Raw genomic sequence first — 288,358 nt, 5'->3', positions numbered from 1 at the left:
TCTATTTATTATTTGTACTCATATCTGCGTCTGCATGTTTTCCTGTCTGTTCTATTTATTATTTGTACTCATATCTGCGTCTGCATGTTTTCCTGTCTGTTCTATTTATTATTTGTACTCATATCTGCGTCTGCATGTTTTCCTGTCTGTTCTATTTATTATTTGTACTCATATCTGCGTCTGCATGTTTTCCTGTCTGTTCTATTTATTATTTGTACTCATATCTGCGTCTGCATGTTTTCCTGTCTGTTCTATTTATTATTTGTACTCATATCTGCGTCTGCATGTTTTCCTGTCTGTTCTATTTATTATTTGTACTCATATCTGCGTCTGCATGTTTTCCTGTCTGTTCTATTTATTATTTGTACTCATATCTGCGTCTGCATGTTTCCCCTCTTTTTCTGTATTTTTAATTCTACTGCTTTTTTTTTTGGTTTTATTTTTTTATTTTTATTTTTTTTTTGTTTGTTTGCCCGGATTTGTCCATAAACTAAACGCAATTTATTTGACATATTTTAGGGGGACAGCCAAGACTCCGCCGTCAACGTCGGCGTTCCCGCCCACTCTCCCCAACCCCCAGCCAACACTCCACCCCAAATCTTTCCCCTATTCCCAACTCCTCCCCATCCTTCCCAGACCCTCTCCCGGAAATGTCGGGCCTCCTTCCCCTCCGTCCCACTTCCCCCTCTCCTCCACCCACCCCTCTTCCAATTACCCCCTCCCCGGAGTCCAGCATAACTCCGCCCCATTCTTTGGGGAATGACGGATCCTCCGAGGAGGATCATGGAGGTTTGGCCGGAGCTCCCGATTTGTTTCCCGGTATGTTTTTTATTTATTTTTTATAAAGCACAAACTGTTTGTATGTAATCATGTGTCGTGCCTTTCTTTGTGTTTTTGTGGCTTGACTTTTGTTGATTGTGAAGGTTTGCCTTTACCTCTTCCTGGTGATTTAAGCATACACATATCATACCTGTGGGAATTTGTACCTAGGCCTTGTATTTTTGCCAGCCCACCCTTTTTATTTCTGTTTTTGGGTTTAGGAGTGATTTGGGTTTTTTTTAATGTTTTTCTGTGGAGTCCCTATTGTTGTATTAACCCACACACTTTTCTCACCCACAGAGGAACAGAGGCGTCGGCAAGAGGTGGCGGATGTTGTGGGGCAGATGCGCCACCATGTAATCGGCCTTCTGGTGGCCCTCGACCGGCTGTCTGGCCTCCTTCGGCATTAGATTTTTTTTTTTTTTTCTATTTTCCAAATAAATTTATTAAGACAAATATACGTTGTGGCTCATTTTTAAAAACCAAAACCAAGATAGTTTAGCCTGACATAAGTTCCTGCAAGGATTTCCCTTTTTTAAAAGTTAGATTGTGTTTTGTCTTTGTATGTCAAACAGACACCAGAAACACATAACAGTAACAATGTCATTTCCCTTTTTGGGTGTAGTGTCAATTTCAGATTTCTACATTTTCCAGGTTCCTACTTGGTGCGCAAGCTGCTTAGGCCAATCTTACAAATCCCAAGGTTGGGCCAGGCTTCCTTTTGGTGTGGATTGGGAAGCTGAAAACATATTTCAGTTTTGCTCAACTGGTGTCAGTACTGGTTTACCCCTTAGTCAAATGTAACTTGTGTTAACCTGGTTACACTTGCTGTTAACGTCCCAAAAAAGGAAGACCATTTCACTCTTCAAACATTTATTGACAACATAACAGAGAAAACAAAGTGGTCACTCCCAAAAAAAATACACAGTGATAAATTCAAATACAACACATACCAAGAAATAATTAAATAAAAACACAAAATCAAGAACTGGTTGACGAAGGACCATGCCAACATGATTCCACAAACATGGCGTTGCGATATGGGTTCAAGAATATATGCCCAAAAGGAACAGATCCAGGTTTGGTAAGGGTAGCAGGAAGTAGTGAGCGTTGGAGTGCCAAAGATTATGTGAACAAACAGAAGATGGTGAGAAAATTAAAAATAAATTAGATGTTCGCCAAAAAACACAAACACATTAGGTATAAACACTGGAGTTTTGTTCAAACTTACCTAAAAAATCTGGCCACCACATCATCGCGTATGGCCCCCCCACATACTGACCTTCGACCAACCTCGGGGGGGCCATCCTCAGGTAAGGCATCCTCTGGCTGCATTGGGACACCACTCCTTATGGCAATGTTGTGAAATATCCCACACAGGACCACAATTTTCGACACCATATCCGGCACATACATGAGCTCGCCACCAGAGCGGTGGAGGCATCTGAATCGGCCTTTTAAAAGGCCGATACAGCGCTCCACCACTTGCCTGGTGGCTGTAAGTGCGGAATTATACGCACTTTGTGGCCCTGGTGTGGGAGCCAAATAAGGAGTGAGCAGCCAGGACATGCAAGGGTATCCACTGTCTCCTGTGAACAAAAATAGACCACATCAGGAACACTGTGTATCAAGCTTAACATTGTTATGTACTAAAGGTCTCCACTTACCCAGAAGCCACGCATCACCAGCTTGTAGGTTGGTTAATTTCTGCCATATCCCTGATTGCCGGATGACGAAGGAGTCATGAGCACTTCCGGGTAATTTAGCATTCAGGGACAGGATCTGGAGGGAGGCATCACATACCACCATTACATTCAGGGAGTGATAGTGTTTCCTGTTTCTAAATATTGCCTCCAGCCATGCTGGAGGCTGAAGTGGTATGTGAGTACCATCCACAACCCCTATGATGTGTGGGAAGCCAGCTATTTGGTAAAAATTGGCCTTGGCCACACTAAGGGCACCCATATCCAAAGGCATTTTAATAAAATGATGGAGGTGCTTGAAAAGTGCCTCCATCACTGCCCTCAGGATCCGGGAAAAGGAGGATTGGGAGATGCCCGCCACTATTCCAACCGTTGTTTGAAACGATCCTGAGGCACAGAAATGTAACACCGCCATAAATTGCGTCAGTGGTGGTATTGCTGTTGGACTGTCAATTTGCCGCTCAAGATCACTTTCTATTATTGAGAGAGTGTCTATGATGATTTTGGGAGGTAGACGGTAGCGTCTTAAAACCTCATCATCGGGCATTCCAAAAAGGGTGACACGTGTTCGAAATATCTGGGGCCTTGCATGCCTACGATGCCTACGCCTGGGACGAGTTTGAGGTTGGTCGTCTTCCGGGAGCAGGGCCAGAACAATTCGCCCCAGATCTACCTGAAATTCAAAGTTTACAATGTAAGGCTTTTGACCCACCCCAAAAGTAAGAAAAAACAACTTAGCTTTCTGATACCATCCATAGCTGCTTACATGCCGGGGTATTGTCATGATACGTATAAACTGTAAAAAAGCCAACAATGAGACTTCAAAAATTTAGAGGGTGTTTTTTTTGTTTAAAAATTGTTGCAAGCCAACACAGAAAATAGCGGAAAAACACATTTGGCCATCGATGAAAACTACATTGCACACCGTACGTCAAATAGGGTTCAAATGGACCCAAAAAATGGAAAAGGGAAAAGCAAAACTGGATTATATGATGAATAAGCCGTCAAAAATGCGGAAATTAATTCGCAAATGCAAGTCACTACACCAACAGTCAAAAATGCGGTAATTAATTCGAAATGCAAGTCACTACACCAACAGTCAAAAATGCGGTAATTAATTCGCAAATGCAAGTCACTACACCAACAGTCAAAAATGCGGTAATTAATTCGCAAATGCAAGTCACTACACCAACAGTCAAAAATGCGGTAATTAATTCGCAAATGCAAGTCACTACACCAACAGTCAAAAATGTGGTAATTAATTCGCAAATGCAAGTCACTACACCAACAGTCAAAAATGCGGTAATTAATTCGCAAATGCAAGTCACTACACCAACAGTCAAAAATGCGGTAATTAATTCGCAAATGCAAGTCACTACACCAACAGTCAAAAATGCGGTAATTAATTCGCAAATGCAAGTCACTACACCAACAGTCAAAAATGCGGTAATTAATTCGCAAATGCAAGACAAAAAATGGACTTACCCAACTCGAATATATAAGATTTCCACAAAAAACTTCTTTGGGTCCGAAAACCAAAAAAAACTAAAAAAGATGAAATGAGTGTTAAACAAATTAACGAACCACAAAACAGAAGAATACACCAATTGGCCACAAATTTGAATGCACAAAACTTACCAAATCAGGAAAGGATGTTGAAAAAATGCAAAAAATGCGAACGGAAAAACCAAAGAAATGTAGCAAAAACAAACAAAAAAACAACTCTGCAAAATCCTCCAAACGCAACCAACCAAATCCAAACCACTTAACCGACAACACTCCAACAACCCCACCTCGAATCCACACACACCAAGCCATAAATAGTGTTTATTTTCCCGCACAAATTAAGGATGAATCATAGGGACGCACAATCAATGATGCGGCCGCAAACTAAGGACGCATGTATAAATACGTCACGAAATCACATAGAATTTCTGGATGATTTCATGCAGGAAGCAGAGACATGGCTTCAAACCAGGGAAACAATGGTCAAAATTGCGGCGGTAAGGCCTTCATGCATTTTGTGTCAATGATTCTTTTAAAACATAATATTGTGCAAGTTGTGAAGTGGCTAAATCTGCATATTTACCCAAATAGGTGAGGAGGATGACATGGAAGAGACTGCTGGCCCCAGTCAACCCGCCAAAGCTGGCAAAAAAAAAAGGCAGCCACATTTCACAAGCAAGGAGATGGAGGTTTTGATCCAGAAGTGCGTTGACATCCTGCCCCAGGCAGCCAGGAATATGAGCCAAAGCCAGAAGTGGAGAATGTGGGAGGAGGTCGCCGTTGCTGTCAATAGGGTGGGTGATTATGTCCGTCTAGCCCGGGATGTCAAACGGCGGTAAGTAAACACTTTCCCATCCTATAAACAAACCCCATTGTAAAAAAAAGGATAATGGTTCCAAATTCATTCCACAGATGGGCAGACTTCAAATATCGTCTCAAACAAAAACTTGCCGACAGGGCTAGGCATGCAAGGGGGACAGGTGGGGGTCCCACCCCTGTGTCATTGGAGTTGACAGACTTAGAAGAGATGGCACAGGGGTGTGTGCAGGCTGTGGAGGTGTTTGGCGTGTCCAACATGGATACGGACATGCCAGACTTTGCAGCTCCTCATGTTGGCCAAGGTAAGTCTTGTGATGTCACCAACTCTGAAATGCTATTGTGCCAATATGTAGATTCTAATGTGAGTCTTTTCTCCAATTTCCTAACAGAGACAGAGGCGGATGAGTCTGCTCCAGAGGGGAGCCTTGGCCGCAGAATTTCTGCTGACTCTGCAGGGGAGGAACCAGTACATCCGGCTGAGGACCCTGCAGAAGCCAGTCCAGGGCGTGCCCCCTCGCAGGCAGTGGGCCTCCTCACAGAACTCAATTTTAAATCGGATTGCCATACGGAGATTCTGCAGAGGATGGACGCCAGTCTGATACGGGTGGCTGAGGCCCTGGAGCAAAATGCTGCAGCCAACGTGACCATTGGTCAGGCCCTGGCGGAAAATACCAGGGCCAACATCCGCATCGCCGATGCCCTGGAGCAGCTCGTTCGCCAGCACATGGTGGAGCCGACCTCCCTTCCTGCCGGAACATCCGGATCCTCCACCTCTGGCACAACATCAGGCAATCCTCCAAATGTGCCTAGCCCTGTGCCTAGTCCAGAGGCCACAACATCTGCCTCTGGACAGGCCAGCCCGATGGCATCCCGGACCCGGTCTGGCGCCCACCCTCACCCAGCCAAACGGGCGAGAAAACGGTGACAGCAATGGCGACTTTTCCCACACTCCTTCTGTGCTTGGCTCATATTCCTTTCTGGTCAAAACTTCCCTCTCCTTTCTTGTGAAATGTTTTTAAATTTTGTATTTACGCTTATGTTAGTAGTTATGTTTTTTTATTTTTTGGATCAAATATCTTGGCCACAAAAAAAGGCAATACAATATTAGGCCAATTTGTTTGTGTGTAAACAATAAATTAAAAACAAAACACTGACATTGTATTGTGACATTATTGGACAAATGGGTTACATTTAATCCTGGCCTTAAACGCAAAAACTGACCCTCTTAAAAAAAAAAAAAGGCCTCTTTAAGGAACGTTTAAAAAATCACATAGCGATGCAAATTCCACAGTAAACCAAAAAAAAGGGGAGCTAATTAAAAGATGATGACATTATTGTTACAATAGGCCATAACCACCAAATTGTGGCCAAAATAAAACCCCAAAAATGTACGCTAATTGATTGTGTAATCATGACATTAGCAGCTCTGATTTCCACCTGCGTACGCTTTTGTGCTATCCCAATAAACTGCTTTCCAAACACATACCAAGCCGGATTTCAATCCAACACTAATTACTTTACTGACCAGCCGCGATTAATCGCAGCACCATCGTGGAGTCCCGGGACGGAGGAGAAGGCCATCGCCAATGTGGTCGAGTAATCCTGTCCCTAAGCTGTGCGAGCATTTTGAAGGGAAAGCGGATGTTCCAGTGACGTATGAGACGGTCCGAACACATTTGACATTCGCATCTGCTAATGTATGTACGCCCCAAAAACGCCTCGCCACGCCTGCGTTTTTTCATCTCCACCCCCGTCAACACCCAAAAACACCCTGTTCTGTCAATCACATTTGACATGTCACTTCCTGTACGCTATTTTAGGAACGAGAGAAAAAAAGCTCGCAATCTGCCGTACGCACATGCGCAGTGTAACACCGACGCATGCGCGGTTAGTCAACATCGGAACGCAACGAGCGTACTGTTGTTAACGTGCGGCTCTGAATGAGGGCCATGGTTTTAGCCCTGAAAAGGACCTATCTGTCCATTTATATAGAGTATTTAGACATTGTTACCTCAACACTGAGGTATAAACAATGTTGTTTGCTTTTCCATAAGAAGCCAGAATGAAAAGGCTGTGGAAAAGCCCCCACTCTGACTGTTTGGATTGGGGTATATCAGGAGCAGAGTGACTTACAGGACAGAAATCAGTATAGCCTCCAAAATCACTGCTGCCTCAGAAATCAGCGCAGAACAGAAATCATTGCCGAGCAGAAATCTCTGCAGACCATTATTGGAGACCAGGGCATATGAAGATGTGCTGGGAGGAAATTAGTAACTGTCAGTGCAGTGTGACAGTTGATCCCCCGACTCACTTCTCTTCCGTTGAAGCTCTGCCTGCCCCTCACTGGTACATATCAGCCTGTGCCTTCAGATCAGTGCAGCTTTAGGCACTGGAAGACATCACAAAGCAAACATGCTTAAACGAAATTTTAAAACCAAAGACTCCACTGCCTACTTGGTTGGCACCGTGTAGACCACTATGGCCCTGATGAACTTCAAACATAACCAAAAACCTAATCCTGGTCAAACTACAGCACCATGCCAGATTTGGTGGAGTTAGGTACAAAACTCGCCGTGCGTTAAGGAGACACACACACACACACATTTTATCACTTATTATGTAGATTAGGAATTATTACTATTCGGGCTTAAATCATGGTTTTGGTTGGTCTCTCTGTGTGCAGTTTTGTTACTTAGGTGCTCTGGTGGAAGAGGTTAGGGTGTTTGGCCTTGCAGAGGAAATACTTGGGTTCTGTCAAGGCTGGAGGTCTGTCTAATTGTTGTGGTAAATTGTACCGCTTGCTATAGGGCCTGATTCAGAGTTGTACGATAGTCTGATCTTCACTTAGTTGAATGATTATCGGTGGTCTGTGTATGTGTCCCAGCCGTAATGCATACAAACCCGTGTTTGAATTACGCTTTTCAAACAAGTGATTGAAAAGAAGCAAACACATTGTGGGAGGTAACTGGCTATGCAGTCTTTTCAAAGGTGTTCATCCCCAAAATGCAGTAGTAAATGGAAATAGTGTAATACAGTTAAAGAGCATACCTCCTAATAATTTTTCAGGCATTGTCCTGCTGTTCCACCTGCAGGCCGCAGTGTCCAGCGGGTGGCCAGGAGGTTGGGGGGCACTGGCATCATTGCAGCTCTGCTATGCAGAGCAGCAGTACCAGTGTAGCTGAATGGATGCGCAGCGTCCATTCAAAGCAGGCAGGATGCTGGGGACAGTGGAAACGGGGGCATGACATGTGGTCACGCCCCCAAAGCGTCAAACTCCAGGGAACTTGACCTAGAGGTAACAATGCCACGCCCCTTTTTAAGGAACATGCACCTTAGGTGCGCGCAGGGTTCCCGCCTCCAGGATCCAATATGGTGGGAGGTATGCAAAGCGTCCATAGTGTTCTTGAATTAAGATTAGGTGAATCCACAATAAACCACCACCTTTAGGAATAGAGGGCCTGATTCTGCAGCGTACGCAATTGCAACTATGTACACAGATCAGCCGATTGTTCAGTACTGCGCATGCGTATGCACTGCAATCGCACTGCGATCATGCACGACACATAGGAATCCATCGCAGAGTGAGTGACAGGCAGTGAGCATTTGGGGGTGGTGATGGGGAGTGGTTGTTTGTCTATCCATTTGTACGCCGTTGCATGGGCATGCATAAATTAGACACTACGATTGCATACGCAAAATCAGTACTCACTGCGTGTGACGAGGCTTGCAATTTCTGCGACAGGTCCGACCTGCTGTAATTGTGCGTGACGGGCCGATGTTCTCCGATGTTACTGATGTATACGCAGGACTGCGAGGTATTATGCATGTGAGAAAGCAGCAGTGGGTGTCTCTATGCTGGCTGAGCTTTGGCAGGCATTAGCATATTTTTGCAGCTTCATTGCGTGCGATTACGCCTCTGCAATCACAATTGCGATCCATACTGAATTAGGCCCAAAGTTAGACGGAGTCACCCCCTAAACATGGCACTTGCAGACTCCCACTGCAATAAAGGTATGGAGAATATGTGTAAAGGATGGATCTAGAACCATTTCTTCCTTCTCCTGACAGAGAGGTTCATAGTGTAAATGCCTTTGTATTAAAAGTAAAACAGAAATACAAATACATTGCTGAATCTTTAACAATAGGATTGGACTCCTACTAGAAAGTAGATGGTAATTTGCAGTGAAATATGTACAAGGCCCCAGCCACTGCAAATTGTCAGATACGTTGCCTTCCAGTTGTGAATGACCAGACCGACACATTTTGATCTAGAAGATCTTCCCCAAGGTATAGGGGATGCCTATCAAGTCAGATTTACATACTCTCTCTAATGACAATACAGATTTACGAGATGTATTAACATGCCAGCTTGATAAATATAACTTTGTCAAGATAGCCAACAAGCACTTATTGTAAAAAGATTGACAGATTGTAAAGTTGGCCATACACCAGACCAACTTTCCTCCAACCATCCAACCAGTTGGTTGGTTGGAATGAAAATCCGGTAATGCATGGGAGCAAATGGCAATCGGCCATTTGCTCCCAAGCACCAGAAAACACAAACAAAGGTCATTCAGGCAAGTTGGTTAAATCTGTTTGATTTAAACAACTTGTCTGAACAAAAGCTTTTGTCCGTTTTCCGGTGTTACCGGATTTTCATTCCAACCAAACTAGTTGGATGGTTGGAGGAAGGTTGGTCTGGTGTATGGCCAGCTTTAGAGTATACCTGAGATATGTAATGATTTCACCCAGCTTTCAGGTAAGCCTCTAGTACTCACACCCCTCTCCCATAAAGCAGACTATGCTCATGTACTCAGATTGTATAGTAGTATAGGTTTATATAGAAGCTTGTGCAACTACAGATATATTGGAAACTGAACCCCAAGCGGAGGTTACAAAGGCAGCTGAGATGACAAACAATATAATTATTATTATCCTTCATTTATATGGCACCACCAAGTGTCCATAGTGCAACACATGGAGAATTACAATAGTATAAACAAATGATACAATATAAAAAGGATCAAGCAGACAGTATGGGAAAATAAAATATTGAGATAATGATACAACGAAATGAGAGACCATTATTAATAGTAGCATTCAATGACGCCCTGGGTAGGATGAAGAGAAGGGATGGGAGCCACTGACTGTGAGTGGGAGTGCAATGGAGACAAGGATAGTGCAGAATGAGGGTGGAGGGCCCTGCTCTTGAGACCTTACAGTCTAAGGGGTTGGAGGGGGTACAACTGGGAAGAGATGAGAATTGATGGCAGCAGACGTGAATTAAGAGTGTAAAGAGAGCTGGTAGGCTGGTATCTTTTACAGTGTGGCAATACTGTAGAGAATAGTCAGGTACAGATCCACGTTTGTGGGAGGTGGCTAACAAAATATAATGCCACCAGCTGTGGTCAGGCTGGGCGGCATACCATCATAAATGCTAATGAACAAAATTCAAGGCAGGGGGCAGAGAAGAATAAGTTTAGCAGAAGTAGAGGTGGACGGAAAGCAGAATAGTTAAAATAAGCAGAGCATGTAACAAGGAAGTTTCGGACAAATGGCAGAACAAACCAGGCCCATAAACAGTACATAAATGAGTGAGTGCCAGTGACAGTCTTGTAAACCCACCTGAGACAAACGAGTGAATCAGCCCACTCCTCACTTCACATAATGCTGAATGAATCCATACTAGTGAAAGCCCAACACCTGTTCTCGTCTGGAAGTCAGTGAAGGTGTCAAGTCAACCAATAAACAATCTAAGTGACCAGAGATACAGTGGTATAACTGAGACTGTCATTGTATCTATCCTGGAGTCTGACAAAAGAAGACGTTAGTATTCCTGTATAGTAGAACTATAGGGAGCATAAAGGGCTTAGATGAAATACAATGCAGGAAGTCGTAGCTATATTGAACTAACCAGTAACTGCAATATGCTACCTAAACAAGGGCTCTCATGTAAGAGATCCCTTTTTCCAATATAGTCAACATATATTTTTTTAACTAATGAGAGTAACAGTAGGTGGACTATAGTATGTCTGGCATAAAAATAAAAAAAAAGATTTGTTTGGAACTCATGGCAACTTATAAAATTGTAAGTGCAAGATATATAAGTCATAACAACATGTCATTTAGGTAAAAGAACAGGTCCATTAAAAAAGACTATGGACCTCATTCAGAGTCTCTCATTAGGGTACGCTCGCTCGCTGGGAGCGATAATCACACATCTGCGCATGCATATAATTTGCAGTGCGCGTGAGCAAGTCATTCGTTGCGATCTGATTTTGCTAGCTCGCAAGCCACTTTCAGGTCGCTGCTTTGAGTGACAGATAGCGCCGTTTGTGGGTGGTAACAGGGGAAGGTGCTTGTGAACGGGGGGGTGTTTGCCAGCGACCGATCGCATCTTGCGAGAGACTCTGAATAAGGGCCTATGTGTATGTTGTGGTCTTCTCTGGCATATCTGGCCCACGTCTACTCGGTCAAACTATTCAGGGTTGTACATCACTACTTTCTCAGTGGATGTTGCAGCATTGCGTTTGTCATCTGTGGAGGGAGGCGTAATGACATATTAATCCTACATATTATAGGTGTTTCGTTCAAAATTGTCAACATTCATTCAGTATTTCTTGGTAGTGGTTGGAAAAAAAAATAATACACGCATTTGTTTTTTGTTCACTTTCTTGAAATTTTAATTTTTGGCTATTTTGTACAGTTTGGTTTGGCAGTGAGAGGATAGACAAGCAAACTAATCGCTAGTTTGAGGAAATTCAAACTGTTCTGGAAAAGAAAAAAACACAGAGAAAGAAACAAGGTATAAGTTGTGTGGGTGCTGTATAATAAAACTACACTAATTGATATTGTAAGGTGACCAACTCAAAAGTGCTTCAACAGCCTCAGCAGTGAAGGGGTTATAGTGCTTTGCTTAGCAGATCTTGGATCAAAGGAAAGAAGGTTTGATGAATTGCTTCATAACAACATGACTCTCATTTTGAATTGGTCATAATCAAGGTGAATGTGAGGTTCTTTCAGCGCTGTCTGCTGTAGAGGATTGTTTGTTGACGGGATAGTTTGAGTAGAGATGGAACATGCACTCCTAAATTTTTGGATCTCCTTGATACAGATATTGCTCTGTAGATTGGGTTCTTGATAGAGTACTGCAGACATAAACAGGGACCCTGGTATGACAATGGCATACATTGTAGTTGGTGTAGGGTGCAGCAAATTAAACAAATGCAAAACACTTCATTAATTCAAATAAGGTGATATTTAAGCTTTTAATGATGATCCAAGGACGGAAGATGCTGTTATTTTAAAACCAGGATGTAGCATTGCGAAAATATCACTTTTGGCATTATAAACAGTTCCTGCCCACCGTAAAGGGATTGCAAGATTCCCTCCCCGGCAGCGCTGACCCATTGAGGATAACGCATGCAAGATCCAGAAAGCTACACTTTGCAGAACATGTTACATACATCCCCAAACAAAATGATGGGGACGGCTAGATGTGAGGGCTGACGGCCGAAAGTAGAAGATGTTACTGATATCTCCCTCTTTCTCCATTGTTAAATTGTAGTGACCCTTTATTTTGCACTTTACCATGCAGAAACAGCAGTTTCCGTACATTTACAGGTCAGAATTGCTTGATAAATAGGCCCCTTAGTGAGATAAAGTCATAGTATGCTTCCACTGCTGTTAATGTTAAACTCTTTTATAGAACATTCTCAAAGTCATTTGTTTTATTTTGGTTGTATATGTTAGGTTGCTGTTTATTGTCCTTTCAGGGTGGATTTATCACCTATACATAGTGGACTCCATACTACTAATAAATCAGGTTACCAGAAAGTAATTGTTCAGGAGAAAACAATGGCAATGCAGATTATCAATTCATTAGGAATCAAAGGTTTCATTTATCAAGAAAACTTTTTTTATAGATCCATTTTCCACAAACCTATTATCAAGACTGTTCCAAAGGTTGGAATTAAAAAGCTCGGCTGCAGCTCAGCGATAGTGTAATAGAAAGGGACGTGCTACAGGTAGTGTGGGGAAAGAAAAGAGAAACCCTTCTCCAAAAACTGTAAGTTCTAAGTATTTAGTATCCGTGTAATAACAACAGTTTTACTGTGTGCACCAGCAAATTATTTTGTTACTATATCAATAACTTTGAATAATACTAACATGCTAAAGCAAATGTAGGTCCTTAATCACCTCTAATTTTACATTCCCTTAAAGCATTGCATAATTGGATATTTGTTGCCCTCTTAAGTTGGGTACACACAGTACGATGTGTACCCAGTGATGCAATCAAGGATCTGAAGGTCATCATATCAGGCGGTCCCCACACACGGAGCGATCTGGTGCCCGACCGTCCAATATGCCGCCCCCATAGACCAGCATGGGATTGTTCTTCAATTCTCCAGATCTCTTGTGCATGTAGAAAGTTCTTGAAGAACGACCTCACAAGAGTGAGCAGCGGACGATATCATGTCCACACACGGAACGATATAGCTGCGATATCGTTCCAATCCGTCGGTGTATATATCGCTCCGTGTGTGGGGGCCTTTATTCTACTTGTAACATCAGTTGAACACTCTACACATACTACCCGATATTACTCATTTACACTGAAACATATTGCTCTGTTGATTTTTTTAATTTTTTTGCCATGTGACGCTGCAAATGAATAATATATTGAATTGCAGCATCATTCGGCACAGTATCACCACAAACGGAGGAAAAATGGGATTAGATCATTATGCCTTGGGTGAAATGCATCAGAATGTAGAATTGAGGCATTTGTGGCTCTAATCAAGGTGAGTACTGTACACTGCCACAGACATCAAACTGTAGGGGTTGGAAGGTGTAATTCACACAAAAAAATAAGTATAACCTTTTTTTTTTCACTTCTGGATCTGGTGTGACACAACCTTTTAATTGAAAGTAATATAGTCCTGTGGGAGGGAGGAGAGAAATGGCAAAGGGACAGGATGCAGCTTGAGAGCCAGGTTGCGGTCCGGTACATTATGTTGTAATCTTGTCGACTAGAGAGTGTCCACGTGGTGATCGTATCGACAATCCATTTGTGAGGTATCTCTGAATGTAACCCTAACCCCAATGTTGACATTTTACCTATGTTGACATTTCATATGTTGACATCCAGCCCATGTCGGCATTTCCCAGATGTCGACAACTTGTTTTCCTTACTAACATTGGTTATCCAATGACTTATCTCACTGGCTGGGGACTGCCATGATATTCCCTTACCATACCTGCTGAGAACATATATTTTCTGTTATCTCACTTTGAATTGTGAAAGTCCAGTCAGATTTTTTCAGTGTTTTGAAGCACTTGGCTTCATGTGACATTTTTAGCAAACAATTGATCATTAGGATATGGGACTACTGTAGCTTCAGGGTGGTGGCAGATTGTCAGACATTATCATATGTATTCTGTATGTTATTCTGTGCAGTACAGTGTTAATTATTCTTATTACAGCCACTTTAATGGTTTCATTTATTAATAACAACTGTGTTCTTGGTTGATATATTTGAGGGTTAGGGTTACATTTGTTAGTGGGACTGGGTAAAGAGGGAAAGGCTATAGAATAAGCCTGTGTTGTTGGGTGGGTCCAGACACCTGCATTATTTATCCTTTGTCCCATAACAACATATTACTTCATCATAGTTACAATGACTTATGCTGGATACACACTGGTCGACATATATCTGCCGTTCAATTGAACAGACGATATATCGTGGGTGCATCAGCCAGTGTGATATATCGCATCAGCTGTGCTGCACAGCCGATGGCAGATATAACTACAGCTATATCTACACATTGTGCTGTGTGTACGGATGGTCAGCTGACCGCCTGTACACTTGCTGCAGAGGCCGCAGGGAGGGGGCGCGACTGATTCTCGGTCAGCAGTACCCGCGCCAGATGATGGTTGTGTGTGAATAACCATCATCTCAGTCGATCTGCAGATATATCTATTAGGTGTGTACAGTGGCGGGCTGGGCCGGGGGGCAGGGTGCCATGTGCCCCCCGGGCCGCAGCGTCATGCGGGCCGCGGGCCGCGGTGCAGACTGTGTCACTGTGACACAGACTGCACCGCGTGTGTAGCGCTGACCGGACGGAGGTCGGTCAGCGCTACACAACACAAACACGCAGCCGCCGGAGCCGGCAGCTGTGTGTTTGCTTTAGCAGCTGATGAGAGTCAGACAGACTCTCATCGGCTGCCGCTCCCACTGCCAGAGCCGGACATCTTCCGGCTCCCGCAGTGGGTAATGGGAGTGACGCGTCACTCCCATAATGCAAAGCGGCGGACGGAGGAGCTGATCTCTGCGGCGGGACCAGGAGCGGGTATCAGGTAAGTGGTTTTTTTTTTTTTTAAATTGTATTATGTCTCTGCTGCGCGGGGGGGGGACTGGGACCACTGGGAGCACTACAGGGGGGGACTACTGGGGGCACTACAAGGGGGGGACTCCTGGGAGCACTACAAGGGGGGGACTACTGGGAGCACTACGGGGGAGAATACTACTGGGGGCACTACAAGGGGGGAACTCCTGGGAGCACTACAAGGGGGGGACTCCTGGGAGCACTACAAGGGGGGACTACTGGGAGCACTACAAGGGGGGGAATACTACTGGGGGCACTACAAGGGGGGGACTCCTGGGAGCACTGCAAGGGGGGACTACTGGGAGCACTACAGGGGGGGAATACTACTGGGGGCACTACAAGGGGGGGACTCCTGGGAGCACTACAAGGGGGGGGGACTACTGGGAGCACTACAGGGGAGGAATACTACTGGGGCACTACAAGGGGGGGACTCCTGGGAGCAGTACAAGGGGTGACTATTGGGAGCACTACAAGGGGGGAATACTACTGGGGGCAGTACAAGGGGGAACTACTGGGAGCACTACAGGGGGGGAATACTACTGGGGGCACTACAAGGGGGGGACTCCTGGGAGCACTACAAGGGGGTGACTACTGGGAGCACTACAAGGGGGGAGGACTACTGGGAGCACTACAGGGGGGGAATACTACTGGGGGCACTACAAGGGGGGGACTACTACTAGGGGCACTACAAGGGTAGGGGACTACTACTAGGGGCATTGCATAGGGGGAGGGGACTACTACTAGGGGCACTACATAGGGGGGAGGGGACTACCACTGGGGGCACTGCATCGAGGGACCACTGCTGGGGGCTCTATATAAAGGGCAATAGTGGGGGTACTGCATAGGGGGAAGACTACAACTGGGGCCACTATTTAAGGGGCACTGCATAAGGGTTACCACTACTGGGGGCACAATATAAGGGGCTTACTAATGGGGGCACAAGGGGCACTGCATAGGGGGGATCACTACTGGGGGCACTACTCAAGGCCTGTGGCACAGGGTGGCACTGCATATGGGCCCTACGACAGGGGGCTGCCCCTAATCTTTATTTTTACCTTACATTAATCCCATATGGACCCGCCTCCCCCCTAGAACACTTGAGGGGGGGGCGCCATAGCACGCACGTTCTTTCGGGCACCCTGGCTACACGCTACTCCTCTGCCAGGGCCGCCTGCATGCATTTGCCCCCCAGGCTAAAAGTTGCCAGCCAGCCCCTGGGTGTGTACCCAGCTTAAAAGTGTCTAATTACATCCAATTATGCCATTTTAGTCCTGATTGGCTGCAAATCATTCCATGTTATGGACCGAAAATACAGACAGACTTTGGGGGAGATGTTTCGAGCATTCTAAAGAGTGAAGAATTGGATTAGTGGAGAAGTAGTCACGTCACTAGGGTTTTGTTGATTCGGGTCAGAACCCCTAAGGCTAGTTGTATGTGTTGGAGTGTTAATGAAGCTGGATGGCCAGACTATACAATTCCTCATGCAGTCCACAGAAAGTAGCAAAGACTGATGTTGTAGGATGATATGGGACAGGCACAAAGACTAGGTGCCTGTCCCATATCACTGCGATAATGAAGCACTGTCAGATTATCCTGGTTATCCTAAGCACAAAACATCTGGATGTTTCTGATTTGGCTATAGATGACTATATGTGTGCATGACTAGATCTGCCAAGCCAATCAGTCAGTATTTGGTCAGATTTATACACTTCCAACCAATAAAATCAATAATACTAACTTCGATTACTATCATACTTCACAATTCACTTGAATTAGATCATTTAAAATTAGATTTATTTTTTTCTCTCCTCTGTTCATATTAAAAAGAACAGCAGAATATTTGCACATACATACAAATTACAAACCCTCCAAAAAATCTGAAGTTTGGAAGAAAAAAAAGGTGCTACAATATGTAAAATATGTTGTCCCTACTCTGACCTTGCTCCAACCCACTTCATTCAAGTTTAGAAAATGTAAACTTGTGTACAATGTGATCACGGGCAAAGCCTGACACAGGAGTAGAGAACATTGTGTTCACCTTTGTTCCTGCACCCTGTGACTATGTCAGACACTGTGTAAAGTACTGATATTTAGCACGTCTGTACTTGGGAGAACTAGTTACAATTTACAATTACATTTAGAGTAACTATTTGAGGTTGCTCTAATTCGGTGAAGGTCATTAAGGGAAAAATACTAAAAAGAGCATTTTTAATATATGTTTGTTTTATTTGCCAATATAAGGCCCGTAAAATAAACAGCTATATATTATAGTACGCTGCCAAAGACAAGCCATATGCGTCCTGCAGACAAATATACAGTTAGTTGACTAGAACTTCTCCACTTTTTCTCTCTCGCAGGTTTGATACGTCTCACCCTGACTCACAACCAACCTACAGATTCCATGTTACTTAGGTGTAGTATATAGTAACTGTAGATGTAGGCTATGTGTGGTTGGCGGAAGTGATGTCACACCATCCACTTCATGCTCAGGAAGTGCCCTTTCAGCCATGTTTGTTATGAAGTTCTTCAAGGGAAGACATGTTTTTTTTGCAGCTCTCTGGCATCCTGTCGTGTATCGCACCCAAAGAACTTTACATGGGGCCTGATTCAGAGATGGATGGTATTGCACAGCCACGAGGAAATGGCAGTGCAATACCGCACAACAAAATGTAAATGCAGCAGGAGGTGTCTATAAGAAATAGACACCTTCTGCATTGCATTTGCCATCCGAGTGCAGTGTCCGTAGAGCTGGCTTGGATCCCCATCGCAACCATCAGTGTAATAAGTTGTTCTCGGGCATCAACCATGTTCTGCAAAAGGTAGATAATGCTGGCCACGGATTGGGCTGATCCTGCCACTTAGCACAAAGAACATTACTGTATCACATTCATTGGGCTGATCCTGCTAGTTAGCACAAGCAACATTACTGTATCACATTCTGGTTTACTCTCAAACATCGGTGGCTAAAAAGGACAAGATCCAGGCCCATTCAAGTCCTTTTATTATCTGTTTTTTTTTTTTTATAATGATAAATAAAATATAACGGCTTTCAAAGAGATTGATTTTTTTTTACATTGTAGGCCTATAGCTAGAAGAATATTTTTTAGAACTATTTCAAGTTTTATTCATTGTAAACTGGGTGTAAGGGGGGAAGGAGGTACAGGAAGAAAATTTAAAAAATATAATTTTGTTTGGGCCGACAGGTGGTGATTCAGTCGTTTGCGTCGGTGACTGTTACTAATGGGCGTCCGACGGAGCAATTCAATTGTTGCTTCGTTCGGGTGGGACTAGCTGCAGGAGCACACATTTCTACAAGCACCCTCCTGAGGTAGTGAGCAGAAATGTGCGATACGTTCGTGGTTTTGGCGTACTAATCAGGACTTTAGATGGGTTTAGCCATTTACGTGGCTAAACCTGGTCTAATTGGGCGCGACAAGCGAGAAAATTAATGGGCACCCAAAACCAATTGAATTGTTACATCAGGCAGCCATTAATTAGCGTGGCAAAAAAAACAACAATTGAATTGTCCCCCTAATATCTCCACTATAGCCGCTACACTAATTTACTCAGATTTCAGAATGAATTTCAAAAAAACAAAAATAATGCTGTGGGTTTTTTTAAATGTTATCTGGTGTCTCCTTATTTATAATTATACATTTTTACATGCCATACTGTATAGATTATTTATTTATTAACAGTTTCTTACATAGCGCAGCAAATTCTGTTGCGCTTTACAATTTGAATCATCATTAACATTTTACTGGGTTGTAAAAGTCATTCATATATACATACATACAGACATACATACATAAAATACATACTTAAAAGACATACATAAAGGTAAGAGGGCCCTGCTCGCAAGCTTACAATCTATATATTATTTATAATATTTTGTCATTTTATTCAGAGTGTATCAATCCGATCAAAGCACAAGAGAGGGAAAGAATTTCAATAGTTCATAAACATTCAGTTAATTTTATATCATGTGTAAACTTCACAAGTATCTTTCTGGTTAGCCACATAAGTTCATTAAAGGATACAAAATATTCCCTACAATGTTGCAACTTTGAGTCTCTTAATGTGGCTATTATCTTGTAACTGTTAATTTCAGTGTAGTGTTGATATTCTAATAGCATATACTATCTGAATCTCATATAGGATTCCTCACCTGATATATATGGCATGTAAAAATGTATAATTATAAATAAGGAGACACCAGCTAACATTTTTTTAAAACACATCTTTATTTTTCTTTGTACACTATTTTTTATGTTGATTTTGCTTGCTTCTCATGTGTATCGTATCAGATTAGAAACAATTTTTTATAGTAAATTATTAAAGGTTAAGTTTTAGAATATATTTGTTTCATTACCAGAGTGCACCAATAAGAGACTTCATTTTCCTCTTCCCCGTTCCCAATCATTAAATATATGCTTACAAACTGTCTCTGGTAGCGGCCCTTTCCTAGGATTATGAATAAGAATTAAGGATCAATAAAAATTTCCTTGGAAGGGAAGGGTAATTTTAAAACTATAGGGATATATACTCATACACCTGTGCAGTGGATACATTGTGGATTAATGTCTTCCAAAGCCTACCAGAGCATAGGGAGGCATCTGCGTAAACATCGGGAACATCGACGCAGATCGGGCAGCCACGGAGCTTGCAGCTCGCTGAAACGCTGAGAGCTCTCATGCTGCGAAGGAGGTCGCAATGGCTAATTTATGCACGCCCATGGAATAACATTTAAACAGGCCTGACAAGCCTGCGTTTACCTAGACACCCGCCGTAACCTACCCCAAACGCTGACTACCTGTCCCTCACTATGCGTGTGAATCCTCTGTGCGAGCGTAATCGCAAACCAACTGCTGTGCGTGCACAGAGCTGCTTTCACGCATGTGCAATGGCTAAAATTCGCTCAATCTGCATAAATATTGGCGTCGTGCAAATTTCTGTATCAGGCCCTATGTCTATGCATTGAAACAGATTGTTGAAGTGAGGGCCTGATTCAGAGTTGTACGCTAATGCAATCGCAACTGCATTCTCTCACAAATCTAATTTGCTAAAATAAGCCAATGCCTTATACAGTGTCCCCAGTAGTGCCCCTTATACAGTGCCTCCAGTAGTGCCCCTTATGCAATGCCCCCAGTAGTGCCCCTTGTACAGTGCCCCCAGTAGTGCCCCTTATACAGTGCCCCTAGTAGTGCCCCTTATGTAGTGCCCCCAGTAGTGCCACTTTTGCAGTGCAGCCAGTAGTGCCCCTGATACAGAGACCCCAGTATTACACCTTATACAGTGCCCCCTGTAGTGCCCCTTATACAGTGCCCCCAGTAGTGCCCCTTATAATGTGCCCCCAGCAGCGCCCCATATACAGTGCCCCCAGGAGTGCTCCTTATATAATGCCCCCAGTAGTACCCCTTATACAATGCCCCCAGTAGTGCCCCTTATGTAGTGCCCCTTATACAGTGCCCCCAGTAGTGCCCTTTACATATAAAACACACAGACACACACAACACAAAACACTTACCTGATTCCCCGCTCCTGCGCCCGTCGCTGTCCACTCCTCCCGTTCTGTACTATGGGAGAGATGCCATGACGTCTCTCCCTTCACCCACTGCGGGAGCCAGAAGGCGGAGCTCACTCTTGAGCTCCAGCCTGGCTCCGGGCCCTGGGTGCAGTAGCCAATGAGAGTCTGTCTGGCTTTTATTGGCTGCTAAAACAAACACACCGCTGCTGGGTAGTACACTTACTGTCAGTGAGTGTACTACCCAGCACTGGCAGTGGGGTGTAAGTTTTACTGTGTGGTGCGGAACGACCCTCCCTAGTTACGCCACTGGGCAGGTAAACCAGCTCTTTACTAAACTGACTCTAATGTAGATGTGTGTGTCTGTGGTGGGGAAATTAGCAGAATAGATATATTCTCTGATTCAGTATTGTATAATATGTTGATGCTATATAATGACTGAATAATGTGTTTTGTTTGGAATACATAGAGCTTTCTTTTAAAAGTATATTGTAATAATTAGCTTTTTTTTATTTTATGAGCATTTGATAGGGGAAAATAGACATCAATCATCAAAAATATGCTGTTGCATAATTATTTCCTAGTCATTTTTATTTTGTTAAAGCAACAAAGAAAAACCTGAAATGTTTTTTTTGCACAGTATGTGTACCCTATAATTACTCGTCTTTATTATCAAATTATGCGGATTCACAGGACATTTTGGGCCTGATTCAGATGTGGACGATGCTGCATCTTTTGGTGCAGCTGCATCTTTATGCTAATGCCGCGGGTGATTTTATTCTTAGTGAGGCGCACACAGAGGCGCACACATGCAGCTGTGTAAATCCGTCTCGGGGCATCGGTATGCCACCGGACGTACCATCAAAACTTCTGTCTGAACATGCAGCCTGATTCAGACCCGGACGCTAAGCTGTGCTCTCTCGCAGCCAAAAGGGGCCGGGTATGCAATTGCTGTGATCGCACTGTCTGGTTGAAGGACGCCCTTTATGCCTTGGAGAGCGATGGCAGAGCGAACATATGCCAGTATAAAGACGCCCAAATTTCTCTCTTAGCACACGTCATCTCCAGGAAGTATGTGATTAATCGGTGACATCGAGAGCCATCGGAGCTGCTCGCAGCGCTTGAGGTAGATTCTACCCCACCGCAAGCATTGCTATTAGTGCTGTCTAAAATTCAACCAAGTGACGTGTACAGTGACGCTTCTTTGCTAATTATGCACACCCCTAAAACACCCTTTAGATGCCCAGACACGCCTGCGTTCGCACATCCACTCCCCCATTCACAAGCACCTTCCCCTGTTACCACCCACAAATGGCGCTATCTGTCACTCAAACTCAAATTAGCGTTCAGTCTGTGTACTACGAGTGCACAATTCCTGAGCGCAGTGAGTGACTCGCGTATTCGTATTTTGATGCATACACGTGCGCAAACGTGCGATTATCAGCCATTGCGTTCCTTCGCGGCTTAGCGTCCGGGTCTGAATCAGGCCAATGGTGTCCTGTGTCAGCACCACTGCTCCTGCAGATGCAGCCGCTGTCAGCATCACACCGCGTCTGGCTAGCCACCCCCGTTACTTCCCAAGGAACTCCACTGAAATCAACAGGATGCAGATTTGTTCTACGCCTCCCTGCGTTAACCACTGGGATGCATGCGCAGATCTACAACATCGGCCAACTGCGTGTGGCATCAAAACTGCATCCACCTCTTCATTAGGCCCTTTATTCTGCAAAATTGATTACCAGCAACAAAAACATTTATTGCTTTGCATAACTACTTGTGAGAATACATACGTAGGCTGATTCGGGGTTGCAGATGGCTCTTGGTATTTTTTGCATGGCGCATGCGCCGTAGCTGAACCTACGTCTTATGCATCTCAGTTGCATCTTCACTTGCGGCCTAGTAGAGTAAGCATGTAAGATAAGTGTGCCATGGGCTTTTCGATGAAATTGCCGTCTATTCAGGGGTGGACATAGACAGAAATCCATCTGGTTTCATACAGATCACTTGCACCAAGGATAGAAGTTTTAAGATGCACCAATGACCACAGCTTAGAAGGTAGTGCATATCGTGATTATGTTATTGGAGGCACAAACTGTGATACGGAAGGTATTGAAGGGATGAAGATGGGAGAACGAGAGGAAAGGAGATCAGAGGACCGATTTTAAATTAGGGCCTATAAGATCCTAAGTGAAAGTAGGCTACAACATGTGATCCAAGTTTAGGGGCTAGATTTCAATGGCAGGCTATAGGGAATGGGGTAAGGGTAACCCACCTAAAATATGCACCTCGTGGGGAGAGATTTAAGATCAAGGGGAAGGTTTGAGATTGCACGCAATTTGTTTGTAGCAGAAGTACCAGGTGTGACAGGATCAACAGAGATGGCAATAGTGAGCCATGGATTCTGTGTGGGGCTGGAGAGATCCGCCCACACAGGGTAGTTAAACTAAGTTTTGCCACACCTAGGGGCTGGCTTGTGGAGAGAGTCCATGTGTGGGCTGATGAGAAGGCAGACCCGTCAGGCTGCCGTTGGAGACAGTCTAAGTGGGACTGTGGCAACCAGAGAGCCCAGTGAAGCTAAGCCAAGCCATTGGGGGCCAGGGGGCCTATGTCTAGACCTGTAGGAGACAGGAAGGACTACAAACCTCTCAGACTGTGTGCCGTAAAAGCAGCAAAGCTGCAGGCAAAGGAAACCAGTGTCCATACCTGCAGGAGGCAGGGAGGACTATAAGAGACATTTTTCGTGAAAGCCAGGCCGGAGCCTGTGTAGACTCTGCAGGAAGCAGAGAAAGACTTTGGACTTTATTTGCAGACTAGCTGCCCAAGGTTAGTCAGGGGCGAAAAAGTGAGTCATTGCCCGAATGAGGCTAGGCGTTTGTTGTTTCCAGATTTATGCTGACAGTAAAGCACTTTTCTTTTATTTATAACCAGAAATGGTATGTGTGGACCCTGATTCAAGCACCTAACACTGCATCTCTGACACCCATTTACCAGCTAATTACTCCAAGACATCACACAGGGTATACTTGAGAGAACACGCCAATGTCCGAGGTATCCCAAAAATTGCATGTGGTAGGAGGGTTACTGTAATTTATGAATAGCAGTAATGTGACATCTTGAGGAAGCGAGGCTTGTAGTTTCCTCCAATGTTGAGTGAGGAAAAGGACAATTCTTTGGGAATCATGAGTTGTGGAAAAGGGTGAGTATGGAAAAAAGGGAAAATCAAAGACTACATGTATGTAAAGGATATGAGGATCACTGGACCTTTGATTTTTACTCCATAGAGTATGCCTGTGCTTGTAATTGGAAACCAGGATTCAGGGATGGAATTGGTGGGATTGCAGGCAATATGTAGCTGCAGTCAAGAGAGTGGTAGTTTGGATGACAAAGAAGGATCACACTGAGATAGACTCTGGGCCTGATTCAGACCCGCTCGCGAGCACTGAGCGCTTGCAAGCGTGTCGATGTTGGCCCAGTGTGCATGCGCACGATGGAGGCGGCTCCGTCGTTCGCATGCGTGAGACCCGGATAGTGACGGGCAAACCATCGCTCCGGGTCTCGCTACAAAGGGGGCGTGCTGTCAATGTTGAGTGACACACAAGTGATGTCAGTGGGAGTGCTTTCGGCTCTGATAGAGCCAAAAGCACTCCAGGGCTTGCGGCAATGAGACTCTACCACAAGGGTCTCGTCGCAAGCCCGATGGTCGCGATGGTCTTGATCATCGCGACCATCTTCCTGGCCGCTCGCTATAGCTGTGGGTGGTCACCCACAGCTATACGAGCGGCCAGGAGGAGACTCTAAAATTACAATAGGTGGGCACTGATTCAGAGCGAGCTAAACTTCAGGCAGGCGTTAAACTTTGACTCTGAGGATTGCTAGGAGCAGGAAATAAGGGTGACCAACCACAAGTGGGAAGTTTTAAGTGAGCGCTCACGGCAGTCTCAATGTTAGATGCTGGTGATGAAGACCACCTTGCAGACTAAAATAAAACAGAGTGGGAGCATTAGAGAAGGATCTGGACTACAACAATGCCCAGATCCCCTAAATAACATGCAGGGGACTAAATAAATACTATAGTTATGGTCTGTGCAAAAACAAATGGGGTTTAAAGTCTGATGGATAGGGATGAACATGGTGTAATGGTTAGCATTACTGCCTCTCAGCACTGAGGTCTTGGGTTTGATTCCCACCACTGTGAAGTTTGTACAATCTCCCCGTGCTTGCGCAAATTTCCCCTGGGAACTCTGGTTTCTTCACACAATCTAAAAATATAGATTAATATAGGTAGGTTAATTGGCTGTTGACTAAATTTAACCCTAATATGTATGTGTGTGCATGTAGTAGGAAATATGTAAGCTCCACTGGGGCAAGGACTGATGTGAAGGGCCAAATGTTCTCTGCAAAGTGCAGCAGAATATAAATAACTGTTAATCATTAATGAAAAATAAACAAATAAAAAAATACAGCTGTGGGGCTTCAGTTGTGCAACCTTGGAAAAGGCCACTGTAGACACTATGGTAGGGGTGGCCATCGACGTTCACAAAACATCGATAGTTAATAGCTGATGTCAGATAGTTTTGCCATCGATGGTGGAGAACCAATAGTTCTCCACCAACAATAGCAGAGAGCCCACCGATGTTCCTTTTTTTTTTACTTAGTGCCAGGACACCGAGTCTAGCTCCGCCCCTGATGCACCCGTGAAGCCCCACCCCTCGGTTCTGATTAGCCAGCAACCCAGTATGTAATAGAGCAGGGATGACCATCGGTGGTTCAAACCATCAATGGTTTCCCTTTGAATAGTTTTATACCATTGATGATAACCACCGATGGTACAATCAATGGTTTCCCATCCTTACACTGTGGTATATGCTCCTTTGCTTTTCATACAATATCAAAATGCGCACATTGGGCCTGATTCAGCAGTATTCGCAAATACAACTACATACATGCATATAAGCCGCACTGCGCATGAGCTGCAATCACACTGCGATTACGCACATACAGAGAAATCCATCGCAGAGTGAGTGACAGGCTGTGAGTGTCTGGGAGTGGTGACGGGGGGGTGATCGGAAAAAGCAGACGTGCCTGTCTGTTTGAACGCTGTCGTTTGGGCGTGCATAAATTAGCCACTGCGATTGCATACACAGCTTGAGAGCCCACTGCGTGCGTAGAGACTTGGGGGTAAATTTACTACAGTGAGAGTTTTCCGAAGTGAGTTTTAAAAGTGATGTTGCCCATAGCAACCAATAAGATTCTACTTAACATTTAACTAGCACCTTCTAGAAGATAATAGCTAGAATCTGATTGGTTGCTATGGGCAACATCACTTTTAAACTCTCACTTTAGTAAATTTACCCTGATACATTGTGCCATCCATACACACTGCACAATACGGTGTACAGCGGCGTGATCTGTCATTCCATGTTGCATTTAGTAGCATGGCATTGTTCATCGCATCGTACCATCTACCGTGCAGCACAGCAGATGGGACAATGCGATGAACGACCTGTGGGCATGCATGATTGGGTGTACACACTATGCGATCCACACGATATATAGTTCAGATCCGTGTTGGAACGATATTTTTGAGATGGATCGTATAGTGTGTACCCAGCTTTAGCTTCATGCCCTATAAAGGCATCTATCATGCCCTATGATGGCATCAGAAATAACATCATGCCCTGTGCTGGTATTAGACATAACATCATGCTCTATGAAGGCATCCAACTTAGCATCATGCCCTACGTAGGCATCCTATGAAGGCATCCGTCATGCCCTATGATAGTATCAGACATAGTAGCATACCCTATTAAAACATCTATAATGCCCTATGATGGCATCAGACATAACATCAAACTCTATGAAGTCATCCAACTTAGAATCATGCCCTACGTAAGCATCCAATGAAGGCATCCATCATGCCCTATGATAGTATCAGACATGGCATCATGCCCTATGATAGTATCAGACATGGCATCATACCCTATGAAGGCATCCAACTCAGCATCATGCCCTACTTAGGCATCAATCATGTCCTATGATAGTATCAGAAATGGCATCATGCCCTATGATAGTATCAGACATGGCATCATGTCCTTCTAAGGCATCCATCATGCCCTATGATGGCATGAGACTTAGCATCATGCCCTTATAGCAAGAGGTAAACGCTTTTAGATATAGTGCACATTAATGAAATCCAATACAACTCAACATCGCACACAATAAAGTGAAAACTTTTATTGTCCATCCAGTGATTTCCTATTACATTTGACAACTATGTAGTAATTTATTTTAGCAATTAACAATATTGTATTTTGCATGTCTAATTAAATAATTTAAACTTTTCAGTTTCTTTTAAAGTGACTTACAATGTTATTTAACACTTATTATTTCAGAAAGACAAGTAATGCCTTAATTAAAATAGTCATTAGTCTCATTTTCTTCCTGTGCCATACAAATACATATATAATCTTATTTCCTTTTGCTCACTGGCCCCAGAGAGACCATTGTTGCTAAGAAACAAAAGATGAAATGTGAAAGGTGAATCCAATTGACAGGAGAATGGTATCGTCAGTCAGTTTCTCCTTTGGCTTATGTTTATTTTACTTCATTTTTCACACTAAAGATCATCATTCTTTTATTTAGTCACCAGAACATTTACATATGAAGGTATTATGGCAAAGTACAGGTTTAATGACAACAAGACAGACACAGTGTAAACAACGTCTCTATCTTAGAAACAAAGTCCTCCAAACAAATTAGAAAGTTGTCAAACAATTAGCTATCACATTTCAGAATGGTTCAACTATTGCAAACTATGGCCCTGATTCAGACCCGCTCGCTGGTCTGAAGGGCGTTTTTTTATTTTGTGACCACCCACAGCTTTAGCGAGCGGCCAGGTGATGGTCGCGATGGTCGCGACCATCGGGGCTTGCAACGAGACCCTTGTGGTAGGGTTTCGTCTGCCGCAAGCCCCAGTGAACTTCCGGCTCTAATAGAGCTGGAAGCTCACCACTGACATCACTCGTGATGTCAGTGGGGCCGCCCCCAAACGGCAGGCGCACCTTCGGAAACGCCTCCGTTCGGCCAGCCACCCCCCTGGACGCCTTCCAAACGGGGTGAATTGTCAATCAACATCGACAGCCGCCCCTTTTGGATACGAGCGCCGGAGCGAGCGATTTTTCGCTCGCTCCGGGGCTCGGGCACGCGCAGTGCACACGCCCTGCGTGCGCACTGCCTGGCCATTGACCCACTTGCGAGCGGGTCTGAATCAGGCCCCATGTTCCAACTTCCAACCACTGTATCTCAACTATAAACTAATAAAAAAATAAAAAAAATCACTATTTCACACACACGTCACTATTGTAGATATAGAAATGCTCTTATTGTATTGGGTAAAGTGTGCTTGAAAATTAATGAAAAAATGGAGGATGAAAGATCGACAGTAAAAAGGTTGACAAGCAATATGTCGACATCAGGTGGTTGATAGGGATAAAAAGACGATAGGTGGAAAAGGTTGGCACGAAAAGGTCAACAGGTACAAAAGGTCAACATGGGAATGGTCAACACAAGATGGTTGACACATGGTTTTTGTGGGTTAGGCACTTACCCCAACGATAAGGCACTAGGACGGTTAGGGTTAGGCACTAAGGGGAGGGTTAGGGTGAAGATTAGGGTTAGAAAAATTTAAACGTACCGACCATTTTTTGTGTCGACTTTAATATGTCGGCATTGTGTAACTGTTGACTTTCATCCATGTAGATTTCATGTGTCGACCTGTTGTACATGTCGACCTATTGACTGTTGATCATCTGGTGTTGCCCTATTGCATGTCTACTGTTATTACTGTTGATCTAATGATCAACACCCTGAAAATGTACTTGTTATATAAAATACACCTTGGAGATACAAAGTGCATCCCGTTGGACCTGTGGGACAGGCATGTTACAAAAGCAAGAAGCGGCAGAAGAATACTCTCTTGCGGGAGCACGCTTTGAAAAAATGATATATAAAATGTAACTTATATTAAAGATACCTGTAAAAGGTCAGACTATGAAGAGCCACAAATGTGAAACAAATATTGACATCTTATGCAACAAAATTGAAAGAGATGTTTATACTAAAGGCCGAATTCAATTAACTGCGATAACCTATTAACGGTTGTAAATGTGAGCTTTTACAGGATACGCGAATTTGAAGCTATTCAATTATAACGTGCGTTAAGTCTCCATAGGAGTTAACACATCTTTTTTTGCGGACCTTCAAGAGCAGGAGAAAATTGGCGAATATCCCTATTTTAAGGTACAAATTGTCATGTCCTGACACTGGGTATCCTTAGTTAGAGGTCTCTAAGAGCCGGGGGGTTAGGATGACCAGGAAGCAGCAAATGGGGTGACTGTATATATGTCTTACTCATAGGCCAAAGGTCTTCACCAGTGACCCCTCAAATTGGGATATGGATTTTGCTTCACCAAGTGAGCAGGTCGCGGCCCTCAGGCCCGGTTCCTGGGAATAGCGAGGAGACAGAGAAATAAGACACAGAAACGGGTGATTTAGAAGAAGGGATGAGTACACCGGTTGGCACTGTGGATAGCACTGGAGATTGGTACGCAATTTTGCACTGTGAGTAATACGGAGGATCCGTACGCAGGTAAGCACCATGGGTACTACAGAGGATCTGGGGGCAGGCATGCGCTGTGGGCAGTACAGAGGATCCAGATGCAGGTATGCGCTATGGGCAGTACAGAGGATCTGGCCCTAATAAAGTCCTCGTAGTTCGAGACAAAATGATCAGTTCACTCCCATAGAGGTGAGACCCAATCCAGAGCAGTACTGGTGAGCAGGTATGCGCTATGGGCAGTACAGAGGATCCAGACGCAGGTATGTGCTATGGGCAGTACAGAGGATCCAGACGCAGGTATGTGCTATGGGCAGTACAGAGGATCTGTATGCAGGTGTGCACTTTGGGCTGTACAGAGGATCCAGATGCAGGTATGCACTATGGGCTGTACAGAGGATCCAGACGCAGGTATGCACTATGGGCAATACAGAGGATCCAGACGCAGGTATCCGCTATGGGCAGTACAGAGGCTCTAGATGCATGTGTGCAATGTGGGCTGTACAGTATGCAGTCGGGAAGCCGGCAGACCGACTGCTTAATCCCGGCAAGGGTTAAATGACAGGCATCTAAATCTAGACTCCTGTCATTTTACCGACGCCAGGAGACCGGCACCCAGCATCCAGATCAAAAGGACGCCGGTGCCGAGCATGGATAGCCGCGGGGGGGAGGGTTAGGTTTAGGGTTCCCGTGGGGGAATTAGGGTTAGGCGCCCCCGGCAGGTTAGGGTTAGGCACCCCCCCGGGGGACTTAGGTTTAGGAGGCGGGGAAGGGGGGGGGTTAGGTTTAGGCACTTAGAGGGGGGATTAGTGTTAGGCACTGGGGGGGAAGGTTAGGGTTAGGTACCCCTAAGGGAGGGTTAGGGGTAGAATTAGGTTAGAGAATACTTACCTTGGACGATCGGGATTTCCACCTCTGCCGGGAAGCTGCTGTCGGGACTCCAACAGCCGGGTATGGGTCTGGTACCGATTCCGGCTGTACAGAGGATCCAGACGCAGGTATGCACTGTGGGTAGTACAGAGGATCAGTACGCAGTTTTGTAGATCAGAAGATCAGCTCACTGATATAGAAGATCACTAGAGAATGTCACAGGGAATCAGTACACAGACTGTAGGAATCACTAGAGAAAATCACTGGAGATAGAGATGCAGGTTTGCTCTGGGAGAGACTACTGGAGTCGATCACTAGGAACGACCACAGCGAGGAGCCTGGGACGCTGTCACAGCAAACAGTCTCCGTAGTATCGAAGTTGTACAGGCAACTTCCTGTTCCTGGAGTCCAGCTATATACCCTTAGGTAGTTGGTCATTGGAGAAAGAAATCAGCTGGGTGACCGCTGGACTACCATTGGAGGAAGGTCCGGTCAGGTGATACAGACAACATGGCTGCCCCCAAGACTGCAGCCACGGGAAACTCCGCAATGGAGCATCGCACAGAAGTCTAGGCTGAACCCGGGGAGAATACTCAGAGCGCCATCCGCCGCTGTACCTGGCGTCTGACCGTCTCGAAGATCAGGGGAAGCCGGTGCAGCGGTGAGTAGCAGCCGATCCCAGGACACATCTTGACACAAATGTGGGGACTTGGGGCCTGATTCAGCACGGATCACAAGCCTGCACTTGCATGCACCCGTCCATTGTGAAATTATGCAAATTAATTTGATCACACTGCCGCCGCAGCACAAAATGCAGATGCCCAGCACTACATAAAGCCACCCCCTTACCTTTACTTACATCCGCAATAGTTAGCAAGACAGCAAAAACATTGGTAATATCGAGAACCATCGGAACCATACGCACAGTTGTGGTTGACCTGACCTTCACTAACAAACTGCTAAATTGCCTGCACGCAGTGAGTGCTCAGGCTGCGTATGCCGATGCAGGGGCTTAATTATGCACGCCCCTGTAACGGCATTCAAATGCACAGGCACGCCTGCGTTTCTCTGACCACCCGTCACCACCCCCAAAAGAATACTTCCTGTCAATCACTGGGTGCTCGCGGTGTTCATTTCTCGATCGCAGCGGCCTATTGGCGCCCTGCGATGCATACACATGCGCAGAATGCAATCATCGGCCGGGTGCGTGTGGGAAAGCAGGCTTGTGATCCGTGCTGAATCAGGCCCTTAGTTCAGAACTGGGACACCCTCAATGATTAGACACTTAGGGCCTTATTCAGAGCTGAATGCTCTGACCAGAGCGCTCGCTCTGAATCAGGGCCGTCCCAGCTAAATTTGGTGCGGCCTCCTGGCCGCTCGCATAGCTGTGGGTGACCACCCACAACTTATGCGAGCGGCCAAAAAGATGGTCGCGATGGTCAAAGACCATCACGACCATCGGGCTTGCGATGAGACCCTGCGGTAGGGTCTCGCTTCCGCAAGCCCAGGAGTGATTTTGGCTCTATCAGAGCCAAAAGCACTCCCACTGACATCATTACTGATGTCAGTGGGGCCGGACTCAGACGGTAGGCGTTCCCATGGGAACGCCTCCGTCTGGCAGTCACGCCCACCAAAGGGGGCGTGCTGTCAATCAACATTGACAGCACGCCCCCTTTGGTGCGAGACCCGGAGCGACGGAGAGTCCGTCGCTATCCGGGTCTCGCGCATGCGCACGACGGAGCTCCCTCCGTCGTGCGCATGCGCAGTGGGGCAACATCGACCCGTTTGCGAGCGTCCTTTGCTCGCGAACGGGTCTGATTGACCCCCTTAGACAATTTTAATTAGCTTAATTTGGCCAATAATGACATGTCATTTTTGGGATGAAATTCTGCAAACTGCAAAATAGTGGGTTATAAGATGTTGCACAAATATAAGGGGGTGCTTTATGAATGGGACAGAAGTTTTTAAGCTTCCAGGTGGGAGTTACAGGTGTTTTAAACACATTTTTAAAAGTGGCTTAAAATTACACAAATATGTACTTACAGGCATTTTTATGCACCACAAATTTGTCTATAGCATTTACTGTGCAGAAAAACACTTGCTTTGTATCAATTTTTTTTCACTATTTTTGAAAAATGAATATAACAGCCATTTGACACATTTTAAGAACCCTAAATACTTTGCTTTTGGCCACTCATTACCCAGCCCTGGGTTTGTTGGTGGGTCCCAGCAGCTAACAGTGAAATTGTCCTACTTTGCAGCACTGCTGAGGGGGACAAATGTACCCCTGTGCGGCTGTCAGACGCCCCCTCCCCTGTAGCCGTCGATGCCCCCTGATGTTTCCTTTTCTTTTGAGGGGGTGTGGCCATGCCTTACCCGGATTTGGTCATGCCCCTCTTCAGTACCACGGCCTGTGGCAGCTCTCAGCGGTCCCAATAATCTCTCACCTCAGACTACTAAGACTAGGCACGTGATGTCACAAAATAGCATTTGCGCTTGCATAAATGATCCATAATCCAAAATGATCTGTGACTTACTTTGTGGTAGCTGTGCTGGATGCAGGCACATGAAAAGCAAGACTGTATAGAGAGGGAACAATGCTTGGATGTCTCCTTTAAATTTAGTCAATGATAATAGTTGAGACCTAATGTGAAATGTTGGCACTAATCCTAGGGAACATCCAGAGATATATTTTCTTAGCAGCTTTGACGCTTCAGAGAAGATCCTAATGAGTGTGTCTATTCACTTGAAGGGAATTAACAAAAAAAATATACACATAATATGCCCTTGAGCATTTTTGTTTTTGCATGACAGGGCTGCCTAATTTTCCACAGTCCTAGACTCACTCATAGAGAAAACTATACACAGTTTTTAAAAAGAAAAACAATATTTCTAGTTGGATGTAGCAGCTGCAAGGGGTCAATTTACCAATATAAAAAGCTTCATGCTTCTGTTACACACGATAATGAACAATGGGCCTGATTCAGTAATGCTAATGATGGCAATCGCAATGCCTTAGCAGCCTAACGATGCCCCATTTACCTTACACACATCCATAATACTTAGCAAGACTGCGAAACCATCTTTGTGTAATGGTTTGAGTGCGTGAGGCTGCGATGGTAACTTTGAGTACCATCGCAGCCTCACGCACACTTGCACAAGGTCTGACCTTACTAAGGAATTGCTAACTTCAGCGCACACAGGACCTCATATCAGAGTTTCTCGCTAGCGCTGTGCGCTCGCAAGCGGCCCGATGGTTTGCGTACGCACATGCACACACTTCGTTCTGCGCGTGCGCAAACTATTCTGTGCGATCGCAGGCCGTTCGCTCGTCCAGCAAAGACAGCCCAGTGAAATGAGTGACAGGAGAGGTGGATTGTGGGTGGTAAGGACACTAATAACGGGGGAGTGGAGGTGCGAGTGTTTTAATGCCGTTTTAGAGGCATGCATAATTAACACGCAGCGTTATAGTACACGTCACATGCCTGTTTTTTACACTGAAGTCCTCGCAGTGCTTGCGGTAGGGTAAGGCAACCACAAGCGCTGCGATCGCTTTCGACTGTCCTCGATGTACCAATGTTTTAATACACTTCCTGGAGATGACGTGTGCTGGTGGACGGCTCTGCCTGTGCGATTGGGCGTACACTGGCTGCTCGCTAAGACAAGGTGGGTGTGCTTATGCCTTGGCGTGCGATCGCTTCCCGTGTCATCACTTTGACAAATTTGCATACGTTGGGGGCGAGCGATCGCATCTAGCGAGAGACTCTGAATGAGGCTGCATATGGTATCAAAGTGGCCAATTTATACACGTCCCGGTAACGGCGTTCAGACGCACTGGCATGCCTGCGTTTCGCCGGCCAACCCCCCTTCAACACCCTCAACAGTACTTCCTGTCAATCACTCTGCGATGGGTGTGTGTAGTCACTGCGATCGCAGTCCCTATCGCAGTGGAGTCTTCACGATGCATACGCATGCGCAGAACACAACAATCGCCCGATTGCGTGCATAATCGTAGTTGTGTTCCTTGCTGAATCAGGCCCAATGATAAGAGAGTATTTCAGTAAAAACAGGTCACTTTCTAATCCATACACTCACTCCTGAAACCTTGGAAGGTGTATTTCTATGTGTACAAGTTAGATTTTATGCTTTGGTGACATTACAGTGATCATCTGCAAATTGCTGGAATTGAAACTGTGGTTTTAAAGCTCAATAAATACCTGTCATCACTGTGATGGAGGATATGTGAATGTTATAAGGCCAATATAAGCAAATAGAATGGAGTACAAGTAAACATAGGTGTGACAGGTTGTAGTGCACTTTGATGACAAGAAGATAGATAGTGCTACAAAGTAATTAAAAGTAAGTGCATATGGACAATTGTACACTAGCAGTAAGGATTACATTTAATTAAACAGCATTATCTGCAAAATTGCACATTGTGGACCTGGGCCCTCATTCAGAGATGCTCACAAAAAGCAAGCGCTCGCTCTGAATGAGGGCGGCAACTTTTGTTTTGAAAGCCGGCCTCCTGGCTGCTCGCTAAGCTGTGTGTTACTACCCACAGCTTTAGAGAGTGACCAGGTGATGGTCGCGATGGTCGAGACCATCGTGACTTGCCTCGAGACCTTTGCAGTAGGGTCTCGTCTACCGCAAGCTGGCCCAGGTAGCTTCCTGCTCTAACAGAGCAGGAAGCTCCCTACTGACATCACTGGTGATGCCAGTAGGCCCGCCTACAAACGGCAGGCGTTCCTTCAGGAACACCTCCATTTGTCCGGCCACCCCCCCTACAAAACGGGGCAAGCTGTCGATCAACATCGACAGCCGCCCCGTTTGTAGCGAGCCCCGAAGCGAGTGAATTTGTCACTCGCTCCGGGGCTTGCGCACTGCGAGCGCTGCGCGTGCACAGGCCCTCACCATCGACCCACTTGCGAGCGGGTCTGAATGAGGGCCCTGATTCAGAGTTAAGCCATACATACATTATGCAGTCGACCTGATAAATGTATAGTGTATGGCTTTCTGGAGCTTCTACTTGATAGGCAACGCCATTTTTTAGGCATTGCCAAATGAAAGCCTATGGACTTCTTTCCGCAGCATTCCCCGGGAGGGATCCAATAGAATCCCTCCCAGGGGGATCCGGTCAATATCCCAGCACAAGGGATGACGGCTCTTAGAATACCGGCGCCGGAATCCTGACACCTGTCAGAATACCGTGCCGGCATCCCGGCGGTAAGTAGCGGGGTTAGGGTTAGAGTTTAGGCACTAGGGGGAGGGCTAGGGTTGGGCAATAAGGGGGAGGGTTAGGTTTAGGGTGCGGGGAGGGGGAGGTTAGAATTAGGAACTAGGGGGGGAATTTAGGTTTAGGCACTGCGGAGGGAGGGTTAGGAGTAGGGAGAGGGGGATGGTTAGGATACCTACCAACAAGTGTCGGTATCCTAAACCTGTTGGGATGCCAGCGTTGGTATTTTGACTGCCAAGATCCGAGCGCCGGCATCCTGTACCCAATCCTTCCAAGTGTCCCCCGCGGCTCACGCATTCGTTGGTCGATGGTCACGCAGGCACAGTAGGACTCCAGTGGTCATAAAGACGGAAGTCCTCACACCGCAAAGGACAGCTCTTATTGAAAGAGCTTAGGAGTAAGCAAAAAAGGAGCAAATTGCTCCTGGTAAAAAAAACATGCTGCAATGCAAGATGAAGCAAATTATTATTATTATTATTTTTTTAAAACGTTTTATTGGTGTCACAAATAAATACATAAATACATCATGTAAAATACATTAATGACACAATTTTTTTTTTGTTAACAATAAAATAATAATATATTGAAAGAGTAAAATAGACAGGGGAGGAGACGGGGAGGGGGGGAGTGTGGGGTGGGGGAGCATAGAATCTCCGATGAGCCATAATCTATCAATCAAAGTCACATCTACAAAGAAGAAAGATGTTATTTTCCATAACCACTCACTGTAGTTGCTTAAGGAGATACTAATTGGTCAATTCAAAGATATTTTATTAATCACACCTTCCAATTAAAACTACAAAATTTCACCACCTGCATTTTTATTTGCTCACTTTACAGTATGGTCAACGCAAGACAATATATCACATTTAATTCCACTATTAACCTTGATAGTCACCTTGGCAAAGAGGGTCATTCTTAACAAATGGATCACAAAATCTATCCCATCCGTAAGAGAAATACAGTCAGCATTATTAAACTATATGTATATAGACAGGAGAAATGCTCTGTTTAACATTGAAAATGGAGTTAAGCATTTTTATAATAAGTAGGAACCCTACTTTCCAGCCATCTCGATGGACTCAGGACCTCATTCAGAGCCGCTCGCAAAATGCGAGCGCTCGCTCTGAATGAGGGCGGCCGCTTCTATGTTCAGAGCCGGCCTCCTGGCTGTTCGCTAGGCTGTGGGTGACCACCCACAGCTTTAGCGAGCGGCCAGGTTGATGGTCGCGATGGTCAAGACCATCGGGGCTTGCGACGAGACCCTTGTGGTAGGGTCTCGTCTACTGCAAGCCCCAGTGAGCCTTCAGCTCTATTAGAGCCGGAAGCTCACCACTGACATCACAAGTGATGTCAGTGGGACTGCCCCCAAATGGCAGGCGTTCCGTCACGAATGCCTCCGTTTGTGTAGCCACCCCCCCTGCCCCGCCTACAAAACGGGGCGAACTGTCGATCACCATCAACAGCCGCCCCTTTTGTAGTGAGTCTCGGAGCGAGAGAATTTGTCACACGCTCCGGGCTTGCGCACGCGCACTGTGAGCGCTGCGTGTGCACAGGCCCTCACCATCGACCCGCTTGCGAGCGCATAGCGCTTGTGAGCGGGTCTGAATGAGGGCCCTGATTCAGAGTTAAGCCGTACATACATTATGCAGTCGACCTGATAATTGTATAGTGTATGGATTTCTGGAGCTTCTACTTGATAGGCAACGCCATTTATTGGCATTGCCTAATGAAAGCCTATGGGCTTCTTTTCGCAGCATTCCCCGGGAGGGATCCAATAGAATCCCTCCCAGGGGGTCCGGTCAATATCCCAGCACAAGGGATGCCGGCTCTTAGAATACCGGCGCCGGAATCCTGACACCTGTCAGAATACCGTGCCAGCATCCCGGCGGTAAGTAGCGGGGTTAAGGTTAGAGTTTAGGCACTAGGGGGAGGGCTTGGGTTGGGCAATAAGGGGGGAGGGTTAGGTTTAGGGTGCGGGGAGGGGGAGGTTAGAATTAGGCACTAGGGAGGGAATTTAGGTTTAGGCACTGCGGAGGGAGGGTTAGGAGTAGGGTAAGGGGGGTGGTTAGGATACCTACCAACAGGTGTCGGTATCCTAAACCTGTTGGGATGCCAGCGTTGGCATTTTGACACCCAAGATCCCGAGCGCCGGCACCCTGTACCCAACCCTTCCAAGTGTCCCCCGCGGTTCACGCATTCGCTGGTCGATGGTCACGCAGGCACAGTAGGACTCCCGTGGTCATAAAGACGGAAGTCCTCACACCGCAAAGGACAGCTCTTATTGAAAGAGCTTAGGAGTAAGCAAAAAAGGAGCAAATTGCTCCTGGTAAAAAAAACATGCTGCAATGCAAGATGAAGCAAATTATTATTATTATTATTTTTTTAAAACTTTTTATTGGTGTCACAAATAAATACATAAATACATCATGTAAAATACATTAATGACACTATTTTTTTTTTGTTAACAATAAAATAATAATATATTGAAAGAGTAAAATAGACAGGGGAGGAGACGGGGAGGGGGGAGTGTGGGGTGGGGGAGCATAGAATCTCCAATGAGCCATAATCTATCAATCAAAGTCACATCTACAAAGAAGAAAGATGTTATTTTCCATCACCACTCACTGTAGTTGCTTAAGGAGATACTAATTGGTCAATTCAAAGATATTTTATTAATCACACCTTCCAATTAAAACTACAGTTTTCACCACCTGCATTTTTATTTGCTCACTTTACAGTATGGTCAACGCAAGACAATATATCACATTTAATTCCACTATTAACCTTGATAGTCACCTTGGCAAGGAGGGTCATTCTTAACAAATGGATCACAAAATCTATCCCATCCGTAAGAGAAATACAGTCAGCATTATTAAACTATATGTATATAGACAGGAGAAATGCGTTTAACATTGAAAATGGAGTCAAGCATTTTTATAATAAGTAGGAACCCTACTTTCCAGCCATCTCGATGGACTCAGGACCTCATTCAGAGTCGTTCGCAAAATGCGAGCGCTCGCTCTGAATGAGGGCGGCCGCTTCTATGTTCAGAGCCGGCCTCCTGGCCGCTTGCTAGGCTGTGGGTGACCACACACAACTTTAGTGAGTGGCCAGGTTGATGGTCGCGATGGCCAAGACCATCGGGGCTTGCGACGAGACCCTTGTGGTAAGGTCTCGTCTACTGCAAGCCCCAGTGAGCTTTCAGCCCTATTAGAGCCGGAAGCTCACCACTGACATCACGAGTGATGTCAGTGGGGCCGCCCCCCAACGGCAGGCGTTCCGTCAAGAACGCCACTGTTTGGCCAGCCAACCCCCACCCCGCCTACAAAATGGTGCGAGCTGTCGATCACCATCGACAGCCGCCCCTTTTGTAGTGAGCCCCGGAGTGAGAGAATTTCTCAACATCGCCCCGCTTGCGAGCGCTCAGCGCTTGTGATCGGGTCTGAATTAGACCCTCAGTACGAAAAATGTGTGAAGCAAATTCTTTTTTTGCATGCAGGGAAATTACTGGCTGCTTCTGCATGTAGTGAATAAATACTGGGCCTTCTATTTCTAATCAATGCTGGCAAAATTGTGGTCAGGTTGGAAATCTTTACCATATTTTCTGGGCCTGCCCGAAACTTACACAGTGGCATCAAGTTTTTGGGCTAGTCTACAGGGACTTCTATAACCACAGATCCACTTATAGCATTATTTAATTTCCATCAAGGGGATGTAACTTCTTTTGACAGGTATGTGATGGGCCATCTTCTATTTGCCACTTAAGCCCTCATTGCTTATTACCACTGGCGCTCAGATGTCTTACCAAATCTTACCGCTATAGAAAACAAAGTACAAACTCATTGTGATTTTGAAACAACTGTGTCTTACTCCTCCTCAGCTGCTAACCCGTTAATAAAGTGGTCTGGGTGGAGTGATTATAGAGCAGATGCTAGAGCGCATGTCAGCCGGTGTGCCTAGAAAAAAAAAAAAGTGGCTTTTAATATGCATTTCTAAGGCATGATAAGTGCATAGATTGTAAGCTTGCAAGCAGGGCCCTCTTACCTCTATGTCTGTCTGTTATTACCCTGTTTTGTTCTATCAATGTTTCCACGGAATATGCTGCGCTATATAAGAAACTGTTAATAAACTGTTAATAAATATACATGGAAAAATCACTGTACCGAATGACACAGTAGAAGCTTACGTTTTATGTGCATATAACATGTATTGTGTTGTGCTGCCTTTTTTTTAACACTGGTCCCAATTCTTTGTGTCTGACTAGCATCAATGCAGTTGAAAACTGAGATTTATCTTAATGGGAGTGCACTGAAAAGGCAATGAGATACGGTCAAGAAGCTATTACATCACGTTCTGCCTCATTACACACCAGAAATGTGCTTTAAGGCTGTATAATCAACTGTAGAGTTACAAGTAAAACATTACTTTAATAGACGTATTTCGCAATAACAAGTAAAATACACCTTTTGCTAAATTAGATGCATGTCGTTATTTTACAATAGGATTGCGAACAGAAGCTTATCTCCATGTTTTTAGCTCTCCTCCAAAAAAATAAAAATAAATGACCATATCCAGGCTTTGGGACTGTCTCCAACCTCTACCGTTGAAGCAATGCCAACCCAATACGATAGTATTTCCCTGCAGAGTCTTGGCGCTAACATATATAGTTTGTAAGCTTGCGAGCAGGGCCTTCCTACCTATATATCTGTCTGTTATTACCAGGGGCGTTTCTAGAGAGGAGGGTGCCCGTGTGCAGTCTCCTACACGGGCCCCCTCCTCTCCCTCTGGCGGTTGGAAGTGCACTGAGCTGTGTGCGGCCAGAGCCGGAGTTATAGACTTTGGGCACTAGAGTGTGCCCAGAGTCTATAGAGTATGCGCTGGTCACCGGGAAAATGGTCGCTACGGCCATTTCCCATGTACTGCGCATGCGCAAACAACAGGAAAATGGCGGGAAAACGGCCACGGTGGCCATTTTCCAGTCGTTTTTACAGCGCCGGACCCCCGTCGACATGGGACTCCGGAGAGATAAGTAATATTATGGGTGCAGGGTGTGCAGTGGGGGGCCCCCCTGGACCCAGGGGCCCGTGTGCCCTGCTCACCCTGCACCCATTATAGATACCGTACACTATGCACCCATTATAGATATGCCCCTGGTTATTACCCAGTTTTGTTCTATTAATGTTCCAATTGTAAAGCGCAATAGAATATGCTGCACTATATAAGAAATTATTAATAAATAAAATAAATAAATAACATGCAGAAATAAATTAAATTGTGGGTACTGCCATGGTAGGGATTACAGTCTGTAGGCACACATGTGTTCATCAACACATTGCAAAAGGCCCAGGATCTTTTATTGCCAAATAAACTTTAGTAACTGAAGGCAATTGAAACTCTAGTGCACTTTCCTCTCATAAGTGAACTATATAATGTATAATGCAGCATTCGCAACTGGGGGAGGGAGTAATGCCACTGGGGGGATCTATTACCACTGGAGGGTGAAAGGGTGATGCCTCTGAGGGATCTATTACCACTGAGGTTTATTCCACTGAGGGATCTATTGCTTCGATGGTGGGGTAATGCTACAATGGAGACCTATGTACACAGGGGTGGGCAGATAATTCTACAGGGGCTTTAAGGCTACAGAGAGGGGAACTCAGGATCAAAATTTGTCAGGGATCCCGAAATTCTCACAAGCTGCCCTTGGGTTTAACATAATGGTATTACAATGGAAGACGCATTTTGATAAAATTAATAACATTATCTAATCTTGGATGTCTTTGTTTCCATATAAGAGTTTACACTCTAAACCAGTGGTTCCCAAACTTTTTCGAATCACAGCGCACCCTAGAGTAAATTAGCATTTTTTCCACGGCACCCATGGGCTAAAAGCTTGTTATTGAGAAATTCATCAAAAATTAAGTCAATTGTGCTAATATGTCACCCTTAGGTTCAGTTATGTTGTGGTTGACAGGGCTGCACTTCTTTTTGTCCATATATTTTTTAATTGGCAGCCATTAGCACTGGTTTTGCCTATCACACCGACTAAAAATCATTTTATTTGGTACTGGACTACCAACCTGAGGCACCACTGCAAGTGTCTTGAGGCACCCCAGGGTGCCACGACACTCAGTTTGGGAACCACTGCTCTAAACTATTAATGTAAAAGCAGTGGCGTAACTAGCCCCCATGGTGACTTGGAGGCGCCTGGTGGCTTGGGGGCCGTAGCTTCGCCACTGCAACTGTGAACGCTGGCCTCTGAAGTGATCGGAGGCTAAGGAGCCTCCGATCACTTCAAAGGCCAGCGTTCCCAGTAATGCAGTGCGCGGGTGACATCATGACGTCACCCGCGACCTGGGGATCAATTTAGATCCAGTCAGCACGGCAGCAGAAGTGACAACCCGGACGACGCGCGGAGTCAGGTAAGTACTGGGGTGGGGAGGGGAGGGGGCACGACTACAGGAGGCACTACTTTAAAGGGTACAACTACAGGGGGCACAACTACAGGGGGCACTACTTGAAGGTGCGCAACTACAGGGGCACTACTTTAAGGGGCACAACTAAGGGGGCACTCCATATGGGCACAACTACAGGGGGCACTGCATATGGGCATTACTTTACTGGGCATTGCATAAGGGGCACAACTATAGGGGGCACTACTTTACTACTACAGAGGGCATTGCATAAGGGGCACTAGTACAGGTGGCATTGCATAATGGGCACTAGTACATGTGGCATTGCATAAGGGGCACTAGTATAGGGGGCATTGCAAAAGGGGCCCTGCATTCAGGGGCACTGCTACAGGGGCCCCTGCATAATGGGCACTGCATAAGGGGGCATTGCATAATGGGCACTACTACAGGAGAAATTGCATAAGGGGCACTAGTACAGGGGGCCTGCATAATGGGCACTACTACAGGGGGCATTGCATAAGGGGCACTATTACAGGGGGCACTAGTACAGGGACATTGCATAAGGGGCACTAGTACAGGGGGCCTGCATAATGGGCACTACTACAGGGGAGCCGTGCATAAGTTACACTACTACAGGGGCCATTGCATAAGGGGCACTATTACAGGGGGCATTGCATAAGAGGCACTAGTACAGGGGGCATTGCATAAGGGGCACAACTACAGGGGACACTGTATAAGGGGCAGAAACTTGATATACGCAGTTTACGGGTTATAAACTATGGACCTCATTCAGAGCCGGACGCTATTTGCGCTCAATCGTTCAGAAAAAAAGGGTGGCTATTCAAATGAACCGTTCGCTCTTTGCGGTCTGTTCACGCCTCTAGGTCTGAACGAGCGAACCAAACATGCGGTCGTTTTTTGGAAAACTACGCCCCCTGGCCGCTCGCATCCTACGTCATGTCCGCTATTTAATAGATTAACCGAGTACATCGACCAGCGTATGAACTGCTCGCTATTCTTGTGGTTGGTTTTTCCTACCGCAATCTTGCGAGCAGTTCTGACTATAAAATAACCCAGTGACGTAGTCAATGATGCTGCTGTATTAATTATGCACACCCATAAAACGCCCGTTTTGACCTTTAAGCACGCCTGCGTTCGGATCTCCACTCCCCGTTTTCAAGCACCTTCTACTGTTACCACCCACATACGCCTCCTCCTGTTACTCAAAATAGCAGACATTCGCTATTTAGCGAACAAACGATTTTTGGCCGCACTGACTGGTTTGCGCATGCGTATTATGATCCGTACGCATGCGCAGTTGTGCAAACATCGGAACGAACGTGCGGCCGCTTACGAGCGGCTCTGAATCAGGCCCCATGTTCCCAATAATCTGGTTCTACACGGACATAAAAACTGTGCAACCTGTCTTGAGCTGAGGTGACAAACTGGCAGGAGCGGAGAGAAGGGTTGGTGAGGTAGATCTGTCAGGGTGGGATGTAATGGGCATTACTCTGTGGCATAATGTGCAATGGGCATTACTGTGTACACAATTTGCTATTAGGGGTATTACTTAGTGTGGCATGCTGTGTGCCATTATGTGTTATAAGGGGCATTACTGTGTGGCATAATTTGTTATAAGGGCATTACTGTGTGTCATTATGTGTTATACGTGGTATTATTGTGTGGCATGTGTAAAGGGCATTCCGGTGTGGCATAATGTGTTATAGGGGCATTCCGGTGTGTCATAATGTGTAAGGCAGAGGTTCCCAATCATGGTCCTCAAGGCTCCCCAACAGTTCATGTTTTAGTGATATTCATGGTTGAGCACAGGTGACTTAATTAGTACCTCAGTCAATTTGATTTAACCACCTGTGCTTAACCATGGTTATCACTAAAACCTGAACTGTAGGGGAGCCTTGAGGACTGCGTTTGGGAACCTCTGGTGTAAAGGCCCCCATACATCAGCAATTCTGCAATTTGCAATCGATTGTGTATAAAAACCTTTCCCTCTTTCAATCGATTGTGGCAATTCTGCAATCGATTGAAATAGGGAAAGATTTTTATACACAATCGATTGCAAATTGCAGAATTGCTGCAATCAATTGTTGATGTATGGGGGCCTTTAGACATCGTATTTGGGTGTGTTTGTATTTTGGGCGTGGGCGCGCCTGAAACTTTTTTGGCATGGGAGAGCAAAATTTATAGTTACGCCACTGCGTAAAAGGATTTGAAGAGTGATTAGAATAAATTATACTGTGCTGCAATACATATCATACACTATAAAATGTGACAGTACGCCACAAGTTTCCTGCAATTACTATTACTGTGTTTGCATGGTGGGAATGTGGCGTGGCTGGCACTATCATCTTTTCTTTTGTCCATGTCCAGCATTGAGAAAGTTAAGTAACATCTGCTCTTTTCAGTCCATGCAGGCCCTGCAAAGCTCTTTTTAAACATTTGAATGGGAAAGGCAGAGCTTTATTCTTGTAGCACCAGCCGTTCTGCTTCCCTTTAGCCCTCTCTTAGTAAATGAAATCGCGCTTGGATTTTACCGGTGGCATGCCATGATAAACGCTATTTAGTCAGCAAATGCCAGAGGATAATATCTAAAAACAAAAATAAAGTTTCAGGCAGTAGTACATGCTAGGACTTATAGTCCCACTGCACACAGACAAGCCACAGTTTGCCCACAGCTAGTCATACTTTCCATGTGTGACCCAGCTTTTCACTGCCCTGTCTACATCCCAAATCTAATATGCTTTTCAGTATAATGAAAATTAATTAATTAGTAACCAGTCTCTTTTTAACTTGTCTCCCACCCCTAATGAGAGTTACTTTAAGAATGTAAGCTCTTACCCTCTTGTGCTTCTCCCTACTTTAGTTCTACTTCTTAAGCTGCATACACACACAACGATTTTTTGAACAATTATCGTTAAACGATATCATTTAACGATAATCGTTTGAAAAAAATCTCTCACTTTCTGAGTCAAACGAACTTATCGTTCATGCGCGTTCACGTTTGTAGTTTAGTCAGACTGACCAACTGAACGATTTTCATTAAGGGAATATGCAAAAATCGTTTGTAGTTCTAAAAAATCGTTCATTGCACTTTCAAAAATCTGACAGATAATCGTTCATAAAATCATTGGTAACAAAATCATTGTGTGTGCATTCAGCTTAAAGCTGCATACACACACGATTTTTTGAACGATTATCGTTAAACTATATCGTTTAACGATAATCGTTTGTGAAAAATCGCTCACTTTCTGAGTCAAACGATGAACAATTATCGTTCATGCGCATTCACGTTTGTAGTTTAGTCAGACTGACCAACTGAATGATTTTCATTAAGGGAATATGCAAAAATCGTTTGTAGTTCTAAAAAATCATTCATTACACTTTAAAAAAATCTGACAGATAATCTGACAGAAAATCGTTCAAAAAATCATTGGTAACAAAATCATTGTGTGTGTATGCAGCTTTATGGTGGGTACACACTACACGATATGCTCCTTGAGCGATATCGTGTAATGTTGTCCCCGGCAGGCTGTGCTCAATGTCGTTCATGACATTGAGCACAGCCGCTGAACGATATCATTAACGATATCGTTCAGCGCCGGGCTCTCTCCCCCATTCCCTGACATGCAGCAACCTGACGAGATCGTCAGGTTGGCCTGCATGTCAGCCCGATGAACGATGATGACGAACGACCCGCGGGAACGCGCGTCGTCGTCATCGTTCATCTTTTTGCGCTTAAAAATGGACGATAAAGTGGACGACTGAACGATAAAGATATCGTTATCGTTCAGTCATCCACTTTATCGCCCAGTGTGTACGCACCATTACTCTTCACTAGGGCACCTAACACTTGGTTGCTTATGCTCTGTTGCTTATCTGGGTGTTATGGTTGCTAATGTAGCAATATATATCACAGGTTCTCAAACTCGGTCCTCAGGACCCCACACAGTTCACATTTTCCAGGTCACCCAGCAGGTGCACAGGTGTACTCATTACTCACTGACAGATTTGAAAAGATCCACAGGTGGAGCTAATTATTTCCTTCGTGATTCTGTTAGGAGACATGGAAAACATGCCCTGTTTGGGGTCCTGTGGACCGAGTTTGAGAACCTGTGATATATATTATCCATGTCCTGGTCTTGTATTGTATTGTTCTGTAAGTCGCTTGTCTACAACTTGTTTATGTACTTTGTAAGGCGCTGCGGAACACTTGTGGCGCCATATAAATAAATGCTAATAATAATGTGTAAGCCCCTGTCACAGTTACAGGCTGCTGGGCTGGCATGCTGCAGAGAGAGAAGAACTAGTAAATACTCTACTACTCCCGCCCCTCCCAAACTGGCCGCACTCTCTGATTGGCCGATGCATCACTGGGTCAGTGAAGCCTGACTCTGATTGGCCGGAATTCTGAAGAGGCAGCTGGAGTGACAGAGGGACTCGGGGCGGCCGGCAGCAGCAGCTCTGCTGAACGCGCCATTTTCCTGTCAGGGTAGGGGGTTCGTTGTGAATACACCTTCAAGGGAACTTAACAGGGTATAACTACGACGTGTGGTGGCCCAGAAAGTAATCACTGATAAATATCGCTCATTTACAGTCAGTAAACCCCCTTTCGTCATAGTACGCAGATGCCCTTCTCCCACTTCAATCCAGGACCCGAAATGAGTCTGGTGCAACATTAACCCTTCGTTGCCTGTGTATTAAAGCAGGTACAGGGGCTCAGTAGATTGTACCATTATGTACTGTTTTATTGTACTTTTGCTGCATATAAGTCATTTTTTTGTGGTTTCCAAGCATACATAAAACGTGTGTGCTATTGCAAGCAGACATGTCAGTGACACGTATGTTGCGCTTTTGCTGCATGCATGTCATTCTGCAAGCATGGAAGTCACGCATGTTGTTCTTTTGCAGCATACAGTGCATAAAAACTAATGCAGGCAATGGAATACTATACTATAGGTGTATTTCATGTCTGCTAGCCAGAGCCATGTCAGTCACCGTGTTGTGTGATGATCCCCATCCCAGGAGCCTGTGCTCTGCAGTCCTGTCTATTTACACTCTCACAGGTTTAAAGAGAGGGTGAGACAGGGTCATGGCCAGTTATGTGACCTCTCACGCTTCTATGATGGCCCCCACCCCCCAAGCATATCCTCTGCCGTGCCCACCCATTGAGAGAGAGAGGGGGGAGGGGGCAGCAAGCTGGGGTAGTCTATTAGGACTGTCATGCAAATGTTACACCAAGAAAATACTGCAAAGGGGAAATAGAGGAAAGAGACAACCTGGTCTGAAGCCAGAGAGAAGAGAAATGTGACGCCTAAGGAAGTGAGAGTAGGAGAGAGAGACAGCCCTCCTGCGAGAAAGAGGGAGGAGAGACGGAGGGGGAGGGGAGTGAGTGCCGCTGGCAGCAGCACTAGGGGAGGAGGAGAGAGAGAGACCTGCCTGTGTGTGAGTGCAGGGTGCGGCTGTACAGTGCGACAGCAGACCCCCAAAAAGCAGCCCAGTCACCTACAGTGACATCCAAGAAACCCAGAGGGGATCTGGGGTCTGTTTACTGGGAATCCTACATCTCCAAACCACCCCCTTCCCCTCACAGCACTGCTCTGCCCCCCTACCCCTCCTCATCTCCTCCCACCAGGACTTTTAATCCCCCTTATTTTTAAAAAAAAGAAACTATTTATTTTAGTTTTTATTTAATTGACCCTCCTCCAGGAAACCAGAAAAGCAGAAGAAGGAGCTGCTCCAGGGAGAGTTACAGAGGAAACTTATAATCATTTCTCCTGGAACTTCTACAAATCTTTTGTGTGATTTCTATTTTTTTTTTCTTTTTCTTTTTTTGTTCTAATCCTCTTCCTGGAAATCCATCTGGTTGATGTTGTCTGGGAGAAGATAGAGGAAACAAAGTTATTTGCCGGTATATGCAAAGGAGACATTCTTGGATTTATTTGCAGTTACAAAAAAAAAAAAACCCACGTTGGACTTTCAGAGGGAAGTGGAATTAAGGAGCTGAGAGATCTTCAATAAGTCAGATAAGACAAGAAAGGTAAAGGGGGCTCCTGTGTTCTGATGGAAGGGGGGTGGGTGGGGGGGGGTTATTGTGGTCTGAGGTTGCCTTCTGTGCTCTGCTAAAAAAAAAAAAAAAGCTCTTGATTGGTAAATAACATTGTAACCCTGCAATGGGGGCAACTGCAAAGTGAAAACTGGGGTCAAGTGTTGTGGCTTTAGATGATATTGTTTTAGTTTACGCTTGTGCAATGTATGGTTATTTAGCTACTATGGGTGTTTTTGTGAAGCAGCATGTACAGCACTGTAGGGCAAATATGCCAAATGAGTGACTTGGGAGCAGCATGCACCCCCCTGCTTTCATGTTGTGGCCCATTCAAGATTTCAGCCAGATGTACCTTTTGGAAACTTAAATGTCATCGGGTTTGGTTACAGTATTGTACCTGAGACAGCGGGTTTAGCACTTCTGTCAAAAAAAAAAAAAAAAAAAAAAAAAATATATATATATATATATATATATATATATATATATATATATATAGAAATTTTTTTTTTTTTTTCTTTCTGGGATTTTCTTTTTATATCGTAGCTGAAAAATGTCCCAGTCTGGATTATAAATAAAAATACACGTTTAGCATTAGTGACATAATAGTTAATGTTTATATAGTGTTTTTCTTCAAAAGGACTCAAATCGCTGCCTGTCAATGCTGTGTGTGACCATTTAATACAACCGGTCTTGACTTCCATGAATACCTGACTACTCCGTCTGGCCATTCGTGTCATTTTGGTTGTATATGCTGAATTTAGAGGTGGCCTGGTTGTTGCCGGGCTGACTTTAGTGTATTGTATTACAGTGAAAGGCTTTCTTTATTCAAATTGAGGTTTGCAGATTGTAGATTCTTTTATAGGGCATTGTTGCAGGTTGCTAGTCTGCGAAGGCCCTGGCTGTGTACATTGGACGTGATCCACCGTACCCGCCTTGGTGTTGCTTAGCATCTTTGAAACGCCAGAATGAACAGGGCTCATGGCCTGAGGTTTCCAGCGTGCCTGCCCATGGCTGTACGGTGCTGCACTTTCCAGCGTACTTCTGCTGCTACTGTTCATTTGCTGGAGCCGTGCAAAACCTGATTGGTTACCGAGCAGCTACTTGTGTCGCTAAGCAAAATGTGCAGTTGCAGGATGTTGCGCTGTTTGCCTACGTCCCTGTATGCATCAATAGTTTTTACAGCTCCGCAATGTCTGGCCGGGGATGATCAAACTCTGTAATGCAGGAAAAAGATTCAATACGTGAGATACAGCTTTAAAATAAGCAATAGAGTAAATAGATTTTTTTTTTCTTCCTGTTAAGATTAGGGTAAAATATGCTTTTGTTCTGCAATGTACTATGTTTCGTTGCCAGGAGCTGCTAGTCAAAGGTAAAGTGTTACAAGAACTTTTTTTTTCCTTTCAAGACTGTTATTTAATTACTTTTTTAATTTATATGTTTTGTATTTTCTGTCATTAACCCAAAAATGTAAAATGGCTGTATCGGTATAAGCTTTTTATTCGACTGTTATGCCCCTTTCTCCCCAGCCTTTGTGTTCTATAGAAGCACTTTTCATCAACTTTATCTGCAGTGGCAGTAGGGGGTAGGTATCCCTGGGATTTAATCCCTCTGCCTTGTCCTTTTACACACTAGTGCTCTTTGTTCCCTTCAAGACATGCACATCTAGTCTGGTCCTAATCAGACAGCACTATGCTCCACTGACAGCACCAAAACCTAAGGTCTCATTTTAGATGCAGCAGACGATAAAGCTGGGGGAAATTGTGCTTCCACTTCCATATTCTGATGATTTGTGTTTATTGCTTTACACCAGAAACTAATCTTTAGGACATCTACAAAATTCTGCCAAGTCCAAGCAGTGGGCCTAACAGAGTTTAGCCGGTTACTGAAACAAATGCATTCATTAATAAACAGTGCTATTTTATGGAGTGGCTCTTCATTGCAGCTTACGTTTCATAGCTGCAATTTAGTGTCATAGGCTTGGTCGTTTATTCACATTTATTTATATAGTTAGAGGAAACCCACTGATTTAGGGGCCTATTTATCAAGCATTTTGTTTAATAAAATGATGTAGAAACAGTAGTTTCTGCATGATTTTATGAATTGTTGATATGTGCCAACAGCCTAGATTCACTGAAATCGTCTGTAGGTGGCTAATTAGCGCTGCAGACCACAGTCTCCATTATGTTTAATGGGGACTATGGTCTGACCCCAATGCACCAAACAGCAAAGCTTTTCGGAGTTTAGCTCACTTGAGTTACTTCACCTTAAAATGGAGTAAATCGCTTTATGCCTATGGAGGCGTACACGCAGGAGAGGGATCTTATGATCCCTCTCCAGCAGCCTACAACTGGCTCCAGATACTGACACTGTGCTTATGTGCAGTACCAGATTCCCCCAGAGGAATCTTTCAAAAGTGTGAAAGACTCCTCCAATATGCCGGAGGTAACACGCAAGGACAGCGGCTATCGCTACTGCTGTCCCTGCATGTTACCTTTACTGCATAGTGGGGATATTTTCATTCAAATTTAAAATGTTGCGTTACATACTGTTAAGTGTCGGACTACACAGTGCGCTATTCAACTCCCGCTCAATTGAATCGCCCCCATAGTGTTGAAACAAGTCTTAGAAGTATATTTACTAAGCAGTGGATTTTGAAAACCCTTGATTTTTGCAGATTTTGCCTGCCAGATTTAAAAGGGCAATAATATTTAATGCAAAACAAGCCTGATTTTGCATTGACTTTTATTGCCCTTTTAAATATGGCAGGTAAAATCAGCAATAATCATGGGTTCTGAAAATCCATTGCTTAATATAATATTGCAATGTATAAGTTTCTCTAGTCTAGTGCATCTTAAAACATACTATAAAGCATACCTTTTTTTTTTTTTTTTACCACAATCCCCAGAATGTGTCATTGGTGTTTTATTTGCACTTTTTAATGCTAGTAAAAATGCATGTTGAACACTTTTACATATATTGTCCACAGGCCACCTTTTGCCCACCACTGTTTTAAATGCATTTAAAATGCAAATGAATACGAACCCTAAGTTGGGCACATTCTGCTTTCCTGACAATTTTCTACAAAAGCTAAGCGAGTCCATCACTGTCTAACTTTTGTTGGCAAATTGGATGAGATCGGGCTGTTTGGCACTTCTTTCTGGTGTCACTGGAGCTTGTTATTGGGTTCGAATGATGAACGCACACACAGGACAATACCAATTACAGTATGTCCCTCTCATCCAGAAATAGTATAGGGGAAAAGAAAAACAATACAATGGACTACCGTAAGTGCAGCTTACTCGCCCTGACTCACAGGGCCCCGCGAGTTAATCTAAATGACACCACAGACTGCTGCCTTGTATAAAACGTCCCCTTAAACATTAATAAACAGATTGAATTTCACATCAGTAGTCTTTGTAATTTTAAACTCTGTACTCGATGACCCTTGTTCCGTGCGTCATTAAGACATTTTATTCTCTACTCCGTCAGGCTTCAAAAAAACGTGTCCACCCCCCCCCCTCCCCACACACAACCCTTTAACTGTGCTGTTTTTTTACTCAAATGTTGAGTATCAGTGCAGTTGTGTGAGTGAAGTACTGACTGCTGTGTTGTTGCCTTTATAAAACAGGGGACAAGAGCAGCTTCTATTTGCCTATGTCCTGCACCAGAACAATTTAGCAACCAAAGGGTTCACTTATCTGACTATACAATAATTGCCTTTTAAACAGGTACCTGGGATATACTGTAGGGTGGTTGCTTCAGCAGGGAGAGACCACATCATGGCAACAGCTACTGTTGAAGCTCTGGATGCATTCCGTGCTTATCACAGTGACTTGAATAAATGCCTATTCATTGAGGGCTTATTTACACCTGTCTGCCTTTTTGTTTGCACTTCTTAGGTCGTACATGTTAATAAACGTATAGAAAATTAGATAAATGTTGCCATTCTCACAAATATTTTCTCATGTTTTAGAAAAGTGATTAAAATGACACAAGGGATGGTTTACTTCTCACACCCAACCCATTTTCTTCTGCGCAACCCATGTAAAACGCATAAGAACACGTCACTGTAGCGTGCATTCGTTTCTGTGTGTTTCTTCCCATTTTCCAGCATAAATGTGTGGGTGAGCCCTGAGACTTAATTTGATGTTGGTTCCAATTTGAACCTTGTGTTTGTCTTTGCTCCACAATCATATACACACTGCAGAATTAATGTTATACTTTTCCTGGAACTTTATTGCAATCTTGCACAGTATTGTACAGTAGAGCAGTGTTTTCTCCCATAAATATTGATACATTTTTGTGTTTCGGCATGTATGTTCGGCGCTGCGGACCTCCTTATGGCGCCCTATAAATAAAATGTAATAATAATCTTTGTAGTATATTGGTGAAGTCGTCATCGTTTTGAAGTATATGTTCTGTCCGGGAATAGGGGTCTGCGACCTGTCATCGAGGATAATAGACTTCAGTGAGATATATAGCGAACACATGTTGTCGAACAACTTAACCATGAGGCTGGGCAACTAATAATTACATGGCGTAAAACAAACAGTATCCTGTAGTCAGGATTTTGAGGAACAACGAGGAATGTGTTAAAGTCTTAGGGGGCCATTGTTGTTGGGCACCTGCAGCTCTTATCTAAAGTAATGGGCAATAATCAGTTGTTGGTGCCGCTGGCATCCAGTATTTCTGCTCGCAGCCTCCTGAGATGGCGAACATAAATCCGTCCAAAGTCTGACTTTTGGGTGCCAAAACTACCATTTGGACCGTGGGTCCAGTAGCTTGCGCGAGTTAGCCGCTATACAAGGCTAAGCCCTGTGCATTTGGGCAGGACATGTGCTATAAGTAATTGGAACCCCAACAGCACCAACAATTGAATATCGCCTGTAATTTTAGGTGGGAGCTGCAGAAGCAAGGCAACAGATGAATTACTCGTTTAATGCCCCGTGTCCATCCTCCTTTGTAAACCTGCTACTGGCCAGTGCCATGTGGCGCATACTGCCTGACGTATTGATTTTGATGTACCATTGTACAGTCTGGCATAACATAATAGCATGCTGTGTAGTCCTATGGTTGGATATTCACATAAACAGCCACACCCTACAGAGAATTTGAAGAGCTAGATCCTACCTTCTGTGTCTACACCTAAGGTGGAGAAATTGTGTTGAGGCCTGTCTCAACCTGTGCCATGACTTGGAAACTTAGCAGGGTATCTATGTTGCAGGATGGCTTGGCATATCGGAAAAACTAGAATTTTAGATTGCTTAGCCATTTTAAGAACTTGTGGTCAATTGAAACTTCTGCAGAAAGGTTTATGTAATCGTTGAATTCATTTGAGAATTAAAAGCTCAGTCAACTAAATTTTACTTATTGGCACTGACGCAAAATGGCTGCCATCACCACACACACACACACACACACACACACACACACACACACACACACACACACACACACACTTTATGTGTATATGTATGTAAAAGTTTTTAATTGGGCTAAAAAATATTTAAGATAAAGTTGTGTTTGGGGGTAGATTAGTTTCCTACACGAATCAGACTTTCAGCACAAGAAAGAGACAGTCGTCCTCTTTGTCTGCAATGGCTGATAAAAGCCAGTTTGTCAAAATCGGCACATTTATGGCAAGATTTAATGGAAAGCAAATGAAAATTCTGTGGAATTTTGGGGATTTTAACGTATATATTTTTTGTCATTTTAAGTAGACGCTGTTTTATAGAAGACTTCTTTAAAAATGTTGTTAGTATTGTATATACCTTCTATAAAGGTATGTTTATTGATTTCTTGGGGACAGTGGGAGAACATATTTGGTCGGAAAGCACAAATAGCATGTTTTATAACATTGTTTACTGTGCACCTGCATATATTTGCTTTCATTGGGTAATTAAGCTGTATTTTGCAGTGCAAGTTACAGTACACTGATAAAAGTAGATGGAAGTAAAAGCCTGTAGATTACTTGTCTCAGTGAAATAAGTAATACTTTTTTAAATTTTGAATGATTCCTTATTTATTTGCATTTGAAAGTAAGGTATGCCTATGTGAACAGTATTGGGTAACCTGTGGCTGTATAGCTGAGATGGAGCTAAATGACCCAGCATGCCCTGCAACGATGTGCCTTGTTTTCTTGAGCAGTGTTGAAATAAGATCTCTTTTTGTAGAACAATATTATTGAAATAAGACGAAAGGGATGGAGAGGGCGTACTTTTAGGGGTTTTTCTTGTTTTGCAGAGGAATGCACAGCCATTTCCACTCTACAAATGGACTTTAAAAGCTGCAACAGCTGGCATTCTTCGGCCTTGTCAGTTTACATTTAATGGGACCCTTTGTGCACCTTCATATTACACTTTGGCAGAAAAATTTGTTTTACAGGCACATGTGAGCCATGTGATACACCAGGGGTGGAGCGCGAAAAGTGACCTGTTTGGGCGCCCAAACGGCATTTTACGAGATCGTGTCCAGCACTTTACTCGGGTGTATCCGTTTTCCGCGGCTAAACCCGACCTCTTTGGGCGCGATCGGGGCGAAGATCGGCATCAATTGAATAGCGCCCCGCGATCTCCCGTCACTTTAGACGGGTGATCGGGAGAGCTAAAATAATTGAATTGTGTCCCTAACTTCTCACAGTACAAACAACAAGTGAGACCACACTTGGGGGGGGGGGGGAATTCGATTCAGTGCGCTGTTGATAGCGCCAGGAGGGAACTCCCGGAGCTATTAAATTCAGCGTGTTAAGTCCGTCAGAAGTTAAGTCGGAGAATGCCGGTTCTCGCGGCTTGACCTGGGTGTTTAGTCGTGAGAACCAGCATTCTCTGACTAAAGTGCCGGCCGTGAGGCTGTTAGCGCAGCGTTAAGCAGGAAAACTGCCTCGCATCCAGCACTTTAGTCTGATTTCTCCTCACACCCTCATGAGGGTGAGAAGAAATCATTAGTCGGACTAAAATTACTAAACAGCGCACTGAATTGAACCGGCTGTTTCAGCGGCGCTATGTGCGCCCTCCCTGAGTTCGGAAGTTCCACTGAAACAATCACTGGGCACAATTCTATTCAGCGCGATGTAAATAGCGCCGGGAGTGAGCTCCCGGAGCTATTCAATACACCGCGCTGCCAAGTCCGACTAATGATTTCTTCTCTCATCCCTCCGGGGATGAGAGAAGAAATCCGACAAAAGTCCCGGCGCGAGGCTGTTTTCTGCCCTTCGCGCCTGGAAAACAGCCTCGCGCCGGGAAGTTAGGTCGGGGAATGCCCGTTATCGTGCCTAAACACCCTGCTTAAGGTGCGTTAACGAGCCTTCCCGACCTAACATCGCGATGAATTGAATAGCTCCGGGAGCTATCTCCCGGCGCTATTTACATCGCTTTGAATAGTATCGTGCCCACTGAGTGCATAGATGCAGACAGAGCAATTGTTGCTCAGTTCAGGTGCGAATGCCGCGGGTGCAGACATTTCTGCTCACTACCTCCGTGATTTCATTGCAATAACCAGGACTTTAGCTGGGGGACGTGACAAATGATTTGCTCCATTGGGCACCCATTAATTATCGCTGCGCAGAAAACCATTGAATTCCCCTCATAGTATCATTATTTTATAAATAAAGATCTATTATCTTAATACAAGCATTGTTTCAACTACATTTAGCTGCCTATTTTGAAATAAGTGGACTATACGTGGCCAGGTTGTTTCCTTTTTGCTCTTAAACTTCTCAGGGAAACAAAAACAATGGACTTCATAATCGTCCAAGCAGAAAAGAGTCCAGTTAGAAGCATCCAATAATGCAAGAAAATGTCTACTATAAGCCTCTTTCTGTTGAAATTTGAGATTATTCTTTTCATTCTCTGCAAGACCTTCAGTTTGGCTGTCGATCAGTGCTCAGATTACAATAAGGTGTGTATCCACGCTTCTAGGTTCTAGCTGTATCTCTGTGTTGCCAAGGCTTATGCTTACACTCATGGGAAACCAATCCAGTTTTTCTCAAGTAAAGGTAGAATGTTAACGCGTCATTTCCTATGTACAGTAGTGGGAAACACAGTTGAGCTTAAATCGTGCTTTGTTTTGCAGCAGAGTACTGGCATAGAAATCGCTGGTTAGCTTTAGTGAACCTTGACCAGCGATGGAGTAAGGAAGGATATGATGCACTTGCTAAAAATGACACATAGCTTTTAATTGGAAAAAAGTACGACCACCCAGCCAGAAGCTGATTGCCACTTCTAGTCAGTATCATATACGTGTGTTATGACGTGGATTGAAAATACAGTAAAGTAAACCTTGCAGTAGCTATAACAGTTGTTAACGACTAAAAAACATTGCAAATTAAAAGGGGTTTAACACCCTGTAACGAGTTCCCTCCCTGCCCAATAGTAGTGTTTTGGTGGTGGCCCCTTTCTTGTGGCCACTAGCATTAGCTCGATTTAGCAATATCTCAGCACGGGTAGCTGGGCTATTAGCCAGTCATCTACTGCACTAATGCTTTCATCTATTAATAATAATAATAATAATAATAATAATAATTAATAATAATACTTTATTTATATAGTACTTTTCTCCCATAGGACTCAGTCGCTTCACTCTTTTTAGCCAGTTGGGTTTTATTATTGTGACAAAAAAACCCGTAAGCTGTTCTGCAAGAGAATCTGTAGCGGTGTGTAGATTTTCATTTTTTTTTTGTATTTTTTTTTTACATTTTTTTTTATTATAAAAAGTGTGCTGAGAATTTACCGTGACTGAAACTTATTTAGAAAGTGATTATGCAAACTGACCTGTGTGGGTGTAACAGTGCCTAGCAGTCATGTGTTTATTTTAGTGGGTAGGCTATTTATTTGATACCGTGTCTGTGTCGCTGAGGAAGTCAGTCTTTGCTTGGCTGGTATTTGAAACTTGAGTAGCCCTGACAGTTATTCACAGTTTTTGATACAGTGGGCGGAATTCAATTGTTTTCGCATCCCGGATCTCCCGTCTAAAGGGACGGGAGATCGCGGGCCGCTATTCAATTGTTCCAGCTTTTCACGCTGATCGCGCCCAAAGTGGTAGGGTTTAGCCACGTAAATCGGCTAACCCCAACCAAAGTGCTGGGCGCGATCGCGAAAAGTGCTGTTTGGGCGCCCAAACAGGTCACTTTTCGCCGATTTCAGCTCACATCCCTCTGGGGCTGCGAGCTGAAATGGGGCGCTCGCAGCTGATCGCGCCCAGCAAGAGCAACAATTGAATAACTCCGTTGGGCGCGATGGGGGATGGAAACAATTGAATTCCACCCAGTGTCTCTAATGAGATGAACCAATAGTAGTGATGCGGGTCTATCGATTCTCGAGGCATTTCATTAAGTCTGGTACATTGTCATGAGCCGTAATGTAAGCTCTCAGGAGCAGGGCCCTCTTCCCTCGTGCTTTTCCTTCCCTCATTTATACAGTCATCTTTTCCCCACTGCCAACAACGGTACCAAACCTTTGGGTTCGGCCGCCATGCTGCTTATTTGGGTATTAGGACTGTTGCTTCAGCAATGTTTATAAACCTTGTCCATGTCCTGCGATGTTTTGAAGTGTAAGTTAAGTTTTTCTTGTTGTTTTGAATGTAGGGCGCAGCGGCGTACTTAAAGCGCCATATCACTAAAGAATAATAATATTAGTTTTATGAGCTCCAGTTATCCCAAAGTGGAATCTTTCACCACTTTCTACCATTTGTAATTTTCCTGTACAGTATAAGCTTTTTTTTTCTGATTTTTGGTGTACATGAGGCATAATTCTAATGTACAAAAACAAACATACCAAAAATATTTAAAACCCATATACAGTTAGTTTGTTTCTTTGTAGTGACAATCTTGTCTATCTTATTACTATACGAATGTAGGATATCATAGGTTTAGGGCTACCATTTTTATTTTATTTTAAAATTGAATTTTTAAGTTTTTTTTTTTTTAATGATACCAAAATTTAATCAGTTGCAAAATGGTTCTCAGAAATTAGTGTTAGGTAAGATAAACTAGATTGATTATTGTCACTTAAGAAGATTGTGTAGGGAAGTATAGATTGTGTCAGCAATGGTGTCTGAATACAAATGTCTACCTATAGCTCTCTTCCATGTACAATTATGCTCCGTGCACTGGGCCTGATTCAGACCCACTGATCTAACTGATAAAACATTGGAAGACAGGTGTCAGGAAAGCTGGTTAGCACACTAGTAGCAGGATGTCAGAATCCCTGAATGGCACACTGACAATAACTAACAGATATCACTCTGGTAGAAGGTTGTCAGGAACTCATATTAGCAAGTACCAAGTGGAGTACAATATCACATATTATACTTAAGTGGGGGGCAATTCAATTCAGCATGATGTTGAATAGCCCTGGGAAAGAGTTCTCGGAGCTATTCAATTGACTGCGCTGTTAAGTCTGACTACAGGATTAATTGACGGAACTATTGTGTTGGCCCTTCAGGTGAGGTGTCTGTAGTAATTGTGTCAAACTGTTTCTAAAATGAGCTTTCAGGCATAGCAGATAGCGGGCAATACCAAAAAAAGTTTTAAGAGACTTTGCACCTCACTTCAGTCAATAACAAGAGTGCTAAAATGTGCACATATCTCGGCTAGATAGATAAAATTATTGATGGGATATATGTCATTGCTAGTACTGATAATGTGATCGTGTATTTGTGTGTGTGTGTGTGTGTGTGTGTGTGTGTGTGTGTGTGTGTGTTTTTATTTTAAATACTTTTTGAAATCCTCTTGTATGATCTTGCATGCAGTGCTGGACACGCCATTTTTAGCTTGAGGAGTAATGATTATGATGTTTGCTTAAGGAGGTCATGCAAGTTATGTATTTATAAGTTTGTATTGCTTTGTTTGGATAAAAAGGATGGTCATGCAGCATGTTTACATATCGTGTTTTTAATAGCGGTGCATACATTGCAGGGTCTACAAATTTTTATTTATGATTACAATTTATCAAATTGATCTATGTAGAACATAAGTAGAACATCTTGGACAAGTTGCTAGTCCTGGTGGAATGAGGGAGCTAATCACTTTCTTGAATGCTACATAATAGTCAATGGGCGGTATTCAATTGTATCGCTCCCCTACGCATCCGACAGGAGCTATTCAATTGTTGCTTCTTTCTGGCGTGATCAGCTGCTGGCGCACCTTTTCGGCTTGCAGCCCCTAGGGGGGTGGGAGCTGAAATGGGCGGAAAGTGACCAGTTTGGGCGTCCAAACAGCACTTTTCACAATTGCGCCCAGCACTTTGGTCGGGAGTAGCTATTTTACGTGGCTAAACCCAAACACTATGTGCGTGATCAGCGTGAAAATGGGCATCAATTGAATAGCGCCCCACAATCTCCTGTCACTTTAGATGGGAGAGCGGTGCGCTTAAACAATTGAATACCACCCATAGTCATGTATAGTTTCTCCGTGTCCAGCTGAGTGTGCTAGAAGCACCACAGAAGAGAGCGACACCCCAGGCAGGAAAGAGGAACTGCATGTGCAGGGTGCTAGAATGAACACTAGATATCTAATAAGTTCCGTCCCCAACTTGGCAATGATGGCTTGCCTTGACAACTTGCTTCCGGATCCTCATTGTGGGTGCCAGGAACTATGCAGCTGTAATATCCTATCTGTGTGCTATGTGAGCATATATTTTATTTAGGTGCATTATAACTCCGCCCCCAAGCCAGAGGCACCTCAGTTTAAGTTGGTGCCCGGCCAGAGTCGGGTCACAGTTATCGCAGGGGGGCTGATTAGCAGCCCCATAGCTTTAATTTAATTTTTTTGAGTTCACAGTTTTAATTTACCTTTATGGACTCTTCAGAGCGTCAGACTGTCCATAGGACGTCCCAGCTGCTGCTCCGTCACTCTGCCGGCGCCGAGACGCCAGCACAGATCTGGGGATCTCAGCGGGACCCCAGAGTCTGGGCTAGTGGGACTCTGCGGGCGCCCAGGACTGCTGCCGGATCGACGGGGAGCAGGTAAGGTCACGGATCATCGCTTGCGGTGATCCGCGCATTTATGCAGTCCTATGCCTCCAGTCTCCGGGGACAGACCAGAGGCGCTGGCAGTGGCGGCTGCCCCCCCCATACCCCGCGTGTCCACTAGACCACCAGGGACTTCAAGTTTGGCAGCGGGAGCCGGCGTCCCGGGGGTTAATAGCCGGCCAAGGGAGGCAGCCTTCCCTGTTACAGCAGCTCCTCCCCTCAGCGCGCCTTTCAGTGCTATAGTCTGGCGTCCCTGAGCTGCTTCCTCCGTGGGCCACGCTTTCTCTGAGGTCTCCAGCGGCCTTGTTTCCTCTGGTGCAGCAGATCTCCTGGGATGCAAGCTGGTCCAGTCCCCCTGCGTACCTGGCCAATTGGGTGAGTATACACAGCGCTATAGCCTCCCCAGACACTGAATCTGGGCAGTTGATTGTAGTGCTATTTACAGTATATTATATGTCATGTTCATGAGATTATATATATATATATATATATATATATATATATATATCTCTATCACAGGGGCTCTGCACTCACCATAATAACTAATAATAATAATAATAAGCATAATAAACAGTGGGGTTTTGGTTCATGAATTGATCAATGCATTTAAGCTTGCAGCCCATCGTCACGGGACCCCACTTTACTGCAAGTCCCTACTCAATTGCTCAGAATTATAACATGGACATAGCCATAACATTAGTGTTAAACTCAGGGTGTTAAACATTAGTGTTAAACCATCGGGCTTGCGACGGAGACCCTGCGGTAGGGTCTCGCTGCCGCAAGCCCTGGAGTGATTTTGGCTCAATCAGAGCCAAAATCACTCCCACTGACATCACTACTGATGTCAGTGGGGCCGGCTTCAGACGGTAAGGGTTCCCATGGGAACGCCTCAGTCTGGCAGCCACGCCCCCGGCACGCCCACCAAAGGGGGCGTGCTGTCAATCAACATCGACAGCACGCCCCCTTTGGTGTGAGACCCGGAGCGACGGCTATCCCGTCGCTAGCCGGGTCTCGTGCATGCGCACGACGGAGCTCCCTCCGTCGTGCGCATACGCAGTAGGGCACCATCGACCCGCTTGCGAGCGTCCTGCGCTCGCGAGTGGGTCTGAATGACCCCCTAAGTCTGTTAAATCTTTTTGTCGTCATGGACAGCCTAAAGGCCAGTCTTTTCCTAGACTGTCGGCCTGTACGAGGGCCGCCATGCCCGGTGCCGAGCACGTCTGGACATCCTGACGCCCTGCTTCTAAACCTGGTGATACACATTCAGCCTGATGGGACAGGCCTTCATCTGAGGGATCCCAGAGTGAGATACCAACTTTTTCAGTTCGCCCAGTGCTGGTGTCAAGTCACCACGGATGCTTGGGTAAAGGTTGAAGTCTCTCACGGGTACGCCCTCTCATTGTTCAGATGGCCTCCCTACATGTTTTGCTACACAGGCCCTTCTTCAGACACGAACAAGGCCTTACAATTCCAGAAAGCTATACAGTCCTTGCCGTAAGCCGAGGTACTTATGCCAGCCCCACTATCTCAGCGAGGGATTGGTTATTCTACTTTCTTTCTGGTGCAGAGGCCGAATGGTCCTCATTGGCCTATCCTCTATCTGAAATCCCTCAACCAATTCTTACAAGGTGCCTAGGTTCAGGAGGGAACCCCTACGCTTCATCATCCGAGCTAGGGAACCTGGGGACTTTATGGTATCACTGGATATTCAGGACGCGTACCTCAGCGTTATCTCAGGTTTGCTGTGCCACAGCAACACTTCCAATTTTTCGGGCTTTGCCTTTTTGTCTGTCTACAGCCCCACCGGGGGTTTACCAGATTTATGGCTTTTATGACGGCCCACCTGTTCAGGGTATTCTACTGCTCCTGTATCTGGACGGCCTCCTGTTCTTTGCAGGATCACCAGGGTACTTTTAAGCCATTTCCAGTTAACAATTGCTTTCATTCTCAGGCACAAATGGTTAATCAACTGGGAAAAAGTCCTTCCTGGATCCCTCACAGGGTATGCTTCATCTGGAAGCCCTGCTGGATTCTCAGAATCAGAGAATCCTTCTGAGGATGTCTCCACAGTCGCCAAGTGTCATTACACTCAATAATGCGGGTTCTGGATTCCAGGGTGTCTCCCTTCGGAAGGGTGGAATATGGTCAGTTCCATTCCAGGCCTTTGCAAAAACTGATCCTCTCTAGATGGAATGGGTTTCTATGTTGGATCACTGTTCAGATGATAATGCTCTCTCCGGAGGTGCGTCTGTCTCTTTCAGGGTGGTCCGCACTCCTTTTCGGGGCAGTTGGACGTTTGTCGACTCGACTTATTGAAACTTCATGCTGTCTTCAACCCTCGCTCTGGCCTAGCACATACTCCTCGGTAAACCTGTAGAGGTTCAGTCCGACAATGTCACAACAGTAGCTTACATCTAGGAGACACTTGAAGTTGGGCTGCAATGACACAAATGTCACACATTCTGACATAGACCATCTCCTCCCGGCCATCTCTGCAGTGTTCATTCCGGGAGTTCTCCATTGGGAAGTGGACTTACTCAGCCCTCACAACGTGCATCCCGGGGACTGGTCTCTTCTCCAAGAGAGGTTTGTACTCCTAGTGAGCAGAGGGGGCCTACCGGAAGTGCTCCTCATGGCCTCCTGACTCTTATCACACACTGCTGGTATTGGGGTCCAGAACTGGAGGTACTGAAGCAACCTTCGGTGACACATTGTCAATTAAGTAGTCCTTCCAATTTGTGTACCTGTCTTCCTCGGGTCTCCCTTCCTTGAGTTCTTCGGAAGTTCAATCGAGACGGAGGTACTGTCCTGCTGGTTGCTTCAGATTGACCCATATGTCACTGGTTCTTAGATTTTCGGAGTCTCTCCATCGACACTCCGTTCCTGCTGCCTCAATATCCGAACCTGTTGTCTCAGGGTTCTTGCCTTTCCCTGGACCTGGATCGTTTGTCTTTGACTGCTTCCCTACTGTGGTCCTAAGGCTTCTCTGGCTCTGTCATCATCGGGATGTTTAGAGCACGTAGGCCAGCTTTTGCTGGGCTCTACCACAGATTGTGCACATGCATAATTTTTATGTTATCAAACCTGTAGCTACGATCCTCAGGTGTTTAGGATTTCCAGATGTTCTGGCATTCCTTCCAGCTGGCTTGGGTCTAGCCCTCCGCCTGGCCTTCCTGAAAGTGCGGGTCTCTGCACTGTCGGTATTGTTCGGATGTGGAATTGCTCCACTCTCGGGTATCCAGACCCTCATTCAGGGTGGTGTCTTAATTCTACCTCTCTTTATCCCCCCTAGCGGCTCCTTGGGATTTGACAGTGGTTCTTCGTGCCCTTCTAGGGTCTCCATTTGAACCACTAGTTTTGATAGCCCTTACGTGGTTTATGGTTTAGACTTTCTTATGGTGTTTACATCTGCCGGGAGAGTTTCGGAATTGGGGGCGTTCTCATGTGGCTCCCTCTTCTGGATATTTCACCAAGACAGGGTTGTGAGTCGCACTTGCCCTGTGTTTCTTCCTAAAGTGGTTTTTAAGTTCCATATTCTTCAGGAACTTATTGTACCGACATTTCAGTCTCCAGTCCTCTCGGCTGGGGTGGCCTCATTGACTGTGGTCCAGCCTATCCGGATTTGTGTGGTCCCTTCAAGTTCCTTCAGGAAATCAGACTCTGTATTTGTGGTCTATGGATTTCACAGGAAAGGATGGCCGGCCGTAAACAGACGTTGACTAGATGGCATCGTATGTCTAGCTCAGGGGCCTGCACATAGGAAGGCCTTTCTGATTCTGTTGATGCTTATTCTACTCGGGCTGTGGGCCACTCGTGGGCGGCTTGCTGTGGCGCCTCGGCTGTTCTGCCTTGCAAGGTGGCCATGTGGTCTTCTGTCCACACCTTTTCTAAGGTTCTAAGCATTGCTTCCTTTGGGCGACGGATTCTCCTCTCATCTCAAGAGAGTCCCCACCCTTCTAAGGACTACTTTCGGACATCCCCCAAGGTCAACCCTGTGGACCCTGAAGAAGAAAATGAGAGATATGGTAAGAACTTATCCTTGTTATCTCTCTTTCTTCGAAGTCCGTAGGGTCCACAGAGCACCCGCCCTGACACACCTGGCTTCATATGGACTGTGTTACTGGTCACCGGTTTCCTGTCTCCTGTGTGAGTATGGTTCTTGAGTGTTCCAGTCTTCTCTCTTTCTTTCCTCCTCCGGCCTTTGGCTACTTACAAACTGAGGTGCCTCTGGCTTGGGGGTGGGGTTATAGGGAGAGTGGACCCAGTGCATCCTGGGAGCTGAAAGCTTTAAATGTGTGGTGCCCGGATTTGGTTCCCAACCTACCCCAAGGTCAACCCTGTGGACCCTATGGACTTTGAAGAAAGAGAGATAACAAGGGTAAGTTCTTACCATATGTCTCATTTTCTGATTAATCCATCAACACCTTTTATTGTAAATATGCTGGCAATGGCAAACTGTGTGGCCCTTCCCCCATTTTTTTAATTTATTTTACAGTTGGTGAAGGGAATTGGGCTGCCATCTGAATTTGCCCGAATCAGCTTCTGCAAACAGTGTTTGAATTCACTTACTAAATCTTCAGCTATATTTATAATATTCTGCACTTGTATGTTTTTATGATAACGCTGCTTTCTCTTTCTTGGTAATCACATTAAGGGAGTAAATAAATAATTTTTGAGCGCCCATAAGTTATGGCTACCCAACAGACGATATTCAATTGTTTTGCCAATGGGCGATACTGCAGCGGATGCCCATTTCTTATCGCGCATGTTCCGACTGTATATTTTCTAACATACCTGCCATTTATTTTTTTGTGTGACTGCTGTGAGGGGAATGGGTGCTTGAAGGAGAAATTCAGTTTTTGCTTTGATTGGGTGCGAACGCCGCATGTGCCCACATTTCTGCTCACCACCTCAGGAGGCTGCAAGCAGATATGTGTGAAAAGTCTGGCTTTTATTCGCTTAAACAGCACTTATTCGTGCATCCAATTAGTTTAGAGGAGTTTAGCCTTGTTGTGCAGCTAGAACTGGTGCTTTTGGATACGACAAACACGATAAATAACGGCCGCCCAAAACAATTGAATTGCTCCATTGGGTGCCCATTAAGTATTGCTGCCCAACAAACAATTGAATCGCCCCCCAAATGTATCAATTGTACGACATAACTGCAGACACTTTAATGTGAGTGGTTATCATTACATGGACTGTAAATGTCAGCTGCCTGATTCAGAGATGTACACAATGCTGATTTTTTAGTTTATTTTTTGTTTTCATGAGAACAAGCATTATATATATATATATATATATATATATATATATATATATATATACATATACACACACATACTATTGCACATACGTCAAAGTAGCACTGCACACTTGCAGCAATTTTATTTTGTGATTCCACACCTACAGAGAACCCATTTGCAAAGTGAGTGACAGGTAGTCAGCGTTTTGGGGAGGTGACGGGGTGGTTAGAAAAACGCAGGTGTGTCTTACCGTTTAAACGCCGTTACATGGGCGTGCATAAATTATCCATTGTGTTCCCCTACGCAGCATGAGAGCTCAGAGTGTCATGAGGGCCACTGTATTTGAGAAAGGTCAGACCAATCGCAAGGGCTACGTGGCTGATCGATGTGCATCGATATTACCGATTTTTATACTGGTACGTGCCATAGAACGCAGATGAGAAGGCAGCCGTGGGCATCCCTTTGCACAGGTAAGCTTTGGAACTAATATTGTCGCAGCTGCAATCGCATTAGTGTCAGTCTCTGAATCAGGCCCACAGTGCAGTAAAATGCTAATACACCTGTCCTAGTAAACCTGGTGTTCATAGATCATAAAGACAAATTTTGGTTATTGTCAGCTAAGATGGGGAGACTGCACAACGTGTAAGCCGGCTAGACAATAAAAAAATCTGTTCTGAATAAATTGAATGTAGTGCAGGGGTCAGTTGGCCAGTTACTCTAGAATTAGGGCGAAGAGCACTTTGCTGACCAGTCAGCCAGAGCTGTAATTTGGGCCTTCATTTGTTTGCCTAAATATGCTTAATATCTGGTTGTTTGGGATTGTTTTTGGCAACCAGATCATATTAACGTTTGTGTGTCTGACCAGCGTTACCAAGTAAAGATAATCCATAAGAGATAAATGTGTACATTTTATATTTTAGTGATATGTAGTCTGTCTTTCCGGTCTTGCATAGCTATTTTTATAATTAGTTTTGTTAATATACTTCTAGCAGAGCTATTAGTGGGACTATGTGAAGAATGGACATACTGAGTAGTCACTCTTTGTCCTTATTGTTGATTTGTATCTGCAAATTGTAAAGGTCAGTTATGAAGAGAAACATTACAAGCCGGTGGGAACATTCCCGTGTTGGTCTGTAGGTTAATGCTGAAGTTTTTTTTTTTTTTTTTTGTTTGCATTTAAAATTTTAGGTCTTGCACTTTTTAAATAATAGTAAATTATATGCAAGTGTACATATAACAATATAGATACATGCTCAGATCATTTTTTTAATAGATGTAAGATGCAATACATTCCATAAACTAAGATTTAATGCATGGGTGCTTTTGTATGGCTGCCTGCATTGTTTTGTTTCAGCCCAATATGTAGCACTCTGTACACAGCTGAGAGACATCCAGTCTAAAACACAGTCCCCAGCATATAAAATCTGCATAGCACTATAGAAAGTTTTCTCTTACTAGATGCACATAGCTGCCATGGAGACATTAACCAGAGTCCAAGTGCTGGTGCCAAGAATTACACTGCACTGTGATACTTCCTGGAATTCCCCAGTAACAATGTATATTTAAGAACATCTAACATACAAATCACCAACCAATTAACTGAAGTCTGAACTATAATGAAATAAAGTATTAGCCTCATATTCGGAACAGCAGGTGACTACTCATCTGTGCAGATTGCTTCTTGTGCAATATCTGCTGGTACATTTGTTACTCTCAGGTGATTGCTGTCACATGTTCTGTCATCTGGGGGCTGGTCTTTACCTGATGCTCATTGGTTCACCTGCTTTAAATAGCCACCTGTTTCAGGCAGACCTTGCCAATTGGAGTTTTGACACACTAGCACTTCTGTGCTCCTTCCACTGGGCTGTTCAGTATCCTGTTTGTTGTTTGGACTGAACTTTTGGTGGCGATTCAATACAGAGTGAGATGAATAGCGCCGGGAAGTTGTCCCCGGAGCTATTCATTTCACCTCACAGTTTAGTCTGACTATAACAACTGAAGTCTGAGACTGCCAGTTCTCGCAACTTAACCTGGGTGTTCAGTCATGAGAACCGGCATTCTCCGACTAAAGTGCCGGCTGCAAGGCTGTTAGCGCCGCGCTAATCCGGCAAACAGCCTTGTGGCCGGTACTTTAGTCTGATTTCTCCTTGCACCCTCAGGGAGATGTGAGAAGAAATTCTTTAGTCGCCCTAACAAAGCGCTGAATTGAACTCCTTCCCGGCGCGATCAACCGTGCACAATCGGCCCATTTGATTGTTGCCTTGACTATCCAGCTCACTGCCTGAACCCTTATGCCTGTAACCTCTACTCTGCTGCACAGCTGTCTGTTCTGTTCACCTAATTGTGCAAGCTCATTGTTCCGCACACGTATGCCGCTAACCTATATTCGTGCTTGCGATCCCACTTATATGTCATTTGGTCAAATACCTAACTCCTGCTTTGCTAGACCTGACCTTACTTGCAGTAATACCTTTCTCGCTGCTTATGGTTTGCCCACTTCTACCAATTGCTCAACCATCATAAGTTCTTCTCTATACTGCCCACCCTGGGACTAAAGCATTCATACGGTTAATTTATACTGTGGCTTATTTAGCTCTTATTTATACTATACTGGTTGAACTTGGGTACTGCATCCAGCTTATTCAAGTCTTCTAGGGGAAACCTAAGGAATGATTTTTCAAAATCTACGATTTTCTGCAATTTTTTTTCTGCTGGAACTAAAGCTGTGAGTTTATTAAACAATCTGCAATTTAAATGACAGAAAATTGTAGATTTGTTAAATCACTGTTTATTACCTCTGTGGGGGGTTTCAATTGTTTTGGGCTCTGCGATAATTAATGGGTGCCTATCAGAGCAATTCAGTTGTTTTGGGGGCGTGCTGTAACTATTGTGCTTGTCACACTGAAATAGACAGGTTTTACCTGGGTGTAGAGGCTAAACCCGTCTAAAGTCATGGTTAGGGCACCCAAACAACAGTTTGGGCACCCAAAACCATGACTTTTCCCACATTGCTGCCCGCCACCTCAGGTGCAAACAATTGAATTCCCCTTTGTGTTTTTATCCTGTGGTCCTGCTGGCATCATGTATTCCAGATACCTTGAAGTGGTACTCTCAGGCCTGTCTGACGTTCTTAATAGATTCTAGTTGTGTTAACCACCATCTATCACGTTTTCACAACTGTCACCTTTTAACCACTTGACTGACAATTTTTCTTTACCAAAAAGTTTTTTTGTTTTAAATGATTGATTTAGGACAAAGAACATCTATTTATAACTTCACCCACACTATTTTATTTAAAAATAATAATAATAATACATATATGTGTATATAATATATAAATGTAAACATTTTGAAATGCCTAACATTCTTTTATTTGTCTATATATATATATATATCAGATTATTGATTGTTCGGAACAAGGCAATTTTGATTTCGCCAGCGGTGTTACAGTGGGGGGCTGAGGGATGTTAATTGATACCACTTTTCCACACTGGTTTCAAGCCGTGTCACAGTTGTTAAACCCCATTTCCTGTACAGGATGGACCAGGGATATTGCCGGGCCTTACCTCTGCCGGCGCTTGTGGTTAAGGGAGAATTCAATTGCGATTTTACATAGTGCATGGAATGAATGCCTAAAGCTATTCAATTGTCCGTATCGCGCCCGGCACTTATGTCGGGAGATGCAGTTCCTAATGCCAAGCGTTTAGTCGTGGTAAACTGCGTTTTCAGTCTTAAGTGGAGGGCGCGATGCTATTAGGGCACGCAGTAAACTGGCATTTAGCATTGCTGCACTAGTTTAGTTGGATTTGTGCACGCACCTAAGAAGTTACGAGTAGAAATACTCCTGTCGCAGGTTTTCAGCTAGGTTTGATCTTAGGCAGTTATATTATGCACACGACCTTAGGTCTGTGTAAAACTACACCCGTGACCACTGCAGTAGCTGTCATCAGTGCTTGTGAGCCTTAGCTCTGTATTTGGGTATGCATATCACTTAAATGAATGTGTTCTTGACCTGTTCCTAACCACTAGGGAAGTTAAATACTAATAGCATTGCTACAAAAGACTGTGAGGTAACTGCCATAAAGATAAGAACATATTGCTGCTGTTTCTTACCTACTTTGTTCTGGAATATCTTAATTACGGGGTGTTTCTTCCATTGTATTCAAAAGTTAGGCATTAATCTACTCTAAGACCATTTTCTGGTGTCTCTCATTAAATATATTATTTTCAACTATAGGCCCCATACACCTAACAAGTGGTTGTCTGTTCCTGTGATCAGATCGGAAACGCTGATCCACCGGTTGGAAATGCCAACCAGTGGCCAGCGATATTCCCCGATCCATTGGAGGAGCGGCGAAATGATACCTTTTTTAAATGTCACCAATTTGCATATCACCTATCATAATTGATCGTGATTGGCAAATCAGGGAATTCCAACTTGTTTAATTTCACCGATCCTCTAATTTAGGATCGCAGGATTGTGATAATCCATCACTAGTGTATGGGGGAACCATATGACATGATTCATATGAGCTTTAGATTAGAAGTCTAGCAACACCAGGGTGATTATTTACTAAACGGCAGCTTTTAAAAGCCATTGGTTATTTGTCAGCAGAATCTAAAACCACAGTACTATAAAATCCAAAAGGTATATTTTGCACTTGATCGTGTTGCTGTTTTTATTTCTACAAGCAAAAACACAGATAACTGGGGGCTTATTTAATAAACTCACTTGCCTCTTTCACAATAATGGTAAGATATGTTCCCAGCACAACATCGCCGGTGACTGGACCCTGCATGCGGCAAGTGCATATACCCTCCTGAGGTGACCAGCAGAAATCTGTGAAAAGTCACTTACTATGGGTTTAGCCGCTTTGCACAGCTAAACCCAGTGCTATTGGGCGCAACAAGCACAATAGTTAATGGGCGACAATTAAAGTGCCCCCAAAACTATTGTATTACTCCGTCAGGCGCCCATTAATTATCGCTGCCCAGAAAACAATTGATTCATCTTCTCTGTATACAAAGGGTAGATAGTGACTGTTTAGTGCTGCTAATGATTTTATGCATACAGTGGATTTCGATAGGTTTATTGCAAACAGTGCTTTGATGTCACTTGAGGCCGCCCTGTCCCCATTAGGACTACTGTACATTTTGAAACTCTGCTGCTACTGGAAATTCCGAAAGTGTCTACAAAAGGAATTTCTGGGGCCACAGGATGGAAACTCATACGCAGACGTGTTTCTACAAATAATAGCTTTTGACTGATATTATTAAAGTTGTTATTACGCTTTAAACAGCAGGTGACTGTTCCATTTAAGACATCTTAGTTCTCAAACTGAAGTACCAAAACATAAAATTGTATAAAATTGAAAGTGTACAGTCAGTGTGTATGTATGTGGTTAGTACCGGGAGGAGAAGGTCACAAAGATGACAATTGTTAACAATATTACACACAGTATTAGTTTCCAGGAAGTTTAGCTAAGTTTTCTGTGCAATCAGGGCATGTCCTAGACAAAGTGGAACCCAGGGTGAGAATTTCCTTTCACTCCACTACCCTCGCTGCCCCCATAACCTGACACACATACACACGCTCCCCGCCCCATAACATGACATACACACACGCTGCCCCCAACCTTTCACTCCACTACCCTCGCTGCCCCCATAACCTGACACACATACACACGCTCCCCACCCCATAACATGACACACACACACACACACACACACACACGCTGCCCCCAACCTTTCACTCCACTACCCTCGCTGCCCCCATAACCTGACACACATACACACGCTCCCCGCCCCATAACATGACACACACACGCTGCCCCCAACCTTTCACTCCACTACCTTCGCTGCCCCCATAACCTGACACACATACACGCGCTCCCCGCCCCATAACATGACACACACACACGCTGCCCCCAACCTTTCACTCCACTACCCTCGCTGCCCCCATAACCTGACACACATACACGCGCTCCCCGCCCCATAACATGACACACACACACGCTGCCCCCAACCTTTCACTCCATTACCCTCGCTGCCCACATAACCTCACACACATACACACTGCCCCCAAAGCCTGCTGGAGGGGACGGTTAGGGTTAGGCTACGGTTAGGGTTAGACACTAGGGGGAGGGTTAGGCTTAGTCATTTGGGAGTGGGTTAGGATTAAAAAAAAAAAGTGACAACCATTTGTGTGTCGACCATTTGTCCCTGTGGACATTGCCAGTTGCCGTTTTGTACCTGTTGACCATTTGGTGTCAACCTATATGTTGTCAATTTACTACCTGTCTGTCTTTAATACCACACACCACAAGCTGTCCCCGTAGCCTCTCACACACTCGCTGCCCCCATAACCTCACACATACACGCTACATGCTTATTGACAGTGACGTCACTGGCACAGTGCCTTAAGTTTTCAGGGGAATCCCAGGCCGCGTCTGAGCTGAAGCCATCTCAGACCCAGTGTACAGCTAGGGGTGCAGGGCTGCGCCCTTCCATGAGATGACACTCCGAGCCATGACCCTGTCAGCCTGTGCCTTGAGCCGCCCTTGTGTGCAATATGTGTGAGAAATAAGGGTGTGTATGTGTATATATTGTATCTCTTTATCTTTCTCTGCAAAATAATTTTTGCCCTTGAGGTAGTCGGCAGGAAGCTCACAAAAGGCATTAGGTTATTTAAAATAAAGCACCTATTTTACTATTCTGTGTTTTTTTTTTTTTTTTTTTTAATAATTATTCAGCCACCAGCCCAGGCTGTTTTTATAGATGTCAAAGATGCTTTTCTTTTGCATGTTTCGGCTATGTACTGATGATTGATGGAACACACATGATCATACCCGGAGAGTAATCTTCTATCTGGTGTATGTACTTGTGGAGTAGAAGGAGGTGCAGTCTGAGTCAGACTGTGATGTGGGCACCAATCAGAAGCCACAATTTCTTGTGATTTATCCTTTTGTCGTAGCGCTTTTCTTTACGGAACTGCAGTTTGTACCTTAAGCACCTATCAAAGCAATCTTAACACATGCCATTCCCATGGATGCTGTGTAGTGAGTTTGAGACCTCTTTGCCCCAAGGTCAGAATAGAATGGCTGGTTTCATACAATTGGTGAGCACAGTGTAGTTTTCCCCTCATTAGCAAGTTAGAAAAGCCAATTAGAGGAGCTTGATGAAAATGTGTTGGTCTTGTTGTTACTGTTCACTCCAGCCATTGCAAATCCCCCACCACCCTGCTGGACACTGTGTGTAGTATGCAATGTACATGCATGTGAGTACTTCCCTAAGTGGCTATTTTTATGTGTACCTGTTCTCGTGGGCAACTAGCACTTTTAAAATGCATTGAAAATATTGCGCAAAGTGAATAGAAGGTTGTTTTGCTTTCAGCATAATGTTAGGGTGGTGGTTTCATACAGCTTGAGTTTTCAATTTAACTTCTTTGTGGTTTCTTACAGCAGCCAGAGTAACGTTGGTGAAATTTCCTGTTTGTCAAAAACTTGGCTGCTGTTAACGGAAGTATAAATGTGAGAAACCGTAGTGAGTACTATTAAATTAACATTTTCAAAGTAGTAGTATAGTTCCGAAATGCTAAATTAAGATTTTATTCTCAAGATGTGAAATTGTGGTCGGGTTCGACAGCATAATAATAAATTTTTTTATTTTTTTTTGCATGAAATCCACATGAAGGTCTTTATTATATGGCACCACAGAGGTCCTGTAGCTCTATGTATGGGAGATGGCATACAACAAAATTACATAGGTGCATTAGTTTACAAATATACATATTCAACATGATTACAACCTGCAGGTAACATAATGACATAATCACAGCCTGCAGGCTACATAATTACATAGTGGAGACAGAAGAAAAGAGGCCGCTGCTCATAATAGTTTACATTCTATAGGGCATATGGGCAGACCCAAAGGGTACGATGTCCAAAGGGTACATGACATTAGCTGTCGTCAGTGCTTGTGAGCTTTAGCTCTCTTTGGCTATGGATGTCACTTAAAACTAATGTAACTGTGAGTAGGAGCATATTGCACAATTGAGTTCTTGCCCCCCCCCCCCCCCCCCTGGCTCCCCAGACGGAGAGAAGGGCCAGGTCTGTGCGATGCAGAGGATAGAGAGTTAGGAGGAGTGGTAGAAGGCTTGATGAGTTCTAAGGTCACGCATAAAGGCTGTTAGGCTAGGATGTGTTTATTGAAAGAGTTGCTCACTGGTGTAACGATAATCTACGCAGTCACGATGGTAAGTATTTGACCGTACTAGTGGTCCGGGTGGTAGGATCTGGTTTAGCTTTGAAACAACATTTCAGACCAACCCCTGCAATTCAAAGCTTTACAAGGTGGGGACCCTCCTTCAAGCTTTTTCATTTTTTTGTGATCAGAGACTATTTTTGCTATTGTAAGTGATGTAATCCTGATTCTATTTTAAATCTGGTCTCCTCTTCTGTATTTGGGATCCCCAGACAGCCGGATACAGTATTTTCTATTGGGAAAATGTCTCTTTGGGTCCCTTGGGGGACTAAAATAAAATAAAATAAAGGTTATTCAGCACTGATTTTTACAGAGATTTAGGTAACCTCAATAAAAATTCGTAAGAAAGTACTATAAACATACATACTCTTTTAGTATGATATCGAACAATTTAAAATGTTGCCTCTGATTACATTAGAATATATAGAAATGGCAAATCTTACGACATAAGAAAAGGTTTATCCGGCAGAGAATTTTGTTGTAACTTTTATTTTTTTGATATGTAAACACTTGGTTGTTGCATTGGGTTGGGTACTGGATCCCGGCGGTCAAAATCCCAACGCCAGCATCCCGACAGGGTTAGGATACCGACACCTGTTAGTCAGTATCCTAACCCTCTCCCTCCCCGGTGCCGAACCCTAACCTCCCCCGCCAGTGCCCAAACCTAACTCTCTCCCCCTAGTGCCTAACGCTAACTCTCCGCCTAACCCCGCTACTTATCTTCTGGATGCGCTGGGATTCTGACAGGTGTCGGGATTTCGGTGCTGGTGTTCTAAGCTGCGGCATTCCGGACCCCGGGATATTGACAGCATCTTGTTGCATTTATAGGGGACAATAAAATTTTTTTTTAAAGTCGTGCTAATTAGTAGGTACACAATTTTGCCATTCTATTATTTTTGGGCACACATTACTTATTGCGCTTGCTGCGCCCAGTTAGTCTGGGTTTAGACGTGCAAAATTGCTAAACCAGTCTAAAGTCCTAATTAGGGCACCCAAACTGCTGCAAAACCAGGACTTATCGCCTATTTGTGCTCACCACCTCAGGAGGGCGCAAGAAGAAATCCCGTCGTTGGCGGCTATTGCGTCCAATTGGCGCAACAATTGAATGCCCTGTTGGGAGCCCATTAGTCATAGCAACCGGCGAAAACAATTGAGTTCTCCCTATATAGTCAGTGTATTCCACGCTGTTGACATTGCTGATGGTGATACATAATTACAGTGCCATTCTGGCATAATCACCATCTATTGTCATTGTGTGGATTGGATAAACATGTGAAAGTGTTTGCTTATACTATATATGTATATAAGTAATTTGCATAGTGATGGCATTGATCTTTCAATGACCAGGTCTAATGAAGATGGCTATGACTGGTTGCAAGTCATTTTATCATTGCAAGGGATATGAATTTTGGAGCCGGTTGGAAGAATATTTAAATTCCTTAAACACTGTGCTTGAAGATTTTGTCGTATATGGTTTCTATGATATCCTCATTCATTTGGAAAACTTGATATTTTGTGAGCTTTATAAGGAGTCTCATTCGGTTCTACTACAGGAGGACCTTTTGCAGTCCCTTTAACCAGCTGTGACCATCACACAGGGTTTAAGATAGAGGCCAAATTGACATGTTCTGATTCACAAGGGTGTTTGCAAGAGTGTTTGTGCTAAGTAGACATTAACAACATTAATAGGATCAGATCTGGAATGTATGTACATATGCATGCACATGCTTTACTTCTCTATAAAGATGTGCCAGAGTACCGTGATGTGTGTACGGCGGCCCAAGTCAGTGTACCGTGGTGTGTGTACGGCAGCCTAAGAACGAGTACCATGGTGTGTGTACGGCAGCCTAAGAACGAGTACTGTGGTGTGTGTACGGCAGCCTAAGAACGAGTACCGTGGTGTGTGTACGGCAGCCTAAGAACGAGTACCGTGGCGTGTGTACGGCAGCCTAAGAACGATTACCGTGGTGTGTGTACGGCAGCCTTAGAATGAGTACAGTGGCGTGTGTACGGCAGCCTAAGAACGAGTACCGTGGCGTGTGTACGGCAGCCTAAGAACGAGTACCGTGGCGTGTGTACGGCAGCCTAAGAACGAGTACCGTGGCGTGTGTACGGCAGCCTAAGAACGAGTACCGTGGCGTGTGTACGGCAGCCTAAGAACGAGTACCGTGGCGTGTGTACGGCAGCCTAAGAACGAGTACCGTGGCGTGTGTACGGCAGCCTAAGAACGAGTACCGTGGCGTGTGTACGGCAGCCTAAGGACGAGTACCGTGGCGTGTGTACGGCAGCCTAAGGACGAGTACCGTGGCGTGTGTACGGCAGCCTAAGGACGAGTACCGTGGCGTGTGTACGGCAGCCTAAGGACGAGTACCGTGGCGTGTGTACGGCAGCCTAAGGACGAGTACCGTGGCGTGTGTACGGCAGCCTAAGAACGAGTACCGTGGCGTGTGTACGGCAGCCTAAGAACGAGTACCGTGGCGTGTGTACGGCAGCCTAAGAACGAGTACCGTGGCGTGTGTACGGCAGCCTAAGAACGAGTACCGTGGCGTGTGTACGGCAGCCTAAGAACGAGTACCGTGGCGTGTGTACGGCAGCCTAAGAACGAGTACCGTGGCGTGTGTACGGCAGCCTAAGAACGAGTACCGTGGCGTGTGTACGGCAGCCTAAGAACGAGTACCGTGGCGTGTGTACGGCAGCCTAAGAACGAGTACCGTGGCGTGTGTACGGCAGCCTAAGAACGAGTACCGTGGCGTGTGTACAGCAGCTTTATAGCTTTTACTCGGGTTATGTGCTCACAAAATTCTTCAGTGATTTTTAGTATGTCTATCTTTCACTAGCTGGTATATTATCTAAAATAAAAATATGTGCTAGGTTTCATTTGAAGATTAGTGAAACATAGCTGGAGATATTGTAGGATGTTGATAAAGTCCAGTCATGCAGAAGGGTAGAGTGAAATTACACAACCTTCAAAGAATGTCTCCCAACATAAATCTTTTATTTTACAGTGCTTTAAAGGTTGTGCAACCCTAGCGATAGAAGGAATAGGTAGAGGGAAAAATGGAAAATGACATAAAAGTCTGAAGTAATGGCACTTTTTTTTTTTCTTTTATTGTCATTATTTCTTAAATTGTCATTTTATGTTTCCTGAAGCTGTGCTGGCAGTGTCTATAGTAAGGCATTTTAAGTCCTAATACTTCACTGACCTAATAGGAAAAATAATAGATAAAGCATCCAACAATCTGGGCAAAAAATCCTGTTCTTAAAACCTCTTCATCCATTTATGTTTAAGTTTTTTTTTTTTTTTAAAGTGAAATTATGTATATTTAAAACTTTCTATACTTTTGTGGGACCTCTGATCATTTTCACATTTATAGATTAGCACTGGGAGCTCCTATATGCAGCTGCTTTTTTTCCCCCCAGGGTTCCATCGGTTATGTAATACAGAATTGGCAAATTGTATGCTTCTCAGCATGGCCAAGGGGAGTATGAGTGAGTTGGCCAATCACCAGCCGCAATCTCTTGGAACCTCGCACTGTCACACTTTTAACTAGTAGTAAAGGGCTCCGGGACATTGTAGCTTGTGCTCTAGGATCTGAGTTTTGACTATCTGTCTTTTTACTTTATTCAAGAATCTGCTTTGTTTTGATTTTGGGATACAGTAACAAGTCGTATAAAAGAAACAACATGAGTTTATTCCAGGGTGCTAAATAATATTCCATCCGTGGATCTAGTGAATCCCTGGCAGTGCACGCAATATGCGTCATCTCCGTGACTGTCTGCCAGACTTCACAGGTGTAAGGACGGTGTTATTCAGACCTCACAAGTCAACACTCCCTCTACCTCAATATTTCCATATGTTATAATCCTGTCATGATGTGAGACCGGTCTCCCTATTTTAGTTTTTAAGTAGTTCTGGTGACCTTTATTTACAGATATTTTTACATTATTATTATTATTAATTTTTTTTTCTTTCTGAGAATGCTGTATAAAAACAATTAAGGGGGGATTCATTCGGTTTTTGCGTGTCCAAAAGGAATGGGCGTTTAGCAATTCACTAGTTTTTCCACCAAGAGCGAGTCTATTACTTATTGCGCCCAAATGCACCAGGTATAGCAGTGTAAAGCTGCTAAACATGTCTAAACTATTGGGCGCACTGCCAACTTTTTGTGCATTTCTGCTCACCAGCTCAGGAAGGTGAGAGCAGCAATAATGGGCACTAGCGGCACGCCCAAAAAAACGATTGAATCTCGCCATAATGCTGGGTACACACCTAACGGCTATATCTGCAGATGATGGTTGTTCATACACACTATACAACCATCATCTGGCTAATGGGTGTGCCGCACCTTCTCTCACCGTGGCCTCTACAGCAAGTGTACGGGCGGTCGCCTGCAGATATATTGGGCATCAGCTGTGCAGCAGAGCTGACGCGATATGTCTGTGAATGATGTTGTTTACAGACATGTCCCTGGTACACACTGGCAGACTATTACAAGATATATTGGCCGATCAATTGATCAGCCAATATATCTGCTACTGTGTACCCAGCATAAGACTCTAATTAATTTTACTTGGCTAAGAAGCAAATCATTATGGATATGTAAAGCTCCGACTAGGGACATTTATTTGGCACTGTTGTGAGTCACTGAAAGATGTTTGGCTATAATCAAATCTTTTGTAGAGTGATGGTCGAGGGGCTGTGTTTTACTAATTATTTATTTACATTCCCTGGAAGTTTTTGATCATCTACCAGAGATGCCTTTTAAAAGACTGTTCTCATTATCAGTGATCTGTGTAACACGATAACTAGACAAAATCAGTAGCTCAAAACATGACATGTACTTATATTGTGGGGCAGACACTTGCAGATCTCATTTTTCTACTTGGAATCTCTGGTTCACATTATTCACAAGTGTTAGTCGTAATTCTAAGCAGCTCAGTCATGCTAGTTTCTTCACAATCACAGTTTGTCATACTGGCTCACATTGCAGTGCGACCTAGAAGTCTGATATACGTGGTCAGTACTGCACAAAATGTAAGCGCTTTGTAGGAGAAAAGATGATTGTTTCAGTGGATATGGATGAATGGGTTGGGCACGGGATCTCGGCGGTCAGAATACAGACAGCGGCTTTCTGACAGTCGGGATCCGACAGAATTTTGTAAGTAACTCTCCCCCCTAACCTTTAACCCACCTTTCCCACAGCCTAACCCTAAAGCTGGGTACACACTAAAAGACTGTGTACCCAGCGATGCAACCCACGACCCCAGCGCTAATGGGCCGACATATTGGGTGGTCCGTACACACTGGACGATCTGGTGCCCGATATGCCGGCCCCCGATGCATAGCACTGTGTGGGATCATCAGCCGCATCGTCTGATTTTACTGCATGTACAAAAGATCAGGCGATGCGACTAACGACCCCACGGGAGTGCGCACTACACGATGTAAACGATTTGTTGTTCCGATGCGTCGGAATTGTCGAAATCATTAGCAATATCGTGTAGTGTGTAGGGGCCTTAACCCTCTCATCTGCAGCCTAACCCTAATCCCCCTCCCCCACCTGCAGCCCAACCCTAACTTTTCCTTCCCACAGCCTAACCCTGACCCTCCCCCTAGTGCATAACCCTAATACTCGCCATCAGGATGTCAGCGGTCGGGTTTCTGGAGCCGGGATTCGGATTGCTGTCGGGATTCCGGCACTAGGATCCTGACCTCTGGCATCCTGACCGTCTGAATGCCGACTACATCCCAGATGGATAAGGTGCTCCCTTTTCATGTTTACTACTAATATCAGATGTGCAGAGTGCACGTTTTCTGGTATGTCCCAGTTGTAAACACCTGAAAACATCAAATGATATGGATAGGTCACTTAATGATGACATCTGGGTCATATACTAGGAGCAGGAACCAATTAGATTTGGTTACTGCTCCCCATTGCCTTTCTATGTGCTTCTGCACAGAGCAGTAATTTTGGTGACATTAGTGTGCAATCCCTTAGACCAAGATCGGCTATGGATCATTTACAGATGTGATCTGAAACCAGTTTGCATGGGGTCTAGCAAAGTATAATCTGACTTTTGTAGCGTCACCCAGGATTTAAGATCTTGCACATATGAGCAATTTATGATCATTTAGCAGATGTGAGCAAATTGCTGCAGACATCAACATCAGTCTGTCCGAACAAAAGATGTGTGGAAGCATTGGCATCAATTATCCTGATACCTGCACTATGTTCCCAGCAGTTTACTCATGTAGTGTGCTGGCAGGAACACCATATGCAAATTATTACTAAACAAATGTTCTTTAACTGCTCATCTGAACTTTACTGCCGCGCATCCACTAGGCGATAAAAATGAGCGATTGAACGATAAGAAATTATCGTTCAATTGCTCTTTAATCATTCACAAATTGGACATGAAAATGTCGAAAACGACCAGCGATGCGCACTCCCGCTGGTCGTTTTTGACATCAATCATCGCCTGAACATGCCGGTCAATCTGATGATAACGACAGATTGGGCATGTTCGGGGATGAGGGAGGGAGTCTGCACTGAACGACATATTGTTCAGTGTAGGCACTACAGGGGAGGAGGAACGATTGTACGATTATAATGTTGTAATCGTACTGTCATTCCACTATCTGCTAGTGGATACGCATCTTTAGTCCAGGAAAATTCCTTGCCCATAACTGGTTGGGTGGACAATTGTTGCCACTTAATGCCTAATTTTGTGGGACAATTCTCCATGAACCAATAAGAATGGATATTGCATAAAATTGGTATCTGGTATAATGATGCTGGGCCCACCCTAGTTCTAGCCCTCCATCCCTGTTAATAACACCAGGAGCTTTAGACCCATTTCAGTTCACAGTAAGCCATGAGAAGAAAACATACCCTTTATCACCACAAAATTCAGCCTAGTGTGTGCTTTATTAATAATCGCTCCTGAGCTGACACTCCAGTCATAGGTGCCACAGGGTTCACGTCTCAGTAAAGTCATGCGCTGTGAAATGAAGCAGGTTTTTACATTATCTGTCTCCAATGGAGCCACCATATGACATAAATTAGAGTTAGATTTGTCAAAAACAAACTTCCACCCTAACAAAAATGTTTTTTGTGACCGAGAAATATTTCTGATGTAATTTATGCATCGCCAAGATATCAAGAGCTGTAAAAGGCACCCACCTGGAACTGAATAGGTTAAGCGTTTTGTTTTATTAAGCGTGAAACCTGCATAAAAGTTGTGACTGAAGCACTGACAACCTCAGCAGACACAGGACGTTACCCATCAGAGCCTCGGAGGACAATCTTTCAGGGAGCCTAGAAGCCTGATATACTTGGTCTTGACATTAGCCTGTATTACAGATATTTTCAAAAGCAGTATATCCACCATTTATGTACCAGTAACCCTTATTTATTTTTTTTCACTTGAACAACATATAAACATATTTACACTATTGAACAATGTGTAGTTATGTTGCTTAGTTTTATTTATTTTACTTTTTAGAACATAGGCAGCATGCTTGGTGTAATGGTTAGCCTTGCTGTCTCATAGCATTGAGGTCTTGGGTTCGATTCCCACCAAGGTCCTAACTGTGTGGAGTTTTTATAATCTCCTCGTACTTGCGTGAGTTTCCTTCGGGTACCACAAAGTCCTCCCACATTCCAAAAACACACTGGTAGGTTAATTGAATTCTGTCAACAATGAACCCCATTATGTGTGTGTCTGTAAATGTTTTAGGGAATATAGGTTGTAAAATCTACTGGAACAGGGACTGATGTGAATGGCTAAATATACTCTCTCTGTAAAATGTGTGCGATTTATATAAGTACCCCCTCATCTGGGGGTCGAGCTATCAGTTTTGTGGCTAGAACCATTTGGAACTCCCTTCCCCGCACAGTTCGAGAGGCCTCCACTCTAGAATCCTTCAAAAATAGACTCAGGACTCACCTATTCACCCAAGCATTTCACTAATTTCCCTTGTTTAAGCTTATTTTGTATTTTGTACTGTAAATGTAAAGCACTTTGAGTCCTATAGGAGAATAGCGCTATATAAATAAAATGTATTATTATTATTATAAATAACTGTTAATAAATAAAGCAATTAAATTCAGTTTTAGAAATCAAATCTTTTTTTTGTTATAGCCTTTTCTTGTAAGAAAAGGATTATGCAGGCAACAAATCTGCATGACATGTGTAATCTTATATTTACATTTTCCTATTTACAGTAAGTGGCCAATGCTTTTCATAGCTCACAGATCTACAGTATATTCAATTCAAGCTATTATTGACCAACTCTAAGCTCAATCATCTTCCTTTCCAGGCCATAGTCACACTTTATGGTTTACTTTGTGGAGAGAGAATGCATTATTCCAGGGAAATCGAACACTAAAGTGACTAAGGGGCTTGGGGCCTGTTTATTCTATGGTTTAAGAAGCACAAGGAATATTAAGGCACATGAGTATAGGGAGGCAGCTAGAACACTTGATGAAACACTGTTATTAGGGAGTGTAGTGAAGCTAAAACGGGATCTTAGTAATTACTGTCTGGAGGCAATATTTATTGGAAGATTAATGTTTACCACAAAGCGTCAGGGATTTGCTGGGGTCCACCGCAATATGTTCCAGGCGAGTACGCCATTGTCTCTCACTAAGGTCATTTATTTTGTAGGCAAGCGTACAGGGAGCTACTGTACTAGCTAATGTCCAGCGAGGGTCATAGCACTACTGGCGCAGCCATGCATTCTTCCTTCAGAGTCTATATTGGAATTACCACAGTGTTCCATTCCATGTTGGTCATTTTTATTCTCTCTCTAGAGATATTAATATATTTATTCATATATGTGTGTGTATATAAATAATTTTTGTAACTGTAGTCTGTCAATAAATCCCCTAAAATCAGGAATAGTAGTACAGATGGTGCTGATCATTCTTGACCAGAAAAATAATCACATTGTATTGTAAATGATCGTGCTTGGAACTGCAATGAGGTATGTGATGCCCAGTGATATAAGGTCATGTCATGTCTCCACCATACACACATTCCTTAGTGATAACAATCCATAATAAAGGTCAGCAGATAGTGTTAATTTTTGCACACATTCAAGTCATAAACCAGAGGTTCCCAAACTCTGGGCCCTGATTCAGAGCCGGACGCTCTGACCAGAGCGCTCGCTCTGAATCAGGGCCCTCCTACCTAAACTTGAAGCGGCCTCTTGGACGCTCGCATAGCTGTGGGTTACCACCCACAGCTTATGCGAGCGTCCATGATGATGGTCGCGATGTTCAAGACCATCGCGACCATCGGGCTTGCGACGAGACCCTGCAGTAGGGTCTCGGTGACCGCAAGCCCTGGAGTGATTTTGTCTCTAACAGAGCCAAAATCACTCCCACTGACATCACTAGTGATGTCAGTGGGGCCGGACCCAGACGGTAGGCGTTCCCATGGGAACGCCTATGTCTGGCAGCCACGCCCCCTTTGGTGCGAGACCTGGAGCGACGGCTTCCCAGTTGCTCCCCGGGTCTCGCGCATGCAAACGACGGAGCTCCCTCCGTCTTGCGCATGCGCACTAGGCCACCATCGACCCGCTTGCGAGCGCTCAGCGCTCGCGAGCCGGTCTGAATCGGGCCCTCTGTCCTCAAGGCATCCTAACGGTCCAGGTTTTAGTGATATTCATGGTTGAGCACAGATAGTTTAAATCAAAACAATGAGGTATTAATCAAGTCACCTGTGCCCAAGCATGGTTATCCCTGCAATCTGGACTGCTAGGGTTCCTTGAGGACCTAGTTGTATGTGTGTGTATATGTATTTGTGAATATGTATGTGTGTGTGTATATATATCTCACACATATGCATTTTTTTTTTAATCTGTCACATAATAAAGGCACCCAAAGTCCTGGTTTTCATCCTGGGTAGTAAGTAGAGGGTTGGAGAAATTGGCTGCATTGAACAAGCTCCTGCTAAGGTTGTGGCTGCCCTGAAAACAGTTTATATCAGGGGTCTTCAAACTTGGCCCTCCAGATGCTGTAGAACTACACATCCCAGCATGCACTGCACATAGTTTTAGCATGCTGTTATATCAAAAAGGTGGCAGTGCATGCTGGGATGTGTAGTTCCACAGCAGCTGGAGGGCCAAGTTTGAAGACCCCTGGTTTATATGATGGTGAGCATCCAATCTGCATTCAAATGTTTTGTATCAAACCTCTCCAGAATATGCACATATTTCATAAGTGACACTGCATAGACTTGTAATCTCCTGCAATGAATATTACATGGGGTCTCTTTACCTTTCTTCTCGTAGCCAGACTATCATCTCTACAATCTGGTTTGAATGCAGCAGCTAGACTGCTTTTCCTTGCAAAACATTCTACTGCTGCCCTGTTTCATTGCTGTGTATATGGATTATAACTGTCCCACTTAGCACGTCTTCCCATTGCAATCTGGCTGGCGTTATTTGCAATATATGGCATTTAACCACTTGTAACATATAGCCTATATTTCTACAGATTGTCAGCTTGCAAAAAGGGTCTCTTACCTTCTTGACTGCCTGATAATACTCATGCTTCCTTGATTACTGTGTTTGTTCCCAATTGTAAAGCAATGCACTGTACCTCTATAAATAGAAATGTTGGTGCTAGTAAGGCTGCTTGCAGAGCTCACCATTTACCCCGTTTTTGTTTAATCTTCCCTCCCTATTTTACAGTAGTTTGGAGAGTGTTATAACAAGGGATGTGCGTGCATTGGTGTCACAGGGAGGGTGCGGACCGCACCCGGGCATCATCCACCGAGGGGTGACACCAAAGTGCCGACTCCTACTCAGTGTCAGGAGCCGGGTGCTGCACTGTAGCATTATGTGCAGCACTCCCCCCCTGACACAGCGAGGGAGCCGGCACTGCAAAACAAACTGGTCCCCGGTGGCAGTCAGCATGTCCGGCACCCCCAGAGTGACAAAAATGGGGAATGGGGACGCGAGACCATGCACCCTATATTGCCGGCACGCACCGAAGTTGTGCACACTACAAGGCAGCCCATCCCTGCCCGCATCAGGTATAAGAACAGGTAGGGACACCACTGTATGCGTGACATTTTTTGGGGTATGGATTTGTGATTGGGGACGTGGCCAGGTAGAGAGAGAACAAAGTACGGCAATGGAAAGACAAACTTCCAAAGTTTTCATAGACTTTCATAGGGGGTTAGCAAAACTATGATTATTGTCCTTAATGTTTAAATAGCACCAGGCCTATTACACAGTGCAGTGCAGTGCAGTGCAGAGATTATGTAATCATCACATTAGTGCTGTTCCTGAACTTTTACAGTCATGATCCCCTGTGCTTTGTAGCAGCAGTGCTTATCACTGTGCCACTGTGCTGCCCATACACTCCCTTGTCTAATTATTATGATGCGCCTGTATTTATGTAGTGCCTTCATATGAATCTGAGCTTTGCGGAGATTGCTTCAGCCATTCACATCAGTCCCTGCCCCTGCAGTTTTGACCTACAGTCAGGTACATATGACCATGGGCCCTAACCTATTGATGCTATTCTGTTTCATTGCAATATTGTTTGTCAGAGCCACTGTTCAACTATTTTCTCCCAGAGAATCCAACTTGGCAAGGAAGGCAATTTTGCAAATAGTTTTTGTAATTATCATCATTGAAATGTAGCTAATGGAAAGCAGATGTTTCATTTGCGCGATCACATACTGTGCAGTTAAAAAATAAAAATCCTCTAAAACTCCCACGTCATTGTTCTGTAAAGGTGACTTCACCTCGAAAATATTGTTACCTTACTTAAACCATCTCATATTTTGGAGCTCTTTTCTAGGCTGGAGAAAAATTAGAAGTTCCCTAATTGCCCAGGCTCAATTAGGAGGAAGTTCTTCTTTTTAATATATTCTTTACCAATGAGGAAACTTATGCTGGGTACGCACTGGAAGATATATTGGCCCATCCATTAATCGGCCAATATATCTTGTGCCCGTCGGCCAGTGTGTACCAGCGATATGTCTGTGAACGATGTTGTTCACAGACATACTGTGCTGCAGATATATTGGGGCATCTTGTTGTGTGTACGGGTGGTCAGACGACCGCACATACACTTGCAGCAGAGGCCGCGGGGAGGGGCGCACCAAACGCCCCCCAGGCTAGCGGGACCCACGGCCAGATGACAGGTGATGGTGGTTCAGTTTGTAAGAACAACCATCATCTGCAGATATCTGTTAAGTGTGTACCTAGCATAATTGTTAAACTTATGTTTGTAGTTATGATTATGTGTATGGCATCTAAAAAAGAAACAAATAATGAAGTAATGTGTAGATTATACTGTATTGCTTTGCTTGCTGTATGGGTGGTGAAATTGAGTTTCTTTATTACACCTGAGGTGCCATCTTGACCACCCACCCGGCTGTAGCTCAAGCGTCTCTTTAATCTCCAGCTCCTGTGGGTGCCCACAGAAAGGTGTAATAAAAGCAAAGGGCAGTATTCAATAGTTTTATCGCGCCCGATCTCCTGTCTAATGTGACTGTAGATCGGGAGGCGATATTCAATTCATTCAGATTATCGCGGTGATCGCGCCCAAAGAGGTCGGGTTAAGCCGCGTAAAACTGTTAACCCGACCAAACTGCTGGGCGCGATCGCGAAAACTGGTTCACTTGTACCACATTTCAGTTTGTCACCCCCGGGAGGGATGCGAGCTGAAATGCTGGCGACGCCAGCTGCTCGCGCTCGACAGGAATAACAATTGAATAGCTCAGTCGGGCGCGAAGTGGGGACAGTTGCTGGCGCTATCAATTGAAAAAGATCAAGCATATTCATGCTTGCAGGAACTTGCTTCCCCTCACTTCTTTGAGAACATATTTGCTGTTACTATAAGATGCATTTGGTGTTTAGAATGTTTTGGGAGGGGGGTGTGAAATCTCTACAGACCGAACCTGTACCCATGTTTAATTTGTGTTCACTTGGTATCACTTGAGTTGACTTGGCATCGCTGTAAGCGGAAACTGAATCCAGAACTCCGCTGTAGTCTGCCCTGAACCTGGGACCCCCGGATCACACTTTTTAAACTCTCCAGTCCTGTGAAAGCTGTCAACACGCTCCTTGAAGGAGCTGCTGACAGCACATGTCATAGGTGATGTGATATTTGTTCACTAAGCCCCCCCAGGGTGTAATACAAAGAGGTAATAAGTTGCACAGACATTTCTTATAGAATGTAGGGGACCTAGTGAGTTTGCTTTATTTCATGCAGGGTTTCTCTTTCTATTTTTAACCTGTTTTGCATTTTTTTTTTTCCCTTTTAGAATGTCCTTTGAAAGTTTTTGGCTAAGCTAATTTACAACAAAACTCTGAATACAAAACTATGGGCTCGATTCTATTCAGCGCTATATAAATAGCTCCGGGAGTGAGCTCCCGGAGCTATTCAATACACCGCGCTGACAAGTCCGACTAATGATTTCTTCTCTCATCCCTCCGGGGATGAGAGAAGAAACCCGACAAAAGTCCCGACGCGAGGCTGTTTTCTGCCCTTCGCGCCGGGAAAACAGCCTCGCGCCGGGAAGTTAGGTCGGGGAATGCCCGTTATCGCGCCTAAACACCCTGTTTAAGGTGCGATAACGAGCCTTCCCCGACCTAACAGCGCGATGAATTGAATAGCTCCGGGAGCTATCTCCCGGCGCTATTTACATCGCGCTGAATTGAATCGTGCCCAATTAGTTGCTGAACTCTGTACATCTTGCGTCTATCAATCATAGTGCTAAAGGAGAAAACTCATGTTCCTTAAGATTTGGGCAGGGTTGGTGTTTTCAGCATCTTCCAGGAGACCTTCAAGCTCATTCAGTCCCTCATTTTGCTGTTTCTAGTGTCAGTTAGTTATAAATATCACCAACTGGACCATTTATTTTCCTGTGTAGTCTTGTTGGTAAAGTAAAAAGCACTTTCATAAAAGCTGCCTCTGACATAAAATCTGCTCTTTGGGACGTTCAGAAGCCAAAGCTGCAATGTTTAAATATGAAACCGCTGTGGCTCCAATATTTTAAATTAAATGTGGTTTCATTGGTTGACGCCACCAGTGAATTAATGGTAATTTTTCTGGGTACAGTTGTAGGGTTTCTACACTACCAGGCAGTGTTCACCCATAATGTTGTGGGCAAGAGGGTGTAAGTTTAGGCACACTGCTATAAATGGTGGGCATATGCTGTATGTTAGCAGCATTTTGTTGATTTCTAGTTAGAGGCCGTCTTATTCACAGCGTTTGTGTTATCTTTCAGCCTGGACATGCCTCGTTATCTGTTTCTATTCTGTATTTATGGGCATGGAATTGCCCACATCTGTCAATAAAACGACCTCCTTTTTGCAAAGATCATGCCCTTAATGCTAGTTTGTACACATACTCTGTGGGTTTAGTATATATTCCTTTCTGTGGAACATATTGGAGAATCTGCTCCATTATATATGAACAGCAAAAATATGTTACATTTAAAGACAACCTGATCTATTTTCAGTCTTCATTATTTTGCTGCATGTTGGTTCAGACCAGAGTTGTCCCATGTTTATATGAAGAGCTTGCCTGTAGGTTATAGACGTGTGGGCTATTTCTTGTTCATATGATACATGTGGAGGTCCTCCAGGAAGCTGGAGGCCATGTATTCCCATAGAGCTGCAAACTGTTGACAGTTCTTCTTATGTGCAGTTGGTAGATAGTGATATTTCAATGAATTGAGTATTGGCATTAGTCTTGAAGCTTGCCTTCTTTTTATATTAGGCCGATCATTCCATAAACTTATGGTGAGCTAAAGAGCCCTCCAATTCAAATACAATAAAAATGGAGTATCAAATTCAGCATGATGTCCGGCTGTGCGCATATTGTCCATGTACGGTAGGGCCGACATAGCAAGTTTTCCCTTGCACCTCTATTGGAACATCGCATACTTCACACTGAATTGAATTCCCCCTGTAAGCTGGTTTTACCAGCATTCTCTCCGCATTAACCCATAGGCATGTGCAGATGGAGGAGGAGGATTACAGCTATCTGGCTTTTACCCTCTAATTTTTTTATTTTCAGCTGGCCCAGTATTAAAGTTGCAGCACAGATTCTTCAGTGCTACACAAAAGGCTGTTCTGGGTGCATGATATTGTGATGTGCAAAATGTAAAAATACTATGCTTACCTGTACAACCAGAGAATACAGATTTAATGGGGGCGATACAATTGTTATTCAAGGCGTGCTAATTAATGGGCGCCTAATGTGACAATTCAATTGTTTTTGGGTGCCCAAACCATGGATTTATCGCACAATTCAGCTCACCACCTCAGGAGGGTGCGAGCAGAAATACCGGCGCCATTGGCTGGTGCGCCTGACCAAAGCAACAATCTAATTGCTCCGTCAGGAGCCCCTCACTAACAGCTGCCGGCGCAAACAATTGAATTCTCTTCGTTGTGTGCAAACTGATTCTTTATTTCAAGTTGCCATCATCCACTTTGACAGGCTTATTCCACTTTATTAAAGCTGTGTTTAAGAAATACCGCAAGGCAGGACAAATTTCACCCAAAATTTGGAACCAGCAATTATATAACAAGCAATTTGTCATATATTACAGAATTATAAGGGTGTGGTGATGTTTCTAACAAATTGCAAGCATGTAATTAACCCAAATATTCTACATCATTAGGTATATGCTGTACTAGCTAATGTACCCGGGTAGACATTAGATATGCACTGTTTCCATTTCCATATCACCACTCCAGTAACACATTACTCCTTCACCTCTATAGTAATGCATCGCCTCCCACACTGCTATAGATAGACATTACCCTCCCTCACCTGTGTACTAACACATTCCACTCCCTCACTTCTGTAGTAACACATTATCCTCGATCACCTCTGTTGTAAAATATTCCCCCGCTCCCTAACCTGTGTATAAATACAATACCTCCTTCCCACCTGTAGTGATTTTTTTCCCCTCCCCCACCTCTGGAGTAACACATTCCCCTCCGTCACCTCTGTAGTAACACATTCCCCTCCATTACCTCTATAGCACCACTTACTGCTGTTGTGACACATTACTTCTCTTACACTAACACATTCCCTTCCCTCACTATTCTAATAGGGGTGCCGCGCCAACTGCCAGTGATGTTTGGCAGCACCCTGGAAGACAGTTGGTGTTTGAATATTGAACTGTGCTGCAACCATGATGAGTCAGTCAGACAGGACACTACACAGGGGGAGGAATGCCCTTTTCACCCCCTTAGGAGTCTAATTTTAGGAAAATCCCTGCTTATTGGGTACCTATGTCATGGAAGGCATATACTCACCGAGTTTGGGCTGGGGGTTGATGAGTTAGTCAGGACATTTGAAAAAAATTTATTATTTTATATATATATATATATATATATATATATATATATATATATATATATATATATATATATTTGTAATATGCATTCCCGCTAGGCTGTTTTAGCGGGGCGCCGCATCCCGCCCTATTTCTGAAGGGCAGAAAGCACCCTGCCCTCCAGCGCAGCGCCCCGCTGAGACAGCCTGCGGGTTTTGTCTCCAAGGGCCCCCCCACAAAAGAGACATAAATCCATCTTCCAGAAGCTTTGTTCTTATTAAATAATTTCATACACCAAATTGAAAGCTTTTTGCATGTTTAATACTCCACGAATTACAGGTACACATGCAAAGGGCTCCTTAATATCCATTGTGGCCAACTAGTGTTTGAAAACTTGCTAGAAACATTGAGGTACCTTATGTTTTACTGCTGTATATTGTTTGGTGGTATTAGTGATTCTCAAAAGGAACATCTACACATGTACTGTATGTCCTAAGTGTTCTTGACATAAGAAGGCACCTTTGCAATAGAATATGCTGGCACTGTAAATATTTATAATAATGATGATATTTTTTTCTTGTTGTGTCTGACAGGTTGCTGACTAACAACGTATGCCTGAGTTTCAGGAACTGATCCTTGCTGTCAGGCTGTGAACTGGAGAGAAGCAGCTAGGAAGGGCCGTGTCATCGGGTGAGTGATAAATCGGTGTAAGGCGAGGCAGCTTGTTTCTTTATTTGCAATGATTTATTGTTCAGCTGAATATGTTAGTGCTGTGCAAGTGTTTGGTTAATGAAGGCTCATAACATAGTCTGAAGATGTTGGCATGCCGCATGTGATCTGTGTAACATTTATTAATACATGTAACAGGTGTGTCACTAGTCATTTCAATTTTAAGACTGTAGCAACATAGTTTTACTGCTTTCCACTTCAGATGTAGATGTAGTCACTGGCTGAGAGTGAGTAAGCCTCCTTACAAAGTGCCTTTCTGTGACATCCTCTCACTCATTAAGTTTTGGGACTCTGGTTTTTAATTCTGGTCCTAATTCTTACTCCTAAAGGTAAAGCATGTGCGAGGTACCTATTCATATGTGTGCAGGGAGTCGGGGCTTGATTCAGCGGTGGGCGCTATTGCAGTCGGGGTTGAGTCTCTTTACACAGTGGCGACTGCATCTTTAGACTAATGCCACAGCCAACGGGCTACCTACTGAGACGCCCAGCGACTGCTTCGCTACTCTGCCGATGTGCGTATTAAGACGCACCATCGGAGTTTGGAGCTACCCTATAGCAGGTGCAATTTCTTTGTCTGAACATGGCCGCATGGGTCAGTGCAACTGAGTGTTTGGACGCAGTCGTTGGCTGCAACATGGCCATGTCTAGGTAGCCACCCCCCTGTTATCTCTCAGACACGAGCCACTGAAATTGCATGGATCTGAGGGCAATTTTGGTCTGCATTTTTGTGCGGTAACCATCAGGACGAATGCGGCATCAGCATTACGTGCACCTTTGAATCAGACAAATGAGGAAATTCTGTATTGTGGGCGCTAATGAATGTTAAAAATGCAAGCGTGAATTGGCTGCCATCTAAAGAGATATTGCTAATAGCCATATAAGATGTTGCTCATGGCCCAATAAAATATAGCCAACAAGGACCTGCAATTGTGGAACTGCTCTATGGAGCGTTTCCCAAAAAGGTGTACTATATATGGCAGTTGTGTAAATCCTATAAATATGTACATCCCAAAAAGGTTTTTTTTTTTTTTTTTTTTTTTTAATTTTTTTAATTGTCTACAGATAAACTAGAATAAATAAAATTCTTAATAAACTTAAAACCATAAAAAAAAAAAACACAGAAAAAGTTAAAATGCAGTGAGTGGTAGCATTTATTAATTCACTCTTATTGTATTAAAGATCATCATGAACAATTCAATTTAGTGGGAGTCAAATAACGCCGGTAAGTTGGCCCTGGAGCTATTCAGTTCAGCGTTTTGTTTAGTTCGACACTTCTAAGTTAAGTAGGAGAATGCCGGCATTCTCAGATTAAAGTGCCGGCCATGAGGCCGTTAGCGCTGTGCTAAACTGGAAAACAGCCAGCTCTTTCGTCGGGTTTCTCGCCGCACCCTTTGGATGGTGCGAAAATAAGTTCTTTAGTCGACAGGGTGGTGAATTGAATAGCTCCAGGAGCTCCCTCCCTGCGCTATCAACAGCGTGCTAAATTGAATCGGGCCCCAAGGAGAGGTGTACTGGCAAATAATGTAACAAGGATTTGGATTACAGTGTATCTCCAGACCTATCGTAGGAACTAAAGGTCCCAAAAGAAATTGTTCAAAACGCAGATTGTGAGTTCCTCCGTTGCCAAACATGCAAAATTGGAGATAGGTATCTTGGGAGTCTATGTACTTAAGCCTTGGAGAGAGAAAAAGTGGTACGTGATAAAGTACCAACCAATTTGCTCCTAACTGTCAAACACAGCCTGTGAAGTGGCAGTTAGGAGCTGATTGGTTGGTACTTTATCTACGTCCACTTTATCTCTCGTTAAGGCTCAGTACAAAGACCCCACAATCTTTATGCTGATGTTGGCCACCAACAATATATGGTTTCTTTGTCATTTTGAGCTATAGACCTGTTATTAATTTTTTCTGAACTGTTAAAAAGTCTGGTTTGACAGATGAAATGCGTTAGAAGAAGTTAGACTGAGAGCGTATATCACTTGTCATATTCCCTTATTACAGCTCCAAGTACCATATATATCAATTACATATTTTTCATGTATCATATACCTTTTTTAGAAGCACCTAACGCTGTTCTACTTTTGCAGGTCTTTTTTACTAGGTACCACAGGTCACAGAAACATCGGAAAATCATACATAATAACTTTCTGTAGGCTTACGGGCAAGCATACTGTCACTTATCTGAAGGGCAGAGTTTTGCAGGCGCCCTGATCTATTATCCGATGCCTGCAGAATTTTAAGAGCAGTTTGTTTAAATTTTTTTTGTGGACCATCGCTGTGTGTAAATTATTTTATTATGCTTATCTGAAGGAGCTCAATACTGTTTTACAATCCCAGCTTCTATTGACTAGGAGCTGTAATTATGAGTTCTATCAAAGTGGGAGCTGTTGATGGGTAAAATAAAATGATACAATGGAAATGCTTTAGTTTAGGTGAGTGTGTGTCTTAGCCACAACATTTTGCAGACAAAACAAACCATCTGTTCATAGTTGGAAACAATAGTTGAGATGGATTTTCACATTTTGCCAGAAATGAACACTACATTTTTTTTAAATTAATTAGAGCTGTCACATAATCAGCTATAACGGTAAATTGACCTGCCTCATATTGTATAGGTCCCTCTTGTGTGCCAAAACAGCTCTCACCCATCAAGGCATAGACTTCACAATACCTCTGTAGGTGATGGTGTCCTGTAGTATCTGGCACCAAGACGTTAGCAGTTACAGTGCATCCGGAAAATATTCACAGCGCTTCACTTTTTCCATATTTTCTTATGTTACAGCCTTATTCCAAAAGTTTTTTTGAGATTTTTGCAAATGTAACTAATTAAAAAAATAAATTAAATAAGAAATCACATGTACATAAGTATTCACAGCCTTTGCCATGAAGCTCAAAATTGAGCTCAGGTGCATCCTGTTTCCTCTGATCATCTTTGAGATGTTCCTACATCTTAATTGCAGTCTACCTGTGGTAAATTCAGTTGTTTGGACATGATTTTGAAAGGCATACACCTGTCTATATAAGGTCCCACACTTGACAGTGCATGTCAGAGCACAAACCAAGCATGAAGTCCAAGGAACTGTCTGCAGACCTCCGAGAAAGGATTGTCTCAAGGCACAAATCTCGGGAAGGGTACAGAAAAATATCTGCTGCTTTGAAGGTCCCAATGAGCACAGTAGCCTCCATCATCTGTAAATGGAAAAAGTTCAGAACCACCAGGACTCTTCCTATAGTTGGACGGCCGTCTAAAAAGAGCCGCCAGTTATAAAGCAGCCATTGGCGACCTCCATTTCTGGGCAGCTAGCGGAAGGCAGAGACATAAAACATGAACCAGTCACTATAGAAGTTTTAAAACAGTCTGCAGCCAGCAACCGTGACTGTCCTTTACCATTTGGTTTAACTGAATGCCCTTTCTAGGCACCCCTGTGGTTATCCTCCATCCTGTTGTAGCACTCACCAGATTAGTTGAACAAAAATACTGTGTTTGTTAGGCATCGTCATTACAACACATTCTGACGTTTCGGTCCTCTTCTGGGACTCTTGTAAATATGCACGTGTATTTCTATGTATGTATGTATGAGTGTATATGTATGTATATGCTTAACTGCGATAGGTTGCTCAAGCTGCCCGTACACTGTGCGATCGGGTGGCCGACCGCCCGATATGCTGGCACCCCCCTCTCCCACCCGCATAGTGCTTCATGGGATCGCACATCGCATCCCCAGATCAACTGAACCTGCAGTAATATCTGGAGGTACGATGTACGACCCCACGGGTGCACGCACTTGCCGATACCATGCCCATACACTTTACAATATAGCAGCAAAATCGTACCAATCCGTCGGATCGGCTGCTATATCGCACCGTGTATGGGTACCTTAACACTGCCTATTTTTTGTGTGTCGCATCAAACTGGAGTAACGCAGAAGCCAGAATGCCAGTGATTAGTTTCCAGAGTCCTAGTTAACAAACATGCTGTGCAGATTCCTTGTGTCACACAGGAGGTCATTGGCTTTTGAACATCTTGTCCTTTTATTGATGTCACTTCAAACAGTGTCTTTGATCTGTAGTATACGGATGCACCTGTTTTCAGTAGAGGGAAGGAGGAATGGGGGGATTTTTTTATTACATTTTAGTATGTAACAAAGCTGTACTGGACAATTAGGAAAACATTGAATTTCGCCTTGATGCTTCAAATATGTAAATGAAAGCTTTTTGTTTTTTTTTAAGGTTAAGTTGACCTATATGAGCCAATGTCTGGATAATTGTTTTGTGTTTAACATTATCACTTTGTGTAAAAGTCACTATTGCTATCACTGTTGACATAGGGGTGTTTGACAGATGGCTTTTTTCAAAGTTTGCCATTAGTCCCCACTGCCTGTTGCTACAGTTTCATTCCTGTGGTTAGCAAGCATTTTCTGTGCAGCGGTATTTCCCATTCATGGCTTTATTCTCATTCTGATCACATCCATAGACGAGGAAAATATTTTTCTTTTTATCATTTCAAGTTTTTTTTTTTTTTTTTACCTAGCTGTTTCAAATATAAGTAAATGTTAAATTTTAAGTACCTTTTATTTTGTTGTAACAACCAGCCAACATCTTCAGAAATTGAAAGCAAAGTAACTATAATGATGATTGTCTAGGGTCTAATCTAACGTTTTGTGTTTTCTTAGGGGCGATACAGTTCAGAGAGAAAGTTCCCAGAGCGATTTAATTGACCGCGCTGTTAAGTCCGACTAGAACCAATTATGTTGGAGAACGCTGGTTACCGTGCTTTAAGCTGGGTGTTTAGTTGGAGAATGCCAGTTAGCACAACTAAAGTGCCAGCCCCGAAGCTAATAGCTTCATGATAAGCCAGAAAAACAGCGTCGTGACCAGCAGTTAAGTTGAATTTATGAGAGCAGAAATCCTGCAGTCGGTCTTAATAATGCGGTCAATTGAATAGCTCTAGGAACTAGCTCCTTCCAGGAGCTATTTAGCATCAATAAATTAATTAAATCGCCCCCTTTGGCCCAGATTTAGCACAGAGTGAAAATTCTTGTTATCACTCGTTACTAATCTTAAATGGTGCTCCAACCTATCAGCTCCTAACTGTCATTTTTTAAACACATGACAGGAGTTGATTGGTTGGAGCACCATTTAATAAGATTTGTAATGAGTGATAAAAGAATATGAGGGGTATTCAATATGAAACGTTAACTTCACTGTCGAAGTTAACGTTTCATATTGGAGTTTTTACCTGCGTTAAAGTATCGGGCGCGCTCCCGCTTATACCCGTATTCAATATAAAATTAACGAAAACGGGAAACTCCGAAGTTGGATTTGCGTAAAGTTACAAATTTTTCCTTAAAAAAATTGTAAGACCCCCCTAAAGTAGTAAAAACATGGGGGATCACTATGGGTACCCCCGTTTTAGCCTTTAATTGAAAGTCGGGGATTTAAATAGCCGCAGCAGGTGTTTTTTTCCGACATTGAAGAAGTGATGCAGAAGAGCACTTAGGTTATTTTTTTCGTTTTTTTAAGTGGTCCCATCAAATTTGGGGTACATGAAAATGGGTACTAGCATATTTTTATGTCCCTAAAGCAAGTTTTTAAAAATTCTGCATTTGTGCACCTGCCGCTATAATTCTATTCTAGAAAACATCTGCCGCATACTTGCAGAATAGCCCTGAACTTATTTCCCTATTGTTAAACATTTTTTTTCATCCCAATTTTTAAATTAATTTTTTGGGGTGTCCCTATTTTTTTTTTAAAACTTTTTTTGACACAGTTCTTTTTTAAATGTCATTCCCAGGGGTGCAGGCTATTTTTTTTTAAGCCTGCACCCCTAAACCCCAATTCTGCACTTTTTTTCGACACCTATTCAATGGTGAAAACTTATCCCCGTTTTTTATCACAGACTTTTCAAAACTGCGATAAGTCTTTGAAATTGAATACAGTGTAAAAGTAAAACCTGCGATAATGACGTCATACCTCCGATATTAACGCAAAAACGATGTTATCGCACCCATATTGAATACCCCTGTATAACTCATTGATAAAACTGGGCCTTACTCTTAAAAAAAACTTCCTGCCTTTTTGTATCCACCAGCTACTAACTGTCAAATAAGTCTGGTCTATGTTTGGCAATACTGCAGCAGTCCATCTTCTGCCTATTGTCAGTGAAGACCTACCATTTTGGGGGGGCAAAACCAAATCTCCACCACTGAATTTATACTAGTGTTGAAACGCCTCAAGTCTCAGTGATATTTGAGTAAAGTATCAGACATTGGGTTCAATAATGTAAAGTGGTTCTAAAATGTATCCACCGCCCCATGGCAATTTTTTTTTTACATCATGGAATTGAAATGAATTTATATAATATTGCATAATTATTCACACTTCTGGTTTTCACATTTGGGCACTGTCATTTTTGCTCACTTATCTCGGAATTTTTGCAGTTGCTCAAGCGCCCACATGTTTTAAATCATTCCATAAATTATTGATGAAGTTAAGGGGTGCCCTGGGCCACTTATAGATATATAGATATGTATATATATATATATATATATATATATATATATATATATCCTTATCTATATCCTTATCTATATCTCAGTTGAAAGCAAGCAGCGGCACTCAGGAGACTTGTGAAATAACTGATATGTTTATGTAATCATATTACATGATACCACGCCAACGTTTCGGGACACACCCATCCCTTTGTCAAGGTATGACAGTGTTCACTCTAGCTCTGGCGGCAGGCACTTATGGACACGCCGGGCAGCCCCCAAGCGCTGCTGACAAGTAGAATAGATGCTGGGCTGTCTTAGCGGGGGACTGCGCAGTGAGGGCAGGGTGCAGCGCCCCGCTAAAACAGCCTAATGGGAACGATATATATATATATATATTATACTGGACCAATAGCCCGGCACTCCACCAAATAGAAAACCGGACCTGGGTGCCTTGTCTAGATCATGGTGGGCTAATAATTGGCTCTCCTGCTGCTGTTGAACTACAGATCCCAGCATGCTCTCTCAAAGGTTTAGCATGCCCTGATGGCAAAACTGTGGCGGGGAGTGCTGGAATATGCAGTCCCACAGGAGCTGGAGGGACTCTTAATGCCCCCCCCCCCTGGTCTAGATCATCCTGTTCTATCCATACTGTATGGCCCTCTGTTTTGCCACGTTTTCTAGTTCATGCCATCATTGTGCTCTTGCCACCATTGTTCATTGTAGGCACAGTGTTCTTGTGATGCAGCTTTGTGCCAAATATAATGCATACGCTTGGGTCCAGCAAGACAATTCCGGGTCTCTTCAGATGATGGAATGTTTCTAAAGTTGGAATGCGATTCCCTCATTTTCCAGAAATGTATATGCAAAATTTCATGCGAGTTTTCCTCACCCCCCTCCCCTTTACGTTATGTTTGCCATCTCCAATAAAGCACATATATTTGTAATTTGCTTGGACCTTTGCTTTGCCATAAACAATGTCTCCCATCTTTAGCATTGATGACTGTAACCGGGTCAGCATGAGTTGTCATATGCATGTGCTCTTCACAGGCACAGATGCTGCTGAGTGGAGGACTATCTGTTCTAGACAAATTCTGTGTTATACTCTGGGGGAGATGAAGAGTCTTTGAAACCTTCCTATATACGTCCCTTGATTTGTGGCTCTTTAGTAACCTCAGATTTGTTCCAAGTGTCCTTTTTGATGAAGCTCTTGTGGGACCGCTTAAGGTGCATACACACACAACGATTTTTTGAACGATTATCGTTAAACGATATCGTTTAAAAAAAATCGTTCACTTTCTGAGTCAAACGATGAACGATTATTGTTCATGCGCGTTCACGTTTGTAGTTCAGTCAGACTTGTCAACTCAACGATTTTCATTAAGTTAATATGCAAAAATCGTTTGTAGTTCATAAAAATCGTTCATTACATTTAAATGAACATAGTAAGTGAACTTTAGTAAACGATTTTAGTTAATTTTTTTCAAGGTAGAAAATCGTTTACTAAAATCGTTCATTAACTAAATCGTTGTGTGTGTATGCACCTTTACAGATAGATGTTAGTTTCACATCCATAGAAACACTTTAATTGTGCACAGGTGGTCTCCAACCATTCATGAGGTGACAGCTGAAGAGAATGGCCCCATGCTTATTTATCCATTCAATTTATTTATTTTTAATTATGCAACATCCTTACCATTTGGACTTGCATGACATGGGTTATGCTATATTGTTGAGCCCCCGTATTCTTATATGTTGCCTATATTGGTTTGCATTGAACCACAAATTATATTTAACTGGCTGCCTAATTCCAATATTTCCTATCATGTGTATTTTAATCTTATTGGTTTTCAGTACAGTTCAAGAAATGTTTAAATGGTTTCTACATCCATACAAAAAAAAAAACCTGTACTAACGTTTCTAGTTTCTTACATGACGAAAATTCATTCTCAGTTATGTGTTTGCATTGAATAGATGCGCGTTGTAAATACATTATTTATGTAATTCCTTGTGTGCAAATCCTTATTTCAGTGGTGTTTCTTTTAATTTATTTTTTTAAGTACTTATCACCTTACAGCTCCCTGGTTTTACTTCACCATGTTAGCGAGATCTCAGAGGCTAAGTGAAGCGTATCTGATGAAGCTACTGCCTGCAAACAGGAATGAAATCATTATACTTCTGGAGAGTACTATGTTCAGCCCTTAAGGCTTCTTTTTGAATAATTTTGTTCTTCACCTATTTTATTTTCCGTTTTACCAGGATTACACTTTGAGTGGCGATACATGTCATTCCTCTGGCTTCTGTTTAGTGCTGACCGGAACCACTTACTGTGTCTTTTGGCTCTGCGTCTAATCCCTTCTACTATCCCTACACATAAAGGATGCAGCCGAATAACAATAGCCCGTGTAGACCAGCTTTTCTATTGAAATCGCAATGTAAAATGTCACTGCTGGTCTCATAGGGCACATTCCACTCTAATGAAACCTCCATTCCAGAAGGTTTATTTATAATTTAAGTGGATGGGGAAGATGCACATCGGTCTTGTTAGTAAAAAAAAAAAAATGCAATGAATCCATAATCATGTAAACCTTTAAAATATTTACAGAGTGTGTTGCAATAATGATGTGCGCTATCCGTCATGGATGCGGAGACGATAAATATTTGTGGCTGGAACATGAGAAATGTTTGATAGTCAGTGACAAGGATGCATTCATCTGCCTGCTACAGTGACCATGCTGCTCTGTGCTTGTTAACTAGATTTATTTTTATTTGAATAGGTTGCGTGTCCTCCCCCACAGGGCTGCTTAATATTATTTATTATTATTATTAGGGATGTGCAGGCTCGGATAGGTTCGAGTTTGCACGTTGAGTTCGAATTTTTCCCTCCAAAAAAACGGAACTCAGAAAGAGGCAAAACGTCATCTTACATGGACGAACATCATCATTCCTGGACTTTTGGGGCCGGACTTGCGGTGGTGGAGACTACCGAAACAATTCAGTACTGCTCCGGTGCAGGGACAGCTGCTCCCGAAAAGCAGCTGTCCCTGTGATACCGAACGCTGCTACTGAAGTACTGATACTGAAGTAGCAGTGATACTTAACCCTGCCGACCCGGCTGACTGAGTTCATATATGTGTACCGCTGCAGGGCTCGCAGTGCAGACATGGTGGAGGGATCCGATCCTTCTTTGTAACCCCGCATTTCCTTGCCAGAGAAAGGAGCAGGGCTTCGTGAAGAGTTCCCTGAGTACTAGACGGCCCTATCAGGCACCTAATAATGAATGGCCTTGTTACACTAAAAACATGTGGAAACTGATGATGATTAGTAGACTCCTAATAGATTTGTGAACTGTATCCATAATCAGTGTGTTATAGCTCAAATAGAGTATCGGGAGACTGTCAAAAGCTCTGCGGAATTTCCAGTTGTCTCCCAATGCTCTTACAATATCATAGATTATTGCAACTATGGGTACTATAATATTGTGCACTGATTCATTTAAGACACTTACACTCGGGGGCAGAATAAGAGAGGGAGGGGGTTCCATTTGCAGTCCCCCCCCTCCCCTCTCTCTGGTGCATGCGTCGATTCGACTTTGGTATTGTGCCAGAGTTTTTCACCCGGAAACTTTATGTCCACTTCATTTTCTCAGTAGTCACGCTATTGTGCATGTGCAAATATTTGGGAAAATGGTGTCCGCCCATTTTCCTGGTGATTACCACAGTGCCAACAGTCGGATAAATATTGTCTATGGGTGCGACCAGGACCCAGGGGTCTGTGTGAGACCGTAATGTCAGATCTAACCCACCGCCCTATAGCTGAAATTCTGTCAGCTGGTCATGTCCTATAGTTGCTATATTTACATATTGAGGTCAGTTATACATTTTTGTTACTAAACATTAGTTCTCATTTACTTAAATTTTCACCACTTGCTCTCCTGTAGGCTCTGAATGTGCCCAGTTTTGCAATGGTAGTATATGTGCCAGTTTTATGCCACCAGATATGCCTTACAGTACACAGTTGATATACGATATAGTACTTTAATGAGGTATCCTAGATAAGACCGTCTGCTGAGTCCGGACAGTGTTATCAAAAAATACTAAGTTGCATCTACCATGTCAGGGATGCACTTAGGGAGGGTTCCTGTTGGCCAGAAACCCAAACCCCATGCTGCTTCTTGTAAGAGCATGCGTTGAGAAATTCGCCTGTCTGCCCCTTGAGTCTCTGTTGTTAGAAGAGGTACAGTAGCTGAGGATTGTAGTCCTGCTTTTTTCCTTACAGCTACAGGTAAGAAGTATCTCTATTGTGTGTTTCAGCCAAAGGCCCTTCTTGTTGTTGTTTAGTGCAGAGGTTCCCAACGCGGTCCTCAAGGCTCCCCAACAGTTCAGGTTTTAGAGATATGGTTGAGCACAGGTGACTTAATTAATACCTCACTCAATTTGATTTAACACCTGTGCTCCACCAGGGATATCTCTAAAACCTGATCTGCCTTGAGGACCGCATTTGGGAACCTCTGATTTAGTGTATTAGTAATACTGTGAGTGGTGCTGTACAGTGCATCCGTAAAGTATTCACAGCGCTTCACGTTTTCCACATTCTGTTATGTTACAGCCTTATTCCTTATTTGTCCTCAAAATTCTACACAGAATACCCCATAATGACAACGTGTAAAAAAAAAAATTGAGATTTTTTTGCAAATTTAATAGAAAAAAAACCTAAGAAATCACATGTACATAAGTATTCACATCCTTTGCCATGAAGCTCAAAATTTAGCTCAGGTGCATCCTGTTTCCACTGATCATTCTTGAGATGTTCCTACAGCTTAATTGGAGTCTACCTGTGGTAAATTCAGTTGTTTGGACATGATTTTGAAAGGCATACACCTGTCTTTATAATGTCCCACACTTGGCAGTGCATGTCAGAGCACAAACCAAGCATGAAGTCCAAGGAATTGTCTGTAGACCTCCAAGACAGGATTGTCTCAAGGCACAAATCTCGGGAAGGGTACAGAAAAATATCTGCTGCTTTGAAGGTTCCAATGAGCAGGGTGGCCTCCATCATCTGTAAATGGAAGAAGTTCGGAACCACCAGGACTCTTCCTAGAGTTGGCCGGCCGTCTAAACTGTGTGATCGTGGGAGAAGGGCTTTAGTCAGGGAGGTGACCAAGAACCCAATGGTCACTCTGTCAGAGCTACAGCATTCCTCTGTGGAGAGAGGAGAACCTTCCAGAAGGACAACCATCTCCGTAGCAATCCACCAATGGTAGATTGGTCAGACGGAAGCCACTCCTTAGTAAAAGCACATGGCAGCCTGCCTGGAGTTTGCCAAAATGCACCTGAAGGACTCAGACCATGAGAAACAAAATTTTCTGGTCTGATGAGACAAAGATTGAACTCTTTGGTGTCATTGCCAGGCGTTATGTTTGGAGGAAACCAGGCGCCGCTCATCACCAGGCCAATACCATCCCTACAGTGAAGCATGGTGGTGGCAGCATCATGCTGTGGGGATGTTTTTCAGCGGCAGGAACTGTGAGACTAGTCAGGATAGACGGAAAGATGAATGCAGCAATGTACAGAGACATCCTGGATGAAAACCTGCTCCAGAGCGCTCTTGACCTCAGACTGGGGAGATGGTTCATCTTTCAGCAGGACAACGACCCTAAGCACACAGCCAAGATATCAAAGGAGTGGCTTCAGGACAACTCTGTGAATGTCCTTGAGTGGCCCAGCCAGAGCCCAGACTTGAATCTGATTGAACATCTCTGTTGAGATCTCAAAATGGCTGTGCACTGACGCTTCCCATCCAACCTGACGGAGCTTGAAAGGTGCTACAAAGAGGAATGGGCGAAACTGCCCAAAGATAGGTGTGCCAAGCTTGTGGCATAATATTCAAAAAGGCTTGAGGCTGTAATTGCTGCCAAAGGTGCATCAACAAAGTATTGAGCAAAGGCTGTGAATACTTACCGTATGTACATGTGATTTCTTAGTTTGTTTTTGTTTGTTTTTAAATTAAATTTGCAAAAATCTTAAAAAAAATTACGTGTTGTCATTATGGGGTATTGTGTGTAGAATTTTGAGGATAAAAATGAATTTATTTAATTTTGGAATAAGGCTGTAATATAACAAAATGTGGAAAAAGTGAAGCGCTGTGAATACTTTCCGGATGCACTGTATGTGTCAGTAGCATGTGAGTATGGTAGAGTGCATGGCATAAGAATGTGTTGGTGTGAGTAAGTAGTATGTGATCAATTTGGTATGAGACTTGGAGCGTGTGCCTTGAAGTATATTTAGCAGCAGTATGCAATTGTTTATAGTGAGTGGAAATAGCATGTGGTGGAGGTGTTATTGAGCCTAGAAGTAGTGTTGTATAGTGAAGATATTATTAGTGTAGTTGGTGGTAGTGTGTGATGTTCTCCCCCACTCATAATAATACAGCCCCACATTTAGCAAAAATGCAAAACCCCTGCTAATGAGAGAGCAAAGATTTGTGACTATTTGGCCAGCAATGAGCTAAACTTGTTTTTCGAAAAGCACATATTTGGAAACTTATCTTTAGAAAACCTAAGTTTACCCCTGCATATAAAGAAATGAGTATATTGCCTCTTACATTTTTGTCTATTATTACCCAGTATCATTTTATTGCTGTTTTGCTCCCATATGTAAACGCAGTGCAATAAACTGGCGCTATATAGGCCTAAATAAATTTGAATGAAAAGATTACAAATATAATCTGTTCAATGACCATATCATAAATGCTGTTAAATATATGGATTGCAGATTCCTATGATAAAAACAGTAACTTTATTCCTTGTGGATTTAAAAAAAAATTCTGGGCCGATGCAAAAGTCTGCAGTGAATTAGCACATATGACCATGTTCCTCTTCCCTCTTCTCTTTCAGCAAAGTTCTATGGGGGAGATGTACCAACCCTTGGAGAGAGCTAAAGTGGAGAAGGTGCCCAAAGCAACCGATCGCCTTCTAGATGTCATGTATCTAGCACTGTCTTTGAAATGACAGGTAAGCTGGCCGCACACTAGACCAACTTTCATCCAACTAGTTGATTGGTTGGAATGAAAATCTGGTAACGTATGGGAGTAACTGATGATCAGCAATTTGCTCCTAAATGCCAGAAAACATGAAAATGGTCGTCAGACAAGTTTGTTAAATGTTTGATCTAAACAATTTGTTCAAACAACAGTTTTTGTCCATTTTCCAGCGTTTGGGAGCAAATTGCTGATTGTCATTTGCTTTCATACCTTACCAGATTTTCATTCCAACCAATCAACTAGTATAGTTGGATGGTTGGATCTAGTGTGTGGCCAGCTTTAGAAGCTGATTGGTTACTTTGGCCAAATTCTAGGCTTGATTCATTTCTACTTGGGTGGAATTCAGATATTTACCCGTGCCCGCAGGCCGTCTAAAGTGGCCGGCAATACTCAATTTTGGTCCACTGGACGTGAATGCCATGGGTGCCCATTACTTATCGTGTATGTTGCTCCCAATTGCTGCATAAAGCGGCTAAACCCATGTAAAGTACTGGGCAGTTTAGGTGGATTTCTGATCACTTCCTCAGAAGGGTGCGAGCAGAAATAATGGGCGCCCACGGCATTTGCGCCTAGCGGCACAAACATTTGAGTGTCCTCCGTCATTTTAGACGGTAGCTGCGGCGGGCAAGTTAACAATTGAAATCCCTCCCTTCCCCTTCCTTTATGTCTTGTGTAAGTCAATGGCCACTCTCTAGGATCTCATTCAGTGTGTGTTCTAATGAAGTGCTTTGATTACTATAATGACTGCTGAGTTCCGTGGCACTACCCCTTGTTCACTTGTTACTGAGATTTGTAAGGAAACAAATTGATTACATTTTCGTTTTTTACGTTTTGACCTTGGGTGTACCTGATTATGATTTATTTTGTCTTTCAGAGATTTTATTTTCTCCTTACTGTTGCTTCTTGAGCACTTCCTCTGTATCCTCTGGTTGTTATTGCAAAGTAAGGAGAAAAAGCAAATTGGCTGCATTGATTTCTATAGCCAGTGTTTTTTCCTCCGCTCCACAGTGTCTGCAGTGATCATATTGTGCATTCATCATGCTTCCAACCCCTAACTCAATAACACTGTTCCCTCTCAGGATTGATCTGCTGCTGTATTTACATGCAAGCCGGCTGTAGTAGAATTATGGAACAGGGCATGTGTGTAATGCTTTGCGCATACACTTGGTTAAATACAGTATGCTTCCAGGTTTAGTATTTTCTTACATATTCCTATTTTCTTCAAATCAATAGTGGTTCCTTGCTCATTGATACATCTAGACCTCTGCTGTACAGTAACTCTGGTATTTTGTATGTGTATATGCACATAAACATAAATGTTTACTGAAAACATTCAGCTGCCGTTCTCCCCATGCCGCAAGCAGTGAGGGATTTTTACTGTTCGCAAAATTGAAACCTGTGTTACATTCATTGCACACTTATTTACATACGTTATTAGAAATAGGCAGTCTAGAGAGGAAATTATAACATATTGATAACAGGGGGTTGTTTTTAGTGTCACATAAAGCTTATTTCAGTAATCATCCACACACATTATTTTGCTCAGAGAATTGCAAGTTTCTACGTTTGTTAAAATGTATTAGCTTGAGGGGGCTGCTGCTGTGTGAATTGCCTGGTATGCAGTTAAATTAAATCTTATCTATAAATTACAGAGTTGCTAAATTATCCTGACAAATACTTTTATACCAAGCAATAAAGTTTGCTGTAAGCTGTTCCAGAATACTTTATACCTTTTATGGTGCTTACACCCCTTAATGTATTTTATTGGATCCAGTTCCATGGTTTTACTCTTCATTTTCCCATATTTCATGTGAGAACATTTACGCAAACACTGCATTACTTGTTCTTTTATCTCTGTACAGTATTTCTTTCTTACTGCAGGAAATCAGTGCAGCAGGTTATGAACAAGTCACTAGCACTAACTGTAGCATATAGGGTTGGATGTGTTTGCTCCCATAAAGCAGAGATCTGCATGTATCGTCTCATACAAACATTTAGTTTTGCTGTACAATTGTGGTGTTTCATTACTTGCAAACCGTAACGTGGTAGAACAATTCGCCTAAAACAGTCTACAATGGCATTTCATTGCAATTTCCTCTATTTGTTTTACCAGTTTCCCTCTTTTTATACCTTTTCTGAATTTACAGCTTTGCTGTGTACTTGCGCTATGCCAACCTTGCCCACTTTACGACAGCAGCGCGGCCTTCCCGACCCTTGCAGGTGCTCTCATTGCATTATTTCCCTTTCTACTGTTTTCTGTACCAGGTATCTGGAAAAACTGAAACTGTGCCAAGGCTTAATGTTTATAAATTGGCTGAAGCGATGAGATTTAAATGGTAACATTAGTCTCGTGAAGTGTAATGAGATAATGCTGGGGAAACAGATCATGTCAGCTTGACAGATGGTACATGTCTGTATTTAACATAATGAGAATGAAATCCATTATATATTTATTTGTGAGTGACAGGAGATCAGAAGCCCATGTCACGGGTTCAGTCGGTTATGGGGAAATTGCTGTGAGCAAGCGCTGAACTGTTAGGATGATGTCTCTGTCCGTTTACGGTCTTACTGTCAGTAGAGGTAGCGGAGTGTGTATTAAAGCTGAATTCACCCTGCAGACAGCTGATTATCAGATTCTGTATATGGAAAGGGTAGTGACACAAGTTTATACATAACTTAGCAGCCTCAGCCAGGAACTTAAAAACAGATTTTCTAGATATCCCACCAATAGTGACTGCTGTCTGGCCCTGTGCAGACGTCAAATTATTGGCAATGTCCATTAACAACATCACAGCTGAGAAAACCGGGTTGTGTTTATTAAACGACTGCACTTTCATTCGTTTGCTGGGAATATGGACAACCGGTTTACTTTAAAATGTAGGGTTAATGTCTAGATTAACTGAATTGACATTCTTTCTTACACCAGAATGGTAAAATTCCATCATTTATGGTGTCAGGCTGAGAGGGTCGCTGACAAGTGTCTGATTATAGGGATCACTATTCCAGAATTTTGAAGTATTCTTTTTTATTTGAAGCTACTCTTTCTTGTTGACCTCTGTATGTGAATATGTATTAAGGAAAGAAATACTTCACTGTTTGTTTTTTTTTTCACTTTTTGTGTACAGTGTAATGACATCTGTGTCTCCAATTGAAGTTAACGCTGAGCTTCCCAAGTGCTCCTCATATCGGTTCTCTGCATCCAGCGTTTATAAGCTGAGTGTATACGTCATTTCTTTTAGGCAGGTAGATTGCGTCGCTCATACATGACTGATATAGGAATGCAAGAAAATAGCAGTAAGTTTTATTGCGTTGGCTGCAGCTGAAATTGCACAGGTGCTAATTGGACTGTGGGTGCTACTGTGACTGTGGGTGCTACTGTGACTGTGGGTGCTACTGTGACTGTGGGTGCTACTGTGTGTTCGTGAGATGGGAAACGAGACATATTCAGGTACATGGAAATTATGTCCCTGATTAAACGGTTGTTTAAAAAAAAAAAAAAAAAAAAAAAAAGCTTGTGGTCACCCTCAAACCCATAACCATCCCTGGACCTCTGGGCCTGATTTGCTATTAGAAAACAGAAGGAAAAAATAGTGTGGGGTTTTCCCTATTTTCCAATAACCAGCACCAGGCTGAGCCAGCTGGGGGGTTGATGCCATAGCAGGGAGACACATAGTGTGGGGTCCCCCTGCCATCACATTAACCAGCCCCAAACTGATCAGCCTAAAATAAAATGGGGTCCCCCTCCTCCAGAAGAACAATCATCCCTGAACTAAATTCTCTGCATCCCTGGTAGCAGTGGGTGCCGGTATTGAAAGAGTTAATGTTCTCTACAGGCACACTACAGGTACCAGCAAGCCTGCTCAGGTATGCAGACACTTGTGGAAACCACAAGTGCCAGCATTCCCGAACATTAAGGGCCCGCTGGCACCTGTAGTCCGCCTGTAAAGAAAATATTAAAACAAAGACAGAACACATCTTCACCTGGTGGGTGATGGCTTGTTTTGCATGATCGCCGCTCCCCAGCCATACCGGAGTCTTCTCTCTTCAGGAGCTCTTCTCTGCTCATTTGTCGCCGCTGGACTGTCTGTCACTGCCTCGCGCTGGCTAATATCCGCTAGCTCCAGGGGGTGGGATGATGATGAGGCTCATCGTGATCGGCTCACAGTGGACATCTTGAATTTGTGTACCATTTTAAAAATTGTGTCGTGAGCAAGCCAATCACAACTTGCGGTACCATTTTTGAAATGGGCAGCGTCAACATTGTACATGTGGGACAGCGATGGAAACCCACCACCGCTGCTAAACCTGTCAGTAATGGCTGTCAGGACCGGACCCGGGACCTGGTGGTAATTAGCCAGTGAATGTTGCTGCTACGGAGATCGGTCGCCATTTCTGGCCTCAGCAGCATACACACCTCCAGTGTTTATAGAAATGACATTCCAGCTGTTTGACAGCTTAGCCCCATTGTATACAAAGTTTATTGCATTTTTTTTTCTTTTGCAGATTCTGTCATTCTCCATTATTCATATTGATGAATGCCATTCACTTAGTTATACGTTTTAAAGACTGTACTCTGTATTTCACTGCGTTGGTTACATACATTTTTACAGGTTCACATACATCCCAGATTGTTTTAAATGTTGTTTCGACAGTTTTCTGTTTTATATCAGTGGAAGTGATGAGGCTTCAGGCGAAGCACTAGGACCTCTGCATGAGGCTGTGCACACCTTGCAGTGTCAGGCTCTTTCTTGAAAGGGGCTTGCTGGCTCATTGAGGAATTGTACTTTTTTATTTTATTTTTATTTTTTTAATATTATACTCCAGGTTCTCCCCCATCCATGGTAGTAAATTTTATAGCCTTTTGATAATCTGTATGGTCCAGAACCTATACATGTTTCTGGTTCCGTTTCCTGCTCCAGTATTTTTGTAACCTCCTTTCCATCCTGGCATACTTGATTGCCTGGTGGAGTTCCAGTTACTTTGTTTATTAAATCATGCGCGCTGAGTTGTGCACAAGTTCTTGATTACAGTGTCTGTTTCAGACACAAGAGAAAACCTCTGTATTGTCTTAACCCATTCCATGTCAGTCTGTCTCCTGTTCTCTGGCTTTGACCTCCTGGATCATCTGACTACCTGCTGTGATTCTGACCTTATATTGTCTTTTGTTTGCGCCACCTTCCTGACCTAGACTCTTGTCTGCCAAACTTTGGGGGGAATTTAATTGAATGCAGTGTTGAATACTGCCGGGAATGAGCGCCCTGTGGTTCTTCAATTTGCTGCGCTGTAAATGTGCGACTAAAGGATTTCTGCTCGCATCCTCCTGGGTTGAGAGCAGAAATCTGACTAAACTTGTGCCACGATGCTAGTTGCGGGCTTACCACGTGTGCGAATAGCATTGCGGCTGGCAATTAAGCCGGAGAACTCTGTGTACCTCAACTAAACCACTGGCATTAGGTGGGTAAACTGCATCTCCCGACTTAGGTGCCGGATGCGATGCAAATAATTGAATAGCTCTGGGTACTCATGTTATTCAGCATCCCATTCAATTGAATTCCCCCCTTTGGGGTCGATTCAGTTAGCTGCGAGCAGCACAATGTGCCGTTGTAATGTTTCAGAAATCCCGCACGACGGCACATCAACTCGCCCCTCGTAGTTTTTGGAATGCAGCCCTATGAGTCTGTGGACAAATATCTGCGGGTGCGGCATATGTGTGCCTTTACTTGTGGATCGAGCCGCCCCTTGCCTAATTCAATCAACCCATTTGTCTTGGTTCACCTTGTTTTATATCTGACAGCTCTGTTGTTTCTCCTATTTTTACTTTCCATGCCTTATTACTGTTTACCGAACCACATATGCACATATTAAAATGAGAGAGAATTACTAAACAACAATCACCGGCATTAACCCCGAATGTAGTAGAATACTTACCTCCATGACCTTTGATATAACGAGTTTGCTTTACAGACATGGAGATCATGTCCATGGTGACCAGTTTCCGTAAGCTGACACTGTGCCCCATTTATATCATCGACCTGTAAATTTGTCACTTAGAAACGTTTGAGTCAGAGGACCGAAGTCCTGACTTGTGCGTACAAAGTTGCTGCTCCACCTACATATCTGCTGTGTAGCCATGCACATTGCCGCTCTTCACTTGGATGCCTGCTAGCTGAGGTATTCCTTTGCCAAATTATCTTCTACATGAGAATCTATCGCCCCATCCCCCAATGCCTTGGCTGTGTTTGGATTTACAATGGACAAGGGCAGCCAACTTGTCAATCATACATGGTTATTTATTAGTTCCACTTAAGTTAACCACAGGCATATTTTATCTAAATGCTAATACATTGCCAGCTGAGGGCTATTTTTGAACTTGTGCAAAGGGGAAGAATGTGTTTTCAACCAATTAAACTTTTCTCCTTACAGTATAATTAAACTAAGTGAAAGCATAAACAAACTTTGTGACTTTATAATTGGTAGTATTTTGGCAGTTTTTAAGTTTTTTGTTTTTACCAGGATGACATTACTGTCCAAAACTGAAAGCAGCCCATGCTTATGTGACCACGGATGGATAATTTGGATGTTTCCTTGCAGACAAAACAGGACAACCCATGTTTAGGGACCACTTACTATAAATCGTACTACATCTTTATAGTGTTCACTCTAGCATCCTAGTTCTGCTGTAATCCTTTAATCCTAAATAGTTTTAGTTTTTTCACTAAAATTAAATCTAAGATTTCAGTAACAGAGGTGTAAGGGGCGATCAATTCAGCAGGCGTTGAATATCGCTGGGAAGTTGGTCCCGGAGCTATTCAATTCAGTGCGCTGTTTAGTCCGACACTTACAAGTTAAGTTGGAAAATGCCAGTTCTCGTGACTTAACCTGGGTGTTTAGTCATGAAAACCGGCATTCTCCGACTAAAGTTCAACTCCTGCTGAATTTAATCGCCCCCTAAGATTGTTAAAGGGAATCACATTCTTATGTGCCTTTTACTGTTATTATCTGTAACATCTGTATGGTGTTTCAAGTTTCTGTGGTGCCATCAGAGAGAATTACAATAGTGAAACATATAATACAATATTAAAAGGTTTGAATAGACAGTACAGTTGGAAAATAAATCAGTCAGGGCTATAATAATACAACTTAGTGAATGATGGTAATAAGTAGCACTGGACCCCAGAGCCCTGGGAGGGCAGGCAGAAAGGATCAGAGGGCCTGATTCAGAGATGGACGCTAATTGTACACAGATTGAGCGATTGTTTGCCATTGCGCATGCATATAAGCCACACTGGGCACATGCTGCTATTACGCAATCATAGAGGATTAATTTGCAAAGTGAGTGACAGGTAGTAAGCATTTGGGGGGAGGAAACGGAGGGTGGTCAATAAAACTCTAGCGTGTCCGACCGTTTTAAATGCTGTTACATGGGCGTGCAAAAACTAGCCCTTGCGATCTCCTACGCAGCATGAGAGCTCTCTGCATGTCAGGAGAGCTGCCAAGTCTGCATCTTAACAGATCTTCCGCAAGGGCAGATGGCCGCTCGTTGTGCGTCAATGTTATCGATATTTACGCAGGTAAACGATGACGTACGCATGTGAGAAGGCAGCGGTGGTAGTCCTCTGGCTTTAGAACTATTAGCTTATTTTCGCGGCTGCGTTCCGTGCAAAATTGCAGCTGCGATCGCATTAGCGGCCATCTCTGAATCAGCTCCAGAGTCCCTGACTGTAAGTGGGAGCACTGGAGATAATGATAGTGCAGGGAGAGGACTATCATTATCAGTTCCTTGTGGAAAAGTCTTAAATTGTCCTGTGAATATTTAGGGGGTGATTCAATAGTTGTTTTTTTTTTTAAAAGCTCGCTAATTAATGGGCACCTAATGTTGCAATTCAATCGTTTTTGGCGACCCATTAATCGTGCTTGTTGCGCCAAATTAGACCTGGATTAGCCACGTAAAATGGCAGCGGTTTGGGCCTTAGCGCACATTTCTGCTCGCCACCTCAGGAGGGTGCGATAAAAAAATGATGGTGCTGGCAGGTGTTGCGCCTGAACAGAGCAACAATTGGATTGCGCCAACGGTTGCCCATTAGTCAAAGTCGATGGCGAAATTGATTGAAATCCCTTCAATAAGTACACCTAATAGTGAATTCCAGCAGTAACTGAATGTTTAGTGTAGTCTATTATTATTATTATTATTATTTTCCACTTTCTATTTGGTTCAATAAAATGTATAACTCATAAATGAATATAACCAAATGGATCTAACGGTCAAGTATTGCGATCTACAAAGCCATTTTTTGTTTTGGCGTTTTCATTTAAATTTTAAAATATTTACGTATGTTAACTGAACATTATTGATTTCATTGCTATAACGTAATCCATTCCACAATTTTGTGCTCATTTACACCAATCACTGTCCTAACAATTTTCAGGGTTTTAGTGCGTCTCTCAACTGCCTTTAATATTTTTGAACACAGTTGAGGTAAATTTAGCATAAATGCTCCAAATTTCTTTTTCATGTTATTAGCTTGCACCAATATTACTGTGGGTTAAGGTTGAATTGTGCATGCAGTTTTTGTTGTCCACCCGCAGCTTTAGGTCACCCTGACTTTCATGATGTTGGACATGCAGGCGTTTTTAATAAAGGAGCAGTATGACTATCGCGTTTTGCCACCTAATTCAGCCTTTTATAAGATTGCACCAAGGTACCCTTTACTGGAATGAGACTGGGTTTTTATAGAAACACATCAAACTCAAGAACTAGACTTTTCTGTCCTAGATTTTACATATCCAGTAATAACATGCTGAAGCTATATTCAGTCATATGTTCTAATACACCATGCAAGGGAGCCATTACTTCTGTGTAATTTAATTTTAAATGTAGCTATAAGAAGGGTATTGTTATGTAGTGCAAATGTTTACCAGCCAAGTTTATGTAATCATCACTGAATGTTTTTCTCTGTTTTACTGATTGGTCATTTACCAACACACAAAGTAATATGTTTGTTATGGTGTAACCAAGCCAGCTCTTTATATCTTTTTAGTGTCATAGGGGGCGATTCATTTCTTTTATAGGCTACCTTAGCTGATGGGCGCCCGACGGAGCAATTCAATTGGTGCTACGTTCAGACACCCATGCAGAGTGTGTGTGTGTGTGCCTGACAGCACCGGGTTTAGCTGCACAAAGCAGTGTAACCCATCTAAAGTACTGCTTTGGGCACCTAAAGTGCCAACTTCTCGCAATTTCTGCATGCTACCTCAGGAGGCTGCGAGCAGAAATATGTCTACCCGCGGCACGGGCGCCCAAACATAGCAACAATTGAATTGCTCTGTCGGGCTGCTCATTAGTTAAGGCGCCCGATAAAATAATTAAATCACCCCCATTATGTTTCCACTCTCACTTGTAATCAGTTGTATTTACTAATATGTAGTAAAGTATACATTATAAGCTAATACAGCATTTATTTTTGTTACCTGCTCATAGTGGTTGTGTACACCCTGGGCCAGTGCAACCATTCCGTGATTTGAGGCACTTTGTCTAGAGCGCCAACATTTTGATAGTGGCTAAAGCAACGAATGAGTGACAACTGTCACTCACATGTGGGGAGATTGGTCACGCCTTTTAAAGAGTTGACAAGTGCCCATAGCATCCAATCAGCTTCTAGCTAGTATTTATAAAGTGCATTTTATTTTTTTTTAAATGAAAGTTATTAGCTGACTGGTTGCTATGGGCAACTTCTCCACTTGTACACTTCTCCACTCTTTTGAAATCTTGATTTATCTCCCCATTAGAGTGTTTCTTATTTGTATTTTTACCTGTGGAGTCCTGAACAGAGTGTTGGTTGCTGGTGATTTGTAAATAAATACTGTTCCTTTTATAGGTCCAGCATTGTGCAATGTGTTCCTCCTAATGAGTACTCTGAGCAATCGAAAACAGATTGGAAACTGATCACTAATAAAGTATTACTCACATTAATTCACCTAGTCCCGACTAGTACACGGTAGTCAGCAAAGGGGGCAAATTTAGCAATATTCTGCCCATCTCCAAAGTGACTCTTCTGCTCTGCAGTCATATAAATGTTCTGGTGCTTGGCTATAAATAAATGAATAGAGATGCATGCAGAATAAGAAATAAGAAGCTGTATTTTAAGTCTGGGTTCATTGGGAGTTCACAGGCATTCTGTAAGAGAGACTCCTCTGTGTTTTGTGATCACGCCAGTAACTGACAGAGGATCCCTCCTATTCACAGACAGTAAAGACTTCTATTTAGAATGATATGGAAAACAGTCTTGTGTTGTGGGCGATGCTTTTTATCCATGCCCATGCCTTCCTATTGGAGCCGCTGCATTTAAAATAGCAACTAGAGACCCCTTTGGTATTTCTGTAATAGTTTCAGGAACATGTCAGACCAAACTATTTGAGATAACTCATCGGGGGGATTCATTTTCCCATTACACCCTAGGCTTCCTGCTATCATCCTCTTTAAGAACACTTCATGAGCCTTTCAAAGTAAATAATGGGACGAAGCTATATGCTATTTCAGTCATGCTAAAGGCACTCTAACCTAAATGTTAATACATGTTTTCATTGTTTCCTTAATGATTTTAGAATATGTAAAGATATGAGCACAAAGGCGCTTTGTGCATTGTGTGGCAGTGTCTGCTGCAAGCAGCAGTTACTGTACATAGCTTACTTCAATTATTTGTTTTTTTTCAGATAACACATTATTATTTATGCAGATATTTACAGATAATAATTAGTCGTTTACATGAAGCCCATTGGAGCTTACAGTCTATGGAGCATATGTATGAAACAGTGAAAAGACTGGAGAAGCGGGCCAGGGAAGAAGTTGTCCATAGTAACAAATCAGCTTCATCCTGTTCTACCTTTTATATAAGGGGCGATTCAGTTCAATTTAGCGCAATGTTAAATAGCCCCGGGAAGAATTTCCCAAAGCTATTCACTTGACTGCGCTGTTAAGTCCGACTTCAGGATTCTGCTCTCCTGAGGTGTGAGCAGGAATCTGATTTAAGTGCCGGCCGCAAAGCTATTTTCTGGCTTAGCGCGGCGCTAACACCCTCGCAGCCGGCACTTTAGTTGAAGGATGCCGGTTAGCGCGACTAAACACCCAGCTTAAGTGGTTGTAACTGGACTTAACAGCGCGGCCAATTGAATAGCTCAGGGAACTCCATCCCGGGACTATTTAACATCGCACTGACTTGAATCGTCCCCATAGAATGTACTTAATAAATGCTACCTCAACACTGATCAGTTGTCATGGTCAACGTCTCCACTGGTCTACTTCGCCACTCTCTTCTCTTCATGATGCATCTGCCTCATATATATCCTAGTACAGGAACACACACATTGGGGTTCATTGTTTCAGAAGCCTATTCAATTGTTTTTGGGCGCCCATGCCTTTTCGCACATGTCGCACCCAAAGAAATCAGGCTTAGCAGTGCAAATTGGCAAACCCCCAACTCCTGATTAGTGCGCCCAAACAGTAGTTTAAGCGTCCAAAACTAGAACTTTACATATATACTGCTCGCCATCTCAAGAGGGTATGAGCAGAAATGTGTCCACCCGTGGTATTCATGCCCGAATGGAGCAACAATCGAATTGCTCCATTGGGCGCCCATTACTCACAGTTGCAGGTGAAAATGTAACCACCCCCACACACTCCACAACGGCATGTACCTGATCGGAATCTTACCTATGACCCCAGCGCTTTGAGGCAGCAGTACTAAACACTTTGCAACCATGTTGCTCATCTTCTCGTGCTGAGCTTTTATGCTGAATATGATTCCCCCTTCTCCTGTTACACCACTCCTTTTCTGTAAACCAGGCATACTTATTGTATTTGCTTGTCATCTCCTAAGGGGGAGCAGGGTGGCACGGTTGGCACAATATAATGGAAGACTGCTCTGGATTTCTGTGTCATGTTGCACACCATCACCCCAGGGGGTACAGGTAGAGTGTGGTCAGCTGCTGATCACTCGCTGCATCCTGTGGTCATTGACTGTCCTGGATTTTCTGGTGCAATTGATGAAAATCTTAAAGTCCACCTGATTTTTGGTCAGTATTTCTTTCATTTTGGACCTACACCCAGAGTGATGTTTGGTTGAAGGCGGCCAAATTGTCTGACCCTAGCACCTTATGTGTGACCAGCAACTGCTAATTATTGTGGATTGAAAGTGTGTGACTTTTTAGATAAGAATGTCATTTCATCATTCCTGATAATTGTAATCCTCAGTGATGATGATGGATATTTGTTTAATTTGTTTGCAATATTAATGTAATGACTTTCTCATAGTTATTTTGGTCATGTTTAGAAATCATTTCATTTCTGCATTGTACTCAGTCAGTGGTATGTTTATGATACTTGCAGATTGCAGAGGGTCATTAAATAACAGCAGTGCTGTGATCTAATAGAACCGATTTGTTACCATATATGATTACAATAATGTGTTTAGTTCATATGTAGCTAAATACTGAGGACTGGGCAGTCATCTTATATTCTTTTAGGATTTAACGCATGCAAATGTGTTCACCTTTTAAAATGAATCTATAAAGAAAGCTGTTAAATTACTGAGCTGATTAATAAATGTGATGTCTCTGGATTGTTTATACTCTGAAGAAACTTCTTTCTGTGGCTGAGTAGGCAGGAAGGGACTGATGGCTCTGTAGACTTGCACTGTGAATTGGTGGGTACTAACACAGGACCAGCAATGTGGTGGCTTTCACTGTCTTGTTCTCTGAGATCTTATAATCAGTCCAGTATTGTGATAGATATTGGAGGAGCTCATCTGTCTGTAGTATAGTGGAGACAGCTGGGTACACACAAGGTCGACCTTTCGGACGACCCGCCGTCCTATTTGACGATTGGTTATTTCTGTGAATGATGTTCGTTCACAGACACGTCCGCTGTACACATGCGTTGATGCACTATAGATATATCGCCCGTTCAATGGAACAAGCGATATATCTATCATTGTGTGCCCAGCTTAAGGGGTAAATTTGCTAAAGGTTGATTAAAAATCGGTCTACATCGATGTTGTGTTTCTTAGGCTGAATTAGACATTTACTAACAGACAACTTTTATTATATTGATTTTTAAAGGTGCATACACACACAACGATTTTTAGAACGATTATCGTTAAACATAATCGTTTGAAAAAATCGTTCACTTTCTGAGTCAAACGATGAATGATTATTGTTCATGCGCGTTCACGTTTGTAGTTTGTAGTTCAGTCAGACTTGTCAACTCAACGATTTTCATTAAGTTAATATGCAATAATCGTTTGTAGTTCATAAAAATCGTTCATTACATTTAAATGAACAACTTTAGTAAACGATTTTAGTTAATTTTTTCAAGGTAGAAAATCGTTTACTAAAATCGTTCATTAACTCAATCGTTGTGTGTGTATGCAGCTTTAGTGTTCGCAAATGTACGATTTAGCACCTGAAACACAACATCGATGTTGATCGATTTTAGATTGATTTTTAATCGATTAAAATTGATCTTAAATAAATTTACCTCTTAATCCCTTACAAAGCTCTTAGGTTGACCTTCATGGGTAATATCTGTAAATTTCAGTTTTGGGCATAATATCTAAATGAGGGTTGTTTGTCATTTATTTATTTATTTTTTTCACTTCTGTAATACACCTACAGGTTGAGTAGAAGTACCTTTAATAATGGTCATCAAACAGGATCTAATATTGATGCAGTATTTATGAGGACTGAATACACTAGGCACCGACCATTTTTATATTTTTGGATTTCTTTTGAATTTTTTTTTTTTTTTTTAAACCTTGGCCAAACATTTTTTGGCTTATATCCCTAGAACTTGAGCGCTCTTAAATGAATATAAAATTGCATAAAAAGATTTCTTGTTTTAATAGTTGTACCATGGACTGTCTGTGCTGTCTTTCAATACTCCCTTTTCCATATAAATAGTATTTCATGTATCTCATAGGAGGACATATCGCTGAATGGGGCAAAACCATAATTTTGTATGACAAGCAATTTTATGTTTTGGATAACACACTTAGAGGGGTATTCAATATGAAACGTTAACTTCACTGACAAAGTTAACGTTTCATATCGGAGTTTTTACCTGCGTTAAAGTATCGGGCGCGCTCCCGCTTATACCCGTATTCAATATAAAATGAACGAAAACGGGAAACTCCGAAGTTGGATTTGCGTAAAGTTACGAATATTTCCTTAAAAAATTGTAAGACCCCCCTAAAGTAGTAAAAACATGGGGGATCACTATGGGTACCCCCGTTTTAGCCTTTAATTGAAAGTCGGGGATTTAAATAGCCGCAGCAGGTGTTTTTTTTCCGACATTGAAGAAGTGATGCAGAAGAGCACTTAGGTTATTTTTTTCGTTTTTTTAAGTGGTCCCATCAAATTTGGGGTACATGAAAATGGGTACTAGCATATTTTTATGTCCCTAAAGTAAGTTTTTAAAAATTCTGCATTTGCGCACCTGCCGCTATAATTCTGTTCTAGAAAACATCTGCCGCATACTTGCAGAATAGCCCTGAACCTATTTCCCTATTGTTAAACAATTTTTTCCCATTTTTTTTTTCACCCCAATTTTGTAATTAATTTTTTGGTGTGTCCCTATCTTTTTTGTAAAGTTTTTTTGACACCGTTCTTTTTTAAATGTCATTCCCAGGGGTGCAGGTTATTTTTTTAAGCCTGCACCCCTAAACCCCAATTCTGTACTTTTTTTCGACACCTATTCAATGGTGAAAAGTTATCCCCGTTTTTTTTATCAAAGACTTTTCAAAACTGCGATGTCTTTGAAATTGAATACGGTGTAAAAGTAAAACCTGCGATAATGACGTCATACCGCCGATATTAATGCAAAAACAATGTTATCGCACCCATATTGAATACCCCTGTTGTTCAGTTAAAAAAAATAAAATAAAAATATATATATTTTTTTTATTATTTTTTTTGCTGCAAATGGTAGTCTGTTACATCCTGCTTCAGTGCCTAAACCTGCTCTCAAAATGACTGCCCCAAAATAGCAAAATTCGGCTTGGTGCAATCTGTTGACATTGACAACAGGCCAGCTGTTTGACTTTACCAGATTCATCTAATATCCTAGACGTTAAATTTCATTTCCAGTTTTGAAATTAGAGATGTTGTATGTAGCTTAGAATTAAGTAATTACATCAGGTAAATTCCCTTTGCAGGTAAATACTACAGATGTGTCCTCACTCATCTTTGCTGCAATCGCATCAAACAACCCCTCTTGGAGTGTGTGGTCCCGTGAGCATCTGCGACATTTCCACAAAAAAAAAAAGTGTCTAAGTCGCAATTTGATGCGACTAGGACACACAAGGAGACTGTGCTGATTAATTTGATATGTGACACTTGTACATCTGTGTATGTCCGAGTATGCAAAGCACTACGTTGCAGCAGCCACAGCTTTTTTCCGCGCCGAGTTCTGTTTACAGTCTGTCGCGCTTTCCAAATAAAAACACATTTCCTTAGCTTTCTTGAGAGAATTGATTTTTAGTTAATTTGCAGAAGAAACACTCTAATTCCGTTCATCTGGCCGATCCATCCCACCGTTTATTCCCCACGTTCCTAGATCACCATGTTGGATACACCTGGATATTTGGACTTTGGGCCTGATTCAGACCCAGTCGCAAGCGCTGTGAGCACGCAACCGGGTCGATGGTGGCCCAGAGCGCATGCGCACAATGGAGTCGGCTCCGTCGCGCGCATGCGCGAGACCAGGATAGCGACGGGCAATCCGTCGCTCCGGGTCTCGAACCAAAGGGGGCGTGCTGTCGATGTTGAGTGACAGTTCACCCCCTTTGGTGGATGGGCCAGGGGGGTGGCTGCCCGAACGGAGGTGTTCCCATGAGAACGCCTCCCGTTTGGGGCCAGCCCCACTGACATCACAAGTGATGTCAGTGGAGAGATTCCAGCTCTGTTAGAGCCGAAATCTCTCTGGGGCTTGTGGCAACGAGACCCTACCACAAGGGTCTCGCCGCAAGCCCGATGGTCGCGATGGTCTTGACAATCGCGACCATCATCATGGCCGCTCGCTGTAGCTGCGGGTGGTCACCCACAGCTATGCGAGCGGCCAGGAGGCCGTTCTATAAAAATAAAAACCCGGCCCTGATTCAGAGCGAGCGCTCTGTCAGAGCGACTGGGTCTGAATCAGGCCCTTTGTACGGGCTCTTATCAGACCAGCAGATAATATTGCATACAGCAAAGTAGCGATCATCTGCCAACTGATCTTTAAGACATACAAGTCAAAAATCAGTGGAGCGCTTTTTCCATTAGGGATCTCAGTGATTACACAGCAGCTGACATATAGAGGAGACTGCCAAGTTTCCTCTCATCAAAGTAGAAATAGACAAAAAATATATGTCTGCGCTTGTGTTCACAAAAATAATCCAAGTACATGATTGATAAAAATTATAACAATTTATTTATACATGTAAACTAGAACTGCAGTTCCTGAATAAAATTAATACCCGCAAAAAACAGTAGGACAAAATGTTATTGCATGAAATACATAGATAGTATAATTATACTCGCGTACTAAAATGTCCAATAAGAGCATTTAAAACAATAGTAGATGGATAGATATCCCCAATGGTAGAAGGGGAAAAAAATAGGGAAGGTGGTCAGCGGAGTGTCTATAGATGTGACGCACTCACCGGTTCCCCATGACTTCCTAAAGGGGAATTCCAAATATGTCTCCAGTAATTGAATGGAACAGAAGTAGCTACTCGCCATTGATTGGATCAACAGTGGGAAAGGGGACTCTGGCAATTTGATCCGCGGTGCCCGCTACAGTCAGGGGACACGACGTGCTGCATTCCAACGTTCGTGCTGGCACAGTGCCGCTCACGTCAGCACAAACATTCGGGAAGTCCGTCTGCTCCAGCAGGCTCCTGACTCCAGATAATTCAATAGGCGGGGTGGTGGCTGATTCCGGCTGCTAGCGGCTTGATGTAACGCTGATGCGGTCTCAAATTCCAACCAGGAACGGACATGCCTAAAAACGACTTAATGGATTTCACTCATTCTCTGGACGAATGTTTTAATGGCATCCGGCCAGAATTTTGACACCAGAAAGTTGAGCGTACATTTTTGTGTTATTGTTAGGGTTAGGCTAAAATATGCAAAGAAAACCCTGTATGTTGACATTTTAATAGTGTCTCTACATTTGTGAATGTCGACCTTCTGATTCTCTACATTCTGAATGTCGACTTTTCATACCACGCCCACTTTAATACTTCTATATTGGTTACCCACCACAAGCTCTTCCCCGTGATTTTCTGAATAATTCTAATTTGTTGTCATTTTGATATCTAGCGACAGCAAATTACCGTAACCCTCTTTATTGTAGCGGCAAAACAATGTACGTAGAAGCATTTCCAGCAACAAGAAACATTTTGGCTTATTCCATGCCGTTGTTGTAGTCGGCAATTCCATCTTCACCCAGATCGTTCTGTTTCATTTCTCAGCACATTTGTATTCTGGATGACAAGGTCACAATAAGAACTAATAAGAGGAACCAGCACATCGGAGGCTGGGTAACTGATGTCCTGCTATCCCTCTGCAGAACCAGGACAATCCAGCAGAAACTACTCAGGCTGGTAATTACGTCTGAAAGCGCAGATCATATAAGATACAGTTAATTGAAAAAAAAGCAGGAAATACCAGAAGGACCCAGAGATAACTATAATTTCTTAACCAATTTGTTTCTGAAGGCTAATACTGCATTGCAGGCTTGGGAAGTGATTCATAAATATAACTGATGTTGTATAGCTTAAACTATCACCTTTTATATACGGGCCAAAAAAATATTTGTTTAGTACAAATTGCTATACTTTTTTGTAAACTTCCTATCTATTTAACTGAGTATAAAGAACCTTCGGCTACATACCCATAAGTGTTTGAGATAACACTAGTAAAGCACATCCAACACATTCGACAGGCATTTCATATGTGTGGTAACTAGTGCTTTTTAAAAAAAAAAAAAAGCTACTGGGACTCGCCTAAAAGTCACAAGTTAATATAAGATTTATAGAGGCTCCCATATTCTTAACAAGTCTTCAGATGCTTATTTTATTAATATCTTTTAAGTTTCACATTTTTTTTAAATGTGTGTGTGTGTATATATGTGTGTGTGTATATATGTATATGTATTTATTTGTGTGTGCGCATATGCATTATATATATATATATATATATATATATATATATATTTATATTAGGGGTGAGCGGGTTCGGATTTCTGAAATCCGAACCCCCCCGATCCGAGGCAGATCCGAGTCAGGCTCGACTTTTCCCGTCTGACTCTGATCTGAAATCGAGGCAAAACGTCATCATCCCGCCTTCCGGGTCTCTTGGGTTTTGGATCCTATATAAGGTACCCGCGTCGGCGCCATTTTCTCACTCGGCTGTGGAGAGTGAAGAGGGAGGGTGGGAGTTAGGGCTGGCTGGGCTGTGTAGTGTAGTGTAGTGTAGTGTAGTGCAGAGTAGTGTTGTGCTGTGCTATGCTGCGCTGTGCTGCTGTTGTCCACTACTTCAAAGTCCATAGGGGCTGGCTGTGTTGTGCTGTGCTGCTGTTGTTAATAGGGGCTGTGTCCACTACTTCAAAGTCCATAGGGGCTGGCTGGACTGTGTTGTGCAGTCAGTTTTCCATAGTGTCCACTCCAAAGTCCTGTGCAGTGTCCCAGTCCTAAAGGGGTGCTGTAGTGTTGTCCAGGGGTGCTCTGTCCATCAGGGGTGCTCCCCCCAAGTGCTAAAAAAATAATATTTTCTACTTCAGGGTCCATAGGGTATCCACAGGATACCTTGGGGTATAGGTGTGACGTCAGTCGCAGGGCACCAAAGAGTTAAGCTTTCAGCCTCCCAGGATGCACTAGGTCCCCCTCCTATACCCCGCCCCCGGGCCAAGGCACCTCAGTTTAGTTTGGTGCCCGGCCGGAGTCGGGTGCACCTGTTGGAGTGGGGGCTAGAAGAGCCCCTGAAGCTTATTCTTCATGCAGCTGTGGCTGCACATCTGGATGAACAGCATGGACAGTCAGTCCTGACGTCCATGCTGTCTTCCCTACACCCCGCCGGTACCAGAACGCCGGTACTGATCCGGGGATGCTGGTGGGCGTCTGGGGTCACAGCTAGCGGTGACCCCAGATGCTCCGGACCATGGCCGGATTCAAGGGGGACAGAGGTAAGCAGCGGGGTCCCGTGGTGGGTCCCCGCTGATCACATGGTCCTAAGTCCCCAGGCAGGGGGCTCCCTGGGGCCTGGCTGCAGCGTGGAGCCAGGCGACCAACCTGCGCTTCCACTACCCCCTGGGACAGCGGACCGCAGCAGAGCGGTAGCGCTGCGACGTCCCAGGGGTTAAATGCATGCCAGGGGAGCGCGCCTTCCCTGTCTCACAGCCGGCGCCTCCCCCGCTGCACACAGCCCTCTCTGCATGCTGCCGACTGGTCCTGTGGCAGCGCTCCTCCCCCAGGCCAGCCTCCTCTCTGCTCCTCGGCGGCCATCTTCTCCAGAACGCATGGTGAACGCTGCTGGAAGCGCTGGACGGAAGCATCGTGGTCTGGGTCCCCCCGCATACCTCTCCTCCGCTGTGGTCAGGTCTGTGTATGCAGCGCTGTGTCCTACCAGGCCCTGTGTCTGTGTAGTTGAGTGATCAGCGCTGTTAGTGCAGGAATTGTTATTTCTCTGCATTGTATGTGACTGTGCTAGCGCTGCTGCCTGTAACTTTTCTTCTCTAAACTGTCAGCTTTATTACTGTCCCTGTTTTTCTGCTAAAGCCCTTGCGGTGCGGTGCTGCAGGGTGGTCTCTCGCCTATTTAAATACTTAATTGGTGAGAGAGGTCACATACGTGGTGCCATCATGTCTGAAAGTGATTTTCCCCTCCGGCTACAGTGTACCACGTGCAAAGTACCGTTAGCGGAGGGGGAGGGTAGCGCGGAGGGCCTTTGCCGGCAGTGTTTGTCCATGGCGCGGCCTATTACGGTTACAGCACCGGTACAGGAGCCGCCCTGGGCTTGTTTCGCTCAGGCGTTAACAGCTTTAGTGGGCCAGTTAGCTCCGCAGCCCGCGTTTACTCCGAGGGGTTTGTCCCAGCAGTCTGTGGTGTCGTCACCCATGCAGGGGTTCCCACGACAATTGGTGGTACCCCACAGTCTCCCTATTTCCCCGCTCCCGGGTTCTCAGGAGCCAGCGTGGGTTAACTCCCTGACGAGTTCTGTACAGCACTTGTCGGATGTGTTGCAAGGGGAGTCTGTGATGCGGCCTCATAAAAGGCCGGTGGCGTCTCTGTCCGCTCCTTATGAGGATGACGAAGGGACGTCTGATGATGGGGAGATTCTTGATCCTTACGATCAGGAACCTCTCCATACTAAGGACGCTGATGCTAAGTCCAAAGTATATATTCCTGGACTTATTCGGGCGGTCCGCACAGCCTTGGTGATTGAGGACGAAGTTCCCCCAGCGGCTAAGTCTAAGTATGCCTTTTTCAAAGATGTGAAGGGCGATGCCACAGTCTTTCCTCTTTCGGGTCAGTTGGTGGACCATTTAGAGGAGGCGTGGAAACAACCTGGCAAAAGATACCAGCCGCAGAGACGCCTGGCGGTGGCTTATCCGTTCGCGGATAATTATTTTGCTAAGTGGGAATCCCCTCCACAGGTGGATTCTCACGTGACCCGTCTTGTCCGTAGTGCCACATTGCCGATGCCATCCATGTCCTCCCTTAAGGATGCTACGGACCGCAAGGTAGAAATCTGCCTGAAGTCCGCTTATTCCCTTGCAGGGGGGGCAGCACGGCCGGCTATGGCCATTTGCTGGGTTGCCAGAGCGATGGAGCGCTGGGCGGATTCATTAGAGGCTTCTTTTGAATCCGACTGTCCGCCGAACAGGCGGAGTTGATTGGCAATCTCCGTGATTCGGCCACCTACATCAACGAGGCGGCTCTAGACATTAGTACTCTGGTGTCTAGAATTTCTTCAGCAGCGGTAGCTGCTCGTCGCACCTTGTGGCTGCGATCCTGGAAGGCGGACGCAGATTCCAAGAAAGGTCTGGAAGCGTTGCCGTTTACCGGAGAAGTTCTCTTCGGTCCGGATCTGGATAAGATTGTGGCCACGTTGGCGGCAGCCAAATCTGCTTGTCTCCCGTCGGCCGCTGCTCCTTCTGGTTCGGGACCATCGTCCTTTCGGTCATCTAGGGCCCAGGGCAGGCCCAAACCACAGTCGTTTCCTCGACAGGCTGGCCCTAAGAAATCGGTCAAGCCCCGGAAGCAGGTATGGAGTACCAGACGTCCGGCCCCCAAGCCAGATGACAAGCCTGCGGCCTGACGGTCCGGGCCTCCCTTTGGGGGATCCCAGGGTGGGAGGCCGCCTGCTACAGTTCGCCCAGTGTTGGTCGACCACTACGACAGACACTTGGGTTCTGGAGGTGGTTTCCCACGGATACGCCCTCTCCTTCCGGCACAGACCCCCGGCTCGCTTCTTCACCACGGGTCTCCCATCAGACCGGAACAAGGCTACGGAGCTGCGGAAGGTATTGCACACTATGCTCCAGGCTGGAGTTATAGTGGCGGTTCCATTCTCCCAGAGGGGCCAGGGTTTCTATTCAAATCTATTTTTGGTACAGAAACCCAATGGGTCATATCGTCCGATTCTCAACCTCAAAGCACTCAACAAGTCTTTGCGGGTCCCGAAGTTTCGGATGGAGACCCTACGGTCCATCATTCTGGCGCTGGAACCTGGGGACTACTTGGTGTCATTGGACATACAGGACGCTTACCTGCATGTCCCTATTCTTTGGCGCCATCAACAGTTCCTCAGGTTTGCAATCCGCAGCGACCACTTCCAGTTTCGGGCGTTACCTTTTGGCCTGGCAACAGCACCACGTGTTTTCACCAAGGTGATGGCGGTCATGGCGGCTTCTCTGCGGCTGCAGGGAGTCCGCATGTTGCCGTATTTGGACGACCTGTTATTGGTGGCAGGATCTCCAGAGCTCCTGTTACGCCACTTGGACCTGACCATTGCACTGCTGCAACGGCACGGCTGGCTAATCAACTGGCAGAAGTCCACTCTAATCCCGTCTCGGAGGATTCTGCATCTTGGAGCCTTATTGGACTCGGGACAGCAAAGGATCTTCGTGACGGAGGACAAGATCTCTGCTTTACAGTCAAGGGTGCGCAGTTGCCTGCACAGCCGCCGGGTGTCCTTACACTCGGCGATGAGGTTACTGGGCTCCATGGTGTCGGTGTTCGACATGGTGGAATACGCCCAGTTTCACTCCAGACCTCCGCAGCACCTGATCCTGTCCAAGTGGAACGGGCTGACTCAGTCTCTGAAGTCCCAGACGATTGTGCTCACCCAGGAGGTTCGCCTGTCCCTTACGTGGTGGTTACAGACGACCCACCTCAACAAGGGACGTCCGTTCTGGGTTCCAAATTGGGTCCTATTGACAACGGACGCCAGTCTTCGGGGCTGGGGAGCAGTTTCGGGTCCACACTTGTTCCAGGGCAGGTGGACGCCGACAGAAGCGGAGCTTCCAATAAATATCTTGGAACTCCGTGCGGTCTTCAATGCTCTCCAGCAGGCACAGCGGTTTCTCCAGGGTCGCCCGGTGCAGGTCCAGTCGGACAACGCTACCACCGTGGCCTACATAAACAGGCAAGGAGGAACTCGCAGTCGGGCGGCTCTCGTAGAGGTCTCTCGGATCCTGGTTTGGGCGGAGCGCAATCTTCCGGCCATATCAGCGGTCTTCATCCCGGGAGTGCTCAATTGGGAGGCGGACTTTCTAAGTCGCCAGGACGTTCATCCGGGGTAATGGTCCCTGCACCCGGACGTTTTTCAACTACTGGTGGACAGGTGGGGTCTTCCAGAAATCGACCTCATGGCGTCCCGGCACAACAACAAGTTGCCGGTGTACGGGTCTCACACAAGAGACGAAGGGGCGTCTCTGGTGGATGCTCTGTCCGTCCGGTGGACGTTCCGGTTCGCATACCTGTTCCCTCCGGTCTCCCTTCTTCCACGGGTAATCCGGAAATTCAAACAGGAAGGAGGGACGCTCCTGTTGATAGCTCCCGCGTGGCCCAGACGGCACTGGTTCTCAGACCTTCAGGGTCTGTCCGTGGACATTCCTCTGCGGTTGCCGCTCCGACCGGACCTTCTGTCTCAGGGTCCTTGCCTTCACCCGGACCTGACTCGGCTGTCTTTGACGGCGTGGCTGTTGAGACGGCCATGCTGAGGTCCCGGGGGTTTTCCAGCTCTGTGGTGCGTACCATGTTACGAGCTCGGAAACCGTCTTCCGCGAGGATATACCATCGCGTGTGGCATACGTTCTTCCAGTGGTGTCGACCGAGAGGTTATGCACCGCGGGAGTTTCGTCTGTCTCGGATTCTCGCCTTCCTGCAAGCGGGACTAGATCATGGGCTTCGCCTTGCTTCTTTGAAGGTACAGGTTTTGGCCCTATCTGTCTGGTTTCACCGTAGGATTGCTACAATCCCGGATGTGCGCACCTTTATGCAGGGTGTTCTCCGCATTCAGCCGCCCTTTGTTCCACCTGTGGCGCCTTGGGATTTGGCTGTGGTCCTGAGGGCTCTCCAAGGACCGCCGTTTGAACCACTGGGCTCAGTGGATCTTAAATGGCTAACAGCTAAGACTGTTTTCCTTCTGGCCATTGCTTCGGCCAGACGTGTTTCTGAGTTAGGGGCTCTTTCTTGTAGACCCCCTTTCTTGGTTTTTTATGGGAACAGGGCAGTGCTCCGCACTCGGCCCGCGTTTCTTCCCAAAGTTGTTTCCCAGTTTCATGTTAACGAGGAAATAGTTGTCCCGGCCTTTAACTCACCGGGTCTTTCCGTGGGTGAGGCCTCTTTGGATGTTGTGCGGGCCTTAAGGACTTATGTTGACCGCACTTCTTCGTTTAGGAAGTCGGACGCTTTGTTTGTCCTCTATGGCTTCCGTAAAAAGGGTTGGCCTGCTTCAAAGCAAACTTTGGCAGCCTGGATCCGTATGGCTATTTCTGAAGCTTATCTTCATGAGGGCCTACCGGTCCCTCCTTCTCTGAAGGCTCATTCCACTAGGTCTGTGGGTCCTTCGTGGGCAGCTCGACGTGGTGCCTCGGCAGTTCAGATCTGCAAGGCTGCTACGTGGTCTTCTGTCCATACCTTCGTGAGGTATTACAGGTTTGACACCTTCGCCTCTCAGGATGCTTCCTTCGGGCGGCGGATTCTCCTTTCTGCACAGGAGCGTCCCCACCCTTAAAGGATACTGCTTTGGGACATCCCCAAGGTATCCTGTGGATACCCTATGGACCCTGAAGTAGAAAATATGAGATATGGTAAGAACTTACCCTTGTTATCTCTATTTCTACGAAGTCCATAGGGTTCCACAGGACTCCCGCCCTGTCGCACCTGTGCTGCAGATGGGCTTTGCTCTGGTCACCGGTTTTCCGTCTCCCTCTGGTGAGAATGTGATTCTTGTATGTGTCCAGATCTTTGTTCTCTCTCTACCTTCTCCTCCTCCGGCCTATGGCTTGGTAACTAACTGAGGTGCCTTGGCCCGGGGGCGGGGTATAGGAGGGGGACCTAGTGCATCCTGGGAGGCTGAAAGCTTAACTCTTTGGTGCCCTGCGACTGACGTCACACCTATACCCCAGGTATCCTGTGGAACCCTATGGACTTCGTAGAAATAGAGATAACAAGGGTAAGTTCTTACCATATCTCATATTTTTTCTGTGTTTGTGAATTGTGTGCGCAGTAGCCGCACGTGCATCAACAAAGTAGTGCCAAGCGTGCGCCTGTGTCATAAGTAAAGGGCCGGCTGGCTTGACCGTTAAAGGGTGCTGTAACCCCCAAAGTACACTCCAGTCCAAACCAAAAAAATATATATTTTCTTTGTGAATTGTGTGCGCAGTAGCCGCACGTGCATCAACAAAGGAGCAGCGCCAAGCGTGCGCCTGTGTCCCATAAGTAAAGAGCCGGCTGGCTCATTTCTTAAAGGGTGGTGTAACCCACAAAGTGCACTACTCTCCAGCAAAAATAAAAAAATATTTTCTGTGTTTAGCCGCACGTATATATCAAATCGATATAACATAAATGGAGGACCAAACTTTCTCCGATAAAAATAAAATAGAGAAAGATCAAGAACCACTTCCTCCTAGTGCTGAAGCTGCTGCCACTAGTCATGACATAGACGATAACATGCCATCAACGTCGTCTGCCAAGGCCGATGCCCAATGTCATAGTAGAGGGCACATACAATCCCAAATGACAAAGTTCAGGAAAATGACCTTGAAAAAAACATTTAAATCATCTGAAGAGAAACGTAAACTTGCCAATATGCCATTTACGACACGGAGTGGCAAGGAACGGCTAAGGTCGATCCCTAGTATGTTCATGACTAGTGGTTCAGCTTCACATGGCGATGGAAGCCCTCCTCCCACTAAAAAAATCAAAAGAGTTAAGCTGGCAAAAGCACAGCGAAGAACTGTGCTTTCTAAGAAGATATCACAAATCCCCAAGGAGAGTCCAAGTGTGGTGGTGGTTGCAATGCCTGACCTTCCCAGCACTGGATGGGAAGAGGTGGCTCTTTCCACCATTTGCACACCCCCTGCAAGTGCTGAAAGGAGCACCCACAGTCCACTTGCTGATATGCAAATTGAAGATGTCACTGTTGAAGTACATCAGGATGAGGATACTGGTGTAGCTGGCGCTGAGGAGGAAGTTGGCGAGGAGGATTCTGATGGTGATGTGGTTTGTTTAAATCCGGGGGAGACAGTTGTTGTCCGTGGGATGAAAAAGCCCATCACGGTCATGCCTGGGCAGAAGACCAAACATTCCACCTCTTTGGTCTGGCAATATTTCTATCCAAATCCGGACAACAACTGTCTTGCCATATGTAAAGGTGGAATAAGTAGGGGTAGGGACGTTAACCACCTAGGAACATCCTCCCTTATACGGCACCTGCAGCGTGTTCATAATAAGTTACTGTCAAGTTCAGAAACTTTGGCTAAGACCGTAAGCAGTCCAGGGACACCTAAATCCCGTTGTCCTGTTGTATCCAAGCACCTGCAAACCACACCATCAACTCCCTCCTCGTCAATTTCCTCCTTAGTCAGGATCGGAAGTAGTCCTGCAGGCCATGTCACTGGCATGACTGACTCTCCTATCCGGGATTCCTCCGGAGGATCCTGCATTGCTACGCCTCCTGCTGCCGTTGCTGCTGCTGGGGGTCGTTCATCATCCCAGAGAGGAAGTAGGAACACCACTACTTTTACTAAACAATTGGCCCTCCAACAGTCCTTAGCGAGGAGGATGAAGTACGACAGCAGTCATCCTGAAGCAAAACGTATAACTGAGACCTTGACTGCTATGTTGGTGTTAGACGTGCGTCCGGTATCCGCCATTAGTGCAGTGGGATTTAGACAATTGATGGAGGTAGTGTGTCCCCGGTTCCAAATCCCGTCTAGATTCCACTTCACTAGGCAGGCGATACCGAGACTGTACAGAAACGTCAGAAAAAGTGTCCTCAGTGTCCTGAAAAATGCCGTTGTACCCAATGTCCACTTAACCACGGACATGTGGACAAGTGGAACAGGGCAGACTAAGGACTATATGACTGTGACAGCCCACTGGGTAGATGTATCACCTTACGCAGCAACAGCAGCAGCAGCGTCACCAGTAGCAGCATCTCAGAAACGCCAGCTCGTTCCAAGGCAGGCTACGCTGTGTATCACCGGTTTCAGTAAGAGGCACACCGCCGACAACCTCTTAGAGAAACTGAGGGAAATCATTGCCCAGTGGGGTTTTTTGATATCTGACAACGCCACCAATATTGTGCGGGCATTACATCTGGGCAAATTCCAGCACGTCCCATGTTTTGCTCACACAATAAACTTGGTGGTGCAGAATTTTCTGAAAAGCGACAGGGGCGTGCAGGAGACGCTTTGGGTGGCCCGAAAAATTTCTGGCCACTTTCGCCATTCAGAGACTGCGTGCCGAAGACTGGAGCGCCAGCAAACACTCTTGAACCTGCCCCGCCATCACCTGAAGCAAGAGGTTGTGACGTGGTGGAACTCAACCCTCTATATGCTTCAGAGGATGAAGGAGCAGCAAAAGGCCATACAAGCCTATACATCCACCTATGACATAGGCAAAGGAGGGGGTATGCACCTGACTCAAGCGCAGTGGAAAATGATTTCCGTGTTGGGCAAGGTTCTCCAGCCCTTCGAACTTGCCACACATGAAGTCAGTTCAGACACTGCCAGCTTGAGTCAGGTCATTCCCCTCATCAGGCTTTTGCAGAAGCAGCTGGAGAAAGTGAAGGAGGAGCTAAGATGGAGCGATTCCGCTCGGCATGTGGGACTTGTGGATGAAGCCCTTCATTCGCTTTGCCAGGATTCCAGGGTGGTCAATCTGTTGAAATCAGACCACTACATTTTGGCCACCGTGCTCGATCCTAGGTTTAAAGCCTATGTGGTGTCTCTCTTTCCGGCCGACACAAGCCTGCAGAGGTGCAAAGACCTGCTGGTGAACACACTGTCAGCTGAAGCGGAACGTGACACGTCAACGGCTCCTTCTTCATTTTCTCCCGCAACTGGGGCTGCCAGGAAAAAAATTAGGTATCCTAAGCAACCCGCTGGCGGTGATGCAGGGTAGGCAGGACCAAGTTTGGACATCTGGTCCGGACTGAAGGACCTGGCAACAATTTCTGACATGTCTACTGTCACTGCATATGATACTGTCACCATTGACAGAATGGTGGACAGCATTCAAGTAGGCATGTCAGACAGTCCGTACCTGTACTGGCAGGAAAAAGAGGCAATTTGGAGGCCCCTGTACAAACTGGCTCTATTTTACCTGAGTTGCCCCCCCTCCAGTGTGTACTCCGAAAGAGTGTTTAGTGCAGCCGGGAACCTTGTCAGCGAAAGGCGCAGGAGGTTGCTTCCACAGAATGTGGAGAAGATGATGTTCATAAAAATGAATTATCAACTCTTCCAGGGAGACCAGCCTCAAGAACGTACAGAGGGACCTGTGGTGGTGGATTCCAGTGGGGACGAGTTAATACTCTGTGAGGATGAGGATGTACACAACACTGAAGACGGTGAGGAATCGGTGGATGAGGATGACATCTTGCCTCCGTAGAGCCAGTTTGTGCAGGGACAGATTAATTGCCTGCTTGTTTTGTGGGGGCCCAAACGAACCAATCATTTCAGCCACAGTTGTGTGGCAGACCCTGGCGCTGAAATGATTGGTTTGTTAAAGTGTGCATGTCCTGTTTATACAACATAAGGGTGGGTGGGAGGGTCCAAGGACAATTCCATCTTGCACCTCTTTTTTTTTTTTTTTCTTTGCATTATGTACAGTTTGGGGCCTAGTTTTTCAAACTGCCATCCTGTCTGCCACTGCAGTGTCACTCCTAGATGGGCCACGTGTTTGTGCCGCCCACTCGTGTCGCTTAGCATAGTCATCCAGCTACCTCGGTGCAACCTTTTGGACATAAAAACACTATTGTGAGGTGTGAGGTGTTCAGAATAGACTGGAAATGAGTGGAAATTAAGGTTATTGAGGTTAATAATAGCATAGAAGCAGAAAAACCTACAAATTCTGTGATTTTGGCTGTTTTTATGCTTTTTTTAAAAAAAAATACAGATCCAAAACACAAAACCCAAAATCCAAAACACGGAAGGGTGGTTTTGGCAAAACCAATCCAGATCCAAAACATGAAGAAAGATCCAAAACACGAAACAAGGCCGGTGCACACCCCATATATATATATATATATATATATATATATATATATATATATATATATATATATATATATATATATATATATATATATATATATATATTTATTTATTTATTAAAAATCATTGGGTACCATATGAAAAAAAACACACTGGTTTTAACCAGCATTTTAGAGAGAGCAACATATATGTTAACTGCATAGAAATGCAACAACATCATAAGAATGCTAATTCTTGTGGGTGTATAGCATTACTAATAGGTCAGGGTCCTGAAACTAATAGACTCTGGTTGCACAGTAGTTAGCATTACTGTCTTAAAGCTCTGGCACCTTTTAGAGGCCGGTTCAATCTACAGTGATGTGCTACTGAGCTCAGCTTCGCACATGTATGGTACACTCAACATCGCTAATTTTCCCGTGCACCTCTATGGGGTGAGAGGAGAAAGTAGCGATGTCAATGGCAGCGTTCCATATCTGCACACAGCTATCATTGCATTTAATTCACTTTGAGCATTTCCAGAGATTTATATTTAATTTATTTTTAAATCTTCATTTAAAGAGTTTAAAGGAACACCTGTTGCTTATAGAGAGCGGAGGCAGCCATTTATGTGGGCAGAGCCACAGGTGGTTATTCAGCTTGGGTCTGATGCCGATGTCGGACGCAGTTAAGCAATATTGTTCTCTGCGTATGCATCTGTCGCATTGCAAACACGTCCTGAGTCCATGCGCACAGTTGCGAATGAGACGCACGGTGTCAGAATTGTTTTGATGATGTATTGGGATTTCCTGGGCGGTGACACAGAGGTGTCTAAGCGGATAAATGCGGATGGTTCGTCTTATGGGCCTGTTATGGGAGTTTTGTGGGCATGTTGCTGGACTGGTTACGAGCTCAGGTGCGTAATCGTTCACATTGGAGGCCATACTCTGATGGAGAATCTGCACCTAACATGGGGCTGGTGCAAACAATGGTGCACAAAAGCAGTATCGGAGCATCTACAGATGCTCAACGTGGGCGGCTCAGTCCTTGCACATTCAGACGCATGCTGTACAACAGGGAATGGGCTTGTAATGGTATTTGTATAAAGTTGCAGGCGTGTGGCTAGCAGGACAGACACAGACACACACACACACAGCTGCTGCAATACAGAATCCCGTATATATGTGTTTCATTCATCTTTATTATGATTATGTGAACGTAATATTCAACTCTCATGTGGGTTGAATGGTATCTCTCTAAATATACATTGTGGAATAAATATTATATCACTGTTGACATTTTACTGTACAAAATTACTACCATTTTTTTGGCAGACAGGTGCCACCAAATACTCCTGCACCCCTAACAGACGTACATACTTTACATATGAATTCAAATTCTTTGACAGGAACAGATTTAAAACCCAGCAGCTACCTGAGGTCCAGACTTTTGGCAGATTGGGTCTGCCTCTAAAGGGGGGAATCCACTACACGATTTTAGCAGGCGATTGAACGATAATGACATCGTTATCATTCAATCGTTTTAGAAATCGTTTACAAATCGTGCAGTGTTTGGTCGTTAACGATCAACGATGCGCGCTCCCGCTGGTCGTTTGATCGTCTCGTCAGTCGACTGAACATGCAGGTCAATTTCACTTGATCTATTAAAGATAGTTTGCAAATCGTTCAGACTGAAAGATAAAATTTCAAGGGAAAATCGTTTAGAGATTGGACAGGGAGTAGATCGTCTAGTGGATGTTGCTAAACTGATCTGCTACTGATAAGATTCACATGTAAATGACCACAATCCAGTCTCTGGCTTCAGCATATTGGCTAAGAACGGTCATACGAGGTTGGTATCACGTGGGCGTCTGACCATGCCAACACCTAATGTAAATAGTGCCTTGTGCATTTGTCACAGGGTGGGGCAGAGTTTTGCCGCAGATTCTTCTCAACAGCAGCTTTAATAACTCTGCATTTATATGGGGCTTTCACTCAGGCTCTTCTCAGGCTTATATTATGGTTAGAGTTTTGTAAACTGTGTGACTAGCACTCTTTAATAATGCGATTTCCTTTATGGCAGCTGGAAGAAATAGCCTTGATGAGATCTCGTGCTGCTGCCACTTAATAGTGTGTAATAGTGTAGTTTAGAACAGAGTACTTTCATAGGTGCCACGCTGCCTGTGTCACCACTTCCTTCCTTCCTTTGTACTAATGAGCGGCTGTACCAGTGCCGGCCTCGTGCTTGTTCAGTGCAGGCAAATCAGACGTGGGCTGAAGTTTCCTAATCTACTGTAATCTACTGTCAAACAATATTGTTTCAGCAAAAGCTGCTTTAGAAGGATGTTACAGGTAGTCATGTTGCATATTTGTGTTGGTATAATCCCATTTGCTTTTGATCCTCCTGATAAGAGAGTGGATTTAGTAGTATTAATGCTGAATGTAGAGGATTATTGGTTACTGGTCCACAGCAGCAATTAGTGAAAGCCGCAGAATCAAAGGCGTAACTCTAACCACAGCAGCCCATGGTGGGACTGCCCTGCGTCCTATAAATTCAGTAATTGAAGGGAATACATGTGACAACACTCTGGCACATCTGTACGACTCTGATGTAATGCAGATCCTTGTGGCTGCAATAAAAGCTTTGAAGGACGTAAGGAGACAGGGGCTTCCAAATTGTCTTTCTAGTTATAGGGCGTTCTTCAAAATAAAGTTGGATGCATACCGTGTTTCCCCGATAATAAGACCTACCCCGAAAATAAGACCTACCCTTAATTTTGAAACCCGGTCCAAATTAAGCTCTACCCCGAAAATAAGACCTACCTGAACTCATTTTCAGCTGGGAACGCTGCAGAGACCAGCGTTCCCAGTCATGCAGTGCGCGGGTGACGTCATGACGTCACCTGCGCGCTGAGGATCCTGTGCCGCCGCGCCTGCTGGATCATGTTAGATCCAGTCAGCGCGCAGGTGAGAGCGACATCCCGGACGGCGGCGAGTCAGGTAAGTGCACTGCAATAAGGGACATTGCTACAGGGGGGGACCTGCATAAGCGGCACTTCCACAAGGGGGCCTGCAAGGGGGGGGCATGCATAAGCGGCACTTCCACAAGGGGGGGGCATGCATAAGGGGCACTTCTGCAAGGGGGGGGCCTGCATAAGGGGCACTTCTGCAAGGGGGCCTGCAAGGGGGTGGCCTGCATATGGTACACTTCTGCAAGGGGGGGGCCTGCATAAGGGCACTGCTGTCAAAATCAATATAAGACCTACCCCGAAAATAAGCCCTATGGTGTTTTTGTTAACAAAAAAAAAAATAAGACAGTGTCTTATTATCGGGGAAACACGGTAGTTCTCACACAGAGCTGCGTTTGATTCTATCCTACTAAATATGGGTGACTCATACCGTTCCAATATCTAATTCTCAGTCTGGGGCTTTCCCCTTTCCAAACCAATATTTCTGTGCCTGTGAGACCTGAATATAGGTTGTGGTTTTTGTATGGACACTTTCTGCCTTTTTTCTAATGTGCTTAAAGCTAGTGTTTTACATTTTCTGAAGACCTGTGTTGCAATAGGCTGATTCTTCAGGACATGTGATGGTCGGAATTTAAAACATTGCTTTACTAGTACAGTAGTTCTGTTTTAGCTTCTGTTTGGAGACATGCAAATGTTATTACCTTGAAGATTTAAAGAATAAGGGCTATTTCACACAAAACGGTTTTCTCTAACAACGGTAAAAAAAACTTCAGTTTTTTTTTCCGGACAAACTGCAGTGGAAGTTACAATATATTAGAGCTTCTACACTGCACCAACACGGCACTGTTACAGCCATGATAACCACTGACTAGGACAGCTGCCGTCCACCATTTCAGTGTTAAAGATTGAAAAGAGATTTTGTTACACACGGCACAAAACCTGTGGGGGTGCAGGAGGTGCAGGGTGGCCTCGGGGACCAACCTGTGTGAAGTGCCGGCTCCCTCACTGTGCTAGGAGCCGAGTGCTGCACGTGATGCAGCACCCAACTCCTGTCACTGAGGGGGGAGCCAGCACTTTGGTGTCACCCCTCTGCTGGTGACACCCAGGTGCGGCCTGCACCCCCCCTTGTGACGCCTGTGTGTGTCTGTGTCTGAACCAGAGGAAAAAGTTTATTTTATTTTTTTGCCTGGACAAAAACGTGTGTGACATAGCCCCAAGTCCCCTTTGGTTTCATCATAGTGCTCCTACCTACTTCAGTATATTATAGGTTAATGAGTAGGCGCTGGTGTGCTGAAATCTACCATTCTAAATCTTTTATATTCCAATTTGTCTTTGAAATACAATGTACAGTATGACAGTTTTATGTGCATTATTGTGGCTAAGCTGCCTTTCTACAGTAATTCTGTGTTTGGCTAGTTAGTTTCTACAGTCAGTTATTCATAAATATTTTAAATACTGGTATTAATGTTTCTGGGACTGGTTACATTTTAGTATTTTTATTTCTCAATAATTTCCATATGCCCCTGTAAACTTCTCCATTTTCCTGGTACTGGGTTCTAGGATAAACTAGCGCATGATGAAACAATGCTACCAGGCTAAAAGCCAGGACAAATTTTAAAAGTAGACACTGAAAGGCTGTCAACACAGTTGAGTATACAAAGCACTGCAGCCTGTAATCAGCTGCGCTGACAACCATTCAGCCCAGTGAGTATATGTTCAATTTCTACTGCTGTCAGCCTGGAAGAAGTGTTAGTTACACTATCAAGGGTAGTGAGTATCTTCGAAAACTGCTGGGGTCCGCCATACCCTGCAGTGGGGGGGTTAGGAGCTAATGTGGAATTTATTGCATTGACTCAAAGAATGTATTCTGTAATTTACAGTATTTTATTACACACTTTTATGAGATGACTAGTAATAAACAGACTCACTGTAGCATGGTTCTGGTAGCATGTCCATTCTGCAAGCGGCTATAATTGCTAGTCTAGTATAATCCACATCCCTAATGACTATCACGTATGTATGCCCTGGTACATGCGCTGTAGATGCAGCTTAGACATCCGTTTTTGTGCTTTTCATCCATTACACTCTTACTAATTCAATCATTTGTACTAGTAGGGCGTATTGACTACCTGTTCTGCAGTATTATGTATTAAATTTATTGATACGGTCCCATTGACTCTTAATAGTTGTACTATTAGAATTTACTTCTCATGCGGTTATTATCCAATGGAAAGTGAATGAAAGGGTATAGCCAGAACGAGCCCTCAGTGATAAATGAATTGCAGTCTAGATTGTAATAAGCACTATAAATGAGTGGGTGTTTGCCTTGTGTTGACACAAAGTTTATATTCAGTGGCTTGTCTTGAAAATATTTAAGAGTGCAAAGCCTGTAACTATATTTTGTGCAGTTTACGGACGAGAGCTGTAGGTTTGTGTTTGGGAACAGGAAGAGAATATTTGTTGGGCTGCTTACTAAAAGTATAGTGCAAGAAAGGTCTTTGCAGACCACATTTTATCTTCTTTCATACATGCAGGGTAGACCTCTCAGATTGTCCTCGTCCTTTATTTCAGTTTTATCAATGTTATTGCAAAAGACATTTCCATTCTTGTTCTGTCAGGGTCATACATTAGTACTACAGCTCCATATTGATTACTGAAAGATAGGAAACTAATGTTTAACCCATTAGTACAGTATATTCTATTGCTGTCACAGCTGTAATTATACACATAGCAGAGTTGCAGTTAAGAGGTTTCTTTTATTCATGCTTTTCATATATAATTATAGTTTGACTAAAGAGGACTTGTCACTGGGACTTATGTTTGCTTTAATACAGTAGATCATGCTTTGTGCATTAATTAATTGGGCAGAGTATTTGTTTTTTAAAACCTTTTGTTTATATCAGCGGGGAAACATTAAGGGGGGCGGTTAATTTATTATTATTTTTTGGTGCCTGTTAATTATCAAGACTGGGTTTAGCTGCATTACACGGCTAATGTCCTGGTTAGGGTGCACCCAAACCACTGATCTTTCGTACATTTCATCTTGCCTACTCAGTAAGGGGTGCGCAGAAATGCCGGTGCCGGCAGCTATCGTGCCAGAGTGGAGCAAGAAATGAATTGATCTGTCGGGCACCCATCACTGACGGCCTTCATGCGCAGTCCCAAGAAGGCTTCCTCCAGCCTGCAGTTAGCTGTATAAGGTATAGAGCTGGACTGGTACTGAAAAGCAGCCTTGTTGTACCAGCCCACGTTCATGTACAATAACTTTTGCTCAGTCTAATGGTTGGGCTCCATTGTTCATTGAGTGTAAATGCTAACCAAGTGCACAGTCGTGGCTTCGTTTATACCTTGCACTGCTTCTGACTGTTTTAATAAAAGTCGTTTTCAAGCTGAGCAGCCATTAAAGACCGTTTGAGAACTTTGGCTGTTTTCCGGCACCCCAGCCTAAGACTGAATTGTTAATGTGGGCTTCCTGACCTCTATCCTGGGCTTCTTTTCCCTCTGTTCCTATTGGCTGTATGAGTTAGAACAGTGGTAGGTGCCCTGTTCCCCTTCAGGGGTCACATGGGTGACCCTGTAACTTTCAGAAGTGCCGTGCATAACCCTTAAACTCAGTAATAATTTAAAATAATGCATTTAATAAGAAAAAAAAGTGACACCTGTCTGTGATATATCAGCAGCCATTTCAAACAAGTGTTACCAGGGGTTGTAACTAGGTATTTGAAGGCACCATAGCAAAAGTTTGTAAGGGTCCCTATGTACCACCCAATGGTGAAAAATGTATATAACACATGTAACTTTGACAAGAAGATGGGTCCCCCTCAGCTCTGGGCTCCATAGCAGCTGCACCTCTTGCACCTATGGAACTTACACCCATGAGTGTACAATAAAGCCAGGAGGAGCTGATGTCCAGAGGTGAAGAATGACCGTTGCCTGTCATTGTGCTAGAGGATGTTCACTCAGGGAAGAGCACAAGAAATGCCCTCTCCATGGTGTACTCATAATTATTATTATTTTCTTATACCTGCTACACAGTACACAAGCAAAAACAAAAATAGCATCATAGGCTCAGGGCCACCATGCTAGAGGACTGTAATGATGATATGATCCTTATACCTGTATTTATATCATGATCCTTGTTTGAAAAGAAAACTGATTGTAGGTTAGAGAAAATTAATTGGTCTATTTGTTGTACCATATGGTTACTAGTCGCTGGCTTTTGTTTTTCTTTCATGCAAGTACATGAAAAGTTGCTAAAACTGCAGCTTTCACTCTGAAACGGAAGTTGAAAGGCAGCTGAGCGTCACTTGTTGTCCTCCTTCGTTGACTAGCAGCCAGACTGTCTTTATCTTCGCACAGTGATGGCAGATGCTAACAGTAATGTCACAACTGTCTCTGTTTGTCTCCACAGAATGTTGGCTTTGCAAGCTCAGGGAGGAAACAGCAGGGAGCGAAAAACTGAGAGGTAAGTGCATAATTAACACACCCTGTGTGGACTAGCTGCCATCCTTTCCTGCTTTGCACCATTCTCTGAAGTGTTTCACTCACAGTGACTTCCACAATGTGGAAGCTCTGACTGCTCAATATGTTCCGCCAGGGAGCACAGCCAAACCCCGCAGTCACAAGCTCTCCCCCTTGTGCTGCAGCATACACTGTGCCATGCCAAGCCTGTGTGAAATTTTGACTTGATGTCTCTTTTAGGAACTTCTTATGTGTTTTTTTGCATCGTATTCCTGGGTAGAGCGCACTGTCATTTATTTATGTGTGTATAGTTTTAGAGTTCGCACCAGAACTTTACAGTTCAAGTAACCTAAAATACCTGTACAGTACTATGCACCGTCCTGTAGCTATAAGGGTTCTCACGAAACCATACAGTTCCCATAAAATGGAGGTTGGCGCAACATGAAACAGAAGTGTGCATGTAGTGCCAACATACAGTCAGGTGCATAAATATTGGGACATTGACAGAATTTTCATATTTTGGCCTCTATTCCCCACCACAATGGCTTTGAAATGAAACAAACAAGATGTGCTTTAACTGCAGACTTTCAGATTTAATTTGAGGGTAATTACATCCAAATCAGGTGAACGGTGTAGGAATTACAACGGTTTCTATATGTGCCTCCCACTTTTTAAGGGGCCAAAAGTAATGGGACAAACTAAACAATCCTAAATCTAACTTCCACTTTTTAATACTTTGTTGCAAATCCTTTGCAGGCAATTACAGCCTGAAGTCTGGAATGCATAGACATCACCAGACGCTGGGTTTCATCCCTGGTGATGCTCTGCCAGGCCTCTACTGCAAATGTCTTCAGTTCCTGCTTATTCTTGGGGCATTTTCCCTTCAGTTTTGTCTTCATCAAGTGAAATGCATGCTCAATCGGATTCAGGTCAGGGGATTGACTTGGCCATTGCATAACATTCCACTTTTTAGCCTTAAAAAACTCTTTGGTTGCTTTTGCAGTATGCTTCAGTTCATTGCCCATCTGCACTGTGAAGCGCCGTCCAATGAGTTCTGAAGCATTTGACTGAATATGAGCATATAATATTGCCTGAAACACTTCAGAATTCATTCTGCTGCTTTTGTCAGCAGTCACATCATCAATAAATACAAGGGAACCAGATCCATTGGCAGCCATACATGCCAAGCCATGACACTACCATCACCATGCTTCACTGATGAGGTGGTATGTTTTGGATCATGAGCAGTTCCTTCTCCATACACTTCTCTTCCCATCACTCTGGTACAATTTGATCTTTGTCTCATCTGTCCATAGGATGTTGTTCCAGAACTGTAATGGCTTTTTTAGATGTTGTTTGGCAAACTCTAATCTGGTCTTCCTGTTTTTGTGGCTCACCAATGGTTTACATCTTGTGGTGAACCCTCTATATTCACTCTTGTGAAGTCTTCTCTTGATTGTTGACTTTGACGCATATACACCTACCTCCTGGAGAGTGTTCTTGATTTGGCCAACTGTTGTGAAGGGGTTTTACTTCCAGGGAAATAATTCTTCTGTCTTCCACCACAGTTGTTTTCCGTGGTCTTTCGGGTCTTTTGGTGTTGCTGAGGTCTCCGGTGCGTTGTTTCTTTTTAAGAATGTTCCAAACAGTTGATTTGGCCACACCTAATGTTTTTGCTATCTCTCTGATGGGTTTGTTTTGATTTTTCAGCCTAATGATGGCTTGCTTCACTGATAGTGACAGCTCTTTGGATCTCATATTGAGAGTCGACAGCAACCGATTCCAAATGCAAATGTCACACCTAGCATCAACTCCAGACCTTTTACCTGCTTAAATGATAATGAAATAACGAGAGAATAGCCCACACCTGTCCATGAAATAGCTTTTGAGTTGATAGTCCCATTACTTTTGGCCCCTTAAAAAGTGGCAGGCACATATAGAAACCGTTGTAATTCCTACACCGTTCACCTGATTTGGATGTAATTACCCTCAAATTAAATTTGAAAGTCTGCAGTTAAAGCACATCTTGTTTGTTTCATTTCAAAGCCATTGTGGTGGTGAATAGAGGCCAAAATATGAAAATTCTGTCAATGTCCCAATATTTATGCACCTGACTGTATTTGCAGCAATCGGGTAACCATTACCCTCAGTCCTGTCTCCCTATTTGCCTCTTAAAAATCAGAAAGTGCCACCGCAACAATTATATATTTTGCAATAGTTTGCTCAGTCTCTCCCCCACCACACACACTTTTTAAAATTATTTTTTTTAAATATCTGTTGATAACATCATTGATTTCATCCACCACATTTTCTGAGAACAAGCTCCAGGCCCACTTATCTACAGATGCAAGAAAGGCCTTTGATCGGGTAGATTGGCAGTTCATGGCAGGGGTTACACTTTGCAAGTCATTAACTGCCGGGTTTAAGATGAATGGCTCCCTCTCTGATCCAGTGCATATTGTCAATGGTACAAAGATGATCTTCTACACTGATCTTTATATAATGCATGGAGGCCTTAGCGAAGTCGATTAGACTCATCCCAGACATAAAAGGGGTGGGTATGGGAGGTGATGAATTCAAGCTCATCCTTTTTGCCAATGGCCTACTTGCCACATAACGAATCCCATCGCAACTCTTCCCACACTTACGGCTGATGGTTAGGCCAGCTGATGCTGATTCTCGCTTTCCAGGAACATTGGGACAGGTTCACTCTCTCCAGATCAGACACTTTATTTTAAGCTCAGGTAGGCTGGGGCATATCCAGAGAGCATTTACTTAATTTGAGCAGTTGTATAGCATTGTCACCTCCAAAACACACCATCTCGTTTAAAAGTAAATTGCTCATGGAGGTGAAGTTTGTGGACCCCCCACGTTATGTGGAACTATGGAATAAGGATTTACCCACTCCATTAGGAGACATTGATTGCTCTAATGAGTTCCAGTTTACTCATGGCTGCTCCCCTAAGCGTCTTGGTTGTTGAATCCTAATTTAAACTGCTATCTTGGTGGTATAGAATCGCTGTTCTTCTCCACAAATTCTACCAGTCTGTTTCTGAGTATTGTTGGACATGTAACACTTCCCCCGGGCACGATCATACATATCTGGTGGGGCTGCACAAAAGTGACCTCCTTTTGGTACAATGTGATGTCTCTGTCTAACAGTTAAAAAAACAAACAAAAAAAAGCACAACCATATCCTCTTAAAAGTGTTGCCAAGCAGCATGGTGCCCCACCTCCCTCCACATGAGGAAATTAATACACTGTTGGAGAACAGGTAGCTACAGTTGTCAGTAACTCTAACATATTTCTCATCTAATTCTTTGGGGGGCATGCCAGCTTGTGAATTTCTTTGGAAAAAATAAAAGCACCCTGTAAGATGTCGATCACGCAAAATTACTAGCCCATTACCTGACATTCTAATCAATGTGCAGTGGTTTTGCACTGATTGGTCAGAAAGTGGGGAAACCACTCTGTATTTGTTACTATTGTGATGGTGCCCAGGCACGTTGTGCTCCTACGGCCGACATATCTGATGGTCCCCCCACACAGAGCGATCTGCTGACCGACATGCCGGCACACCCCTCTCCCACCCGCATAGCGCTGCATGGGATCGTACATAACATCCTCAGATCATTTGAACATGCAGTAAGATCTGAAGGTGCAATGTACGACCCCACGGGAGCGCGCACTGTCCGATATCATGTCCACACACGGTACGATCGATATCGTACCAATCCGTCAGATCGGCTGCTATATCGCACCATGTATGGGCACCTTAACACTAAACACCGTGACCTACATTGTACAATGTAGCTAATTGACTGTCACCGCCTTAATAAATTTTATGAATGAACTACTTCACAGGTTCTCAAACTCTGTCCTCAGGACCCCAAACAGTGCATGTGTTCCAGGTGCCTTCACAGAATCAAAAGTAATATAATTATGTCCGCCTGTAGATCTTTTAAAATGTGTCAGTGAGTAATGACTGCTCTTGCCACCCTGCTGGATTACCTGGAAAACATGAACTGTGTGGGATCCTGAGGACCGAGTTTGAGAACCTCTGAACTACATTATTTCAGTATGAAAATGGATTTAAAATTTGCATTATGTTTGTATCTTCTACTTTCTTTTTCTATACTATAATTACTATCAGTTTACATTTGCGAGACCAATAAATAGTTAAATATAAAATAAATATTGTAATACATGAGAGGAAGCTTTTATGATCTGTATTGAGCAGTGTCATGATAACAGCTTTAGAAACACCAAGCTAAGCATTTTCATCCTCTGCTCCAGCAAGTGCGTCACCAGCGATGAATGAGCCATTGATTGACCCATCTAGCTGGTGTATAGCATTAAACTCTTCTGAGAGAACTAGGGATGGCTGCATCTTCTAAATAAAATAAAGAACATTCTTTTATTTTATGATCACATATATTGTTGAAAAAAAACATACAAGTGATTTAAACAAGCTAATTTGGGTATAACTGTAAAATTGGAGGCAACCGTACCAGATTTTATCAAGATGTTTTTTTAAACATTTTTTTCAAAAGTTTATATTTTTTTTATTTTCTATTAGCATATAGTTTTTATTGTTTGTAACTGTATTTTTTTATGTGTAAGTTTAATTCTTTTAAAAAGGCACTGTCGTAATTTTTTAAAATAGGATATATTTGCTGACAATATTGTAACTTATTGATTTGGGAATATTTGAGTGCAAATCTGCTATGTTTCTAAAAGAGCATCTAGAAAATATTCTTTTAAAGTATTATTTTTTAGATCTGTTGTTCGAAAATATGCGAATGTCTCAGCCGCCGAGATTTGTATTGCGACGCCCATTAGCTGCGTCTCAAGTCCACCGCTTTGGTATATAGGGGCACAATCGGTGGCTGCATCGATGTTTTGACCATCCCTATGGTTGATCAGAATGTCAGTCGGAAGTAAGCCGCTGGAGCCTTAAGCCCTGCGTATGAATTGCAGATGCAGACACAGACTCCCCCAAAACAATCACAACACGACTGCATTTGAGTCTCCACACCCTCGTTACCTCCTGCCAATGCTTATGGTCTATCAATCACACTTTGACCAAGTTCACGCTGCATCTGCCATCGGTAATGAACATTGGCTCTTGGGCTGTGCGACTCATACACATACGTATAAAAAAAAATATCACTCAACTGCGCAAACACCGGCACTTTGTCCAACTCTGGATTAGACGCTTTATCTTGTTATCAGCAATCTGCAGCAAATGTCAGGAATAATGCTTCCTATATAAGATAGTGTTGGTGTGGTTTACAGATTTTGCTCCCATAATCCCTTCCATTTCAATGCTGTCGGTGAAGAATAATCGTTCTTTAGATGCCATTTAAGCTACCAGTGTGTCTATGGAGTGTGGGAGGGAATCGAGCACCCAGGGGAAACCTACCCAAACCCAGGGGACCATACAAACTCCACACATAGAAGAGCCTGGTCATAAACAAAACTGACGTCAGCACTGTGAGGTATCACTATGAGGGTGATATTGGTTTCCTTTGAGTATACTATTGTACTTAAGAAAAAGGAAACCTTTATTCTCAGGGTGGCTGAGAGTGCTATTTATGGTTGCTGGAGATGCATTGATTGCATGCGATTGAGATGCCATCATATGAAATCCATTTTCATCAATTGAAGAATTCAAGTTATTTTGGGGTTTTTAGAAGTGGAGATGTTGCCCATAGCAACCAATCAGATTCTACTTAACATGTAACTAGCACCTGCTAGAAGATGACTAGAATTTGATTGGTTACTATGGGCAACATCTCCGTTTCTAAAAACTCCCTTTAGTAAATATACTCCTCAGACCCCACTGCTGGCTCATTATGGTAATATAAGCATTTTTAAAATGTGAAATTCGAATAGCTTTTCACACTGTAATTTTCAAATTGCCAGTATCGAACTAGTGATGTTTGTTTATTAAAAAATGTCCACAGAAATATCCTATTTAAATTCAATTGAATGCCATGGTAATAAGGTAAAACCCACAGTCCGCCCTCCTTTACATTAAAGATGCATTTCCCTAGCTCCTCTAGCAATATTGAAAGTCTCTTCTCCATTTACAGTTGTCATCTCCTTGTCATCTAATGTTTCTTAGACCATCTTGTTTGTACCTTGTATATATTGATAATTACTAATTAGGTAACTCCCAAGGTTGTGTCGTTCTTAAGAAACATAATATACTTTGTCTCTTCATATTTTACTTTTATTATTAGATTGCCAGGCCTTTTAACCCCCAATAAGACCATCCATACTTTCCTTAGCAGGTGCCCAAAACCGTACCCATTTTCAACTTGGCCCAACATTATCCATGCCCTCTATTCCTGCCATATTTGCCTTTGCAGCAGCTGCCCCTGCACTGAGTGCTGCTACTGCTTTTATCCTACACGTGTTCAGAAATACTCCGGCATCTCAGCTTTCATTGATTCTTCTAATTTTTTTTTTCCTTTCAAAAACTTGAGCTATTAATAGATATTATTTTTTTTTTTTTTTTTTTTTTTAAAGATCATAGTTTAGTTATTACTTGGCCTAATCACTGGTTCTGCCACTTTGGTCTCCGGTATAAAAAGGCTCTTGGTGCACCTGCTACACCCAGCAACATACTTGCTTACTTTTGTAAAAGCATTTAATTTGTGAAAGCTCAATCTATGAGCGCGGTCATAGAACTGACTTTCATCCAGATGTAAATGAGCCCCAAAGCGGTTAGTATTTGTTGATGAAAACACACTTTTCAGAAAATGTATGTAGCCATAGGAATCATTGTGCCTTATAACCAAAGTGGGGGAAAGTATATTAATGATCCATATAAATGTATATATCTATGCTTTATTTTTAAAAGCTTCATAATGGGGGATAAGGTGCAATCGGGGAGATTGCTCGACCCTTTAGCGAGTCAGGGAGATTGCTACTATTTCAGGGAGTCTCCCTGACAATCAGGGAGAGTTGGCAAGTATGCCCCAGGAATACCCCCTAAAAGGCACCTGATCTCATTATTGTATTTATGGGCAGATGTAGGCACATTACTGTGGCTAGCATGTATTCAGTAAGAAATGCCATTATTCCCTAGCTCCTCCCATAAGATGATGCTGCACCTCTTCTGTCACTACCAGCTAGTCCTGTTCAGCCATGTGTTTGGCTATACAAATGGGCGCAAAAATAGGTGCATGACATCATTTTTGCACTTTTGTAAATAATCCTGTAATACCCCTTTCAGATATACAACCCGGGAATTTCTCATGTGCAAATTCCCGGGTATTTGGTCGAGACCCCCCTTTCACACTACAATGTCTACCCGGGAAATTCCCAGGTAGACCCCTTTCAGACAAGAGCAGGGTTTTTCTGCTTACCTGCCTCTTCTCTGCCGTCTGCTCCTCCTAGCCTATCCCCTCTCTGGCTTATGATGATGTCATCATTCAGCAGCCGGAAGCTGGTCAATCATAATGCAGATTTTTTTTTTTATTATTATAATTTTTTAAAATTTATTTTAATTCCCTGGTGGTCCAGCGGGAGTGCGGGCGGCCTGTTGTGGCACAGCCGGCCGGCGCTGGGGGTGGTGAGCAGAAGCGCTGAGCATCCTATAGGATGCTCTGCGCTGCCAACTCAAAGCAGCAGCAACGCTCTGCGCTGTCAGCTCAAAGCAGCAGCGCTGAGCGTCCTATAGGACGCTCTGCGCTCTCAACTACATGTAAAAGCTGCTTAGTGCTGCCCGGGAGTAGTAAATTCCTGCTTACGGCTACCCGGGAACGTGTTCCCGGGTAGGTACCTTTTAAGACAGACATGGCTACCCGGGAATTTGGGTGAGGCAGACCAATTTCCCGGGAATCTCGAGATGTCTGAAAGGGGTATAATAAACCCTTTACTTTTTTTTTTTTTTTTTTTCTTTTTGCAGTGAACACAATGGTTGCGTGTTTGGCATAGAATAGTTTTAGCTTTACTAGGACTCAAAAGCACATTATTCACCTTGTATCACAGGAAACCGTAAATTACATCAAATCTGTTGATGTAAGATTCTTTTAGGGGCTAAATAAAAACCCTTCATATTTTCTTCTACTACTTTCTCTGTGTGAAATGACCCCTGCATATTTGCGAGCCTGTATAATCTCTGTGTGTCAAGGAGGAATTTGATGCGTTACCAAACACCTTCTGCGCATTTCTCTATCTGTAAAAGAAAGATAGGGGTCCGAGTGCTCTCTGCGACTCCCTTCACCCTTGGCTCATTACACAGCAGTGAATCACTTGAACAGTCCCCATACAGATGCTGCTGCTGTGTTCGTCACTAATCTGTGTCAGCACTCTTGACCTTGCAAGTGAAAAGCCCGTTTCCTGTTCATCTATCTGTGCAATTCATGTTCCTCTAATAACAAAAATGATTCTCCTGGCATTTTCTACAATGTCGTCTCTTCTTCCCCACCTGAGCAGGGGTACTTTCTATAAGAAAATAAATAATTTATTCAGATCTACTTTAGCTCAATACAATAAAATATTTCAGAAGCTTTCCTTTTTATACATGTTATTCACATTTGTTTTTCTACCATCTTCAATGAACCAGAGTGGCTGGACGTGTCACTTCTAATACAATGCTGAAGGATGCTGTGATCTGGCAAGATTATTTTGCCGAGCACTAGGAATTAAATTGGATCTGGTCTTGTTTATGTTATGCAAAGAAACAGTAGAGAATGGTTGTCATCTGTAAATTGCATATGATGTCTTGATTAGTCAAAAGCCCATGCAAAATAGGCAATGGGCAATTTGAGAATGTAGTAAAGATGTGGGGAAGAGAGAAAAGGTGGTTACTAAAGGCTGAAGTAAATCACCCACTGTAGCCTCCTTACTGTCTATTTAGAAGAAAGTTACTGGCACAGATATTTAAATATTCTCATGGCAAGTTAGTTATAATAAGGAAGAACAGTATTGTTATGTCTGCACTACCTGTCCTGTCTCCCTTCCCCTCCTTCCCCTCACCTGGGTTTATTAATGTGTTTTTGTTTTTTTAAACATATACCCTTTGTGTGATGGCAAATGTTACCAAGTATTGATGAGCAAACTGATAGACTTCAGTGACGGCATATGTGGACTTCTGATCTTCCAAATGGTTAAACATTACACTTAATTTAGTAACCATGGCAAAATGACTTTGTAACCCTCACATCCCTTATCCAGAGTTTTCATGCCCATTTAACCCCCCCCCCCCCTTGCTTCATAGTTTACTTTGTCCCTGCTTGCCACATAAAGAAGCCTACATGCCCCTCAGATGCCCCAATTAATTTATCCTTTTAAAGAATTCTCAGCGGAGGAAGCCATCTTGTCAGCCAAAGCTGATCTTCCCCAGGATCTATTGAGACTACCAAATTGTGAGGCCGGCCTTGGTAACATCGACAGAATCTGGTGAATTATAAGGCTTCAATATCTGGCATATTGTTTCAGCCCACAAACTGTCTGCCCTGGCTGTGTGTAGTTGAGGGTTCTACTTTTAATAATGGACAACTAATTTTATCTTTACTAAATAATGTTTTTTATTGACTTAGCAAAATAATCATATTATTATTATTCCCATGACGCTAAATGCTCTCGCAGATCTGTTTTTGTCTGGAATCGCTGCCTAGTTTCACTGTTTTATAGGCACATTTTAAAATATTGCGAAATATTTTATCTGTGAGATTTATTCTAATGTTTAATGTGCCGTCTCTTGTCTGATAAGAAAATGATGCATTGAACAATCTAACAAAGATTCCTTCCCAGTCTAAAGTCCTGCTTCTTCATAAAACTCGGCTATCTGATATGTTTGGAAACATTCCTACCATTAATCCCCCCTTTTGGATTCAGCATCTGATCTAACACTGGGAGCATTTTATCACGTTTCTGGGGTTTGTAATTCTGCCCTTTCACTTAAAACTGTGCGGATAAGATCTAATAATTGTGAAAATGTTTGATTTTAAAATCTGTTCTAGACTTTCTATTTCATTTTGGTCAGTATTGTCAGTAGGCATTGTGTGTTTTTATTAACTTTTTCAGATTTTTCGCAAGTTGAGCCACTAAGGGCCGGGTTCAGTTAGAGGCGAAAATGTGCTGTTTGGAGATAAGTTTCCGCGGATTTTGACTTTCCGCCCGTTTTCAAAGTTTCTCCATATTCAATTCCAGGGCGATTTCGCCTAAGCGGAAAGTCAATGCATTGTAATAGGCAGAATAGTATCTCCTATGAATAGCAGGTGAAAAAATTAGCAAAATCATTATTTTGGGGTACAAACGTGGGGAAACTTCTCAGAACCCTTGGTACAGCCCCCCAAAGGACAAATAAAAAAAGATATAATTACCTCAGAACATCCCAAAAAAGTACTTTCGTTTTGGGGGCGAAAAGGTAAAAAGCGGGGGGACAAGCATAAAAACTAGTGAAATAGACTTCTTTCGGGGTCTGCAATGATGGGTCAGGTGTTTTTGGGATTGCAGGTGCGTTTTTGACGTTTTTTAAAAGTTCACTTTAGATACATTTAAATATGCTTGCACCCATTTTCAAGTACCCCAAATTTGACTGGACTACTTATTTTCACCAAAAAAATACTGCTATATGCCATTCTTCACCACTTTTGCAAAGATGCTAATAAGAAGCCATTTAAACTACTTAGGTACCCCCAAACACTTTTATTAGGGCTATTAGTACACATCTACATTGATTCCCTATGTTAGTGCATCTTTTTTGGGGTACAGGCTGATTTCCCCAATTCTGACAGTACTTTCTGCCTGTTCCGCATTCGCCGTTTTCCGTTTTCGCCTGTTTAGGAATTGAATAGGGAGAAAAGTGGGAACGCGCGCGTAAAGTCGGACAGGCAAAACTTTTCCGACTTTTCGCCTCTTAATTGAATACTGGCCTAAGCCACTATTAAGTCATGAATATTTATCACCCCCAGTCCCATTCAGAGCGAGTGGTGTGTCTGTTTCAGGCTTCCAGCATTCCCTGAAGAATTGCAGTATGTGGGTTTGGTGTATTGACAGTTGGAAGCAGGGCCAGTGATGTCACAGCAGACTAACTGACATACTTTGCTTTGAAATCAAAAGATTTTTGTTCTGTTCCAGTGAAAACAATGTTTCAAAGAGAAGTAATGCTGGTTCAGTTATTTTAACAATCTGTTACAAGTCACCTTGTAATAGATCATTAGTGGAGTTTGACTACCAAGTAGTGGGAGTGCTTCCCCCTATATTTAATAGAGCATGTTCCCATGCCTTAAGCTGGCCACACATCTAAAGATTATCTGTTCAACCAGCCAACTAGTTGATTGGTTGGAATGAAAATCTGGTAACGTATGGGAGTAACTGATGATCAGCAATTTGCTCCTAAATGCCAGAAAACAGATGAAAATGGTCGTCAGACAAGTTTGAACAAATTGTTTAGATGAAACATTTAACAAACCGTTTTTGTTCATTTTCCGGCGTTTGGGAGCAAATTGCTGATTGTCATTTGCTTTCATACCTTACCAGGTTTTCATTCCAACCAATCAACTAGTTGGCTGGTTGGACAGATAATCTTTAGATGTGTGGCCAGCTTTACTATAGGCCTGTGCTGAATAATTTCTCCAACTTTAAAGCTGTTTGTGAGTCGCACACAAAGTGGCTGCAATTGCAGGCAGTCACAGTTGCTAGATTTAATACCTATGCTAATGGCAGGGTTCGTGTGTGTGCAAACGGAAATCTGTGCCGCCCATTGATTTTACGAAGGTCGCTACAACTGTCATCATTGGTATCTGCATTTGCATCAGCCCCATGCTAGGTGCAAGAGTTACATCTGAAATAGGCTTCCCTTCCACGTACAATACAGAGCTTTTGATACACACCCATGGCACTTCCACAAGTCAGGATGGTTGCATGCAGTCACATTGTCACCACCCGGTTCATGGCCCAGAAATGCCATATTTCGACTTCAGGGTCCATAGGGTATCCACAGGATACCTTGGGGTATAGGTGTGACGTCAGTCGCAGGGCACCAAAGAGTTAAGCTTTCAGCCTCCCAGGATGCACTAGGTCCCCCTCCTATACCCCGCCCCCGAGCCAAGGCACCTCAGTTTAGTTTGGTGCCCGGCCGGAGTCGGGTGCACCTGTTGGAGTGGGGGCTAGAAGAGCCCCTGAAGCTTTTTCTTCATGCAGCTGTGGCTGCACATCTGGATGAACAGCATGGACAGTCAGTCCTGACGTCCATGCTGTCTTCCCTACACCCCGCCGGTACCAGAACGCCGGTACTGATCCGGGGATGCTGGTGGGCATCTGGGGTCACAGCTAGCGGTGACCCCAGATGTTCCGGACCATGGCCGGATTCAAGGGGGACAGAGGTAAGTAGCGGGGTCCCGCGGTGGGTCCCCGCTGATCACATGGTCCTAAGTCCCCAGGCAGGGGGCTCCCTGGGGACTGGCTGCAGCGTGGAGCCAGGCGACCAACCTGCGCTTCCACTACCCCCTGGGACAGCGGACCGCAGCAGAGCGGTAGCGCTGCGGCGTCCCAGGGGTTAAATGCATGCCAGGGGAGCGCGCCTCCCCCGCTGCACACAGCCCTCTCTGCACTGTGCTGACTGGCCCTGTGTCAGCGCTCCTCCCCCAGGCCAGCCTTCTCTCTGCTCCTCGGCGGCCATCTTTTCAGAAGCATGGTGAACGCTGCTGGAAGCCTTCATGTGAGCATCGTGGTCTGGGTCCCCCCGCATACCTCTCCTCCGCTGTGGTCAGGTCTGTGTATGCAGCGCTGTGTCCTACCAGGCCCTGTGTCTGTGTAGTTGAGTGATCAGCGCTGTTAGTGCAAGAATTGATTTTCTTTGCATTGTATGTGACACTGTAACTTTTCTTCTCAAGACTGTCAGCTTTATTACTGTCCCTGTTCTTTCTGCTAAGCCCTTGCGGTGCGGTGCTGCAGGGTGGTCTCTCACCTATTTAATATATAATTGGTGAGAGGGGTCACATACGTGGTGCCATCATGTCTGAAAGTGATTTTCCCCTCCGGCTACAGTGTACCACGTGTAAAGTACCGTTAGCGGAGGGGGAGGGTAGCGCGGAGGGCCTTTGCCGGCAGTGTTTGTCCATGGCGCGGCCTCTTACGGTTACAGCACCGGTACAGGAGCCGCCCTGGGCTTGTTTCGCTCAGGCGCTAACAGCTTTAGTGGGCCAGTTAGCTCCGCAGCCTGCGTTTACTCCGATGGGTTTGTCCCAGCAGTCTGTGGTGTCGTCACCCATGCAGGGTTTCCCACGACAATTGGTGGTACCCCACAGTCTCCCTATTTCCCTGCTCCCGGTTTCTCAGGAGCCAGCGTGGGTTAACTCCCTGACGAGTTCTGTACAGCACTTGTCGGATGTGTTGCAAGGGGAGTCTGTGATGCGGCCTCATAAACGGCCGGTGGCGTCTCTGTCCGCTCCTTATGAGGATGATGAAGGGACGTCTGATGATGGGGAGATTCTGGATCCTTACGATCAGGAACCTCTCCATACTAAGGACGCTGATGCTAAGTCCAAAGTATATATTCCTGGACTTATTCGGGCGGTCCGCACAGCCTTGGTGATTGAGGACGAAGTTCCCCCAGCGGCTAAGTCTAAGTATGCCTTTTTTAAAGACGTGAAGGGCGATGCCACAGTCTTTCCTCTTTCGGGTCAGTTGGTGGACCATTTAGAGGAGGTGTGGAAACAGCCTGGCAAAAGATACCAGCCGCAGAGACGCTTGGCGGTGGCTTATCCGTTCGCGGATAATTATTTTGCTAAGTGGGAATCCCCTCCACAGGTGGATTCTCACGTGACCCGTCTTGTCCGTAGTGCCACATTGCCGATGCCATCCATGTCCTCCCTTAAGGATGCTACGGACCGCAAGGTGGAAATCTGCCTGAAGTCCGCTTATTCCCTTGCGGGTGGGGCAGCACGGCCGGCTATGGCCATTTGCTGGGTTGCCAGAGCGATTGAACGCTGGGCGGATTCATTAGAGGCTTCTTTTGATTCCGACTGTCCGGCCGAACAGGCGGAGTTGATTGGCAATCTCCGTGATTCGGCCACCTACATCAACGAGGCGGCTCTAGACATTAGTACTCTGGTGTCTAGAATTTCTTCAGCAGCGGTAGCTGCTCGTCGCACCTTGTGGCTGCGATCCTGGAAGGCGGACGCAGATTCCAAGAAGGGTCTGGAAGCGTTGCCGTTTACCGGAGAAGTTCTTTTCGGTCCGGATTTGGATAAGATTGTCGCCACGCTGGCGGCAGCCAAATCGGCTTGTCTCCCGTCGGCCGCTGCTCCTTCTTGTTCTGGACCATCGTCCTTTCGGTCATCTAGGGCCCAGGGCAGGCCCAAACCACAGTTGTTTCCTCGTCAGGCTGGCCCTAGGAAATCGGTCAAGCCCCGGAAGCAGGCATGGAGTACCAGACTTCCGGCCCCCAAGCCAGATGACAAGCCTGCGGCCTGACGGTCCGGGCCTCCCTTTGGGGGATCCCAGGGTGGGAGGCCGCCTGCTGCAGTTCGCCCAGTGTTGGTCGGTCACTACGACAAACACTTGGGTTGTGGAGGTGGTCTCCCACGGGTACGCCCTCTCCTTCCAGCACAGACCCCCGGCTCGATTCTTCACCACGGGTCTCCCATCAGACCGGAACAAGGCTACGGAGCTGCGGAAGGTATTGCACACTATGCTCCAGGCTGGAGTTATAGTGCCTGTTCCATTCTCCCAGAGGGGCCAGGGTTTTTATTCAAATCTTTTTTTTTTTGGTACAGAAACCCAATGGGTCGTATCGTCCGATTCTCAACCTCAAAGCACTCAACAAGTCTTTGCGGGTACCGAAGTTTCGGATGGAGACCCTACGGTCCATCATTCTGGCGCTGGAACCTGGGGACTACATGGTGTCATTGGACATACAGGACGCTTACCTGCATGTCCCTATTCTTTTGCGCCATCAACAGTTCCTCAGGTTTGCAATCCGCGGCGACTACTTCCAGTTTCGGGCGTTACCTTTTTGCCTGGCGACAGCACCACGTGTTTTCACCAAGGTGATGGCGGTCATGGCGGCTTCTCTGCGGCTGCAGGGAGTCCACATGTTGCCGTACTTGGACGACCTGTTATTGGTGGCGGGATCTCCAGAGCTCCTGTTACGCCACTTGGACCTGACCATTGCCCTGCTGCAACGGCACGGCTGGCTAATCAACTGGCAGAAGTCCACTCTAATCCCGTCTCGGAGGATTCTGCATCTTGGAGCCTTATTGGACTCGGGACAGCAAAAGATCTTCGTGACGGAGGAAAAGATCTCTGCTTTACAGTCAAGGGTGCGCAGTTGTCTGCACAGCCGCCGGGTGTCTCTACACTCGGCGATGAGGTTACTGGGCTCCATGGTGTCGGTGTTCGACATGGTGGAATATGCCCAGTTTCACTCCAGACCTCTGCAGCACCTGATCCTGTCAAAGTGGAACGGGCTGCCTCAGTCTCTGAAGTCCCAGACGATTGTGTTCACCCCGGAGGTTCGCCTGTCCCTTGCTTGGTGGTTACAGACGACCCACCTCAGCGAGGGACATCCGTTCTGGGTTCCAAGTTGGGTCCTGTTGACAACGGACGCCAGTCTTCGGGGCTGGGGAGCAGTTTCGGGTCCACATCTGTTCCAGGGCAGGTGGACGCCGACAGAAGCGGAGCTTCCAATCAATATCTTGGAACTCTGTGCGGTCTTCAATGCTCTCCAGCAGGCACATCGGTTTCTCCAGGGTCACCCGGTACAGGTCCAGTCGGACAACGCTACCACCGTGGCCTACATAAACAGGCAAGGAGGAACCCGAAGCCGGGCGGCTCTCGTAGAGGTGTCTCGGATCCTGGTTTGGGCGGAGCTCAATCTTCCGGCCATATCAGCGGTCTTCATCCCGGGAGTGCTCAATTGGGAGGCGGACTTTCTAAGTCGCCAGGACGTTCATGCGGGGGAATGGTCCCTGCACCCGGACGTTTTTCAACTACTGGTGGACAGATGGGGTCTTCCAGAGATCGACCTCATGGCGTCCCGGCACAACAACAAGTTGCCGGTGTACGGGTCTCGCACAAGAGACGAAGGGGCGTCTCTGGTGGATGCTCTGTCCACCCGGTGGTTCGCATACCTGTTCCCTCCGGTCTCCCTTCTTCCACGGGTAATCCGGAAATTCAAACAGGAAGGAAGGACGCTCCTGTTGATAGCTCCCGCGTGGCCCAGACGGCACTGGTTCTCAGACCTTCAGGGTCTGTCCGTGGACAGTCCTCTGCGGTTGCCGCTTCGACCGGACCTCCTGTCTCAGGGTACTTGTCGTCACCCGGACCTGACTCGGCTGTCTTTGACGGCGTGGCTGTTGAGACGGCCATGCTGAGGTCCCGGGGGTTTTCCAGTTCTGTGGTGCGTACCATGTTGCGAGCTCGGAAACCATCTTCCGCGAGGATATACCATCGCGTGTGGCATACGTTCTTCCAGTGGTGTCGACCGAGAGGTTATGCACCGCGGGAGTTTCGTCTGTCTCGGATTCTCGCCTTCCTGCAAGCGGGACTAGATCATGGGCTTCGCCTTGCTTCTTTGAAGGTACAGGTTTCGGCCCTGTCTGTCTGGTTTCACTGTAGGATTGCTACAATTCCGGATGTGCGCACCTTTATGCAAGGTGTTGTCCGCATTCAGCCGCCCTTTGTTCCACCTGTGGCGCCTTGGGATTTGGCTGTGGTCCTGAGGGCTCTCCAAGGACCGCCGTTTGAACCACTGGGATCAGTGGATCTTAAATGGTTAACAGCTAAGACTGTTTTCCTTCTGGCTATTGCTTCGGCCAGACGTGTTTCTGAGTTAGGGGCTCTTTCTTGTAGACCCCCTTTCTTGGTTTTTCATGGGAACAGGGCAGTACTCCGCACTCGGCCAGAGTTTCTTCCCAAAGTTGTTTCCCAGTTTCATGTTAACGAGGAAATCGTTGTTCCGACCTTTAACTCACCGGGTCTTTCCGTGGGTGAGGCCTCTTTGGATGTTGTGTGGGCCTTAAGGACTTATGTTGACCGCACTTCTTCGTTTAGGAAGTCGGACGCTTTGTTTGTCCTCTATGGCTTCCGTAAAAAGGGTTGGCCTGCTTCAAAACAAACTTTGGCAGCCTGGATCCGTATGGCTATTTCTGAAGCTTATCTTCATGAAGGCCTACCGGTTCCTCCTTCTCTGAAGGCTCATTCCACTAGGTCTGTGGGTCCTTCGTGGGCAGCTCGACGTGGTGCCTCTGCAGTCCAGATCTGCAAGGTTGCTACGTGGTCCTCTGTCCATACCTTCGTGAGGTATTACAGGTTTGACACCTTCGCCTCTCAGGATGCTTCCTTCAGGCAGCGGATTCTCCTTTCTGCACAGGAGCGTACCCACCCTTAAAGGATACTGCTTTGGGACATCCCCAAGGTATCCTGTGGATACCCTATGGACCCTGAAGTAGAAAATATGAGATATGGTAAGAACTTACCCTTGTTATCTCTATTTCTACGAAGTCCATAGGGTTCCACAGGACTCCCGCCCTGTTGCACCTGTGCTGCAGATGGGCTTTGCTCTGGTCACCGGTTTTCCGTCTCCCTCTGGTGAGAATGTGATTCTTGTATGTGTCCAGATCTTTGGTCTCTCTCTTCCTTCTCCTCCTCCGGCCTATGGCTTGGTAACTAACTGAGGTGCCTTGGCTCGGGGGCGGGGTATAGGAGGGGGACCTAGTGCATCCTGGGAGGCTGAAAGCTTAACTCTTTGGTGCCCTGCGACTGACGTCGCACCTATACCCCAAGGTATCCTGTGGAACCCTATGGACTTCGTAGAGATAACAAGGGTAAGTTCTTACCATATCTCATATTTTCGTAGTAAGACAGATCCAGTCAAGTTGAGTCCAACTCAGAATAGGACGGACGTACGCAAAATGCGTAAATAGCATCTGCCCATTCTCTGTATGCAAAAACTCTCCATTTGCGTCCATCAACAGAGATCCATGTGACTCAGAATCAGCCCCAATGTGTGCAAGTAGGAATCAGAGTGACCGCACACTCCTGTTTGGAAATGTGTAGCAGTATAATGGAGAGCTGGCCAGCATTTCTCTCCATGCATCAAATTCCTTGTGTCATTCCAGACTCATTATTCACAGTGATCCAGCATGTTCACCTGTCCTGCTAAGTACAGCACCCTGCTGCATTAATCAAAGGTTTGAGGGTTCCAGGTAGGTACCCCTACTAGTATTGTGTACATAGATTTAATGTTTCTTTACTTTATAGCACAGATTTAAATCTTTGACACAATGTACTAATGGATTTCTGATGCAGTTTAAAGAACTGACAACATTCTGGACATCACTGACACTGCCCCAGTGTATGAATTCATATAGATTATTTCTTTGTTGGAAGCCTGCTGTATGTTAGTCACTGTCTGTCACAGAGTAGTGCGTCCCTCTTAGCCTAGCAGCCTGTTACAGAGGGTTGAAAAGATGTAACCTGTTTAGTAGACTACTATCCATTCAACTATTTGGCGCTTGTTATTCATCTCAGTAATACAAAGACTGTTATCATGTCAAAGTCTGGCTGTAATTGCTCTCAGTACTACACAAAAAATGTATTATTAAATTCTTTCATCTCCATGGAAAATGTTTAATGGTTATGCTTCAAATTTCAAACTCCCCCCTAACCCCACCACCAAATTAAATGTTAATCTGCTTGAGAGAACGTAACATTGAGTGTCTCTTTTCCTTTCATTTATCTCTATCCCCTTCTGGTGGAGCACAGTATTGCGCCGAAACGTGGTTAGAAGCCAGATGTGGCCCATCCCTAAAATAATTTCACTTGGCTTTTTGTTTAGTTGTTCCATCGATCTGTGTTTATTTAGTAAGAAATTACAGAGAAGGTTTTCATTGCAGAAGCAATTAGCTGCCAAGTCTTCATATTGTAGCTTTCCGGTGACAGTCAAGGTCCTTGGTCACGGAGTGGAGACTAATGTATGACTTAGTTTTTATGCAAAACATTTCTGCCACCACTGGCTTGAATTTAACTGGGGAATCCTAGGGCTGATTAGCTCCCTAAGAAATTTTTTTGCATGTTCGTGTTCAATTTCCAGCCATGTCCTCAGTCACCTTTCACACTGCATTCCCGGGTCGCACCTGGGATTTTGTACACCGGGCCATCCCGGCTGAGACCCCTTTCAGTCTGGCGTCCCGACCCTGCTTATTGCCGGGATGATAACGTGACGTGCTGAGCCGGCGCTTGGAGATCATCTGCCAGCCACGGCTCTTCCTATGCCGTGATTGTGACCTGGGTCTCATCAACCCGGGTTCGCCGTTCACTCTGCACCGCGAGTCAAGTTGAACCCATGTTCAACACTGCTAGTTACACGGGTTGAAATGCCAGGTCGTTCAACCCCGGATGTTTCAACTGGGCCCTTTCACACTGCACAAGAACCCGGGTTGCTGCGTGTTCATGTGAAATAACCCGGGCAGTGTGAAAGGGATACACTCACACACAGACACATATATACAAATTGACACACACACACCGACTCACAGACAAATGCGCAAATAACAGAAACGCCTACACACACCAACACACCTACTCAAAAACACTCAATACTGTGCCTGGTATCCACAGGCAACATTAGTAAGGAGAAGGAGCTCTATCTGCCTGCACTCACTCCCTGATGTACTCATTGGCTCCATGACAGATTTGTCAGGATTCCTACATACTTTTGGTTTTCATCTTTGCCAGAAAATGTGATAGTTTTCGTCATCTGCTGGAAGGGTGGGGAATATCTGGGAGATTGTTCATTTTCACTTGTGTACCCACCTAGGCAACTGATGCAGATTTGTAAATGTTCTATGCTAAATAAATGACTAGTATTATTTTAGTACTTTCAGAGCTATATGGGAGTCAGTGAATATTTAATGCAAAAGGACTTTGGGGCTGTAGCTGCAAAAGCTTAATTTCTAAAACTGTTTCACTTTAATTTCAAGATTAACCTCTTTAGGGAATGAGATCTGGGTTGCTGAGATCCAGGGACGAAATAGATCATTTATTTATCCAACGTGGAATAGACTAACCAATGCAATGTTAAATACTCACTTAAAAAAAAAAAAAAAAAAAAAAAAAAGTGTATTGAGGGAATTAACTGATGGTAAATGGACGGATGGCCATTTACTATGTGGAGGGTTTCCTAGGTTAGTAGAAATCTACAGAGTCTATAGATGTGTAACACGGGCAGAGTTTTATACCAACTTGGGGGTGGGGGAATTTGGATCTCTATGACTCATACTATCCGCCCTGGAGAGATTAAAATTATTATTACACAGTCCCTGCCCCATTGGAGCCTATTTTTCCTACCACATGCACACACTTACACACTAGGGATAATTATTTTGTCAGTAGCAAATTAACCTACCAGTGTATTTGTGGTGTGTGGCAGGAAACTGGAGTACCCCGAGGAAACCCACACAAGCAACGGGAGAATATGCAAACTCCACACAATTACAGCCATGTGGGAATTGAACCAAAGACCTCAGTGCTGTGAGGCAGTAATGCTAACCATTACACCATCTGTGCTTCCCAGTTATGCATTACAGTGGTTGAGAAAAGGCAAAGGTGAACACTGCCCCAAAATCAGTTTGCCTCAGTCTGCATCTCATTTACAGGCAGCTACTCACTAAACTAAGGCCTTGTACTCACGGATGCTTTTCAGCTCTCCACTGTGCATAATATTGTGCATTCAAACATGCATGGGAAAGCACCAAAGACTAGGGTTCCATAATTCCTTTGTTGAATGCACTCTTTTGGCACAAAGGTTTGCGGAGCTTGAAAAGCATTAGTGAGTGTGACCTTATCAGTAACCTCTCCCTGTTACGAGGAGATCACTGAATCATTTGTCATTTGTGGTATTTTTTTCTTCTATTTTTATTGATTGAATTCAAAGTTACAAATCAAAACCCACAGGGCCTGTAGTATTATGTAATCAAAAACCAGCTAAGACATTCTCTAATAAGGTTTTTTCAGTGACTTTCTAACACTGCAACCTAAAAACAAAGGAGAGAGGATAAAAAATAAAGCTTAGTGAGAACACTGCAGGGAAACTGGATAGCTAATAACATTATTTTCTAAGGGAGACATTTACAGCAAATTACATCTTTTACTAATTCCAACTTTGGGCAATTATTTCACAGTCCTATAACTTCTGTAAAGCATAATAGTCCCATGGAGACCATACAGCCTACATTAAATTCTCTTTCGTTTGAGATGGCTGTGGGTTGCTCTATCTTCCGTACGTCAGCTATTTCCCAAGTGGAGCTCCATGACGATGGAAATTATACCCACCCTTGTGGCGCCATATAAATAAACAATAATAATAATAACCGTTTCCATTGCTTAACAATGATGAAGTGTGCATCTCCACAGTAGCCTCCTTATTGACAAGTGTCTGTAGTGTGCACGCCAGCAAGATGTGCGCCTGTATAGGCTGCTCCTCTATATTTAATGCATTTGAAAAGATTGTAGCTTCATAAGATCAGTATCTGCTTAGGGCAGTACAAAATCAGAATATATGGTAAACAGTATGGCGCATCTTCTCTGAGCAAATCTAAAATAAAGACTATATGTCCTTTATTGTTATCTAAATATAATTGTATGTATGTTTTCCCATATGCAATGGGTATTCCCTTATTCATTGGGTATAATGAGTAATTTTATGCATGCTCCCCCACTGGTTTCAGGGATAAGAAATATTTTTGCTGCTGGCCCTGAGAGGCTTATATTGCTCTGTTCTGTTTCCAAACCAGGAAATACAGTTTATACAAATTAAGGATATCTACAGAGGTTTTTATGCCAGCTTCACAAGCTTGTGCTTGACCTGATGTCACTCTGTTTCGGTCATGTACATCTAGGGGGGTAGAATACCATCTTTGAGTGTCTGGGTGTCAATGTATGTGCTTAGGTGTATGGTTCTTATGTGACAAATTCCCAATGGAGCAAAACTGGATGATTCCCCACCCTTGTATTGTGTGCCCTGTAATTCCTCTGTTGTTGAAGTGTTGGTGCCCTCAGTGGCTGTGCTTTTACTCATGCAAAGTGCCATCATCGCCACGCATTGAAATTGAGGATTCCAGATAAAGACGCAAAAAGACAGCTTGGCCTTGATTGCAAATTGTCTGTTCCTTTATTTACAATGCTAAACAATAGTGGCTCTTGTGCCGAAGCTGTGTGGAGGAATGTTCTGCCTTTATTTACACCTCATTTTCTAGTTCATCTCAGTTTTTCCTGTGACTGTGCTGTTAGAGCTGCATTGCTGCCTGTTTACTATATACGGTTTCCTCATTCTTTCTGGGTCTTTACATCCTATCTCCAATGCTGTGAGTCAATAGTATTTTGTGGAATTTGGCACTAAAGTTCACTTCCAAGGAGAGGCCTCAGTCTGTATGGTCACTGCTTGTTTGTGCTGTGCTTGGTAAGCCGCCCACATGTTGTGATGATTGTTTAACCAAGTGCCGCAGGGTTTTTTCTCCGTGGAAGGAAGGGGGTTCACATTATATTCACTTCATGATCACAGGACTCCTTTTCCACTTCATTAATAAGCCAATTTCCAGTTAAGGGTGTGTCCATGTCATTTAGTTTTACTTTTTAAGCTTAAAAAGTAAGTTTTAATTCTGGTTCTTTCTGGGGGCTTTTTCTTGGATGAAAGTGACTTTTTCAAAGGATATCACAAATTATTATTATCATCATCATCATTCTGTTAACTCTATAGCAAAAACTTTCAAAAATATGCTTGTAAGTTTTATACAGTTCATTCATTTGCTCTTAAAAATATTCATGATGCAAAGTATTTGTAGAACTATTTTAAATAGTAAGAAGTGATGAGGTTATGAATACAAGCTGTATATTAAATCTATTACTGTAATATTTCGAAACCCTGTGTGCTTGTGGCTCTCATGTACTTGTAAGCGCTAAAGGATTCACTGGAAAGTGCATCTAATACATTAGCGTGTTGTTTAAAAACATGTATTATACATGGATGTAATAGCACTAGCAGGTGGGGTAGATGCATGTCTTTCTGGTATTGTGACTTGCTTGGGAAAGACGTTCTTGTGAGGTCAGTGGGTTTCCTCTTCAGATGCGGAAGAAGCGCATGTTGTAACTGTTCCTGCACCCTCTGTAGATCAGCCCTGGCAGTTTTGCAAAAAGGGCTGAAAGCAATGTCTGACACCGTTTTCCGCCTTCAGTCCTAAAGTGCCACGGTAAAATAAATAGGCCACTAGTTCATTCCGTTTTTAAGTTGGTGAATAGTTAGCAAATGGTTTAAGTGGGTTGGGTACCAACACAGGAGCTACCGCATGATAAAACAGCCTGAAAAGGCCACATACAGGATTTTATTTGATATTTGGTTTGTGTTAACGCCATCCACAGTATCTTCTTTTAAATTCACCTTTATAGATCAGCTTCTCACCCCCCTATCTTATGCTGGGTAGACACCGTACAATATATCGTTTCTACACCCTATGAATGCTATATTGTTCAGTCAATAGGCCATTGTATACACACACACTATAGCTGCAGCACAGCAGATGGAATATATCGTTCAGATATATCGTGTGTGCGTGTGCGCGAACGACCGACCCATATGCTGACCACAGGAACCACTGACAATGATGTCCCCACTGGTTCTTCTGGCCAGACCTAATCGGTCAGCCGGTTGGTAAGGCAAAGGCATATACTTACCAAATCGGTCCGTCCTCCAAAAATTTCTGTCTCCTGCACATTCCTGGGGGTTAGACTTCCTCTCAAATCAGAGTCTTACTCTTTTGAAATAATATCACTTTTGTTACCTAGGTCTAAAACTTCCTATGTTATCAATGCAAGTAAGACTCGTGTTTTTCTACCTTTACATCATTTTATTTAATATTACTATCTTGCCACTATTTTTTTATTTTTTTTGCAGAACTAAATAAAAAAACACTTATTTTAGAATTTGCATGTGAGGAACAAGCAGTCATTCATGTGACAAGGATAAATGGGTATTTTATGCCAATGCCGCTTTAGTTGCATGATATGCCCCAGAGTGACAACTATGTTCTTTATATATTATAGGTATTGAAAGTCCTGTAATAACGGAAAATCTTTATCCTAGTGTTGGAGATCACGTCTACAGTAGTCTGTATACAGGAGTTTTTATTGATTCAAGGCAGTTAGTTGGCACATGGGACAGACAACTTCAGAATGTGTTTTTCATGACCTTGGCTGTTGTCCTTTTCAAGATGGTACAGTAGAGTCCTTTTTCTTAATTCTGTTTCACTAGGCTCCCCAACCCAAAAACTTTCTATATAACCAACACATATTCAGATTATTTGTGTCTGGTATCACCTGTGCCTCTCTTGGCACGCCAGCTCCTGTGCGCCTCTTCAAGCGCTGTGCGTCTTTTTCAAGTCTTTTGTGCCCAAAAATGCGTCGGTCACAATGAGATGTGACTAAGATGCACCAGGAGACTGTGTTGATTCATTTAATATACAACACTTATATACGTATATATATGTGTATAGCTGGGTCTTTCACCAGAAAGTTCCCCATGCTTTAGCCTTGTCAGTGGTTTCTAGTGAATTTATAGGCTGCAATCTCCTGAACATTAATTCTGCTCACTAAATGGCTGCATGTATGCGACAGATACACTATAACCAGAAAACCTCATCTGTATTCTGAGCACCTGCTGTGTCTCTTTCTATACTTACACTTTAGGATGTTCCTTTCTCAGTGTTTTGTGGGCTGGACCAGCTTGTAAGGCCCGTCTGACCTCCTATAGTATTACATTTTTATCCACCTTGGTTAGAATGTATTTGTAACAAATGTGCATCACAATACTGAACTATAGCGGATTTATCAGCAGTCTGTCACTTTACATTTGTATTCTTACAGACATTCCTCCAATTATTTTCTGGATTAAAGAGACACACATCTCTGAAGATGTAATATCAGATTGTGATTGTGCCCAGAACTCTGTGGCCCAGGTTGCGCCAACAGACAACGTTACTGCCATACTGTAGTATATTATGGTGCCTAATAACAAAAGGCTGTTTGTCTCGGTGTCCTTTAGAACTGTGGTTGTACATTTCTGCTGGACAAACTACAGAAGTATTGTTTGCAAACTAGACTGCCTTGTACTTCTGTCCCATTCTGTCAATTGCTCCGTGGTGTTTGCTCTCGATCGTTTCTTATATCAGAAAATGTCTCTGAACAATTTACAGCAGCTATTTACTTATAGTTTTAATTACAGTTGATCTGTTAAATGCTGTGCCCTCCTGGTTAAGGTTATTTTGTCTTTTAAGGAGATCTGCTGTGGCATTTTGGCCAAGTTTCAAGCATTCCGTAGTTGCACATTGGGATCTTTTATAAATGTCACGTATGCTCTGTAAAGAAAACATTTGAACTAGCAAAGATTCTACCCACCTTTATTATGTCCAGGATGAAAAGCAGGCTAATTGGCTGAGACAGTCCCATTTTACTGCTACATTTATCATTATTTATCCATCGTCATCATGTTCTATGTGACGCTTTGCTAATCTCTTATTACATGGGCTAATTTCTTCAGGAGCCAATGAACCTACCTGTATGTTATTGTACTATGGGTGAAAACAGAACATACACACACATGCATGATCTCAGCGAGAACAATGTCTTAGCACAGATAGATGAATCTGTGGCACAAACGCTGAAAGCCTCTCATTATACATTGACTTGACAAATAAACGAAGTTTGCATTAAAAATCCTGGCTCCGCATCCCTGCCATGTTGAACCTGCAATATGATAGAATCTTCATTCAAATAAATAAGAGAATTGCAGATCGAATAGAAGTGCAACAGATTCAGTCACACAAAAATGAAAATGTCCTATACTGCCTGCTCTGAATCCATAGTCTTCTGAAAGCATTTCACAGAGATTGTGGAAGCACCTGATTGGCATATCGTAAAATTTACTTACATGTAAAAGAGCCTCGAATGTTTAAATAATTCCTACATTCCACACATACATATCCTTTATCTCAAGAACTATGAGAGTATTATGGAGCAGAATATATCCAGCAAAGAAGCGATCATTGTTCCTCACTTTTCTACCCTCATTTGCATTATTGTGCTCGTTCTTTTACCTTGTCATGTTAGTAATATAATGCCCTTCTTAGTCTGCTAGATGTGTGGTTCAATACGTGCTGAGAGCCAGTAGTTGCTTTAACCTTATCTGCAATCTTTAGAGTAGTTCACGTCATAACTTGTGTAACTGTACGAAGACAAATCTAAAACTATATACGGGGTAGAGGCTTGCAAGTGCCTCTTATTTGATCCAGGGAGCTGTTTCAAATTGAGAATCTAGAACTGGGCTCTGTAGGCTGCTAAAAGGTTTTTGTTTGACATTGCCAAGTGGTGACTGATTTTGTGTTTTGCAAGTTAACCTGTTCTATTACTCCTGCTTCTACCATGCGCAAATCACCAAGGCTTGCGTAAAATATATATATATAAAAGAAAGTCCCCAGTTTAGGTGTCTGTCTGTTCATTCAGGCCATTTTCTTGAACTACTGGGTGGATTTTTATAGGGTTTTCAATATTTTATACAGCATTAGTTGAGGAACGTTTAGGTGTATGAACCATTCATCTGTGACAAAAGCGAGCCGAGCAGTGACTATTTTAGTGAAGCAAGTCACAGAAATCTTGCACCAAACTTCTGTATAAGAGCTGACCAGCTGAAACAGCATCTGAAACTGAGGCTTGGAATGAAGCAAGTCACAGAAAAAACTTGCACTGTGTGAGTAAGTGACTGCTGCTGTAGGGCCGAGGGCTGCACTCTCTCTCTAAGACAATCTAAGCCTAAAGAGGGGAGGGAGTCGAGGACCGAGCAAGGTCATGTCTGAGGCAGACAGCGAGTGAGAAACACCCATCAAAGAACCCATGAAGATGCCCTGATGCAGGCACAGTAGCCAGGAAGGAGCCAGGGAGGCATAGCTATTAGGAATTTTAAAAACAAACAACAATCGGAACACCATAAAATGATTTCCATTCGATGGTGGCAAACATTGGACTGCCACCATCAAATGGTAAAAACACTACCATCGGGAAGACAAAAACATCGATGGTTAGAAACCATCAGATTCTGATGTCAATGCCTACGCTGAACCTGCGGGCGGTCTTCGGCCACCACTCCTCCAATGTGAAATGCTCCCTCTCCAGCTTGATGTTTCCTATCAGTCTCACGTCCTCGGTGAATAGGAGGCACATCCCATGGAAGTCAGCACTGTTCTCGAACAGGGGCACGACGGCGATACAGGGTACATTGTGTAAAGAGGACATTGCTCATCGCCATGAACAGCAGCTGGGGAGGGGGTGTGCACATGGAGGCTGTGGAAATATGCACAGGAAACTCAGCCCTGGAGACATGCTGCTGATAATGCTTACGGTAACTGCAATACAAATCTCTCATCCATGATCCTCCTTCCCATCGCATCCCAGTGGCCGGTCCCAGACAGCTGCAGAGCAGCAGCAGTGGGGCTTGTGGTGACACTGGTGAGATGCAGTGGGCAGGAGTGAGAAGCAGAGGACTGTGTTGCATAGAAAAGATTGAGATGCAGGGATCTTTGGCGAGATGAAATTGCTCCTGTGTGAAGCTGGGACGGGTCACTAGTAAATAGGTAAATGAATGTAAATAAAGGTAGCATCCTGATGATCAGAATATCATTTCTGGCTTTTAGTCTTGTATGTATAGTGAGAGATATCAAACCAGACAATGAGCTTGATTCAGAGATCGACGCAAAGGCGATTCCGCACGCAGATCGAATGATTGTTTGCCATCGCGCATGCGTATAAGCCACACTGCGCGTGCGCAGCGAGCACATTGCGACCACGAACACAGAGGAATTCATTGTAGAGTGAGTGACAGGTTGTCAGCATTTGAGGGTGGTGATGGAGGGTGTCTGAATAACGCAGGCATTGTCTGTCGGTTTAAACGCTGTTTCATGGACGTGCATAAATTAGCCACTGCGAATGCATACGCAGCTTTGCCTGTCAGGAGAGCTGCCAATGCCGTGGCAGGTCAGACCTGCTGCAAGGGCATGATGGCTGCTTAATTGGGAATCGATGTTACCAATATTTACGCACGTAAGCGATGTTTCACGGCATATGTGAAGACCGCAGGGGGGCGGCTTTAAGCTCGGGTAAGCTTTGCAACCATTAGCATATTTTTGCATCTGCGATGCGTACGAAATCACAGCTGTGATCGCATTAGTGTCGGTCTCTGAATCAGGCCCATATTCATAGCAAAAATGTTTATTGTTGCATCACCATTTACATTATACACTTTTAAAACTGATGTTACCCACTGGAACACAGGGGAATAAACTCTCTGAACTATACCGCATCACACTGTGCTCTTTTGTTATATGCTGACGCATTGCTTCACAAGCGTTTCATTGGAGACGGGTAAAATGTAACTTAATGCAATTTGTTTACCTGGGTGGGCTATACTAGGGTTCCTCTCTAGTGTTTTTTGGAGCTCAAAATAAATTATTATTGGACATCTCTTCAGCAGGCCCTGTAAAAGCATCTTACAAATGTGGATACACACCACCCCTCCCACAGTGACACTGTCTAGAACAAAACTGTGTTAGATCTTTCAGATGTAGTGGGTGGAGGCTTCACAGTATTTGAGTTTTATTGACATTTTGTCAACTTCGATCAAGACTCAGATCCGTGAGTGTTTCTGTACCACACTATGGTTCAAAATAATAATTAAGGAATCTGTATGTGAACCTATATACACACCTTCCTATACCTTCTAATATCCTGCCTATACCTTCTAAGGATGACGCTAATTTGCGTACGCAGTCATACAGTAAATAAAGGCTTTAGACCTGGAATCTGTGGTTCCAAAGCACAAGTATTATTCAAGTAAAAGTACAGTCAGATACACGCTATTGATCCAGACACAATTCGGCGCAAAGGAATTATACAGACCCAAGTACAGTATACATACGCAGCGCTTCCGGACCAGATGTTAGGCATCAGCAAGAAACCCCTCGTCTATCAGCATTCAGCACGAAGACTAAAGACTCAGCGTTGGAGCACACATATTTATACTCCCCCAGGAATAGACAACATAATAGGGAAGTTTGTTGCTGATGCTATTGGTTCCCAAGGGGGATACATCTGTTACAGAGCATTTAACAGGCTGATTCAAATAGACACAACCCAGCCTCCAACAACTGAGGGTCCCTAGATTCCCGCCACATGCAACATCCTAACAGTTATTCATATCATATACATTTTGTTGCTTGAAGTCTCTGCTGTCCATAAGTTGAGAATGCATGATGCGATCTCCCCACCAATAACATCGGATTTCTGTGGAAAGAGTACGCATCAGTACAAAACCAAACACTGCTTACTTATCATGTATAAAACCTTAGTTACCAAACAATCTTTATTTCATAGCATTTATACTAATTGAACAAACTTAAATCTTATACCTTAAAGCTTATGGAACCTTGTATGTGAATATGTAATGTGTGAGTATGCGGGGTTTGATATAAAGACGCTAGTTAACTTGGTGCGGATGCGAGCGCATAAAGCTAATAAACAGTGTTTCCATATATGATCTTATGCATTCGCTAATATGCAACTAGTTAACAGCGCAATTGTGCGTATTACTCTGTATGTGAGAAATGATGAAAGATGCAATCGCATGATGCTATTAGTAATATCGCCATATGTACTTAATTGTGAGTTTATCTAAAATGGCGCTTGGGCGGCCATTCACAAAATGGCGTCTTGCGATTTAATTTCCAAGATGGCGTCTTGCGGCCAGTCGCAAGATGGCGTCGCCACGATTCAATTTTAAACTGATCTTGTCTCAGCCAATTATCCAGCTTCGACATAATATTCAGGATGACCCAGTCCAACTAAACAAAGTACGAATTATGTGTTTTTTCTTTTTCTTTTATGGCGAACGCCCATCTACACTTGTACTTGCTACTATTAGAGTTTAAGGTTAGCAACTAACTCCCTTCATTTGGTAGATATGAGAGTTGAAGAAATTGTAGCAGCACGGATGGTAAGAAGGAACAACTGAAGAAAAAATGATTTTATGCTGGGAACTTCTGTATGTACCTATCTGTCTGCAACCACTATGCAGCATTATTAAATAAGATGTTTCTACCCAGAGAATGAAATACATACACTGACAATGAAAAATAATAATAATAACTGAATAATGGTACCTGACGGCTAATTTTTATTGCCTAGTGGTTAGGGGAGAGACAGGAGAGCATGTTATATGTCAGCTTCACTTTATACATGACTGCTGAAATCTCCAGCTCATAAGTAGATAGCATAGTTTAGCAGTTTTATGCACCTGACGTCACTGGGTTTTAAACGTTTTGCAGAGTTATTTTGTTAAAACACGTTTAGCATTTCCACAACAAGACAGCTGACAAGATCATATTATGCAGATAATCGTATTATAGTAAACCTCTCCACCCGCTTTCCAGAGTGTAGCAAACGCGTCCTGGCTGCCAACTTGATGAGTTCCGTTGCAGTGAACGTGAATTAGAGGGTAATGTGAATGTCCAGCTTATTGATTCCCTGCACACATGTTGGCTGAATTCTGCAGGGCACACAGGGGTTGATGTATGAAGTTGCCCATAGCAACCAATCTGCTTTGAGCTAGTATGTATCAAGTACATTCTAAAAAATGATAGGTAGGAGCTGATTGGTTGTTATAGGTAACTTCTCCACTGGTCCAATTCTCTACCGTTTTCACTCTTGATACATCAACCCCACAATTATAAAATGCATTTTGTTTGAAAGGTATTTTAATATGAATTACAAAATATAATCATGTGTGGACAACCTGAATAGAATCTTTAATCATTAGTTTATAATATAGGTCAGGTCTGGGATGTAGTCAGGATGCCGACTGTCACAATAACAACATCGGCATCCCAATGGTCACAATCCTGACAGTATCCGACAGTAAAGCTGGGTACACACTTTTTCGATTGCAGTCTGATTGGGTAAAAGTGTCCCGATCAGCCGTGCAGTCTGTCCCCAGTGTGACCCCCTGTCAGCCGCGTACACACTGTACAGACATAGCACAGTGTGTACGGCATTCTATGGGATCGGGAGGTTCAACCGATAAATATTAAACGGTACATAAGATGTGACCTCTCGATCCCGACCGTTGCAGGAGCGTTAAAAGCAGTTTAGCGGCTACCGCTCCTGCATCGGGACAGCGTACACACCTATACACTCCAACGGCCGTTCTCTCGATATTGGATGAACGGCCCGATGATTGCATAGGTGTGTACACAGCTTAAGTATTATGGTTAGGGTTGACACTAGAAAGAGGGTTAAGGGCTAGTCTGCTGGAGGGGACAGTTAGGGTTAGGCTGGGGGAGGGGTGGGTTAGGGTAAGAGTTAAGATTTGGATTAAAATACTTGTCAAAATCTGTCAGGATGCCACTGTCGGTATCTTCGGCATTGTGTCCTTCGGGATTCCGTACCAGCCCTTCAGGTCAGTAGTGTTATAGTAATAGTTGTCATTGATGCTTCAAATTTGGTTTCGGTAGTGAAGATATAACAGTTAAATGTTCTAGTTAAGCTACATCCACTGAGGTCTGCAGCACTTTGCTTGCAAAGATAAATAATACAGTTGCTGTTCACAAACAAAATGTTGTCTGTATTGCCATTAAAACACAGTAATGTATATGACGGTCTGATTTTTTTTTTTTTACTTTAGCATTACAATGTAATGGATATGTTGATACTTAAATATTGCCATGTGAAATGAGCAGTGTAGCTAGTGTTTGCATGTTGGTGCTAATGGTGCTGAATGACTCACATTTACCTATATTGCAAGTAGTCACAGAACTCCCTGGCACAGAGAAGTAGCAGTGTTTGGGGAAGTGGTAAATGTATTTTGGGAAGGGCTGAATGGTTTCATTTTACCACTGAACATTTCACAGAGTTGAAAAGCAGCTTTCTCAGGCTCCTATTCCATTGTGGTTAATAATGCCTATTCATGAGCTTGTTTACATCTATATGTACTCGGCATTCATTCGTTGTCTACACCTGTTCCCAACTCAGTTTCTGTCAGAACATGATATGATCAGGTTGTCTTTCCAAACATGTTAATTGAATAGCATTCATTTAGGGGGGTCCTGTGTATCCTGGCACAAACTACAGAACAGCATTATGGCAGGAACAGGTAGGTTTCTTAATAGATTGTTACACCTTGTACCAAATAATTATAACTAATTTACAGTTCTTCAGTAATAGGCAGCGTCTGTGAGAAGATGCTTATCCAATCTGTATCCAAATTCTGTTTCAAACATCAAGAAATGTTTCCAGAATACATACTTGGTTTGTACAAACCAAGGCCGGTGCATGGTTTTAAGGCGCCCTAGGCAAAGCTTCACTATGCGGCCCCTGCTTACCCCAAACCCTCTGCCCAGCCCGTCACATACATATCTACTCCAGCTGCTCCCTAATAGTACACTATCGCAAGTCAGACTGCATCTGCGACAAAATCTGTATGCAGACTCAAAAAATGCAGATTGCAGCCAAATTGCAAAGCCAATGCAAAGATAGATATGAGATAGCCCTAGCAGCAGCAAGGAGGGAGTGGCACAGGGGATGCGGTTAATATGCCGACGATCGGGATGCCGACTGCCAGAATCCCGATCACGAGAGAACACCGGCGCTGGAATCCCAACACGACTGGGGATGCCAATGTCGAAATCCCAGCAGCCGGCATCCTGATCATGAGGAGACCGGGGCAAGGTAAGTAGTAGCCACGGGAGGGTTGGGTTTATGTGCCCCGAGGGACTTAAGGTTAGGCTGTGGGGGGGGGGGGTGTATTAGGCTAGGGTTAGGCTCCAGACAGGGAGGTTACGGTTAGGCACTAAGAGGGGAGGGTTAGGTTTATGCACTTACCGGGAGGGTTAGGGTGCAGGGTAGGGAGGCATGAGGGTTAGGGGATAAATAAGACAGGGGAACAGTACTCCACCGTTCCCCTGTTGGGATTCCAACCTTCGGGATGCCGCTGTCAGTGTACTGACAGCCGGCATCTCCTTCGTTGGTATTTCATACCGACTCTGTGGCACAGATGTGTTAGCAAAACATAGCAAATAAAAGTAAATTGCATTTGTTAGTTTACATTTCCAACATAGGCACATGGCACTTACCACCAGTATGTCACTCTTCAGTATACAACTGCAGCTCATCCCAGCACAGGCCAGTATGTGTCTTCTAGGGGGCGGAGCTACTCTGTGCCTGGCTGGGAGTGAGGGAAGGGGGTGGGGTTGGGGGGGACAGCAGGGACAGGGGCAGAAGCTTTGCTGTCCGATGTCTGTCGGGCTGTCTGTGTGAAGAGTGACAGCACAGCCCGTGGGACTAGCTAGACCAGAGGAGAGAAGTGACTGCACCTACTAACACCCGTGGTTTCTGTCAGCATGCGCCCTCTAGTGGCCGGCGCCCCTAGGCAGCTGCCTAATAGTAGCGCAGGCCCTACCTTTTCTTTCATTATGTTTTGGATCTTTTTCAATTTAGGAGCTAGCATAGCATATGCATGCAGTGTATATGGCCTGTTATACATTTCCATCACTGTAACTTCTCTAGTTGGTTGCAGTCATTTCTGACCCTACAGGAGTCATTGTACAATAAATCGCTGTACATTTGACCTGGTTGTCTCATAGTGTATCATGAGCTTTATGTGTTTCTGTGGGGTTGGGTATGAGATCCCAGCGGTCGAGGTTTCGCTGGTCAGAATAGAGACAGTCAGAATCCCGACACCCATGTGGAAAGAAGGTCAGACTAACCCTTACCCATAACCCTCCCTCCCCTGTGCCTATTCCTAACCCTGCACCCTAACCCTCCCCCTAACGCCCGATACTTACCTTTGGGATGCCGGCGGTCGGGATTCTGGTGTCGGGATTTTGGCACCAGTATTTTGCCCATCGGCATCCCTCACGCTGGGATGCTGACTACATCCCGTTTCTGTGAGCACAACATAGAAAAGTCTGGTAACAAGTTAATAAGTAAGAGCCAGGTGCTTCTCATTTTGGCAGTGCAGACAGACTTAATTTTGTACGACCTGGTATTTCCAGAAATAAAGGAGTTAAAGAGGTCTGACCTGATACACCAGTGCATATCTGGCATGTTTCACTGTAACTCAGAGATAGGCACCCAGTGACTTTACAGTTTATGTGGAACTACAAGTCCCAGCATGACTTGCCATTGTGGCTATAGTTCACCTAAGGATACATGCCCACTGGCGTTGGAATTGTTTTTTTTTTTTATGTCAATAAAAGGTATCTCAAACTTGTTTGTTAAAAAGTTTTTGCCAACGTTTCAGAGAAGATGTTTAGGTTTGTGTAGTGAATTTAATACACACCAAAAAAAAAATAAAAGAAACATTTGGGAAAATGCTACCAGAATGAAATGCATGTAAAAACATTAATGTGTTTGGTAACACTAGAAACAACGCTATCATGTCTCTGATTCCTGACAAATGTTAATAACACATGTAAAAGCGTTCAGACACCGCAGTGTGTGTACACTAAATATGCTGTAAGTGGACATTCTACCGCACTGGCCTGCAGCCTCTGTCACATCACCCATCTGATGCCGTCTTCTTGTTTTACATTTTTTAAATTCTCCACTACAATAAATCTTAACTTCTAAACTATTATATAGTATGGTTGTAAATCTAAGAGGTGTACATGAGAGAATGTATTCTGCTGTCTCCTAAATCTTGTCATTTTACTTTGTGGTAAAGGGAAGGGAGTATGGTAATCCCCTGAAACTTTTTTGTATTATCTTTCAAGTGAATTAAAGACAAAGTTATACAGTATGCCACACTGTATTATACTCTGCTTCCACCCAAACAAGAATGATTTATAATACATACAGAGTAGCTTTCCCGATGCTTCCTTTCAGAAAACAAACATTATAATGGCTGTCAGTGCGAGCATCTCCTGGCGTATTACCGCTTGGTATTAGCTGCCAATAGAAATACATTATTTTTGTTTGTTTATTTCAGGTCAGTCACCTGGAACACTTTGTAAATGTCTCTCTTTAAAAAAATATATATTATTATTTTTTTATGAGTGTCATTATTAACCAGCATAAGTTACTATTTTGGCCTCTTAATGGTTAAAGTGATCCAACAAGTGTGGTGATGATATTATTACAGATCCAAGGAATTCTACCACAATCCAAACTTGTCGAGCTGGATTTTCATAGATGAGCGTCTTGCGGTTTACTGTGTCTCAAGTGATCATTAAAATCCCGTAGGCAGGAGGGAGATGTGATGGGAAGTTTGTACTGTGCAGAAGGGCAGCAAATGAATGTGCCGGCAGACCTGCCGTGACTGCCGATTTATATCTGACTTTTATACTGCCTTTTGGCTTTTCTTTTAGTGCCTGAAAATGACTGCGAAGAGGAACCTGTTTGTGCGGTTGGTGCCGTGCCGGTGTTTGCGGGGAGAGGAAGAAACTGTGACCTCACTTGACTACTCTCATTGCAGCCTGGAACAGGTGCCGAAAGAGATTTTCACATTCGAGAAAACCTTGGAGGAACTCTATTTGGATGCCAACCAGATTGAAGAGCTTCCCAAGGTACCACTTTTATCTGTATAGGATTCATAGTTTCCATGACACTGATGACAAGCAGCGCTTTCTCCTGGGCCTCTTCCAGCTGTGCTTTATAGGCATTAGCTCACGTCGCTGCTCCAGCTTTCCTGGCAGATTCCCGCGCCAGCCATTCACTTAACGCCCAACTCACATCTCAGGAGCACAGGATCTAGCCAGGGAATACCTTCCACTTCCAAACTCTTCTTTTAGCTGGCACCTTGTTACATTTATTCTCTAGCAGATGTTCATACGCTTACCTACCATCCATGGCGTCAGTAGTTGAGGTAATATCTTCTTCCTGATTTGTACTTTGCAACTTTCATATATCTTCAGTGTTATTTAAAATGTCTCTGAGCGAATATTGTGGCTAAAAAAAAGAATATAAAGCTAGAGAGACTGACTGACTGATCGATCACAGCTGAAAGTTACATATTGGAACTACTCTACCTTAATGGGTCCTTATCCCAGAGTGTATACTCAGCATCTCACCTCTTATTTTGATACTTCTTACCAACCATACTTGCTTTATAACCACAACCCTGTATTGACTGTCATTGGTTGCACTCTGCACTGCCTCCTTGTCCTGGTGTTGAGCAGTTTTATTTGCAGTTTGACAGACCACCTAGGTTTTAGAGGGAGATTTATCAAAGCTTGGAGAGAAAGTGCCAACCAATCAGCTGTTAACTGTAATTTTTTAAACACAGTCTATAAAGTGACAGGAGCTGATTGTTTGGTACTTTATCTCTCTCCACTTAACCTCTCACCAAGCTTTGATAAATCTCCCCCTAGCTTCCCTGTACTTCAACACCCATAACTTGTGTTCTAATGTGACATGGTATTGTAATATAGCTTCTATTACTACACAAAGTACATTACAGTCCGTAATAAGTGGGAGATAACCGTGAAATTCTGTCATTGTAAACCTAACCACTTACAGACAGGACCCAGAACAAGTGCACAGACTACAGCCTAAAGGTGCATACACACACAACGATTTTGTTACCAATGATTTTATGAACGATTTTCTGTCAGAGTATCTGTCAGATTTTTTAAAGTGTAATGAACGATTTTTGAAACTACAAACGATTTTTATTTATTTATTTTATTTATTAACAGTTTCTTATATAGCGCAGCAAATTCCGTTGCGCTTTACAATTTGAATAAAGATTAACATTATACTGGGTTGTAAAAGACATACATACATGACATACATAAGGGTAAGAGGGCCCTGCTCACAAGCTTACAATCTATAGGGAAATAGGTGTTGATACACAAGGAGAGGTGCTATTGCAAATTGGTCCAGCCCAATTGCAGATATTCTTGGTGGGCTGTATAATCCAATCACACTGGAAAGTTGGCCTAGTGTTAGGAGGATGTTCAATTGAAGAAAGAGAAGATGTGATAGGTGTTTACTATAAGAAGAGAGTTGATAGGGAGCTATAAAAGGTTAGGTGGGCGGTCCTGGAATTCAGAGAACGCTTGAATGTTTGGAAACTAGTGGAAAGTCTTATTGTGCATGGGAGGGCATTCCACAGGGTGGGTGCAGCCCGAAAAAAGTCCTGTAACCGTGCATGGGAACAAGTAATGCGCGGGGATGAGAGACGCAGATCTTGTGCAGAACGGAGATGTCGGGTTGGAAGATATTTTGAGATAAGTGAAGAGATGTATGTTGGTGTGGTTTGGTTAATAGCTTTATGTGTGAGTGTAAGTATTTTAAATTGAATACGGTAGAAGACCGGCAGCCAATGGAGGGACTGACAGAGTGGATCAGCAGACACTGAACGTTTGGTGAGAAAGATCAACCTCGCAGCTGCATTCAAAATGGATTGTTTTGGGGAGAGCCTGTTTTTGGGAAGACCAATAAGGAGACTATTGCAATAGTCAATGCGGGAAATTATGAGTGCGTGTATAAGAGTTTTTGCAGTGTCTTGCGTAAGATATGATCGAATTTTGGCTATGTTTCTTAGATGTATGTAACAGGATTTAGAGACAGATTGAATGTGGGGAACAAAAGACAGTTCAGAGTCAACGATGACACCTAGGCAGCGAGCTTGTGGGGTGGGGTAGATTGTCGAGTTGTCAACAGTAATAGAGATATCAGGTTGGTAACTGCTATTGGCTGGTGGAAATATAATTAATTCTGTTTTGGATATATTAAGTTTGAGGTGGCGAGATGACATCCAAGATGAAATGGTAGAGAGACATTCAGTGACACGGACCAGCACAGATGGTGACAAATCTGGGGAGGATAGGTAAATTTGAGTATCGTCCGCGTACAGATGATACTGAAAACCAAAAGAGCTGATTAGTTTGCCAAGAGAGGTGGTATATATTGAGAAAAGCAGAGGACCTAATACTGAACCTTGTGGTACTCCAACTGATAGAGGTAGCGAAGTGGAGGTAGAATCAGAAAAGCGAACAGTGAAAGAGCGATTAGATAGGTAAGATGAGAACCAAGAAAGGGCTGTGTCTTGAAGACCTATGGATTGTAGTGTTTGTATGAGAAGAGAGTGGTCAACAGTGTCAAAGGCAGCTGAGAGATCTAGAAAAATTAGAAGTGAATAATGGCCTTTAGCCTTGGCAGTGACCAGATCATTTACTACCTTAGCCAGTGCTGTCTCAGTGGAGTGTTGGGAACAAAAGCCTGACTGAAGTGGATCCAATAAGTTGTGGGTGTGCGAGTGTAGGCAAGTCTCTCCAGTAGCTTGGAGGGGCAAGGTAGCTGGGAGATAGGATGGTAATTTTTGGAACTTCCCTTAATGAAAATCGTTCAGTTGGTCAGTCAGAATGAACGACAAACGGGAACGCGCATGAACGATAATCGTTCATCGTTATAACTCAGAAACTGAACGATTTTTTTCAACGATTGAACAATGTCATTATAATTAAATCGTTCAAAAAAATCGTTGCGTGTGTATGCACCTTTACAGTTGATATTGGATTGCTGCTGTAACTTAAATATGGCTGGTAATGATTTTCACCTGGCCCAGTATCGTAAAGTGTCAACTGAAAACAACCTTGATACCCATTAGAGAGCCTGTCTAAATCAAGAGCCCTCTTTATTGGGGTGTGGCCTGGTATATGCAGAAGTTGACCGCTGTCAGCCTGAGCTCAGTTTGCTGAGTTGATATGGGGAAACATAAATTTTAGGTGGAGAACCTCTTTAAAGCTAGGTTCAAGAAGATATTTATTTGGAAAAGTAAACTTATTTTTCTAACTTCTTGCAACAATATATTTGCTGATGGCTCCTGTACTTTTCAAGCTTTGAAAGCAGTTTCTGCAGATTTACGGCCATCAGCAAAAACACTGCAGTACCTACTTCTATAATTGTACAGTAAATCTGGAATGCTGAATCCTACATAGAGTAATTCTTTTTTTTTTTTTTTTTTTTTTTTTTTTTTTTTTTTACTTTGTTGTTTTTTTTTTTTTCTTGCTTAGTTTGTGACCTAGATTTCTCAGAGTTAAGTAATTTATTCATTTAGTTAGTGCTGGTCCACACTCTTAAATATACTCTCATGTAGGATCTCTTTGTGACTAGCGATTAATCACCTCTTTGCTATAGCACTTCACTGGGCTAAGGAAAGCATGTTTTCTAAAAGTTTGCGAAAAAATGCCGCAGTCTAGGTTGTCACATTATCGTCTATGTCTTTGCACTTTAAAATTAAATAGTGACGAGTAGAAGTTGTATTGCAGTTTTAATGATTTTTAATATTTTCCCGTTTATTTTATTTTTGCTGCAAACTCTGGAGCTCATAAACCCAGACGCTAAGCTGCGCTCTCACGCAGCTAAAAGGGACCGGATATGCAAATGCCGCGTCTGGTGAATGGATGCCCTCTATGTTTAAAGGTGCATACACGCGTAACGATTTTTTGAACGATTTAACTATAATGACGTCGTTATCATTCAATCGTTGAAAAAATCGTTCAGTTATAACCATGAACGATTATCGTTTCTGCGCGTTCCCGTTTGTAGTTCATTCTGACTGACCAACTGAACGATTTTCATTAAGGGAAGTTACAAAAATTGTTTGTAGTTCAAAAAATCGTTGATTACATTTTAAAAAATCTGACCGATAATCTGACAGAAAATCGCTGTGTGTATGCAGCTTTAGAGAGCAATGGCAGAGCGAACGTACGTCGGTATAAAGACGCCCACTTTTCTCTCTTAACACTGCACGCAGCGCTTGAGGTAGACCTTACCCCGCCGCAAGCACTGCGATCACTGCAGGCTGAAAAACAACAAAGTGACGTGTACAATGACACATATTTGCTAATTATGCACACCCATAAAACTCTGTTTTATGGGTGTGCATAATTCACATCACACTCCCCCGTTCAAAAGCGCCTTCCCCCTGTTACCACCCACAAACGTCACTATCTGTCACTCAAAATAGCTTTCAGTCTGTGTACTACGAACGCACGATTCCCGATCGCACTGAGTGACGCACGCATGCGCAGATTTACCATAGCGTGCAAACGCATCTTAGCAAGCGGGTCTGAATCAGCCCCTCTGCACAAAAAATGTGAGGTGCAGAGCCTGATCTGCTTGTCTGGTCCACTGATCTGCTTGTCTAGTGACCTGCATTGTATATACTGTCTGATATAGTGACCTGCATTGTATATACTGTCTGATATAGTGACCTTCATTGTATATACTGTATGCTATAGTGACCTTCACTGTATATACTGTCTGATATAGTGACCTGCATTGTATATACTGTCTGATATAGTGACCTGCATTGTATATACTGTCTGATATAGTGACCTGCATTGTATATACTGTCTGATATAGTGACCTGCATTGTATAAACTGTCTGATATAGTGACCTGCATTGTATATACTGTGTGATATAGTGACCTGCATTGTATATACTGTGTGATATAGTGACCTGTATATACTGTCTGATATAGTGACCTGCATTGTATATACTGTGTGATATAGTAACCTGCATTTCTTGTATATCTATGAGCGACTAAGTCTCTAAATCAGCATGTAAAAGTGCTTCGATGCAGAGGCCGCAGCTTTTATCCATGCGAAGTTCCGTTTACAGACTCAGTCGTACACAGATACACAAGTGTTGTAAATCAAATTAATCATCAGGTGCGTCCTAGGTGCATCACATTACGACTTAGATGCTTTTTTTCGTCATAGAGGCGTCCAACTCTAGCAAAATTTCAAGGTACCTGGTGGCTCACTCACACCAGGCATATCGTGCTGCATGGCGAATTGAGGCTAGATGAGCAGGGACACATCTGTACTGTTTGATGTAGTAACCTGCGTCATATACATACTGATGTAGTGACCTGCGTTATATATACTGGCTGATGTAGTGACCTGCGTTATATATACTGGCTGATATAGTGACCTGCGTTATATATACTGGCTGATGTAGTGACCTGTGTGTTCTATACTGGCTGATGTAGTGACCTGCGTTATATATACTGGCTGATGTAGTGACCTGCGTTATATATACTGGCTGATGTAGTGACCTGCGTTATATATACTGGCTGATGTAGTGACCTGCGTGTTCTATACTGGCTGATGTAGTGACCTGCGTTATATATACTGGCTGATGTAGTGACCTGCGTTATATATACTGGCTGATGTAATAACCTGAATTATCTATACTGGCTGATGTAGTGACCTATGTTGTATATCCTGTCTGATGTAGTGACCTGTATTATGTACTGGTTGTTCTAGTCACTTACATCAGATACTCCCTAATGTAGTGATTGGCATTATATACACAGGCTGAGTTAGTGACCTGTCTTTTATATATTGGCTGATATAGTGACCTGCGTTATCTACCCTGGCTTATGTAGTAACCTGCATTTTATATATTTGCTGATGTAGTGACCTGCGGCTTATATATTGGCTGATGTAGAGACTTGCACTATTCTACCGGATGAAATTGCGGGAAGTCATTTTATCATAGACAGTGAGGATTGTGGAACTGAATATTAGTAAACCTTTTTATGTTATGAAGTAAATCCAAATGTAGCAATGAAAAGTGAAATGAGGCATCAAAACTCTGTAAAGCCTTTTAAATATGTGAAATTAAACCTCTCCACCTCCAATACAATCACCTCCCCGTAAAAATAAAAAATGCTAACAGAGCCCGATTCATTACGGATCGCAACTGCAATTGCAATAGCGATTACGCAGGCATCTCACTGTGATAGTATGCTAATCCATTGTGATCGCTATGCCGTCGCAGCACAACATACATATCCGTAATCCTTAGCAAGACTGCAAAACCATCAGTACTCTCGAGTTCTATCGCAACCTCACGCACACTTGCACAAGCTCTGACCATACTCGGGAATGCGTATGGCATCGCAGTGGATAATTTATCCATGCCCATGCAACGTCATTCAATCGCCCTGGCACGCCTGCGTTTCGTTACCAACCCCCCGTCACCTCCCACAAACAACACTTCCAGTCAATCACTCTGCCCTGGGTCTGCATGGTCACTCCGATCGCAGTGGCCGGTTCGCGCAGTGCAATGCATACGCATCCACAGTACGCAACAATCTGCCAATTGCGTGCGTAATTGCAGTTGTGATCGGTTATGAATCTGGCCTAAAATGAGCAGAAAAACAAAACAAAAGCTTTTAGGCACCATATTGATATCCGGTTAGTTAGTCTTCTGTACTATTTAGCGCTCAATGGACATATGTTACTTTTTACCAGTTCACATTGCATAGGAGCACCGTTGTGTAGCAACCAAACTGGATTAGGAAATGAGACCTGTGCTATGTTTCATGCACCTGCAATTGTATAGGGTTTTAGAGGAGCCCACAAGCCTTCTGTTTTCTTCTCAAAAATTTTCATTAAGTCATTTAATCCATGTAGCATTATATTGTTTACACTGTATCCAGTGCATATAATGTGTTAAAATATAAGGGCTGGAAGCTGTGACAAGAGAGAAATATTTTTTTAAATGGAAAAATCAATGAGACATGACACGTTACTGGTTTCCCTCATCCTCTCATCGCCCTTCTCCTTTGTGCTGCCTTTGCCCTCTTATTTGCGGCATGAGGATGTGTAAAGATGTTAAGTGTGTCATAAGGTCATGCCTCCATTATTAGCCTGCTACTGTTAGTCATCCGCTATTATTAACACGTTTAAATCTCTGGCCTTCCGGTACATATCTTACTGACTCATTACATGATATTTGTGACTATCACTGTGTCATGATACAAACATGTTTTTGTATGTGAATTATTTGTGTATATATATATGATCCTTTAACATTGCTATTCCATTAACCGCCTCCTAGTGTGCAAAATTCATTATATGTTTTATTGTCAGTGTCATTTTGAAACTAGAATTGCAGTTTTATGGTGGACATGATTTGTTACACAGGAAGGCGGGGCTCATAAATGTCGCAGAGGATTCCAAAAACGGTCATCCAGTATTTATTGTCACATTTTACGTAGAATAAGTGAGGCACTGTCATTCTCCTGTCACACAGTGGTGTTCATAAAAAGAAAAGCTACATTTTGCTGGCTGGGTGCAGCCATTTGTGTGACGCAATTCTGACTAACCTGTAACCCCAAATTATTGTATGTAACTCCCAATCCCTAGTTATCTCACAAATCCGCACACTGAAGATGGCGATCATACATGCCAGGTTCTCATTAGGATGTCAGGCTAACTGATTAAAGTATATCTGAGTGATCATGGTTGGAGTATTGCTGGGGAGAAGATCTTCCTACACCCGCCAATCTCCTACCACTCCCCAAAAACACATCAAGCAGCACATTGGAAGCAGCACAGAGATCGCTCAGACTGCATCCGCAGAAATTTTGGAGCAGTTCGCCATACTGTCAGCGCGGCTAAAACTGCCCATGTGATCATTCTGTTCTATAGTTGATGCGTGCTGTATAGTGTGTTTATTTTATGCACATACAGGAAAGCGTAATTATACAGACAGTGTTGCTGTTTATTTTTGCTTATTACATTCTTCCTTTACATGTTTTGCCTACACAGAAAGTAGTAATGCAATATGAGAACACTCTTTTTGTAATTGTTCATGGACGTTAGTCACTTGCACAATGTGAACTGCGCAGGGGCAGATTTAGGGGGGTATAATATTATTGCTGTCCCAAGCTAGTGGTACCCATAGGAATGTGCCTTGTGGGAAATTCAGCACTGGACTTGTGGAATCTTTGTAGCAATATGGCACAAAGGCAAGTGTGTTTGTTAGGAGTCTGGCATTTTGGGTCTCTGAGGAACATTTAAGACAAAGACACACAGAACCAGGCGGTATTAAATACTATTGCTGTGTTAACAGTAATTACAGCAGTTATCAGTCTCATCTGCGCAGAAAAACGGTAACTCTGGTACTTGATTCCAAATCATGACCTCAGCCACATACCCTCTATTACTCCATTGTCGTCATATGACCGCTAAATAGCCAACCAGAGGGGATGAAAAAACCTAGCTTTACAGCCCACCTCCTCATAGCACACGTTACTTACAAAGGTGTGCCAACATATTAAATGCATATATAACTAAATATGTGAGTGTGTGGTAGAGAACAAGTGTAGGCATATCGTGCTTTGGTAGTCTAGGTGGCCACACACATGGTGATCTGCACACGATCAGTCGATGTGTACGATTTCCCTTGAAACTCTCCCCGGCAGCTCTGCACACAATCTGCACACAATTTGTTGTCCAATCTTCATACGATCTCTCCTGCATCCAGACTTTCACAGTGCATTGTGTCCTAGATTGTCAGATCTGCCCTACTGCACGGCAGATCTGAAGATGCGATGTGCGACCAGCGAGGACGCGCATCGTGATCGTGAGTGGGGACTCACAAATTACTCCATATTTTACACGATCTGTCGTTCCAATGTGTCGGAATCGGCCAGATCGGGTAAAATATCGCTGTGTGTGTGACCAGCTTTAGAGAGCTAGTCACTGGCCATGGTTCTAAGTGGTCAGTTTCTGTCAGAGGCATACATAGCACTGTTAGCTTACCACCTCTGGAGCTTGTGGTACTGCAGTGGTCAGAGTACCTAAGAAGGAGCTGAATGTGGGCTGAGGTTGCTTCATTATAATCTTATATCTCAAATGGGACCAGCTACACAAGGTTGCAGTATGTTTATGTCTTATTGTGCCTATGCCATGCATCCACTGTGTCCACTTGCAGAAAGTAACTGTGGTGTGTCCAGTGACAAAAACAATGTTGGAGAACTAAATAAAGTTTTTTTTGTTGTTTTTTCATCCATTATAGCATTATGCGTTTAATGAGCATTTTTTATTAAATGGTAATATACAGGCATTGTTGTCCATAATGAAATACTATCGCACAGGTGTACACCCATCTGCACTAACCTCATTTTTGTTGTGTAAATAGCACCAGTATGGTTTTAATACTAGTCTACATGCCATATATTTAAAACGCAGAGGTGGCTTTGTTGGTTTTTGGAATCATGAAGCTCCTGATCTTCTGTTTGGCCAGCATTGTGTCTTATTGCTCATGTGATTTGGCCACTCCACTATTGTCAAATGAGGAGCTACTCTCCCAAAGACTCAGGATTTTATAGCTTTGTCCTGTGTTTGGGTTCCATTGTGATTCTGTACACTGGTTTCAGAGACGTAGCATTATTCAGAACAGTCACCGAATTAGCATTTTGGCATTTGCTGTGGATTTATTGGTTACTGACACCTTGCTGGAGCATGGGGATGTCCATGGTATCACACCTGCTTTGGGTCATTAACAGGCTGTGTACACGCAGTGTGTCTCGGGCAGAGTTGGCTGGTTTTAAGATATATATATTTTTTTTAATATGCTGTGACTACAGGCATGGCACCGTGACTTCTTAATGTGGTATTATTCCACATTCTTGTTGCTTGTGGTCTTCATTTGAGTGAGTTGAACCAATACAGTAAATTCACACACACAACTGAGAAATAGGGAGGGTGGGAGTGTGAACTAGATCAGAGAGGTACTAAATCTGCCTAGCATCAGCTTATACCCCTTTTCCACTGGTCAAAATACCCAGGTTATTTCTGTGTCAACATATAAAAAACAGCAACCATAACACACCCATAACATAAAGAAACACTCACATACTAATAATACAATACATCACGGATGCCAGGACTTAATATTCTCTAGGCTAATCCCTGATTGTTCAGCATAATAACTGCCTGAGGAAAAATGCTATTTGAGTGCCTAGTAGTTTTAACCCGGCACGATCTATAACGCCTACCAGACGGAATGCGTTGAAACAAATCGTAGCCGGGGTGCGTTCCATCCCTCACATTATTTTTTGCTCCCCTTTCAATCCTTGTCAGATACAATTGTGTAATAGGAGGAAGATTAACACCGATAATTCTTTCTGCCGCCCTGATTACTCTGTCCAGTTTGTTCTTCTCTTGTTTAGTTATCGATCCAAACCATACAGTGATCTATGTACACAGAACAGACTGGATTATTGCCGTATAGAAAAGAATTAACAATCCTTCGGCAAGTTATACTTCCTGAGCTGCCTCAAGAAATACAACCGTTGCTGTGACTTCTTAACAATGGCGTCTGTATTGGACACCCACTTCAAGTCCCTGGATATCACAGAACCTAGAAACGTAAAGTTTTCCACCACAGACACCACACTATCTATAATAGTGAGTGGAGGCGCCACAAAAGAGTGCCTCCTAAAATCAACTATCATTTCCACCATCTTAAGCGGGTTTAGCTCCAGGTTATTCCGACTACACCAGTGTACCCAACCGCTCAGTCTCTCATTTATAAGTGGACTCCTCACCATCCCGGATAAGGCAAACAACCGTGGTATCATACACAAATTTCAAGAGCTTCACGGATGGGTCACTTGAAGTGAAGTCATTTGTGTATAAAGAATATAGCAAGGAGGATAGAACACATCCTTGGGGAGCCCCTGTAATAATCATCCTAACACTTGATGAAAATCTCCCAAGCCTAACCTGCTGCTTCCTAGCCTCCAAAAAGTTAACAATCCAGCAGCAAGTAGCCATTGGAACCCCCAAACTAACAAGTTTGGGATACAATAAACATGGAACGATTGTGTTAAACGCCGAGCTGAAGTCCACAAACAATACCCTTGCATATGTTCCTGGCAGATCCAAATGCTGAAGAACATAGTGCAGTGCCATGTTAACTGCATCATCTACTGCCCGATAGGCAAACTTCAAATGGTCCAATAGGGGCCTTGTAATGTCCTTCAGGTGGGTTAACAGTGTTCGCTCAAACGTTTTCATGATCACAGGTGTCAACGCCACTGGTCTGTAATCATTCAACCCCTTTACGGAGGATTTCTTAGGCACTGGAACAATCATGGAAATCTTCCAACAGGATGGAACTACGCATGACTCCAATGAGTGATTAAATATTCTCTTAAAAATAGGTGCCAGCTGTTCTGCACAGATCTTTAAGCTTGATGGCGATACCCCATCTCCTAGGAAAAATCCTGGGTCGATTTCTTCATGGGATATTCGCGGGTCGGCGCGGCAGTGGAAATATGGTAAATCCCGGGTCTAACCCGGCTTGGAACCGTATTCCAAATCCCGGGTCAGGCCCGGGATTTTGATGGAAAAGTGGTGTAAGACTCCACAGACTCCTCGTCTAACAAACCTATAGGACAGGAGAAAACCACAACTAACATTCTCAAGCTTAAAGGGTAAACACCTCCAACACATTAAAGGTGCAATACACAGAGAAACACCTCATGGTTTAATCTACTTCATGTTTATTTCAGTTCAAAACCTTCAGTCCTACTGGGATGAATGGAAGGAAGAAAGAAAGACTTAGCGCCTGATTCAGCAGCGTACACAATTGCGATTGCAGCTGCGATTTCATGCGGAACACAGCTGCGAAAATATGGTAATGCTTGCAAAAGCACAGCCGGCATAAGGATGTCCACTGCTGCTTTCTCATATACGTGCAACCTCGCTTTTCTGCGTGTACATCGGCCCGTCATGCAGCATTTACAGCATGTCTGGCCAGCCACAGAAACTGCAAGACTCATCGCATACAGTGAGTAATCAAGCTGTGTATGAAATCACACTGGCAAATTTATGTGCGCCCATGAAACGGCATTCAAACTGACAGGCACATCTGCATTTTTCTGACCTCCTCCCCCATCATCACCCCCAAACGCTGACAGCCTTTCACTCACTTTGTGATGGATTCCTTTGTGCATCAGTAATCGCAATGCGATCGCTGTGCACGCGCAGTGCGGGTTGTACGCATGTGCACTGGCAAACAATCGCTCAACTGCGTCCGTAATTGCTATTGCGTACACTGCTGAATCAGTCCCTTAGTCTGGCTCTCTTTTGATGAGATTTTTATTTTTATTCTTTATATGCAGCTGCGGCTGCTCTTAATTATTTCCTTTACACTTCACTGTTCTTATTACAGCGGTGCCTTGGGGTGGCTTAGCTGGGCTAGTTTGGGGGTGTCCTGCGCTCTGGATTTGAACCCTAGTATGTTAGGGACCTACCCTACAGAGGTTACACGGATGTTGTGGGTAGGCCCATAACCTTGGCCAAGATTATGCCAAAAACCTCTATTTATTGCAAAAATTTATATATAATTGGTTAATTTGGAGTTGTGCAGTTGTATCCCTTTATCCCTTTTGTGTATATATCAATTGTCTCCACAGGCAGCACCTCCAATTATGTGTGTGTGTGTTCAGGGTGTGCAGTTTGAGGCCCATTTTCTACATAGCAATGATTCACAGTATTGATATACTGAGCAGGATTGCATTTTTTTCATTAGCGCATTAATGCAAAAAAAAAAGTTTAAAAACAAAACTAAAAAACAACCCTTTTTTTTTGTTAAGAAAAAACAAAACAAAACAAAAAAAAATGGTCTCAAGTATGTTGGGTAAGAAGCAGTGGGGAGAGAAGGCTGGTGGTTTCCTTGTCCCGACATTCTGGAGTTGAGTTGACCTGCCGCTGGGTGTTATTTCACATCCTGGACACTGAACAACAACCAGCAAACAAAACATTAATTCAAAGTTATAACCCTGGTGTCCCCTGAGCAGTGTGCTTCAAGCACAAGCCTTTATAATAATATGGTCAGTCTCTAATGGACATTTTTAACCTATGGCCCAGAACACCTGAATCTGGTCACTGTGTGTTTGGTTGCCATCTTTTTGTAAACTTTTTGTTTGCTACCAACTATTGCACCAATAGGTTTTTTTTTTTTTTTGCACTTTGCCTAATTTGAGTAACTTTATGTATTCACTATAATACTTTCAAATTGTAGACAAAAGTAAAATAAATGGAAGGTCATATTCAACACTGAACCTTGGGCCCCAGGACTGATTCACAAACTTAATCGGGGGTCCCGGACAAAGAAAGGTTAAGAACATCTGATCTAGAACAGTCAGAACTCAATCACCCTTATTGAAGTGAAACTGCTCCATTGTCAGCGCCGCAACTCTAAACCTCCCTGTTTTGCTGCATATTGTTCTGTCCTCTGTTTTTCCCACCATCAGCCGTGAAGTAGAAAATGGAAGCTGACTCTCATTTTTTTCCCTGTTTATTTCAATAGCAACTATTCAACTGCCAGTCTCTGCACAAGCTGAGTTTGCCAGACAATGACCTAACAATATTGCCAGCATCTATAGCAAATCTCATTAATCTCAGGGAACTAGATGTCAGCAAGAATGGTAAGTTCCTTTTCAAGTTCATTGAATTGTATATTAGTAAGCGCATAAGTACTGTAGTTGGCACAATATATGCATGTTCTCGCTTTCATTGTTTCATTTGGATTTGCTAATGCACCTTTGAATTCACTGATTTTGTTTACTTTCGTATGAATTAACTTTTTAACTAGAATGCACTGGAAATATGACTTAGTGATGTATTTTGTGGTATGTATTTTTTACATGGATGTACAAATGTGAGGTTTTATTTTTCATCTTTAAATTGTGTTTATTAATAGATTTTGAAGTTTACACCCACAATGATCATTAGATCAGGGAGACCTGGTCAATGTACAGTAACAGATGTATTAGCGTAGAGCACTTTAAGACCTATAAAGACACGCAAATGCAAAAGGATAATAAATATACTAGGCTGAACAAAAGCAGAACACCATAAACAGAGCACAAAACTAGCGACTCGGCGTTAGACGAAAATCAAGGCAGAGCATACTGGCCAGATATCAGAGTAGAAAAACATACACTAAGGGAGAATTCAGTTAAAGGCGCTGTTGAATAGAGCCGGAAATGAGGGCCCAGAGCTGTAAACCTGCGACTAGAGAATTTCTGCTTCTCCTGAGGTGCGAGCAGAAATCAGACTAAACTAGTGCCCCAATGCTAGTTGCAGGTTTACCATGTGCGCTAACAGCATCGTTCCCAGCTCTTCATTCAGAGAATGCGGTTTACCGTGACTAAACTCCGGTCATTATGCACGGTAAACTGCATATCCCAACTTAAATGCTGGACGCGATGCAAACAATTGAATAGCTCTGAGCGCTCACTCCCGGCACTATTCAACATCGCATTTAATTGAATTCTCCCCTATTAGAAAAACATATGGGTGCAATAGTGTCACAAACAAATTCTAACCGGTAAGTTGTAACTCACCTAATACATAAAACACAAACATTAAAACACCAGATGATGTAATAGTAGTGAAGCGGGTACCTGAAGGCGCCATCCAGGCCCACACATCACGAAATTAAGAGAACAGTGGGCAACTTTGTGACATATATAAACCCAGCAATAAAGAGATTGTCAGGACAATACATCAACACCCCAGCATCTAACATCAAACCGAGCTGCTCTGATGTGAATCTAACCATGGAAAGCTGAAGTGTAGTAAGCAGTTAAACCGATAAATACAGAGTAACTAACAAAATATACACTAGTCCTCTCTAAAAAAAATAAATAACAAAAAACAGCAATCAAAAACCATCCCCCGTGTCCCCCGGCCCTCTATGACTATAGCCCCAACTTACGGCATACCTGGATCCCCAAACAAAACCACCCCCCAACTCTCTACTAAGCTTAACCTCTCACCCCAAATCACAGAAAAAAATTTGTGGGGGCAACTATTCCCTAAGGTCATGGTGTGTCCAGCCCAGGATCAAAGGAACAGCCAGTTGACCCCTAAAAATAATAAACAAGATAGCCTAGCCAAATATTAAACCTAAACAATAAAAAAAAATACCAAACAAGAAAACAAAAAAGGATAACATGATGGTTCAAACCCATGCCAAAGTACACTAAGCATCTGCAGAAAAATCTCGGCGAGCCTCTGACTGCCAAACTCCAACAATTCTCCAATCCTATACAGGCGAAGAACAGTATCAAGATCCACAGAATAGGGAAGTTTTTTTTTTTTTTTTTTTTAAGAAATGCTCCCAAAGGGCCCCCTGGCAAATGAGGCTGCATAGATAGACCGCGGACTCGTCCAGTAGCAAATTGAGGTGAAACAAACCTCCATCAATGGTTGCAAGGTTTTTCGAACACACCACCCTCTGAGTTTCCAAGAGGATCAGTCGGTCAATGAGAAGAGCATTACAGTCCACAGGTATAGAAACGGAGCTCTCATCTGCTGCAGCCCACGGTTGCAGCAGAGCATGACGTAAGAAAAACAAATCAGCATGCAATTCAATCAGTCGAGCTGCCAGCCACCTCCCGAGTCGTTATTGGCTTGGAGGAGTCTTTCCATGATGTGCGTACAAGATACAATCACAGCAGGAGAAAACTGCAACAGTAGATATCACCAACCAAATAAAAGTCCAGAGGGTAGCACTGAACAGGAGACCAGGACAATAGGGAGCCAATATAGCAGCTGAAACAGGATCCAGTGCTGAAGCAGGTCAACAGAACAACAGCAGGAGAAAGGCAGCAGTGAACGTCCACAGGGTAACCCTGAACATGAGAGTGAAGATACTACTTAGATCAGCAAGTGCGGAGAAGGGTAAGGGTACACTAATTGCAGTGTGTCCTGGATGTTGCAGGAAGGGCAGCCAGAAGTAGTAGCCAGAAGAAGCAGCTGCCTCAGTTGTAATTTCAGCAACAGGAACCAGGCAAGGATTAACACCAGCTCACAGAACGGAGAAGACAGGAGGCCACAGTAGGAAACCAGCACCAGGGAGCGACTCCAGCAGCAGCTGGGACAACCCAGGGACTAGCAGGTGGCCTCCAAGATGGCGGTGGACCGGAGAGCACAGTGGAGGGCCCGAAGCAGGACCAGCTGCCGGAAGACAAGACATCGGTGAGCAGTCTGAAGCCAAGAGCTTCCGGGGGGCCCAGCCCCACCAAACAGTGGACAGCAAACAGGAGATAGCAGCTGTGATCGCCGGAAGCTACTTAGGTCCCAATGCAGCACAGAAAAAAAGAGTGCATAGCGAAAGTCTGGAGTCCGGGGCAGCAGGAGTACATCCGATATGGAAGAGGTAAGCCGGTGTCTCTGGGGTAGCCTCCGGATTAATCAGAAAGATAAATGGACTGGAGAGCTGTAGGACTTGTGTCCTACTTCATGTCTGTACAGACGTGAGGCTTTTTTTCTACTTCAGGGTCCATAGGGTATCCACAGGATACCTTGGGGTATAGGTGATGACGTCAGTCTTCAGGCACCACAGAGTTAAAGTTTTCAGCCTCCCAGGATGCATCTGGGTCCCTCTCCTATATCCCGCCCCCGGGCCAAGGCATCTCAGTTTAGTCGGTGCCTGGCCGGAGTCGGAGGCACTGTGCAGAGGGGGGCTATGAAGAGCCCCTGAAGTTTCTTTTAAAGGCAGCGCTGGCTGCACATCTAGGAGTACAGCATGGACAGTCAGTACTGACGTCCATGCCGTCTCCCCTACACCCCGCCGGTACCAGAACGCCGATACTGATCCGGGGATGCTGGTAGACATCTGGGGTCACGGCTAGCGGTGTCCCCAGATGTTTTGGACCATGGCCGGATCCAAGGGGATGCAGGTAAGCAGCGGGGTCCCGCGGTGGGTCCCCGCTGGTCACATGGTCCTGAGTCCTCAGGCAGGGGGCTCCCTGTGGACTGGCTGCAGCGTGGAGCCAGGCGACCAACCTGCGCTTCCACTACCCCCTGGGACAGCGGGCCGCTGCTGAGCGGCATGCGCTGTGGCGTCCCAGGGGTTAAATGCATGCCAGGGGAGCGCGCTTTCCCTGTCTCACAGCCGGCGCCTCCCCTGCTGCACACAGCCTCTCTGCTCTGCCTGATTGGCCACAGTGTGTCAGCTGTCCTCCCCAGGCCGGCCTCCTTCATCTTCTGCTCCTCGGTGGCCATCTTTAAAGCAAGGTGAACGCTGCTGGAAGCCTGTGAGCGGTGGCATTGCGGTCTGGGTCCCCCAGCATACCTCTCCTCTGTTTGTTACAGGTCAGTGTATGCAGCGCTGAGTCCTACCAGCCTGAGGGTCTGAGTAGTTGAGAATCAGCGCTGATAGTGCAGGGATTAGTTTCTTCTGCATTGTATGTGACTTAACTGCTAGCCTGCTGTCTGTACTTTCACTTTCTACTGTCAGCTTTATTACTGTCCCTGATCTTGCTCTGCTCAAAGTCCTTGCGGTGCGCGGTGTGCAGGGTGTTATTCACACTATACCAATACGTATAGGTGTGAGTGTCACATACTTACCATCATGTCTGAGACTGACTTTCCTCTCCAGCTCATGTGTACTAAATGTAAGGTACCAATAGCGGAGGGGGAGGGTAACGCGGAGGGGTTATGTCCCCAGTGCCTGGCACTGTCACGGCCGATTATGGTCCCGGTACAGGAACCTCCCTGGGCTTGTTTCGCTAAGGCGCTTACAACCCTTGTGGGCCAGCTAGCTCCGCCACCTGCGTTTACCCAGACGGGTTTGTCCCAGCAGTCAGTGGTGTCGTCACCCATGCGGGAGTTCCCGAGACAATTGATGGTACCCCACAGTCTCCCTGTCCCTTCCCAGGTTTCTCCGGAGCCTGCGTGGGTTAATACTCTTAACTACATCGGTTCAGCATTTGTCCGATGTTTTACAGGGGGAGTCTGTGTTGCGGCCTCATAACGGCCGGTGGCGTCTTTATCTGCTCCTTATGGGGATGACGATGAGACGTCAGATCATGGGGAGATTCTGGATCTATCTGACCAAGAACCTCTCCGTACCAAAGAGCCGGACGCTAAGTCCAAGGTGTATATCCCTGGTCTTATTCGAGCAGGCCGCTCGGCTTTAGTTATTGAGGATATTGATCCTTTGGTGGCCACATTCATATATGCCTTTTTAAGGATATTAAGGGTGAGGCTACGGTGTTCCCTCTTTCTGATCAATTAGTGGATCATTTAGAGGAGGCGTGGAAAAATCCAGGTTAACTGTTTCAGCCCCAGAGACGCTTAGCCGTGGCTTATCCGTTTGCAGTCAATTATTTTTCTAAGCGGGAATCCCCTACGCAAGTGGATTCACATGTCACACGCCTAGTCAAAGGTGCCACGTTGCCTATGCCTTCGATGTCATCCTTGAAGGATGTCACTGACCGCAAGGTGGAGATCTGCCTCAAATCCGTTTATTCCCTTGCAGGGAAGCATCCAGACCGGCTCTGGCCATATGTTGGGTAGCCAGAGCTATGGAGCGCTGGGCGGATAATTTGGAGGCGTCTTTGGACTCTGACTGTTCGGCTGAACAGACCGAGTTGGTGGGCAATCTCCGAGACTCGGCCACTTACATTAATGAAGCGGCCTTAGATATTTGTATGCTCACCTCTAGGATCTCCTCTGCAGCCGTGGCTGCTCGTCGCACCTTATGGTTGCGTTCTTGGAAAGCGGACGCGGATTCCAAAAAGGGATTAGAAGGTCTGGACAGGTACTATTTGGTCCAGATCTGGACAAAATTGTAGTTACGTTGGCAGCAGCAAAATCTGCATGTTTTCCGTCTGCTACGATTCCTTCTAGTGCTGGTGGGTCGTCCTTTCGGCCTCACAGGGCCCAAGGTAGGCCTAAAGTACAGTCCTTTCCACGGCAGGCTGGGACCAAGAAATTGTCCAAGCCTAAGAAACAGGTCTGGAGTACCAGACGTCTGGCTCCTAGGTCAGATAACAAACCTGCGGCCTGACGGTCCAGACCTCCTTTTGGGGGACCCCAAAGTGGGGGGCGCCTGCTTCAGTTTGCCCGGTGCTGGTCGAGGACTACGACAGACACTTGGGTTCAGGAGGTGGTCTCTCACGGGTATGCCCTCTCCTTTCGGGACAGGCCTTCCGCTAGACCAGAGCAAAGCCTCGGAACTGCGGAAGGTTTTGCACATTATGCTCCAGGCCGGAGTTTCAGTGCATGTTCCAATTTCCCAGAGGGGCCTGGGTTTCTATTCCATTCTATTTTTGGTGCAGAAACCCAATGGGTCTTACCGTTCAATACTAAACCTAAAGGCCCTCAACAAGTCCTTGAGGGTGCCTCTGTTTCGGATGGAGACCCTGCGGTCCATTATTCTGGCACTGGAACCTGGGGACTACATGGTGTCATTGGACATCCAGGACACTTACCTGCATGTCCCTATTCTTTTGCGCCATCAGCAGTTCCTCAGATTGCCAATCTGCAACGAACATTTCCAGTTCCGGGCACTGCCTTTTGGCCTGGTGACTGCTCCACGGGTATTCACCAAGGTCATGGCGGCTCTCCTGCGGACGCAGGGAGTCCGACTGTTGCCTTATCTGGACGACCTCCTGTTGATAGCGGGGTCTCCAGAGCTTCTTTTACACCATCTGGATCTGACGATTGCGGTACTGCAACGTCACGGCTGGTTGACAAACTGGCAGAGGTCCACTCTCACCCCGTCTCAGAGGATCCTGCACCTCGGGGCCTTATTGGACTCCAGGCAGCAGTGCATCTTTGTGACAGAGGAAAAGATCCTTGCTTTGTAGTTGAGGGTGCGCAGTTGTCTGCAGTGTCGTCGAGTGTCGATACACTTGGCAAAGAGGTTATTGAGCTCAATGGTGTCGGTATTCGACATGGTGGAGTACGCCCAATTTCACTCCAAACTTCTGCTGCTATTGATCCTGTCCAGATGGAATGGATTGCCTCAGTGTCTCAAGTCCCAGACAATGGGGCTCACTCCGGATGTTCGCCTGTTTCTAACCTGGTGTTTGCAGACGACCCACCTCAACAAGGGTCGCCCGTTCTGGGTGGCGAACTGGGTCCTGTTAACAACGGACGCCAGTCTCCGGTGCTGGGGAGCTGTCACGGGTCCACACTTGTTTCAGGGCAGGTGGACTCGGGCGGTAGCGGAGCTTCCAATAAACATTTTGGAGCTCCATGCGGTGTCAAGAGCTCTCCAGCGGGCACAGCCGGTTCTCCAGGGTCACCCTGTGCAGGTCCCGTCGGACAACACCACCACGGTGGCCTATTTAAACCAGCAAGGAGGAACCGGGAGAGTGGTCTTTATACCAGGACGTCTTTCGGAGTCTGGTGGACAAGTGGGGTCTTCCAGAGATAGACCTCATGGCGTCCCGGTACAACAACAAGTTGCCGGTGTACGGGTCTCGAACATGAGACGAAAAGGCGTCTCTGGTGTATGCCCTGTCCGTCTAGTAGACGTTCCAGTTTGCCTACCTTTTCCCTCCGTTTTCCCTTCTTCCGCGGGTATTACGGAAATTCAAATCAAGAAGGAGGTATGCTACTGTTGATAGCTTCCGAGTGGCCCAGATGGCACTGGTTCTCCGACCTCCAGAGTCTGTCAGTAGACGTTCCTCTGAGGTTACCATTACGACCGAATCTTCTGTCACAGGGTCCTTGTCTTCACCTGGACCTGACTCGGTGTGGCTGTTGAAACGGTCATGCTAAGGTCCAGAGGGTTTTTCTAGCTCCGTGGTGCAAACCATACTAAGAGCTCGTAAACCTTCCTCGGCAAGAATCTACCATCGTGTGTGGCATACTTTCTTCCGGTGGTGTAGACCTAAAGGGTATTCCCTTAGGGAGTTCCGCCTGTCTAGGGTATTGGCTTTCCTACAGGCTGGACTGGATCATGGGCTTCGCCTGGCTTCTCTGAAAGTGCAGGTGTCTGCCCTGTCAGTCTGGTTTCATCGTAGGATTGCTGCGCTCTCTGATGTGCACACCTTTATGCGAGGTGTTCTTCGCATTCAGCCACCTTTTGTTCCACCGGTGGCGCCTTGGAATTGGGCTGTGGTCCTGAGAGTTCTCTAGGGACCGCCGTTTGAACCACTGGACTCAGTGGACTTTAAATGGCTTACAGCTGAAACCATATTCCTTTTGGCCATTGCCTCGGCCAGAAGGATTTCGGATTTAGGGGTTCTCTCTTGTAGACCCCCTTTTCTGATTTTTCATAGGAATAGGGCGGTGCTTCGCACTCGTCCGGGATTCCTTCCCGAAGTGGTATCCAGTTTTCACATCAATGAAGAAATTGTTGTGCCGGCTTTCAATTCACCTGGACTTTCAGTGGGTGACGCCACTTGGGATGTTGTGCGGGCATTGAGAATTTATGTTGACCGCACTTCTTCTTTTAGGAAGTCGGACGCCTTGTTTGTCCTCTATGGCTTCCGTAAAAAGGGTTGGCCTGCTTCAAAGTAGACTTTGGCAGGCTGGATTCGTATGGCAATTTCAGAAGCTTATCTTCATGAAGGTCTTCCAGTTCCCTCCTTGGTGAGGGCTCATTCCACTAGGTCTGTGGGTCCTTCGTTTGCAGCTAGACGCGGTGCCTCTGCAGTTCAGATCTCCAAGGCTGCTACGTAGTCTTCTGTCAATACCTTTGTGAGGTATTACGCTTTTGACATCTTTGCCTCTCAGGATGCTACCTTCGGGCGGCGGATTCTCCTCTCAGCACAGGAGCGTCCCCACCCTTAAAGGATACTGCTTTGGGACATCCCCAAGGTATCCTGTGGATACCCTATGGACCCTAAAGTAAGAAAATATGAGATATGGTAAGAACTTACCCTTGTTATCTCTATTTCTACGAAGTCCATAGGGTTCCACAGGACTCCCGCCCTGTCGCACCTGTACTGCAGATGGGCTTTATTCTGGTCACCGGTTTTTCCGTCTCCCTATGGTGAGAATGTGATTCTTGTGAGTGTCCAGATTTTTTCTTCTCTCTCTCTCTTTCTTCTCCTCCTCCGGCCTATGGCTTGTGACGTAACTGAGATGCCTTGGCCCGGGGGCGGGGTATAGGAGAGGGACCCAGATGCATCCTGGGAGGCTGAAAACTTTAACTCTGTGGTGCCTGAAGACTGACGTCATCACCTATACCCCAAGGTATCCTGTGGAACCCTATGGACTTCGTAGAAATAGAGATAACAAGGGTAAGTTCTTACCATATCTCATATTTTTTTTTTTTTTTTTTACTGCTGTAATGGGATTTAATTTCACATTTATTTATTCTTAGGACATGAATTTAGAAATGTAAATATCTTACTGCAAGTTTCAATTTGTAAATCAGAATCATCTCATTCAGCATAATGTCATATTTACTTTATTGTAAATGAGGATTATTTACTTAGGAATGTCATAGACGCACAATGGGGGTAATTCAATTCAATGCGAATTGAATAGCGCTGAGAGGGAGCTCCTGGAGCTATTCAGTTCATTGTGCTGTTATGTTGGAGAATGCTGGTTCTCGCGACTTAACAAGGGTGTTAAGGCATGAGAACCGGCATTCTCTGACTAAAGTGTTGGGAACGTGGCTGTTAGCGCCGCGCTAAGCAGTAAAACAGCTACGCGCCCTGCACTTTTGTCCGATTTCTCCTCGCATCCCCAGGGGGTTGCGAGAAGATATAGTTTGTCTGGCCAAACAGCGCGGTGTATTGAATAGCCTCGGGAGCTCCCACCCGCAGCTATTCAGTAGTGCACTGAATTGAATTCCCCCCTATGAGACAAACATTTTATCTGAAAGTAGTTTGGTTTGCTAAATCGTTATCGAAAACATCCAGGGTGATGTAGTTTAATACTTGCAGTGTATATGCAGTTTAATGTTATCATCCTCTGCCTGTTCGTTCCACTGCAGAGCCTTTTCTGGAACCTGCAATGGAAAGAGATTACTAATCCTGACCCTAAGTAACAGGGAGAGGTTTCAGGAGCTTGCTTACCCCCAAAGGTATTTTCAAACTATGGAGGTGGAGCTTGATTAAAGGCTGCTGCTTTGATTTGTCAAAACCTGGGCTTATTTAACATAAGCAGCATGAGAAGCCACAGCATTGGTTCCCACCTAGTCAGGATAACTAGCCCACCAGCCAGTCTGCTTAGAGCAGGGGTGGGCAATAAGCAAACCTCCAACTGCTGTGGAACTGCACATCCCAGCATGCCTTGCCACAGTTTTGCTATTAGGGCATCCTAAAATTTCAGCAGTGCATCTAGGGATATGTAGCTCAACAGCAGCTGGAGAGCTACTTATTGCCAACCTCTAGCCTAGAGGCTGATAACTGTACATTGTCCCTGTGTGATGTGTTTCCAAAATAGCAATGTTAATCAGCTCATGTCAGCTAACAGTATGCGTTTATGATGCCGGCGGACGCTATGCCGACCGCTGGCATCTCCACTACAGAATCCCGGTGAGGGTTAATTAACCTACGCCAGGAGACCGGCGCCCGTCGTCTTGATCAAAGGGATGCCGAGTGCCCCACCCCCTGACAGCCTCGGGGGGTGGGGGAGGGACTTAGGGTTCTGGGGGCGGGGGGCTTAGGGTTAGGCCCAGGCCCCCCCGCAGGTTAGGTTTAGGCTAGGGGGAGGGGGGGTTAGGGTTAGGCAACCCCGGGGGGAACTTTGGGTTAGGCACCCCCCGGGGGACTTAGGTTTAGACGGCGGGGAAAGGGGGGATTAGAGTTAGGCACCCTAAAGGAGGGTTAGGGTTAGGGGGTAGAGTTAGGTTAGTTTATAATTACCTTCTAGACGATCGTGATTTCCTTCCACGTCGGGCTGGCCTTGCGGCCGGCGGTGTAACATATGTATTCCCTGCTAACATAGAGGAACTATGAAATGTACATTATTTATATTTTGTTAAATACTAGAAAGCCTTTAACAGTAGAAATTTGTATTTTAATAAGACAACAGAAAACATACCGTAGGAGAGAGGTACTTGCATACCTTTATTAAATGCATTGAACTTTTTTTATTTTACTATATTTCTTTTTTTTTTTTTTTTGGCATCTTGCACACATATACTTTAAATGTAAGCAATGTTAATGTGACTTGCATTTAGTAATAATGACAGGATCTGTGGCATTTCCTTTCATGTACATCACGGACACAAGTATTGTAGCATCCTGTCTTGTTCATGCAGCTCTGTATATGAAAGCATTTCCCTGGGGAAGGGGTTTGTAATGAGTTATGTTTAGTATGTTCCTGCTCTGTGCATTTAGGGAAAGTGAATCTTTCATCTGCTAAATGTAGACTCTGTTACTCAAAACTAGTATGGGCAAACTGCGCTGTGAGCGCTGCCGGTGTTGCCCCAAGTCAGCGCAATATCTGAAAATGAGTCAGTTGATTTTTAAATGGGTCCTTTTCCAGAGTGCCTAAAAACTCCAGTCTACTGATGAATGGTGCGGTCATCTGCCAACTAACATCAAACCGCTGCAGTATCGCCACTGTTGTTACTCTAGGTGGCTAGTCCTTTAGTAAAACTGCATACCAGATGGGGTATTATGGACTGAAGTGCACCACCATAGGTTTAGTAAACAATGGGGGAGAGGTATCAAACCTTCTAAATAAGACAAGTAGCTAATCTATTCTATGTAATGATGGCTAGAAGCTGGTTCGTTGCTATAGGAAACTTATCTACCTGTCCTCTTTAGAAGGTTTCATACATATCTCCCAACTGAGGGAATTTGGTTCAGTGGCAAATGCTGCCAGATATCGCAGCAATGCCCAGCTGTGCACTTATCTGCCATTTACGGCAGTGGCGGGTCATTCCGGAACAGCACATTGTCTCCATCACTTTGAATTGAATACCCCCCAATGTGTCTTCCTCCTAGTGAGGCAGAGTTCACCTGTTGCCTAGACACAAAGATGGCAGCCAGTTTGTGGGAAACCAATGATCATGAGGATAGATCCTCTCACTATAGGGAAGGTGTATTAAACCTTAGAGAGAGATAAAGTGGAGACGTTACCCATAGCAGCCAATCAGCTTCTACCTGTCATTTTATAGTCTGTGCTAGATAAATGATAGCTAGAAGCTGATTAGTTGCTATGGGGAACTTCTCCACTTTAGCTCTCTAAGGTTTGATACTTCTCCCCCAACATGAGGAAATTGTTTCATCACCTGTGCATTTTGTGCCTGTTACTAGGTAATATGTTGCTTTGTTTTTTATTAATAATCCAGGAAACAAAATGTGAGTGTAGGTTGTGAGTTAACATGTAGTATAATGTTATCAAACTATTACAATGGTGGGGGAAATGGATGGAGAGAGGTCCGAGGTCTATTGCAGGATTGTCTATAGAGGGTGATGCAAGTAGAAGGGGTTTGGGATGTTATGTTGACATGAGAATGTCGACATGGTTTTAACATTCAGCATGTCGACACTGATGACATGTCCACATGATCAGAATGTTGACAATGTGTTTTTTTTTTTTTTTACTAGGTCTCTACCTAACCCTAATGTCGACATTTTCACAATTTCGATGCTTCATATGTCGACATTCTGTCCATGCCTACATGGACAAATGCCTACATTTTCCAGGTGTTGACATTAACCATGTCAACATCATAACTTCGACATTCTGGTTGAATTCTGACTGCATACCTGTAGAAGCAGAGACTCGGGACCTGATTCAGAGACGCTCGTAAGCGGCTGCTCGTTCATTCCCGAGCGATGTTCGCACATGTGCACATGCGTATGGGTCGTAATGCGCATGCGCCAACCAGTCATTGCGGTCGTAAATTGTGCGCTCGCAAAATAGCGAGTGCCTGCTAATTTGAGTGACAGGATGAGGCGTTTGTGGGTGGTAACAGGGGAAGGTGCTTGAAAACGGGGAGTGGAGATCCGAACGCAGGCGTGCCAAACTGTCAAAACGGGCGTTTCAAGGGTGTGCATAATTAACAAAGCAGCGTCATCGGCCACCTCACTTGGTTGTCTCTTAGCCTGAACTGTTCGCATGATTGCGGTAGGAAAATCCAACCACAAGCACTGCGAGCAGTTCAGACGCCTTTCGATGTACTCGATTAATCTAATAGCGGAGATGACATATGATGCGAACGGCCAGGGGGCGTCTTTACAAAATAGCGAGCGCATGTTTCGTTCGGTCGCTCAGACATAGAGGCGTCAACAGACCGCAAAGAGCGAGCGCTCAATTTAAATAGCTGGCCCCTTTTTCTGAACGAACGTTCGAAAATAGCGTCCGGCTCTGAATCAGGCCCTCATACCAGCCCTCCACCCAGTATTTTGCAGGAACAAGCGCTGAGCTCCTTTGCTCCCAAACACAAAGTTTGTGTAGATGTCTGATTTCATATTCTGAGACATGTTTTAAAGTTTATTGTGCCTGTAATGGGATTATTAAAGCAAATATTGACATTTACATCAAACAGAAGGGAAAACATGCCACCACTGACAGCCTGCAATCTCCCAGTAGTGGTCTGTACCTCTAGTCATCGTACAATGTTTCTGTGGCTGTAGCTGGTGGACAATTAGACTGTAATTTGCTGTACAGTCTATTTATTATTATCATCATTTATTTATATGGCACCACAAATGTTCCGCAGCGCCTTACAAAGTACATAAACAAATTGTAGACAAGTGAATTATAGAACAATACAATACAGGACTTGGATAATATATATTGCTACATTAGCGACCATATCACCCAGATAAGCAACAGAGCATAAGCAACCAAGTGTTAGGTGCCCTAGTGGTGAGTAAGAAGTAGATGACACTAAAGGAAGGAGATATGCCTGACATATTGATTTGCTACTTTTTAAAGGCAACTGATTTTGGTTTGCTGCTTTAAAGGCAACTGATCAAAGTTGACCATCATAGGTGCAGCAACAGGTGGTTAAGTGAAACAAAAAGTCATATATTGCACATTACAAATTCATTTAATAGGTAGGAAGTCTTGGAAACGGCTGACCTTTTTAGCAAGCGTCTGATTTGCTAGAAAATGTAATCGGCGGAAGATGATTGCACTTCTGAGGATGACTGGTTTTTAAGTGTCATGCATTTATTGGATTGACACTTTGGAATAGAAAATGTCTTTTTTTTTTTTTTTTGCTTGATGGAAAATTGAAAGCAATATTGAGAATCCGTTACATTTCCCTGCCAGGTATGCTATGCAGTGTTACTAGTATGCACTTTGCAGGCCAATTTGTTTGACCGGTCAGATACAACAAATTTCTTAATTTTTATTTTTATAGAAGCATCATTATATCAGCTGTTTTATGGCAGTCATGCTGAAGGCATTTATTAACATACCTTTACCAATCATGCATTAAAATGCATCTTACACAACATAAAGGCAGCCTTTCTGTTGGCTCAACCAGTATCTTTGAGAGTTTAGCCTGACAAAAGGTCAATGTTGAAAACAGCATTCTTATTTGTATTAACAAGTGTGGATGCTGTAATGCTGCTGCTCAGCTAAGCAAGATTTAATTATCAGAAGTAGACACCAATAGAACAGCGATGCTAAATTATCATTATGGTACTTTGGACCAATAAATGAGATACAAAAGTACAAAATGTTCTCTGAAGTCTCTTCTTGCAGAATTCCTTAAGGAAAACACTGGAGTCACTTTAAAATAGAGGTTTCACAAGTCGTAGTGCGTTCTACTACTACTGATAATGGCAGAGCCTATACATTTGTCCTCTGTTAAAGGGTGGAGTGGCCTCTGTTAAAATGATTTTGTAGCTGATGTTGCCTGGAAACTAGAGGTTGGGCAGAAGAACAGGAGCGTACAGCAACTCCGTACAAGTTTACTATGGATTATGAACATTATTGTTCTCAGGCAGTTTGGTGTCAGAATCCTAAATTTATGTTCTGTAGAATTATTTTACCAATGCAATGTTTATGTCATAGCTATTTCTCCTTCATCCACCAAGGGACACTGGAGCCTCAGTACAATGGGGGTATAGGAGTGTGTTAACCGGGAGCTGGCACCTTTAAATAAAAAACGACTGGTAGCTAGCCCCTCCCCCTCTATACCCCCCCCCCCCAGGTCAGTCTAAAAAATGTGTCCTGGGAGCTGGACGTGAGCCTCCTTAGGGCTCTGAAAATATGATCTCTATCAGCATGAGGACAGACAGGCAGCCTACTGCCCCTGCCTCCCTGCGCCGAGGGAGCTGCCAGGGAGATCCTCACCGCTGCTGCATGTGGTTTGCGCTGAGGTCTCCTGCTACAGAGACCTCAGTCTCTTGGGTACCCAAAGAGGCGCTGCATGCAGTGCACATCGCGGGACCCAGTAGCATATGCCCGCCGCCGGCAGCACAGGTAGGGATAAGGTTAGTGTTCCCTGGCTCCCTGGTTGGCAGAGGAGCCAGGACAAGAATTTAGGCGGGCATTCACAGTGCGCTCCGCTAGCGCTGAGAGCACCATAGCGGGGGGCGGAGCCTATGTTTTCCTTCTGCTCCTGCCTCCCAGCAGCCTCAGCGCTTCCAGAAGGACGCTGGTGGCCATTTTACACGCACTACAGGGTGGAGAGAGCTGTGCAGCAGTCAGGCTAGTACTTTTTATTCTTGTTATCAGCACTATTCTGTTAGCGCTGCAAACATTATAGTTTATCTCCCTCTGTGCCCCTTTCAGCAGGGTCTCTGTGTAGTGTAATTGAAAAATCTGTTATTGCATTACTGTCCTTTTCTCTGTGGGTGTGGTGTCTGTCTAGAGACATGTCTACCAAGGGGTCTAAAACTGCACCAAAGTCTTTCATGTAAGGCTTGTGGTAAAAAATTCACACAGGGACAGTCTAATACTTCCTTACTGTGTGATAAATGTGTGTTTTTACCTCAAGATACTGATCTTGTAGTTCAGCCTATGTGGTCTGATCAATTGACTGCAGTTATATCAAATCTGTCATCAGAGCTGGAAGCAGCTCGTAAGGACAGGGAGAGGCTGAGACAAACAACAGCTGAACCAGATTGGGCTCGCTCTCTGGCCAGATCTGTTGAGGGACTTACAAAAGCAATGTCCCAGGCCCCACCTGCTTCTTCTTCTCCTGCTCAGGTCCTTAGTAGGAGATTGATTCATAATCCCTTGCACTGGGATGAGTCAGATGAGGAGTTGCAGGACACTGAAGAGGGTGAGGTTCAGCAAGAGGAAACTTACATTCCTGAGGACCCCAAACCTGCATCTCAGGGCGTGGATGCTTTGATTTCAGCATTACGCCAGCTGTTGCATGTAGAGGATTTAGGGCCTGATTCAGAGCCGGATGCTATTTGCGCTCGCTCGTTCAGAAAAAGGGGCCGGCTATTTAAATTAAGCACGCGCTCTTTGCGGTCTGTTGACGCCTCTATGTCTGAGCGAACGAAACATGCGCTCGCTATTTTGTAAAGACGCCTCCTGGCCGCTCGCATCCTACGTCATATCCGCTATTTATTTGATTAATCGAGTACATCGAAAGGCGTCTGAACTGCTCGCAGTGCTTGTGGTTGGATTTTCCTACCGCAATCATGCGAACAGTTCAGGCTAAGAAACAACCAAGTGACATGGTCGATGACGCTGCTTTGTTAATTATGCACACCCTTAAAACGCCCGTTTTGACAGTTTGGCACGCCTGCGTTCGGATCTCCACTCCCCGTTTTCAAGCACCTTCCCCTGTTACCACCCACAAACGCCTTATCCTGTCACTCAAATTAGCAGGCACACGCAATTTTGCGAACACACGTTTTTCGACCGCACTGACTGGTTGGCGCATGCGCATTACGACCCATACGCATGCGCAGATGTGCAAACATCGCTTGGAGCAAACGAGCAGCCGCTTACGAACGGCTCTGAATCAGGCCCTTAGAGGTTACTGAAAAACCATCTATGTTCGGCAAAAGATTTAAACAGTCTGTTACCTTTCCAGCATCAGAAGAGGTGGATCAGATTCTTTCTTCCGCATGGAAACACCCAGACAAAAAATTTCAAATTTCTCAGAAATATCTGTCTTATTACCCTTTTCCACCTGGCAGTAGGAGATTATGTGAAACTCCTCCAGCAGTGGACCCGTCAGTAGCCCGTCTTTCTAAGAAAACGGTGCTTCCTGTGCCTGGCGCGGTTTCCCTGAAGGAAACCTCGGATAGGAAGATGGAACACACATTGAAATCCTTGTATACAGTTGCAGGGGTTTTGATGCGTCCAGCACTAGTTAGTTGCTGGGTAAATAAGGCCATTGAAGCCTGGGCGCTGCAGCTGGCTGAGGGGATTAAGACAGGTACGCAAACTGACGACTTAATTCAGTTAGCCGAACAGATTGCAGAGTCGGCTTCTTTCCTCGGGGAAGCATCTAAGGACATTTGTAATCTATCCACCAGATCTTCAGCATTAGCTATATCTGCTAGAAGGGCTCTGTGGCTGCGTCAATGGCAGGCAGATGCACAGTCCAAGAGAGCGGTAGAGGCCCTTCCCTTTACTTGGGAGGTACTTTTCGGATCGGAGTTAGATAAGTGGATCTCACAAGCTACAGGTGGGAAATCCACTTACCTACCATCTGCAGCTCCTCCTCCTACTAGAAGACCTTTGACAGGTCCCTCCTTTCGATCCTTTCGTGCCTCTTGAAGATTTAGAGGGCGTACCATACTAGGTCCAGCCTTCTCAAGAGGTTCCAGAGGCCGAGGTAGAGCTTCAGCATCAGCCACCTCCAACACTCAGCAGGACAAGGCAGCTGCCAAGCCTGCCGCATGACTCCCTTCCTTCTCATTTGGGGGATCCCAGGGTTGGGGGGCGCCTTTTACGCTTCAAGGACATTTGGATCCAGTCTTGCCAGGACGCCTGGGTCAGGGACATCATTATTCACGGCCTGAAATTGGACTTCAGGGTCCAACCTCCTCGTTTTTTCAGAACCGGTTTACCTCTGGTTGCAGAAAAACGAGGAGAAATTCAGGAGACAATACAAAAAATTTTATTGTCTCAGGTAATCGTGAATGTTCCGACCCACCAGAGAGGTCAAGGGTTTTATTCCAGCCTGTTTGTGGTGCCAAAGCCAGACAGCTCCATGAGGCCCATACTCAATCTCAAGGATTTAAACACTCATCTTCGAGTTTTCAAATTCAAGATGGAATCTTTCCAATCCGTTATAGCGTGTCTTGACAGGAACAAGTTTCTGGTGTCCTTAGCCATAAAGGACGCTTATCTCCACATCCCAATCTGGCCCCCCCCATCAGGTCTTTCTTCGTTTTGCGGTCTTAGAGTCGCATTTTCAAATCCAGGCCCTACCTTTCGGACTTTCGTCGGCCCCAAGAGTAGTCACAAAAGTTATGGCGGCAATGATGGCCCTACTGCATGGTCAGGGAGTCGTCATTGTTCCATACTTAGACGATCTATTGATAAAGGCCTCTTCGGAAGCTCGGCTGTTAAGGGACATTCGCTTAACTCAGAGCATCCTCCTGCAACATGGTTGGATACTAAATTTCAAAAAGTCCTCCCTGATCCCTATACAGCGTTTACTATTCCTAGGAATGATACTGGACACAGTGCAGCAAAGAGTTTTCCTGCCTCAAGACAAGGCTGCCTCCATTCAGCATATGGTGCGCCTGGTCTTAAAACATCGCCGAGTGTCTGTACATCTCTGTATCCGCCTTCTTGGGAAGATGGTTGCGGCTTTCGAGGTGATTCAGTATGCAAGATTTCACGCCCGGCCTTTTCAGCTGGATCTCCTCTCCCAGTGGTCAGGATCCCACCTCTTTCTCCATCAGAGAGTTCTCCTGGCGCCTCAGACTCGAACATCTCTCATTTGGTGGCTGAACCTTACCCACCTGCTGGCGGGGAAAAGGTTTGCGGTGTGGGATTGGACCCTCCTCACCACGGACGCAAGCCTGGGGGGGCTGGGAAGCAGTGACTCTGGAAAAGTATTTTCAGGGGCACTGGACGCAGCAGGAAGCCAGATTGCCCATAAATATCCTAGTGTTGAGAGCGGTATTTTATGCTCTCCAGCTGGCGCATCCGCTGCTGGAGGGGCAGGCAATCAGAGTCCAGTCGGACAACGCCACTGCAGTGGCGTATATAAACAGGCAGTGCGGCACAAAAAGCAGAGTCGCCATGAGGGAGGTAACAAGGATTCTGCTTTGGGCAGAGGAATTTGCAGTAGCGATTTCTGCGATCATCATCCCAGGAGTAGAATACTGGGAGGCCGACTACCTCAGTCGGCAGGATGTTCATCCAGGGGAATGGTCACTCAATCCTCAGGTGTTCCAGCAACTAACTCTGAGGTGGGGCTATCCTCAAGCCGACCTTATGGCGTCAAGGTTAAACCACCAACTACCAGTTTACTACTCCAGAACAAGGGACTCACAAGCAACTGCAGTGGACACACTGTCGGTTCCGTGAAAGTTTCATTACGTCTACCTATTCCCTCCGTTTCCGCTCATTCCGCGTCTGCTTCAAAGAATCAAGCGAGAAGGGATCAAGGTGCTTCTGATAGCACCAGATTGGCCCAGACGAGCGTGGTACTCCCATATACAGAATCTTTTAATAGACGAGCTGTGGCCACTGCCTATTCAGGACGACCTCCTTCTTCGGGGCCCATTTGTTAATCGCGACTTAAGGCGGCTTCGTTTGACGGCCTGGCTACTGAAAGGGCCATCCTCAGAAAAAAGGGTATTCCGTCTAGTGTGATTCCCACAATGATTCGGGCTAGGAAAGAAGTCACTTCTCAACATTACTACATATGGAAGACACATGTGGCTTGGTGTGAGAGACGTAATTCTCCTCCGTCAGTCTTCAAGGTATCACGTCTCCTTCTTTTTCTTCAGGCTGGTCTCACAGCAGGCCTTCGTCTTGGTTCATTGAAAGAAAATGGACAACGCGGATACCTGTACCTTTAGAGAAAATTGGCTTTGCTCCCGGATATACAGACTTTTCTCCAAGGAGTTGTGAGGATTCAACCTCCTTTTGTGCCTCCCATGGCACCATGGGATTTGAATTTGGTGTTGGCCTTCCTCCAGTCTGATACCTTTTGAGCCATTACAGAGAGTGAAGGTAAAATACTTAACCTGGAAGGTGGTTCTGCTTTTGGCACTCGCTTCGGCAAGGCGTGTGTCAGAACTCAGTGCTTTATCCTGCCGCCCTCCTTATCTTATTTTCCATGGAGATAGGGTGGAGCTGCGTACTCAAAGGGCTTTTCTTCCAAAAGTGGTGACGGCTTTTCATATAAACCAGCCTATCGTGGTTCCAGTGTTTAAGGATGACTCTTCCAATTCAAGATCCTTGGATGTAGTCAGAGCACTCCGGATTTACGTTGACAGGACTGCCTCCCTCCGTAAATCAGATGCTTTGTTCATTCGGTTTGATGTGGCCCGTCCAGGTTGGCCGGCCTCCAAACAGACCATTTCTAGATGGATTCACTTCACTATTAGGCAAGCATACGTGATGGCTTCCAAACAACCACCGGGTCCTATTACGGCGCATTCTACGTGCTCGGTAGGTCCGTCATGGGCGTCTGCTCGCGGGGTTTCCTTAAAGCAGCTTTGTAGAGCAGCCACTTGGGCAGGCACGCATACCTTCCTAGGATTCTATCGTTTTGATACTTTTGCGGCCTCCGCTTCGGAGTTTGGCTGTGCGGTGTTGCAGGGCTCTCAGCGCTCTCCCACCCGGATGTAAGCTCTGGGACGTCCCCATTGTGCTGAGGCTCCAGTGTCCCCTGGTGGATGAAGGAGAAAATAGGATTTTGGTACTTACCGATAAATCCCTTTCTCCGATTCCACAGGGGACACTGGACACCCTCCCTACGCTGTTCTACCTGCATTGTTACTGTTTTACAGGTTCAGACGCTGCGTTGTCTGACTGACCTGTTCTTGTTTGCATGTATATGTTGTTTTCTTATGTATATGTGATTAATGTAGCTTTTCTGTCTCCTTCTCCTTACTTTCCAGCTCCCCTCAGGCACAGTTGTTTTTAGACTGACCTGGGGGGGGGTATAGAGGGGGAGGAGCTAGCTACAAGTAGTTTTTTATTTAAAGGTACCAGCTCCCGGTTAACACACTCCTATACCCCATTGTACTGAGGCTCCAGTGTCCCCTGTGGAATCGGAGAAAGGGATTTATCGGTAAGTATCAAAATCCTATTATTTTTTTTCCCTTTATTATAAACGTAATTATTGCCTTGGGTGCAATATAAATAGTATGTAAAGTATATTCTAGATCATCGGTATGCGAGCTGTAGTACTCAATCTTCTGCGGAACAACACACCCCAGCCTGCCCAGCCACAGTTTTTGTTGGGGCATGCTAAAACTGTGGCAGTACATGTTGGGATGTTACACAGCAGCTGGAATTGCATAGGTTGCCCAACCCAGTTCAGGGTCAAGAGTATGCAATGAGCATTACAAGCCAAAAAAAAATTCCCAGTACCTCTTATTCCTTTTTGCTATGCTGTGTATAGATCCAAATTTCGGAATTAAATGGTGATCACATAATGTAACCCTTTTTAATTGTTGATATAACATACCATAGTTGTGATGGTAACGGCAGAGGAAGGCCACTTTACCTCTTATGTACCTTATAGGCATCTTTGGTCTCCCACATCCTATCCCCACACCTAGTGGATGGGCGGTACGAGTAACAATGAGGGATGTTTAGTACTATTCCAGGAACAATGTTGGATATATAACAGAATTGGTAACGTCGCTTTAGCTGCGGTAAAACGATGTGTGATGCAACTCACAGTTGGTTCTCCCCTAAATTTAGTTGACCAGTAAGATCTGTTGCAAATTACTGTGTGCTTAATTCCACCCAAACAGGGCGCTAATATTGCTAGCATCTATTGATATGTTCTTGTTTTACTTTTTTTTTTTTTTAAATTATGTTAATAGACTACTATAATTTATAATTTACATTCCTTATATGGGGTGGGTGGGTTAGTGTGACAGGTTCACATGGTTTAACACTAATGTAAAAACTTTGCTTGCAGTTGCAAATTTTGCAGTAAAACTAGCAATTAATCACACATATGATGTCATTGGTTAACTAAAGGCACACATCCACTAGAAGACCTCAAAATGACTGCACGATTACGACATTGTAATCGTGCAGTCGTTGGTCAGTTTGTGCTGTGCCTACACTGAACGAGCAGTCATTTCGTGTAGGCACATCAATCGTCCCTTACATGCTCAACCTGACGTTATCGTCAGGTCGTACAGCTTGTTTGGCCGATGACAAATGTCTAAAATGACCAGCGGGAGCGCGCATCGCAGGTCGTTTTAGACATAGTGAACGATTTGCAAATGATTATTGAATGATTGAACAAGAACTAAATATTGTTCAATTGCTCAAGTTAATCGTCTAGTGCAGGGCTTGAAAAATTTTTCTAAAATGTAGGAGCCAGACCACCGCCCCCCAAAAAAGTAAGGAGCACAGCTCTGTGTGTTATACACACTATACTAGTCCACAAAATGGTGACAGTTGAATGACTACGTAAAATGGACGCCACTTTACTGCTCTGCACGGCACCCCGTGCTCCACCCTCCAGTAATAACAGACCACATTTCACATAAAACAATGGTGCTGGAAAGTACAACAAAACCCCCCTCCCCTCATAGTCACACCAGTATCCCTCTGAAGCCGTCTGGCAATCCCTGGCCACGCATAGACCCTTCTACCGGAGAGCTCTATGCAGCCGGAGATAGGAGACAGTAGACAACCAGGACGTATAGCAGGATCAGCATAGACTGGGACAGACAACATGGATCAGAGCAGGCCAGGATGGAGAGGAGTCATCAGTGCAAGCCGGGACGGACAGAGGCACAGCAGTCACCGCAGGCAACACTCAGCAGATGCACGAACACCGCAATACTATAGGCAAGAATCTCTGCCAGAGCTGATGAGGATCTGCTTCCTCCCACACTGCAAATCTGGTAGCCTGGCAGCGAAATCTGGTAGCCATGCAACCTGACCCCTGGGATTTGTCGAGCCCTGGTCTAGTGGATGTGTGCCTTTACACTGGGCACTAGATCACTGCTGATTTTGCTGTGAAGCTTTCAGTACAGTTTTCAACCTTTCAGCAAAGTTAATAAATGACCACCTGTGTCCAGCCTGCTTTAAATCAAACACATGTTGTATACTTGTTTTTCTAATGTGTATACTTTATACATAATTACACATATACAGTCAGGTGCATAAATATTGGGACATTGACAGAATGTTCATATTTTGGCCTCTATTCAACACCACAATGGCTTTGAAATGAAACAAACAAGATGTGCTTTAACTTCAGACTTTCAGATTTAATTTGAGGGTAATTACATCCAAATCAGGTGAACGGTGTAGGAATTACAACGGTTTCTGTATGTGCCTACCACTTTTTAAGGGGCCAAAAGTAATGGGACTATCAACTCAAAAGCTATTTCATGGACAGGTGTGGGCTATTCCCTCATTATTTCATTATCAATTAAGCAGGTAAAAGGTCTGGAGTTGATTCTAGGTGTGACATTTGCATTTGGAATCGGTTGCTGTCGACTCTCAATATGAGATCCAAAGAGCTGTCACTATCAGTGAAGCAAGCCATCATTAGGCTGAAAAATCAAAACAAAACCCATCAGAGAGGTAGCAAAAATATTAGGTGTGGCCAAATCAACTGTTTGGAACATTCTTAAAAAGAAAGAACGCATCAGAGAGCTCAGTAACCCCAAAAGACCCGGAAGAACACGGAAAACAACTGTGGTGGATGACAGAAGAGTTATTTCCCTGGTGAAGAAAAACCCCTTCACATCAGTTGGCCAAATCAAGAACACTCTCCAGGAGGTAGGTGTATATGTGTCAAAGTCAACAATCAAGAGAAGACTTCACAAGAGTGAATATAGAGGGTTCACCACAAGATGTAAACCATTGGTGAGCCACAAAAACAGGAAGACCAGATTAGAGTTTGCCAACAACATCTAAAAAAGCCATTACAGTTCTGGAACAACATCCTATAGACAGATGAGACAAAGATCAACTTGTACCAGAGTGATGGGAAGAGAAGTGTATGGAGAAGGAAATGAACTGCTCATGATCCAAAACATACTACCTCATCAGTTAAGCATGGTGGTGGTAGTGTCATGGCGTGGGCAAGTATGGCTGCCAATGGAACTGGTTCCCTTGTATTTATTGATATGACTGCTGACAAAAGCAGCAGAATGAATTCTGAAGTGTTTAGGGCAATATTATATGCTCATTTTCAATCAAATGCTTCAGAACTCATTGGACGGCGCTTCACAGTGCAGATGGACAATGACCCGAAGCATACTGCAAAAGCAACCAAAGAGTTTTTTAAGGCTAAAAAGTGGAATGTTATGCAATGGCCAAGTCAATCCCCTGACATGAATCCGATTGAGCATGCATTTCGCTTGATGAAGACAAAACTGAAGGGAAAATGCCCCAAGAACAAGCAGGAACTGAAGACGTTTGCTGTAGAGGCCTGGCAGAGCATCACCAGGGATGAAACCCAGCATCTGGTGATGTCTATGCGTTCCAGACTTCAGGCTGTAATTGCCTGCAAAGGATTTGCAACAAAGTATTAAAAAGTGAAAGTTAGCTTTAGGATTGTTTAGTTTGTCCTATGTCGTTTGGCCCCTTAAAAAGTGGGAGGCACATATAGAAGAAACTGTTGTAAATACTACACCGTTCACCTGATTTGGATGTAATTACCCTAACGATACTGCCTTTGAACCTCTATACACCCCTGCCTATACCTTCTGATATCCTGCCTATAAACCTCTGAGGATGACGCTATTTTGCGTACGCGGTTATACAGTAAATAAAGACTCCAGACCTAGAACCTGTGGTTTCAAAGCACAAAGTATTATTCAAGTAAAAGTACAGTCAGTTACACGCTAGTTATAAGTACAATTTAGCGCAAAGGAATTATACAGACCCAAGTACAGTTATACATACGCAGCGCTCTAGACCAGATGTAGGCATCAGCAAGAAACCCCTCGTCAGTCAGCATTCAGCACGAAGACTAGAAACCCATGGTCAGAGCACACTTATTTTCCCCCCCCAGAAATAGGCAACACAATAGAGACGTTTGTTGCTAATACCATTGGTCCTAAAGGAGAGGGCATATGTTACAAGGCATCTAACAGGTTGGTTCAAATAGACACAGTCCAGTTCTAACAACTGGTGGTCTCTGGTTTCCCGCCTCATGCAAATTCTAACAGTTGGTCATATAATGTACATTTTGTTGCTTGAAGTCTCTGCGGTCCATAAGTTGAGAATGCCTGTTGCGATCTCTACTTTGATGTTACCGGAATACTGTTGAGAGAGTACGCATCAGTACAATACCAAACATGGCTTATTTATCACGTATAAAACCTTAGTTACAAAATAATCTTTATTTCATAGCAATTATAGTAAATGTGCATACTTGAATCTTATACTTTTTAAAGCTTATGGAACCTTGTATGTGAATATGTAATGTGTGAATATGTGGGGTTTGATGTAAAGACGCTAATTAACTTAGGGCAGATGCATACGCATGAAGCTAATATTCGGCGTTTTCATACAGGATCTTATGTATTCGCTAATATGCGACTAGTTAACTGCGCAATTGTGCGTATTAATGTGTGTATGAGAAATGGTGAGTTTATTAAAAATGGCGCTTGGGCGGCCATTTGCAAAATGGCGTCTTGCAATTTCATTTCCAAGATGGCGTCTTGCGATCCAATATTAAACTGATCTTGTCTCAGCCAATAATCCAACTTCGACAACACTCAAATTAAATCTGATAGTCTGCAGTTAAAGCACATCTTGTTTGTTTCATTTCAAAGCCATTGTGGTGGTGAATAGGGGCCAAAATATGAAAATTCTGTCAATGTCCCAATATTTATGCACCTGACTATGTTTTTGGGATTAAGCTGAACACTTGTGAGCACAATTAAGAAATACTTTTGTTATTTACAGGTATACAGGAGTTTCCAGAAAATATTAAGAATTGTAAAGTTTTGACAATCGTCGAAGCAAGCGTCAATCCAATTTCTAAGTGAGTACTGGGAGGTATTAAAAAATCCTTTTATTACTAATTCCTGCTCTAATTAGGTCTGAGAATTTGGTTTCTTTGCCTTTTATTGCTGTGTGATTTTAAAGTTTATTGCTGTGTGTTTTTTTAAAGTTTTTATTATAATTTAGTTAAATTCTGAATAAATCATTTAATTGTTTAAATCTTATTCCAGCTCAATTACAGTTGCAATAAAAGTTCTGCAGTTTCCTTCTCCCATGAAGAATGTGGCTTTGCTAAGGCTCTGATTCATTTACTGGAGGAAAGTTAATTAAGAGCTTTGTGACATGTTACTAGCAGCTAAGGGGGAATAAGTGATTATTAGTGAACACTGCGCAGCAACATGGGCTCAGAAATCAAGACTCGAACCCCTTATGGCCCTTCCCGATGTTTGTTCCTGTGCATTTTCAAAGGCCTTTTCTTCATTTAATGGCAAATGGATTATTGAACAGTCAGCAGAATTGCTTTTCCCTGCTATCCAATCAAGCGATCGCAGCAGGTCACATGATCTCATTGATTCATTCTAAAGAAACTGCAGGAATTGAACAGTATATCAGGGCTCCCTGCAACGCAAATGGGCTGTGCTAATTGTCCTTCGTGTGTAATGTACGCTAAATCACCATTAGTGTCAAGTCAGCAATGCATGATGCATTTATTAGGAAAGCCTACATGCAGAACAGGGTTTATAATGAAAAGATGAATCTTTTTCTGTTGCTGGTTTTTTGGCCCTTTTATATGATCAATGACACAATTACTGTTTCTAATATTTGTTGTAGTTTTTGCTTTCAGATTTCCTCACCGTGCAACTTAAATCGTGTTACTTGAATATAAATGTTAGCACTAATGAAGACCTGCATTTTCTTGCTGAAACTGTAATATTATCTACCTAATAATGTTGCTTGCTGGATCATTAAAACTTGTGATATACACAAAATATGAGTTAGAAATCAGGTTGGGGTGCTGTTTTTTTAACAAAATATTTATCACCCCAGCCAAAACATTTTTGTTAATTGTGGTAAAATATACTTACCTGTTATATGAGGAGAGGCACTATGCAGAGCAAACCGAAACCATGTCCTGTAACACATAGCAACCAATCAGGTGTTCACTTCTTGACCTATAGCAACAGGGCTGTATAATTTGTCCACGTACATTGGTTGCCAAATTGGACACAGAACCAGCTTCTTGTCACTGAGGTCAGTCGGATGTGTCTGTACACCCCATCAGCTTTGTTGTAAAGTCATGTGTAATGTATACAGGTGTTTTAGAATGATACACTTCTCGGAGGGACAGTCTACGCTCAGCCAGGGTAACGTGCATGTATAATGCTGTCCTCCTGCAGTAATACTGTGGTTCAGCTGTAAAAACATTACACGTACATCTGTTTTTCTGTTTCAAAATAAAATATGCATTTTCTAAATCGCGTCTCTGTCCATCTCCTAAATGTAAGAACAGTAGACTGATGAAAGCTGATTTGATTGCACATGCATTATGCTTTACCACCTACTTCTGCATTATTTTTACTTTAAATCTGGTCTAAACGATCTATAACTACATTTACTGTCTGTTATACAGAGCTGCCTAATGTGATCAGTTTATATTCACTATTAATCATTTTGTCGCAATGTTTTTTTTTTTCATAAAGCGTATTGGTAATTTTCAGTAGAATCAAAATATTTCCTGTTCAGTAATTATGTTGTTTGTATTTTGTATCTCTCCATAGACTCCCAGATGGGTTTTCCCAGCTGTTAAACTTGACTCAGTTATACCTAAATGATGCTTTTCTTGATTTTTTGCCAGCTAATTTTGGCAGGTGAGTGCCGAATACAATACTCAATATTTGTTGCTGTCGCTCTGATGTAAAGGAAGGCTTGTTCTGTATCCGCTTTTCAGGTCATTCTCCCTAGGCACAACAGTGATTTTATGCACGTTGTTTCCACAGGCTGATCTCCTGCCACAGCTGTTTGGGTTTTTGTTATTTAATTGTACTTTTATGCAATCTTCTATAGCACACTTTTCTGATGAATAGCTTTGTGTGGTTTTATTGATCGCTTGCATTTGGTCAAGCCTTCGCTAAAGTTGTCCACACACATGCTGGGGGTTGAATAATGGGATCTTCGGCCATTTTGAACACTCACATTGGTGGTCACATTGGACAAATCAGCCATTCATCTCCCGGTTGCTAGATAACTTCCATCTTATTTGTAATTTGTTAGTGAATTTATCTTCAGTCCACTTTATATTTTTTTTATTGTAGTCTTATAATGAACCTATTAATTTCAATAGGAACAATATCTAGCGTTACAGTCGTTTGTGGGTCACGCGTGAGCAGTAATCAGCCAGTCGGCTGACGGTAACACAATTTGTCACATTAGGGGAAAAGCTTCACATATCAGGAAAGAAACCACGGAGGCTTGCCATCTACAGGAAAATATAATATGTTTAAACATTTTCTGAAGAGTATATTATACACGTAAAAGTTCCATAGGAACATAAATTAAATACATTTGAGTGGTTGAGTAAACACATAAGAACCTCCACGAAGTCTGTTAGCTATGCAGCCCTTACAATCTTCTCTTTGCCCCGTGGCCAAGAAGCAGAATTGTAATACTGTATGTAATGATAATGTTGTGTCTGTAGAATATGTAGCTTTAGACACTACACAGAATCATTATAATCCAGTTTAGTCCCAGAATTTGAAGCATTCCCTGCATCCTTAGTTTTGCATACCTATGTACAAACTCTACACTGAAAGTGCTTTTATATCCGCACTGTATTGCAATAGATTTGATTTGCTAGTTTCTCTGACTTGGGTCATAACACAGTTTTCTTAAGCTGGCCACACACTAGACCAACTTGCATCCAACTTGTTGATTGGTTGGAATGAAAATCTGGTAATGTATGGGAGTAACTGATGATCAGCCATTTGCTCTTTAATGCCAGAAAACAGATGAAAATGGTCGTCAGACAAGTTTGTTAAATGTTTCATCTAAACAATTTGTTCAAACAACAGTTTTTGTCCATTTTTCGGCCATTGGGAGCAAATTGCTGATTGTTATTTGCTTTCATACCTTACCAGATTTTCATTCCAACCTATCAAGTTGGATGGTTGGATGAAAGTTGGTCTAGTGTGTGGCCAGCTTTACACTATGCACATGCTGCTTCTGTATGACCACACTAGTTGTCTCCATAAGTGAACGTAACCATAGAGCGATTGGTTATTTACTTTCATTTTTACATGTACAGATCTAGTGTCAGGAGACCTTTTAGGTGAAGAGAAGCTTCCAGTGTTCTGTATTTGGAGCAGATTCTTAGATGTGTAGGGGGTGAGATAATAACTGTACAGAGAGACATACAGTGTACAAGCAGTTTATGTTACTACATTGCATTACATACTAGGTTTGGATACACATGCACTTGTTCTGTCATGTGCTGCTTGCCACAGACTTTCTTTCATGTAACAATAAAGGGAGGCATTTTGATCATTTTTATTATTATTTTCTGAATGCTTATATTGTGCCTTTTTTCCTGAAGCTGTGCCAACAATGTAGATCCCCCGTCTTTTCTTCTGTCCATTATTTTGGTTTATCATTGACATGGGCACAGCGTTAAATTGTGTGTTGCTCTTTGTAACTCGCAGCCAACGTTTACTGAGGTCTGCAGCCAAGCGTGCACTAGAAATACCATGGCTCTGCCCTATTGAACTCCTAAGTCGTCTAATAAAGTTGGTACCATGGTTTCATGTAGTTAACCCATGAGGGAAATCTCTTCAGAAGGTCTGAGGGCTTTATAGTTTTAAAGGGTGATATCCGAGGACTCTGGTTTTTATGTTTTTTGGCCTCTGATTGATTTTTAGATGCTTTTAAATATTTCCATTTGGCTGACTTTTCACATAGTGTAATTCTTGTGGGGTTTGTAAAATTGCTTCAGTACAAGTATAAATCAATGACTGAAAACCCGTTGTTCTTGTTCAGCTCTGGTCATGGAGAGGGATCCACTTATCTTTAGACATGCTTCTTGGCCGTGTCCTATTCAATAATGATGTAATGCAATAAGACCTAGGCATTTCCCCGACATGCCATGCAGGCTCACAACTAAATGTATTTCAGTTCTTCACAATGAGGTTTCTTAGCGAGATAGGAATTCCACAATGCAAAAAGGTACTTCAACTGTAAAAGCTCTGTCTAGTTTCTAAGCATAATCAGTCGATAAAGATTAGCTGGATTCTGCAGCAGATACATGAAAAATGGATTTTGTAAGTACTGTATTTCTACTATAAGGTAGTATAGAAAATAACTTGCAAATAAAAATGTCTCTTCACTGCGACTCATGTCTGCACCTACTTTGGCTATCTTGAATATACTTGTCATGTTTTTATGTTGAACTTGTTTTTTTTTTTTTTTTTCTGTTTTGCTTTTTATGTTTAATTTGTACTTCTGGACTTTCTACCTGTTTATTTGCTCCTTATAATTGTACTGGTATGATTTATACTTGTAATTTGTACTTTTCGTGATTTGTTCTAATTTGTGTGACTTGTATGCTGACTGTCCAGCGGAATTTGTGGCACCTTACAAATTAACGATGATGATAATATGTATGTATGTGTTTTTACAAATGAGGTGGTTGTTGTCCTGCCCTCTCTTTAGTGAGATATATAATCATTCTTTATAAAATGATATGTTATTTACCACTCCCCTAATTCTTTATGTACGAATGATTCCTACAGGCTTACTAAACTTCAAATTTTGGAGCTCCGGGAGAACCAGCTGAAAATGTTACCAAAGTAAGTTGTTTCTCTATATCACACCCATCTCATGGACTGTAGGCCTTGTGTATCGCTGGCACGTCTCGCTACAGAGTGTAACCTTGTATCTGGACTAACCATGTTGTGATGCAAGGGTTACGCTGTCCATACACCATTTTTACATTTTTGTGTAATCAGCAAGTTATTGGGAAGTATCTGATTGGATTCATTAGGGAAAATAAAGACTACGCGTCACCATGGGAGATGTCACAAATATTCACCCTTAAAGATTATACATGCAACAGGTCTCGAATAAATGAAGGAAAGAGCATACACCAGCTCAGTGCTTCACAGATGTCCATGTATTATATTGCTTTGCCATGCCAGTAATCGCCACGGTTACCTTTCCACCTGGATGGACACTTGTAGATACCTGGACAGTTTACAGATGGTCTGCAAACGTCTTCACATGCTTGCATGTTCTCCAGACAGCTGGGAAAGATGCTATATTGCTAACCAAGGGAAGTCACGGATTTATCTTGCAGGTTCTCCAAACACCTGGTAAAGATGCTATATTACTAAGCTAAGAAAGACCTGGATATATGGAAAAATGTCCCCTTAATTTCACGGCAATCATATATTGTCAATATATTCTGCTCTGGTATGGCTTCTCCAATCAGGCCCTTTGTTGCACCTTTAGTTGATGCAGCAGTGCCCATTGTATCTGTTGAGAGGTGCAGCATGTGTTCTGGCCTTTGCGCAAGTCTATTTCATTAGGACGCACCCTGTATTATGCCGTTCGTGCTGGGATAAAGGGTGTTTATTAAACTGACATTCCACAAAGTCATGCACATGGATCTCTGTGTCTGTTACTGTTCTAGTCCTTTAGCTTCTGACATCGTTTATTATCAGAGCAGCTTAAAATCATTCCTGTGTCTGACCAGGGTGTTTTACAGAACAAATAAAATTGACCCAGAAAGGAAAGAAGGAAAAAAAGAGAGAGAGATAAGTGCCAGTAGTTTGTTAGCTGTAATTCTCCCAGTTAGTCTCTCTTCTCATTTTCTCTCTGCAGCCTTACTGTAAAATCTGACTTCTATTTCTTGGTCAGTAATGTCATGTCTTCTGGTGCACGCTGGGCTTTTGCAAATTAAACAGCGGGATAATGTTTCTGTTTCATCCAGAGATTTGCTGACAGTAAGTCTGTACTCCCAGATGGGCAGTCTAGTACATTCTGTTGTTAGTATTTTGACATTACTTACCAGCATTTGTGGATACAGTTGCAGAGAGCGCACTGCCTGGAACTGAAAGTTAGTGCGCGCACAGAACATTTTAATCTGATTCCTAGTACATAAGAGTGATTGTCGGATTACAGATTAATCACCAGATGCTAATTATGATTCCTAATAGATTACTCTCCCAATGCTTAACACCTAACTCTGATTTAGATCTCCACAAGGCAATATAAGAATTCCCTGTGGATCAGTCGCCTATATATTTCTGGATAGCATTGTGCTGTATGTTTGTAACATTTTGTTCTGTTCAGACTCTGGAGTGCCTTTGACCTGCCATAAGACAAGTCAGGTGTAAAAGCATTATTGGAAATTGGCATTGTTATTTTGTTAAATTTGATTCATTAATATGTTAAGTACTTTGAAATTTCCCCCCTACCCATGGGTGGGAGGCGGTTAATATCCCAACAATCGGAATGCAGGTACATAGACTGCCAGCACCGGAATCCCGACACCTGTCAGAATTCCGGCGCCGACATCCCGACGCTAAGTACTGGGGTTAGGGGGAGGTTTAGGGTTAGGCACTAAGCGGGAGGGTTAGGTTTAGGGTGCGGGGAGTGGAGAGGTTAGGTTTAGACACCAGGGAGTGGGGAGGTTAGGTTTAGGCACCGGGGAGGTTTAGGTGTAGGGAGAGGGGGTGGGATAGGATACTGATAGTCAGGAGCCTGAGCATTGGCATCCGGTACCCAAAGCCCTATGGGTAGGTAGCTTACTGCTCCTCAGCAATCCTTGAGCTATAATTCCCAGCTTGCTGTTTGCTGTAAAGTTTGTTGAAGGCATAATACATTTATAGTAGCATTTGTTCCACTTGAAGTCTCTAAGTAACCCTTACTAGTGCCTAGAGGATGTGAAATTTTATTATAGAAGTGTTCACTGTTTGGCTTTAAAAATACAGCCTGATGCTCAGCCTATTCCTCTTCTTCTGCTTTCAGAACTATGAATAGGCTTACACAGCTGGAGAGACTGGATCTCGGAAGTAATGAATTCACAGAAGTGGTGAGTAGTGTAAAATCTCCCTGCCCTGTAACCAAGCCGATGTCTAGTAGCGGCACACCAGGTCATCTCTTCCTCAGGGGCAATCTTGTCAACCAGAAAGTGCATTGAGGGCTAATATAAGGCTGTAAGACTAAGTTAGAGCTGCTTTTGTTCTTATGCACACACTCTATTGCAATAAAGCAGCGTTTTTCAACCACTGTGCCGCGAGCGGTTGCCAAGTGTGCCGCGGTGGTCAGCTCAGCGCACGTGTACTGTAGTGTGTTTTTGTCCTGAGGAGGTCAATGTAGTGTGTTTTATTTCTATGGAGGCCAATGTAGTGTGTTTTATTTCTATGGAGGCCAATGTAGTGTGTTTTATTTCTATGGAGGCCAATGTAGTGTGTTTTATTTCTATGGAGGCCAATATAGTGTGTATTTTTTTTTTATGTGGGAGCCCATATGTGTGTTTTTTCATTGGTCACGCACATTGCATCGCCAGATAGTGTGCCTTGGCAATTTTAAAATCTTGTTTAGGGTGCCTCGAGTTGAAAATCACTGCATAAAGGTTTAATATTACTATTTTGGGCTACACAATGCAGTGTTGTAGCTGTAATATAAATTTTTTTTTTTTTGTGCTATCCGTTTTTAATGTACTGAATTTGAAATTAAAGGGTCTATTTACTAAGCTGTGTCAGGAGATAAAGGGAACGGTGATAAGGTACCAGCTAATCAGCTCCTAACTGCCATTTTTCAAACACAGCCTGTGACATGGCAGTTAGGAGCTGATTGACTGGTACCTTATCACCATTCACTTTATCTCCTAACACAGCTTAGTAAATAGACCCCGAGATCTGTGTCTTGTCAATGATGTTTGCATGTGTGTCTCACTGCAGCTTTCTTAAAAGCAACGTCAACAAACACAGTCTCTGACTTCAAGGATGTTGATTGTAGTACTAAAATCGCCAATGGCAAAGCACTGCTAGCTATTACTGTTATGCTGGGCATACACTATACAGCTTTCTGTCACAGATCTGTCCAATCTGGCTGGTTGGAATGAAAACCTGGTAATGTATGGGAGCAAATGACAGTCGATCGTATGGTTTTAAACACTGAAAAGAGGATAAAAAAGAAAGTTCAAATTTGTTAAATTCGTGTTTTAACCAATTTGTCTGAACAACCATTTTTGGATATTTTCCATTACCAGGTTTTCACTCCATAAGCAGACAGTTAAAGATTAACTGATTTTGGCAAAGTATGCAAACAATATTTGTACGTAGTCTAAAAATACGGGGATGTCCCCTTCATTGGGTTTACAGATTGACCGTTTACTGTCCAGGGGAGAGATGCATCAAACCTTGGAGAGAGATAAAGTACCAACCAATCAGCTTCTAACTGTTATTTTAGAGGCTGTGTTTGAAAAATGACAGAACCTGATTGGTTTGTACTTTATCTCTCTCCACTTTGTGTCTGCAAGGTTTGACACATCTCCCCCCAATTCTTTGACGTCCCTTAACACTTGACAATATATATTTGTGTTTGGTACTAATAGCTTTTGCACATAGGGCACCGTGCGTTATTCTGATCATTACATGTTTCTCTTCTAGCCTGAAGTACTTGAACAACTAAGTGGTCTGAAGGAATTCTGGATGGATGGGAACAGATTGACATATATCCCAGGGGTATAGCTATATAATATATTTAATACAGTTTGCACATAGTATATGTATAATATTTGAACATAATTTAAACATCCTGATATGCTCCCTGCAGGTTTAAAGCCTGCTCTGAACTTCTAGCATTCACGCTAGCCTTTTTAGTAGGACCATTTTTTAAGCTGCATACACACACACACACACACACACACACACACACAACGATTTAGTAAATGAACGATTCTAGTAAACTATTTTCATTCGTTTTTTTCAAAGGAAAATGAATGAAAATAGTTTACTAAAATCGTTTTTACTAAATGTAATGAACGATTTTTTTGAACTACAAATGATTTTTGCATAGTCCCTTACTGAAAATCGTTGAGTTGGTGAGTCTGACTGATCTACAAACTACAAATGTGAACGCGCATGAACGATAATTGTTCATTGTTTTTAACTCAGAAAGTGAACGATTTTTTCAATGATTGAACAATAAACGATATCGTTATCGATAATCGTTCAAAAAATCGTTGTGTGTGTATGCACTTTTAGACTGAGAAATGCGCCCTGCCCTTATTTGAGAGTCCATGTGACCTCCGGACAAAACTCCTCATTGGAGGAGGTTTTACTTGTATCTCCTCCTTTCCTGTCTGGGGAGAGACTAGGCTGGCTTTGCCTGTTCCCCTTTTTATCTGCCCGCACACCCCCAACTGTCTGGAGGTTTGAGTGTTTAGATCAGACCTTACCAGCATGTGGGTAGCACAGCGTGCGGATCCAGCTCCAGGGCACCTGTTCAGCGGTTCCTGCCTCTGCCACATTGGTGCTGGTGTTACACAGTGATGGCTGTGTGCTCTGTGGTAGTGATCATGATAAATAAGTGACACAATGTTACACGGGGGACAGCTGACAGTCTGGCTCGGTAAGTATGTGTAGCGTTGCCATGTCAGCGAGGGAAGTCTGTGTCCTTCAAAACTAGATTGTGACCCCCTTAGGATTCACCCCTAAAAGGAAATCCTAACGTGAACACTAAACTTATATGAAATAAAGTCGGTAAAAGTGAAAACAACATTCTACCTTTTACCAAAGTAAAACAATAAGGAAGTGAATAATCTGCCGCTGTCTGGCACACAAAATAACATACACCGGTCACACTCTGATAGCTTATACACTGTTTTTTCCTTTCTTTTCTCTAGTTCCTTGGAAGCTTGAAGCAATTAACATACTTAGATCTTTCAAAGAACAACCTAGAAATGGTAGAAGACGGCATCTCGGGGTGTGAAAGCTTACAGGACCTGCTGCTGTCCAGCAATGCCGTGCAACAGTTACCGGAGTCTATCGGTTAGTGTTCAGAAAATGGATGTCATTTAGTTGGCCAGGTTCATTTCCAGGGGCACTTTGCTGCTTGATGTGCCCAACTGGTACAGTCCAGGCAGACAATCTGTACTCCATCCCTGATCATGATACAGTATGCGTATTAAACATTATGACCTAATTACAGTAGTATGTTTTTTAAGATTTACATCTTTTTCTTTTAGAAATATTAACTACCCCAATAACTAAAATACCCAAAAGTTAGACTATTGCAAGATAATTGCATTATGTACAGAACAGAATATGTTCTGTGATGCCGTTTTCTTTACTTTTTGAAAAATAGGAAAAATATTTTTTGAGGACTCTTTAAATTCTGGGTCTGTAAGTGGAAATTAGGGACAGCTGGTGGCAGCTGTGGGGGGGTCATTCGAGGCAATAAAACTTAAATGGGTGAAATGGTTAACCCCTGAGAATCACATCCTGGACACATTATATTATTCACATCAGCCCCTGTCCCAGTGCAGCTGACATTCTAAATTCCGGTGGGGCATTTTTTTAAATCTTGCCCTGCACAATGTAACCTTTTCAGTGTATGCACTGGACTCCGATATATATACTCTTAGTACAGTATGTATAGATGGCTGCCACTTGTAGTAACGGTAAAACTTACTGTATTTAATGTCCTCCTCTGACAATCGGTAGCAGAGCTGAAACTTATTTTGTAATTACATTCTGAGCTGTCACTTATGATCATTCCACAGTAGGATCATTAAATGTCACACTCCACTGCATATTGGTGAGCATTAATTATATACAGTAGCACTGATATTCTCTGGGCAATAGTCTGTATGACAAGAGTACTACGAATACAGGACTCTATGCTCTTCGCTCATAGAGCCGCTCACTCTCATCTTTTTTTAATCCAGGTGCACTGAAGAAAGTGACAACTCTGAAAGTGGACGAAAACCAGCTCATGTACTTACCAGACTCCATTGGAGGGTATGTTTTGAGCCCTAGAAATCTATTCTAGTCCCCGGGACATGATCTAATTTTGTAATGTAGAGCTGACATGAGTGTATATTGCAGTGTGTATCATTTTGCTGTGTAGAATGCATTGATTAGAGTTGGTTTTGTAGGATGAACTTTGAGATACAGATAATGGGCCTGATTCATCACGGATCGCAACTGCAACAGCGCACGCACATCGGCGGATGGTGCATACAACGCATGCATATGCACCGCAGTACGCATGCGTGAGTTGGCATTGCGATCGCACTGCCATCACCTACATAAATAAAAAGCCATCGCAGATCAAGGGACGGGACTTCAGCGTTTGGGGGTGGTGACGGGAGAGTGGTTGTAGAAATGCAGGCGTGCCTGTCTGTTTGAACGCCGTTTCCTGGGCGTGCATAAATTAGCCACTGCGACGGCATACGCAGCTTGAGTACTCACTGCGTGTGATGACAGTTGCAATTTCTGAGTAAGGTCAGACCTGCTGTAATTCTGCATAAGGGGCCGATGTTACTCAATGGTATTGATGAATACGCAGGTCTCCAAGGCCTTACGGATGTGCAAAAGTGGTAGTGGGCGTCTATGCTGGTGTATCAATTCCCTAGGGACTTGTGAAAATTGCAGCAATAACCTCTTAAACTGGGTACGCACTGATAGATATATCGCCCGTTTCAACGGGCGATATATCTATCTATAGTGCATCGCCGGGTGTGTACAGCGGATATGTCTGTGAACTACTTTGTTCACAGACATATACGATCTGCTATGCAGCACAGCAGATGGCCGATATATCGGTCATCTGCTGGTGTGTACGGGGGACCCGCCGATTGCCCGTACACATGCTGCTGCACCCGGCGGTGATTGACAGCTCAACTGGGCAGGCGATTTACATGTCCGCCCATTTGAGCTGTCAAGTCCGGCATATCGGGCAGATGAATTGGTAAGTGTGTATACACTTACCAATCGTCGGGTTGGTTCGGACGATCCGTCGACCTAGTGTGTACCCAGCTTAAGGCTTCCTTTTCATGAGTATTGATTCAGACTAAAAATGGTGGTGTATTGTATGTAGGCAAAAGATTTACTTTCAAGCCAAAACTCATCTTTCTTTACTTATGTTGAAATTGACATTTAATATTATGAGGTGTCTGTTCTTTAGATTGTTAGCTATCATATGTAAACCTAACTACCAAAGTAAACCCTGGTGTAATGTGAACTGTGGAATGGATACCATCTTTGTTTGTTGTCTTACAAGTCTGATAGAGTTCCATTCTTCCACAAGGAAATTAGACAATGATTTGTTAATAGTGGAAAATGCTCCTCAGAGATGTTTGATATGATGGTGGTGTGGAACTCTGAGGGAGATGACAGCCATGGTTCAGTATGATGCATCTGCAGGATTAGCAGTCTTCATCACTGTCGCTCCTGCCTAATGTGCCCTAAAAATGATCCCCAATATAAAGCCCCCTCCTATATAGACATGGAAGACAGAACATTGGGTAAATGGGCTTAATCAGGATTGACATACATGGCACAAAGAACAATGTTCATTTCATAATTAACTTGGGGACCACTCCTGTGGGGAAGCACCTGCTTAATATTATTTTTATCCCTGTCTGTATATTTATCTGTGAGTACTGTATACATACGTTCCTGGTAATGTGAAGCCTGTAGCTGCTTTCCTCATTGATGTACACACTGCCAAATGCTGAGATCACCCTCTCGGCCAGACGATTCTGCTGGTGTCTGCAGTGGGGCTTATAGCTATCAGTGAGATTTTCCTTGAACACTAAATATAAGCTATATTCATCTACAATATTCTAATCATGTGAAAGCTTTGTAGAAGTTTTTATGTTTTGCTATTTGAATGTCAACATCCTTCCTCTAGGCTTGTTTCTCTTGAAGAGCTGGATTGCAGTTTCAACGAGATTGAAGCTTTACCACCTTCTATTGGGCAATTTTCTCAGATACGGACATTTGCTGCTGATCATAACTTCTTAACACAGCTTCCCCCAGAGGTACAGCGGTTCTCCCATTCATAGCGTGATGTGTGGGTTGTTTTAAAATCCATTACAGTAAAATTGTAAGCGAACAAGTAAACAGTGGAGGCTAAATTGTTTCACTTCCAGCTTCTCTTTACTATTTTCCTAGTTAACTGAGATTTTTGGTCAGGATCCTTAGTCTACCACAACTGGTACCAGATTTGATGATGTTTGCAGATTGGCAATTTCATACCAGTCCAACATGAACATAAAGGGTTTGAATTTTACATCCCTACGTAGCACTTTACAGACAAACACATAAATAGGTGTGTGTTAATCTATAAAGGACAATTGATGTTCTATACTCAGTAATGATTCTTTATAAAGTTACCGCAAGGATATATTCAAGAGGGAGCGAATACTTCTGTTGGTATAAATTGCTTCTCTTAGATGGAGATTTTTCAAAGCTTGGAGAGAGAGAAAGTGTAGAGAGGTAAAGTACCACCCAATCAGCATCTAACTGTGATTTTACAGGCTGTGTTTAAAAAATGACAGGAGCTGATTGGTTGGTACTTTATCTCTCCGCTGTAAGCTTTGATAGATCTTCCTCTTAGTTTGTGACCTACTTTCAGCAAGTGGTTTGAGGAAGGAGCAGATAGTTCTTGATGTCCAATGCTGATTGCATGTTTGTAATGTGCAGTGAAAAGACACTGCTTAAAACTTTATTTCCGTTTGACATCAAAACAGTTGTAGTTTACCAGAGCTGTAGTACATCGACATTTAATAAAGGACAAGCAAAATTGATAAGAAAGAGTGTGTTGGTAAATTAAAAAAATAGAGTTTTTTTCCGCTGCTAAGAGCACCCCCCCTCCCTCTATTAATATAAAATAAAAATCATTGTTGTCTTCCCCTTGAATATTCAGGAGGAGTGAACCACAGTATCTGATCCATTGTTTTGAGAATATTTTGTAGTCCTTAATTCTTTTACTTATTCAGTTACTGGAAAAATATATCTTACAGAATCTATGTAGTGTCTACGTTTGTTAACTCCATACTTTAGGAGACTACTTCCCTCCTACTTCAAATGCGCACATACTTCTAAAACTTATTTTGCCAAGCAGAGCTTTGCTTTCTGCTTCAGATCTTAAATTACAGTAACCTACATTATGGGGCATGTCCATCAGCTCCTGCTGGAAAACCACTTGCCCCTGACTACTATGGAAAGTCTCACCATCTGCAGACAGACCCGTCATAAAGACCTCATCAGTCACATAAAATCCCCACACAGCAATTATGATGAGTTTTCTAAGAGTCAAATACTTACCCAGTATAAAATTGGGTATTTTTCCAGCTCAGACCTTTTAAATCCCCATAGAGGACCATGGCGGTGTAAAACACAAGCTTCCGATGCTATTTTACTTGTGATTTGGAATTTTTCCATTTTAGCTGCCAAGGAATTTAGAAAAGTTTGTTGGAAGTGTGTTCCTGCCATGAAGGATTACGTATAAATTCCAGTCTCAATGAATGTTATCAGCAAAAAGATGAGTGGGAGGAAGTAATAGTTTATTTTCATATTCACTTGTGTTATAAGGCCATCTCCACATGACCTTGTTTGCTTGGGATGAAGGCAGAAGGTTACAGCGATGATAAGTGGCCCAGCAAACCAATTAGTGTGTACATTTAATTTCACATTTCATCTTGACCGATCAAGCCACAGATAAAGTACATAACCTCATAACGTTAAGAACATTGTGAAACAAGTTGGAGGGAAAGCTGCTGTTGGCAGTGTATAGTGTTCTGCGGACTCTCTACAAAGGTTGTGTTTGTCTTTTCAGCAATGTAAGGGGACACAAACATACCCTTAGGGGAACAATGTCACATACACTCTTACTACTAAAATCTCAAAGGGAAAATACTGCTGGTTTATAAGTAGCATCTGTGACCATTTTACGTTTTATAAAAACCTAATGAATCATGTACATATTGCATTTGACAAAACCAGGCTGCACTGCAGGTGAGGCAGATATAAAATGTGCAGAGAGATTTAGATTTGAGACGAGTGAAACCTTGCTCAGGTCTAAATTAAAATGTTGCATGCAAAAGCAGACGGCTATTTATCCTGCATGCATGCAAAAAAAAAAAAAATGTTTGCACCTCTTGCAGTGCAACATGGGGTCTACAGGTCTAAAGTTTTTTTTTTTTTTGCTTTACTCCCAAGTCAGAATCAAAGCCATTATGCATTGTGCTCCATGATCCACTATGGTGTACATTTATTATCTAGACTGGGAGCTCCCATGTTGTTGTTTTCTTCATAAATGTAAATGGAAATGTAATGTCATGAAACAGTGCAATGTGAAAAAATGTAGAATTTTATTTTTTCTTCTCTTATGGAGCCATAGTGAACAAACCAAATGTTATACAAGGGAGAACTTTATGTGGCTCTGACAGGAGGGAGCAGCCCTCTCCATTCAAACTGTACTGGGGAAGGAGAGCGGCTGTGTTGATCAGGCAGTCAGTGAGAGCTGAGAGGGGAGGAAGGACATTTAAGCCTGTTATATAGTTCATTACAACCTGTAATATGGGTGATACATAGGGTTTTTAAGTATGATACAGTAGCACAGCCTGTGTGCTTTACAATGTTTCACACGGGTTGGGTATGGGCTCCTGGCTGTCTGGATGCCGGCTGCCAGAATACCGACAGCGGCATCCCGACAGTCACAATCCCGGCAGTGAGAGGTACTAACCCTACCCTAACCCTCCCTCCCCGATGCCTGAACCTAATCTCCCCCCCTAGTGCTTAGAAGTAGACGTAACCTCCCCACACACTAAACCTAACCCTCCCCTCCTTAGTGCCTAAACCTAACCCTCCCCTAACCCCCGATACTTACTTCGGGATGCCATTGGTTGAGATTTCGACGCCAGTATTTAGACCATCTGCCGGGATGCTGACTACATCCCGTTTCGCAAACACATTTCTTTTTCTTTTTTTTTTTTTTGTATAGATTGGAAACTGGAAAAACGCCACCGTTTTGTTCCTGCATTCTAACAAATTGGAGTCTCTCCCAGAGGAGATGGGAGACATGCAGAAGCTCAAGGTCATTAATTTGAGTGACAACAAGTGAGTAATGCACAAATATTGGGGTATTTGGGTTACAGATTCTTAATCCGTGACACAAGTGGATGTGTAAATTCTTATTTTTGTGACTTTCTATGACCTCCCGTACATATAACGCAACCTCCGACAGTGAGGACACATCTTCACAGATATTTGAGACTAAGATGAACTATTTAAAATGTTGGTTTTGGAAAAATGTCCCTTCTGCAGTGCTTGCATGTTGCCAGGCCAGCTGCACAGTAGTGACTTGAGTTCTCCCTGTGATACAGTAGGTGCATCTGGGAGCCCCTCACCCTGCCTCTCAGTGATTCTCCTGCCTTCTCACAGCTAAGTAGAAGATCTGGGCCATGAAAGAGATGCTGTTACTCTCGGACATCCTGGAAGTGCCAAAATAACCACTGTGCAGCTTTCAATTTATATCCCAGGAGCAGAGTCAATGTTCCTGTACTACCATGTATATGGATTCATATCTTGCTGGCTCTTTAGCAGATGCCCGATATTAATCTGAACAATATCCATGAAGATGATTGCTGCTGTCCTATATGTGGTCACTTTACTATCACACTGTCCCCAGTAAGGATGAAAGAGATCAAGCTGTCCGGTCAGATCACCGTTCAGTTTGGCTTCATGGATAAATTGGTCACTGGTTCCGGTTCTCGGACACAGTACCAGGATTGCCCAGTTTACGGAGCCCATAGTTCATTGCATGAAAAATAAAGTTTGTAATGTGTCGACAATGTATGCAAACCTTTTTACATTTATGTATAATTGTGTGGACAGATTTAATTTACTGTGTGCATCTGAGTGTGTATGAATGACGCATCCATTTATTTATTTTTGTCTGTCTTAAAGCTTTAAGGCACTTAAAGTACCAGTAGGGATTTGCTGTACTGGAGCTAGTAATTGCTAAACCTATAGGATCTGAGTAATTTCCTTGATCCATAAACCACATGTGCTGTTGTGATGATGTTAGTATGGTGTGACAGCCACACTTCATCTGCAAACCTTAATTTTTGTGTTTCTACAGACTGAAGAACCTGCCCTTTACATTCACAAGACTGCAGCAGCTCACGGCAATGTGGCTGTCAGATAATCAGGTGGGGATACACTTTCCTGGAAGTGACCTTTTGCCTACTGGGCTTTCTCTACGGTTCTCTGTCATTCCAGGGTCTCCTAATTGAACTGTAGCTGAATGACAGGATTAGATGAGAGAGAGCTGTGTATGCTGATGGCAGTAGATTGCTTGGGAATGTATTAAATGCAGTGATCGTAGGTGGTTATGCATTTATGAATATCAGAACACAAGTGTTCATTTGTTCGCAATACTTTGTGTTCTAGTAATTTGCTGAAACTTTTTCTTCCAAGTACATTAGTTCAAAAAGTCTCTGGAATCTCCAATTCACCAGTTTTTCTGAGTGAAGCCTTATGTGCAAATGGCACCAGAGAAAGGTTATGTGCTACAGTACCTGGAAGCTCAGATCCATGCTGTCTTTTGATTGCTAGTTGGCCTTGGGGAGGGGACCATGAACAATACAGATAAGTTACCTGGCCATAAAAGTGCCACATTCAAAGTTTATGAAGAGGGAATTTAATTCCGCTCAATGTGTTGGTAGTCATTGCCACGATGCCCGACTGCACGCATATTAGTTACAGGTAGCCCTGGCACTACAAGTTTTCCTGTGCGCCTCTTGATGCGTTTTGCTGTTACAGAACTGCACATTGCCTCCATTGTGTTCGATTGAATTCCCCTTGAATGGGTAAATTAATGCCCAAGGGGGCTTGTGTGTAGCGGGCCCACCACCTCAAGGAAGCCCTACCATCTCCAGCAAGTGGGTCTCCCCACCTACGCCATCTTTCCAGTTATATTTTAAAAGTTGGTGCATGCACACGATAAAGCAAAATGGCACAGTGACAGAGCTTTTTATCTCAATACGCAGCACTGACATTTCAAAGATATCAGTGGAAAGATGGCTCCGCTTTGCCAACACCAGTTAGGTAAACTCTGGGTGCAGGGTGTGCAGTTGGGGGGGCTCAGGGGCCCCTGTTCACTGCACACCTACACCCATTATAGATGTGCCTATGTGCCTATGCCCCAATGTACATAATCCCAGTTAAATGTAGGTAACCTGTATCAGGCAACCCTTCAAAATCGATTTAATTGTAATTTCTATAATCGGTAGATCTAGTTTGCATTGGATCTGTTAGTGCTGGAAAAATGGGAAGATTCCAGAGGATCCCTAACAATGAGAAGAAAATAATGTGTAGGGGTAGAAGGAATAACTTCTCTCACGGCCTAATAGTAAATATATCTAATATTGCCATTCTAACACCTTAAAAGTACAATTAATTGTAAACTTAGCCAAGCTCTGTAAGAACTAGTATAAGCATGAATAATACAGTGAGGCTTATTCTGAGTTGGACAGATCTCTGTGCACAGACACAAACGGTGGGTTTTTGCATACAGCGCAAAGTGATGAAGTTTTACGTATTTCCATCCTATTCTGTGTCATATGGAACTCTGCTACATTGGTCATTGCGGTGCAGTCAACAATGCGAGTGCACGGAACCGCCCTGACTTACTGTCATGGGCGTGTATGAAAAGCTCCATGTGAATGGTGTGTACGGGAAAGGAAGCCGGTTTCTAACGTGTATCTTGCACCTAGCATGGGGCTGGTGCAAGTGCCGATACTAATGACAAACTACGTGGCGGCCGGTGTAATACCAATGTGCTGCGCAGCTTCCCACACAACACCTGCACAGATTCTGGCATTGGCATAAAGTAGTAAATCTTCCACGACTGCTCGCACCTACAGACACTTTGTTAAGCCCCTCAGAATCCGCCCCTGTATGTGGAGAGTGCAATACTGATTTGTTTTTTGTATTTTTTTTTTTTATAAAGAATAGAGATCATGAAATATTTTAACAATGTCTGTAATATGTTTTAATAAATGTTCCCCTTTATATTTGTCTTGGTGCCTTGATTGCAGTCATACTGCAGACTGAAATAGTATTGCAATAATGCGTACATTGTCATGTGCTGGCATTTACTGAATGTGTTTTGTTTTCAGTCTAAGCCACTCATACCGCTGCAGAAAGAGACTGACCAGGATACACAGAAAACCGTCTTAACCAACTATATGTTCCCGCAGCAGCCAAGGACTGATGACCGTAAGGAGAATGTCTGTTTTCTTCTTACAGGAGAGAGGCTGTGGCATTGCTTGGTGTGGTGGGCAATATAGTTGATGCTTATTTTTTACTTCACATTGCCCAAGAGTGAAGTGACCATATTTTGAGTGTGCTTGGATGTAAGAGAAGAGAAGGGCAGGTGTTGGAATCAATAGTGACCCTCCTTGACCTCAGGCTTGTGACGTGGTGGATTGTTGCTATTAGATAAAGGGGTGTCCTGTTAGGATATCATAGTGCTATTGGCTAGCATTTATGCTTTACAGTATTAGGACTTTGGTTTAATTCTGACCAGGGTCGTGACTGCATGGAGTTTGTGTGTTCTCTCAAAATGTATTGCAAACTCCAGTAATGTGCCTTAATAACAGTATCTGATTAAATAAAATATTAATGAGTATTTCTGTATGAATGAGGAGGAGTTAGACTTAAAGAGGATATAACTGATTATACAGCTACGTGAGTCTGTGGTGTTGGTTAGAAGAGGACAGTCATGATAGTGAAAGTCCATGGGAGGAAGTTAAAGTTGGGTTTTGTCGGCCTACGGATGGTACTGACCTACAGCACTGCTGATTATTTTCCTAGGAGAGAAGTGTAAATATAAGGGGTAACCACCATTGCTGATCCCTGTCATGTGTAAACCAATAATAGAACCAGGTTGCCTATTTTTTGCTGCACCATTGTTTTACAGAATACAAATGAGCTGCAATGGGAACTTTTAAGTCATACAAGGGAGAAGATCTCTCTCCTTTAATTGCCAGGTCTAGATTTGTTCTTGTTCTGTTAGGAGGACGTACTGTACTCACAAACTGCTGCACTTACTTCATGTTGAACTCGTCCTGGCATTATGCTTTGTTCTGGGATAACAATCTGCTGCTTTAGATCTCCCTGTTACTGGAGGATGGAATGTTAGATGTTTAACTTGCAGATTAGTCGTTCCTTTGCAGATGGGCAGCAGGGAATGGGGACTTTTGTTTCCCTGCTTTGGTTTTTGCCCAGTGTAGGTGCATATTTTTCACTGATTACCTTTATATATTAATTTTCTTTTATTGTTTTATTTGTTATAAAGATTTAGAAACATGTTTTCCAATTTATTAATTTTTTTTGCCGGCGCCATAATAAAACTTCTAATTTATTCCATGTTTCTGTTTCCTGGGGGATGATGGATATGCTGGAGTCAATGAGTGAGAGAGAGGAGCCTGGGCACTTTTAAACTTGACGCTGAAAGTTGTATGACCTTAATGCCGCCTATTTTTTTTTTCTCGCACCAGACAAGCCAACTGTTGGGTCAAGGCGCTGCTGGGACAGTCTTGGCGATAAATTTGAAAAAGCCTTTTATTTTTGGTATCTCTCTGAAGCCGCCTTGGGGTGCGGCTTCCCGTGGGCTATCCCTCACTTGGCAAGGGAGTATGTATAAGGTGCCTGTTTGACCGCAAAGCCCTCCTTATGTTGGACCCAGGGGGAGGAGTTCCTATAAGCTCCTCCTCTTTTGCCTTGAATACTAAGGGATATCCTGCCATAAAAAGGCCTTCCCTCCTGATACTCTTGCTGGCTTTTTGCTGCTAAGGTAGCTGCTTCTGGTGTGATTGCTGGGGAAACCTCCTCAAACGCTTCGGGCTCAGGAGAATTATTCTTCTTTTTTCCTTATGTTTAGTGTTTGGAGGGGGGAGGGGTGCTGATTGAATACTTGTGAGTTGTTTCTGTGTGTGGTTCCCTTGTCCCCTACTATGGTTATTATGGGGTCTATGTACTAAGCCTTGGTGCTAATTGATAAAGTACAAGCCAATCAGCTCCTATCACTTTACAGCCTGTGTTTGAAAAATGACTGGAGCTGATTGATTGATACTTTATCTCTCACAATTTTATCTCTCTTCAGGGCTTAGTACATAGAACCCTTTGTCTGGTAAGGGGAATGCTCCCAAGGCTAACTGGGAGAAGGTGGTAGCCAAAATGTTTGCCTGCACTAAATACCAGGCTAAGTTTCCAACCACCAAGTTTGACTCCGGGTACTGTTTGTACAGCTTGTGAGACAGAGGTCCAAGCTCCGTCATCCCCTACCATATATTGTTCTGACACAGATCTTAATGATATGTCGTTCACATTGTATAGTGTGTATGCCAGATCCGTCGTCTTTCGTATCGTGCCATCTATTATGCTGCATAGCAGATGGGACGATTTAATAAACGATGCAGTGTAGTTATATACAGCATGTAGCGATACATGTTACCCTCTTACCTCAGATTGTGCAATGTGTACGTCGTGCGCAATGTATCGTTACATTGGTCGCTGGGTTGGACCATCATGGTGTGCATCCAGCTGGCATATGATTCCCTTGAAGGTGGGATATGTCCAGCAGGGAGAGGGTTTACCACTTGGTTCAGGGGTTGATGCAGGTCTTATCCTCTAAAGAGAGGTGTTTGGGTGCAGCCTCTGCCAGAAGAGACTGTTGTCAGCTCCTCTCCACCCAGGTGAGGTCCCTGCTTCAGAAGTTTCCTCTGGGGAGGACGAAGACTGGAAAGATTCAGATCAGGATCTGTCTTCAGTGGCATCTGTCTTCAGATGATCTCGGTAATATTCAGGGTGTGGATGCCTTAATTAAGGCTGTTAGATGCTTTAATTTCAGGATGATTCTGTTCTGTCTAAATAGAAAAAGAACTGACATTGAGTTTTCCTACTCTACTAGCCCTAAGAGGCTTGGGCTCATCCTAACAGGAGATTTAAACTTGCTTGGAGATTTCAGGTTTTCTACTTCAGGTTCCATAGGGTTCCACAGGATACCTTGGGGTATAGGCGATGACGGCAGACATCCAGGCACCACAGAGTTAAAAACTTCTCCATCCTCCCAGGATGCTCTGGAGTCCCTCTCCTATACCCGCCCCCGAGCCTCAGGCACACAGTTTTCGTCGGTGCCTGGCTGAAGTCGGATGCACCGTACAGAGTGGGGGTCTTGGTCTGCAGGCCCCTGAAGTTCTTCAATGCAGCTGTGGCTGCACATCTAACGATCAGACAACACGGACAGTCTGTACTGTCGTCGCTCCTACACCCCGCTGGTACCAGAACACCGGTACTGATCCGGGGATGCTGGTGGGTGACTGGGGTCACATCTAGCAGTGGCCCCGGTTGCCTGGACTGTGGCCGGATTTACGGGGGTTCAGGTAAGCGGCAAGGTCCCGTGGTGGGTCCCAGCCGAATAGCACAGTGCTTAGTTCCCAGGCAGGGGGCTCCCTGGGGACTGGCTGCAGTGTGACACCAGGCTACTGATCCCTGCGCTTTCCACTACCCCCTGGGACTGAGGACTGGACAGAAACAGTAAATGTCCAGCGTCCCAGGGGTTAAATGCATGCCAGGGGAGCGCGCCTCCCCCGCTGCACACCTCTCCACAAGGTGGTTAGGCATCTGCATGCGCTCCGCCCCCGGACCAGCCCTCCCTCTGCTCCTCGGTGGCCAACATACATGTGGCAAACTCTGCTGGAAGCTGTTAACGCGGGCATCGTGGTCTGGGTCCCTCTGCATACCTCTCCTCCGGTGCAAGGTCAGTGTATGCAGCGCTGTTTCCTACCAGGCTACGTCAGGTTAGTTGATGAAGCGCAGATAATGCAGGGTTTTCAATATTCTGCATTGTACGTGACTTTGGGCTAGCGCTGCTGTCTGTTACTTTCACATACTGTCAGCTATTTTCCCTATCCCTTTTTTTTTTTTTCTTCTCTGCTAACAAGCCTGTGCGGTGTTGCAAGGGGGATTTATACCTCACTATACAACTTGTTGTGAAGTGCGGTGGTCACATACAGCTCCGGGTCACACACTCAGTATGTCTGACAGTGAGCACGATTTCCCCATTCCGCCTAAGTGTACTGTATGCAAGGTACCATTGGCAGAGGGTGATGGTAACTCTGATGGATTATGTAAGGCGTGCCTGCGGTTGGCATGGCCGATTTCTGTCACTACACTTGTGCAGGAGCTACCATGGGCTTGTTTTGCTACGGCACTTACTATCCTGGTGGGCTGGTTAACGACAACCCCTGCGTGTCCCCAGATGGGGGTCTTACAGCAGTCTATGGTGTTGTCCCCTATGCAGGGGTTTCCTAAACAGTTAATGGTACCTCAGAGTTTCCCGTTGTCGCCCCCTCAGGTCATCCATGAACCTGAGTGGGCTAATTCACTGTCTACCTAAGTACAACAGCTGTCAGAGGTGTTACAGGGCGATTCGTCTGTGCGGGCGCAGAAGCGTCAGCTGCAACCTCCTCAAGATCAGGATGCTGTGACAGATGATGGCTCATACGTGCAGTGCGTACGGCCTTGGTTATTGAGGATGACTCTCCTCCTGTAGCTAAATCAAAATATGCCTTTTTCAAGGATATTAAAAGTGATGCTACGGTGTTTCCCCTATCTGATCAGCTAGTGGATCATTTAGAGGAGGCGTGGAAAACGCAGGGTAAGCGTTACCAGCCCCCGCAGGAGGCGTGTCCAGACCGGCTTTGGCCGTGTGCTGGGTGGCAAGAACTATGGAGCACTGGGCTGATACCTTGGAGGCATCCCTGGACCCAGACTCGTCACCTAAACAGGTGGAGTTGGTGGGTAATTTAAGGGACTCAGCTACAGTCAGGTCCATAAATATTGGGACATTGACAGAATATTCATATTTTGTCCTCTATTCACCACCACAATGGCTTTGAAATGAAACAAACAAGATGTGATTTAACTGCAGACTTTCAGATTTAATTTGAGGGTAATTACATCCAAATCAGGTGAACGGTGTAGGAATTACAACAGTTTCTATAAGTGCCTCCCACTTTTTAAGGGGCCAAAAGTAATGGGACAAACTAAACAATCCTAAATCTAACTTTCACTTTTTAATACCTTGTTGCAAATCCTTTGCAGGCAATTACAGCCTGAAGTCTGGAACGCATAGACATCACCAGATGCTGGGTTTCATCCCTGGTGATGCTCTGCCAGGCCTCTACTGCAAATGTGTTCAGTTCCTGCTTGTTCTTGGGGCATTTTCCCTTCAGTTTTGTCTTCATCAAGTGAAATGCATGCTCAATCGGATTCAGGTCAGGGGATTGACTTGGCCATTGCATAACATTCCACTTTTTAGCCTTAAAAAACTCTTTGGTTGCTTTTGCAGTATGCTTCAGTTCATTGCCCATCTGCACTGTGAAGCGCCGTCCAATGAGTTCTGAAGCATTTGACTGAATATGAGCATATAATATTGCCCAAAACACTTCAGAATTCATTCTGCTGCTTTTGTCAGCAGTCACATCATCAATAAATACAAGGGAACCAGTTCCATTGGCAGCCATACATGCCCACGCCATGACACTACCACCACCATGCTTCACTGATGAGGTGGTATGTTTTGGATCATGAGCAGTTCATTTCCTTCTCTTCTCTTCCCATCACTCTAGTACAAGTTGATCTTTGTCTCATCTGTCAATAGGATGTTGTTCCAGAATTGCAATGGCTTTTTTAGATGTTGTTTGGCAAACTCTAATCTGGTCTTCCTGTTTTTGTGGCTCACCAATGTTTTGCATCTTGTGGTGAACCCTCTATATTCACTCTTGTGAAGTCTTCTCTTGATTGTTGACTTTGATACATATACATCTACCTCCTGGAGAGTGTTCTTGATTTGGTCAACTGTTGTGAAGGGGTTTTTCTTAACCAGGGAAATAATTCTTTTGTCATCCACCACAGTTGTTTTCCGTGGTCCTCCAGGTCTTTTGGTGTTGCTGAGCTCTCCGGTGCGTTCTTTCTTTTTAAGAATGTTCCAAACAGTTGATTTGGCCACACCTAATGTTTTTGCTATCTTTCTGATGGGTTTGTTTTGATTTTTCAGCCTAATGATGGCTTGCTTCACTGATAGTGACAGCTCTTTGGATCTCATATTGAGAGTCGACAGCAACTGATTCCAAATGCAAATGTCACACCTAGAATCAACTCCAGACCTTTTACCTGCTTAATTGATAATGAAATAACGAGGGAATAGCCCACACCTGTCCATGAAATAGCTTTTGAGTTGATGGTCCCATTACTTTTGGCCCCTTAAAAAGTGGGAGGCACATATTGAAACTGTTGTAATTCCTACACCGTTCACCTGATTTGGATGTAATTACCCTTAAATTAAATCTGAAAGTCTGCAGTTAAAGCACATCTTGTTTGTTTCATTTCAAAACCATTGTGGTGGTGAATAGAGGCCAAAATCTGAAAATTCTGTCAATGTCCCAATATTTATGGACCTGACGGTACCTACATTAATGAGGCAGCTTTAGATATGGGCATCATGGTGTCCAAGATCTCCTCGGCAGCAGTGGCGGCTCGTCGTATCCTGTGGCTGCGTTCTTGGAAGGCGGATGCTGATTCCAAAAAGGGTTTGGAGGGGTTACCCTTCAATGGAGAAGTGCTGTTTGGCCCTGATCTAGACAAAATTGTGGCTAAGTCTGCGTGTCTGTCTTCCACTACTGTCCCATCAGGAGCGGGATCTTCGTCCTTTCGGCCCTACAGAACGCAGAACAGACCCAGGGTACAGTCCTTTCCTAGGAGGACTGCCGCCAAGAAACCTGCAAAGCCCAGGAAGCAGACCTGGAGTACCAGACGTCCCACTCCCAAGTCTGATGACAAACCTTCGGCCTGACGGGATGGGCCTCTCTTTGGGGGACCTCAAAGTGGCAGGCCAACTTCTGAAATTCGCCCAAAGCTGGTGTCTGACCACTTCAGACACATGGGTCAGAGAAGTGGTCTCTCAGGGGTATGCCCTGTCCTTTCCGCACGAGGCCTCCCAGACGGTTTTTCACCACGGGCCTTCCGTTCAATCAGGACAAGGCCCGGGAACTCAAGAAGGTAATGCACTCGATGCTCCAGAATGGAGTTATAGTGCCAGTTCCTTTGTCTCAGAAGGGATTGGGGTTTTACTCCAATCTTTTTCTGGTGCAGAAACCCAATGGGTCCTACCGGCCAATACTCATATCCCTCATCAAATTTCTGAGGGTTCCTCGGTTCAGGATGGAGACCCTGCATTCCATTATTTTAGCAATGGAACCTGGGGATTTCATGGTGTCGCTGGATATTCAGGATGCTTACCTGCATATCCCTATTGTCCCAGCACACCAGTGCTTTCTCAGATTTGCAGTGGTCAAGGACCACTTCCAGTTTCAGGCTCTGACCTTCGGTCTGGCTACAGCACCTTGGGTGTTCACCAAAGTTATGGCCGTCATGGCAGCCCACCTTCGGTTGCAGGGAGTCCACCTGTTACCTTATCTGGTCGATCTCCTGTTACTGGCGGAGTCCTCAGAGAAACTTCAGCGCCATCTGCAACTAACAGTTTCTGTATTGCAGTCTCTCGGCTGGCTGATAAATTAGAAGAAGTCCTCCCTGGTACCTTCATAGAGGATGCTCCATCTAGGAGCTCTGTTGGATTCCCAACATCAGAGGATCTTTGTGACGGGAGAAAAGATCTCTGCGTTACAGGCGAAGATCCGTCTTTGCCTGCAGAGTCGCCGGGTGTCTATTCACTCAGTAATGAGGTTACTGGGATCCATGGTATCCATATTCGACATGGTGGAGTTTGCCCAGTTTCACTCGAGACCTCTGCAGCAGCTGATCCTCTCCAGATGGAATGGGTCGCCCCAAAGGATAAAGACAAAGACTATGGTGCTTTCCCTGGAGGTGCGATTATCTCTGGCCTGGTGACTACAGACTGCTCACCTGAACAAGGAAGCGCCCCTTTTGGATCGCAGACTGGGCCCTTCTGACGACGGATGCCAGTCTCCGGGGCTGGGGATAGGTGATGGGTCCACACTTCTTTCAGGGAAGGTGGACATCGGTAGCAGCTGCTCTTCCAATAAAGATATTGGAACTGCGGGCAGTATTCAAGGCTCTCCAGCAAGCAAAACAGGTCCTGCAGGGAAAACCTGTGCAGGTACAGTCGGACAACGCCACCACGGTGGCATACATAAACCACCAAAGAGGTACTCGCAGTCAGGCGGCTCTAACAGAGGTATCCTGCATTCTAGTATGGGCGGAAAAGCATCTCACCGCAATATCAGCAGTGTTCATACAGGAGTTCTCAACTGGAAGCAGACTTTCTCAGCAGTCAAGACGTGCATCCAGGAGATTGGTCTCTTCACCAGGAGGTGTGTCAGCTACTGGTGAACAAGTGGGGCCTTCCAGTGATAGATCTCATGGCCTCACGACACACAACAAACTTCCGATGTTCGGGTCAAGAACAAGAGACGCAAAGTCTTGTCTAGTGGACGCTCTGGCAGTCAAGTGGACCTTCCAGTATGCGAACCTCTTCCCTCTGTTCTCCCTTCTTCCTCGAGTGATATGCAAATTCAAGCAAGAAGGCGGCACGCTACTGCTGATTGCTCCAGCGTGGCCCAGGTGGCACTGGTACACGGATCTTCAGAGTCTCTCAGTGGACACTCCGCTGTTGTTGCCTCAACGTCAGGACCTGCTGTCTCAGGGTCCTTGCCTTCATCTGGACCTGAGTCGGCTGTCTTTGACGGCGTGGCTATTGAGACTGCCCTCTTGAGGTCCAGAGGTTTCTCCAGCCCGGTGGTCAACACCATGCTGAGAGCTCAGAAGCCTTCATCTGCCAACATCTACCAAAGAGTGTGGCGGGCTTTCTGCCAGTGGTGTCGCCCTAGAGGTTATGCTCCTCAGGTGTTCAGATTGTCCAGGGTTCTGGCCTTCCTACAGGCGGTTTTAGACCAGGGTCTTCGCCTAGCTTCTCTGAAGGTACAGCTGTCTGCACTTTCAGTGTGGTTTCATTGTAGGATTGCTATGCTTCCTGATGTCCGTACTTTTATGCAAAGGGTGTTTCTTATTCAGCCTCCCTTTGTTCCACCTGTGGCACCATGGGATCTGGCTGTGGTCTTGAAGACTCTTCAAGGACGCCATTTGAACCACTGGGCTCAGTGGATTTGAAATGGCTAACCATTAAGACTGTATTCCTTCTGGCTATTGCTTCGGCCAGAAGGGTTTCAGAATTGGGAGCTCTCTCATGTAGACCTCCATTTCTAATTATTCATAGAAACAGGGCTGTGCTGCGCACTCATCCTGGGTTTCTTCCAAAGGTGGTATCTAGTTTCCGTATCAACAAGGAAATTATTGTACCATCGGACCTTTCGGTTGGTGAGGCTACCTTGGATGTGGTGCGGGCCTTGAAAATCTATGTAGACCGCACTTCTGTCTATAGGAAGTCAGACTCCTTGTCCTTTATGGCTTCCATAAAAGAGGTTGGCCTGCCACGAAACAAACATTGGCACGATGGATTCGACTGGCTATCTCTGGAGCTTTTGCTCACGAGGGCCTTCCTGTTCCATCTTCTGCTAAGGCTCATTCCACTAAGTCTGTGGGTCCTTCATGGGCAGCTCGATGTGGCGCCTCAGCTGTTCAGCTTTGCAAGGCAGCCACGTGGTCATCTGTCCATACTTTCGTACGGTATTATGCTTTTGATACCTACGCCTCTCGGGATGCTTCCTTCGGGCGACGGATTCTCCTCTCAGCACAGGAGCGTCCCCATCCTTGAAGGATACTGCTTTGGGACATCCCCAAGGTATCCTGTGGATACCCTATGGAACCTGAAGTAGAAAATAAGAGATATGGTAAGAACTTACCCTTGTTATCTCTATTTCTACAAGGTCCATAGGGTTCCACAGGACTCCCGTCCTGTCGCACCTGTACTGCAGATGGGCTGTGGTTCTGGTCACCGGTTTTTCCGTCTCCCTCTGGTGAGAATGTGATTCTTGTGTGTTCCAGACTTTCTTCTCTCTCTTTATCCTCCTCCGGCCTATGGCTTGTGACGAAACTGAGTGCCTAAGGCTCAGGGGCGGGGTATAGGAGAGGGACCCCAGTGCATCCTGGGAGGATGGAGGTTTTTAACTCTGTGGTGCCTGGATGTCTGCCGTCATCGCCTATACCCCAAGGTATCCTGTGGAACCCTATGGACCTCGTAGAAATAGAGATAACAAGGGTAAGTTCTTACCATATCTCTTATTTTGTACACGTTTCCAGCAGCTGAGTTAAGTGGGAATCTAGGCTAGATCTTCGGTTATCTGGCTGGCTAAGACTACCACTATCCCAATGCCAAATGTAGCCTCTTGGAAGGATGGCTCAGTCAGGAATATTGATTCTATGTTGAAAACAATCTTTATGGCTGCAGGTGTTGGAGTTAGACCCATCACAGCTACTACCTGGGCAAGCAAGGCTGTTGAACGCTGGCCAGGCTGGTTGGAGGAAGACATCCAGTCCGGATTGCCAAGAGCTAAGTTGTTAGCCCTCGTTGACATGGTGAGGGAGAGTTCCGCCTATCTGGGTGAGGCAGCAATTGATGTTGCTCAGCTGGCCGTTCGTGTCTTGGCCAAGCAATAGCTGCACGTAGAGCTCTGTGGCTCAGAAATTGGCAGGCAGATGGGGATTAAAAAAGTGCCTGAAGCTCTTATTTTCAAAGGGAATGTGCTTTTTAACCCAGAGTTAAATAAAATTATTTCTTTGGAGACTGTTGTTACGCTGGAGCGATGTTGGCACAATATGTCGCTTCTGGTCGAATCAGAACAGCATATTAGCCGCATCGCTCAGTGTGTACAGTCAATATGCTCTCCTGCGGACACTGGCGACATCGTCCGGACGGCCATGCAGCACGTAGAAATGGACAATATCGCAAGCTGGCCCGTTGCTGGTAAGGAAGGACAGAACAAGGTATCGTTCCGTTCTTCATTGCCACGTTCTGATGTGTACCCATGATCCGATATGTCGGCCCGTCGGGAGACTGAAGCACCAGAGCAGAAAGTGACACCCCAGGCTGGAAAGTGGAACTGCTCGGTTTGTGTCAGGTGCAGGGTGTAGTGACCGGGGGTTATATGACAGAAGTCACAGGTCGCTTCCCAAGCAGTTTCTTTACCCGCGGGTCTTCCAAAGGATCCGCAAAAACGCTGGCCCTAGATTATGCAATTCTAAAATTGTTTGCAGCAGGCCTTATTGCTCCTTATTGTTTGTGGTATGTTTGGTAGTTTTTTTTTTTTGTCAGGACAAGTATTCCTCTCCTTCTTTACTCCATCCTTTCTTTGGGCTTTGTTTGTAAAAAAAAAAAAAAAAACTGACGGCAGTATGGTTGTATGGGGTTCTGAGGGGAAGGATATCTCAGGGTATCCAGTGTCCCCATGGAATTTGAGAAAGGGATTTTACTGTGAGTAAAAAGTCCTGATTTATTTTGGACACAATATTCCATAAGAAATTGCTAAATATTAGGTTGTGCTCCACAGTTAATGGACAAATATAGGAACGTAAATACTGGATGATCATGTTTTTGGAAATGTATTGCATAAAACCGAGAATGACCAAAGAAAAGTGGCCAGTGCAGATAGAAAGCCCATAGCAACAAATCCGATTCTACGTATCATTTAACTAGCACCTTCAAATAATAGCTAGAATCTGATTGGTTGCTATGGGCAACATCCCCACTTCTAAAAACTCACACTTTAGTAAATATACCCCAATTTCTCTTTATTCCAATTTGGGGGCACTGCAAACCTGGGGTATAGAGGACAGCCCAGTAGTAACATTAGACACTTAGGGCCTGATTCAGAGCCGTTCGCTATTTGCGGTCGTTCGTTCAAAAACAAGGGGTGGCTATTCAAATGATCCGTTCGCAAATTGCAGTCTGTTCACACCTCTAAGTCTGAACGAGCGAGCAAAACATACGCTCGTTTATTTGATAAAAACGCCCCCTGGCCGCTCGCACCATACGTCATGTCCGCTATTTATTAGATTAATCGAGTACATCGAACAGGATATGAACTGCTCGCTATTCTTGTGGTTGGGTTTTTCAACCGCTATTTTGCGAGCAGTTCTGAGTTAAAAAAAACCAAGTGACGTGGTCATTGACGCTGCTATATTAATTATGCACACCCATAAAACGCCCGTTTTGACCTTTAAGCACGCCTGCGATCGGATCTCCACTCCCCGTTTTCAAGCACCTTCCCCTGTTACCACCCACATACGCCTCATTCTGTCACTCAAAATAGCAGGCACTCGCTATATTGCGTACAAATGATTTTCGGCCGCACTGACTGGTTCGCGCATGCGTACTAAAAACCGTACGCATGCACAGATGTGCGAACATCGCTCGGAACGAGCGTACTGCCGATAGCGAGTGGCTCTGAATGAGGGCTTTAGTTTAAATTCTGCTGAGCTTAGAAAAGCTCCTCCCTTTGTAATACTGAACTGCATGGGAGGGTTTAGTGTTCAGGCGCCAGGCTAGAAGTAACGTTAATTTTGGATTTAAGTTAGACAAGATTGAGGCTTGAGTTATTGATCCTTTCTTTCCTCGGGTAGGTCTAAGGCAGTTGTATTCAACAGGCGGCCCTCCAGCTGCTGTGGAACTACACATCCCAGCATGCTCTGCCACAGTTTTGCTATTAGGGCATGCCAATACTGTGACAGGACTTGCTGGGATGTATAGTTCCTCAGCAGCTGTAGGGCCGCATGTTGAATATCCCTGGACTAAGGGCTCCCATGCCAGGGGGATAAGCTTCCTTGTCATGTGGAGCACAACATAAAGGGATATCAGATTTTTTAAAAACTTTATGCAGTTTTCTTTATTTTAAATTAAATATATACCGTCCCCTGAGTTTGATTAGATTCAGTGTTCTTTTTTTAATATGTATTCTAGTCCAATGTTACCTATTGGCACAATATATACAATCTGCTATTTATTTTTTATTGGTTTCCTGTATAATTTTAGAAACGTATGACATATATATGATGGGTTTTTTTTTTTATTGTTATTGTAAATAGTTATGCAAAATGAATTCTTACATGTTTAGTGTTCCTCTGCTTCGTATGTTTTGTTAATATCCCACCAGGTAGCGTATCACTTTTACTGCATTGACATATAACAAGCAACTTAAGTGTACGTTTGCTTTTAACATTTCTTTAGTCCTGACTATTACATTTTATGCTTTGGGAAAATCAGTTTATATTTTGTAATATATTTTATTGCTTACTGAATGGCGGTCAGTGTATTGTACATAGCAAGCCTTCCATAAGCATTAGATACTAGTTAGCTTGCTATTTTGTTATAGTATTATGGAATGCATTTTGCTTCAGCAATGTAGACACAATGGCTTTCCTATCATGAGGTGAGATGAGTTGGTAGAATTGTGGCCAGAGCAGAAATGAGGATCCTTGCCGCACATCCCACAGCGCACTTCTCCAGCGCCTCCACCCGTGGCCTCCCGTAATGTTCACTGCAACATTTGATGTATTCCTTCCTGTAAAAAAAAAATATATACAAATAATACATTTAAATATATTTGTTATTTCACTCTGAGGACAGGGCTCTGAGCAGGCCAGAAACAATGGCAGGCGTAGGTCATTTCTGCTGAAAATCCTAAGAGTGCCGTTTCGGATGTTTCTCGGATGGATGGATGTTTAGGAGTGGAGGTTCTCAGGTGGGATGCATGCATGAGGCAGGGGTCCGCTGTGCAGTAGCATCTCGGGCAACATACACTATTTCAATCAGTCGACACCACAAAATGAATTTAGTGTTTGACAGAGGATGATGGAAGCTGTGCTGCCTGCTGTGAGGGGGAGTGTGATTTCAGCAATAGGGTAATGAGGAATTCATTTTAATTTATTTCTTTGCAGTTATTTTCTCTTCAGACAATGAGAGCTTTAACCCCTCTCTGTGGGAAGAGCAAAGAAAGCAGCGGGCACAGGTTGCCTTTGAGTGTGACGATGACAAGGATGAGCGTGAAGCACCGGCTCGGGTCAGTATCCTGCATTAATTAACCCTGTGTTATCTGTGTAAGGTCCTACATTCATTGGTGATATCCATTCACATTCAGACAAATGTACTGCTATCGATCTGCAAGATAAGCTGAGGGTCTTCAACAGTTGTCCCTATTGCAGTGGTTCCCAAAATGTGTGCGCTGTGGCACCCCGGGACACTTGCAGGGGTGCCTCAGGTTGATGGTCCAGCACCAAGTTAAATTATTTCTGTCCAATGTAATACAAATATGTGGACAAACAGAAGCGCAAACCTGTCACCCACTACATAAATGAACCTAAGGATGACACATAAGCACATTTTACTTCACTACATTTTTTTCTGAATTCCTCAATAACAAACTTTTGGTGCCGTGAAAACAATTCTGTTGCACTAGGGTGCCGCGATTCAAAAAAGTTTGGTAACCACTGCCCTATTGTTTGTCATGGTCAGTCTTCTAACATCAAATCAGTACTACTTATATTTGCTTTCGTTTTATGGTAGAGAGGCATTTTTCAAAAAGTCTAGACGTAAAAAATATAGTACACATATGTGAATTCCACCAACAGGGATGCTTAAAGTTCATTGTATGTTAAAGGATAAATATTAGTTTTGGTTGAAGTGTTCACGTGAAGCCCAATCTTACAGAACTACATAACCTTAACTTACCACTTAAAATGCTGATGGCCTATAGCCTGGTACCTGTGTAAGTAACCTCGTGTGACTGGATTTTGCCTCACTTAGATTTACTTAGGATGAATTTTTAGTTTTAGGTGGAATTACCTTGTCAGTTCTTTCTGTGAGCACTTTGACATATATATTTGTATAGGTTACCCACTGCTTTTTCATATCCAAGTAACTTGTGTCGCTGGTTTTGCGGCAATTTAAAGTGGATCTGTGCCGATCTATGAATATTGTTATTTGTTGGGATGCGAGGATAACTGAAATGCCATGCTTTCCTTAAACAGACCTAGGTAATCATTTGTGTGTTTTGGTAAAAATCAGGAAGGGAACTTGAAGAGATATCCAACGCCATACCCCGATGAGCTGAAGAACATGGTGAAGACCGTTCAGACTATTGTGCATCGGTTGAAAGATGAAGAAAAGGCAGAGGAAGCCAATAGAGAAATGAAGCAGAATGAAGCCCAACAGCTGTCTATGAAGGACGTAGGAGTGAAGGTTGGACATCTTGCACTGTCAATATTATGGGGAAGATGTCAACAGGACCATCCAGTTACTGTCTGTGCTGAGACTCTAGAAAATGATAGTTTGCCTAACCCTGCGGTAGAGAGTTTCTGGAGAGGATAGTTAGCAAAGCAGTGGAGGTATTTTAAGCGGAGTGCTTTTTGGGAGATGAATACAAGCATAGGCTTAACCAGCATTACCCAGAATATAGACAGACAGCCCTATATCACATTACTCCATTTACAGGCCAAGTTTCATGAATAGCTCTGATTAATGATAGAGAAATCAAAATGACTGCCTCACACATTAAATATGACTATTCGGAAAATTCCTGCCTGGTTTGGTCCCTTAAGGCCTGTTTTGTATCATAATACTTTCTGTATAAAAGTTCAGAGAACTCAATGTTTCTGAATGTCATGCTTCAAAGCTATGTATAATGTTTTTGTCTTGTGCAACAAAGCCATCGTGACAGCGGGTGCTGGTATGTACTTATGTCTTCATACTATCCCAGCCCTGTTCCAGATTAAGATACATGTTTGGTACACTCTAGTAGAGTGTATATAACTATTTAGAAACAAAATAGAAAATAAATATGCCTGTGCTCTGTTTTAACCTTATATTGCAAGATACAAGGTCTGTTGCAATATATAGGCTATATAATGCCCTTGTTTGACTGAGACTCTCTGTACCTGAGTGGTGGGTGCGTTTAACTGCAATGTAATGGTGTGCTAGGCATATATGCTAGTGTAGGGACTTGCAGAGAAAAATATGAACAAAATCCCCATTTTTTTTTTTTTTCTTTTAGCTTGATTTGCATTTCTAATGATGATAGTGCTGATCACAAAAATCTTTCTATATAACTGTATTGTCTCAGTAGACAGTTGCATCTGCAAACATTGGGGGTGATTCAGTTAAGTGTGCTGTTGATAATGCGGGGAAGGAGTTCCCGGAGCTATTCAATTCATCGCGATGTTAGCCTGACTAAAGGATTTCTTCCTGCACCCTCCTGAGGGTGCGAGCAGAAATCCAACTAAAGTGCTGGCTGCGAGTCTGATTGTCCAGCTTAGCGCAACCGGCACTTTAGTCAGAGAATGACTGTTCTCGTGACTAAAACACCCAGGTTAAATCGTGAGAACTGGCATTCTCTAACTTAGGGCGGTATTCAATTAGTTTCGCACCCGCGATATAGTTCTGCCTGCCAGATTTTTCGCCTACATCGTGTCTTTTGGCCGCAGAAACTCATCGTGCGCGTCCCCCCTATTTGCCGTATTCCAAAAGATGCGAAAACGGCGACATGCGAAGTCAGAACAGGCGGAAATCAGCCTGAACACCCCAAAAGATGCAGAAACATTGGTGATCAATGTAGTAGTGCCCGATTAGTCCTAATAAAGCTGTTTGGGGTACTTAAGTTGGTACAATTGCCTCTAATTCGCGTTTTTGCACAAGTGGTGAAGAATGGCATAAAGCAGTATTTATTGGAGAAAGTAAGTATTCCTGCCAAATTTGGGGTACCTGAAAATGGGTGCAAGCATCTTTTAATGTCTCTAAAGTGAAGTTTTTAAAAAAGTGAATTCCTCCATCATACAAGCACCTGCAATCCCAAAAACACATGGCCCCTTCTTAGAGCACTCCCAGAACCTTATTTCGCTAGTTTTGGAATTTGTCCCCCCACTTTGTGCTTTTTCGCCCCGAAATTGAAAGTACTATTTTGGGGTGTTATTTTTTATTTATTTTTTTGACGCAGTTGTCCTTTGGGGGGCTGTTCCAAGGGCTCTGAGAGTTTTCCCCACCTTTGCACCCCAAAATAAAAATTGTGCTCTTCTTCTTTTCAGAGGCGAAACTTTTTCGCCTATTACATTGCATTGACTTCCCGCGTACGCGAAAAGCGGGTGGAATTGAATACAGAGATAAGTTTCCGGCAGGCGAAAAGACGCAATTGGCGATACTTTTTCGTGGATCACGGCTTTTCGCTTCTAATTGAATATGCCTCTTAAGTTGTAATAATCGGACTAAACAGCTCGCTGAAATAATAGCTTTGATTCCAACTTCGCGGCGCTATCAACAGCGCGCTTAATTGAATGGCCCCCATTATTTTAACTAATATTATAATATAATCATTAAAAACTGGCAACAGAGGTAAACTATTTATTTAGCAAACAAAATAATTAATTTTGAATACTGAGCATGTTGTAGGTGTGTATTCAATGTTTTTTCAGCTACAGTAAAATTAAATGGAACATACAGACCACAGCTGCACAGTGTGGCTTATTGGCCAAAGTATGTATGTATATGTTTCTTTTATATGATTAAAATAAAAATGTGTGCATAATCTCAATCTTCATATAAACCCACTATTCAGTATACTGTGATTTTACTTTGTGATAGTTTGTATTTTTTTATTTCATCAACCCAAATGACCATCTTTAATTGTATTTGTGTCTAGACAACAGAGCCTGCCTCAGCTAAAAACGATTTTGAAGAGAGGGAGAAACACATTGTAGGGAACTGTGTACAGAAACCGAGTGATGCAGAAGCTGAAAATACCATCGGAAATTCACAACCGACCCCTCAAGTTCAAAATTTTTGGAATGCAAAAACCATTGTCAACCATAATGAGACACATGAGGTATGTATCTTACCGTAACTGCTATGGAGTAATTGTAATAATTCAGTAGCCCCAGATAATGAGATACTGATAACCATACTCCTCCATCAATGGTTTTAAGTTCTTGTCTGTTTTTATCATCAATTTAATCAGAGGTTTCCAATTGCTATCCTCAAGGCTCCCCAACAGTTCAGGTTTTAGAGATATCCATGGTTGAGCACAGGTGGTTAAATCAAATTGATTTAGGTACTAATTAAGTTACCTTTGCTCATCCATGGATAGATCTACAACCTGAACTGTTGGGGAGCCTTGAGAACCGCGTTTGGGAACCTCTGTTTTTAAATGACTTTATAATATATTTTTGTGTGTGTATGTATATAAATTATCAATTCATATAGAGACAATTTATTATCCCAGCTAATTAGTCTAGATTCATTTATAAAGATCACTGTGCTCAGGTAAGTTTAGTTTTATGTTAGTTCATCATAATTGTCAGCCAGGCAGCAAGACTTTCAACCATCTCCGACCAGAGGTTTTGTGATATGATTGCGCCTCGTCTAGTTTTAAGCTTCTCTGAATTCCATGGTTTGCTCATCTCTGACTGCTGAGTGGCTGATTGCCAGGAAGTGAGCCGCCTATTTCACCTACTGTTGGGAATAATGAAAAAGTTGATTATTTCTTCCCCCATCTCGTTTAAATGGCAGTCTTTGAAAGTTATCTTTCATTCTGTTTGACGGAGCACATAGACTGCCTGAGGGTTATGGTTCTTTCTTATAACGAACTTTCATGCAGAGGAGAAATAAACATTGAAGTTTAACGTTGGACACCAAGAAAACAGACACTGTGCCAATTCACTGTTGCTTGTTGAATGTGTACAGCTTAAACGTGACGTCAAGATGCAGGAATTGTGTGAACTCACTGCTGCAGAAATATACTGTGATCCATTGTTTTTTTCTTTTCCTCTAATTGATTTTGAATTACTTTTAAATGACTATCTATGAGAGCCTTGCACAGCATTGGTTATCACTGTGTGATTGCTCTTGCTGTAGTCACTGAATAGGTCACGTGCAGCAAACACAGATTTAAGATAAATTTGGATTGTAGTGTAGAAGTACATGTGATGAACGCCTGAATGGGTTAAAGAGCATATTTTAAAACTATATTCATACTTTTTAAGAATGGCAGATGCCAAAATCTTACATTTGCACAAGTTAAATGACTTGTGTTTTACACTGCATTGTCAGATGCACATTAATCATAACATGGGAATGTTTGCCTGGGGTACCAATTGTGCGTTGTTAACAATGTGCATACTTATAAATTACACAAGTAAATGCATGCATATAATTACTCTCCTGAAACTATGATCTCAGCTTATTGGTGATAAGTCAGTTACCTGCTTTTTTCCTGCTGAGTTTAAACCACTGGAGCTGAAAAAAAAGGCAAAGCAGCAATTTAAAATTGTATTTTTAAATTTACCTGTAAATATGATAAAAATCTTCTGAATCTATAAATAGTACAATCTTTTCATACGTGTTCCTTTAAATTTGCTAACATTTCTGTGCAGCTGGAGTCAGAAGACCTGTCTTATGATGAGGAAATGAAGATGGCTGAGATGCGCCCACCACTCATAGAGACCTCTATGAACCAACCAAAGGTGGTAGCACTGAGCAACAACAGGAAAGGTGAACTTCACAGCCTACCATCCCTCCTCCTAATCCCCCACTCTTCTCTCCTCCTCCCCTGTCCTACACTACAGATAGCCCTCCAACTGTTCATCACTACTCTTAGCCTGTCAGCTCTCACAGGCAGGGCCCTGCTTCCTCTTGCTCAGCCCTAGTTATATCCTAGCTTCCAGTGCTCCCCATCCTCTCTGTCCCAGTCCCTTTCAAGGACTGACTCTGTGTGCTTACCCTTCACTAGGTACAGTGTCATTGAATACTAAACTGCCTTCCAATTCCCCTGGTAGTCACCCCACCATTGCCTTTGTCCACGTCATACCTAGTTTGTTTTTTATTTTTTTTGCAGTATTTTGTTCCACAGATATGTCCACTTACAGTTACTGTACCATTGTTATATCCGATTCTGTTTGCATTTCCTGTTTGGCACCTTAAAAATAAGATTAAAATAATAGTAATAATACAAATGACAGTAGATCAACTATATTTGCCTTTGCATGCAGCGCATAATCATTACAGGACAAGTCCATTCATTTTTTTTTTTTCATGGGTCAAATGTGCAATTTTCTGATTTTTGGTGGTTTTCTGTTACCGAATTCTCTTCGTACATCCTATCTCCACCGCCGCTTCATGCTGACAATGTCTGTGGTTTCCACGCTTCTGTTAAAACCCAATAACCAATCATTTATTACACAAAGGTGGGAACAAGGCTATCCTGGATTACTCCCTATGTTCATACCGCCGAATGTTTAGATTATATATAGCAAACGATTAAAGAAAGCATTTAATGTCTTTATAAACAAACACAAATGTTTAATACTTCAGTCTTCAAGCTAGTGAACAACTACTGCTTCCATGATGTGCTGTCACCTCAAGTATGTGAGATGTAGTACAGAAAATCTATTAGTGAGCTCTTAATTACCCATGACTGTACTGTAACAATAAATAATTATGGCTTTTTAAGCTGTGTTGGGTCTAAGTTTCTCGGATACTCTAAAGTTGAATACATTGCGGTAATCTTCCCTTGATGCTGTGTTGGCAGCTTGCCTTTCGCTGAATGGATTGATGTTCTCTGTTTCAGATGATATTAAAGATGCAGACTCTTTGTCAGATGAAGTGACCCACAACAGTAATCAGAACAATAGTAATTGTTCCTCACCATCCCGTATGTCCGACTCGGTCTCGCTAAACACTGAGAGCAGCCATGACACCTCCCTGTGCTCTCCAGAAAAAGACTCCAGCATTGCAATGAGCTTGAAATTAAGGTTTGTGCGGATCTTCATTAATTGTCTCTTATTATTAAATAGTTTTTTTTTCCATATTACACTCCTTTTAATAAATCTGTTTAGGGTTATTAATTTGGAGCCCCCAACATTGAACTCTGACCTGCTGCAAAAGGAAGCTATGACATTGAATTTGCAATACACAGATAGAATTGGTATAAATCAATAAGTCAATAAGGGCCCATAATCTTAAATGAGTTATCCTTTTGCATAGTCGCAACTGGAGTTTAGTTGACAAAGTGGTTAGCCTTATTGATTTCTCCATAGTCCGTCCAGAACGTGTGGAACAAGCACACATATGTTTGTTTGAACCTAATCAAGTGTCCACAGATATCAGTTAATAGTTCCAGGCGCTGACTCCCTTGCTAATGCGTTGCGCTACATATACACAGCAAAGATCGCAACTTAATTACATGAATGAACAAAGGTGTTACAATGTAGCAATGTTTACCACTCCGTCTTCCGCTCTTTCCCCAATCCGCTGACGTGTTTCATAACACTTTATGTGTACTGAGCTTCTCTTTCAAAAAGTCTCCATAAACAAAATACTAATAAATACTCTATGTTCTAGAATAGTACTTCAATATTAGATAGTAAATAACTGCTTTAAACTTGGAAATAAGTTCTCCCTAGCCCTTTTCTTGTAGGAAAAAAGACTGCTGTCTGTATGGGCACATAGTGGAGGAAAGTGACAGTGGGATATGATACAAGCTTTCAAATAATAAGACTGTACAATCCACAAAGCACTTTTGAGAAAAGGAGAGTACAAGCTAATGTACTAAAACACCACTTTGCAATGCATACACAAAGCAGTATTCCAACAGGTTTGTTGATGTTAAATAATAAAAATTTTGGAAAAACAGTTGTGTAAAAAAATCAAGCTTTTAAATTAGACATTAAGCACGGATTAAAACAATGGCCTAAGTGGTATTTATGAGTAGACTAATTCCGAGTTTGTTCCAATTTGACTACTGCACGGAATGGGTATGAAATACCACCGGCCGCATGGCCGGCAGTTCGATGCCTGGCCGACAAAAGCAGAGTTCCCGGCAGCGCTGGAAATTCTGATCGTCGCTAAGGTAAGTATAAACTAACCTAACCCACCTTAGGGGTGCCTAACCCTAACCTCCCCCCCCAAGTGCCTAACCCCCCCTTCCCCGCTGCCTAACCCTAAGTGCCCCCCGGGGTGCCTAACTCTAACCCTCCCTCCCCCTAGCCTAACCCCAAACTTACCGGGGGGGTGCCTAACCCTAAGTCCCCCCGGGTGCCCTAAACCTACCCCCCCCTGCGGCTGTCCGCTCGCGGTGCCCGGCATCCCTTCGTTCTGTCTCCCGGCGTCGGGGAAATGACAGGCGTCTATATGTAGACGCCCAGCATATCACCCTCGCCGGGATATGACAGTCGGGAAGCCGGCTATTGGTATTAAGGCAGCCGGTTTCCCGGTTGTTTACCTACTGCACAGTGTGTTGCTGGTGGTGTAGATGTTACCACTTGGTACAAAGTGAATGGCTCCATTAGCAGCACTACTGCCTGAGCACCGACAGACCGCTTGTAATTCATAGTGCTGAGAAAGGAGTGTAAATATGGTGTGGTTGAAATTTACATAGATATTAAAGCCTGCAATGTAGCTCTTGAATCCATTATAAGATGCAGAGTTGGGAAGCATCGTTATGGTAGATGTGTGTCCTTTGATTGTCCTATCAGACAGTACACATGTTGCCAATTGGCTGTTCTGGGCCTCACAGTTTTGTGCTTTGCTTACAGACAAGAAGATGAAAATTTAAACAATCTTCTGCATAATGGGGGCAAATTAAATGCAGAGAGAGAGATTGCAGAGATCCCATCACCCAACAACGAGGAGAATATAAGTCAGGAGAAAAGAGTGAATAACATCCTAGAGATGCCACACAATCTGAACCACATAAACATAAACAATAATCTACCGAGTGATGGTGATATGCACTCAGATTCCCTGATCTCGCAGGAGGTGGCACCAGGAAAGGGATTGTCAAACAACAATGAGAAAGAAGAGGCTGAAGTCTTAGAGAATAGGAAAACATACCCTGACGTGTGTGCCATGAATAAGATTAATGGGCATTCACTAGATGAGCAGAGGTCTCCGGATATGAGTTACCCAGGAAGGAGGGCGTCGGAGGATTCAGTGCCTTCTTTTGATATGTGCGTTTCAAAGAGCACTGATGATCTGTCACCGCAGCTCGGAGACTCCATGGGCTCTGTGGGGAAATCACACAGCGTAACCAATGTCGACACTGGAGCACTGAGGATCTACGATATCCTCAGCGACAGTGGCTCTTCACAGCTATCCTATGTTGGGAAACCTTCTGCAGCAGGAGTGGAAGGACAAAGCATTGTTAGGAGCAAGTCTGCCACTCTCCTTTATGATCAGCCATTGCAGGTGTTCAATTGTTCGTCTTCCTCTTCCGACTTAGTATCTACCGGAAAGAAAACTGTTTTCAAATTTGACTCCAACCATAATCCCGAGGGACTATACTCCATGAGGGGTCCCCCGGTGTCTCAGATGACTGCTGTGCCTCAATATAATGTACAGTACAGTAGTAGTAATGCTACTGCCAAAGACGGTCTGTTTTTGCACAAACAAAGCACCCCTATGGACCAGGGGGGGTTGCCGCCTCCACGCTTCCATATGTCCGACAGTGTAGATAGTCCCAATTATGTCAAACACTCTGCCAACATGAATTTCTCTAATCACAACAACGTGAGGTCAAGTAACATGTACAGTGTCCACCAGAGGATGGCACCAAGACATGTGGAAGCATGGGCTATGTCCCCAAATGACCGGGTCCTCCAGGGAGCAAGTCGTAACACCCTTCAGAGGCAAGGCAGTGTCTCCTCCAATGCCTCTGTGTCTCTGGGTGATGCAGCACCTGGAAGGAGGGTTCTTGTACCAGAAGGTGACTATATGACATATAGGGAATTGCATTCAATGGCCAGACCTTCACACATGATATCCGGTCTACAGAGACCCCTATCAGCCAGGACATACAGCATTGATGGCCCCAATGTACCCAGACCTCAAAGTGCACGTCCTTCTGTTAGTGATATTCCTGAGAGAACAATGTCTGTCAGTGATTTTAACTACACTCGGACTAGTCCCACAAAGAAGCCAAATGCTAGGGTTAATTCTGAGCACTCTTTATTGGACCCTCAAGGCAGGAGTAAAGTCCCTCATGATTGGAGGGAACAGGTCTTAAGGCACATAGAGGCGAAAAAACTAGAGAAGGTAAGAGAATTGCTCCATGAAACGTGCATCATATGTTCTATGTCAGCTGAATTGGTTTTTAATGTCACCTTTTCCAGTATATAATATTTGATATCCAGATGATGAAACAAAATGCACTATTGTCAAAATACTGATCATTCCTTTCCACATCCAGGTTGACAAGTAACTGAAGAGCTTTGTGTGCTATGTTTTTTTTTGTTGCTGTCATTTAAGAATGGTTCTAATGTATACAATATGGAACATTGCAATTGAGACATTCATTATATTTATCTTTATTTTGATTATTTTATACATGTGTCTGCGAGAGAACCAGTCCGTTTCTAATGAATCTCGTGGGATTTATATTTATTTTTTTTATGTAATCCGTATCGTTTTCGTTGGACAACTATGTTTGAGACTAAAGAACTTAAGATTGATAATGTTGCTTCCTTTGTTGGTTGAGAAAGCTTTTGAGGGAGCTCAGGCTATGGGCGCTGTACTAACCTGGTATCTATGCTTACTTATTGTGCCATGCTTCTGCTATGGTTTTATGTCCATATTATTGTCAGTTGTGCAATTAAAATTCATCTGTAGTTAACCAAAATGATATATAGCAATAAAATTTAGTAAAAATTTTGTAAAAAAAAACAAAAAACATTTATACCCTTTGGCAGTTTTAAAATTTTATTTTCTTACATCATGCAATCAATCATTTTATAATTTATTAACACTGACCAACACAAAATGCTCTTATATCGAAAACTATAAAGCATTTTCCTAATTGTGCATGTGTGTGTATATCTCAATCTCCATAGAGATTGGCAGATAGCATGTGTGAAAACCTCATACTAGAGGAAGATTCTATGTCTGATCAGCATACCTGTGGGAACATAATGTTACAGGGATATTACCCTATTTCAGGGATGGGATAACTTGCCATAATAGAGACTAAAATGTATGCAGAAAGCTTGTATTAGAAAATCTGCAAAGTCTGCATTAGTCCTAGTTAGGAAAATATTTATTATTCTAGCGAGCAAATTAGCCAAAGTGTGTGTGTATATCTATACACTTGCATTATATATGTGTGTGTCACTTTGAAGTGCCTTTGAGAAAAAAAATGAATGATGTGGTTTTAAAATTTCCAAAGGAAAACAAAAGAGAGAGAGTATATATGGAGGCACCGAGAGTCTAAATTTGAAATGGGATGTAGTTATTGCGGCCGCCTGTCTAAATCCCGACCGCCCAACAAGGGACTTAAAATAGGCATCAAAATACCGACGCCTATCTTAATCCCAACGCCAGAACACAGAAGGAAGCCAGCCCGAACGAGGTAAGTCTGGGGCGTCCTTAGTGTTAGCCGCCGGGGAGGGGGGTTAGGTTTAGGTTACATAGCGGGGTTAGTGTTTGGTTTTGGGGGGGTTAGGGTTAGGCACCACTGGGTGGGGTTAGGCACTAAGGTAGGAGGGTTAAGTTTAGGCATGAAGGGGGGAGATTTAGGTTTAGCCACTAATGGGGAGGGTTAGGGTGTGGGGTTAGGGGGAGAAGGGGGAGTGTAATTATACTTACCAGACCCCTGTCGGGATACCAACCAACGGGATGCCGCTGTCTGTATTGTGACAGGAGGCAGCCTGTCAGCCGGCATTGCAAACTGATTACTTTGATGATAAAATACAATACTTTAGAGGTGAGTAGTTTCCCCTGTTAAGTTGTGTCTCAAAAATATGTAAAATAAGATGGATCTGTTAGATAAGTAATGAAAAAAATTGGTGAGCATTAATTGTTTCTTTTGGTAAATAGAGAGAGTCCCCATGTTTGTTTCAACAACAGGGATATTTTAAAGGGGATGTAGTCGGCATCCCGGTGTGTGGGATACCGACGATCTAAATATAGGTGCCGAAATCCCGTCAGCGTCGGTATCTTGGCACCAGTATCTTGACTGCCGGCATTCCGAAGGTAAGTATTGGCAGTTAGGGGGCGGGGTTAGGCTTAGGCACTAGGGGGGGGGGGGGGGGGGGGGCGGGCGGGTGGTTAGGTTTAGGCACTGAGGAGGGAGTGTTAGGATTAGGGTGTGGGGAGGTTAGGTTTAGGCACTAGGGGGGGAGGTTAGGTTTAGGCACCTGGGAGGGTTAGGATAGGGGTTAGGGTTAGCCCTAGTATTACCTGTGGGTGTCGGGATTCTGACTGTCGGGATGCCGCTGTCTGTATTCTAACCAGCGGTATCCCGACCGCCGGCAATCCATACCCAACCCATTTTAAAGTTGCCTCTCACCATTGGTCCCCATGTAACCTGATAGAACTCATTATTCCACAAAAGACCGGGAGAAACTCTGATTGTTCACATGTGGGAGACTCACCCGAATATATCCTCTTAGCTGTAATTCCAGGTAAATGTGCGTTAACCAAGTATTAAAACAAACAGGGTAAATACTTATTTAACCAGTTATTGTCTGTTGTTTGTTGGCAGTCCTAAGAATCCCTGAATAAACACATACGATTCTAAGATGTAAGAATATAAAGGAGGGCAAATACTTTTTTATAGCCACTGTATCTTATCTGTGTGTCATATTTATCCCACCACCACATACAGCTAAAAACACATTTCTATTTCCCCTTTAATGAAATGGTTTCCTGCTTATTATTGTTTTCTGTAGCCGCTACAACAAATAATGTTTGTTTTAGCCTCTTTTATATCATGGGGATTTGTCATATAAGCAAAACTGCTCTCATTGCTGGCTGCTACTTCAGGTTATTCATGGGGAGATATGGTTTTTGGGCTGTGGAGAACGTCTTGATAACCAAATAAATCGAGTTGCCGTTGTAAAGGCATGGAAACCAGGCCAACGGCCCCCGCCTGTTGTCACCCTGGACTTGTGTTTTTTTTGTACGCAGCTCCATGGGTCTGTGAACAAATATCTGCAAGTCTGGCAGTACCATAAGTGTGGCATACAGCAAGTCTGGCAGTACCATAAGTGTGGCATACAGCAAGTCTGGCAGTACCATAAGTGTGGCATACAGCAAGTCTGGCAGTACCATAAGTGTGGCATACAGCAAGTCTGGCAGTACCATAAGTGTGGCATACAGCAAGTCTGGCAGTACCATAAGTGTGGCATACAGCAAGTCTGGCAGTACCATAAGTGTGGCATACAGCAAGTCTGGCAGTACCATAAGTGTGGCATACAGCAAGTCTGGCAGTGCCATAAGTGTGGCATACAGCAAGTCTGGCAGTACCATAAGTGTGGCATACAGCAAGTCTGGCAGTACCATAAGTGTGGCATACAGCAAGTCTGGCAGTACCAGAAGTGTGGCATACAGCAAGTCTGGCAGTGCCATAAGTGTGGCATACAGCAAGTCTGGCAGTGCCATAAGTGTGGCATACAGCAAGTCTGGCAGTACCATAAGTGTGGCATACAGCAAGTCTGGCAGTGCCATAAGTGTGGCATACAGCTACACTTAGGGCCGTATTCAATTAGGTGCGAAAAGACGTTTTCTGCGAAAAAGTTTCGCCAGTGACATCATTTCGCCAGGCAAAAACTTGTCACCGTATTCAATTCCAAAGACTTTTCACCGGTGCAGAAAGTCAATACATTAGAATAGGCGAAAAGATTCGCCTATGAAAGCTGTTGAAAAAAAAGTGCAGAATTGGGGTTTTGGGGTGCAAACTTGCTGGAACCACCCTGCACCGTTGCGACAGCCCCCCAAAGGTAAAACTGTATTAAAAAAAGTTTAAAAAATACTTAAGAACACCCCAAAAAAGTACTTTAATTTTGGGGGCGAAAAAAAAAAACAATGTTGGAGAACAAACTTAAAAACTAGCGAAATAGACTCCAGGGGGGTCCCCAAGCATGCCCTAGGTGTTTTTAAGATTTCAGGTGCTTGAGGCAGGTGGTTTTTTTTAAGTTTTTTAAAACTTCACATTAGCAACTTCAAAATATGCTGGCACCCATTTTCATGTGCCCCAAAAATTTGCTGGGACTAGTTATTTTGATTAAAAAATATTGCTTAATGCCATTCTTCACCACTTATGCAAAGACCCTATAGTGATCCCCTATGTTAGTGCAGCTTTTCGGGGGTACAGAGTGTTTACCCCATTTTTGACAGTACTTTTCGCCAGGCCTGAATTCGCCGTGTGCCGTTTTCGCTGATTTCTAATTGAATACGGGGATAAGCGGGGACGCGCACTATACTTTTCCGCATTTAAAACTAGCGATGAGGGCGAAAACTTCTCGACTTTTCGCACCTAATTGAATATGCCCCTTAGTCACAGCCACAACTGAAACGCAAGTAATTGAATTGACCCCTTTAAGTGAAATATGATTTAATATAACACACATGCTGTTTGTTGCTGGAGGCTATCTTACCGCTCTCTGGTGACTAATCTGTGGTTAATGTGTAATCGTACAAAACTGTGGGAACTTTAAGCAAAAATACAATTTTCTTTGTCTGCCTTCCCCTCAAAGGGTTTTGAAACGTTGTTAACTTTCTGTTATCCAAGGTAACCTTAGTCCATTAATGTAACATGCTGAAGTTTCTTAGTCATAATGAGTCAGTTACATTCTTCAGCGGTACCAAGCTGTAGCTGAGTCTTGTAGTTCAGTAAAAGACAGAGAGCCACAGGCTGCCTATACTGTATTTGCTCTACAGCCCTCACAGTCCGTCCTGGCCTCTCACCAACACTGTCTGTAGCATTGGATCAGCATATAGACACACCAATTGGCTAAAAGATAATAATGTATTCTGCAGTTATATAACAAGGTACATTATGTTTAATGGGTAACCTGTGCGTGGATGGCGGAAAGCAGCAAGAATAATTTTTATATAATCAAATGTGTCTCACTGGAGCGTGAAATTGTAATCTCCATTTCCAGCTGCAGGAAGAACCATTACATTAACCTCATTCCCTGATGCCACCTAGTGGCTGCTTTCTAAAAGTCAAGTGCAGTTTTGTTTGAGCAAAGTTCCCGTTTGTTCTAAGTACTACAAACCAAAGAGCAGATTGAATGATCCACGCGGTTCCATCAGAACCCTGCTCGCTGTTACACGGATTTTCCCTTATGACCGTAAAAAGCTTGTTTGTTTTTTGCTCTCACCTTTATGGGTACGCAAGCAGAAATGCAGTGTTATGCAACCTTGTGGTTGAAGCAGAGCCAATCCTGGCCTCTTTGGTGCCCTAGTCTCTTAAACGATGTGGAAGTGGTCCATCGTGGCTCCTGTGCTCCCCCATAGAGCAATGGTGCCCTAGGCACTTGCCTATATGGTCTATACCCAGGGCCAGCTCTGAGATGAGTGGTCACATGTGGTCAGTGACCCCTAGCACTTAGAATGATGTACTAGCACACTTCACATCAATTCGCTGCATGTAAGATGAAAGGTGCTGCTGTTGCATCATTTGATTTCATGACTGCTAACTATATAAAAACACAGGAATGTTATTGCAGAGTTTTCTTCTGGATAACTTTTCTCTGCAATTCTAATCCTTATCAAACAAAAAAGACTTCCACAAGCATAAAGTGTACCACATTATGGCATCGCAGGAATAGTTTATTGTGCAGGGCCTGCAGTATCCACAGTGACTGTGTGTGCTATGCCCCACTCTATGACATCACAGTTATAGTATGCAATATAATACATCATCATGTACAATCCACAGTGACTGTGTGTGCTATGCCCCACTCTATGACATCACAGTTATAGTATGCAATATAATACATCATCATGTACAATCCACAGTGACTGTGTGTGCTATGCCCCACTCTATGACATCACAGTTATAGTATGAAATATAATACATCATCATGTACAATCCACAGTGACTGTGTGTGCTATGCCCCACTCTGACATCACAGTTATACATTAGTATGCAATATAATACATGTACAATCCAGTGACTGTGTATACTATACCCCACTCTGACATCACAGTTATACATTAGTATGCAATATAATACATGTACAATCCACAGTGACTGTGTATACTATACCCTGCTCTGACATCACAGTTATACATTAGTATGCAATATAATACATGTACAATCCACAGTGACTGTGTATACTATACCCTGCTCTGACATCACAGTTATACATTAGTATGCAATATAATACATGTACAATCCACAGTGACTGTGTATACTATACCCTGCTCTGACATCAGTTATACATTAGTATGCAATATAATACATGTACAATCCACAGTGACTGTGTATACTATACCCTGCTCTGACATTGCAGTTATAGACTAGTATGCAATATAATACATGTACAATCCACAGTGACTCTGTGTGCTATACCCCACTCTGACATCACAGTTATACATTAGTATGCAATATAATACATGTACAATCCACAGTGACTGTGTATACTATACCCTGCTCTGACATCAGTTATACATTAGTATGCAATATAATACATGTACAATCCACAGTGACTCTGTATACTATACCCCACTCTGACATCACAGTTATACATTAGTATGCAATATAATACATGTACAATCCACAGTGACTGTGTATACTATACCCTGCTCTGACATTGCAGTTATAGACTAGTATGCAATATAATACATGTACAATCCACAGTGACTCTGTGTGCTATACCCCACTCTGACATCACAGTTATACATTAGTATGCAATATAATACATGTACAATCCACAGTGACTGTGTGTACTATACCCTGCTCTGACATCAGTTATACATTAGTATGCAATATAATACATGTACAATCCACAGTGACTGTGTATACTATACCCTGCTCTGACATTGCAGTTATAGACTAGTATGCAATATAATACATGTACAATCCACAGTGACTGTGTATACTATACCCCACTCTGACATCACAGTTATACATTAGTATGCAATATAATACATGTACAATCCACAGTGACTGTGTATACTATACCCCACTCTGACATCACAGTTATACATTAGTATGCAATATAATACATGTACAATCCACAGTGACTGTGTATACTATACCCTGCTCTGACATCACAGTTATACATTAGTATGCAATATAATACATGTACAATCCACAGTGACTGTGTATACTATACCCTGCTCTGACATCACAGTTATACATTAGTATGCAATATAATACATGTACAATCCACAGTGACTGTGTATACTATACCCTGCTCTGACATCAGTTATACATTAGTATGCAATATAATACATGTACAATCCACAGTGACTGTGTATACTATACCCTGCTCTGACATTGCAGTTATAGACTAGTATGCAATATAATACATGTACAATCCACAGTGACTGTGTATACTATACCCCACTCTGACATCACAGTTATACATTAGTATGCAATATAATACATGTACAATCCACAGTGACTGTGTATACTATACCCCACTCTGACATCACAGTTATACATTAGTATGCAATATAATACATGTACAATCCACAGTGACTGTGTATACTATACCCTGCTCTGACATCACAGTTATACATTAGTATGCAATATAATACATGTACAATCCACAGTGACTGTGTATACTATACCCTGCTCTGACATCACAGTTATACATTAGTATGCAATATAATACATGTACAATCCACAGTGACTGTGTATACTATACCCTGCTCTGACATCAGTTATACATTAGTATGCAATATAATACATGTACAATCCACAGTGACTGTGTATACTATACCCTGCTCTGACATTGCAGTTATAGACTAGTATGCAATATAATACATGTACAATCCACAGTGACTCTGTGTGCTATACCCCACTCTGACATCACAGTTATACATTAGTATGCAATATAATACATGTACAATCCACAGTGACTGTGTATACTATACCCTGCTCTGACATCAGTTATACATTAGTATGCAATATAATACATGTACAATCCACAGTGACTCTGTATACTATACCCCACTCTGACATCACAGTTATACATTAGTATGCAATATAATACATGTACAATCCACAGTGACTGTGTATACTATACCCTGCTCTGACATCAGTTATACATTAGTATGCAATATAATACATGTACAATCCACAGTGACTGTGTATACTATACCCTGCTCTGACATTGCAGTTATAGACTAGTATGCAATATAATACATGTACAATCCACAGTGACTCTGTGTGCTATACCCCACTCTGACATCACAGTTATACATTAGTATGCAATATAATACATGTACAATCCACAGTGACTCTGTGTGCTATACCCCACTCTGACATCAGTTATACATTAGTATGCAATATAATACATGTACAATCCACAGTGACTGTGTATACTATACCCCACTCTGACATCACAGTTATACATTAGTATGCAATATAATACATGTACAATCCACAGTGACTGTGTATACTATACCCCACTCTGACATCACAGTTATACATTAGTATGCAATATAATACATGTACAATCCACAGTGACTGTGTGTACTATACCCTGCTCTGACATCAGTTATACATTAGTATGCAATATAATACATGTACAATCCACAGTGACTGTGTATACTATACCCTGCTCTGACATTGCAGTTATAGACTAGTATGCAATATAATACATGTACAATCCACAGTGACTGTGTATACTATACCCCACTCTGACATCACAGTTATACATTAGTATGCAATATAATACATGTACAATCCACAGTGACTGTATACTATACCCCACTCTGACATCACAGTTATACATTAGTATGCAATATAATACATGTACAATCCACAGTGACTGTGTATACTATACCCTGCTCTGACATTGCAGTTATAGACTAGTATGCAATATAATACATGTACAATCCACAGTGACTGTGTGTGCTATACCCCACTCTGACATCACAGTTATACATTAGTATGCAATATAATACATGTACAATCCACAGTGACTGTGTATACTATACCCCACTCTGACATCACAGTTATACATTAGTATGCAATATAATACATGTACAATCCACAGTGACTGTGTATACTATACCCTGCTCTGACATCAGTTATACATTAGTATGCAATATAATACATGTACAATCCACAGTGACTGTGTATACTATACCCTGCTCTGACATCACAGTTATACATTAGTATGCAATATAATACATGTACAATCCACAGTGACTGTGTATACTATACCCCACTCTGACATCACAGTTATACATTAGTATGCAATATAATACATGTACAATCCACAGTGACTGTGTATACTATACTCTGCTCTGACATCAGTTATACATTAGTATGCAATATAATACATGTACAATCCACAGTGACTGTGTATACTATACCCTACTCTGACATCACAGTTATACATTAGTATGCAATATAATACATGTACAATCCACAGTGACTCTGTGTGCTATACCCTGCTCTGACATCAGTTATACATTAGTATGCAATATAATACATGTACAATCCACAGTGACTGTGTGTGCTATACCCTGCTCTGACATCAGTTATACATTAGTATGCAATATAATACATGTACAATCCACAGTGACTCTGTGTGCTATACCCTGCTCTGACATTGCAGTTATAGACTAGTATGCAATATAATACATGCAGCATCCACAGTGACTGTGTGTGCTATACCTCACTCTGACATCACAACAATAGATTAGTGTGCAATGCAGCCAGCATCCAAAATGACTGTGTGCTATATACTGCATTATGACATCACAGTAATAGACTAGTATGCAATAAAATTCACAGCACTGCCACTGGCACTTTTTTTGGATTTCTCCTAGCATCCCCAGGGGGGTGCGAGAAGAAATCCTTTAGCCCACCCAAATATCCCCATTGAATTGAATAGCTTCGGGAGCTTCCTCCCGGGGCTATTCAACATCGCTTTGAATTCCCGCCATCATGACATCACTGCAATAGATTAGTAATACAATACATGCAGCATTCACAATGGCTGTGTGTGCTATACCCTCATTATGACATCACTGCAGTAGATTTATGTGCATCCCTAATGACTTGGTATAACATTCAGAAGGACGACACCATAATATTGTTCTGAATGTCGACAGTCAGAATTTCGACATGAACTTTAGGTCGCCAACCAATATATCGTCAGTCAAAAAGATCGACATGGTCATAATGTCAACATTTAACATGTCGACGCCAGACTGTTGTCATGTGTGTTATTTTTATTGCTTACTTTTAGCGTTGGAGATTAGGGTTGGTGTTAAAGCTAGGCTAAAATATGCAAAAAAAAACACGTCAACATTCTGGTGCCAGCATGTTACATGTCGACCTTTTAACCATGTCGACATAGTTGTCAATCTAATGTCCATGTTGACCTTCTGAATATTGATTTTACATACCACACCCAATGATTGTGTGTGTGTGTGCGCTATACACCACATTATGATGTCATAGCAATAGGCTAGGATGCAAAACAATCCATGCAGCATTCACAATTATCATATCAAAGCAATTGAGTCTTATGCAGCACCACGTCTGGCTCCTCAGTTGGTTGGAACAGTGTCCGCACACAACCCTGGAATTGCCCTGCTGCACGCACTGCGTGGGATGCGCTGTACTCTGTTAAAATTTTTAGGAAGGACATAAAACCGTAGGATCTTCCACATTGTCCTGTTTCCCATGACTTGTTTACGGGATATGTGTTTTTTTTTTTCTTTTTGTGTGTCCATATCCTGGATCGACCATTTTATACACATAGGTGTTACTCCCAAATATTGCATTCTGGTATCTAAAAGTTGCATGCTCACACCTCGGGCTAAGGGTACTCTTCAGAAACTGCACGGCTCGTTGTGTGTACAGTATTTGCATGAAATGTGTTGCGTGATTGTGTGAATAACCCATTGAGTTGTATATGCATGCTTTACTAATCTGTGTTGTTACATCTGTCCCTCTTTATTCAGAGCATGCTGTCACGGTCCTTTAATTCCACTTACACTGCTAGCAGCTCTCTGTATGGCAGCTCTAGAGATCTGCATGGCAGCCAGGGCAGTGTTGCCTTGAGTGTTGCTGACAGAAGAGGTTCTGGTGTTCACATATTTCGTGTGAGTACTTAAAGTAGCGGTTTTAGGATTTTATTAATTCCAGTATTCTGGACTTTAAGAAAATGGATAGAGTTTATGATTACTATTGAATATTGTATGTAATTCATGCACTAAAGTAATACATTTTGCATTTATTTTCGGTTATTTTAATGCGGTCTGGTTTATGTTAAAGTCAGCTCAACCTTCTAAAGTATGCAACTGATATAAGCTGCCATTATTGGTACAGTATGGATATCTTACATTTGCATAAAGCAGAGATTTGGGTCATCTGTTGGGGAGCTCCCTCACATGCTGGGGTACCTAAGAAGCTTGCGCACCTAAATAAGTACAGCGTTATTGGATCGGACACCCGCAGCTTCTGCGGGGATGAGCAACGTGAGTTGGTGAATTTCAAAAGCAAATGCTTGAAGCCAAAATATAAGATTTGTACACTTTCCCGCATATAATGTTATCCATTGATGAAAGCAATGACGTTGCACACAAGCTTTTTTAAAAAATGTTTGCAGTCCTAATTGGGCAGTATTTTTTTTTCTTTCAATATTATGAAACTATTTGGTTATATTGTTTCTCACTGCTGTAATGAAGGCACATCTATTCAACTAACACACATTAAACTATGTGTGTGCCCAGCGATGCGATGGTCGACTCCACCGCCGACGTGCTGACATATCGTTTGACCGATACACATTAGGCGATCCGGTACCCGACTGCCCGATATGTCGGCCCCCGCCGCATGGGGTTGTCAGCCGCATTGTCAGGTTGAGCTGCATGTAGGGCCGACCTGACGATGCGGCTGATGACCAAACGGGAGCGCACAGTGGCCGACATAGAAGGTGCACATTAGATGATTTTGATGATTTGACGTATCGGGGCAAAAATCGTCTCTGTCCCCAGGTTTAATGTATAATGGAAGAGTAGCATTTGCAAAGTGTTTAATTTCCCTTAATAAAAATTACTAATTTTAAAGTACTCTGAATCAATTTCAAGGACAAGAAGAAACGTTCAGTGCACCATTAATCCATATGACCTTGTATGGACTTATAAATAGGATTAATCTGCATTTAACAGTGCAATATACAGCCTGGATGGTTTTTTTTGTTTTTTTTCAGGATTTGCCCATATACCAATTCAGAATCAGAAAATTCTCAAATTGTTTTAAACCTACATGTTAACTTATTTAAAAAAAAATAATAATAATTAAGCGAAATAGGTCTTTTTTGATGCATGTGTGAAAGCTCTTGTCCTTTTAATCTTTGCATTGTGCAAATGTAAAATAGATTCACTATACCATTAATGGATTTTTTTTTATTGTGGGTGGTTACATATTATGTTACTCATGTAAATTCCATGATTACAATGTAAAATACTATCAGTTTCTGCTCTCTCTTCTCTGACACGATCTTACAGTATGTGTGCATGCAGCAGCGCCCTCCTCCTGTCGCTTGTGTGCTTATTGCATTCCTCTGCAGTCTCTAGTGGGTAGACCCTTCATCACTCTCTCATCCATCCCACAAGTAAAATATACAGCTCCACAATATAAACAAAACACATGGCCCACTCACAGTCCAAGTGCTAAGAATATCCATCCATGAACACACCTGTGCTGAAGAAAGGAATATGAATGCACTGTGAGTAGGCCATGAGGATGGGGTTTAGGAAACACTGGCCTAATCATTAAGGAAGCAGCCATGTTGCAGGCTGGACCAATGAAGCCTATCGAATCACAAATGATGTCTAGTGAATTAGTAGGCTGAATATTTGGATTCTCTGGCATGGTAAACGCATTGGCACTGGGATCTGGATACAGTTTGCCCAGAGTTCATGATCCCCACTGGAGTCACAAGCACAGCCTGATGCTCCATTACCCTGTTAGGTCACTGTAACATGCCACTTGTCTGTGTCACCACTTCCAGAATATCATTTAGCATTTTCATGTGCTCATTCCACCAAACAATCCTGCAAATCTCATATCCAGGGACTTTCCTTATAGATGTCGCATCATTAATAAAAGCTATGTTAAAGCAGAGTTTGTAGTAAAGGGCTGTCCAAGTATTTACATGAGTACTCATGGATGAGTCCATATACTAAATTCTCCCACCACAGGCCTATGGTTCCTTGTTGAACAGTGCTGGCTTTTTGTATACATGGGTTAGAATCCTCCCCTTCATTTTCACTAGAGTGTCTGTGCACCATGCATTTATACTATAATTATGGTGTACATTATTCCTATTGCGTATGTAATCAGGACTCATGTGACTGTTTATGTACTCTGTAAGGTGCTGCAGAACACTTGTGGCGCCATATAAATAAAGACTAATAATAATAATAACTGTTACAAATCTGGCTAATTGCTCCCTACAATGTATGTGATTATATAATGAGTGCTTAACAGGTCCGTTAGTGGTGAATTACCTGCGCTGGTCAGAACATTACAAATTCTGCTTTTCATTTTCTCCAATGGAAATAAACACATGTTTAACACTATGCTGAGCTGATTATTGTTAATGCATTGATTATAGTGATTTTTACTGGACTCTGGTTCATTCATTTATATGTTCAGGCTAACAATGTTTCATTTCCCAATGTTCACCGATTCGTGTGACATAAGTACTAATCAAGATATGCAGTCATGTACACTGTTTTAGCACTTAAATAACACTTAGTCTACAACTTGTTGACAGCACCCCACAGCTGGCAGCACTGGAGAACCCGCTCAAGATGAGGTGTTTATGCCCGGACAGCAAAACTACGCTACCCTGGTCCACAAAGACAGCGCTGCTGATAGTGCGAAAAAGGTGGGTGGTACTTTTCACATGCTCTGCCTCCTTATGTCTCCTGTACCATTCATTACAGCAGTGATTAGACGTAGAACATTTGCTAACCTTGAGCTGTTGTACTACAAGTCACAGGATGTCATGAGGATGTCTGACGCTGTATATTACTACAACAGCATGAATGCTGCAAGTTGAAGACCTCTATAAATAAGTCTACTCTGACCCCTTTTAATGTAACTAAACTTGATTTACAGATGCATATGAGCAATGGGCAGATGTGCCAACCATCAAGGTCACAGGGCAGCTACAGTCAGCACCATCCCCACCCTGCCCAGCCAGCTGTGGTAAGGCACCCTCCCAACTTACATTTTTCTAGTACGGTTTACAACAGTTAATGGGGCAGATGTATAAAAAAGCTCTGGGAAGTGATAAAGTGCAGAGTGATAAGCGTCCAGCCAATCGGCTCCCAACTGTAATTTTTCAAACACAGCCTGTGAGATGACAGCTGGGAGCTGAGTGGTTGGTCATTTATAACTCTGCACTTTATCACTTCCCAAAGCTTCATACTTCTGCCCCAATATCTGTTACAGATGACAGCACATTCCTATACCGTTAGCTGTAGAACAGTGTTCAGAAATATGCTCATCTGTGTTCCCAAGCCAGCCAATGAGCTTTCACAGCAGATGTGTCTCAATGCATTGCTCACACCTTAGTCAGCTATGTTAGTTGACAAGTCAGATACGCTAGTGCGCATTGGTCAGATACGCTAGCATGTAGTCCGCATTGGTCAGATACGCTAGTGGATATTCCACTTTGGTCAGTGAATAGTCCGCATTGGTCAGCTATGCTAGTGGATAGTCCGCATTAGTCAGCTATGCTAGTGGATAGTCAGCTATGCTAGTGGATAGTCCGCATTAGTCAGCTATGCTAGTGTACAGTCCGCATTGGTCAGCTATGCTAGTGGATAGTCCGCATTGGTCAGATACGCTAGTGGATAGTCCGCATTAGTCAGCTATGCTAGTGGATAGTCCGCATTAGTCAGCTATGCTAGTGGATAGTCAGCATTAGTCAGCTGTGCTAGTGGATAGTCCGCATTGGTCAGCTATGCTAGTGGATAGTCCGCATTGGTCAGATACGCTAGTGGATAGTCAGCATTAGTCAGCTATGCTAGTGGATAGTCCGCATTAGTCAGCTATGCTAGTGGATAGTCAGCATTAGTCAGCTGTGCTAGTGGATAGTCAGCATTAGTCAGCTGTGCTAGTGGATAGTCCGCATTAGTCAGCTATGCTAGTGGATAGTCAGCATTAGTCAGCTGTGCTAGTGGATAGTCCGTATTAGTCAGCCATGCTACTGGATAGTCCGTATTTTTCAGCTATGCTACTGGATAGTCCGTATTTTTCAGCCATGCTACTGGATAGTCCGTATTTTTCAGCCATGCTACTGGATAGTCCGTATTTTTCAGCTATGCTACTGGATAGTCCGTATTGGTCAGCTATGCTAGTGGATAGTCCGCATCAGTCAGCTATGCTAGTGGATAGTCCGCATTAGTCCAGGCTTTTTATCAATTTATCTCTTTAAAATGCTAGATCCGGGTAAGACTGGTGAAGGATCCTGAGCTGGGCTTTAGTATATCAGGAGGTGTTGGTGGCAGAGGAAATCCATTCAGACCTGGTGATGATGTAAGTATTTCTCTGACATCTACACTTCATTCTGCTAACTGAATATCTTTTACATACTGTCCACACAATAATAATAATGTACACTTTATCTCAATATGTAATAATAATGATTCGTTAAGGCAGCTTCATTCCAACCAATTAACTAGTTAAGCCAACTAGTTGATTGGTTGGAATGAAAATCTGGTAACGTATGGGAGTAACTGATCAGCAATTTGCTCCTAAATGCCAGAAAACAGATGAAAATGGTCATCAGACAAGCTTGTTGAATGTTTGATCTAAACAATTTGTTCAAACAACAGTTTTTGTCCAGTTTCCGGCGTTTGAGAGCAATTGCTGATTGTCATTTGCTGTCATGCCTTACCAGGTTTTCATTCCAACCAATCAACTAGTTGGCTGGTTGGACAGATAATCTTTAGATGTGTGGCCAACTTAACAGTGTAGCTGGTGGGTAGGTCTGTTTAATTTTGAGGTCTGTAGCAGATTGAAGGTGTGAGTTTACAGAGAGATCAGTATGTCTCATAGCTGGCATAAGAGTAGTAAGTAAGGTTTCAGGTGCTGACTATTGTGCACAGATGACAGGCTAGGATTGCTTGGCATGGTTTGGAAATGCCTTTGGTGATCTCACTGTATGCATCTAGAGATGTTTGTTGTGATTGAGTGTGTGATGGTAGGGAGGAGGGCTGGGTTGTGCAACTTTTGCATTTCCTTTCCTGTGAAACTGTTGCCTGTCTTTCTTTGTGGAAGCACAGTACTATCAGAGTTGAATTGGTCTGGATGCAGCAGGCGGCCATAAGAGACCCCTGGGGGTCATTTCTGTTCGATCCCCTGCTCCGCTGCTGTACAACCTCATCCCCTGTAAACAAATTTCTATTACCAATATAAAGTGTTTGTGCCAGCAGTTGGGAAAGCGAGTGTGGCAGATAGTAGGGGGCAATAGTGCTTCTGGGAGGACAATACAAACTGTGTTAGTGCTTCATATTGGCTGTAACTGCTGTTTGCACCACAGTGTACTGCCTTTCCATAGCTACACGTCTGTATGCCGTGCCATTGGGTAAATCATATAAGAAACCGTTAGGGCTCATTTACACACATGCTCTGAGAAATTAGGTAAAGCACATGAAGATGTGCCTTAGACGCCTATTTATTTCTGCATGTTTAATGTATACACACGCTTTTGATGCATTGTGCTTTTACCAGTGTATTCTGTTGTAATCTTAGGAGTTTTAAGAAGATATTTTATCATATAAAAACGAGTATTAACATTGTGGCTCCACGTCACTTAATGCCACATTGTATTACCCGCATTTGAGAAAAAGTTATGCACAGATATTTCCTAGCTGGCAGCATGGATAGGTGAGTGGGCAGCAGGAGAATGGGCCTAAGGGACAGGAGAGTTGGCAGTATGTATAGGAGTATGAAAAGCTGGATCAGGAGAGTTGGCAGTAGGGAGAGGAGAGTGGGCCATGGGGATAGACACTCATACCTCCCAACATGACCCAGGAGGGACAAGATGCTCTATTCCTGGGCTTCCCTCTTAATTTATGATTGCCATCACCTGTGATGAAACACCTTTTTTTTTTTTTTTTTACCAATTAACTAGTTTAACACAGGTGATGGCAATCATAAATTAAGAGGGAGATCCAGGAACAGAGCATTTTGTCCCTCCTGGAATGGGTCATTTGGGAGGTATGCATACCTGCTATGGCGCCACTCTGATATCCATCTTTGGCAGGAAAGCTGTTAGTCCCGTGCGTGGCTCTGCAATGGCAGGCTGCCGGTCTGTCCCTCATGTCACCGCTGAGTCGCCTACCATTAGCCCATTAACCCCAGCTAAGTGTTCACCTACTGGCGGACTGGCCCGACTGACATCCAAACTATAGTCTCGTTAGTGGGCCGAATTACAGCAAGTGTCAGGCCAGGTTTAGCCTGCAGACAGTTTAGTTTCAGTTTAGATTGTTACGAGCTTGAAAATGAGCATCCACCTTTCTTTTGTAGGGCATATTTGTGACTAGAGTACAGCCGGAAGGATCAGCATCCAAACTGTTGCAGCCTGGGGATAAGATAATACAGGTAAACATGACCTATTTACATGTTAATCATTTTTCATTGTGTAGTTTTCCTCCATTGACATCTGTGGGACTTCTATCATCCAGACAATTTGATTGTCTTTCATTAATCCCTGTATCTCATCTTCTGGCCAGTGCAATCTCCTAGCACTCACTACTCCAATTAATTCATATTGTTATTAGGTTGTTATGTATTGTAAAGGGATTGCCGGTGCTCTGGAAAAGGAGACTAGGCTGCACTAAAAAAAATAAAATATATATATATTATATATATATATACCCGTTTACATTTCAGAAGCTTACTTACCTTCCTAACTTTATGAGCATTAATGAATTGGTTTATTTATTGCTTTCGGATTGAATAGATTGATGGCACACTACACCAGTGCTTCACAAACTCGTTCCTCAAGGCACATTAACAGTCCAGATTTTAAGGCTATCCGTGCTTGAGCACAGATGGTTAAATAAAAGGTACTAGTTATGTCAAGCATGAATATACTAAAACCTGAACTGTTAATGTCTTGATGACCAAGTTTGAGAAGTTCTGCACTACTTAATAAGGTTAAAAGCAAAAAAACCCTATATTTAAAACCTTTAATATGCCTTCAAGATCCAGAGGTTCTCAAACTTTGTCCTCTGGATCCCACACAGTTCACGTTTTCCAGGTCACCCAGCAGGTGCAATATAGAAAAATATATGTACCACCGTGCTCTAATGTTTCTTAGCAGCTCAAATTATATTACCAGATAGTCCAAAGAACATCCACGGTCGCCACCTAGTGCCTCCAATGCGTTTCGTGCGCTTGCGCACTTTTTCAAGGATGGCGACCGTGGATGTTCTTTGGACTATCTGGTTATACAGTCAGCCGCACACGCCGTCCCGTCCCGAGTGACGTCATCACCAGCGGCCAGACGCCACGGAACTACAGAGAGCCATAGCCAAGGCCAGGCTTTAGCTCTCTGACCCCCCGACCACTACCACAAACAACATCTTTTTTTGCGGGCGGAAGTGCCAGTCCATTCCACGAAGGGACCCACCAAATTCTCCAGAATAAACATAAATTGTTTTTAACCAATTTTTATCCTTACAGGTGCCACATTAATATTTACATTACATATAGCGCTCAATACCTTATTTAATTGATTCACCCAGCAGGTGCACAGGTGTAGTCATTACTCACCGACACATTTTAAAAGTTCCACTGGTGGAGTTAATTATTTCACTTGTGATTCTGTAAGGACACCTGAAAAACATGCACTGTTTGGGGTCCTAAGCACCAAGTTTGAGAACCTGTGTTCTAGATAACCACCTTACCCTCTACATTTGTAAAGAATAGTGTATAAGTAATATCTACCAGCTAAAGTCACAGAGTATTAGTTAATAGCATTATGTTTTCTATACGTTTTGGTTTAAATGAGAGATCCAACTAAGGAGAGTTCTCGTATGATTATCGAATTGCAGCAGCAAATAATGGAAAACAAAATAGTTGCTTCCTAAAAGGCAATTACTCAGCAGTTGCTGTAAAAATGAGAGATATGGTAAGAACTTACTTTATCTCTTTCTATGAAGTCCATAGGGTCCACAGGGAGACCTTGGGGTATAGGTGATCGGAGTCATCCGGGCACCACGCAGTTAAATTTTTCTCCCAGGATGCACTGGGTCTCCCTCCTATACCCCGCCCCCGGGCCAGAGGCACCTCAGTTTCGTAGCAGGCCAAAGGCCGGAGGATAAAAGAGAGAGAACAAAGTCTGAAACACTCAAGAATCACATTCTCACACAGGAGGAGACTGATAACCGGTGACCAGAGCGAAGCCCGTCTGAAGCACAGGTGCGTCAGGGTGGGTGCCCTGTGGACCCTATGGACTTCGTAGAAAGAGAGATAACAAAGATACGTTCTTACCATATCTCTCATTTACTTCAGGGTCCATAGGCTTCACAGGGAGACCTTGGGGATATCCCAAAGCAGTCCTTTTAAGGGTGGGGATGCTCCTGTGCAGAGAGGAGAATCTGCCGCCCAAAGGATGCATCCTGAGAGGCAAAGGTATCAAATACATTATACCTCAAAAAGGTCTGGACAGAAGACCACGTTTGCCGCCTTACAGAGCTGAACAGCCGAGGCGCCATGGCAAGCTGCCCACGAAGGACCCACAGATCGAGTAGAATGATCAGTAACAGAAGGCGACACTGGAAGACCCTCATGAGTGTAAGCCTCAGAGATCGTCAGGGGAATCCACCTAGCCAAAGTTTGCTTATTGTCTGGCCATCCCTTATGGAATCTGTAGAGAACAAACAAGGAGTCTGACTTCCGAAGGGAACTGGTATGGTCCACTTAAATCCTGAGGGCACGTACCACATCCAATGAGGCCTCACCTGCCGAGAGGTCTGGAGAATTAAATGCCAGTACAGTAATTTCCTCATTAATGTGGAGAATAGAACCACCTTAGGAAGGAACCCCGGGTGAGTCCGAAGCACCGCCCTGTTCGCAGGGGCGTATCTTTAATGGGTGCAGGACACACGGGCCCCTGGGTTCAGGTGGCCCCGCACCGCACACTCTGCACCCATGTATTACTTACTTCTCCGGAGTCCCACGTCGGCGCGGGGGTCCGGCGCTAATGGCTGGAAAATTGCCGCCGTGGCCATTTTCCCACCGTTTGCGCATGTGCAGTACAGGGATAATAGCCGCCGTGGCCATTTTCCCGGTGACCTGCGCATACTCTACAGACTATGGGCGCACTCTAGTACCCAGAGTCTACAACTCTGGCGCTGGCCACGCACAGCTCAGTGCGCCGCCGGACAGAGAGGAGGGGGCCCGTGTCGGAGACCTCCTCTCTAGAAATGCCCCCATCTGTCCTGGTGAAAAACTAGAAATGGGGAACGGCAAGAGAGAGCCCCCAAATCTGACCACTCTTCTGGCAGAAGCAATAGCCAGGAGAAAAACAGTCTTAGTGGATCTCAAATGGCTTACAGCTGAGTCCAGGGGTTTAAATGGAGGGCCGTAAGGACAACAGCCAAATCCCAAGGCACCAGAGGAGGGACAAATGGAGGCTGAATGCGAAGGACACCCTGTAGGAAAGTACGGATATCAGGAAGAGGAACAATCCTTCGCTGGAACCACACTGAAAGAGCAGATACATGCACCTTCAGCGAGGCAAGGCGGATACCAAGATCTAATCCCGCCTGCAGGAAAGCCAAAACTCTGGATATCTGAAACACCTGGGGATCGTAACCTTTGGGACGACACTATTCAAAGTAGGTATGCCATACCCTGTGGCAAATCCTGGCAGAGACAGGTTTCCGAGCTCTGAGCATGGTGTTAACCACAGAGCCGGAAAAACCCTTGGAGCTTAGAAGGGATGTTTCAAGAGCCACGCCGTCAAAGACAGATGACCCAGGTTCGGGTAGAGGCAAGGACCTTGAGACAACAGGTTCGGACGTTGAGGCAACAGCAACGGAGTGTCGATGGAGACACTGAAGATCTGAGTACCAGTGATGTCTGGGCCATGCTGGAGCCACCAGGAGGACAGTGCATCCTTCTTGTTTGAACTTCCGAAGTAACCGAGGAAGAAGGGAGATTGGAGGGAACAGGTACGCAAACTGGTAGGTCCACTTGACTGACAGAGCATCTACCAAGAGAGCCTTGGCGTTCCTTGTCTTGGACGCGTACAGTGGCAGTTTGTGATTTTGTCGAGAGGCCATGAAGTCCACGTCCGGAGGGCCCCACTTATCCACTAGGAGCTGAAACACTTTGTGGTGAAGAAACCATTCCCCGGGATGCACGTCATGACAGCTGAGGAAGTCCTCTTACCAATTGAGAACTCCTGGAATGAACACTGCTGATATGGCTGGGAGATGACCTTTCGCCCATGCCTGAATGCGTGACACCTCTGTTATAGCCGCCTGATTTCGAGTTCCTCCTAGATGGTTGATGTACGCCATGGTTATAGCGTTGTCTGACTGAACTTGCACAGGCTTTCCTTGAAGTATGAGTCTGGCTTGTTGCAGGGCCCTGAAGACCGCCTGAAGTTCCAATATATTGATTGGCAGAGCAGACTCCTCTGCAATCCACCGTCCCTGAAATGAGTGTGGACCTGTCACTGCGCCCTAACACCGGAGACTGGAGTCCATTGTTAGGAGGACCCAGTCCGGAATCCAAATAGGGGGCCCCCTGGAGAGGTGGCCAGTCTGCAGCCCAGAGACAGACGCTCCTCCGGAGAGAGCACCATCATTTGTGCCTTTATCCGATGGGGTAATCCGTCCCACCTGGCGAGGATAAATTTCTCTAGAGGTCGAGAATGAAACTGGGCATATTCCACCATGTCAAAAGTCGACACCATGGATCCCAGCAACTGCATTGCTGAGTGGATAGACACTTGGCGACTGTGAAGGCATCTGCGTACTCGCATCTGCAAAGTGGAGATCCTTTCCGCAGTCAGAAACATCCGCTGCTGCCGACAATCCAACAAAGTTTCCAGATGGAGCATCCTTTGAGATGGAATCAGGGAGGACTTTTTCCAATTGATCAACCACCCGTGCGCCTGAAGCACAGATTGTCAGCTGCAGGTGGTGGTGAAGTACCTCTGGAGACCCTGCCAACAGTAAACGGTCATCCAGTTAGGGTAACAAGCGGACCCTCGCAGCCGCAGATGGGCTGCCATTACCGCCATAATTTTGGTAAACACCCGAAGTGCAGTAGAGAGGCCAAACGGCAGAGCCTGAAACTGGAAATGTTGTTGTGGAACAGCAAACTTGAGAAAACGCTGGTTAGCTGAAGCAATTGGGATATGCAGGTATGCATCCTGAATATCCAGATTTACCATAAACTCCCCAGGTTCCATAGCCCGTAAAATTGAGCATGGGTTTCCATCCTGAAACGAGGTACCCTGAGAAATTTGTTCAGGGACTTGAGATTGAGGATAGGCCGATGGGATCCGTTTGGTTTTTGAACTAGAAAGAGATTGTAATATTAACCCGTTCCCCTCTGGGGCAACGGGACAGGTACTATGACTCCTTCCTGAAGCAAGGACTGTACGGCCTTCTGTACTTGTAAGGTCTTGTCTTTGTCAGACTGAAGACCTGTGCAGAAAAACTGATGGGGAGGTCTTCTGCGGAAGGAGAAGGCGTACCTGTGAGAGACCACTTCTTTTACCCAGGTGTCTGTGGTGGTCTGACACCAGTACTGGGTGAACTGAAGAGTCGGCCTCCCACCCTGGGATCCCCCAACGGCAGGCCCGTCCCTTCAGGTTGAGGGTTTGTTGTCGGGCTTGGCAGCCGGATGTCTCGCACTCCAAGCTTGCTTCTTGGGCTTGGCAGTCTTCTTGGGACTGACGGCCTAGGAAAGGACTGACCCTTTGACTTACCTTGAGACCGATAAGTCCGAAATGACGAGGTGCTAGATCCAGAGGGAGTAGGAGCAAAAGGCAGACAGCTGCTGCCAGCATATCCACAATTTTATCCAAGTCAGGGCCAAACAAAACCTTAACGTTATAAGGTAAACACTCCAAACCCTTCTTGGAGTCCGCATCCGCTATCCAAGAATGTAGCCACAGGGAGTGGCGAGCTGCAATTGCCGCTGTTGAAATTCTGGAATTCAAGAGGCTGACATCCAGAGCCACCTCGTTAATATATGTAGCTGAATCTTGAATGTTACCTACTAGTGTCACCTGCTCTCTGGTAGCATCCGAAGACAAGGACCCTTCAAAGGAATTCGCCAAGACCTCCATAGCCCTGGGTACCCAGCAGATAGCCATGGTCGGCCTGCAAGCTGCCCCTTAAAGAGAATATATGGCTTTCAGACAAACCTCCACCTTCCTATCCGTAGTATCCATTAAGGACGACATGGATAGCATAGGTAGGGTCGCACTTTTAACCAAGCGCGTCACATGAGAATCCACCGCTGGGGAAGTTTCCCAATAGGCCAGACGTCTCTTTGAGGCTGGTAACGGTTTCCAGGCGTTTTCCATGTCTTTTTCAGGTGGTCTACAAGCTGATCCGATAAAGGAAATATGGCAGCGGCCACCTGTGTGTACTTGAAAAAGGCATGTTTAGACCTGGGAGCTGGAGGTCCGTCGTTCTCCATGACCAAAGCCGCACGGACAGCCTGTATCAGACCTGGATTATAAATTTTTTACTTGGGCTCCACCTCTCATGTAGAGAACTCGGAATCAGCATCATCTGGAAGCTCCCCGTCATCAGACCTCACATCATCGTCATCATCATATGGTGTAGACTGAGATGACGGCAGTTACCTTTTAGTCAGTGTAATTTGGGGTGCATCTGTCTGCACCATATCTGTAAGGATCTGCACTGTAGTAGAAATCGTATTCACCCATGAAGGATCAGAACCAACCTGTATGGGTGCATCCGCTGGAGCAGGCTCTGAGAGGGCACAATCTGCAGCTGTGGGAAGCCCAGTGGGAGAAACACAGGAGGGACTGCCAATCGTCCCGGAATGGCCGTCAGTGCTTGAGCAAAGCATGCCCAGGGAGGAGGCTGCTGTGAGGCGACTGAGACAGTAGAGGAGCCTGGGGAAACACAATATTTCACACAGAACCCCTCAAGTACCCAGTCTCCCACACCTAATCCAGCAGTACATTTTTTACATGACTGCAGGACAGAAGCCAAGGATCGCCTGCCATCCTCACTACCAGACATGGATAGCGTGTACATTGTATGTGACCCACCACACGGAAAAAATAAACTGTGAGGTTAAATACACACCCTGACAACTAAGGGCTCAGTGAGAAAAGACACAGGGAAAGCAAAATGGCTGACAGAAAGAAAAGGAGATACAGGCAGACAGCGCTAGCATATACAGTCCCATACAATGCAGAGCAATCTGCACAAATGGCACTACTAACCAACTACACAGACTCAGTGTCTGGTAGGAAATAGTGCTACATTCGTTGACCACTTGGAGGAGAGGTATGTAGGGGGACCCGGGCTCCACACCGCCTGTGTGATCTGCGACTTAGCCAAGGAGAAAATGGCCGCCAGAGACCTCTGAGGGGGCTGATCCGGAGGAGGAGAGCTGCCACAGCCTAGCCAGAACGCGGTGGAAAGGCGCGCTGTGCAGCGGGGAGGAGCCAGCTGATGAACAGGGAAGGCTGCTTCCCCTGGCCAGCATTTAACCGCCGGGACGCTGGGTTCTCTCGCAACTATTTCCAGCCTGTATCCCTGGTGCCCCACTGGAAGCGCAGGACTCAGTGCGCTTACCTGGTCCCTGTAGCACCCGGTCGCAGTCCGGGGTTCTTCCGGGGTCTCTGCTAGCCGAGGCCCGCCGAGATCCCCGGATCCGTGCTGGCGGGGTGAAGGAGCGGCAGCGTGGACATCCTCTGAACTGTCTGCACTTGAAGAAAGCTTGACAAAAATAACAAAATCTTCAGGGGCTGAATAACAGCCCCCACCATGTCAGTGACCAGACTCCGGCCAGGCACCCAACGAAACTGAGGTGCCTCTGGCCCGGGGGCGAGGTATAGGAGGGAGACCCAGTGCATCATGGGACCAAAATTTAACTGTGTGGTGCCTGGATGACACCCATCATCACCTATACCCCAAGGTCTCCCTGTGGAGCCTATGGACCCTGAAGTAGAAATCTTATTAACATTATTCAACTGGAGCTACACTTTACGCTGCTGAAATGAGACTTTCTGTTGCTTCTGCTGTGTCCCTTATTAACACAGGCTAATGTAGAATGAGTCCGTGCCGTTACAGCCTTGTATATAAATAACTTTTCTTTCTCTTAGGCAAATGGCTACAGTTTCCTGAACATTGACCATGGGCAAGCGGTGTCACTGCTTAAGAAGTTTCAGGGTGCTGTAGAGCTGATTGTTTTACGGGACGGTGCTGTGTAAAAGAAGCAAAAGAAAAAATTATCCGAGAGCCAGCAATGTGTCAAGAGACTAATTAGTATCAAAACTATTTTTCTATGTATATAAGTACAAACAGCTTGGAGAGAAAAGCAGGAAACATGCACTTGGATTTTGATAAAAAAAAGATAAAACGTTTGTACACAGATGAATTGTCGCACGTGTGGTTTAGGGGAGTGAACCACTGCAGATAAAACAGCCGGGCTAAGATGCCTTGCTGCTCGGGTGTTTAAGTCTCGCCTACAAGAACAAATCTGTATTGTTTTTTTCTTTTCTTTTTTTTTTTTTTTTTTACAGAATGTAGGTATATTTTTGGATAATGTGCATTACTAAACTCTGTAAGATAAAAAAATGAGCCTCAATTGTAGCGGACACGTCAGCGGCAGGGCTGCCTCTGTGTAAGTCTTTTTCTCTTCACACCTGATATTGCTTCTTTTTGTTTGATTTTTAATTCAAACCACTTGTGTAGAGTTGGACAGGAGAATTGTGACTTTGCTATGTGTACATGGTATAGGTGAATGGTTAAGTAAATAGTGCATCCGGTTGGCTGGGTAATGTAGCCACCTGTCCTATTTGGTTTCTACGACCATGCAGGAAATAAGTGCTCTTTCTTTGTAATATGGGGGTCTTAATATGGAAAGTTTTTTTCTTTTTTTTTTTTTTCTTTTTTTACTTCACCAACAGCATATTTTTTTTTAACCTACACTATATCAACATCCTTAGGTATGTGATATGTTTAAAGCACATTATTATTATTATTTTTTCTTTATTTGTCGCTGCTTTTTTAAAGTGAGGGTTTTTTTCTATTTTACGGCACCAACAGCATATTTTTTTTCATTGAATACACCCTATATCATCATCTTTAGGTATTTGATATGTTTAAAGCACATTTTGTATTGTTTGCATTTTTTTTTTTTTTTTTTTGCTGTTTTTTAAAGTGAGTTTTTTCTTTTTTTACAGAAATGATTTCATGGGAATTTGTGTTTACATATTTTATTAATGTTTTTGTCATCTTTTAACATGCTACATAAAAGATATTTTACTTTGCTAGGCTAGGCCTGAGTGGTACAAGACAACCATGGTAGATTAGCCCAAGCTCACAGCATTCGTTCATGGTGCCTGATTACCGTCTTTTTAAACATATATTTCCAAAGTTATCGCGATCAACGACTTCCTCTTAGAATCACCTTATTTGAATTATTTTGGAATGAGTACCCCAGATTGTCTCAGACAGTAAGGTGACCTAGAGGCCAAAGTCTAGGCTTGTGTAGAGATGGTGACACTGCACCTGCATCAGCTCGCTTTCCACATGGGACAGAATGGCCTCTTGCCTTGCTAACTGTCAGTGATTGGTGCTAGGTAACCAAAGCAAGTGTGTGACTACGCGGCAGAATGCTCAAGCGTTCTCGAGGATAGTGTCGGAGTTTTGGGAGGGTCCTGTGGACCGTTCATTTTAATGGCAGCAGTTAAAGGGCTCTTTCTACAGGGAACATTGAAATGTGAAATACATGCGCTAGAGTCATTAAAGGTTTTTAACTATATACTGTTTGGTGATTTACCACAAGCTGCCTTTGTTCCTTATTAATGTACATATTGTTATAATTTGGTTCATAAAGGAACATTGTTCATTGATCTTCTTTTCTTGTGTTGCTCTGGTGTAAATGAGTAGGGATTGCAGTGCTTCTTAACACATGATTATTAAAGACCAGGGATAAGTGCCATAGATGACCAATAACTGTTTATTTTAGGGCTGATTGTCTCTTTGTTTTTATTAGATCAATATTGTATTATGACCATTTTATTTTTTATGTTACTTACAATGTGTGTGGGTCAGATTAACACAGGCCTGGGGGAGGGGGGGGTCCTTGCCCTACGTCTGTGTAATTAAACAATGCTGTAATTTATTTTTCTGATCTATATCCGCAATTACCAGCCCCGATTGTGAGGTGTTACTAGGTGGATTTTTAACAAAGCAAGAGCGATACATTGTATCTGTTCATGGTCAAAAGTCATTTTGCACTTGGATGTAAAAGTACAGAGAATTGTATTTGTTCCTGAGTGTAATGTAAAGTTGTAATGAAACCCTTTAACATGTATTTATATTCTCATTCAGCCGAGTTTCACTTATCTTTACATAGGAATTGACTATTTTGGAATATAACCACCGATATTTGCTGTATTTTGTTAGTGTACATGCTTAACGTGTTTAAATCAGAGCAAATGGTAATACAGACCTTCAGGATTTTATAAAAAAAAAAAAACCCAACAACATTTTTTTTAATCAGTTAACTAAAAAAAAAAAAAGGAACAATTTTAAATATTATTTTTTATTTTTATAACATGGCGTACATTTCATATGGTGGAGAGATTAGATTCCCCCAGCAATTTATAATTTTAACGTCGGTCGTTTTATTGCATCGGTAGATTATAAATCCTTGTTCTGTCCCTAGTTTTAAAATACTATTTTACTTCTCTGTGTGAGAGCACAACTGAAACAATGTAAGGGGTTGTGGTTGTGAATCCAAATGAACTATGCATATAAATGGATTTATAGATTTATAGGTGCCTTGTGGCAATAAATTTGCAATATGTTCATGGACTAACAATACAGCTCACTGTTGCAGCAGCACTGTGTCTGGAGTGCGGCATTCGCTGCAGTAGTGGCGCTTTGCTTTCTTTGGAGACGCTGGACAGGACGGCAGCACACATTCTGTCTGGTCTCCTAGGGCGTTGGCATCCTTTTGATCTGTTTGTGAGGGTGACGTTTCAAAACTGTTCTTTTCTTATGAATCAGCATTACTGTGCTTTCCAGGTACCAGAAGGATTCACGCACCTTACGGATGTAATGCAACGGTGTCAAGGAGGGGGGAACGGACAAACTCTTCTACCACTTAAATTCCGAAAGTGTTTTTTTTTTTTTTTTTTTTTTTTTTTAAATGGTCTCCGATAGGAGCTGGAGGTATCCTAAAGCAATGCACAGTGTGGTGTGTACTGTTTAATACTGCAGACTTGTGTACAGTGTATTGTAGTATCCGGGCCAATGGCCGCCTGGCTTATATAAACCCTAACTATGCAGAGCTGCCAACATCTAAATATATTTGCATCAAATGCACATCACACAGCATCATCGTCTCACAATCTGAGGTCAACTAAATTCAACTGCAAATCTCCCACTATTTATTATGTAAATAGCATATTAATTTTTTTTTTTTTTTAGGACTGTGTTTTAAAGAAATATGTATATACATTTAAGGCCTTCTATGAACTCGCAAAACATAGCAATAAAGCATAGAGGAAAATCAAGCCCAGCTTTCATGGTTGGGTATTGCTGTGAGATTTTATTTTTCATGGAATCTTTTTGTCAACAGCAATGTAATGTTTTAATGATCAGCATTTATTCAACATTCCAATTTTTGTATATAAGTCAATTGTTTCTCAAGTAACACATGGAAATTAGAAAATAAACTAATGCTCTTACAAAACTTTGTCAATGGCTGTTTTTTTTTAATACCAGCCAGATTACTTCAATTTTGTCATTCTTTTTTTTTTTCCAATATATAGGTGACCAATGTATTCAAGAGTAAAAGAAAATTGCTCCTTTTGTATATATAGAGAGACCTTAGATCTCAGGGCCTGATTCAGAGCCGAACGCTCTGACAGAGCGCTCGCTCTGAATCAGGGCCGTCCCTCTGGTTATTTTGAGCGGCGTCCTGGCCGCTCGCATAGCTGTGGGTGACCACCCACAGCTATAGCGAGCAGCCATGACCATCGCGACCATCAGGCTTGCGACGAGACCCTTGTGGTAGGGTCTCGTTGCCGCAAGCCCTAGTGTGCTTTCGGCTCTATCAGAGCCGAAAGCACTCCCACTGACATCACTTGTGACATCACTTGTGATGTCAGTGGAGCCGGCCCCAGAAGGTAGGCATTCCCATGGGAACACCTCCGTCTGGCCAGCCACGCCCCCGGGCCGCCCACCAAAGGGGGGGCGTGCTGTCACTCAACATCGACAGCACGCCCCCTTTGGTACGAGACCCGGAGCGACGGCTTGCCCGCCGCTATCTGGGTCTCGCGCATGCGCACGACAGAGCCGGCTCCGTCGTGCGCATGCGCACTGGGCCAACATCGACCCGCTTGCGAGCGGGTCTGAGTCAGGCCCTCAGTCCACAGAGGGGCGCAGGAAAATCTGCGATGTCGGGCTACCATAATCCTGTGTGATATGCGCAGAGCTCTGAATCAAACTGCCCCATTAGATTGCTATTTTCAACATGGATAGTGTAAACCAGGGGAAGCCAACCTCGGCCCTTGAGAGCTACTAACAGTTCACGTTTTCCAGACCACCTAGCTGGTGCACAGGTGTATTCATTACTCACTAACACATTTGAAAAGATCCACAGGTGGAGCTAATTATCTCACTTGTGATTCTGTGAGGAGACCTGGAAAACATGCACGGTTGGTAGCTCTTGAGGACCATGGTTGGCTTACCCTGGTGTAAACAGTTAGTGTCAATTATCACCACAATTAATTTTTCCTGCTTTTTCAAATAAATGTTCTACTGTGTTCTCACCAAATGTTCACCTGAGATCATCACACTGCACATACATTTATTTTCTGAATACTGGGGATTATAAAAATGAGGGGGCAGATGGGTACTTCCACGAGATAAATGCCATGTTAAAGGGAGTGAAATAAACCACATTCTGCTGGTCTTCACATAGAAACCAATTATTCACTAGGCTGCTTGTAGCATTCAGTGAGAGAAGTGGGTAGAGCTGTCCGTTAGACATGCTTTGGCTTGGATTCATCAGTGGAAGACAACGCATCTGTTTGTTTGAGCCTTGTGGCAGCAAATCTGTTCTATGTCTCCAAATGTCTATAACTGCAAAAGCAGACAGACGCAGTTCTGTTCCACAATACAAGATGTGGGCAGCTCTCGGCCAACAACAAACAAAACTGCAGTGCATTTAGGTCTGTGGAGAAAAGGATGTCATCAATTTAAGTCAAGGACTTCTCAAGTCTAAACTTTTTAAAAGGTCATTTCATTATTTAATATCTGTAATAACGATACTACTTACTCAAAAAAATTGATTATATTTTCTGCCATCACAATATTTAAACAAAAATGCAA

At 43.8% G+C, this 288,358-nt stretch overlaps 1 protein-coding gene across 3 annotated transcripts; it reads left to right on the top strand.

Annotated features, from left to right (window-relative positions):
* The first annotated feature begins 47,261 nt into the window (after positions 1-47,261).
* On the top strand, positions 47,262-286,715 carry ERBIN (erbb2 interacting protein). Of its 3 annotated transcripts, none has more exons than XM_088444047.1 (28): positions 47,262-47,951; positions 90,349-90,445; positions 140,130-140,183; positions 175,603-175,800; positions 189,369-189,486; positions 214,739-214,817; positions 216,556-216,645; positions 219,559-219,615; positions 221,798-221,861; positions 223,444-223,518; positions 224,682-224,826; positions 225,726-225,798; positions 227,696-227,825; positions 230,792-230,907; positions 231,932-232,001; positions 233,973-234,072; positions 247,729-247,850; positions 248,855-249,028; positions 251,478-251,660; positions 253,207-253,324; positions 254,400-254,583; positions 256,366-257,863; positions 268,709-268,849; positions 271,531-271,644; positions 271,878-271,967; positions 273,210-273,302; positions 275,298-275,372; positions 283,111-286,715. In XM_088444047.1, exons 4-28 carry the CDS (start codon positions 175,612-175,614, stop codon positions 283,216-283,218), a joined length of 4,206 nt encoding a protein of 1,401 aa, XP_088300173.1. In that variant the 5' UTR covers positions 47,262-47,951; positions 90,349-90,445; positions 140,130-140,183; positions 175,603-175,611; the 3' UTR covers positions 283,219-286,715. The 3 variants fall into 3 exon arrangements, with proteins under 3 accessions (XP_088300173.1, XP_088300175.1, XP_088300174.1); XM_088444048.1 differs by lacking the exon at positions 90,349-90,445 and adding an exon at positions 103,870-103,923 and having other exon boundaries at positions 47,937-47,951; XM_088444049.1 differs by lacking the exon at positions 268,709-268,849.
* The last annotated feature ends 1,643 nt before the right edge of the window (positions 286,716-288,358 follow it).

The sequence above is a fragment of the Taudactylus pleione genome, unplaced genomic scaffold, assembly GCF_031769625.1.
Source record: "Taudactylus pleione unplaced genomic scaffold, aTauple2 ptg000345l, whole genome shotgun sequence".
Classification (NCBI taxonomy): domain Eukaryota; kingdom Metazoa; phylum Chordata; class Amphibia; order Anura; family Myobatrachidae; genus Taudactylus; species Taudactylus pleione.
Note: the sequence above shows the minus strand (reverse complement) of the source record. Positions and strands in the feature narration are given on the sequence as shown.

Coding starts and splice junctions, on each gene's coding strand:
- ERBIN (XM_088444047.1), top strand. CDS start 175,612: ATGACTGCGAAGAGGAACCTGTTTGTGCGGTTGGTGCCGTGCCGGTGT. Junction 224,827..225,725: donor ACAGTTACCGGAGTCTATCG/GTTAGTGTTCAG, acceptor TTTTTAATCCAG/GTGCACTGAAGAAAGTGACA. Junction 271,968..273,209: donor ACCCTGCCCAGCCAGCTGTG/GTAAGGCACCCT, acceptor TTAAAATGCTAG/ATCCGGGTAAGACTGGTGAA.